General features: G+C 34.5%; 15 protein-coding genes and 3 long non-coding RNA genes across 36 annotated transcripts; 8 read left to right on the forward strand and 10 right to left on the reverse strand.

Annotated features, from left to right (window-relative positions):
* Nucleotides 1-19,610: 19,610 nt before the first annotated feature.
* Nucleotides 19,611-23,235, reverse strand: LOC115455385 (cilia- and flagella-associated protein 161). The gene is made up of 6 exons (XM_030184064.2): nucleotides 22,945-23,235; nucleotides 22,402-22,564; nucleotides 21,796-22,037; nucleotides 21,226-21,384; nucleotides 20,666-20,755; nucleotides 19,611-20,087 (listed from the first exon to the last, which is right to left on the reverse strand). Exons 1-6 carry the CDS (start codon nucleotides 23,029-23,031, stop codon nucleotides 19,995-19,997), a joined length of 834 nt encoding a protein of 277 aa, XP_030039924.2. The 5' UTR covers nucleotides 23,032-23,235; the 3' UTR covers nucleotides 19,611-19,994.
* A 314-nt stretch (nucleotides 23,236-23,549) lies between these two features.
* On the reverse strand, nucleotides 23,550-30,154 carry LOC115455891 (cilia- and flagella-associated protein 161). Its single transcript, XM_030184685.2, has 8 exons — nucleotides 29,864-30,154; nucleotides 28,341-28,430; nucleotides 27,324-27,396; nucleotides 26,501-26,663; nucleotides 25,683-25,767; nucleotides 24,927-25,085; nucleotides 24,366-24,455; nucleotides 23,550-23,841 (listed from the first exon to the last, which is right to left on the reverse strand). The coding sequence occupies exons 1-8, from the start codon at nucleotides 29,921-29,923 to the stop codon at nucleotides 23,737-23,739; spliced, it is 825 nt and encodes a 274-aa protein (XP_030040545.2). The 5' UTR covers nucleotides 29,924-30,154; the 3' UTR covers nucleotides 23,550-23,736.
* Nucleotides 30,155-32,083: 1,929 nt separating this feature from the next.
* Nucleotides 32,084-33,528, forward strand: LOC115455650 (cartilage-associated protein). The gene has a single exon (XM_030184305.2). It carries the CDS (start codon nucleotides 32,267-32,269, stop codon nucleotides 33,365-33,367), a length of 1,101 nt encoding a protein of 366 aa, XP_030040165.2. The 5' UTR covers nucleotides 32,084-32,266; the 3' UTR covers nucleotides 33,368-33,528.
* Nucleotides 33,529-36,832: 3,304 nt separating this feature from the next.
* Nucleotides 36,833-41,183, forward strand: LOC115453971 (zinc finger protein 532). The gene is made up of 3 exons (XM_030182745.2): nucleotides 36,833-36,942; nucleotides 38,254-38,400; nucleotides 38,525-41,183. The coding sequence occupies exons 2-3, from the start codon at nucleotides 38,276-38,278 to the stop codon at nucleotides 40,335-40,337; spliced, it is 1,938 nt and encodes a 645-aa protein (XP_030038605.2). The 5' UTR covers nucleotides 36,833-36,942; nucleotides 38,254-38,275; the 3' UTR covers nucleotides 40,338-41,183.
* Nucleotides 41,184-54,351: 13,168 nt separating this feature from the next.
* Nucleotides 54,352-57,558, reverse strand: LOC115455797 (E3 ubiquitin-protein ligase RNF4). The gene is made up of 3 exons (XM_030184524.2): nucleotides 57,204-57,558; nucleotides 56,450-56,589; nucleotides 54,352-55,855 (listed from the first exon to the last, which is right to left on the reverse strand). Exons 1-3 carry the CDS (start codon nucleotides 57,316-57,318, stop codon nucleotides 55,631-55,633), a joined length of 480 nt encoding a protein of 159 aa, XP_030040384.1. The 5' UTR covers nucleotides 57,319-57,558; the 3' UTR covers nucleotides 54,352-55,630.
* Nucleotides 57,559-58,624: 1,066 nt separating this feature from the next.
* LOC119190633 lies at nucleotides 58,625-59,116 on the reverse strand. The gene is made up of 2 exons (XR_005113039.1): nucleotides 59,062-59,116; nucleotides 58,625-58,928 (listed from the first exon to the last, which is right to left on the reverse strand). It is a non-coding gene; the product is annotated as an uncharacterized LOC119190633 (long non-coding RNA).
* A 4,511-nt stretch (nucleotides 59,117-63,627) lies between these two features.
* LOC115449444 (patj homolog) lies at nucleotides 63,628-74,522 on the forward strand. Of its 2 annotated transcripts, none has more exons than XM_030177313.2 (17): nucleotides 63,628-63,873; nucleotides 63,954-64,044; nucleotides 64,579-64,735; nucleotides 65,822-65,994; nucleotides 66,114-66,243; nucleotides 66,480-66,592; nucleotides 67,097-67,233; nucleotides 68,343-68,491; nucleotides 68,674-68,751; nucleotides 69,359-69,560; nucleotides 69,885-70,040; nucleotides 70,272-70,378; nucleotides 70,522-70,707; nucleotides 70,934-71,082; nucleotides 73,430-73,565; nucleotides 73,759-73,925; nucleotides 74,230-74,522. In XM_030177313.2, exons 2-17 carry the CDS (start codon nucleotides 63,955-63,957, stop codon nucleotides 74,395-74,397), a joined length of 2,298 nt encoding a protein of 765 aa, XP_030033173.2. In that variant the 5' UTR covers nucleotides 63,628-63,873; nucleotide 63,954; the 3' UTR covers nucleotides 74,398-74,522. The 2 variants fall into 2 exon arrangements, with proteins under 2 accessions (XP_030033173.2, XP_037298790.1); XM_037442893.1 differs by having other exon boundaries at nucleotides 63,673-63,873; nucleotides 63,941-64,044.
* A 1,431-nt stretch (nucleotides 74,523-75,953) lies between these two features.
* On the reverse strand, nucleotides 75,954-101,088 carry LOC115449538 (long-chain-fatty-acid--CoA ligase ACSBG2). Of its 4 annotated transcripts, none has more exons than XM_030177426.2 (16): nucleotides 100,933-101,088; nucleotides 90,393-90,489; nucleotides 88,964-89,168; nucleotides 88,563-88,697; nucleotides 86,548-86,749; nucleotides 86,152-86,253; nucleotides 84,907-85,056; nucleotides 84,106-84,215; nucleotides 82,116-82,256; nucleotides 81,216-81,281; nucleotides 79,739-79,957; nucleotides 79,163-79,397; nucleotides 78,693-78,833; nucleotides 78,090-78,215; nucleotides 76,679-76,799; nucleotides 75,954-76,204 (listed from the first exon to the last, which is right to left on the reverse strand). In XM_030177426.2, exons 1-16 carry the CDS (start codon nucleotides 100,990-100,992, stop codon nucleotides 76,128-76,130), a joined length of 2,187 nt encoding a protein of 728 aa, XP_030033286.2. In that variant the 5' UTR covers nucleotides 100,993-101,088; the 3' UTR covers nucleotides 75,954-76,127. The 4 variants fall into 4 exon arrangements, with proteins under 4 accessions (XP_030033286.2, XP_030033429.2, XP_030033506.2 ...); XM_030177569.2 differs by lacking the exon at nucleotides 100,933-101,088 and adding an exon at nucleotides 100,444-100,839; XM_030177646.2 differs by lacking the exon at nucleotides 100,933-101,088 and adding an exon at nucleotides 91,131-91,155.
* Nucleotides 101,089-103,644: 2,556 nt separating this feature from the next.
* LOC115455917 (Golgi phosphoprotein 3 homolog sauron) lies at nucleotides 103,645-111,711 on the forward strand. The gene is made up of 5 exons (XM_030184723.2): nucleotides 103,645-103,969; nucleotides 104,046-104,193; nucleotides 105,821-105,919; nucleotides 107,967-108,142; nucleotides 109,349-111,711. The coding sequence occupies exons 1-5, from the start codon at nucleotides 103,784-103,786 to the stop codon at nucleotides 109,595-109,597; spliced, it is 858 nt and encodes a 285-aa protein (XP_030040583.1). The 5' UTR covers nucleotides 103,645-103,783; the 3' UTR covers nucleotides 109,598-111,711.
* A 1,206-nt stretch (nucleotides 111,712-112,917) lies between these two features.
* On the reverse strand, nucleotides 112,918-155,520 carry LOC115455908 (C-Maf-inducing protein). Of its 2 annotated transcripts, none has more exons than XM_030184710.2 (14): nucleotides 154,401-155,520; nucleotides 136,351-136,584; nucleotides 122,677-122,805; nucleotides 122,482-122,532; nucleotides 122,321-122,392; nucleotides 122,147-122,236; nucleotides 121,167-121,405; nucleotides 119,983-120,204; nucleotides 119,304-119,574; nucleotides 118,845-118,943; nucleotides 118,204-118,359; nucleotides 116,414-116,566; nucleotides 115,952-116,096; nucleotides 112,918-115,758 (listed from the first exon to the last, which is right to left on the reverse strand). In XM_030184710.2, the coding sequence occupies exons 1-14, from the start codon at nucleotides 155,073-155,075 to the stop codon at nucleotides 115,634-115,636; spliced, it is 2,661 nt and encodes an 886-aa protein (XP_030040570.2). In that variant the 5' UTR covers nucleotides 155,076-155,520; the 3' UTR covers nucleotides 112,918-115,633. The 2 variants fall into 2 exon arrangements, with proteins under 2 accessions (XP_030040570.2, XP_030040565.2); XM_030184705.2 differs by having other exon boundaries at nucleotides 116,414-116,569; nucleotides 154,401-155,519.
* LOC119190537 lies at nucleotides 121,856-140,326 on the forward strand. 2 transcript variants are annotated; one of them, XR_005112978.1, is made up of 4 exons: nucleotides 121,856-121,998; nucleotides 124,516-124,617; nucleotides 135,653-135,789; nucleotides 138,973-140,326. It is a non-coding gene; the product is annotated as an uncharacterized LOC119190537 (long non-coding RNA). The 2 variants fall into 2 exon arrangements; XR_005112977.1 differs by lacking the exon at nucleotides 138,973-140,326 and having other exon boundaries at nucleotides 135,653-136,053.
* On the reverse strand, nucleotides 142,373-143,507 carry LOC119190536. Its single transcript, XR_005112976.1, has 2 exons — nucleotides 143,292-143,507; nucleotides 142,373-142,959 (listed from the first exon to the last, which is right to left on the reverse strand). It is a non-coding gene; the product is annotated as an uncharacterized LOC119190536 (long non-coding RNA).
* A 1,902-nt stretch (nucleotides 155,521-157,422) lies between the features above and the next one.
* LOC115455745 (mucin-2) lies at nucleotides 157,423-161,948 on the forward strand. 2 transcript variants are annotated; one of them, XM_030184420.2, is made up of 7 exons: nucleotides 157,423-158,856; nucleotides 158,935-159,224; nucleotides 159,307-159,468; nucleotides 159,838-159,935; nucleotides 160,018-160,278; nucleotides 160,927-161,128; nucleotides 161,700-161,948. In XM_030184420.2, exons 1-7 carry the CDS (start codon nucleotides 158,205-158,207, stop codon nucleotides 161,859-161,861), a joined length of 1,827 nt encoding a protein of 608 aa, XP_030040280.2. In that variant the 5' UTR covers nucleotides 157,423-158,204; the 3' UTR covers nucleotides 161,862-161,948. The 2 variants fall into 2 exon arrangements, with proteins under 2 accessions (XP_030040280.2, XP_037298521.1); XM_037442624.1 differs by having other exon boundaries at nucleotides 157,423-159,224.
* Nucleotides 161,938-184,439, reverse strand: LOC115455735 (zinc finger protein 423 homolog). The gene is made up of 8 exons (XM_030184411.2): nucleotides 183,810-184,439; nucleotides 174,147-174,364; nucleotides 167,080-167,222; nucleotides 165,397-165,604; nucleotides 164,620-165,258; nucleotides 164,238-164,522; nucleotides 163,797-164,126; nucleotides 161,938-163,031 (listed from the first exon to the last, which is right to left on the reverse strand). Exons 1-8 carry the CDS (start codon nucleotides 183,910-183,912, stop codon nucleotides 162,201-162,203), a joined length of 2,757 nt encoding a protein of 918 aa, XP_030040271.2. The 5' UTR covers nucleotides 183,913-184,439; the 3' UTR covers nucleotides 161,938-162,200.
* A 49,518-nt stretch (nucleotides 184,440-233,957) lies between these two features.
* Nucleotides 233,958-238,978, forward strand: LOC115455171 (dynein regulatory complex subunit 6). Its single transcript, XM_030183885.2, has 3 exons — nucleotides 233,958-234,138; nucleotides 234,354-236,096; nucleotides 236,501-238,978. Exons 1-3 carry the CDS (start codon nucleotides 234,121-234,123, stop codon nucleotides 236,744-236,746), a joined length of 2,007 nt encoding a protein of 668 aa, XP_030039745.2. The 5' UTR covers nucleotides 233,958-234,120; the 3' UTR covers nucleotides 236,747-238,978.
* LOC115454607 (heat shock factor protein) lies at nucleotides 238,972-253,287 on the reverse strand. 11 transcript variants are annotated; one of them, XM_030183360.2, is made up of 11 exons: nucleotides 253,010-253,287; nucleotides 248,894-249,352; nucleotides 248,499-248,702; nucleotides 248,222-248,417; nucleotides 247,532-248,141; nucleotides 246,687-246,755; nucleotides 246,148-246,253; nucleotides 245,465-245,536; nucleotides 245,133-245,211; nucleotides 244,228-244,302; nucleotides 238,972-242,796 (listed from the first exon to the last, which is right to left on the reverse strand). In XM_030183360.2, exons 1-11 carry the CDS (start codon nucleotides 253,112-253,114, stop codon nucleotides 242,621-242,623), a joined length of 2,151 nt encoding a protein of 716 aa, XP_030039220.2. In that variant the 5' UTR covers nucleotides 253,115-253,287; the 3' UTR covers nucleotides 238,972-242,620. The 11 variants fall into 11 exon arrangements, 10 of the variants coding, with proteins under 10 accessions (XP_030039220.2, XP_030039280.2, XP_030039344.2 ...); XR_005113028.1 differs by having other exon boundaries at nucleotides 242,627-242,796; nucleotides 244,228-244,845; nucleotides 253,010-253,114; XM_030183420.2 differs by lacking the exon at nucleotides 246,687-246,755 and having other exon boundaries at nucleotides 253,010-253,114.
* A 551-nt stretch (nucleotides 253,288-253,838) lies between these two features.
* On the forward strand, nucleotides 253,839-261,550 carry LOC115455791 (probable very-long-chain enoyl-CoA reductase art-1). The gene is made up of 5 exons (XM_030184512.2): nucleotides 253,839-254,145; nucleotides 254,423-254,781; nucleotides 254,972-255,188; nucleotides 257,140-257,332; nucleotides 260,686-261,550. Exons 1-5 carry the CDS (start codon nucleotides 254,140-254,142, stop codon nucleotides 260,811-260,813), a joined length of 903 nt encoding a protein of 300 aa, XP_030040372.1. The 5' UTR covers nucleotides 253,839-254,139; the 3' UTR covers nucleotides 260,814-261,550.
* Nucleotides 261,493-269,704, reverse strand: LOC115455766 (cilia- and flagella-associated protein 57). 2 transcript variants are annotated; one of them, XM_030184472.2, is made up of 22 exons: nucleotides 269,244-269,704; nucleotides 268,792-268,941; nucleotides 268,305-268,584; nucleotides 268,124-268,240; nucleotides 267,719-267,876; nucleotides 267,508-267,620; nucleotides 267,247-267,352; nucleotides 266,767-266,908; nucleotides 266,485-266,689; nucleotides 266,186-266,403; nucleotides 265,973-266,121; nucleotides 265,473-265,887; nucleotides 265,246-265,386; nucleotides 265,032-265,172; nucleotides 264,812-264,955; nucleotides 264,511-264,742; nucleotides 264,234-264,427; nucleotides 263,849-263,945; nucleotides 263,405-263,574; nucleotides 262,821-263,000; nucleotides 262,557-262,751; nucleotides 261,493-261,782 (listed from the first exon to the last, which is right to left on the reverse strand). In XM_030184472.2, exons 1-22 carry the CDS (start codon nucleotides 269,306-269,308, stop codon nucleotides 261,648-261,650), a joined length of 3,747 nt encoding a protein of 1,248 aa, XP_030040332.2. In that variant the 5' UTR covers nucleotides 269,309-269,704; the 3' UTR covers nucleotides 261,493-261,647. The 2 variants fall into 2 exon arrangements, with proteins under 2 accessions (XP_030040332.2, XP_030040322.2); XM_030184462.2 differs by lacking the exon at nucleotides 263,849-263,945 and adding an exon at nucleotides 264,053-264,149 and having other exon boundaries at nucleotides 269,244-269,703.
* Nucleotides 269,705-276,411: the final 6,707 nt, after the last annotated feature.

The raw sequence follows: 276,411 nt of genomic DNA on the forward strand, positions 1-276,411 counted from the left end.
GTATACCTATTTATGTTTTAATATCTTATGACCGTATTGAAATCTATAAATTAAATGCTAATTCACTTCGCAAGTGTAATACAATAGATCTATAAACATTACTCCAGAATAGGATCATCTAAGCAAGGAGCTCTTGAGAGCCGGCGCTTTGATGTGTTGGCACAAAGCATTTCTGTGCATACCACGTTACTCAGTTGACAGAGAAATTACCTAGCTTAGACAAACGCTCTCCTAGATAGACGTTTCAAACTTGCAACTCGGCAGTTGCGCTTCGGTGATTAACGCTGCGCACCGCTGCGGGCTGATGAGAGTTGTTATGCCAACAATCGTCACCTATCACGTGATTGTTTCACAGACAATTCAAGTTTATCTAGACCATATTTCCTGCGGAAGCCGCTTGGCGTCATCTAAATTGAACACTCCTAGAAGTATATAGGTAAAATAACTCGAGACGCTAACTCACGCATTCAATTCGCCCGGAGGGTCGACAAAAGATATTGTAGCGGAAATCGATTTTTATTGCTAGAAACAACTTGTGCGATGTCGATATATTTTTATCTGTTGCTTTAGTAATATGCCCAAACAAACGAATTTTATGAATATAGAATACTATAGGTGCAAATATATCTGGAAATTCATTAAAAATAAACAATTAATATAAATCTGAAATATACGTATCTACATAACAAAACAAAAATAAAGTAACGCTTTGTACGATGTGAGGGACAACAATTTGGCCAATTTGTGTGTTGTCGTCTCACAGCTGAATAAGAGACGTCGTTTGTTGCAGAGACCTTTTTAAAGTCCGGCCTCATTGTCGAAATAAGACCCTCCGACTACGAAACCAAGTCGTTTCCTCCTAGAGGGTCGATTTCCTTTTGTTGTCGGCTATAAATTCGTTTGGATCCTTGCATTCAGCAAATAAACAATCAATTGATATTCTCTTACTAGAAATTAGATACTACTTACTCTCGATTATTTGAATCAATTTCGAATCTACTGAAAAAAAAAATTGAGATACAAATTCGAACATGTTAAAATTTATAGGTACTTAAAGTTGAATTTTTAAAAATACAATTTATTTTAAGGGGAAGTAATTAAACTGAATTTAAATTTAATAAATAAGTGATGGTGTTTTAAAAACACAATGTCTACAAACGACTTTGCAAACGTTGTGTTGTTTTTATACTTAGTAAAATATTAATGTATTAAGTCCGTGAATTAAAATTAATCATAATTATTAAAGTCAATTCTCATAACGGAACTCAGATTCTATTAAAACCACACACATAGAAAACCACGGTCGAAATGTTTCAAGCCATAAAAGTATCTGCTCGTAAATGGTTGGTTGTCGAAGCGGCATTTAAACATGGTGATTTAATTTTCTTGGGCGTAAGGCAGGCGGCAACACGCTGCGCGCAGGGCACCCCCCGGCACCCAATCAACCGCAAAGGAAATTAAACTGCTGAATGTATTAACCACTGAAATAATAATCCTTTGTAACCACTTCTAATACCATTAAATTGCACAGCGACGATCCGTACTGAATAATAAATACCTAATCTTACCCCAAATATATGGACGTAATCTTATTTATAGAGGTAATTCTACGAAACAAATATACGAGTAGTGATTAAGGCAAATGTATGTTATATAAGTAGTAACAAACTAATTAAAATAAAAGCAACTAGAGAAATAAGAGACCGTTTTATTTCTCGGAATAAAGTAGAACTATTTGTTGGGATACAGAAGGTAAATAAAGTAGTTAACATTTATTTAACTAATTAAGCAACAACACCCATTCACTTCCACCTTTAAAAGTGCGGACAATTTATCACGGGGTCGTTACAAAAGTTTTGTAGAAAGAGTTTTCGGAGTGGACCCCTGCGTCGTCCCTCCTCAAGATTGATGGTTTCCCTCACTCAACTGGTTGTTCAGTTGCCCATTCTTACCGCACTTACCCTTTGTTTTCATTATTGTTGTGAGTTTTACAATTCTCATTAAGATCCTTATCGTGCATACCGTGACCCTCCGCTAATGAAGTTAACTAGGTAAACCAATAAATCCTTGCACAGCTAGCCACTGCGTACTTCTTTGTAAAAAAACAAAGCGCATTCTTTCTTCTTACTTCAGAAACGTTTTAGATGTTTAGATTGTAGCTAAGCTTAGCACATTTTCCTTAATTTTATAATAAATTAATGTTACAAATTTTATTAATATCATTAATCAAAAAATGAGGTGATTTCATTTTGTCTTAACTATAATGAGAAATAAATTAGGTTTCAAATTTGTTGCCTTAACTATAAGGAAAAATAAATTAGATTTAAAATTTTTGGACATAAAAATAAAGAACGATACTAAAAATATTTTCAGTCTGCCGTGAAATACAATAATATGGAAGAGCTTAGTCCCGTCAGCTTTTAAAGTCTTACTTACGTATCGATTTCAACTACGATGTTCGATTTCACAGATATTTGCCGTGAGTATGAATAATTCAAACGAAGAGTGTGGTGCGAAAGAGTCTCAAAGGAAATACAAGCACCTTTACAGTTTAAAATTGACGGCCCTGTCTGTAGAGTTCGCGTAGCCACCTCGTGTGTCTCCTTCCGTCGCGTATTAAACTTATACAATATTTTTGAAACTCAAGATGGGCGACAGAAAAGCAATAAAACACCACAATAGATTATATAAAAGAACGACTTTAATGCTTAATAAAATAGTTATGATTTGTAAGAAAAATTTATACCGTTCCCATCTGATTTTCGGTTTTAGTTATATACAAGTATCGGAGCAATATGGAATCTTCGTTTGAGTGTTGGCTTCGATATAAAAATTAAGTTCCGTGTGCACAGTTTCTTTAAATTTTATGTTAAGTATATTTATATGCAATTTTGTATTGTTTGTTATACATATACACAGACAATACAAAAAAATATGTAATTAGTCTTAGTCAGATTTTAATTTATTATGTTCTTGAGATTTTAAGTCAGATTTTTTGAAACTACCATATGTTTATTGCTTTGAATGACGAGACGAACTTGCTGTAAGCCTGATGGTTAGCCATACAACCGCCCATATACTGTAGAAACAACTGTATTTACAAAGTATTGTTTGGCATTCCACTACGCTCGCCATCCAGAGATATGAGATGTAAAGTCTTATTATGTCCAGTAATTACACTGGCTATAATGTTCTTCAAAACGGAACACAACAACACACAAACGGAATACACACTGCTAATTGGCGGCACAAAACATTGTAGTGGTACCTACCCTAATAAAAGTCGTAAGAGGACGCTAGATGCAGGTCTCTCCAACAGATCGATCTGTAAATCTTTGGAACCCCATGTTCAGCAGTGGACACAATATGTTAGTCTAAATTCTACAGTATCAACACGTCAGTTCAATCGCAATGATATCACTACCTCATAAAAACAAAATACTAAATAACGATTTGTCCACAAACACACTTATTATAAATTATAAACAGTTGACTATGTATCTAGTGAAATTTCTAAATCAATCACTCCAAACACCGCATCGAGTTAAATTTCATTCGAGCCACGCACAGGAGCTTTCATTGAAATGGATGTGTTGAGTTTTTGAACAATTCCAATTCTTTATCACATCGTTAAGATATATTACACTAGGGCGTTCTAAAACCTAAATAGATTCTTTAATAGAAAACTCGTTACGTACTTTGCATTCTCTGTTAGATAGGAAATTGAAAAATTTGCATTTAAATATTTATTTAAATGCTTTCTTTTGTAGGTATATACACAATGTATAGTTCTTTGGATATTATTACGATATCATTTTTCCTTAAAATCTTTGTATGGAGAATAATATATTTAATAACCTAATAAAAGTTGACACATTTAAATAAGGTTTTGTTTTGGTGTGGTTATATGGAGTTTAGTTGTAGAAGCAACTTAAATTGTATTTTAGCATCACAAACAAAATATATTATAATAAACGCTTACTACCACCATATGTATAGAAGAAACTTAGTAAACGAATAAACCCAATAGTTACTTAAAGGTATAATCATGCAAATATGTATTTAATATTGTTAAACTACATTACAAAATCGAAAACCTTGCTTACATTTTTAAAAAGAGGTCGAATCACACCGTCGATTACCAGATTTCCAGAGTATCATGAGAACTCTATTGCACACATGAATATTTTATCCGGCACAAGGCACGGCGGTGGTAATGGCTAATGGGTTAGAAATAAAAAAGCCTCGTACCGAAGCATGGTGTATAATGAAGGCTAATTAATTTGCTATATAGTTTCCAATCTTACTAGATTCTAGAAATTGTGTTAATTTAAGTAATGTAATGGTGTATAACGTGATCAAAATATATGGGGAAATAACAAAAAAAACATTTTTGTTAGGTATGTTTCATTTAAAATGTTGACACATCCAAAGAGACAAAATAAAGATAGTTAATTTTCATGAAATACTTATGAAGGTGTTTCCTTGAAAAATATAAGTACAAGTAAAAATATAGTAGTAGTAGTAGTAGTAGTAAATAAACCGAGGTTAAACATGTTATGTTAATTCTTGAATACACAAGATAAAAACATAAAATTTGCATATAAGTAGTTTTCTGTCGATAAGAATACAAGTAAAGATTTTACTTATTCCTCTGAGGGGGTGGAAATGGGATTGTAGAATAGCTTAGGCGATAGAAACATAATTTCGACAGATATATAAAATATTATTATGTAGCACATTGTAAATACCAAGGAAAATCATGTTGAAAATTCTCTTCTTAACAGCCTGTACGAGACAATAGTAACTTCTAGAAACGATTTTGATCAAATTTGATGCGTAGTGAGAATGAATCATGAGGATGGGTGATATAATATTTATACAATAAGGGCTAAATCAGGCATAAAAATTTCTTGTAAACATGCTAGAATTGGTTTATTACTTTTAAAATAATTTTAGAAAACGTACAAAGATACTGTCTCAAAAAATATTTAATTATTATTGAATTAAAATTAAAAGCTAATAATATAATAATTTTTATCTTAACGCTATATTGACACTGGTTTGTGATGTCCTTTAGTTGATGTGAAAATAACTGACCGCATATTATACGCATGATGGTAAAAACCACAGAGTAAATAATACATTAAATCAATATTTTGAATGAAACTTACCGAAAACGCGGTACGTTACAACAGCCCGTGCTATAACTACGATGTAGGTAGTTTTAAATAATTTAACTGGAGTGGCACTTTGCACAAAATTCGTATTTTGTGTCGCTGAATATATTTTCACTTCGGCAGCAAACACTTACTTTTACGGTTTTCCTACTATAAAATGTTAATACACCGTAGCGTATTTTCACACGTCTTGAAGCTCTGGCCCGCCCGCCCCACTCCTAACGACACCTATAATGCATAAATTCGCTGACAATAAATATTGCTTGTACGTGCTCACTCTCGCTTTTGTCGAAAATTATTTATTTTTACATAAAGTCGTGAATAACTTGGCAAGTTCAACGAAAGGCTAGCTTATAGCTCTCTACGCTAAGGCTGAAATTGCTTCACAATATTTTTACTTAATATTCATTGCTGCACTACAAATAAGATAATACGAAAATGCATACTTGTTTCTTATTTTATTATTTTTATTTTTGTAGTTTTATAACATCGAAGCTTGTACACAAGCTTTGGTCTGCCAAATGGCTTTTCTAGAATAAAGTAGAATTCGAAACATAAACTCGGATTTCATTTTCATATTTTTATTTGTACAACAAAATATTCATTGAATTAAATGTTTGTGGGTTAATATGTAATGAATATGAACGATAAAGTAATTAACTTCGTACAGCATAAATAATGTATATCGTGTAAAATAAATGCTTTCAACTTAGCTATGTATGCATAAACTCACATTTCCACATCAAATTGCTTTGCTTTTAACTATAATCAACACAGACATTCATTATATATACCTACGTAGTAATAAAACGAATTAGATTAGTAAGTTAGCTTTGTTCTGCACCATGTAAAGTAATTCCGAATACAGTCTATCATTTTGCGACACGCTATAAAGCCGGCTTGATTAATTTAATTGTCTTGTTACCTTCACACGAGGTCACGCACATACTACCGTATTATTATAGGATTAGATATTAACTTTCAGTCCCAAGAGATTAATGTTAATTAATGTTTTTTCCTATCAACTTATTTATAAAGTATATTTACTCGGTCTTTATCTAAACAAAGGATGACATGGGTGAATCTCGGGTAAATCCCACGGTTCCGGAACACTTGTGCCAAAATGACAGGTTAAAACCTCTTCGTCGATCACAAATCAAGTGCATTTGTGTTTCTGATAAGTTGTTGTTTCAATTATTAGTGACAAAATTTGAATTCTGAAAGGTTTTCAAAAATATTTTTTTGAAAAATTTTCAAAAATATTCATTTTTGTGTAATTAATTATTCTAGTATAATCGAAAAGTAATACTTAATGCAGTAGTATATAATAGTTTTAACACTGACTAACACACAAAGTACAGCTTACGCAGACGAGTACAGAGACGTTTAATTTTTCACAATAATTCCTTTTATATTATAAGAGAATTCCAAGTTTTTTTTATATCCTCATTATCATGGTAGTTACAGGTTTTACGTACCTTACATAAAATTAAATCAAAGTTAACAGCGTCGCTGTGAAATCAGTGGGAAACACAAAGAGCTAAGAAAATATCCTAAAACACCAACCTAAAACCTGTATATAATTTCTTATTGTGTATTATTTTGTAACCGATAGCGTGATGATACGCTACTTCATCTTTTGTGTCTTGATTCGGCTCTCCTTTGATGAACACCGGCGTCTAGACATTGTCGATAGATACAGTAGAACGACTTATGAATAAAGTTCTTGCCGCATACGCGACGACTGGAGCGAGGACATTGTGTGAACTTCAGTAATATCAATTCTTTTCGGCCCATCCTTACATATTATAGAGCAAAGTCCCCCGCCGCGTCTGTATGAACGCGATAAACTCAAAATCTACCAAATGGATTTCGATAAAATTTGACATAGAGATATTAGGAAAGAGGTAAACTAATTTTTATCCTGGTAAAATATATACCGCGACTTTCATTCCGTAAAACACTATGCTACAAGCGAAGGCATGAGCAAAAGCTTTTAATATCTAAAAGAAATACGTTGCTTCAAAAATGTTATGGTTAAATACATAATCATTATTAATATACAATCACAAATGATGGTTTGGCAAGGCCTCAGCAATTTTTTTTCAGAATATTTTCAATGATTTCCTCATAATAATTTAATTTACTGGTCTTGAAAACTACATGACGTCCGATTTTTACTCCAAGAATTAATGCAACTTTCAAATTTACTGGAATTCATCTTAAACAACGAATGCTTTGGCGAAAATACGATAAAAAATGTAAATATCCACTACTCACCCGTTTATAAATTCTCAAATCTCAAAAATAGTAAGGAGACATTTGCGTCCAACTAATTGAGATATTTTATTAACTTCCAAAATTGCTTTATAATTAAGGACGCCAATAAAACATTCTTAGTAACTTCCACTAACATAATTTATCTCCAACGTACTTTAATTTTCAACCTGCGTTAGTTCTTTTTAAACTCAATTTTCTTTTAGACTGCGTGCTTTCTAAGAAGAAATCGCTTATTTTATTGTCATTATAACGAAGGATACAAAATACATGAATAATTTGCCAATTCATTAGGCGAGGGTGGTAAGAAAATGGCAAAGTTCTTATTACCAGCTATTGTAAAGCAATGCATGATTTATGAGCGTCACCTACGCACAGCTGATGAAGGGTGACTCCATCACGACTGCGCATTCGGCACCCTCACGTGTCGGGAATCACAATACTACTCTATATTGATTGAAGTGAATTCTAGAATAGTTATATTCCGAACCTATGTTTTCTTTCAGCTAGTTAGTTGATAAAACAAGTCTACGTTCTCCCAGTCTGATAATATTTTGTTACATTATTGCTCTTAACCCAGAGCAGGCAAACAATACAATAATAGATATTCCATTAGACATCACAAATATGTTAACCCTCTCGATGGAAACGAATAAACTTATGAAATAACTCATTATTCAATCGACAACTAATACCTTATAATAAACATAAATTGTACCTGAAGCATTGCAAACTGATTTCCTCGTACGCATATTTACCGTAACATCTAATTCCATTTCCTACATAGCACATGCAAAACGATAATGCCGGAAAAATTGAGAAATGTGTTATTGCCCGTCTATAACCCTAAAATGTAAATCGAATCTATTTTCGCATGGGGAAATGTTTGCGTGCTGAAAGTCTGAAATGAGCTTAGCGGAAAGTACGAAATTGGCTCGGATATGTCGATATTATTTAATGTAGCGTACCCCGGAGCTTGTTTGTCGACTGGAAAATATTTATTACAGTTTACCTCATTTAGAATAATGTCATATGTTCTTGTAAGACGCTACACAATTTTAGACTTGCCTTCCGTGATATTGTACTGTTAAAATTATTTTTCTTCGATGATACCAGCGGGAGCCAAATTGTTAAATCCACATGGTAGTGATAGATGACAGGTAGTTCCTTAGGGTTTCGCACATTTTGGAAAAAAGGAAGCCTTATCATTATAAGTTTACTTTATTGCCTATCAAAATAACTGTTAATGTTAAAATACAAAAAATATATAAGTAATTCTCCCTTGTTTTTAAATTCATGAATTAATAAAACTTAGGTTTAATCGAATAATTGGACGAAATTCCGGAGCAATACGATAAATATACCTGCAGAACCCCAAAAATGTAACTATTTCTAGGCAATAAGAACTTTAAATCCCGTAAATAGTAGGGTTTTTAATTAGGGGTAGTGGACCATTGTGCAAACATTTAAAAGGGTATGGCAAATGCTGATTGGCATACGAATCGGTATATAATTATAACAATCGGAACTAACATTATTTCCGCTTAGAATCTTAAATATATATATATATATATATATATATCTTCTCTTAATATGACCTTGTGTAATGAGAATTTAAGTAAAAAATATTTATTATGTACCTAATATACGCCCTTACGACAATAATTAGTAAATATTACTTTTAATTAGCCACTGTAACCTGTAATTCTCGATATTAAATGAAAATAAACATTTGTAAACGCTTACAAATAAAATATTAATCGCGAAGGTTCAAAGCATTTGGAAACTTTACTTGTTTCTAATGAAGACTTGACGTGTTGAAGTTTTAATCAATTTGCATAAAAGACGCTGAAACGAATAATATTGCTGATATTGGCAAACTTGGAGGCTGTTTTGAGGTACGCACACAGCTAATAACATCCGCCAAGACGTTCGATATTTGCAGCTCTTGTAGGGTTGCCAAATTAAATTTAGTTCAATTTTCGATATTTGTAACCATGCTTATAAATATTTCGATAAGTTTTACTACTTTATACTAAAAGAAACAATTTAACCCATATTTATTTGAAAAAATCCTTACGATAGATATTGGCCATGTTTAGTTTGTTAAATAAGTACAGAAATTGTTAATAAATAAAATATATCTCATTTATAGTTGGCAAATTAAAATAACTCGATTAGCATAATCAAGTCTTATTCATATTTTCTCGTTATCTCAGTTTACCATTTATATTTAATTTCAAAATTAATTGAAGATATTGATTCATATATTGATATGAATCAATATCTTCGATTAATAACGAGAAAATATGAATAAGACTTGATTATGTTAATCGAGTTATTTTAATTTGCCAACTAAATGAAGAAATACATGAGTATTTCTTCATTTTTCTAGTAGTATATAAGTCCCTGATTATCCTATAATTTAATAATCACAGCTGTATTTAATACTATTATTACAAACACGGTTCAACCCTGTGCCAGGTAATACGTTGTCCTCTGCTGTTTGCCAAGAGGAACCGCTCAACTGCTCTGTACAGCGCAGGCTAATACAAATATTTTGCATCAAGAAAATGAGAATGATAGCTCCTTAAATCGTATATAGCGTTTTGCAATACTGTTTTACATTAGATGTATGTCTGTATTAATTCCAATAACTTAAAATTACCTACAATATGATGATTGTCAGATATGTTTTAATAAGTGTTTCTACGTTACAGAAGTATAAAGGAAAAATCTAAAATTCAGAATTAATTTATACAGGGCATATGAAGCAATGACTATAATAGTCGTTTTAACGTACTCAAAAAAATATTTTATATCGTGTAACAACTATCGATTCATTTCTACTTAATTTTTTTAGGCAGGTTTTGATCCAAGCACCACTTTCTGTTCAGATCTTATCGTATAAAACAATGAAAGGAAAGATATACGTATGTGTACGAGTCATTCAGTTGCGTACATTGAAGCAAACGTCTTACATACCAAAATTGCTTTTCTAACATTTATATCTAAATAAACATTTGCAGTTTGCACAAATCACTTCAATAAGCAAACTCAAACTTAAACATGCTTTAAGTTAATGTAACCAAAATAAAGTTTAGACAACATAATATTTTCTGTTTAAAAATTCTGGAATAGTTTGTGCAGTGAAAAATAATCCTCTATAACATTAACTAGAAAGTCTTTAGCATTTCAAACTTTATGAGCTTAGATTAAGCGCTCAATTCTCAATTTAATAATGTGGTTTATGTTATTTGATTAAGGACAGACATGCGATTACTCATTAAATAATAATATTATTTAAATAAATACGAATTTCTATTTTCTCGTGTAATTTACAACATGGGCCAGGGTTTATATCTATATAGTATTAGGTAAATAATGACCTACTTCTGTATCTAAATATACCATACGATTATAAAACTAGTTGTTCTGATGAAAAGCACTAACAATCGATATTAGTATTGCGTTAATGTTTAGACAGCACTGACAAAAGGTAAAATTTTCCGAAAGAGAACCGGACATAACATAATATAGATACTTATGTTAACTTATTTTGTCGTTTACTGTTGTGCCAAATAAAGGTATTATTATTATTATTATTATATGCATTGCGGTCTGCAAATCGTTCCTATGATAATTAGATTCTACAGAAATTAAGAATAATAGAGGGAAACCGGCAGGAATCGGGTTATATAGACCCTTCGCCACTGTTAGCTAGCATGTTGTGCTACTTAATCTTGTTACATTTTTTAATCCTCCGACGAATATAGAGGCGGATTTATTGTATTAAATGGGCGTAAGTAAACGCGCTTGTATAGAATAGTATACTATAGTTCATATTGTATACTGTTTTGATTGTATAAATAGTAAATACATGTTTTGATTAAGCAACACTTCATGTGAAATCATCTTATATGAATAAACGTGGCCCCCATTAGCGTAAATCACCAATTCCTTAATGTTGAACATATGAGCTCCGAACAGCTTTTAAAACTTTTTTTTTTATTAATTATTTTGTATACGTGCACAAAAAATTTACCCCATTACACCTAATGGTATGTGGAATGGCGTCTAATATAATATTTAGACATAATAAAAATTATGCAGTATCCACGATGGATGTTACAAATCTTTTACAATACAATACCAGATATCAATAACTTACTCATAAATTCATCATTAAGGCATGTGTGTTATTGCATACCAAAACATGTAAAGGGCTCGCAATAAAGTTTTCACAGTTGCGAACATGAAATATATCCATTTTCAATAAAGCCTTTGAGGCGCCAGTGTCACAAAGCGAAGAATGCTTTTGCACCGTTGACAATTGAATGTGGACACTTAGTTCAGACCGAAGTTTCGTGCAAGGCGTACGTGCTCTCAACCGAGTAACCAAACCCTCCCAGAGATACGCTCCCTGCGAGAAACAGAATCAGCATAATAGTATTATAACGTCGTTAAAACAAAGAAGCCCTTTTCTGCTCATGATGGCTTCACATAACTGAGAAGTTAGCAGGAGACCAATACGTTTGCATTCGTAACTTTGCCTAATTTTGCTTAGCCTCATTGTTTTGCGTAACGCTTCGCAGTAATTCTGCTGAATATAAATGAAGTTTCCCTTGTTCCATGAATAACATTTGCTAAGAGCTCAATTTACATTTTAACAGCAATATATATGCTAAAAGTTAGATTTTTAAAATACCTACCACCATTTGCTAATCTAAGCCTTTGTGGTTACACTGTCTTTTTTATTAAATGTGGACATACAGAAGTTAATTTTAATCGCTTAAGTGCAATGTGTAATATTCTACCTACGCTTTATTTTACGATATCGTTGTCCTATTAGCATTAAGTTAGTTTTCTAATTTAATATGGAAATCCACATAGTCGTCTTCACCTCTAGCATTATGCTAAAAATCATCCATTAATTACGAATATTTTTACCACAAATCCCGGTTTTACCTACATTCCTGTCTTACTTTTCATTTTCTAGTTTAGTACGAATATGAATATCATATTATTCATACACTCATACACATATATACACACAATATATATTTCTTACTGAAAGTGTGATTGCCGATGTAAATTCTTTTAAAGTAATGATTATAGCATTATAGTGTGTAAAACTTAAATTGCTTTTTATTGATATTTATTTTGTTTCAAACTTACTTTTTAATTTACATCTACATTTGGGTAATTTATTTCAAATAAGTATGTGGTTTCATTTAGTAACGTAATTTAAAAAAGACCCCGTATAATATAACGAAGAAAAATCAGAGCGTTTCTTGAGAGCAAAAATTACTCGTTTGAATAATGTTCCGCTTTTATTAACCGCTAAAAATATTGTTGGGTGAAGTGAACACCCCGTGATGAGACCAACGAGATTACCTGTGACGTTTCCGAGGGAGAAATAAGAATACTTTATTTTGGTTGTTTCAGCTTATAAGAAACAGGGACTTCATAAGAAATTAAACATTGCGATGTTTAGTATTATTTTAAGGAAGCATATACCTTAGTAATTAGATTTTGTATATAATAAAATGATTAACATATTATAATAGAGATAACACCATTTTAGTAATAGCGAAAATAAAACAGAAGTGTTTTTTTAATTTAAATGTAACGTCAGTGTTTACGAAAATATTCCTATCAAATAACGATGTACCTACATAACTTACTTGATATAATTTCATTGTTTTCATTATTGCATAAAACATTAAAGTGTGGGTAAAATCTTTCTGAGTGTAGCGTAATTACTTTTAGCGTAGTCTAAAGATACTTTAAAGATGGTCACCTGCATGCAAATTATGAGCTCTTTCGTGTCCCTTGAAAATTTTATGGTGAAGTTTTTTTGAGTTCTCTTTTCAAATAAGGCACTCAAATTTCTTTGACGATAAATGGAATTTGAAATATTTCTTACTTGGAGATAAATTAATTTCGGGATTCACAATGCCCTGCCCTAGCAGGGTTCTTTAATAAATATTTAAAAGTAATTTATTCACCCTAAGAAAACCTTATGGCTTAATTTATAAAGAAAACGCATTACAGAAATCTCGAGATATAAACGTAATATTTTAAACACACACACACACACATTCACGCCATTTATCCCCAAAAGGGGTAAACAGAGGCGAGCACAAATTCTAGACTGCGGAGTAATACTGAGTGGAAAAACCCAAAAAAAAAAACAATATCACTTTGCCGAATATGGGAATTCAACTCGAAACCTCAGCACTGAAGTCATACCGTAATACAACTATGCCACCGAGATAGTATAATTTCTAAAACATTATAATTATGATTAGAAATCGGGAGTTGGTTTGTTCGTTTCATTTATGAATTATAACATTTCAATGTTGAACCTTTATGAATACTTTCAAGATCCATATATATATAATAATGAATCCCTATTTCCCTTGGTCAAGCCATCACGCGTGAACGGCTGGACCGATTTCACTATTTTTTGTTGTTGTGTTTGTTATTGTCAGGAGAAGGTTCTTATGAAAGAAAAAATTCAAAAAATTGCGCGGAAAATTAGAAAACTAAGAAAACTTAACGAAAATATTAATTTTATATAATTGTCAATTTTTTTTAAATAACTATCAGCGATTGACAGAATGCGCGCTGCAAATTCATAGTTAAGACGGGACAACGTCTGTCGGATCAGCTAGTAATAAATAAACATGTATACAACAAAAATAACAAAACTGTATACAACAGAAACGTCCTTTTCTACTTATTTCTTAGGTAAAAGAACATTAAATATTATTGTCTATTCGAACTCCAAACGTTTTCATTTGAAACAATCATCTGATATTACGGCGCGGCGTTCAGATAGTGATACAGAATAATAATTTTCCTGCGTATTAGTAAGATGTTATTACGAAATTCAATTCATGAATTATTCACATGTGATATGTATCCGACGAACAACTAATATAACGGGCAATTTCTAACAATTCCGACAAAAACTTTGAGAGAGAAACCTTTCCTTGTAAAGATAATCAAATAACACGTTCTAAGGAATATTGTTTTAATAAATGGGAATACTTTGGGCAATTCAAATGCGATCGACTTTTTATTTCTGCTAGTTTTTGCTCAACGCTAGCCTCTCAAGGGACTATATCCTGACACAAAAAATCTTATAACGGATACCTTTTTTCGGGATTCAAGATACTGTCATGACCAATTTAATCAAAATCAACACAGTTTATAAATTGTAAACACGTACATTTAATGACTACGAAAACTAATAAACATTACTTACACATTATAAAATATTGTAGTATTTTCATTTATAAAAAAATATATAGATTATACCTAAATTCGGTGTGTAGATTTTGTCCTATATATGCCTTTTTTTAAACTTGATGTTTTACCCTGCTTTACATAAAACATTCTTCCACGTGTAATCCCTCAGGCAAACACAAGCTTCCAACGTTTCTCTAAAATATTACGGTAGAAGTTACATATACTTAAAGCAATACTAAACTCTAAAAATATCATAAATGCCTATCTTTACTAGCCCTTAAACGTACATGGTAAGCAATCCCAAATATTTTATTCAAACGATATCTATAATTCGAAAATTGTTATATCCATTTATCCACGTGGGAATGGTGCTCAGGATAACATACATTGACACAGGATCAATAAACCGATTAAATAGTTATAACCAGGCCTTTTTTGTCACTTCTTTTACGGTGGCACGCTAATTCTCAAAAGTTGTAAGTCTATGACCTTTATACCCCTCTCTTCCTGTATTTTAATGGATTTTTACAGATACTCTCGAAATTTTCCTAAAAAACCCGAAAAGCCCTGTTTATAACCATATAATCAAGTACAATTTACTCGTCAATGTTTAAACACATCTAACAGCTACACACCCAGTCTTGGACCTATGCTAGCGTAGATACAAATACTGTATAGGAAACTACGAAAGAAGTACTTAAGACTTTCAATCTCTACACCCAGACCTTTGTCTTACTACGAAGATAGTATTTAGCCATAGAAATTCCTATACGCAGTAATAAGAGACCAGGAACAATTTATAAAATTCACGTTATTCAGCAATGAGCGTAAAGAAATAAATTGTAGCTACTCGCTATCTGCCAATTGAAGGCTTTTGTGACTTAGTAGAGCAAAGCCGACGACCCGAGCATGAAGTGTTCTGTCACAACTCGCAATGATAAACCTTTGTTCCCTGTGACGAGTTTTTAGAATTGTTATCGAGTCTATTGTGGGCGTTAATGAACGACGTTTCACGGGAAATGCTGTACGGCGAGATAAACGTGGGGCGTGGGGGTGAAAATTGACGATAATTATCACTTCATTGTGTTCACTTATCTGCCGGACTAGTCTGTTGCTCCTCGCGGGTTTATTTCATTTAATCTCTATTGTACCTCGGATGACATAATCGCATTTGTATCAAAGGTTTGATTATGTATATAGCTAGAGGGGTTATAACACAGATAACCTAGCGGTAAAAACCTAGTTCGTGCATTAGTTAATTCTGCTGTCTTCGAAAAAAAACGGATGCAGTGTATATTTCCTTCATTACTGGTTTATTTATTTATTTATTACACTTTATATACAAAGAGTACAAAGGCGGACTTAATGCCGAAGGCATTCTCTACCAGTCAACCTTTATCATGTGCAAAGTTCTATTATCTTTTTGTCACAGATATTCAATACATTATAACATTTTACTACTATTTGTAGGCTCCCATATAACTCAAAACGTATTTTTTGAACCACATAACGTTTAACCTTAAAATGACATAACCGGCTACGCCTGTTTTATCCTGTTTATTTCGGCAATAAATTAAATATGGACCAAACAGCGTCTAACGCTCTATTTTAAGTCTCATAAAAATGGAAAATATGCAATTTAAATACAATGAGCGGAGGGGTTTTATAAGATGTCTACGAACGTAAAGCGATGTAATATTTACCTACCTAGCTAAGATTACTATGTTGTTTTCAGGTGATGATCAATGTCTGTACTATTTTTTCCATAAGTTTGATACCCTCCATGACTTAGTGCTTAACGAGACACGGGGCTATCACATAGCGAACTTCCGAACTCCGAGCTGCGACTGGATAATTTTTAAGATGGAGAAACCCAGTCTAGCCCGGCCCAGGATTCAAACCCAGAACGTCAACGCGGTAGTGATGCTTGTACTGCCTACGCATTACAACTACGCCACCGCGACGGTAAATTTTGTTAATATGCTCCATGATTTTTATTCAGACGCAACTAAACCGGATTAACTTCTATATTTTACATTACCTTTTATCGCAAATATAATTCGAACACGATGCTACGCGATTTACGACCTAATCATAAAACTGAAAATCGGGAACAATAATAACTGGAAATGTCCGGGCCAGGTCAGTGCGTATAAGAGTTCATGTAACGATCAAACGATGTGAGTAATGTTGATTGAAGTTTTCGATAGATTGATTACGCAAGTTAATAAACGATTTACAGCTATTTTGTTTGGCAAACACGATGGATCATCTACGGGACCCTCGAAAATCTATGTAAGACGGATGAATCAATATTATATTAACCAGCGATTGACTTTTCAAAACAATATTAGTCAGAAAAATAAAAAAATCCGTTTATAACTAAGTACTTAATCTTGAAGAAATAGTAATTGAGAACCTGCCGGTTTTTATTTAACTGAGACTTAAACATAACAGCAAATAAAAGCTAATAAATATGCTCTACATATATATAGCACAAGTACAGCACTAGATAACATAATAAAATTAACAAAAAAAGAGTTTAAATCTTCATGAACAACCCTCTAGCTAACCTGATGTAGGCTGAAAACGAAATCCAAACATGGCTCAGTAAGTAATAACGTCAATATGACACCAAAGGGTTTCTCTACAAAAGAATCGATTCAAAATCTACGTAGTTCGCAGTTAAACAACCATTGCACAAAGAACATGCACCTATAAGCAAGCGTGGTGGAGGAAAAGTGGCCAGCTATAGTGCGACAGAGTTTTCTAACTCTCAAAAGTTACGTGTTTCGCATCCCGTAGCTCGATGCGGAGTGTCGCCGCTCTTAAAGGATATTAGTTGTACTTACCGTTAGCCTTTCACAGAGGCAAAGAAACGGCTGTATAGACAAACTGCGGCTAACTGAGCACGAACGGTTCTTTTAAAATGTATTTTTCCTCATATGTGCTATTTCAGTAACACGTAACGAGCTACGACTGTTTTAACTGCACTCTGTTCATTACGGATTCCACATGCGTTAACTTACAGCTGTCATAGAGGTAGACTAATTAAATTTTCATAATACCTCAAGCATTCTACTCGAGTAAACTAAACGAACTTGTTCGCGACATCCCCGCTAGACTGAACTGTGTTAAAGTTGTACAGGATTATTAAAATAGACATGTTACATTGAATTCACCCTGTGCATTACTACGAATTTAATTAGTGAATTTTGATCTCTTCATGAACATAATAATTGTCTTTGCTTTCCATATAATTATGTAAAATTACTAAATAGCTTAACAGTGTTAAAATAATATATTATAATGATTGCATATTATTAATATTGCATTAGAGTATAGATTTGCATATTAATATTTGAATACCCGGGCGTCTTTTGCTTCAACAATATAACTCATTCAGAAAAGTATTTAAAAAAAATCCCTTATTATAAAAATAGGTACTTTTACGTAAGTTTGATCATAAAAGCAGATAAAACGAGTCAATAAGCTTAATAGAAAAACTCATGAATAAAGACGTATAAAGACAGATAACGAAAAGGGATACGGCGAGGATCCATTGGATATCAGAACCCTTTTATCAAAATTTCAACCATTTACAGCAATTCAATAGAAATTCGATTTAATCAAATAAGCTCATTGTTGAAATGTTTTTATTTTTTATCATGGAAGGACAAAGTTACTACACTTCACTGGGAACCTGAGCTTATAGCTAATGTTCATAAATTACAGGTAAATGCCTATTCATTTAGCCATAGGCCGTGTATAGTTATTTACTTTCAAGTAATATACGTAAAAGAAAACTGGTCATCAATCTAAGACTTACACAAAGTTATAAGGGAAAAAAAACATAAGTAAATAAAAACCCAGCAAACCATGATTGACAGAAAGTTTCTCGACGCTAAAAACTAATTAGCACAATGAAACAAATGACGGCAAAAAATGTATGACGGAGCCTCTCGCAAACGCGTTTTCTGTCACATTCTCACCTCTGTTAGATGAGACTTTTGCTTTTCTATCAGATTTAAAAGTGTAACAGGTGATCTGTCGATTCTATTTTCTACTAGCCGTGCCAAGGTATATGGATGGTATTTTTTTACCGCAAGAAAATTCAATAATCTGCATAATATGCCATATACATTAAAATTTTGTATTATCAAAATCCGAATGAAAATCTATTCAACTGTTTTACTTGCTAGATAGTTTACCTAACAGTAACTCTGTTAAGTTTAAAGAATTTATGTCTTTAATGTAAACCTTATGAAACAGCGTATTCCGAAGCGCGCACAAGGTGCTACGGACTACGGCCTACGATACTCTGAAGCTAATAATATTCAAATGTTTAACCGACTTCCAAAAAAGAGGACATTCTCAATGCGTGTGTTTGTATGTCTTTTCAATGTATCTAGAACTATTACTCTTTTGAAAGTATTAAACAATTGGTAAATGTATTATACCAAGCGTTGTATTGGCACTTAAAGAAATAGCATTTATTTCAATCAAGCATTTACTTCGCTAAGCGGAACAATCGTTATTTAACCCTCATCCTAGGTGCCATATTAAATTATCTTAATTATTATAGTGTTATAAAAACATATATCTCAAATTACATGTTTTACTTAATAATATAAAAATATGTACTTCTTAACAAATTATTGAGCTTTGGATCTTAACAGGTTTTTAGCTATTTACTATATATTTCAGGTTATAAAATTTAAATTTTGTGACTTAATTTATAATAGACAAGTAAATTAACTTTTAAAAAGGACTCAAATAAAGCAGAAGAGTAAACTCATTATATTTAAGACACCACCACAATCCATCCTCAAAAAGAACTTGAAATGTTTCAGCAGATGCGCCATAATATTTTTTCAACAATACTCACGGTCATGTTATTTTAGATCAATTCTTATAACGAGGGCTATGACTTATTCATATTCTCCAAGATAGATACAATCAGTTCGAAGACTTCAGCTGGCGAACCGTATAATAAACGAGACAATAACGAACGTAGCATTGTAGAACTCTCGGCGATGAGACGAGACGGCAAGCACGCGGCCCTCTGCTTACTGGAATCATTTTATTTTCAAGTAGTTTCCTATTTATCTAACCTTCATGGCAAAATAAAATACTACTTTATTTTTAATTAATAAACAAGCTATATAGATATTTAACTTTTCCAATCCATAAAAGTTCAGTAAAACTCTTTTTTTAGTAAAAGGTAATTTTCTTTGAATATTTTTATACATTATACATAATATTGATTTTGTTCATTTAACTAGCAATGGGTGTGTAAATTTGCCATATATTATTTGGTAATTCACGACCGTAGACATCAAGATATGTTTTCATTACCGGAGCACAAATCTGAAATAGTATAAACATATTTATCAATCTTAGAAGTGTCAAGAAGTAATAACTAAATGTATTTAAACATGAGACTACTAGAACAAGCGTTTACTCCTGGGTTCGTCCGCGTGAATTCTTTATTAGAAATAAAAATCCTGCTATTGAAAATAAAAATAGAGATTGGTTCCCTTCGCTGATCTGATGCAGGTTGAAGAGTTTACGTTGGAGCGTCATTTTTAAACAACCCAAAAGTGGTTGAATGCTATATGATAGACCATATACAACTAGTAAAAATAATGATTTCTTATGTTTACGCGAATGTTAGACATTGAAATTAAACTAATTTTCGGATTCTATCGCGGTAATTAGTGTTTTAGTTTCTCCCGACGTTTCGAAGACTTTGCACTTTGCAGACTTATGTAGGTAGATAGTGTAACTTTGACTTTACGGATGAACAACACCTCAGTCCCCCCCGTGACCATGAAGGCTGCAAAGTCTTCGAAACGTCGGGAGAAAATAAAACACTAATTACCGCGATAGAATCCGAAAATTAGTTTAATTTCAATAGTAAAAATAAGTCATTACAAGATACTAACTTTCCCATAAAATCCCATCGCCCACACGCCAACATTAATGCCTAGATTAATATTAGTCGCACAATGATTTATTATCAAATCCGCATTCACCTACAAACAATCGAATTAATTTAAAGCAATAAATACTTTTTTAATATTTAAATATTACTGGCTTTTACTAAGTTCAAATTAACACGGGTTTAAATTAGTAATGACTAAATATTTAAAAATAGCTACATGTAGCTAGCAGTCAACAAAGATTACGTTTTTTAATGCTTATATTGTGCAAAATAATATTTTTAATGAATATACCAGCAATGAACACTCCACTACATCGATTTTTAGCCAAGGTGTAACGCAAAATTATACTTACAAGTTAAGAATGACACAAAACGCTCATTAAGAAAACTCTAGAATATTAAGTTATCTTATTTTTTCTTTAAACGTCTTTTCTTTTCTTATCAAGTCGGCGCAGTGTAATTGCTAGTATCGACTATGTATCCGTAACATACATATCTACATGTATACGTGACATAGAAATTTCGAAACTACAGACTTTGAAAATGTTCAAGTAGTCTTACGGTAATAGGGTGTCCTTCCTGCTCGAATCTAGTAATGCCTGGTTTTTGCACAGGTAACAGCCGCCAACGCGTGTTCGATACAAAATGTTCGCTCAGGTAGAGAGGAAACTTACCGCAAAGTCCAGGTATCGGATTAGGATCATACCGTATGTAAAGAGGCTGAAATACGATGCACATCCTGGAGTTACTTTCATTAGTATCTACGGTTTTTAATTCAAGAATATCTGAACAGAATAAATTTCTTTAAAATATGCGTCAAGCAGACGATTACAAAATGAAGTATATTTGAAACCTTCTGGGCAAAACTTTATAATAAGCAGATATATAAAAAGGAATAAACGTTTTAAGTAATACTATGAATAGAATTTCCCCTCACCAAACACATGTATTGTTCTTTTAAAAATATTAAATTTTTTGTAAACCCTAGCAACGTTGTCTCCCCTGTGTTTGTCATTGATTTTTTAATATCGCGTACCCTATTAGATCTTATCAGATAATATATTCCTTTGGGGTAATCTGAAAAGGGTTAGTATAATATAGCTACATTTTAGTTAAGATTGTATAAGGAACCTTTTTCTTTTCCGATGAAGAGAGCATTAAAAGAAATTCTTGATTGTACTTTAATTGCTCCCCCTCCCTGTTACAGTAGTCTGCACTGGTTATAATGAAAGTGCTTCTTTCAGCTGGTTGCAGGTCGGGGACACCAGCCAGGGAGCACCCGTCAACTAGCTCTTGAGAGTACGTGATATCATTAGACGAAATACGGCCACAAAGTAGCAGCCCCTTTTTGTCTTCCACGGGTGGATCAGACGCTAACAAATATTAATTAAGTTTTATAAATATTATACACAAACAAAATTTCATGACGATTTTATCTGCTTTAAATACTTTTTATTAAAAACTACTAACCAGTGATGGGCCTACAGAAAATATCCCATCCGTTTTGGAAATATATGGGTATTATGGCATAGGATATTTAATTGAATATTTAGGTACTTAGAGTAAATGATAAAATCAATTTTGAGAAATGATATTTTCACATTAAAAACTCCTCTTAAGTCTAATCTTCTTCATATTGTATCAAAACACAACTAAGAAAACCGGAAATGATTTTCTTTAATGGTTTCTTCCCATTTACCCATTTATTTAGATTGAATAAGTCATTAAACTAGTCACCTGGCACATGAGGTGCGAGGAGTGATATTCTTGCCCCAAACCCAATGCTCCCAGAAGATTGAGTTAAAACAGTCGGTTTGTTAAGATTTTCCGTCATTTTACGGAATCTAGCTAACATCAAGTCTCCCTTTTTCATTTGCTCCAAAAACTTATTTAATTTATACTGCAATAAAAAGTCAACAGTCCTTGTTAATTTAAGGGGCCTTCAATTTCTTTATCCATACTTACATACGATTATAGATATCTACATAATAGATGTATTGTAAGTTATACCAAGATTGTTCTGTGGAAATTCATCATAATACTTTCTTACAATAACAAAAATTTATATTAATTAATCAACAATGACCACTTGCACTTATATTTTCCTGCCAGGTTACCCAAGCATTAAAAGCACCTAACCTTTGTCAATTTTCAAAAAAATAATCACCTAATAGGATTCCTAAGAGATTGAGAGCACGATTCTCAGTAGCACCACCGCAAAACTAGGAAATAAACTTTGAAAGATACAATTACACGAGAAATAAATTGAAATATTTGTACCTCCTCCAATTTAGTAGATTCATACCAATTACCAACGCGTACACGGTTGCAGTAAACAATGCCTTTGTCCTCATCAAGCTTCGGCATTTTGAATAAATGTTGGTAAAATTGTACAAAACAAAAATCAATAGAAGCGTATCTGATTTCGCATTATCAAAATGTCAAATATTTGCCAAATCTATGTTAAGTTTTACCAAAGAGGCATCATATTTGGTTAGATAAGTATTTTTTTTCTGCTTACAAATGACTGCCACTAAACCGTCTTGTATAATTTATAAAAATGAGATCCACATGTACGCCGTAAACATACGAGAGTAGGTACTAAACCGCAAAATATTCGTATATAAGCATCTTGTGACGGTTGGTAAAGACCAAGGGCGTCTAGAGAATTCGGGACAAGAGCCCGAAGAATGCTAACAACGTACGTAAACCGAATATTGTCTTGTCATGTAATAAATAACAATGCATGTATCTATATTAGATTTCGGGCAATTTATTATAGACCTCTGTAAAACAATTTTTAAAATTAACTTCCAATAATCTACGACGAACATATTAGAATTAATAAAATAATAATAAAGCGTCTATAAATTAAACAACAGAACTTTGAACAATACTTTTAATATGAATGACCATAATAATTTCCTTATTTAAACGTGAAGGGATTTCACGTGCCCAAACTTATCACGCATAATCATACTTTATAGAAAACATAAATATATAAAGTAATAAAATATAATTAAACATTTTACATAATCAGCGAAAAACATGGCAGGTTTAAAACCGTCACATTTAATCCTTGGTTTTGGTCTCAACGTCGCTGACTAACGTGAAAATATTTTCAGCCGTATGCCTCCTATGTATGTCGATGTAATTCCGGCAAGTGACTCCACATTCCTGATTCAAAAGAAATAATATATTTAGGAAAACTCCGACATTTCACATTTAGTCAAATTGAATTTCACATTTCTGCTTGATATTATTTTAAAATAGTGGAGTTACGTATAAAATTGGTACCAGTGCAGTTATTATTCTTATTTAGGTAGGGTAGGTTTTTCAATGATGTGATAACATATAATATATATATATTTTGTATACATATAACGTATACAAATTGAGGAATTAATATTATTGTTTAACTTTTATTTTTCTCTATTAGGTCAGCATTATGAGGTAAATTTACATTATGTCAAATTAACAAATCTGTGTAACAAATGGACATTGATGGACAAGGATAAGCTATTGTTAAAATATAAGCCGTCAATAAATTTGCCTTACATGTTATATATTTTTTAATATTATTAGCTACATTTGGTTGACTACCTATCGAAGACATAAAAACATCAAAAAGCTATTTTGTTTTCATGTAATCCCAATAGATATATATATGAACATGATATTTTTTTAATAAGACGACTTACTGGACCAAAAAATGTCTGCATCCAGCTTTGATTCATAACGCACAAACTTTTATCTGCGACACAGTTCTTGACTATAAGTTTAGCGCTAGTCTGAAATTATAAAAAGTAATTTACACCAAAACTAAAGGTTATCAACCTTTCATAATAAAAATAAATAATGAACGTAAAAAACTTCTAACTAATATTATAAATGCAAGTCGGTGAGATGTGTTTAGATGTTTATTAACTTAACGGATTTGGATAAAATTTGGCCCACGGATAGACGATGTCTTGGATTAATACATGGCCTTTAAATCACGATAATTTGCTCCCATTAGAAATAAGGGAATTTTTTTATCAAATTTTTAATAGATGGCACTGGCGTCATACAGACGGCTTCATGAATCTCTACAATGTTTTAGGGACCTTTGTAGCAGGAAACGCTATTCACACGTGCGAAATTGCGCGCAATACCTACTACGAAATAAGAGTGGTGCCACACTACAAAAAAGACTTCCTTTGCTATACCTAATTGTAAATTCTGTGAATTTAAAGGAAGTAGATTAATTAAACAGTATAAACCTTCACTGGGCTTCCAATGCCCTCCAGACGGTCACAAGGCAGTTGTGGTATGGTGCTCCATCGACAATTACTGTCTTTTATGGCACTGAGACGAATAGGCATACGGTCGGCCGGCGCTGGCGTGCCCTCTGGCGTGTATCTTACGTACAAAGGGGCTGCCTAAACATAATTAAATACAACTTTACGTTTATTTCGGGGCACAAAACATATAATTTCCAAACAATTAATGAGTGAAATGTTACTTGCATCCGTATGAATTATTTAATATTAGCAAGTTATTTGGTCAATGAGATAAAATCAGTCAGTAATTGATAGAAAACAGAATTGAAAAGAATTAAATAAAAATAAAAGAAATAGCAGTCAGTAGCTACGTAGCGCCCAATCAAAGTTGTTTCTTTTATTAAGGTCTCTACAATACAAGAGTCTGTGTAAAAAAGTTGGGACGGCAAAATGGCTCATCGTCTCACTACAAACCCTAATTATTCAACTATGTCATAAGTTATTTAAACCGACTAATTTAATCAAAAAGAAAACTATATATTATTTTGCACACAAAAATTATTTCCTTGAAATATCATAGAGATGTCGACTAAAAGGCTCTATAATTATAAAAACTCTTAAGTACTACATAAGAAATGCAGTGTAAAATAGTTCTTAAATTTTACTGCCGTTTGTAGTAGTTTTTAATGGGCACTTACTTAAAATATATACATTTTATTACGGCATAAGTTTTAAAGGGTCGTAATATTATTTCACCTTTGGGTCACCGTAGTTTTCGGCACGCAGCAAGAATTCGTCGCCGTAATTCATTTTCTCTCCATGCAGAGTTTCATCCGCAGCACTTTTACAAAAAATATGGCGTTGCTTAGCCAAGAAACAAGTTCATATAAGAGACAAGCATTCATATTGTAGGTAATACGGGTTATGAGGCTGTCGGGGTGTTGTGATAAATATAGATCACCACAAGGAGAATACCTTATGTCTCTTTTCTGAAAATGTGTGCTGTTTGACGTCCTATTTTAGTCTTTTATTGCCTTATAACGTCAGGACATAGTTATTACTGGGCAATACACATCAATCAAACTAGCATTGTATCATTTTATAGTTACTTATAACATAAATGGAAAATTTGTGAAAAAGTTTGGATGTTTATTCTTTTTGGGAGTAGATGCAGGAACAACTCAACGGATTTGAATGAAATTAAGCACACGGCTAGAACATGTTCTAGATAGCACATAGGCTTATTCCGAAATTTTACTACCTTGTGGAACAATGTATTTTTTTAATCAGATTGTTTAAATAGATAGTGCTGGCATCGAACAGTTTTTTAGAGACTTTTGTAATTGGAAATGGTATTGAGGCGGACGAAGCCGCAAGCAACACCTAGTATAATGTATAACTGACACATAATAACTTACATCCCAAGCCGGCTTTGTAGTCGTCCTTCACAGGAAATTACAATAAGTTGCCTATCAAACATTACGAAAAACATAAAAAAAATGGCATACATGTTATTTATGTAACGTAGCTCCTGCACAGGTAACATCAGATATAAAAAAAATAAGAATAAGGACCTGAGTATAACAAAAGTATTCCGGCAACATGGTGTTGTTATTGGAGAGAGCGTCATGAGACATCCGTCGTTTATGTTCTGCATGTAGTCCACCTGGCGCTCGCTGACTAGGCTGGACAAAGCCAGTCCGTACTGCGGCTTTCCACTCTCCGGCGAAGACTTTGCTACATTACATTGGAAGAATTTAAAAACTCAAATTGGATATTGTTATTTAGATATATAATATTATAAATTTCAAATAAACTTGTCGTAGCCAAACGTCATACGTTTTAGCTCTACATCTTTAACCAACTTTTTCATATATCTAATTCGTATTTACTTCCAATTTCCATATTATATATACGAATTTTTGCCTTCGTTTTTTTTTTGTTTTTACCATTTCCACATATCTACACCAAAATTGACTACTCTACCACATGCAAACGTTTTTCATTCCTTTTATTCACAACTTAGCATTATAATCAATGCAATACGGTTCATATTACGGACGTATAAGAGCTAAATATTAATACAATATGCTTCTTCTCAGAGTCAAATCAAAATAAAAAAAACGACGAAGTGCATGTTGGATTCGTGTACTGGGTAGAGTTCCGTATCAAGAACAGCGCCATCTGTTATCAATACCCTGAAACTGTGCACAATGTACATTCCATGCAAACTGCAGTCAACGTTAAAGAAAGACTCGTAATAGGCGTCATCTATGAACTCTATTTAACAACAAACCTATCGAAATACAGACTTCCTTGCTTCTCTGTAGTAAAATATGTGCTATGAATACATTACTATGTTTATTATAGTATGTCTGGTTTATTGTTCGTCAGTACCTGGCATATCTGAGGCGACCACTTGCACATTAAATCCGAAGAGCACAAAAGTTCCACTTATTGCTAAACGTCTCTGTAATAATAAATTGAGTAAATAATATAAGTATTATTTACTAATTGGCGAAACCAAGCCAGCGACATATTTCAATTAATTAAACGTGTTTAATACAAATTGCACTTTGAAGACTTAAACTTAATTTGGAAATGGATCCACGAAGTGACAAGTGTTGGGAAAACTTGGGGCGAAATCAATTGACTTGCATGATGAAAACTTAATTACCAATTACTAACCGAATAATTTTATTCTCAGATACGTGAGGACATCGGAACAAAGAAATTAAAAATAATAAGACTCGCCGAAATATTTTTTATTTAATACATTTAAGTATAATCTATACTATTATATAAAGACAACAGACAGCCCATGCATCGAGGAAGGCTATAAAATATCACACTATGACCAATAGGAGCGGAGCATCAATGAAAAATGTTGCAAAAATGGGGAAAATTTATCCGGTAAAGCGTAAACGGTTAAAAAGTTACGCAATAATCATGTATGATGGAATTGTTCCTCTTAAAATGTTCTAAAAATATATTATAAAACATAGTCCCCCGCCGCATCTGTTTGCCTGATACGTTGGTACTCTCGATAAACTCTAAAACTACCCAACTGATTTCGATGAAATTCTCTATTGAGATACTATGAGACCCTGGGAAGGATATAGGCTACTTTCTATCCTGAGAACTAAGAAGTTATATAGCGGCATTTTTATCCCGGAAACCTCAACGCAGGGTAACCCGCGAGCAAACGCTATAATAAATATTAGCGCTTTCGCTTCCCAATCGTTTTATACTTGAACCAAAGAAATCTAAATAACGTATCTGAACCGGTTTGTCTGACCACATAATAAGTACCTAGTCCTGAATTCAGAGTTATAAATGTAAGAAACAAGGAAAACATTAATTAATTATTGGCACTATTGTAAAAAATATTAATTTGTAACAATCTACATTTACCTCCATGAGAAGATTACTAAACAGAGTTCTCGATCTCTGCAATAATAACTCTCTCCGATCACGTTTTCGCAAAAACAATTTGAATTCGTACTGAAACAAAAATAAAATATGATGTACTCCTATAAATATATTTATCTGTATAATGAATTCATTATAATTTGGCATTTCAGCAAAAAGTAATGAATATCATAATTATGATTATGATAAACATTCCCACTTCCCAGCACAGATTATCTCATTACCTGCATGTAAGTAGATATTAATATTAATTCTGTATAAGAAACTAACGACTAAATAACCTCTACATAAAATAATCCTTTAAAATACAGTAATTAGATAACATAGCCTCTCGAGTCTGTCATTTGTAGGTTTAGATTACGGCTATTATCACTCTGACCCGACCTAGGGATCGAACCCGAAGCCTTAGCAAGCCAGTCGTGCCGCGTACACAGTAGATACACTACCGAGACCATCACAAAATGTTGAAAGAAAAATGGATACGTAATGCTTTGGGCTTTCACGTGGATTTCGTACTTTGTTGCCGTTCCGACTATATCGGTTTTTGAACTCAAAATAATGTATATGGACAGTTTAAAAACACGTATAAACATTTTCCCAGGCTGAGGCTTCATCGCCACTTACAACTGGCAATAGCTGAGGCTTGACCAACATAATATTTAACTGGCTTTAGAAAAATGGCTTTTTAGTATTTACGACTATAAGCTCACGTTTAGGGTAGGCGGTTTAGACGCTAGTGGAACCTCGATTTGTCAGGTTATTTTAGTCCCTTAATGTGCTAGATAATAAACCTATTTAAAAAAATATATATTGGGTAACTAAAATTATTGAGAAATGAATTTAATGGTTTTAATACAATTTGTGTGAGCACAAATTATATTAAAACCAAACATCATTAATAACCTGAGTATCCTACTATTGCAAAGACTATCCTTTCTGAGTAGACCGCAATACCAAGTTTTTGCCGGGGACCAGTGCTAATGGTTATAGGCTAACTAAAGCGATTAGGAAAGGACATAGGGAGGGGAAGTTAAAGGGAAAGAAATGAAATGTGGAAGAAGGGAGGTTCCCAAAGTAGGAGAGGAAATGTTTTCAAACAGGCTTAGGCTTTACCATATGGATCATCTATACCACGACGTATATACAATGCACTGTATGCTTCGGACGAGGCAAATGTCCAAAGTCCATTTGGATATTTGGTTGGCCATTCATTCGGTGTAGGGAGCGAACACGAACCACAAAATAATTGCCTCTACCAGAACTAAATAATATGTACACAATAATCAAATCTTTCTCGAATATAAATATAGAATAATTTGTAATATTACGTTTTGTTAAATTTTTTGTCCATCCCTTGTTAATAATATTATGGTAAACACCAATGAAGCGATGCCTTTTAACATTATTTCTACTTTACCTATAAAATATCGTGAGCTTTTTCAATATGTCATTTTAAGTTACCTGGTACCGGAGGAATAAATATAAATAACATCACTTGTACCTACCTCATTTTTTAATCTTTCCTCGCTCCAATTTCCAATTAGAACTGAATTGCTGTATGTCATTTATATAATCAAAAACAAGGTGGTTAATGTACACAGAAAATCTTAGAAAAATATACTTATTTATTTCCGTTATTATAATTTCTAAAGAGAATTAAAATCAAAGAGAATTTTAATAGCTTTATAAAGTAATTTTCAAAGAGAATTATAATATATATGGAAAGTAATTTTAATATTTATCAAAACAATTGACAAAATATACGCGAACACATTTGAGGCTAAATATAATTTTATCCAAAGAGTATTATCTTATCATAATTGATTATAATCTAAGGATATTTAAATTTTAAAGAAGGAAACATCATTTCAATAAAATAAAACATGTAGCTTAGGATACTTAATTTATACCTACCTATTCCTTTTGTGCAACACAGTAATATTAAAATACTAAATAATATATTCTGTCTCATACTTGTTTTTTTTTTATTGTGGCTCGGCAAAGTGGCTTTAGGGTACCTGATGTTAAGCAATTAATTAATGTTAATGTTAAATAAATGAAAAAAGTAAAATGATGATATAAGTTAGTAGTCGCCTATAACAAAATTACTCACACATAATAGTTTAATCTATAATTAACACAATAAATGAGATCATAATTACTAGAGATAAATTAAAATAATGTTTTTAGCGTTCGTAGCTGAACTTTTGTGAAGATGACTACTTTTTTGGTATATGAAGAAAGTAGCCAATATTATTAGGTACGCTAATCCAGAAAATAGTCTCTCTGTAGGTATGCCAAATTTTATTGAAATCCATTCAAAGTTTCTGTGTTTACTTCTAGCAAATATCCAGACATCTTCAGAAAGCTTTGCGTGTAAAAGTTAAATAAGGTACGTAAGTATATTTATTTATTTAGTATACTCGCTCTCTGGCACTAACGAACTGATGAACCAGGCCGGCACGGTGCGGCGGTGGTTTTCGTGAATCGTGGACCCCTACGGGGCCATGGTCAGAGTACAACCTAAGTTACACTATACCGTCTAACATGGCCAGCTTGAAGTTGGCATGTCACCCGCCCTCAACATCTGCCGTCACTTACTACCTACACCCCAAGAAACATTGTTTATTTTTGTAGAACCACTGCATTAACTACGTATCATCGAGGGCAAGGGTTCTTGGCAAAGGCTGATGGGATATTACCGGCTTATCAACTGTAGCAACTCGGGAGTGAAAATGGGGGATAAAGAGAAAGGGAGAGAGGGGGCTTCTCTGGATGGGAGGAGAGAAAGGGTAGAAGAAAAGTTAGCAAGTCTTTGAGGCCAATTGTGTCAATAGTTAGGTAATTTTTAGTATATATACCTATAAGTATTTGCGGAATATGTCCTTCCATGCATGGGTGTACATCTATTATGTAAGCCAAGCGCACAATAAAATTGCTCCGGAAGTAACATCGGAGATTATGACTAATTTCAAGCCCGTAACAAGTGAGTATTAACATTGTTATAATAGTTACCTACTTACCTAATTGTGTCTTGGATCCCCCCGAGACATTTCTTAGAAGCTCGGTCTTCACACCGAAAGCACGGCCATGCACGGGGGGAAATTTGTCGTGGCCCTAGGCACACAGGTCAGTGTGTATACCTCATGGTTGCTAATTCACATTGAGGCCTATGAGAGCTCGCGTACATTTCCTAGCCTTCTCCCTCTCTCCCATTCTAAGAGTGTTCCTTCTCCTTCCCCCATACTTCCTTCTCCAGATATCGCCTCCCTACTTTCCTTCTGCTCCCTGCAGTGGCTTAGGCGGAGGATTCTAATATCCCATTCGCAGGTCCTCCAATGCTTATAATTCCCGCCTACAGCACAGATAAAATGTTGCTGTTGTAAAAAAATACCATTTAGTTATTTGTAAAAGTGTCCATTATTAATATACTGGTTGACTGTTACCGTAAAAAAATCCACTGAACAAAAAAACAATTAACCCAAAGAGCATTAAAATACTACGGAAACATCTGTCTTTGTCCCAATTTATCCCATTCTACTTCGTTTTTTATACATGTTACAGATCAACATACAGATTTAAATTCTATTTCATTATTTCAGGAAGCGAAAATGAAAATTTTCATTTTTTAACATACTATTCCTATAACACTTATCAGGTTTTTCATTCAACTACAAAAAAATAATTATAACGGAAAGTAATCAGGATTGAAGATACGTCATCGTACTCAATCATATGACATGTCAAAGTTCACTTGAGGTCAGTTTTAAACTTAGGGAATTTAGGTTAACTTACATTTATTTTTAAAGTTAGCATAACTCATTGTATATTCATTAATTGTACTTGTCTAACTATAAAGTAGGCCGGAAACTTTCATTTTATTACAAAGACCAAATAAAGTGTGAACAATGGGTAAATTTAATTTTAGATTACTTTTATTAACTTCAGCAATATTATTAAGTGATTGCATAAAATTAAAATTGTTGGAGAAAAGCTATAAAAAAGGATTGAAAGCTTATACAGAAGAAAGATGGTCCGAATGTATATCACAGTTTGAAGAATCGCTACATTTGTACAAACTCTACAAATCATTAATAACAAATTGTAGATTTAAATGTAATAACCACCCATATTCAACAGACGTGAAAGAATCTATAGAAGATCTACAGTTTATCGAGACCTATTTTAAAAGGACGGATTGTTTGTATCAATGTCAAAATCAAGCTTTTGAGGATCTAAAAATAAATGGTGACATTGATGATTCACTACTCCGGAATATGCAAAACAGAAGGCCTTATGAATATTTGCACATGTGCTACTATGAGATGAACGCCCTGCCCAAAGCCGCATCTGCCGCTTACACATTTCTTATAGGGAATCCAAATGATAAAGCCATGCAAGGAAACCTACAATACTATGCACAACAACCTGAAGTTGACATGAATGAGTTGGTAGACTTTGAGGGTGATGACTATGTACAGCTATACAGACTAGGTATTAAAGCTTACAACCAAAAAAATTGGGCAGACACTGTTGCTAACTTAGAGGAAGTGTTAACTGATTACTTCTCGGCTGAAAACATCTGTCGAATGGAATGTGAAAGACTACAAGACCTATATTCATCAACAGAATATGTAATTTCAATATCCAATAACATGGCTTCACTACTCCATTGCCGTCAACAATGCCAAAATAAACTTAAACCACTGAATTATAATTCAGGCGTGGAGTTTGTTGCTGATGTATTAAATTATTTGCAAATATCTTATTATTATCTAGAAAGGTATAATGATGCTGCAAAATTAGTAACAACATATTTAGTACTGATACCTAAAGATGAAGACATGTTAGAAAATAAACATATTTATAGTTCATTAGTGGATGATAAAGCATTTATTGAGAGAACAGATGTTGTTCATTATTATAAACGGGATAATTATGAAAAGAAGCTATTGAATATTTTTTATCAAGGCCAAAATGACAATAGTATTGATTCTAACTCCATTTGAACACCCAAATATATTTGAATAACTAGTACAACTGACGACTTGGAACTTTTTTAACATAGATTAAGATAAAATGAGTCTATTTTTATACATACATACTAGGATTTAATGTTGACCTATGTGCCATATTATGTTTTAAATATATTTTACATAATAAAGATGTACTGATGTTTTTCTCATGAACCTTGTAGGAACATAAAAATATTTTTTAAATATGGAAGTATCTATGCAAAGATAAATATGTAACTTGTCCTGATCTGATCATCTCTCTGAGGTATCACTACCATGTCTAGTTCTGCTTCCCAACTGTTATACCTTGGCATGCAGTCCAAGCACTTATATTTGAACATCATTGTAGCTAGTGTAATTTCGTAACATTGTGAGAATATTTCTGGCTGACACACACCAAATGTGGGCATTTTGACGCAATTGTAACTGATTTCAAATATCCATAACTTATCGGTAGAGTGAGGCAAAAATTAATTGTGAAACAATTAACAACTAAAAATTAAATTTGTTGAATTTAGTTGCAAGTACTTAACAACTAAAATAATTAATTGTAATTGCAACTTACTAATACAATTAACAATTAATTAAGTAATTGTGCTTGTAAAATTTTGGCAATTACAATTAATTAATTGTGCTTGTAGAACTTTGCAATTACAATTTATTAATTGTTTAATGCACGTTTACAATTACTGTTAACAATTAATACATTTCAGTAACTGGAAAACATAATGCATACAAGAGCATTCATTCTCCTTAATATTCTCAAAGGTATGTGAAGCCTGGATTACGCCAGTACAATATGTAAAAGTGTATCACAGGTACGTACTTAGAATAGGTTCACCGAACCGCCATAAAATTTGAACTGGGTTTGAGGGATGGGATTCTGCTCCGCAAGTAGCGCACTTTAAAGTCGCCATAAATGTTGACGCGTTCTTACTATATTTACATTTATCAATATGTAATTGTTATAATAAATAATTGTTTTAATTGCAATTATTTTTTTATTTCAATTAAATTAATTGAAAATAGATTTAATTGCAATTGATCTTAATTGCATTTCACAATTAAACAATAATTCAATTAATTTAATTGCAATTAATATAGTTTCAATTAGAATTGTAATTGTTTGCTTCTACAATTAAAAAAAATAGGTAATTCAATTGTGCCCAACACTACTTATCGGTAGGAAGCCAGCATCATCTATTAATAAAATTAGAATATTTACTCGAGCTAATTTAATTAGCGTGATAAAAGTGCATTATGGTAATCCATACCTAGCTGTGTGCTAAATTTCAACTAAATTTCTTTAGTTGTTTCTATACTTACTTTAAAAAACATCCAAATACTTATGCATACATTTTCACAAGTGATTGGATTTATATTATTAATAAAATAAAATTATTGAAGACAAATTATCACGAGCAGCGAATCCGATGGGCACCTATTTTTATGGATATTTGTTCGAAGTAAACGCAGAAACTGCTGAATAGATTTAGATTATTATTATTTTTACCTGAATAGACCAGTACTGGATTAACAATATATTACTATTATTATAGGCTACTTTTTATTCAAATAATTTGGTCAATTATTTGAATACTTTTTAAATGTGATTTTAAATAGATGGCACTAGCATCGTGCAGATGGCGCTATGGAGCTTTATAGTGATTTCCGTATTTGCAACGGGCAACGTTTTTTTACGCGGGCGAAGCCGCGAGCAACACATAATAATGAACAAATAGTTCCTCAAAAACCGTTTCATATTGCAAAATATCAAGTAGGTAGTCTGCGACTTTACCGTAGCGAAACTCGGCTGATCTCTGCCCACATGGAATCAACATTGATAGGGTGCGGTCGTCCGTCGTAGTTAATGTTGAGTAGGACATACAAGAGGCGGTACATTTGTCCGGGACATGACGTCAAAATGTAAGAGTGGCTCAAAATTATATATTGTACTACTTCAAATTTTATGTCCCGACAGTCGCGTTACTTATTCTCCGTCTCTAATAAAGTGTAGGACAAGGACAGTGAGGTAGAGAACCGCATGCTACAAATTACAACAGGACGTTATTTTACAATGGACATTACATTACTGCGTTTCAAGTCGCGAGCGAGAGGGAAATATTTTGACGGTTAACATTACAAAATACTGTAAGATACGCATTGAAACGCCGAGCCTCACTACGCCTCGCCTCATTTGAAGTAGGACGTTGTACCGGCTCAATGCTAAAAAGAGGCTACTCTTACAAACTCTTTTTCATGTCATGTCCTACCCAACTCTAGTCGTAGTCATGTCCGGCTTGAAGTCCGTCGCGAGTGACGACAAATAACGGGTGGTAACAGACGCAGAGAACGGTGTTGCGACTTGCGACTAACTTCAAATCGGCCGAGACATAACCGCGATACGGTATTTATTATAGGAAAGTGAGTGACAGTGGTGGTCACAATGGGCCCAGCAAATTTAGTAACATCGACGATGTATTTAATATTTTTAATATTTTCGTCTCATAAGCCATTTCATCTCACCACCATCGCACGAGAAGTCGATGTTGGTGCGGATTTACGGTTGGTCTCAATATCTTACTAACATTTAACTGGAGTTTGCTATCTCGACTCAATAGTAAAAGTTATGCTAACTGTTACTACTGTCCAATCTTAAAAACTGAATGCGTCACTGAGATCAAAAAAAGATACCACCACTCTAGTAAGTGCATTCACCGAAACGTTTTATTTTTGCACTTAGTTATAGAATAGTTATGTTTTAAAAATATAATATTATTGAGAAGGTTTTATGGTTTCAACTATATTTCTTTTCAAAATGTATATATTCGATTTTATGTTAAGTAATTTCAATAACATATTGCATAGGATGATTAATAGTTCTATAGTCATCTTTGGCAAAAACGAAACGCACCAATGACTAATCAAATTCGACCCTCCGATAGATCGTTTAAAACTTTACGGATAAGGTATTTTTATCTCTCATACTTTATACAAATACAAATGGTAAGCACTTTAGTGATGTATGCTAATGGGTACAAATATATTAATATTATATAGTATTATGTTCATATAAATAATAAGTAATTATTAGTTGGAGTTATAATTGTTTATTGGGTTGCAGCCTTTGATCAAATATTGTTGATCGAGAATTACACCATTATAATAAAAAAAAAAAATTGAAACACGATGTGTGGGCTCTGGATAGCGAAATACGAATGAATGCAGCTTAAATAAGTAAATGTAAAAAAAAGAATACGTACTTAAATCCAAATACAATGAAATGAAATAACCAATCCAATGCAATTAGAATTGTAATTATAACATTTTAAATCATGTAAATATAAAAAATAAATAAAATACGAAATGAGGACAATTATTTACTAATTTTATATTTTTCAATATTGGCGACACATGATTATTTTTTTAAAATGGCGATACTGTCGTTTGATGTTGTAGAGGGCGTCGTAGTTCGTACATCGGAACGTAAATGTCAAGTGAAAAGTAAATTGGTTTGTAAACCAAATATAATATTATTATCGCAAGGTGAAAGTTTTCAACCCTAAAAGGTAATTATTTGTTGATAATATTCTAATAGAACCAGCAGCACTACATTTTGTATCAATTATTTACGTGTTTATTCGTGGTATTGACATACATATTCTCGTCCACTTACGGAGCCCTAATATGATGATAAATATATTATATTTCATTAATATGCCAATTATCGTATAACTTGTGAGCTCTAACGTAGATTTATCTCTGTTAACTAACCTTGCTAATAGTACAGGTACTAGTACATAAAATCAGTAAGGGATACCAGCTCAATATCTATATCACCATATTTTAAACATTTTTAGTTATACACTAAAAAAACTTTTTCGTTAATATTTTGATAGTAACAACTTTTATGGAAAAAGATAACATTTTTCCCAGTAATAGTATATATCTTAAATCAAACACACTGATTTGGGCGTTTTGAGTGGTGGGGGAGGGAAGGAGGTGCGGGGTGTTCCTCTCCAATGTCCTCCGTCGGATGGAAATAGCGTTTTTTTTTTTTAATTCAGTTGAAGGTTTGGTTAAATAATAAATCAAATCATAACATAATAAATCATTCCAATGAGAGGTGAGAGTACGCTACAGGAGTGGGGATGAGCCCTCCCACCAATTCCCGCCACTGGAGGGTGCACCGAAATTTCAGTCATAAAACCATAACCTTAACCTACTGTCATCCGCCTCGATTCTATCACTGAAATTTTCTGAGTAGTTATAAATAAATATCTTAAATTACTATCATCCATCTCAGTTATGGTACTGAGAGTTTCTGGGTGGCTATAAAAAAAAATAACCTGGACTTACTGTCACCCAACTCAACTGTTGTTGACAGTGCTTCTCGGTGCCCAAAAAATAGCCCTTATCCACTGTGATCTAAAAATATTCATTTTACGCTCTTAGGCAGACGCAACAATAAATAAATTTTATCAAAATACCCAATAACGTTCCGTTTCACACATTCGCGATTGATTTCATACGAATAAAGGATTATTTTTAAATTATTAAAATATTTTGGGGGTGCTCCGGAAACCAACATTAAATTGGGAGTTTTCCTTCAAATACTCCTAACTATTAATTAAATTTAATACAAGCAATTTTTAAAATACAAGTGACTAGTTATTGAAACAGTTACAATACCGGTATAAAAAGCACGGATTCTCATATTGGATGCAAAACACCTACAAATACCCATACAGTAGTGATTAGGTTTATCAATATTAGTTGCAATTTTGATTACTATTTTATGAAATTCTCAGAAATAATTATAAAAAATAACAATAGCTTTAACAATCATATACTAACTGCATTGTTTTTATATTTTTCAGATATTAACATAATATATTGGCAATGGACTTCATGAACGATAAACTTAGCATTAAAAACTTGCTATTCACAAAAGCTTTGCCAAACCATGTGATACCAGTACCTACCACTGGATTTAAAATTTATTCATGCACTGATTGTGGAGACAAGTAAGATTTAACAATTAAATTCAATAATTAATAGTCTCAAAAAAATATGACCTAAAAAATTTGCAGCATAATTTTAATATAGAAATTCTGTGTAATCTTTTTCAATTTTTTTTATTTATTTCAGATTTATATTTGAATCCAGTTATGAACATCATGTCAACCGTAAATCAGTGAAAATAAGTTACATGTGTCGACATTGTGGCTTAATGAAAATATTCTTCAACAGATGCAATTTACTAAGCCATATAAGATCTCATTCCTTCAAAACGGCTACAATTAATGTAGTAGATTTAAAAATTGATCCATTACCAATAAGTCATTTTAAAATGAATTTATTATTGCCTCAAAAAAATGATTCACCTTCAAAGAAAACAAAATTACTTGGGAATGTGCAGACAGATTCACCATCAACATTGTCAACTTGTTATGAATGCAAAGAAAATATCACTAATGTTGGACCAATATATAAAGATAGAGCTAACCATTATATGAGATTCACAAATGAAGTGTATACATGCCCAGTATGTTTATTTGCATTACCAACTGTTTGTGGGCTTCAATCTCATATACGTATTCATATGAAAATTCCACCATACTTTTGTCCAGAATGTGGGTGCCATTTACCTAATAGAAATGTTAGCTACCCTTATAACCATGATTGTGAGGGGTTTAAGATGATGAGAGCTACTGCTAGACTGCAGTGCCCTGTGACAAAATCTCATAACTTTCATCCAAACGATTACAAAGAACACATGAAAAGTAATCACTTAAAAAAAGTATATAAATGTCCATTTTGTGTGGTAGCCTGTTTCAATGAAGCAACAATGACTAAACATCTTAAAATTCATAAGACTAATTTGAAAGCGATAATATTATATCAATGTGAAATGTGTCCTGGAAGGTTAGTTCTTCAGAACCACATGGATCCTCACTTGAAGAATCATGTCAATACTAATGTGTTCCCATGCTGGACATGTGGGACAGTCTGTCAGGACCTAGTTGACCTAATTACACATAATGCAAACCAACACAGTGACACAGGCGGTGCATTACATAATCTGTTTTCTTCTCTTATGGCTGAAAACAATACACACTTAAAAAAACAGAGAATTTATCGTGTTGTGAAAAGGTGTGACCAGTGCCGAAGGAGCTTTATTTATAAATGCAAACGTGATGAAATAGGTGTACTACCTAACTTGTGTCCATACAAATGTTCTTCCAGTTTACAATCCAATATTGAAAGTGAAACTTTAGAAAACAATAATTCTCATTTAATTTGTCACCTGTGTAGGTGCCAAATATCTCAAGACTGGAACCTAATCAAGGAACATTATGCTGCTCATCACAAAAAATATAAATGCTTAGATGCGAAACTACTAATACCCAAACTGGATATCAAAAAATATCTCCCAGAAAACAAAACAAAAAATAACAAAACTGTTACTAACACTATTAAAAAAAATACTAGATCTAGAAAGCGTCGCATGAGCCAGAAAGATATACAAATGATTGATGATTCTGGGCCAGTAGTGTCGACTATTGAAAATATTGATTTACAAATTTGTAAAATATGTAGCCATAAAAGTGAGACTAAAGAGTCTTTAGAAAATCATTTGGTAATACATAGAGATCCATGCATGGCTTATCAATGTTTGGAATGCGGACAAAGCTTTGTTGTAAAACCTTCATTTTCAACTCATTTACTTTTAGAGCATGGTATAACAAATGTTGAAGATTATATTAAAAACAAGCAATGCTACAATGAAAATGCAATGTCAAAGTACAAACCAAATGAAAATAATAATGAACCGTTAAAAGAAAATCAATGTAACATTTGCAGAGAGCAGTTTGATAACTCTGAAGTTTTGGAAAAACATTACAGAGTGCATGGTATGGCATTTTTAAAAAAAAATACACCAAAAAAAAATAATTTGTGATATGTAAAACTAATTTCCTAGAGGCAAAGGCACTTGTAAATATATAACATCATAATTTTTAGTGTAATTATCAGATTAAAGTTCATGATTGTAAGTGAAATTAATAATTTCTTCTGACTGAATATGTAGGTATGTAACACACATCAACCTTGTATATACCTAGGATATTTTCTAGCAAAAGTTAAATAACTTACCTATCTATAAGGCTAGTTTGTTACAATCATTTAATGTCCCAAAGTAGGTACTATATAATAAAGATACGTACAATTACATTTACTTATTTAATTTTTTTATGTAGTTAAGTTTATTGAGTTCAATTTTAAAAAATGTAAATGACTATAGCCCGACCAGGAAAGCAAAAAACTGCGCCATGTTGTGGTAAATATGGAACAAAATTCTTGTACTGACAATATTAACTTTAAATCGGTGCTATAAAACGAAAAAGTAAAAGTGGCGCCCCCAAAACAGGTTTATTATATTCCTGGTCAAGTCATAATTAATCAATAATTTGAAGGTATCCTTAAAATATCTCTTAAAATGAAAAAAATATGGGATAAAAGTTGCGGTTGTACAAATGTTTTCTTTTTATGCAAAAACGTAAATACAGATCTTGGGATCCTCTACTCGTAGATACCTACTAACGGCCGATTCCAATGCTGAACCGATTAAAATTTAGAAGAACCGATCTTAAATCAATCAAATGGAAAAGAGCGACTACTGAATACCAAGTATTTGTTACCTACTTTGCAAAAGAATGAAATCTTTGTTCTTATATAATATATGCAAATGTGTCTTGCATCTAATCTGATAATAAATTATCGACGTTCGAATTAAATCTTTATATTATAAAACTACGAATTTCAATTAAATAAAGAAAAGGGTTGTTATATGAGAATGTACAACATGATATCAGTGAAGCGATGCACACCCGCGCCATGTTAGCTACGCGTCCGCTGCGAATTCGTTGCGCCTTTGCTCTGCAATGAAATTGCTCGCAATCCGCCAGTGTGATAGGTTTCTAAGCTCGACCAACATGTATTGCTTACTCAAACGAACTTGATGGTTCTAATTAGTAGGTACGTTTTCCTTACGACACCAATGGAATAGGAATCGGCTATAAATCACTGCATTATATTCATACACTGACTAACTCGCTGTTTTTTGATAAGTACTTAGGTAGGTACATAATATTTTACTAAGCTAAGTTTCTGTAGTAAACATCGCAGTTGATCTCTTGATAAAAGCCAGTGGAGAATAATTTTGGATTCGGGAAAAATTAAGGATTAAGGTTTAAAATGTTTTGGTATTTAGACTTCAGTATAATTAAATATTCTCATAAATTCCCTATGCAAGTCGTATGCAACACTCCATGCTTCGAGTGTTACTGGTACAATATTTCCGACGTTTCATTTTTTTTTACTAAGTGTCCCTGCAGTCTTCACCGAAGGAACCTGCAAATGGGATACTGGATACTCCCAGCTTAGCGAATGCAGGGGCCCGAAGAAAAAATGGAAAGTAGGAAGAGAGGGGGAGAGAAGTGTGTTGGAAGGAAAGGAATCCTCTTTTAGGGTGGGCGGAAGAAAGGAGGGGAATTGTTTGCAGAGCCCTTATAGACCTCTATGTAAACTTACCAACACGAAGTATACACTTAATTAAGGCATTTGCCTAGGGCCGCGACAAATAACCCTCCTTGCATCAGCATGCATTTGGCGTGACGACCCAGCACACAAGAATAGCCTCGCGGGGTGGACCAACGCTGGACTGTAGTCCTCCGGCCATTCTTGTGTGCTTGGTCCTCACACCAAATGCACGCCCATGCATGGGGGACATTTGTAGCGGCCCTAGGCACACAGTGCAATGGCATGCGAACATTTCCCTTTCCTTTCCGCTCAAAATTCACTTAAATCTGTTTAGACTTCAGCGAGTAGCGGTTACAGCGTTTGGTTTTTACAAACATCCAAACAATTATTTACATCTTATACATAAGTACTTATTGGATTTTGCAGTTTATTTTGTAAACTAGGGATAGACATTGTTATAAAATAAATATTTTGATCTTAAAAAAAATGTGTTTTCAATTTATTGTCGTATTAATTATTATAATATTATTCTCTAATATATTTAATTTAAAAAATCAGTTATCGTTTAGGGGACGAGGAATCACATTGCTTTAAACTGTCTTATGCTTAGGGTATTAGTGTCAAGGGTTTAAAAATTGAAATTTATATAGCTAAATTCACACAAATATTGCAGTAGCAAGAACGGTACGTACTTATCTAAGTACACCTACATTCTTTTATGTAACATTTGCTAACTTTTGCTCGCAGCTCTGTCCGCTTCATATGTTGACTGCAGCGCATAAATACCTATACTTATTTTAAGTGCGCAACACCACTACGACAGCAAACGTAGACTAACATATTTTAAAAAGCATTTACAAAACTCTGTCAAACAGAGATTTACACGTACAAAAATGAACGCTACAAGAATATGCCAAAACAAATACGGTGTGTTTTGTGAAATCGATGCGACCACATAGAATATGTTAGCCGCACGTTTTTAGCGCTAATTTTCAAACGCGTTGTGTGTACCGCCGCACTAGCTTTCGGGTAAGCTCTGTCATAGGGCAAGGATGGCGAACCATTGGCACGCGTGCTAGTGTCGGTACGAGACAAAATAATTTGGGCACGCCTATAATATCCCAACAAAAAACTTAGAAGGATATTGATTATTTTTGACATTCAAAAGGTCGCTAAAAAGGGTTAATCGAATAGAAAAGGCCAGACCTGTATGTCACGTTACCGGCTTATTATTATTTTTGAGCAATGGCGCGTTAAGGAATTAAGATTCGCTACCCCTGTCAGGGAAACACGCCTGGGGTGGAACTAGCCATGGCTGAGAACATAATTCATTGTCTTTTGGGACACAAATTCATTTTCTGTGTCTAAAGTTAATAAGTAAATCAGGGACAATGTAACTTCCTAATAGTAAAATCAGAATTCACATCAATAGGCAATTTTATGATTATCATTATATAATCTATACTATTATATAAAGCTGAAGAGTTTGTTTGTTTGTTTGAACGCGCTAATCTCAGGAACTACTGGTCCAAACCGAAAAATTCTTTTTGCGTTGGATAGCCCTTTGTTCGTGGAGTGCTATAGGCTATATATCATCACGCTATACCCAATAGGAGCGGAGCAGTAATGGCTAATCTCGGGAAATACCGGTCCAAACTGAAAAATTCTTTTTGCGTTGGATAGCCCTTTGTTCGTGGAGTGCTATAAGCTATATATCATCACGCTATACCCAATAGGAGCGGAGCAGTAATGGCTAATCTCAGGAACTACCGGTTTGAACAGAAAAAATCTTTTTGTGTTGGATAGCCCTTTGTTCCTGGAGTGCTATAGACTATATATCATCACGCTATGACCAATAGGAGCGCAGCAGTAATGAAACATGTTGCAAAAACGGAGAAAATTATTAGTTTTGAGAGCTTCCGTTGCCTGCGCTGCGTAAACGGTTAAAGTTATGCAACAATCATGTATGACGGGATTGTTCCACTTAAAAAGTTCTAAAAAATATATTATAAAACAAAGTCCCCCGCTGTATCTGTCTGAACCAATGACTAAATATAAAGAGGACAGGCCTCAAAAGTTAGCTATATGAATAAGTTATATTTATGTTAGGGAAATCGACGCAGAATTGTCAATATATATGTCTATCTCTTTTACTCAAAGCTTATTTGGAACGCAACAAAAAAAGACAAAAATAATTGCTCTCTTCGCATATGGCACTATTTCGTTTACTTCAACACACTGGGACCGCCTTGCGGCAGAAACGCCATTTTATGCGGGCCAGTGAGCAAGTACATGTAGTGTCAGACGATGTAAACAAATCTTCATAAATATTGAATTTAAAGTAATATAATCATATTCTCAATTGTTCAGTGTGTTTATTAGTGTATTTGTTAAGTTTCGAAAATGACTCAGTGTTGTGTGAAAGGATGCAAATCGAATTCACGCAAGAAAGACCCCGAAATATCTTTTCATAGGTTAGTAACTGTTTTTACCGAAAATTAGCAAATGTCTTTGTATATTTACTTTTTAGATGTGTTTTTATCAATTAAAATGATATGTGGATCTGGTTTGTTAAGCTTTGGACCCTTTTATGCGTGATTTATACACATTAAAATCATTATGTTTGTTTACACACGAGCTTAGGGATGGGTGGGTGGATTTGTTTAGAAATTATTGATATCGATATTTTAACAGACGCCCGTTTATCAGTTACGGTTTTTGTCTTTGAAAGAATGTTAGAGCACACATCAATATTGTATTATTCAGAACGACAAACTAAGTGAAATTAGAATATTTTTTTAAGATAACCAAAAAATTTAAAAACCAAGGCAAAATGAATTGAGAATATTGAGCGACGTGATTGGAATCCTACACCAACACATTACATTTTGAGAAGATATGCATAAACCACACGTTTAATTAATCAAATCTAGTGATGTTAAACGTTACTACAACTTACAATGGTAGTAAATGGACATTATCCATTTTAAAAATGTAACTTTCAAAAAGTTTTAGCCTGATATATTCAATTAGAAGCAGTTTTTAAAACTATACGCCATTGTTGTCTAGCAAGTCAAAAATATATGGATTAAAACATGGCTTATCCATATTATACGTAAATTATCAAATTAAAAATAAAAAAATACAAAGATTTATTTGCCGTACATTAAGGCGATACCTCAAGGTCCATTTTAATATGACGAAATTTTAAAGGCAGAAATATCCATGATTATTAATTATTTTTACATTTTTCTTTCAACTGCGAGAACTAATCACTAACTAGACGTGAATTTAAATTCTTTACTTGCCAATACTTGTTTAGTTACCCAGATTAAAGGCGAAACAAAATGTATGAAAATGGACCTTGAGGTATCGCCTTAAAGAGTGAATTCATAAGCATTTGATCGAAGTTTTCTAAGACCCCCATAGAAAAATAAGGCTTACACTTCGTATACTTCCTTTCACAACTGTCTTTAGTATATAAGATTAACGCGAGTAAAGATAACTGTTTTCCAACAATATTCCCGATAAGTAAAATAGTAATGATTATTATACTTCACCTAATAGTAATATTACTTAAATATATTGCTATGAATAAAATTAGAATTGTTACATAAAAGAATAGATAAACATAAAAGAAACAACATAAAGATGAAATGTAAGATATATTTTTTTTTTTTTCCTTTTTGGCTTCGCAGTTTAGATGCATTTAGCCAATGTCAAGTTATTTGGATAGGATAGGAACATAGGATACAAAGGTTGGGAAACTATAAGAATGTTGTACGATATCAATTTGGAGGAAGATATATTGGTAATAAAATACTATCAAGTGGGTTAAGAATTAAAATATAAAGAAATAGAACATACATAAACAGATAGGAGTTGATGGGCTGGTTTACATACATAATAAAAATTACGTTAATGAATTGTAATGATTAATGAAATTTATATTTTAATGATGAATGAAAGAATATAAAGAAAATATCTAAAGTTTAATATTATTTTTAATAATAAAAGATGTAATGCATTGGTAAACTAACATGTCATTAGAGTGAAGAAGACAAACAATAGAGGAAGGTAAAGGAACTGAGCGACGCAATAGGGACTGGAAGAAAGGTAAGTGGTCATAACGAGGACAGGAAAACAGGATGTGATTAAGGTCACCCACCTCTGCACCACATGGGCAGGTGGGGCTATTTAAAATGTTTATTTTAGCTAGATGAGCCTCAGAGCATGTGTGGCCAAGTCTCATACGAATTAGAATAGATGTCTCAACTTTACTAAACCTAGCCTTAAAGAACCAAGGTTTTAATGTCACATCCGGTTGTATATTGGCATAATAACGGCCCTTTAATTTGATACTGGAGAGCCAAACTTCTCTCCAGGATTTATAAAGATAAGCTTTTGGTAAAGATAGAAGGTCTTGACTACAATTTTTAAATGGGAACAAGTCCCCGCAATTCACTGCCTCTTTAGCAAGAGTGTCCGCCCTCTCATTTCCTTCGATTCCCGAATGACTGGGAATCCAAGAAAAATGGAGCAAAATGCCATTAGAAAGACACTTGAACGCCAATTCTCTTATTTGTATAATAAGGGGTAAAGTGTTATTACTTTTAAAAGGGAATTTAGCCATTGCTTGAAGAGCACTTAAGGAATCAGTAAAAAATAATTGCTTTATCAAGTTTAAATAGAAGAATATATTCAATGGCCCTTAATATACCCAAACATTCTCCTGTGAAAACAGAGGATTCCATAGGAAGTTTAATTTTTTGCACAATATTAAATTGTGCGTGGAAAACACCAATCCCAACGCATTCCAATGGGCCTATTTTTGAAGCATCTGTATATAAGTGGTGAAAACCCTCGAAACGTTCAGCAAGGATTTCATTAAATGCAGCCCTAGCACTACCAGATTTTTTATCAATACAATTATAAAATATTTTAGGAGTAAAAATTAATGAACCAAAGCTATTGTTATATAAAGCGAGTCGGTTAAAACAGCAAGTAGGTGCGGAAAAAGCAAGAAATTTATGAAAACTTATTATTATGCACGGAAGAGATTTATGAGATGGATTATTTAGGAAATGCTTTCGGAGAGATTCTAGTATCGGAATGAGAGGATGGTTTGAAAACTGAATAATTTTAAATAAATATTTATCTGAAAGAAATTGTCTCCTAAGAAAAAGAGGAGATTCACCGCATTCAACTTGCAAGGCGTTGATTGGACTTGATCTCATTGCCCCTGATATAATGCGTAAGCATTTTGACTGTAGGCGATCTAATTTTTTAAAAGCATTTATATTGCCGGGTTCAAAAACAAATGAACCATAATCAAAAATACTTCTAATAATAGCATTATATACTAGTTTCAAAGATTGTGGGTGCGCACCCCACCATACTCCACTGAGACATCGTAACATATTTATATGACGCTCCACTTTGTTAGCAACATAATCGCAGTGAGCAGTCCCAGACAGTTTAGAGTCCAATAAAACACCCAAATACTTAAAAGCGCTTTTAACTGGAATTGGAATGTTGTTATATACAATATTAATTGGAGGTAAAGTTCTCTTTTTGGTATAAACTACGGATGCGCACTTTGATGGGGAAAGATCTAAACCATTTTTAAAAAGCCATGACGATAAGGAAATTAATGAAGAATTAAGAACTGAACATGCGTGCTCAATAGAATCGGAAGAGTAATATAACAGCAAGTCATCTGCATATTGTAGAACTTTAACGCCATTAGTAATATAAGATTCTAAATCGTAGGCATAAATATTATATAGCAAGGGGCTTAACACTGATCCTTGCGGTAAACCTTTCCAAACGTGTCGGGTTAACTGGTTTTCTGAGGACAAAATACTGACTGATCTATTATTTAAAATGTTTAAAATTAAATGCGTTAGATTAGATGGTACTTGAAGGGATTGTAGTTTTAGTTGAAGGATAGATGGTAATACATTATCGTAAGCGCCATTAATGTCTAAGAATACAGCTACCGTAGAACAATTTTTTGAAAAAGACATGCGGATGTCTGTGGTAAAAATGCTGAGGCAGTCCAAAGTACTTTTTCCTTTTCTAAAGCCAAATTGGGAATTTGCCAGAAAATCTCTACTCTCAACATACCAATCAAGCCGATTTTTAATTAAATGTTCTGCCAGTTTCATTAATACTGAGGATAGGATTATAGGTCGGTATGAGGAAATATCGGTTGGAGTCTTGTGAGGTTTAAGAATTGGCAACACAATGTGACGTTTCCACATTGGGGGAATGCTTCCTGTTGACATTATAAAATTAATAAATGACAGATAATATTGAAGAGCGCTATCACTCAGATGAGATATAAAAGAGTATGGGATGCCATCAAATCCAGGAGTAAAATCTACAGTATTCTGGACAACTCCTTTTAATTCGTCAATGTGAAATGGTAATTTTAAGGCTGAACAGCCATCAACATCTTTGCTGATAGATATAGACATTGGTTTCAAAATAAACTCCTGAGGAACCCACGGAGGAGCCAGGTTATCCAAGAAGTCGTTAGCTAATGATTCCGAAATACGGGGAAGGGTTCACCGAGGCAGATCTAAAACGTTTAATATTATTCCAAACAATAGTAGGATGTGTATTGGGAGAAATAGAGGCACAGAAACTATGCCAGCCTTCTTTCTTTTTCATTTTGAATAGTTTACGTGTTTCAGCAATTACTTTGGAAAGGAGTTCAAAGTTTTCTTGAGACATATTAAGATTGTATTGCACTTCTGCCTGCTTACGTTTTTTAACAGCACTAGTGCAGTCAATGTCCCACCAGGGAGGCATTGGAATTTTTCTAATTTTTGAATTACTTTTCACAGGAAATAAGTCATCAGCGGCGGTACAAAGAATTTGTGCTAAAGCTTCAGCACACATCTGTTCCTTGCCATTGGTGACCTCGGGAAGAGAAGAAAGCTGACTGTCTACCTTTTTACTAAATTTCGTCCAAAGTTCACTGCATTTATCTGGCAGTTTATATTTTAAAAGAGGCTTTTTTGGTGGCACATTGCTGTATGGAGAAGGAAATGTGATTTTAATTGGGTAATGATCACTGCCAAATGAAGAGGATAAAGTAGACCAAGTAAGAAAAGATGCAAAGTTTGGGGTGCAAATGGATAGATCTAGTGCACTCTGATTGATGTTGTTAGGAGTGTTACGACGAGTAGGTGTGCCTGAATTTAATACACATAGGTTGTGCATATCTAATATCTCCAGAAGCTCTTCACCATACTGATTAGATATAGAGCTACCCCAAGATTGATGATGATAATTGAAATCTCCCAACAACAAGAAATGTTGGGGAAGAAAGGATATAAGGTTATTAATTTCATGAAGTAAAGGAAGTGAAGGGTGAGAGATATAAACAGAAACAAGACAAATGTTATTGACATTTAGAGCTACTATAGATATTTCATTGCTATGTGAAGGAAGAGAAATTACTGAATATGGCACTGAGTCTTTAATGAGTATGGCAGCACCACCATACCCATCTTGTCTATCTTCTCTGATTATTCTATAACCATTAATTTTGAAGGTATAGTTTGGTTTGAGCCATGTCTCAGAAAGAGCAAAAGCCCATGGCTCATATTTATTAATTAAATAAATTAGTTCACTTTTTTTATTGGTTATGCTGCGGCAATTCCATTGTATTATTAGATTCAGATTGTCCATTTTCGGAAAGAGATGAGGAAAGACTATTTAAAAGAGGAGCAACGTTGGACGGTGATAAATTAAAATGTGTAATAATAGTAATCAATGCTGAAATAAGTTCTTTTACATTAAATTGTTTAGGCTGGGGATCTTGTGTATTATTATTAAGAGCACATCCATTGGTGGGTTCAGGAATTTTAAAATCTTTCAATATATTATTATGTGCTTCTTTATTGTATCCCTTAGTAGGAGTGACTGGCGAGTGTGGTTTCCGGAAAATAGTTTTTTTATAACTGCTAAACTGTTGCTGCCTCAAGACAACAGGTTCGGGAACACTTGGATCATGAGATGGTCGGGAAATAAGAGTGTCTGCAAAAGATTTGGAAACTGGTGGAAAATGTTTACTGGCTTCAGCATAAGAAATTGAACTCTGAGCCATATGCGACTTAATTTGTTTTTGCCGTTCATATTCAGGACATAACTTGCTAGTAGCATAATGATATCCAGAACACAAGCAACAGGAAGCACTTCCCTCAGCTATATCACAACATTCAGCAGTATGATTGTCTCCACACTTATAACAGCGGGGTTTAGACCTGCATTGAGTTTTTGTGTGACCAAACCGACAACAATTGAAACATTGTATTGTAGGATAGATGTAGAGGTCCACAGGCAATGCATTGTAACAAATAAAAATTCTTTTTGGAAGAACTTGCCCATCAAATGTTAAAACAACTGTTTGGGAAGGTTTCCACACAGTTGAGCCTTCAATAATAGCTTTGAAATTTAAACGCCTCACTTTTATAATAGGCCCGCAGCCAATGGGAACAGACGTGTTCTCCAAAACCTCCTCTGGAGACCACTCGGCAGGAACTCCACGTACCAACCCCATACGAGTTACATTGAATGTTGGGATGAATGCCTTTAAATTAGATTTATTAAGACTTTCATGGCAAATAAAAGAATTGGCATCAATATAAGAAGAAAAAGCCATGGCTATTTTATTTCTTCCAATCCTTTTTACGCTCCCATTAATTATATTTTTGAACTCATTTCGTTTTAAGAATTTTCCAAATGCAAGAGGATGGAGGATAGCACCATCATTTTCTCCAACTGTAATCTTTTGCACATGTAATATATATGGCGCGCAATCATTTTTTTCATAAAGTTTACGGCCCACTGTTTGGGCGGGAATTGTTTGTGTTGTCAACTCATTTGAACATATAACTATTGGTTGTGTTTGTGAAGTATCAGCACAATCGCAACCAGATGTGTTTGTAGAATTATTATCATGCTTACGTCTTTTTTTTATTACATTTTTTTACATACCAAACGACGACTACGTTTAATTGGCCTAGTCGACGTCGAGCCGTCTGTCTCCATACCAGATTCAGAAATGTATTGTGGTTTAGGAGTTTGCTCTTTTTCTATTGATGTAATTGTTACAAAATTGCCTGCCGGGGGGACAAACCCCCCCGGATCAGGCGGTGAATTCATTACACCTACTACTTAATGAATAATATATTTACACTTACCAAATGACAAAATATTAGATGCACTAATTACTAAATCACTAAACTACAAAATTTACAAATAATTACAACCCAGATGATAGGAAATATTTACAAACTTATTTAACGAAAATCAGAAATATAAAAAGTACGTCCGCCACGATCCGAAGTTTCCCGCGCTTTTCAAGATATTGTAAAACGCTCTTTTTACAGTAAACATTATATTAGCAAAATAATTACAGAATACAATTTTAGACATTCTTTTGACAACGTCCAGCCAGAGAGAATAATAATAGAATAGTCGCCGCGTGAAATCTCTTCTGCCAGCCTGCCCGCGCTGCCGAATACTTCCGGAAACGCCCGATGTCATCGGCTAGCATAGCGGCGCGTAACATCGGCCATCCTGCAAAGTGAATACCGTAAGGTATTCACAAAAATAAATTTGAGAAAGTAGAACTGAATTGGGTACCTATATTTTAAACAAATAGGGCCCAGCAACACAAATCAGAATGCTCATGTCTGCACACAGAATATGATCAGAATGCTCATGACTACAGACAGAATATGATCACAGACAATGAATGACAGAATACGTTCATGGTCACAGACAGAATATGATCAGAATGCTCATGACTACAGACAGAATATGATCAGAATGCTCATGGTTACAGACAGAATATGACCAGAATGGTCATTGCTACAGACTGAATATGATCAAAATGGTCACGGCTGCAGATAGAATATTATCAAAAGGCTCACGGCCACAGACAGATCAGATTAAATAAAATAAACAGTTACGCACGTTCGCATTGTCAGCCTGAAGTGTTGCGCCACTAATTTGACTTCACATGACTCCAGTCATTCCTGTCTCCAATGATTTAGTTTCTAAGAAAACACCCTCTCCAGTGAGCCAAGCAGCAGGCATAACGAAGTTTTTGTTATGGATGTCGTTAATCGTACTAATGTGCAGACATCAATTCCATATGCATTCCCAACATATTTACTTCAACAGACGTAGACGTTGCCATGGTAACTAAAAATCTGAGAATCTGGTAATTTTAATTTCGGCATTCAATGATTCATCACAGATTTATTCCGATAGTTCTCTTCACATTCGAATTCAATGTAACTTCAAATTATCATTTGTATAATCCCACTTCTGAATGTAAAACGCTCTTTTTACAGTAAACATTATATTAGCAAAATAATTACAGAATACAATTTTAGACATTCTTTTGACAACGTCCAGCCAGAGAGAATAATAATAGAATAGTCGCCGCGTGAAATCTCTTCTGCCAGCCTGCCCGCGCTGCCGAATACTTCCGGAAACGCCCGATGTCATCGGCTAGCATAGCGGCGCGTAACAATATATTTTTAGAATTGGCGGTCTTATGTTTCACGTAGTATATTACTTACTCTATGTTATGTTTCGAGCAACCTTTGCATGCACGGAAATAGATACATAATCATATTGTTGTTATTGCAAATAATTATTATAATTTATTATCTTAACCACCATTTTTACGGTCATTGATTTTAGTTTGCTGAACCATAGTTATGTTTCTCGATCAAAGAGCATAATAATAAAATAAAATAAAACCAACCAAATAATTGCTGGCTACGCTATCTTATTCCATTTATCATGTATTAAATAAATATCTTAATCTGTAACTTAAATTTTTAGCAAGGAATAGTGCAACATACAAATATAGATCAAACACAACTGGATGTTTTTCACAACAGGTACTGCTTTTTTTAACAATTGTTACTTATAAATCAGTTTCAGTTTGTTTGTTTACATTATGGTTTGTTATATTTATATTATGGTAGTTCCTAACCCCTTTCGTATTTGATCTTTTTGGGGCTTGTTTGTCTCTCTTAATTCTTCGATGTCGATACAAAATTTTCGGTACTAGCATATCACTATTGTAAGGGGCGGAGTCGGCACCATTTTATGCATTAAATGTGCCGCATGTCACGTGACCATATCACCCATCCTCTATACTTCTTTTATCATTGGTCTGAACGTGTTAAACTCAAAAACTACCCAACGTATTAAGATGAAATTTAGTATGGAGACAGTTTGAGACCCTGGGAAGAACATAAGCTCCCGGGAAACTACTACTTTTATAACGGAAAACTTTAGCCTGAAAAACTTTATAACGCGAGCGGAGCCGCGGGCAAAAGCTAGTAATAATAATAATATCAGCCCTGTATTATATACTTGCCCACTGCTGAGCACGGGCCTCCTCTATTACTGAGAGAGATTAGGCCTTAGTCCACCACGCTGGCCTAGTGCGGGTTGGTAGACTTCACACACCTTCGAAATTCCTATAGAGAACTTTTCAGATGTGCAGGTTTCCTCACGATGTTTTCCTTCACCGTTAAAGCGAACGATAAATTCACAAAGAATACACACATGATTTTTTTTAGAAAAGTCAGAGGTGTGTGCCCTTGGGATTTGAACCTGCGGACATTCGTCTCGGCAGTCCGTTCCACACCCAACTAGGCTATCGCCGCTATTATTATTACGTCTTACAAAAAATGTTTTTACCTATATTTCTATGTAGGCAGGGCGGATTTGCAGTCCTAGCCGCACTCGGCCCGAGGCCATGTGGCGCCCCTTTCTCAGCACCCAAAATAGGGATTTAGGAAGATTATAATGATAAGGTACGCGAGCCTTTAATACGATAATAAGATACTTAGCATTTGAGTTATTTTTTGTAATTATCAGTGTTTTTTTTTTGTCCCGATTTACCACCTATCTAGTATAAATGGCAGCAATTCAGGAAGACACCAATAAGAACTCCCGCCCACACTCTATTTTTTTCTTCGATACTTGGCTATATTTTTATAGTCTGATGTTAACTTTTGCTTCGATATATTATAATACAAATACCATAGTGGCAAATTTTAATTTTGGCTGTTACGGCTCTGGGTGAAGTGCAGCCTCCTCGAGTTTTTAAATTGTACTTGTATCTCCAAAACTGGGCTGTGTTAAAGCTAGCTTACTTTTCCTTGAAACCATTTATGTTAGGGAAGATGCAGAAGACTGGAAGGGTGTGGTAACCCTTTGCCAAAATAGGTTTTTCATCCTTACACAAGCAACATTCACTTTAGTTAAGATCGACTAGATGGCGGAAACAGGTTAGTATAATTTGTATACTTTCAATATTGGTGCCATTATAATGTTGGCTAATTAAGTATCGCAATTCCTGTGAATAAACTGAAATAAATAACTGTTCTTATATAAATATTTATTATTATCACAAACAAATTTATATATAATATGGCACCCACAATCCATATTAATGCCAATTATGTTCTAATTTTCTATGCAAATACATAATACATTGTGTAGTAATCATATTTTAACCTTTCATATAACTTCAGTAAACTGGATGACAATCATGTTTGGTTCAGCATAGGTTAAGATATTGATTAGGTATAATGTACAAACATAAAACACCATTTATATGTCATAGCTTATAAATTATAATATGGATATGTCTTATTAAATATAGTCAAGTAAAAATAGTTATCACAGCTTTAGTTATCCCATATAGCTGCTGTCTTTTTAATTTTAAATTAAAGAATTTAGTCAATTGCTGTATGGAATATTACTAATATTTAAAGTGACTGGCTAATATGTTAAATAAGTTATTATATTGTTATTTACAAATTACATATTTTGGCTTTGGCATCCAACTCATATTTTCAATATGGGTATAATTCTCATGTTTAGTTCAACAATCAATTTTGATCCAAAAGTAAATTTATTTTAAAAGTAAATTTATTACATTATTAGGCAGTAACTTGCACAATGACTGGGGCAACAAAACACTGAATAATTGTTACACCGGCTTCTAGTGTCAATCACCACACTCCACGCGTGTTATGTGTGCCGCCGCACTAGCACTAGCACTAGCACTCAAAGACACGCACTGTGTCGACAACACATTCAATGTGTTAAGAACAAATAAAAATATTTGAATGTATGAAATTGTCTTACTTCCATATTAGTTATAATCAAAAAGTTTTCAGTTACTCATAAACAATGCAATAAAATAGCATGGGTATTTAGTATTTTCACACTGTAACCCTGGAACCACACTCTCGCGTCGCCGCGCCTTGCCCTCCTGGAGAATGTGGATGCAGGGTAACAGGTGTATTATATTAAGTCACTAATAGAAAATTGCATTAGCAATAGAAATTCAAACAACGCAAAAAGTTAACTAATATTTAGTCTCAGGATGTCTAGCATGCTGAGTGATAAAAATATCTACTTTACGAACACCCATTCTTTAAAATATTTATAAAATCACTCGATGGATGTCGCAAAATGTCTAGGCTCTGTATTCCAACCAGAAAGACATACTTCTGATCAGATTATAATTTTAATTACCTTAACAACTCAAGCCAATGACTTGTGTTTATAAAATGTAGACACTTCACAAATTAATTGAATTGTATTAAGTATATTATTGGCACAAGTCTTGTAACATGTTCTTATGTATTTCTAGACAGGAAGGTACAATGGATGATATGCACTTTTACCTTTTAAAATTGTTCTGCATGTAGGACACCTTTTTTCTACACACAAACACTTTTCAAGACACTTGAGACAATAAACATGGCCACATTTGGTTGAAGCTAAAGGATTTTTACCTAATTCATCCCAGCAAACGGGGCAACTACCAAATTTTGTTTCTGCTTCATTAATAGATGTTCTTAAAGCTGGTTTCTGAAAAAACAAAAAGGTGGAAATTTATTGTATACAATTGAATGATAAAGCAATCATGGTGGCTTCATATTTTTCATTACGAACACTGGTTATCAATGGGGAAAGCATCGCCAATTTGGTTACTTGAAAGTTTGTGTTATAACGTATTTCCATAAATATGAACTATTAATTTATTAGTTTATTCCCAAATATATACTTTTTGATTATGTGTTCCACATTGTGTATTAAAAAACAAAATTGCAGAAGTTTAAAGTAAGAAGGAAAAAAGTCAATTCTTGTCTACAAGTTCATCAAAACTCTCGGTATGTTTCTTTGTGGAAAATATAAGCAGCAGCCCTAGAAGTATTGTGCATGGCAGCCAGCAGTATTAATTTTCATATAAGAATGAAATTGCACAACAGCCAAACACACAGCTAGGAATTTGTAATTTTATATTAACATTTCATATAAAAATTATTATCTAGGAAGTTACAAATATTTTACTAATAGCAAGATCATAGAATGACTATATAGTCACTTTGCTCCCTAAAAAATCAACAAGGAACTGTAGTCATGTTCGAATAAGATTAATAATTATGTACAAATACTACTAACTTTCTTTTGGGTTTTTTTCTTTTGATGTACTTTTTTACTGGAGAATCTCTCTGTTGGAATAGATGTGTCTCTGTGTAAATGTGTTACATCAGCTGTGTCTGAAAGGGATGAACTATAGCCAGGTATCACATTTTCTTCGACTGCAATAAAACATTGTACATATGATGAGTAAGGAATAAGTACAGTATATGCAGTACATACAGCACATGTGTTGGTAGGGATCTCAAAGGATCTATCCATGCAGTTCATAATACAGTAGACTTGATTAACTGGACTAATTGTTGTCAAAAAGTATTTGTATTACCTAAAATCTGGGTAATTGAATTTATTATAATTACTAATAATTTACATAAATGTATTATCATAAACTAGCTTTAGCTAGCGGCTTCGCCCGCGTTATTGGCCATACTTGTACTTAGGAATAATGTAGACTAATATCCCTGTAATATTGGTAAAAGGATTTTCAAAATGGGGTAGGCAATTTTTTAGTTTTATATAAAGTTTTATCTTAAAACTCTCAGTTGGCAATCTAGATAATAGCGATAACTGTGTCCGGAAAATCGAGTCTCCAATGTATTATGCACAGGGTTTAATGTAATGGTGGCAGATAATTTAGTCTAAAACCAAAATAACATTAAATCAAAAAGAAGGAACTACGAGCGATTTGCGACTTATTTATATGCGTTAGGGTAGACAAATTAATCTTATAGTAAGCTACATAATGTATGTTCCTACATTATATTTTTGTACTTACTGATGGAATCATCTGTGTCCAAATCAATAATAGCGTCTGCTATTGCACAGTGATCAGCCAGGATATATGAATTTGTGAGGTCGACAAAATCATCGACATCGTTATTATTATTCATCTTCGTTTTTAAAAATGATCTCAATAATACTGGATACTATATTAATCTAGAAAGCGGAGCTTAAAACCCAAAATTAACAATAGTTATGAATTTATTCAATTTGTGGTGATTGGCTGTATTATGAATTTATAATGACATTGATGAACAGCTGATATCGCTTTTATTTAAAACTTTCAAAAAATTATAACCGTTATATATAGCAAAGATGCCCAAAGATCTAGCCCAAAGAGAATTATAATGATATAGCCTTTCCATTTTTTTTTTTGGTTTATTTACTCCTTAAGGAGAAGGCAAAGGCTCTCAGCCATACAGCCTTCTAGCCTTTCCATATATATTATAATTCTCTTTGGATCTAGCCAAAGAGATTTTTTTTTTTTATTTTCCCTTTATTATTAGGAAGGCAAAGGGTTCTAGCCCATACAGCCTCGTCATTAATAGTGCTTTTAATGAGATTCAGTACGATAAGGCCTAAGCCAAGTCTTCATATAGCCAAAGAGAATTATAATAATTTTGGAGATGCAGCCACTTTACAAATTGCTCTTTCTTTGTTTTTCAGATTCCTAAATTCAGAAACTGTGCCTGTTTCACAATTTCTTAAAAATCATGTAACTTTGAGGGAAAGTAGCAACACTTCTGAACAGTGTGAACCAAACATTCGTTTGAATAATGGATGTATAAGTCGGCCTTAGGCGTTACCTTGCGAACAATAAAAAAAAAAAAAACCATCTACTGATTTGACGTAAACAAATGTCAATTATAAAGTATTTTTAAGGAAAGCGCGGGAAACCTTTGAATTTGGCGGGTGTCTTTTTTCCTTTTAAATTGAAAATAATTATTTTTATTCAGAAATTTAGTCAGTTAAGTTGTAAATTGTATATATTTTTTCATTATTTATTTAATTGTAGTGTAGTGTATATAGAAAACAACTATTGGTAAGTGTGTATTTTATTAATATTTAGTTGGGTGTTGGGATGGACGAGCCCCCAGATCCTGGGGGTGATGTTCCCCAACCATCACATTTTATAACAATTGAAACTGCTTCAAGCTTAGACACTGACTGTTTAGTTTCCAACACAAATAAAAGAAAGCGCATACGGTTAAGTAAGGTGTGCAAAATATGCAATAAAAAAAAACGCAAAAATGCAATGGCTGTAGACTCGGGTAGAACTGGATGTCGTTGCGAAGACAGTGACGAAAAAATCACTGAAAATCAATCACCTCTCAAAGCACCGCATACACAAGCTCTTCCATCTCAGGCTTCTCAGGTACCTCCTAATATTACTGATAGTATTAGAAAAGAATATACTGCATTGGATGCTTCACCGTTTATTATTCATGTTGCTAGGTCTAGTACAGGAGAGATAACACAAGATCTTAATTTGCATCCAATATGCTTTGGCAGATTTTTATATAAAAACCAGGTGTCAAACATAGTACAAGGCAGTTTGAAGCGTATTGGTCGCAACAAAATTTCAATGGCATTCACAAGTCACTTAGCAGCAAATTCTTTCTTAAAACATCATGCCTTATTGGAAAAGGCTATGAAGCTTTTATTCCATCTTTTAACGTTACCAGGATGGGACTCGTAAGAGGTGTACCGGTGGACATGTCTGTGGAAGAAATAAAAGAAAATATTAGGGTTCCTTTAGGTTGTGGCGACATAATAAAAGTAAGACGCTTAAATTTTAAAACAATAGTGGATGGCTCTGCTACTTGGAAACCATCCCAGACTATAGTGCTTACTTTTGATGGTCAGGTCCTTCCCACAAGAGTATTTATGTGTTTTAATTCCCTCAAAAGTAGAACTATACATTTATCCTTCAATTCAATGCTACAATTGTTGCCGGTATGGACATACTAAAGATACATGCAGATCTAAACCAAGGTGCTATAAATGTGGACAAGGGCATACTGGTACATCTTGTGATTGCGACCAAGATAATAGTTATTGTTGTCTTTGTGGCGGCCCCCCATATTGCAATTAGCAAGGTTTGCCCAGAAGCCAGTAGGCAGACAAATATAAAAAAGTATATGGCCCAAAATTGCGTTTCATACTCAGAAGCATCAAAGATACATCCTCCAGTGACAAAATCATATGCTGACACATTAAAGTTTACACCCCCATCTTCTTTTGTAGCCAACAGCCAAGATGTCAAAACTCCAGCCACTCAACCATTGCACAGTAACTCTTATAAAAAAACTGTTTTTCTGAAGCCCCGTTCTCCGCCTAAATCGATACAAGGTTATGATCGTGCAGCCCACCAAGCTCTTGTAGGTGATTTCAACTCTCCCACTTATGCTGATGGGTGTGCACTTCCTAAAACTGGTACCCTGCCAGAACCACAATCAGTAGCCGATATTATAATAGCTTTAGTTTCATCACTGTCACAAACAATTTTACCGTCCAACGTTGCCCCTTTATTGAAAATAATAACTGACATATTTAACAATGGCTCACTTAGGCAGAGTTCTACAATGGAACTGCAGAAGCGTAGTGAAGAACAAATCTGATTTAATTTATCTTATTAATAAATTTAATCCTAGTGTTATAGCTCTATGTGAGACGTGGTTAAAACCGGAATTTTGTTTTAAAATTCCTGGTTATTCCTGTCTCAGGGAAGATAGAGCCGATGGGTATGGCGGTGTTGCCATACTCATCAAAAAAGCCCCTTAATTTTTCCCAGTTTGACTTACCATCTCACCATAATGATTTTTCCATAATAGCATCCATTGTTAATAATATTTGTTTTGTATCTATTTATATCCCGCGTCCCTGTTCTTATATATTTAGAGAAATAAACAACATTATTTCTATTTTACCGAAACCATTTTTAATTGTAGGAGATTTTAATTCTCATCATGAGTCGTGGGGCTGTTCAACAACAAAAACTTGTGGAAGAGATCTTATTGATATCATTGATTCTCATAATCTTTGTATTTTAAATTCAGGCTCTCCTACCCGCCGTACCAACCCTGATGAAGGTCTCAGTGCCGTGGATTTAACCATTAGTTCACCAAGCCTAGCTTCTTCTCTTACTTGGGAAATTCTTCCTTATTCTCATGGGAGTGATCACCTACCAATTCTGATTAACTTTCCACATACCAAGAAACCTTCTGTTTCGCGGTCGCCACGTTTAAAATATGTATTAAAAGATGTAAATTGGAATGAGTACAAAAAACGACTAGATAAACAAATTTCAAATCTCCCGGATATCCAAAATAACAACGAAACAGTATGTTCTATGGCTCTTGCTCAATTAATGACTGATGTTGCGGATGAGATTTTTCCCATTAAAAACACCACTAGCACCAGGATCCCGTCTCCACCTTGGTGGGACCGAGAGTGTACAAAAGCTGCAAAGAAAAGGAAAGAAGCCGAAAGGGCTTACTGCCAAAATATGACTTCAGAAAATTTTGATTACTACATGTTGATTTCTAAACAGACGAAAAATTTATTTCAAAAGAAAAAATCTGAAGGCTGGAAATCATTTTGTCATTCTATTTCCCCAGATACTCGTCCATCTATGGTTTGGCGAAATATTCGAAGATTTCGATCAGCCTTTAGTGATAATTCCGTCTGTTCACTCTCGCCTTCCCTAACAGAAGATATTTTAGATCATTTGGCTCCTCCTACTGTTCCACAACAACTTTGTCCATCCGCAGTCCTGAAAATAGACGATGACTTAAACTCCCCATTTTCACTATCAGAGCTCAAAGGTGTTTTAACTAGCGTCAAAGATTCTTCCCCAGGTGAAGATGGCATTCCCTACTCTTTTTAGTAATCTTAGTGAAACAGCATTACTTTATTTTTAAACATTGTTAATTCTATTATGATAACTGGTAACATACCTGCCTCATGGCGATCACAAATTGTATTGCCTATTCTGAAACCTGGTAAAAATTGCGTGCCAGGCCTCATCTTATCGTCCAATAGTTTTATCCTCCGTACTGTTAAAACTCGCTGAACATATGGTTAAAAACCGTTTGGAATGGTATATCGAGAGTAATCGCCTTCTGTCAGATAGCCAATATGGATTCCGAAAAGGCAAAAGCACGATAGATAGTATTAGTATTTTTGTGTCCGATATCCGCCTAGCTTTTTCTGAGAGCAAATCAGTGGTTGCCACATTTTTAGATATCAATTCAGCATACGACAATGTCATTCCCTCCATTCTAAGAAATAATTTGCATGATCTTAACATCCCTGGTATGCTATCTAATTTTATTACAAATTTAATAAGAGAACGATATATTAATATTTGTCCAGATGATGCTACCAAATTATCTAGAACCGTATGTAGGGGTCTACCCCAGGGGTCAGTGCTAAGTCCCTTACTTTACAATATTTACACATATGACCTGGAATCAGCTTTAAATAGTTCCGTTAAAATCCTTCAATATGCAGATGATCTCCTTCTTTATACATCAGAAAAAATAACTTCTAATACTTGTTCCTCTATGTCTTCAGCTATGAGCAATTTAGAATCCTGGATGACTCTAAATGGATTAGATCTTTCACCTTCTAAAAGCTGTTTAGTTTTGTTTACCAGAAAACGTTTATTTCCTATAATAGAAGTAAAATATAAAAATGTTATGATTCCGGTAAAGACCGAAGTGAAATTTCTTGGTGTTTTATTAGACTCAAAACTTACGGGTTCTCAACATAGTGATTATTTAGTTGCTAAATGCGAACGGAACTTGAATATTTTACGTTGTCTTTCAGGTGTTTGGTGGGGTGCGCACCCATTTTCATTACGACTCGTATATAATGCTTTAATTAGAAGTCTTTTAGACTACGGTACATTTATCTTGGAACCGGCTAATTCAGCAGCGTTTAAAAACTTGACTTAATTCAGAACAAGGCTCTTAGAATAATTGCTGGTGCGATGAAATCCAGTCCAATTAACGCTCTGGAAGTTGAGTGTGTAGAACCTCCTCTTAAATTGCGAAGACAGTACTTGTCAGACAGATTTTTGTTTAAAGCCTTGCAATTTTCTAATCACGCTCTTTTTCCAATACTTCAATCTCTTTCTCAATATATTGCAACATCTTCATCGTGGAAAGAAAAATCACTTCCTTGTTTGGTTATAAGTTTTCGTAAATTTATAAGTTTTCAAGCGCCCACTTATAGATCAGTTTCACTCCCAATTTTTATGGTTGGGTTTAAATCACTTCTGCTTTCGCCGGTAATATGTTATTCCTTAGGCGTTGATAGAGACCATCCTAATGCTAATACTCAGTTTAATGAATTAGTAAGCATTAAATGGCCTGATTTTCACCACATATACACTGACGCATCAAAACACTCTTTGTCAGATTATACTGGCGTGGGCGTTTACCATACTCAATATAACATTATACAAAAAATAAAGCTTCCTCCAGAAACTTCAGTCTTTACAGGGGAATGTTATGGAATATATAAAGCGTTAGAATTTATTCTTATTGCTAGACTTAGTAAAACTGTTATTTTTTCAGATTCATATAGTGCCCTTCAGGCCGTTGAAAAATTTCCTTTCAAATCAAAATCTCACTCAATTGTGATACTGAATATCAGAAAAAAGCTCGTAGAATGCCTTTCCAAAAACGTAACTGTAGTTTTATGTTGGGTCCCTGGTCACGTTAATATAAAAGGAAATGTAAAAGCCGACCGTTTGGCTAATGAGGCGATCACAAGTGGTGATATATATCCCTATATAAATTATTGCAACGATCTGGCTGCACTTCCAAACACTTTTCTCAGGGACTCCTGGGAAAAGTGCTGGGAAGAAAGCAGTCAGATAAAGGGAAAAATATATTCGAAAGTCCAATTGGGTATACCGGAGAAACCATGGTTTTGTAAATTGAAACTTGGTAAGCGATGTACTAGTATAATCATGAGAATGCGCTTGGGTCATGTGTGTTCGCCAGCTCACCTGGCTAGACTTGGTATTATTGCTAGTAGAACTTGTGAATGCGGTGAAGAGGAGGGTGACCTCAATCATATCTTCTTCGCTTGTCCGCTTTATGATAATGCTCATTTTATAAGTCAACTCATTTCCTTTGGTGTTCCTTTTCCTTGTTGTATTTCTTCCCTCCTCTTATTTAATGTAAATATTTATAAAGCTATTTCCTCATTTATTGTACATAATAACATAAAAATATAGTTTGTATATTCTTATTAATATATTGTATTGGCGAATATTATTATTATTAATATATTATATCTTGACTAACTTTCCTGACTTAATCCTAATTCCGAAACCAATTTCCTTCCTGTAATATGTTTCCCTAGCTTTATTGACATTGGCGTAGCACAGCAACACAGTGCTTGTAGCCATAAAAAAAAAAAAAAAAAAAAAAAAGTATTTTTAATTTTTGTGCGAGATTAAAAAACATTATTATTTGTTGTGCGTCCTGGCGCTTTATCCCGCAATAATTGTGTCATTGAATACTTTCTATAAAAATAATTTAATTGATTAAGTTGGTAGCTATAAAAAGTAATATTATACTGTTTAATTGCTTTTTACAAAGACAATCTTGATTAGTTTTTGAATAGAAAATTAAATCTTAAAACAGGTGATGGTGTTGAATTATTTGTGGTAAAATATATAGGTAGAGTGTTAAATATCGTCTAATATACTAGGTGCTATTTCCAGAATGCATCTGGGGGTGAATATATCTAACGCTTTGCAACAACTGGAGAGTGTGAAAGCTGCTGTTGATCAAAGTGATGATCCAAAATTGAAGGTATTTCTTTTACATAATCATCTTATATGAGTTAAAACTGCCCGAAGGCCCATTATATGCTGAAATATATAATTTCTTGGAGAATTTGCTTCTTTTTTTCAATCTTTTATATGTGCACGACAAAACGACTCCACTACACCTGATAGTAGGTGTAATGGGGTCTAGATAGAATTGCTATAGATGAGAGATGATTGCCTGATTGTATCTGGTTTAAATGAACCAGCCGTATGCTGAATCTGCAATGTGACACACTTATGTATACCACTATGGTAGGTTTTAACAACTTGTGTAGCTCTATCTAGGTAGCTGCTATAATAACGACCCGCTTTAACAACCTCCAAAATAGAAAAAATATTTCATATAAATATATTATATTTAAACTTCAAAACAAAATAATGTTTAAGAAACGTTTTCCCCAATCCTCTTATGTAAAGAGTTAATAGATTCATTCATAATTGTAATGTCTTAAATACATATTCCTTAATCATTTTTATAATAACTATACTCAATTTATTTAATATTTTTTACCATCAGGCTGCAACCAGCGATGACTTGAATATGCTAATAAGTTTACTAGAGAGTCCAATATTGAAGAGTATAGCAACCCTTCATGACTCAGTGGACATGCTTGCAACTCAAGTGGCTCACCACCCCTCCATATTGCCAGGGGACTTTGACATCACACCGGCTGGTAAAGAAATTTATTTTTGTCATCTTACATTATCTTACATTAGATTTAGTTTGTTCTTTCCTAAACTGTAAGCTATCAAACAGATAATTCAATTCAATAGTCAGTATAAGCTCTCTTGTTTAATCCTAAAGGACTGCAACTGTTGGATCCACAATACTGATTTTATTTTCATTTTATTATACTGGCAGACTTTATTGACATAAATGCTACATAATGTTACTTAACCCGTGAGGTAGCTGAATGTTTGCCGGCAAACATTGACAGCTACGCGTGTGACGGAAAAATAACCTTATTATGTAGTATATAAGGTTATAATCCCGTGACACACGCAAATGTCATGTAGCTGTCTTGGCTCGCCGGCGATTCACGAGAGACCAAGAGTTAATATTTTAAAAAAATGTCCCTAACCAGCTTCTGTCTGAATGAGATAATTAAAGTACCAAATAGATTGTGATGAAATTTAGTATTTATTTAGTTTGAGATTCTGGGAAGCACATAGGCTTCATTTTATCTTGGTATAATATACAGTGGTATTTTTAACCTGGAAAAACTCTTTCACACAGGCAAAAGCTAGTTCAAATATAAAATGTACCTACTTAAAAAAAAAAATATGTAAGTATCAAAATATGATTACTAAAGAAATGAAGTTACATACAAAAATGTAGACAATCTATTGGTTTTTATGAAAATTTCTGTATTATTTATTATAATATTCAAATATTGATTTTGGGGTTAAACTTAGTGTGTGAAAACATTCAATTGCTTCGACAATTAAGATAAAAAATAATCGAATCATCGCAGCCAATAAGCTAGTTAGCTATAAGGACATTTGAAATTCAAACAATTTACTATATAAAAGTCACAAATTTTATCTGTCTAAATTTTATTTTTACTCAGAATTTCACTTGCTTTCAAAGCTTATGATTGCTAATAGACCATACTAGCTTATTTAAAACAAACTAGAACTCATACGGGAAGAGTTAAGAATGCTCAAAATTGCATTTTGAAATAAATTAATTTTACTTTCACTTCTATTTTGTTTTTACTTCCTAACAACTCGGGTATCTCTTACACAATTCTTTTCAGGTGACTTGGCATTGCAAGCCAGGAATCTATATGGAAGTCATGAGGGTGAGGAAGAACAACGAGTGCCGCAGGTGTCACCTCCTCATAGTCTAGAGTTTGCTTCCAACTCTGATAATGAGCGCATTTTGGGTCTTGACAGTGGGTCTGTAGATTCAAATATGTCACCTAAACAGGTAAGATACAATAACTATAATATAACAGTCTGAATATTCAATCTGATCACCAATATCTGTTTATTCTTAAATTATATTTCATATATAATTTGCTTTTTTTTTATCTAAATTATTGGTAGAGCCGAGGACTATTGGAGAGTTCCCGCAATGAAGACTCACTTGTCTCCGGATCCCACAACATAGTGGCAAGTGACTGGGCGCAAGTGGAAATCATAAATCTCGTTAATGATGGCACTGGACTTGGATTTGGTAATCTGTCTTACTATTGCAAGTGATGCAACATTGGTGCAATATAAAAATGTCTTGAAAGTAATCCTTTTTGGTACATAAACACAATAGCTCTTTATAACAAGGTAACTTGGCAATGGACATACTTCATAAAAATTTAAAAGCATATGATGTTAATTAAGATTATTTGATAAAGACACAAAGCCTATTTGTATAATAGTATATTAATTCCATTCCAAATTTGTTTTGTGTTTCAGGCATCATTGGAGCTCGAACAAGTGGAGTTATTGTTAAGACTATACTAGCTGGCGGCGTAGCTGATCGCGACGGACGCCTTAAATCTGGAGATCATATTCTTCAGATTGGAGATGTAGGTGTAATTCATATACACTCTAATGTGTTATTTTACTCTATTTGACTGCCTCGGTGGCGTAGTTGTAAGTGTACACGGTACAAGTACGACTGCCGCGCTGAGGTCCTGGGTTCGAACCCCGAGTCGGGCCAAAATAATTGTGACTGAGTTTTTCCATCTTAAAAATTACTCAGTCGCAGCTCGGAGTCAGGTAGTTGGCGGTGTGGATACCCCCGTGCCTCGGAAAGCACGTAAAGCCGTTGGTCCTGCGCCTGATCTCTCTCCGGTCATGTCGGATTGCTGTCTCACCGAACTATGAGAGTGAAGGAACAGAGAGTGCACCTGTGTATTGCGCACACACTTGTGCACTATAATATCTCCTGCGTACCTGGCTGATCTCCGTTGAGATTGGCCGCCGTGGCCGAAATTCGGCTAGGAGGGATTCATTCATTCAATGTGTTATTGCAATAATTAATGATTTAGTGTAAGATGAATATTTGAAGGTATTATGACTGTGTGCAGGTGAGCCTGGTGGAGATGGGGTCGGAGCAGGTGGCGGGCGTGCTGCGCGCGTCGGGGTCGCGCGTGCGCCTCGTGGTGGCGCGCGCCGCCGACCCCGCCGCCGCGCACCCCTCGCCCGCGCCGCTCGTGCCCGCCAGGTCACCACTGCACGCAGCTGCTTCACTTCATTACCTTATTAACGACTACGTTCCAACCATAATATAATAATATCAGCCCTGTATTATATACTTGACCACTGCTGAGCACGGGCCTCCTCTACTACTGGGAGGGATTAAGCCTTAGTCCACCACGCTGGCCTAGTGCGGATTGGTAGACTTCACACACCTTCGAAATTCCTATAGAGAACTTCTCAGATGTGCAGGTTTAATCACGATGTTTTCCTTCACCGTTAAAGCGAACGATAAATTCACAAAGAATACACACATGATTTTTTAGAAAAGTCAGAGATGTGTGCCCTTGGGATTTGAACCTGCGGACATTCGTCTCGGCAGTCCGTTCCACACCTAATTAGGCTACCGCCGCCTAACCATAATATACATATATTTTAACTACATTACATTCTGCGTTAATTACGCGTAGAGTCGCTAGCATTTCCCGGCTATAGTTTACAGTTTGTAGTCCGACCTCGACTTCTACCTTTACTTGTGTTTAAAATTATTAGGTCCTTACATATGAAATTGGCGTTTGAAATGAAACACCATGTTCCTATGTAAGGACCTAATATAATTAATATGACTATTAATTAACTACTAAGTTTCTCGTGGCTTCATCAGTTTGAAAAACCTTTCTCACTACAAAAGTTCTTAAACATTGTACAAAGCCAGCGCCATTTACTTAAAAAATGGATTTAAAAAGTTAATTATTTGCCATTGGGGAAATTTACCGGGATATTAAGAAGCAAGATAAGATGTACTACCGTGGACACCAGAGACCGGCAGGTCTGTGGTTTTTCAGTAGTCTGGGTCCGAAATAACCGAAAAAGGAACCATATCCGTAACCCGTCGGTCCTGTATGGGTCCGTTTACCCGCGCAGCGAGTGCCTCTCTTCTCTGCGTCCGTAACTCGAACTCTATAAAAAACTCCAGTGCTGCATGCGGATACATATATCTAAAACGTAAACAGTTCCGTTCTGCGTGCAAACGTACATCCATCCATTACACGAGGTTTGCGGGTCCGCTGAGCTGTGTCGATCCGGACCTGCACATCAGTGTATACTCGGTTAAAAATATTCTCTGTGAATTGTCAGGCTTCTTTCGGATCCAGAGGATTTGGATCGGTACCTGATGGAGGCCGGGTTTGAGCAGGTGTTCCACACTCAGCCTACAACACTATCCGTCAACACCGCTGCTTCGAGATTCGTGTTCGACAAACCGATCACACCACCGCCTGAATCTGGTAAGTTGATGGTACGTTTTAATGATTGATAAAAATGATTATGATTAATGATTAATAAAAAAAAAATGAATAGTAAATAATCAGCACTGCTCATTAACATTAATACTAGAAATCGACCGCATGGTAGCATTTATTATTGTAATGAAATTGTTAATCTTTACGTATAATTTAATCATCTGTAGATGCAGAGTCACCGGAAGTCGACAGGTTCACTGTTCAATTGAAGAAAGATGAAAATGGCCTCGGTATCACCATTGCCGGTATACTCCTTTTTATATAATTTTTCCAAATAATTATTACCCACCACTGCAAAATCTGATTCTTGATTTAAAATTAGTGACGTCGAGTCATAAAGATTCCACTCTCAATACCATCTATACTAAATAAATTAGTAGTTATGATTGTTGAGGTTTGCAAATACAAAGCCTTTTTATAATGTAATTTAAGGTTATAGCTTAAGGTCCATTTTTCATACATTTTGTTTCACCTTTAATCTGGGTAACTAAACAAGTATTGACAAGTAAAGAATTTAAATTCACGTCTAGTTAGTGATTAGTTCTCGCAGTTAAAAGAAAAACGTAAAAATTATTAATATGCATGGATATTTCGGCCTTTAAAATTTCGTCGTATTAAATTTTAAAGGCCGCATAATAGTATGTATCTTTTTGATTTATTGTATTTGGAATAAAATAACAATGTACTGTTACTAAGCAATGTGTGCTAGTCTGTTATGGTTGTCTAACGTGTTAACTCTATTAAAAAATATAAGTTCCTATTCCACGGAATACCTTGTTTAAATTTTCAGACTTATTCTACAAGGGCGACTCAAAGCCCAACAATAATTGACTCAATGTAATGTGTGTCCAGGCTACGTGTGCGAGAAGGAGGAGTTGTCGGGTATATTCGTGAAGTCGGTGACGGCGGGCAGCGCGGCGGCGCTGAGCGGCAAGGTGCGCGTCAACGACCGCATCGTGGCCGTGGACGGCGTGTCGCTCGCCGGCAAGTCCAACCAGCGCGCCGTCGACGCGCTCAAGCAGAGCGGCAGCGTCGTCACGCTCGAGCTGGAGAGGTACGCTGGCGCACTTACCAACATATCTGTTCGTTTCCCTCCTAACATTCTACGACTAAGAAGCAAATGAAACTGATAGCAGAACGGACTAGGGACTATCAGAATTTTATTAGCGCATATGATATTGACACTACACAAACTTTTTAATCTGTAACCGATTTTATTGTGATTATAATATTAATAAATTTTAAGATCTAGACACCCAACTCCACATGACATCTGATGAACTCAAAATTACTTACCTTAATTTACACCAAACCAGAAATTCGTGTTCTATTTTGATAATAACCACTCAGCAAACTACGATATGTGTGGTTCGGTCAGATACTTACGCGGTCCGAAGTACGAGCAGCTGCAGCAGGCGATCGCGGCGGGCGAGGGCGCGGCGCCGGCGAGCCCGCACAACCCCTTCCTGCACATGCACAAGGCCGACGCCGACAGCGACCGCGACATACCCATGCACCATATACACGCGCCGCCGTGAGTCATCTAATATTTATATATAAAAAAATACTTTTACCTTTGTAAGTAAAAAAGCATTTTCCGTAAAAATTAATGGATATTTGTTATAAAATGTGCTTTAAGTCACTAGTTACTGTGTATCATCATTGTAAATAAAATGAAAAGAAATCTGATAAATATGTACAAAATTATAATTAGCTCCTTTAATGTGTCCATTAATGAGTCGTTTTGGTGGTGATTTTTATTTAGTGCTGAAGTTGTGGTGGAAGAACCTAAACCTACTGGACCTCCATTCGATATGCCACGCACGCCGGAGCAAAAGGAAGCTATCCGGAGGAAATGGCAAGCTATATTGGGTAAGCATCATAGTAAATATAACAGGCTGTACTAATAAGCCGAGATTACACCTTATAATTTATGCTATACTTGTCTTGGATGTGTCATTTATTTAATTTCTAATATTATAATACTATAACTAACCATCTAATACTTTTTCCAGGTGACGACGTTGAAATCGTGGTTGGTGTGGTGATGCGCGGCGGTGGAGGGTTAGGTATTTCACTGGAAGGCACTGTGGATGTCGAGGGCGGGCGGGAGGTGAGGCCGCATCATTACGTGCGCTCCGTGTTGCCCGAGGGACCGGTCGGACGCGCCGGAGTGCATCGCCCTGGAGATGAATTGCTTGGTGAGATTTAATCATTCACTCTTATAATTCCAAATAAATTGATTGATTCCTTATTGCGAAAAATGTCGCCTTATAAAAAAAAATGTATTCAAAAACTTGCCTATGTAAAATCTCTTTAATTAAAGATTACAAAAAAGTACCCTGCGATATAGTGGAATAACAACGCATTCTGCTAGTTTTGTTTTGTGCACTTAAAATTTTTGTGTAACGAATGCGTCGTTTCCAGAGGTGAACGGTCACCGGCTGCTGGGCATGAACCACCTGGAGGTGGTGTCGATCCTGAAGGAGCTGTCGAGCGAGGTGTGCATGGTGTGCGCGCGCCCGCGCCCCGCGCCGCCGCTCGACCTCGCGCCGCCCGCGCCCACGCTTGTCAAGGTAAACTCTACCCTATACACTACTGCTGAACGATTATAATACCGTATATTGATTCTGGAATATTGTTTTTATACTATAGAAAAGTGGCGATAGCCTAGTTGGTTGTGGAACGGTCTGCCGAGACGAATGTCCGCAGGTTCAAATCCCAAGGGCACACACCTCGATTTTTCTATAAAATTATGTGTGTATTCTTTGTGAATTATCGCTTGCTTTAACGGTGAAGGAAAACATCGTGAGGAAACCTGCATACCTGAGAAGTTCTCTATAGGAATTTCGAGGGTGTGTGAAGTCTACCAATCCGCACTAGGCCAGCGTGGTGGACTAAGGCCTAATCCCTCTCAGTAGTAGAGGAGGCCCGTTCTCAGCAGTGGGCAAGTATATCATACAGGGCTGATATTATTATACTATAGAATGACAAAGGCTTGATCGTAAGCACCACGCCCGCCCATAAATAATACAATTAACATATTGCAAGGCACAATTCCTGTGACGTTAAGGGGCTGGCTTCTATAACCTATAAATTAGAGTGCTTGTATACTGTTGTATTGCACCAAACCTTGACAAATCTTGGGAGTGGGTGTAACTAGCCAGATTATTTGTCAAATACATTTCTACCCCCTACTTACGTCGCGCACAATGACTCGGCTACTTTACGGGCTAATTGCGGAAAAGGGAGCCTATAAGCATAACCCCCTACTTTAGCTGTATACACCTTATACCTACAGGTATTAGCCTAGAATTCAACCAATTAATGAGCTGGAATGGATACTTGGATTTTCGCGCACATTGCTATATTAGACACAAATTAGGCATTTTTAACGCTAATCAACTAAATATAATGTACCTAACGAACCACATCCTCAATGATATTTTTCTGCAATCCGCAGAACTTTTGAGATATCTCAACTGTTTTAAATATCAACAATAAATTAAGATACAAAACCCAACTACACTATTTTTATTGATTTACTTATATAAATTGGTAGTGGACTTGGCGATTTGTCTGATCACATTATACTGAACCGTAACTATTTTAGTATGTGTATATAATTTACATACCTATGGTATCTGAATTTAATGTATAAATATGTTGTGAGCGTTACTTATCTTTTTCAGTGACCATTTACAATGATCATGAGATACAAGATATCTAATAATAGAGTGCGCATAATAACTAGCAAGGTATTTTATAGCACAGAGTAATAATGTTTTATTTACTTGCATGGACATAACGTTCCTATAAGTCTCTTTAAAAGTGGAGTTCCATGGTGCGCGTTATCGTGCCCGAACGAGGACGCACTGCGGAACGGGGGCGTTGTTTGTGTGGATGCATCCGCACTATTCATAAAATTAATAATAATTAAATATATAAACAAATAATTCGTGGCATCCGCTGGTTTTGATATATTCCAATATGTGGCATGAGAATAATATTCACATAAAATAATACACAATATCAAGGTCTCTCAGAGCGACGTACGGCTGTTCGCGTTCCTCAGTGTGTAGTATCGATATCACACCGTGGAACCCCACCAAAAGAAATCTGAACATTATGTTAGTATGGTCATAGACATTCTTTGTGTAAATAATATAGATGTAGTACTATTTCAACAAAGAATGATGAGTAATCAGTATTTCTATTTCCCCGTCTACTTAACAATCCGTAAATGTATTTTATGAATCAATTTATTTATTAGTATTCAATGTATTTATATACTTTTCTCCCCTACTTTATTAATGACATAAATATATGCACGTTCTTTTGATTTGTGCTAGGCTCTACAATCTATATCTACCCTCATTCATAGTAATAATATAATTATTATAATATGTATTTATGTTTTTCATTATTTGTTTTGTATATCTTCTGGTATGAAATTTATTAACAGACATTAGGATAAAATTGCATTCATGTCTTTATATTATTTTAAATAACACACATTATTAGTTTCAACAATTTTTAATAATTTATCTATTAATAAAAACAGTGTTTATTTGAAGGATTGTAAAAATGGTGAAAACAAATATACATTATCGTGTTTTTGCATATTTTATATAACTTATTAGCTTTTTTACAATTCACTGAAATAAGGTTACTAGTAGAAAAACTACTTTTAATTTTATCTAGAATATTCTTTAAAACACATCTATGGCAAATACGACCCGCTTAATGGTAAGCTGTTATTACCTAGAGACGATTGTAATACCAGATTCATCCCTTGACGACGCTATAAATTTGTATTTTAAGATTTCCAAATCGTATCTCCTTGCGAAAACCTCGACAGAGAGATTGTTAATTTAGTTTGCATGTAGGAAAAGATTGTTAATAGAGTATTGATGTTTGCAGGCGAAATCTGATGGTAGCCTGGCAGGCGCCGGCGCGGAGGAGGGCGGCTCGCTGTCGACCGGCGGGAAGGTGCGCTCGCGCAGCCTCGAGCCGCTCACCGGACTCGCCATGTGGTCCTCCGAACCGCAGATTATAGGTCCGGTTGCATTTAGACTTTTAATTTCTTTACTAATTATTTTTATTATTAGTCTCTTCCTCCTAAATTATTTAATTCGAGAAATTTTATCTTGATCGCTTCTATCACACTTACCAAATAATATACTGTCCGATGATAAATAATCAGCATCGGAAAAATGTCGCGTTACGTAACGCGAGTTACGTAATTACAGAGTTGGTGAAAGGTGAGCGCGGTCTCGGGTTCTCGATTTTGGACTACCAGGACCCGCTCCGTCCTTCGCACACGCTGGTGGTGATTCGGTCGTTGGTTCCGGGCGGCGTGGCGCAGCAGGACGGCCGGCTCATACCAGGAGACCGGCTGCTATTCGTCAACGATCAGGTACTGTACCTTACTGAGTATGTCACCTTCACGTTCAATAATAGATTTTATTTGGGTTGGATTTTTTATGTTGGGTCATATTTATTGGAAAAAAAATTACATAAATTTCCTAGTATTAGATGATTCAAAGGGCTGACTTCAAGATGAGATGCGGTCGATAAATCAAATTCTAATAATTTCTGCTATATAGTGAAATAAGTATGTTGCGCCGAAACCAATGTTGGCAGCAGTGATAATAGAATTTTCCCTAAGAAAATCAAAGAATATTATAATTACTGAGTACTATGTATTTGTCCCATGCCAGAACCTAGAGGACGCGAGCCTGGAGCAGGCGGTGGCGGCGCTGAAGGGCGCGGCGCGGGGCGTGGTGCGCATCGGCGTCGCCAAGCCGCTCCCGCTCGCAGACGCGCCGCCGCTGCCGCCCACGCCCGCGCCCGCGCCCGCCTCCGCCTCCGCCTCCGCCGCGCACTGAAGTCGCGCCCGCCTCGAGATATATTCACACATCACTTTTCGCATCCACGACACTCTTTGAATTATTCGCATTATACTATTTTTGAAAGGCATTTTCAGTTAGTAAATTAATGACACCTGCTTAAACATGTCTTAGATCTTTAACTCCAATTTAATACCTACCAATAGAGTTCACGTTATTCAGTTGCGCACTTTACACGTGGCTATCTGCCCAAGTCTTCCACTTGCTTATTAAAAAACTGTTAATAAATTATTACAAATTTTGGTAAATACATACATACATAACATCACGCATTTATCCCCGAAGGGGTATGCAGAGGCGCAACTAGGGCACCCACTTTTCGCCAAGTATGTTCCGTCCCATTATGTGATAGGGGGCGAGCCTATCGCCATTTCGGACACAAATTCCAGACTCCGGCCTGATACTCAGCAGAAAAATCCAAATATCACTTTGCCCGACCCGGGATTCGAACCCAGGACCTCAGAGCGCTATTGTACCGAACATGCAATACAACTACGCCACCGAGGCAGTCTCTACTCTCTAGTTTTTAAAATAAGAGGATTAAAACCCAAATATATAGGTACAAGCAAATATAAACTTTGTTGATATATTTTCAATTCATAATTAATAAAATTGATTTTTGAAATTTTTATCTCTATAAATGTCAAAACATAATCCTAGGCAGCTATATCACACTTACTGCTCATTAAAATGCATACAAAAATTGTGCTATAATATTAATATAATGTGAATTACGTTACGCTCTTACACTTAAAGGTTATCAATTATCATCTTTATCAAGCAAATAACATATCGATACCAATACTGGTACTTATCTAAACGTGTTCTTGATACGACCCTGTGATGTGTGAATAAACCTTTGTTAATTGTGCGCCATTCATTGACCTGTTGACACATTCCATGTTTATTCACTCAAGTGCACGAATAAGTTATTTTATTGTATTAAAGCACGTGTGACTTTAAGCTATATACTATGTCCATCAATTAAATTATAAAATAAAAATAACGCTCTAAACAAAATGACAATATATAAGGAAACTTATTTGTAGACGTTTGATGTTAAAATTAATCGAATTTATCGGATAAAATGTTTTATCATTATTATTGTTGGGAAAACCGTTAATCTTTATATACTTCGTTAAAATAGAATTGCATAAATCAATGTGATAACATTATCGATTATATAGTTTATAGTATTATAAAAAATAAATATAACATCCTTAATCAATTAACGGTTAAATAAATACTCGATTTTCGTAATATATTGGCAAAAAGTTTGAAAAAAAAAAATGTTTAATCAGACGTTATTTTCTTCCATTACCTATAAAGTATTAAAAGCTGAAGGGGAGATATGCATTATATTTAATTTTTGTTATTATGAAATTATTAGATATTGTATATTTAAAGAAACATTTCAAATTGTACCTATTATTGTAGTGTTTAATTACCTTCCGATTATTAAAATCATTTCAATTTATATTATTGTGATTAAAGTGTACTTAGTATAGTCTAGTTGATATGTTAATAAAAAAAACTTTTTTTTATAAAATAATATATTTTTTTGTAACAAAAATATAATCTATTTACACCTTTTCGTAAAGTACTAACAATCACAATGAATCCGCGCTAGCCCCTAGTTGAGCAATAACAAAATTATAATAATTTATTATCAATAACCCTTTCCCTAACCAGTGGAACTACGTGGTAAATCATTCTTTGTAAAAGTCTTCTATGATGTCTTTGTATTTCTCGTAAACCACGTTTCTCTTGATCTTGAGCGTTGGACCTGCAAAATTAGATAGGAAAACTCTTTAGGATAAATAGGACTTTCTTTGTTGTCGGTGTTTTACATTACTTGGTGGATTTTATGACATACTATTGAAATTCACGAGTTTGTACTTATAATCAATGCATAAAGAAATTAATAGCTAGTAATGTGTAATCTACAAAACAATTAACTTTCGCAAAAATAAAATTGGTATGCACAAATATCCAACATGCCCCTAATTTTTCTTGCTTAAGATCCGCGCCGGAATCTAGTAAATACAGTACCATCTTTCCTTGATTCTTAAAAATATATATACAGTCAGCCTCAAATGAATGTATACGCTGAGAAAGACCAATGTAAGTATTACTAAGTACTTATTGAATATGAAATGTCTTTCTGTCAACATAATATAAAGTATTTTGAGCCTGACCCTATTTAATGGGATAAAATAAAAATGACTTCGAAATCACTCATCGAATTAATATCACGTACCTAATTCGCCAGTGGAGACGGAGAAGTCGACGGGCAGGACGGCGAACTTCTGAATTTTTTGCGCATTCGAGATGGCTTGCTTGTTGGCGCGCGCAATGCCCGCCTCTATCGCCTTGTACACCTGATACAGAAACAAATTTAAACACCTGCACTAGAGGGCTGATAAAACTACTCATTACTATTAGGTATTGTATAATGTATTTGTTGTTCGAATTAGCTTTTATTTATGTACTCAAGGTTATGAACTAAACATAAGATACATTTAAAATGTATTTCATGCGCATCATTATATATCGAGATGTTTAAGTCGATTATTCCATGGTTTAAATAAACATCTCGAGGACACACTAGTGTGTTCTGCAATCGAATTGACTATTGTAGCTTCAAAAAGCATGTCGCTACTGCTTTTTATTTATCGATTGCGAATGCTATAGACAAGTTCAATTTCCTGATTATACTAACGGAGTAAAGTAATTATAAGGTAATTATTGTAATAAACAGTTAAAATTGTTACTCGGAATATCGGTAACGTAAATGACCTTCGGTTTCGTTGTTGTGAGGTGACGTCATTGACATTAAGCGAGCTAACTACATTGTAATTATCATGCTTAATTAATCGGCCTTTTATACGAATTGTGTTTTAATTATAAATTCATACAATTTGTGGGAAAAGTTTCAACCTTATCTTTTTTTTTGGAGGTCAAAATTTTTTTTTATGCCTCTATAGATTTTGCATTTCCTAAACAGTAATAAAATAAGAAAGATAATTTTATCCTTTGAAATGTCTTGTATAAATTGAAAATAATCCTTAAGCTAAGTGTAGTAGTGTCGAGATGCGTTTACATTAGCGGCAATATTTCTATACTTCTGCAAATTGCTTAAACACGGCACACCCGCCCAAAATGTTAATCCTACTTAATTCATTCTACGAGACAGGCAGTGCCTAGTGTAGAATGTTTTGCTAAATCTGACTGTGTAATTCTTTTGATTTGGAAATAAATTATTATTATTATTATTACTTCTATACACATGCGACTCGTCTTGATTCCTTCAAGCTTCAACATTTGCAGAAGTCAGCTTGCCGATTATATGATAAAAAATTTACAGAAAATAATTTCTGTAAATTTTCTCTTTAAGGTTATAGCTTAAGGTCCATTTTTCATACATTTTGTTTCACCTTTAATCTGGGTAACTAAACAAGTATTGACAAGTAAAGAATTTAAATTCACGTCTAGTTAGTGATTAGTTCTCGCAGTTGAAAGAAAAACGTTATAATAATTAATATGCATGGATATTTCGGCCTTTAAAATTTAATACGACGAAATTTTAAAGGCCGAAATATCCATGCAAAATGGACCTTAAGCTATAACCTTAATCTATTTATTCTAAACCTAGCTATGCAAATACATACGGCCTCGTCCTTCGTTCTGGTTATTTGGCTGATGGTGGTGGCGTTGCTGCCGAGGCTCGCCACCCATCTCTTGGTGTCTGTCTCTAACTCATCCATAGGCTCTCCCGTCTCGGAGTTCACTTTGCACTGTAATTATAAAACAATTGTGAACAACTATATGATGGGCCTTATTAGAAAATATCTACTTCTATCATAGTTATACAATGTTTTGACTCGCTTCCTCTGACGTTAAATACCCTCGATATAGAAAAACGAAAAGCAGTATAACAAAAACGAACGTATACAACGTTTCATATTAAAGCAGTATATTACAGTTTGTGGTTTATTGTATATGGAAAAAAGATGTACTGCCTCGATAGCGCAGTTATATTGCGAACAAGCTTCGAGAAACGTTTAAATACAGGGTGGGTCACTCACTATATTAGGGTTTTTGCTTAGTATCATGCCGAAGCAGGGATTGAGGCCGATAAATTATAATACGCTCGACCCGATAACATGACGACATTTGTTACACTTTTGCCTACGCCTAAAAAGGCTCAAAAGCGTGATACTATGGAGGTTGATCTATATACTGAATATGAGAGCGCAATAATTATTAGTTACCTTAAGAGTGAGGAGGATGGAGAGGAATTTGCGTCGGTCGCCGATAAGCACAGCGAACCCGACATGCAATAGTTCAGCTTGGACCGCCTGCTCGATGATAACCGGCGCTACGTTCTCACCGCCCGCTGTGATGATTAGCTCCTGAAACACAGTAAATACTATTACGCAAGTATTACGTACGTCCGTACAGCGATAACTGAGTTATGCTTGGAACAAATATACACCACTAGTTTTTAATAACCAAAAATTAAAAATAGCGTGATCTGCTGCCGTTACTGAACACGTATTTGATATAAAAGAAACGATGTCATAAAATTATTCGCAAAAAGGGTGATATTTGTTTAAAAGTATTTTTTTGGTAAATAAAAACTATCGGTGTATAGATACTACTACTACACTAATTAAAAGAAGTAACTCGTGAAAAAATACAGCAAACACATTTACAATCAAGAAATGTACAAAATTCTCACCTTTATCCTTCCAGTAATGTAAAGCAAATTGTTGCTATCGGTTCTGCCGATGTCTCCCGAGTGCAGCCAGCCCTCCTCGTCGATGGTAGCGCGCGTCTTCTCTATGTCATTGAGATAGCCCATGAACACATGGCGCCCGCGCATCATAATCTCACCGGGGCCGTTTGGACTCACTGAGTTACCGAATTTAGTTTCAGTTCCTTCTAAAAGTTCTCCCGCCGAGTCTAGAGAAAACCTGAAATAGTTGATAAAATCTACGTATAGAGATAATTAAAGGATGATATATATGACTTTATTATCGCCATAATATATAAAGGTAACCCGATAAGTATATTCCATCATTTCTTTATGTAAATTTATACTATTATATGAAAATCAACTTTTCAAACACACCGCAGTTATTTTAATTTATAATAAGGTTTTAATTGATTTGGTAACTAAAAATTGAAATCAGTACATAGTTTTGCAAATTGACACCACTTACCGTGTACGTTTCACAGTTAGCGAGCTATTGTAACTGCCCGCAACTACGATTATGCTAATAAGGTAAACTAATAAGCAATGTAATGTTCTTACTTGGGGTATATACTAAGCGTGTGTGCACCAGCTGCCTCGCTCATGCCGAATGCGTCCACGATCGGAATATCCAGCGACAAGAAGAACTTCTTGACATCGGGCGACAGCGGCGCGGCGGCTGTCACGAATGTCTTGCACTGGTCCAGCCCCAGCGAGTCGTGCACCTTGTCGAACACCAACGACTTCGCCATCTTATAGCCCAGCGATGACCCTTCCAGCCTAAGCGGTAAGGGGGATTGTGCATTTAACTTATCATTTATATACAATTTAATATTTTGTTAAAATTGTATTTTAATTATAAGTACCTACGTATTTAGGTAGGTACATAATATATTGGGGCAATAATACTTATAATAACTATCATTTATCACTGAGATTTATCATTACCCAGTGTCATTTTGACATTGCGTTCATAAATGAAACTACATACATACTACTGCATAGTTTTCTTAAAACTCTTTGAACCACACACTCGTCTTCATCTCTACTAACATTGTGCCAAAAATCATCCATAAATAATGAATATTTACACCAAAGATCCCAGTTTTTAGATCACTTTCTAGTTTAGTGCGAATATGGCGTGTACGTATTCTAACTGAAACTGTGATATTGCCGCTGCGACGAGCTTTAGGGCGCATTAAATTAAAATTACTTTTTATTGATATTTATTTTGTTTAAATTTAAAAAGATAAGTATGTGGTTGCGTTTAATTAGGACCTCTACTACTGACCTATACTATCGTGCACATGGTTGGGCAGATCAGTAATAAAATAGGGTATATTATTAAGTCATTCTTAGTCAATCAAGTAAACAAAAATAATAAGATTAGGTAAATATTTAATAATATGGGTTTTACGCAACCAAAATTCCTAGTACTTAGTGTCTGACTCATATACACAGGTGCTTTCCATATCGGAACATGACGCTATTTAGTGTTGATAAATGAAGGTATCTATTTGTATTTTATTGACTTATTTCCGACAGAAGCCCATTGCCAATGTTTTTTTTTTACAAATGCATGTACCTATGTTGCATGCTTATCTAAGATAGTTAATTCTATGTCGATCGTAAATACAATACTTTTTCATGCTAAAACCAAGTAAAAACCTTTTCTAGTAGGCATAGGTAGGTAATTATTTATTGGGGAATAAACTTTATAATAATATTACCGTTTATATAAACAAACAATGCAAAGGCTCCAAAATAATATCTACAAAAATATACTAAACTCAAAAACTGTTCTAACCATGCTCACTCAATCTACAAAACTACCTATAACATAGGTAAGTACTTACGTGGTCTATTTTTAAAAAAAAGGTACATGACGTCCGATGTTCTAGCATACTGTAAAATTGTGAAACTATAAATTCACTACATGCACGCGCTCTACTAAACTAGCAACGTATGTTTATTAGTAATAAATTAAATTTGTTTAACGAAAGCCAGTTTACATTCTCTATACAAGGTCGCTACGTACCAGAACCACATCATTTCGAGACTTGTGAAATCAATCGGAAGGCCATACATCCCGGCCGATAACGCGCTGATTGGGAAAATAAATACTCATTAATACTTTCCATGGTTGTTTTTTGAGTGATAAAATGTTTGTTACAGCTATTCCTGCAGCTACAGTCAAAAAATGTAAATAACGAATAGCGGGTATATGTACATCGATAACGAGTGCTTTGTCGATATACGGGTATTCCGATGTTAATAAGTACTACATTGGCTTGTGTTGGTTTGCACGCCATTTTCCTTCGAACAGAAAGATGGTAATGACGGTTATAGACGCAGTAATCATTATGGTAACTATTTACCTATACAAGATATATATACTCACTATCTAAAGAATTAATACACTACAAGACCACTTAGATGCCTTCTCTAAGATTGGTCACTGTTGAATTGACTGTTCATGAATTTATATCCCCTGAGAATAGTTATCGCAGGCGTGCCAAGAAGCCCACACCTACATCCACTCAACCTAACTGGAACAATTACTATACCAACAATTTTTAGGACTTACAAAAAAATAATCATGATGGTATCTTACGAGTACCTTGTTAATTATTGAAATATCGGGTAGTTTTGTAATGGCAACAAGAGAAGCGAAATAGCAAGTACGCTGACGCCGGACAATATATTATTTAGTTGTTTTCTCTCTAGGTATTTAAGACACATTAAATAAGAAAGAATCAGGTAATATCTCCCATTACTAATATCTTTTATTTTCTGTTATATTTTTTTTTATTATGTTTCATTCAAAAATATTTCATGGAGAAAGTAATTTTTATTTATATTTTCTCTACACTTATATAGGTATTGACTTATTTTAAGAGAATAATATAGTCAAATGTTTATGTATAGAAATACATACCCATTAATTCTTGCTAAATGATACTTCATTCCCTTTTCCTTAGCCCACAGTGCGATTTGGCGTTTCAAGGGACCACTTTGGGCTCCCACCGCCATAATTTTTTCATACATTTTCTCCCAAACACGAGGTACGCCTAAGAATCTGTGAAATACAAAAATATTAATTCGTCAAAACGTTGCAAAACATAATAATAGTAGTAAATATCGTAAAACGAAAAAGACACTGAAGACTTGCTAATTACTATAAAAGCTAAAATAACTTTACATTAGTAACTAATATTTGGTCCAATTATAAGGTGTTCTACTTTTTAGTTGTGAACGACGAGATCACATATTATGATTGGTTGCCAAGTATAAGATATCTAGTTCAAAATCATAATTATATGCTCAGGAATAGACTGCACCTAGGTTAACGTATACTATGCCTAGGCCCGCTATCCGCCTAGGTACCCCAGATTTGACATAATTTCTAAGGAATTGGAAATGGGCATTTTAATCCACGTATTGAATTTGGATAAATGGAATATCCATTCGATTTTATGTCACGGTGCGATAGTTTCATTTCTTTTTACAAGATACAAGTAACTGTACACAGAATCCTAGATCTTTTGAATTAGAATCTTTTGTGATAAAATTATCCTTCTATTATGGAATCAAATTATCTCCTATGCACAAAAAAACTAAGGAATTTATAAGATTATTATTTAGATAATGTCAGACCCCACGCGAGATTTCCGATGGATTATTAAAAGATATGATAAATAAACCATCCATGTTTTTTATCACAAATAACTATATACTTATTTCGCATTATCTAAAACAACAATTAATAACAAATAAAGTCTGTAATCTAGGAACTTTAAAGTTTATTTATGATGTCTTTAATGTTGCATACTTAAATTATCTGTTATTTATGGACACAACACTTACATTACGTAAGAGTATTACAATAAAGTTTATCTTGTAAATACACGACTTTAGATATTATAACATCAACACAACAATAAATAAATAAAAAACAAGATCAATATATATGTAGGTACTATAGCAATATACGTAGAATGTGAAACTCTATAATGCAAACACATCTAAATTAACTACCTATCTGATATTAGGTGAAAATAAATTCGACGAATTATGGTTGCATAGGTTTATTCAGCTGTCGACCGTATCGGGAACATAATAAGAGTTAGGTTAACTCTAATGTGTTGCAAAGGAATGTAATGAAATATGAATTAAATATTAGGCAAGTGAGTACAAAATAAACAATTTTTTTTTTGTTTATTTATAATGTATAGGTAAGCGCTTTAATATTTTGCAAGAATACATGAACAAAGATAGATTATTTTCTTCCTGATTCGGAACTTTATTCTTTTCTTATACTTAATTATAAGTTTCAATATATATTTATATATGGAAGATTTACTGTTTAGAACACTCATTAAGAAAGTGACGACAATGCCGATAATATTATATCCGTTTTTTTATTCGTTACAAAATTAATTTTCAAGCAAATTCGATAATTTGCTTGAAAATTAATTGATTATTCGAATCGATATCTACAATTAATATCCGATAGATATCGATTCGAATAATCAATGTATAGAACCAAAAAAGACAATATCAACTACATAAGTACATAATAAATTATACTTTTGTAACTAATACTTATATAACCTACCATCTACATAAAAATTACATTTCGTTTTATAAACAATATAACAAGCTTTCCCTGCGGAGCCGTCCGCGTGAAAAAAGTTTTCCTCGATAAAAAGTAGCTTTTTGCACTCAAAAGTAGTGTATCCTATTATTAGTAAAAAAAAAATCATAATCGATTTAATAGTTCCTGAGATTAGCGCGTTCAAACAAACTCTACAGCTTTATAATTAAATTTCAAAAAGTCGTAAAATGTAACTTTCAAAACAAAAATCGTGGCGTCAAAATGGGACATTCAAGGTTTGAGAACCATAATAAACTATGTATATATATACCTTGTCGGTCGCACTTCTTTGAGTGTTTCTACAAGACTTCCCTTCAGCGCGTCGGGCTGCGCGAAGAAAACTGGCACTGCGTTTGATAGAGTGGTGTAAATATCTACAACCTGCAATAAACAAGGACATACATTTATCGTTTCTCATACATACAATTATTCCTGAACAAAGTTCAAGGGATTCCATTTAAATAAATACTATGTAATTAGATTTGATCAAGTATTTCCTTACGAAGCAAATAATAGGTAGAGTCACGTTATCGCTCTCTCATACGTTATAATTGAGGAAAAATAGATTAGGTATTATATTTGGATTGTGCACGTGACGGCATCATTTTTAAACATGTCTAACTATAAAAACCATATTTATATAGGCTAATAAATTGTTTTTTTAAACTAATTTCTAACGTGACGAAACGTATTACTGATACCATGTGACAGGTTTCTAATACCTATACTAAGTCCAGCCCCGGATCTATGGGGGGGCAAGCCGGGGCCCATGCCCCGGGCGGCGAATTCAGAGGGCGGCAAATCCAAACTTTGACTACTGAGACATCCAGAACATTAAACGCATAAATTATTTTCCGCGGGGCGCGAAATGATGATGATGATGACAAAGTTAAAAATATAGGTGGTCGGGGGCGGCATTATCCAGATTTTGCCCCGCCTCCAAATAATTCAAGATCCGGGACTGACTAAGTCATGACTCATGAGTCAGCGAGAGTCTCATATCAATCTCAGTAAACAATCAATTATTTAAAAATCAAACGTATTTTTCAAAAATAGTCGATATATTTATTACCTGCGCCGCCACGTGGCTGAGCGGTAAAAAGGAGACCAGTCGATCGCGAGTCGGCTGCAGATCGCGACAACGCTCGCCGATCGAGAACGCGTCCCACGTGAGGTTGTCATGCGACAGCATGACAGCTTTCGGCGGGCCCACCGTGCCGGACTAAAATAACATAAAACTTGTTACCTCGACTGGCATTGCATAAATAATATTAGTAACTCTGCAATCTAAAGACTCCTACTATAGAGTATAGAGCAGGTATGTATACGTATCTATAAGCTAAGCGCAAAAGCGGTATGTTAGGAAAACCTTATTTCGAGCTAATCGAAGTTTTGTAAAGATAGTGTTATAGTTTTGTATGTAAAACTGAGATAGAGAAACTCTAAAGATTTTTTTAACAAAGTTCTTAACAAGATACCGTTATTTAGATAAGTTCATTGGATGAGTATTTCTTTAAGCTATCTGACGACGTAAAAATCAAGATTTTGATTTTTTTAGATACCGCTTTTGAGCTTTGAACGGCGATATAGTACCTATAAAGTAAATATATGATTATTCATCATATACTTACATGTATAAAAACCGTGTAGCTGATAATCGTATGAGGTATTTAAATTATCATTTTTGTTAATATTCTGCAAAATCATACATGTATATGGTATCCATGTCTTTAACCATGTGTAACATTGTTATACCCCACCTTACAGAGGTAGGTACTGCGCCCTATACAACAAGTAGGTGTATAGGCATTTATTATGTAGACAACTCTTACTAGAAAGTGTACTCGCTGTGTATCATATTTTTTATTGCCTAGTATGTACTTAGTTTGTTGTTGTTTTATTGATCAATATTAAAATAAAATCAATATCACTTTTTGTGTTAGCATAAAATTAAGTTATGACCTTATCTGTTGCTGCAGGTGGATAACTATCTATCGAATTTATTTAATTAATAATATCAAACGACACCTATTTTAAAACATAAAACGCATCTAGTTAAAAAAATATATACGCTTCAAAATATGGTTACTAGAGAAGCGGCGATGCATACATATAAATGATCTATTGGTTTTCAAATATGTTTCATAAGCAGCGTGTTTCACATTACACGGTAGAAATTTATAGATTTAATGAAAATTCTCTATAGTTATCAAAATATTCAAATAATTCGATACAATAATGTTTTGGGGTGTAAAAATAAGTGCGCGATGACATTCAATTGTACTGATAATTATTAAGATAACATCAAATTACTTACGGTGTAGACTAGCGTACAACATTCATTAACTGCAAGACCTTTAAGGATGTTGTTGAGCTCTGTATCGGGTTCCTTCTTACCCATTTCCACGACCTGCTCCCACTGAAATTAAATAAATACTTTGTAGTTATGTTTGAAATAATGCTATGATTACATATTATTAATAATAATGTTTTTCTTTCCGTTACGTCATATTTGGTTATTATTCCTGATTGGTTTTGCTGTTTAATATATAATAGTATTTTTATAATTTATAATTAGGTAAGTACTGAATTTTATTGAATACCATAAATAAAACCAGAATTGATAACTGTTTCGAAAATTTCTAATTTCCTAGGTAATTAAGTAGCTACGTGTACTCGGGTCACAGAAAATTATTAATTAAAATTAGCTTACACTGTAAACTCCAGGCACAGAGATGTCGACGGGGCCCTCCCATTGTACAATCGCTTTGAGATTTGCTAATTTGTTCCGCACTGATAAGATTTTGTCTAGCTGCTTCTTGTCCTGGACCACGCAGATGTTGGCTCTAGACGACTCCAGGCAATGGTAGCACGCGTCCGCCGAGTTGGTAGTGTATATGCCAGCAGCGTACCCTCTGAGCGAAGCAAAGTTGTTTAGTTACCAGGCCACGTAATATAAGATGTTAGGTGGAGATATTAAACATCTGTGGTACGATTAATGCTGACTCACCTATACTTAGTAGGTTTAGTTTAATCAACGAATTTTTAGTTAAATATAAACTTTTTATCATTAGGCAATTAATAGATAAGCCATGACACACCTTATACCACAGTACGGTATATAAATGCGTAATGCGGTTCTAGGTAATATTAAGTAGGTCCACATAATATTATAACATATGTGCCTATTTAAAAATATTTGACATTAGGTACTAATAGTATTGTTTCGCTGTTTAGATAGGAGGAAACTGTACCCGCAGCGAACAATAAAGTTTTTGCTCGACTAGCTTTCCGCGACGTAGAGAGCTATGTATAAAACGTCGCTTGGAGACGTTTGTTTCGTGATCTGAATACTTGATGAGCGATAGTCGCTCAAGCGAGTTGATACGATACATCGGTGATAATCCATTCATTCGGATGAATAATCAACAGAATAAATGACGCACCAATCTTTACCTTCGGATACAAGAAACAGTGCGACAGAGGCCTTTTTATATAGCTTATTAATTTTACATTTCATTAGATTTACATGTTTCATAAAATTCCCACATTATATTGCTGTTTGTAACGTAAATATTTTTAACCCGAATACGGTGGCAATGTCAAAGGAAGGGTATGAATTATGATGAAAATACTTATATATGAAAGCAAGTATAGTGTTATCAAGTACTTTATTATAATTATTTTTTAATGATTGCAAGTAGATTTCATCTGTTTGTTTGTAAACAAACATCATCATGTATCATGTATGATATTGATCACGGTTCCGCCCACGTAAAGATAAATCTGTTGCTGCGATACATTAGAGTAGAGAAGAGAAGCTTGATAACTTTTCTAAATGTATTTAACTAAAATTTCATCAATTATCCAAGTTGAAATAAAAGTCTCATATAAATTACAAATTATAATATGAATATTAAAAGTTTATTGTTCCGATTTTAAAACAATAGCTGGGAATATAAAGCTGTCGAAATGTTGGGTGCATGAATGTAGTTCAATTTAAACAGTTTAAGTAAAAACAGTGATTTATAATAAATAAACATACCTAAAAGAGGTCTAAGGTGCAAATTAGGCACGAGTAGTACTTATTATTCATTGATTTGTTTACGTTTTTGTTCGTAATAGATTACAATAAAATTAGTAGTAACTTGAGGAGGTTCCGTAACGTTACACTTGGCAAAATATCTTCATTCGTTCATACATTATATTAAATAAGTATGTAATCTTGATCATCTAAAATCTGGTACGTACTTAATTGCCCCATTGTTTCGTATCTTCGACGTCATGGGAGCATCATTTATGTTTAATACTTATGTAAATATCCAACGATACTTGGGTACAAATTGTAAATAAAAACGATGTAATTACTTCCCTACTCAACTGAAAAATGCGATTTTGAGATTATGATTATTGTAAAAATGTTTTGGTATTAGAATTTGTTCAATATTTTTTTTAGTATCTACAACGTAAGTATATAACTAGAATATCAAAATACATTTATTTGAGTAAGTTGGCTTTGATTGTGTTTTATTAAAAAAAACTTATGTGCTTATTGGTAACAGTAACGTGCCTACCTTCGTCGAGTTTAGTAGCCTATAGCTGGGATGATAAAATAATAATTAACCAGAAAACCCTTAAAAAATCGCGTAATTTTATATAGATAAACAGCATTTTAACTGATCTACGCAAAATATAATCAATTTACATTGTAATAAAGTCATAACTTACCCGGCGTGTATAGCAGCGAGGTCCGCTACGAACCACTGCTCTGAGTTGAATCCGAGAATTCCCACAGAATGGAATCTTTCAAGACCTAGTTTCAAAAATCCTTTTGCAACGATTCGAACACGTTCCTGGTATTGTCTAAAAAAAAATAAACACTCAGATTTTTGTGAGAATTAACGTAGCAAAAATTGTGGGCTATATTTTAGATTAAATTACTTTAAATATACTTTTGGTAATTGTAATAAATTACTACAGATATTCCACTATTTAACAGGGTGCAAAAAAAATCATGTTCTTTATAAGGATTTAACCTAACGAACGACTGACATAACTCAAGTTATAAAATTATTTGAAATATTTACAATTAAATTATACGCGTATTTTTTAATATTTTATCATCTTACTTGTAAGTTATTTTGTGCCATTTTCCGTCTGCTTTCTTTGTGGCTAAGGCAGTAGCGTCAGGGTATCTCGTAACCGTGCGGTTTAACAGCCCGGGAACAGAGATCGGCGGCTCTGCAGCCAAACCCCGAGGTTCTACCCTCAGCTTCACGTAGCCACCAGGGCTGCATGATATGTAGTCATTAGCTGGGATCACCTGATCCGGCCCTGTTAGCATTTTAAATGCACACTTATCAATAATGTGAAAAATACCCTCCCTATATTATATACTGCCTACTGCTGAGCACGGACCTCCTCTTCTACAAACAGGGTTTAGGCCTTAGTCTACCACGTTGGTTTAGTGAGGGTAGGCAGACAATACGATATTTTCTTTCACCGTTAAACAATATTATTTACTTATTTTATACTCTACCATACGGCGGTGGCAGGAAGTGTGCCCATTATTATGCGTATGACGTGGTTTGGTATAGCAGGATGTTTAAGCAATCTTTGGGCAAAGAGAGAATAAACAAATCACAACGCCTATACTCACTATTCAACTGTATGAAAATTATTGTACGAAGGAGGATCGATAAAATCCAATTAGTTGTTTGGATATTTCTAATAAGGGATTTTTTTACTTACTTACTATTATAGTACTTTTAAGGGATTATGGAAATATAGATAAAAATACGGAAACGGTATTGTGATATTTATCTAAACATACTAATAGATTTGAAACTCTATTCTTTATCGGCAGAAATATTTTAAATTATTCGTAATCTTGTTCGCAGGTGTCGTGCAGTTGTCCAATTAAATGCAAAATTTAGGAAGCAGATACGAATATTATAATTATTGAATTAAACTGTATTTATCCTTCCCTTATCTGTGATAACACCTTTGTTTTATGTTAAGCATCTGTTTTTTTATTTCAAACTAGCTTTTTTCGCGGCTTCGCTCGCTTTTTCGGTATAAAAGACCCGATTTATATTTTCCCGTGATAAAAAGTAACCTATTTGCTTCTCAGGGTCTTAAACTGTCTCTATACCAAATTTCATCGCAGTCCAACCTGTATTTTATTATTTTATCGCGTTCAGACAAACAAACGCGGGGGTGGACTTTGTTTTTTAATACGTAAAGATTAAACTGCGTAACGTATTTAATACAATGATAAGTTATCAGTATTTTACAATAAGTTCTAAGATTTTTGTAATACATATCCGGTTTGATATGGATCCGTGAATACTTAAGAAATTCAGCTGACAAGTACTATATTTTATGTTACAGAAATTTTAGCTTTATTCTAAAAAAGAAAAAATGAAAAATATTTTATTGGTGACGGATACAACTAGCATACAGCAGCATTACAAAAAAAAACACATTAAGACTATCATAGAATGTCTGAGTAAAGGCGAATCATCGAATAAAATATATGAATACTAATATGCTTACCATCCATATATTTTTGTTGACTGACACCGTTGGGTACTTGCATGTTATTGACTTTTATTATTTCTTCGCCGTTTTCCACAATGACCGTTGAGTTTTCCTGAAATTATATTTTATTATTTCATAACGCTCTTCAAACAAAATCAAGTAACTATGTATGAACTATGAGAGTTTTGTTATATGTAGTAAAAAGAAGATTGGAACACGACAACAGCAAAGCAAATTTACAGGGGACCTCTATATCCATTGATTACTAAATAACCGATGGATGTCAATATTATAAACATTATTGCCTTTCTTAGTACATGTTTGCAAAACCTTAGAGGCACAGCACATATTGAAAAGCTTGTGGACGGTGGTAGAGCCGAATGTAGAGTATATAATATAAAGAAAAAATGTTACTACAACATATTATAAAATTATTCATATGTTTAGATTTTATGCAGGCGTAACAATTTCCTATGATGTAATTAATACATGCAATGGGGCGTTTTAATCGTTTGAATTATACCTCATTGTAATTATTTTGGATATACATGGATTTGTCGTGTTGCTACACGGGGAATTCCAATTAACACATGGATTAAAAATAAATCAATTACGTAGAAATGTCGTAAATATATAATCTAAGGAATAAGATAAGCAAATAGATTCGCTATTGATATCGAGAGCGGTTAACCCAAGAACATAATACCATTGCTGCGCAAAATCCTAAAGATTAAGAAATTGATAAAAACGTACGATGCGCTCATACGTGGTACCACATGTTCTATTTTTGAGAATGTTCAAGACAATGTTTAAGTTTATTCAAATAAGTATTGTAGCCACGTTGTTTTTTCCACTGCATATTATATTAAACGAAGTGACTTTATAGACTCTATAACGTCGAGACATTATTATCCCTCGCCAGTTGATAAAATTATGCCGGCCTGTTCGAACATTTTATCGCTTTGTGTATATCCATTTGTTACGTCAAAATGCGCATTGGCATGTGACCATTGCTGCGTAATGCTTTCTGTCATAGCTAATGACTACTAATGAGTATGGTACTGAATGCGCGTTGTAAAATAAAACCTCAAACATTTGTTATCTGAACAAGGCCTTCTTGGGTTGAATGACCTCTCCATAAAGGCTGCGTGATAAGGTACAGGAATGTTTAGAACCTTTCTTACGACGTTAGCGATGATGTTCAAATAAATGGCAAATCAATCAATACGATGTAATTTCAGTTGTAGTCTTTAGCTCTTGCTTAGTGCAGAGGGTTATTTGTACATATTATATAATGATTTCCTATTTGTGTAGGTATATTTAGTAACTAAGGAAATTTACATATAATGTAGATAATCATGTATGATTACATTCATTACGATAAGCGGCGATAGCTTAGTTGGTTGTGAAACGGACTGCCGAGACGAATATCTGCAGGTTCAATCCCAAGGGCACACACCTCTGATTTTTCTAAAAAAATATGTGTGTATTCTTTGTGAATTATCGCTTGCCTTAACGGTGAAGGAAAACATCGTGAGGAAACCTGCATACCTGAGAAGTTCTCTATAGGAATTTCGATAGTGTGTGAAGTCTACTAATACGCACTAGGCCAGCGTGGTGGACTAAGGCGTAATCCCTCTCAGTAGTAGAAGAGGCCCGTGCCCAACATTGGGACAGTATATAATACAGTGCTGAATATTATTATATATTATTATTATAACATTCATTAGAGGGTGTCAAAACAAAGATAATCGCGTGGATAATTTTTAAAATCACTTGTCCGCGGCTCCGCCCCAGCAAATCACCTTTACCGATATAAAAGTGCATCCATAAAAACACTGTGTGCGTTTCTGGAATAAAATCTTACTTCTTACTAATATTATAAATGCTAATGCTTGTGATAAAATTTCGACGCTTGTACGTTTTTGATGCACTTATCAATGGGGGTACCCTGCGAATGAATATGCTTGTATGTTCAAGTTTAATTTTTGTCATAAGAAAACGCAGAAAAAACTGAACGGATACGGATGAAATTTGGTACACGAATGGACGTTCTTTATTAACATATAGGCTATTTCTTATGCGGGTAATTTGCCCCTATGAAAAATATTTGAAATTTTTTATATTTTTTTAAATTTATGGCGATGTCGTACATACCAAGGTTCAGTATAGTGATTTAGGAAGCTTTGTAGCGTGAAAGACTTTTTACGCGGGTGAAGCCGCGAGAAACATTTAATAGCCTATAATGTTAAAGTAGGATATGGTCTAACTTCATGTCATATTACTTTTAAATTCATATCTTGGTTACATGCTTGCTAACTTGGTTTCACTTTGTACAAACATCCAACAGCTTCACAAACTTTCACAAAATAATATAAGGCTTTTGAGTTAAATTTCCCTGAGTGTAAAAAATATATTGTATGCAAATTCCAAAATATCATGCAGTTTCTATTACATGACGTAAAATGTGACGTCAGATATGACGTCATGTAATAGTTATCAAGGTGAATATAATTAGCAAGTCACATTATGGAATGTATAACTAGTCGAATTCTCGTGTGTATTCTTGTAGAATGTAGCCGTCTACATTCTACGTCATTCTACATTTTCAGTCATATTTGTCAATTCTTTTGGTGCTAAGTACATAATACATTCATAGTATATTACTTTAATTATCTTAATAATATAGCTTTTGTTACTGTATATACGTAATTGTTGAATATAGTTTTTATGCTATGGTTGCCTTTTTAAAATATATATATGTATATAAAAAAAAAATGTAAAATTTGCACTCGTTTTCTCTTCTTTTCTCAAAACAAAAAACAAATCTCAACCTCTCTTCAAAATACTTCATTTAGAGACTTTCTATAGTGAAACATTGAACGAATACACGTTTATGTAAAAAATTTTACACAAAAATGAGTACAATTAAAAATGATGCAATTATTTGCGTGAAATCATCATAATGATGTTTTACTTTGATTGGCTATAGCAACATACAATAGATAGGTATATAAAATATTCCAAAACTATGGTATCCGATGCTGTACAATATTTTAAAACAGGCACTTCTACAGAAACTTTGCCACAAAAATAAAGATCACGAAAATAGTGTTTAGGCAAGGAACCCAGGCTTACGACTTTGGGCAACTTTTTAATAAATTATATTTTTCTAATCATTTCTAGTAGTACATGTATCTCAATTAACATATTTACTTATTTACTTCTCACATAAGCAGGGAATTTCTGTACTTGTAACCCAAGACTGACAAAATCATGAAAATCCCACGGTAAAAATAGATACACATCTTCAAAAAAATATCTTACATTAAATAAAAAAATCCTATTATCCCTAATTAGTTGGTCTTGATTGTATAAATATATACATATATTTAATTGCGTTCCGTTATTGGCCTATGTTTTCCAGATTTTGAAAGGGCGAATCATGTCCCGTCTGTTGATAGTCTATGTGTCGCCTATTTATTTTTCATGAGGGGCAGCAAAATCACCTTCGTGCACGTCGGAGAAAAAATTAAGTACACATAAATTACGAATTTGACGTATACTTTGTTAAATTACTTAGGCCATATAACATATTATAAAGTTAGTGTTCTATTGCAATTCACTAGAATTTATTTAAATGGCGTTCAGCTGATTTATCGCATAACATGTTTATCTACTGTGTTTTATATTTGCTTCTAGTCGTAAACTGTTATAAGGAGCTGTGTCGTAGCTTAAGTCCACTACTTTAAAAAAATAGGACCCTATAAAATTCTTTTTATATAGCGTTGGAAGGTTACAAATAAAATTACGGTATAAAATTGTGATTAGGCAAAGGGAAGTGAATCTGTTTAATTTCATAATATGTTACCTAAATTTCAATGAAATTATGAGTACATTCATAAGTAGTAAAGTCAAAGCAATAAGGATTTATAAGTATCCTAATTGTATTTTTTTTTAATCGGAGCCATTACGTATGTTATTTAGATGTTAAAACGATAAAAACTTGTAAAGATAACTATTATTATGAATTAGGGATTATATTAAATAGATCATTATCTAAATTAATTGCAGAAATATAATAATTTTGTCAAAATGTGCATTTTCACCACATATTTGTGCAAACATAGTAATCTATAACGATGTAATCAAGAGATATAAGTACAGGTTGTAGTTTGAAACCTCTGAAACTACGGATAAAATTCGGAAAACTCTTTCACGAAGATGATGTTATATTCTCCCTAAATGCTACGGAGTATGCCGTGATTCGCGACGAAAGGATAGTAGTAGTAAGTATATTTTGTTTTATTATGCAAAATTTGTGGCAATTATTGTTTTTATCTTTCCCATCGTTTGACAGACAAGTCTAACAACAATAGAGGCGGAAGTCCGAAGGTCGTACAAACATTATCTACCCGGATTTTATAAAACAATTACTTTATCAAGTCAAAGCTTTGGAATAACCCATGAAGAATACCGTCCGACTCGGGGAGTGGCTACTTGCATAATATATAGGTATAGGTACAATTTATTCAAAAACAATAGTGCTGATGGTAAGCAAAATAAGGATTACTAATATTTGGACAACCACGGAAATGTTAGAGTTCACCAAACAACAACACACCAGTATTTTATTTATTTTAAATATATTCTTCTAAAGATATTCATTTTAATTTTGGAATTTGACAAAGCCTAGAGCATTATACTATTATAGCAATAAATGTTATCATATTTAGGTATCAACGAGTTTAAAAATTAGCAACCCGGAGGCTTACTATCTGGCGCTTAAACGTAAGTATTACCACCGTGCCATATTTTCTTATCTTCTGAGGTATGATAACGTTTCCTGTATACACTATTATCAGTGGTGGTAAATAAAGTTGTAACTTCAGAATTTCGATATATTTACTTATTACCTATATTCTTTACATATGGATTAAACCATACGGTGTGTCGAAGATAATATTTCAATAATTTTTCTTCTTCCCCTAACCCATATTCCATTTCTTTTGGAACAGCAATGCGTCAATGTTTATAATCCCACTAATATTGTAGATGTTCATGGACAAAGAATACCACTTAATATCAACAGACATATTTTGTTGGAAGCTGCTCAACATTTTGAACACGTCATGATGATTTTCTTTTGAGATTTTTAACTCAATATTTTATTTAATACGGTAAAGCTTTTCTGTAAGTTTTTAAGTTTGATTTTTGTGGTAGTGTTTAAATTCGGATGTATGTAGGCAATCTATAGGAAATCAATCGAACTATCTACTTCTCCCCGTAAAGTAAGATTTTAAAATACCCTGGAATTATATTCGATGTCTAGGTAGATGTTATATCAGAAAGCAATGTCAATAATTTATTAAGTTCCATAGAAAATACCGAACTTTACGAGGATCTTCGAATGATTATTAAAATTAAAGGCAGAAACCGCCAAATAGATTTGAAAGATGTCAAAAAAGGACATTCACGCAGTCGAAGCCGCAAGAAAAATTATAATTTAATAATGTACCTTGTAATGCCACTGTTTTATTATTTATTAATAAAATTATTCGTAAATCCGGTGTACAAATCCTACTGATTGATTGTTTTGGCATCACTTAATTCATTATCGCGCATTACATAAATGGATCGTTTTTGTGTGATTACCGAAAATATATATTACTTATAGGTCTAAAATTTTTGGCAACGATAATTCAAATCTATAAGACTTATTACATTTCTCTTATATGTGATTATGCACGGACGCATCTATTTACGCACATAATACAATAAAATGGTATTATATCTGATTAGTCAGAACTGTAAATTATCTACCTACATTGACGTGATGCCTACCTACGACTAATTGATCATAGGCATTTTCAGGAAGTTACTGCTTATCTGATATCTTTGAATCTTTTATTTGTCATAGTTGATTAAAATACGGTAAAAGTTATAGGCAGGTAAAAAATGTTAATGGAATATTACAAATCATATTTTACGTCTAGATATTATGTAGATAGGCATAGTATAGGTATATTGTTAAATAAATTATCATGTATTTGTATCGTGCAATGTAACTTTGGTTCTCTACTAACCAAAGACCAACAGTAGGTCTTTTTACTATCAATAAATTAACGCGAAATGAGTTTTTATGACAGTTCTATGAGAAACAAAGTAAGTATTGCGTAAGATAACCAGTTTGTACGGTTTGTTGTCATTAATTAATTACTTAACAACACCGGAGTAACAACAAGCCTTGAAAAAAATTAATTGTCTTAAAAACATGCAGACAATAGAAGTACATAGGTAGGTAATTATATTCTTTATTTAATTAACATTAATCATCTTATAGGTTTAGGTACATTATAAATATATTGGTAAAGTAATATATAGGCAGTCTATTAGAGTATTTTGGCATAAAAAGATTTTAGTAGGAATAGAAATCAATAAATTTGTAAAGCAAAATTTTTTACGGCGATCAAATTTGTAAATTTGATCGTAATAATGTTTACATTTCTGTATAACTACTTACCTATTTAAAAACAAATACAGTAGGAATCCTTTTCGTGAGTATTGCAATAGCTTAATAAGTACAAAGAAATTATATATATTATCAAATATTCCCGAGCAAAAAAACATCCCCGATAGCAACTGTGCCGCACCGTCTTTAAAATATATCTCTATCCCAGTTCTATGTCGCTATGCGGCCTATTAACAAATCCGACACTTAATGCAAATAATTAAAAAAAACGCACCAAACTAATTATATTATAATACCACTTTAAATTCCTATGTTGTATTATGTAAGTTAAATAAAATATTATACTGTTAGATCTAACTGCAGTTTTATGATTATGCCAACGAGGGCAAAGATGTTTTCTCCCGCCATGAGGGGGCACCGTGCCGCGATAAAGTTGGGTGACATTGACACTTGATACGCTTTTTGTGTGACCTGTAGGCAGTAGTCACTATTATCTGACGGATAGTGCTGTATGTATCAACCATATTAACATTGTTTTTTTGTAATTTTAATACAAAAAGAAAACAGAAAATAAGTAATTGGGTAGGTACTTATGTATAATAATAATGTGAAAGTGACATTGACGGCTGTGACAGATAAAGTCAGCCCACCATGCTCCAAGTAACATCCGACTTAAAATATTTTACCTTCATTCTTACGAGTTCTTTCAGCCCTATATCATACATTGTCCCACTGTTAGGCACGGGCCTCCTTTACGACTGAGAGGGATTAGGCCTTAGTCCATCACGCTGGCCCTGTGCGTATTGGTAGACTTCACCCACCCTTAAAATTCCTATAGAGAATTTACGAATTCTTTACTTTTTACTTTTAATATGTACTTAAATTAAATGATATCTCGAAACTTGAAAGCAGGCCTACGTGTAACCAAACGAATTTATCATGTTCCACGCACTGCGCGCATTAACGACTTAATGTAAGAAAAAATAATAATATTATTTAAATTCACCCTTCTCGATTCACTGTTTTATGGATTGTAGATAGTACATTATCAACTGTTAGATTGATTCAATAGTCATTTATTTAGATTATTCATTCAGAAGTTACACTTATAAGGCCAGTATGATAGGTACTTATGTTTTCCTCCGGTTGCGGATTTCCCAACCCTATGGAGGTTTCACCACAGCAGGATCTCGGGATATCCTCTTACCATAGCGTAGATTGCTCTACGAAATTCAGTTTTGGACGGTTGCTAAGCATAACAATATTATGTACTTACTTACGTCACTTGCAATGTGGCGTTTGCGCATGATTATTCTTAAACACGACGCGCAATGTACACAATGTTAAAACGCGCGTCATAACTATATGATAGATATTACGTATTTTAAATAGATAGGTGATATGCTTAAAACGTACAAAGAGTGTAAGTACATATTATTCAATAGATAGGCCTTAATGTGACAATTCAGTGTCTTAATGTGTCGTCAACTATTGTCTATACTGTTATATAAATTTGAAGAGTTTGTGTGTTTATTTGAACGCCCTTATCTCATGAACTACTGGTTCGAATCCAAAAATTCTTCTGTTGGATTGCCTATTTATCGGGGAAGGTTATTAGGCTATATAAAATCACGCTATGACCAATGGGAGCGGATCATCAATGAAAGATGTTGCAAAAACGGGGTAAATTTGTTCCCTTTGTGAATTTCTTTTGCTGGCGCTTCGTAAATTGTTAAAGTGAGGCAACAGACATGTATGACAGAATTATTCCTCTTCAAAATTCTAAAAAATATATTATAAAACAAAGTCCTCTGCCAAATCTGTCTGTCTGAACAGGATAAACTCAAACTGCCCAACGAATTTCGTTGAAATTTGGTATTGAGATAGTTTAAGACCCTGGAAAGGATATAGAATACTTTCTGTCCCAGGAAAATATATAGCAGGACTTTTATCCCGTAAAACTAGTAAACAAAAGCTAGTAATAAAGAAAGGTGTTATTAGAATATCAAATTTGGTTCAGAGTGTAAAAATCCTTAGGTATAATTGTAACCATATTGACTTACGAAATTTTGTTCTTATAATGTCATTTTTGTTGTTTATGTATCTACTCTACTGCTTCTTCGTAGACCGTAGATAACGCAGGCATGCAATTTGGGATAATTATACAAGACGAGACCATAAATAAATAATTACTAGCTGTGACTGCGGTTTCGCCCGCGTGGAAATCTGTGTGTCACAAAGATTTTCCCGCAGGAATCCCGACCCTTGCGACCTTATCTACATTAATCGTTATATTTATTCAATTTATATAAAACCGTAATTTTCTATTAACTTCGACTTTCATCAAGAATTGCACTATCTTTAAGTAATAAGCGTACAAAAATTCATTCACTAGATTTTGAGAAAATCGATCCCTTACAGACAGCTAGCTTTTGGGGACTTTGTTTTATAATATGTACAGATTTTTTAAGTCACATCAGCATTCTTTATTTCTTCATTAAAGGCTATTACCTATGTAACAATGCATATTAAATACAGAATACTATCTCTCCGTTGTAACTACTTATGTCGAAAGTTACCGCATTACTTATGTTTTAGGAAACCTTAAATTTTATGTAACGTTTTCAATATGTTGACGACCGTAAAGTTTACCCATATGCAAGCAAGATAAGAAAATAACGCAAGATATGACATTCCCTTCTTATCACTTTATTTGTTGAACATGGCGAGGTTCTGTCGTCAGAATAAATAATGTTTGGTATAGACACATTCAAAGCGAGTATTAATCAATATCAAATAAACTTTATTTTCACGCAACGCATCAAAATATTTATTATTTTATGCATTCTGAGTTCTAACCTGTTACTTCCATACATTTCCTTTATGTGTAAGTAGTGTAACGTGAGTAAAAGCGGGTCACACAGGTGCCTATTCACAGATTCTTTGTAAAATATGTATCACACGACATCAGTGAATCATATTACAAAATTGTAATTGGAATCTTTACTGTATTTATATTATAAAGTACTAAAATACATTGTTTCGCCCGTCATGGCAAAACAATGTACCAAATAAATTAGTTGATCTAAAAGTATAACGCATGATGACTTTCAAAACATAATAAATAAACGAAAATAACAATACGTAATGGGCGTATATAAATAGAAATATCGAAATAACTCCTACATAAAGAATGGGTACTACATTTTACATATGTCCAGTTGCTTTACTTTTAGATGGTCACACGACAATAACGGGTTTTCGGCCTTACGGGTCGTCGTTCGCCAACTAAGAAGCCAGAAGTAAGCATGATATATTGAAAAGTTAAATATACCGCAGTCTAAATTACTAATACTTAAATAACTTTAGTTTCAACGTTATCAATGTCGAGCACCGCTGTTCTTGCCAGTTGCCACACAGTTTGTAACATTGGTTAGAAGAAAACGTAATCAGTATTGATAAATCTTCTGCCTAATCTGTTACAGGCCATTCAGTACATTTACGGATAGAAACGACCGCATTTATTTTATCTAAATTTGGACACAAACTTTATCTGCACTTTACCACATTCAACACCTATGTATTTTAACTTACCTAAAAAGAAAACAGGTTCAAATTTAATTTATTATTTTTCAAGGCCCCTCGTTATTTTTAATCGTGTATTCCACTTTGCAAAACTACACTGTTTATTCATTGCACATATTCGGTAAAACGTTCCGTAGACAAGACCACTAAATAAATGTTATTACAGTTATATCGCGATGTCTGACCCTGTGTAGGTCGAAGTTAGACGTAAAATTATGAATTGCTACGACCGAGACGACGCGTGCACCGCCGCCAACTGGCGTCTTGCCCTAGTGCGCGACCACGTACAGCTCAAGTTTAAAGTTCAATTCACTGTTTGCAAAAACTTGGTAAACAGCAAAATTTTTCGCGGGTTAAGACGGGCGCAAAGTGCTCGCCACATCGAAGCAGTGATCCGCGTCTGAGGCTATCCTCAGACGTGCAACTCAACTCTATAGTTGTGAAGCCAATAAGGCATGACATGTGAAAAACATGTAATAAGAAAGCGGTGATGCGTACCGTAACATTTTTCTGTGCCTGTTTAACGTCCATATCGGGTCGATGTTCGGCCGCACTCATATCACAGTGCACGTGTTCACTGGTGATCGCAGACTTCACTGGAGTGTGCGTGCTACACGAACCACTGATGTTTTTCTGCTCTCGCCGATAACAAGCCGGCTTTTGCTAATCGGTTGTTCGATACGCTAGTAGGATTTTGTTTCACCTATTATAAAGAAAAGGATAATCTAATCTCTTTTTCAAAACCACATCTATAGTTGTGCATTTTGTGTTAAAAATGCATTGAAACCTTTGAATTTACTTCAATAATATTGTACTGTTCAACAATTTGCGGAATTATATCCAGTAGCTGAGTAGAGCATGAAGAATAAACATAAAATATCAGCTATGTCGTGTTAGTACAAACCTACCAATTTTAGATTATTTACCCATCATATTATCATATTTAGGATTATCGTTACCTAGGTAGGTAGCTTAATATCATTACTTATGTTCAATAAGTAACTTGTTGTTATAAGGTACAAAACTTTGTACACAATTATAGATAATTACTAACTTAAATATTTATGAAGATATACATACGCACCTAACTACTTTATTAAAATGTATTAAGGTTATAGCTTAAGGTCCATTTTTCATAATTTCGTCGTATTAAATTTTAAAGGCCGAAATATCCATGCATATTAATTATTTTTACGTTTTTCTTTCAACTGCGAGAACTAATCACTAAGTAGACGTGAATTTAAATTCTTTACTTGTCAATACTTGTTTAGTTACCCAGATTAAAGGTGAAACAAAATGTATGAAAATGGACCTTAAGCTATAACCTTAAGCAATTTTACTTTCATAGAATTATTATGTCGTAACCAGAAGTAAGTATAGATCTATGTATTATGTACAACGTTTTTCTCTAAATATTGCGATTTTTATTATATAGTCGATATTGAGATAAGACTGCTTGAATGTGAGCGGCAGTCGACGGATGGAGGCCGCTGCTGCTGCTACACTACTAACTCTGACTAGTAATTACACTAATTACAACAATGTAGTATGTATCCAGATTTTTATGGCCCTTATGTCATTCGATAAATACATATGTACAGATACAGAATACCAAAAACTTTATATGATTTACAGCTCTAAGAATATTTTATAAATAAAGAACCGTAGCTTTACGAGCCTTATTAACGACTAAAAAAGTTTTTTAAATAAAAAGAAAAACATTATAACTAGGTTTTTAAGGTTTCCCTACGGTCGGTTTTTTCAATTCTTTAATCGACATATAAATTCATTAAGTACACTATTTGTTCATGTGGAGTCACTATAAATAATAGCTAGGTACTGGAAAATGCTGAAGCATTTATGAAGGCTTAAAAAATATATAGGTGTTTTATATTACATAGTATCATCAAGACAAGCATTGATTCTTTCTTAAGTCTTAATCAGTGATAAAACTTTGTTAAATCCCACATGTTTAAATTATCGTCGTTGCTCTGGGAATTACTTTTTCCCTTCAGATGGATTTATTTTATAATTTATTATAACCTAACTCTCAATTGTTGGCTGTTTAATTAAATGACTTTTTGTCATAATTATTCAGAGGGTAGAGGCCTCAGGACAATGGTAGTGGCTATGACAAAGGTTAAGAGAACCATCTTCAACCATCTCTATTTTAGTACAATACCACACAAAAATCCACCACAATAGCGCTAGCGTAGCAAAAAGGTATGATATGAGTTTAAGCAGTTGTAAATGGAGTGAAGTGTGCTGAGTTAAAAAAATATAATATATCTGGTGACTTGTGTACTTGATGTATGAAAGTTGCTGTAACTGCAGTATGTATATAAAACCTCAACTATTTACGTAATCCAAAATAATATAGTAATTAAATGACCCTGTAGGTCAGATAATGTGGAAACAATTTTAGTTTTTATGATCTTTTTGGTAACTTTATATCTTTACTGTTATAAAACTTAAAACAATAATTGAACAATAATGGGAAAAGTTTGTAAAGTGAAAATTTGTCTGTAGACAAAAAACATTTTTTAAGGATTACCGTCCATTTGTTATTTACAGATAATTTCGGTAAGTAATATGTAATTATATTAAATATTGATCATTGACTATAATTATTAAAAAAAATGCGCTATAATAAAGCAGAAATTCTTCTCTTGTATATTTCAATATTCTACTCTAATACTTAACTGTTGGCGCTATCTTTAAAATTTACCCACTGGCTACCGCGGTGCCATCTTAATTTAATGCTTGTGGTGAATACTTTTTCTTACTTCTACTTTCCATAGACACAAAATACCTATGTATTGTTCACTGGTATTTTCGTGACACGTACTACGACAAAAAACTCAAAAAATAATTACTAAGGGTGAAATCCCAAAATTAATGAATATTTTAGTCACCTATATCATAAGAGAGCTTTGTCGACTAAAAATTGACACCTATTGAATAACTTTTTTTTAAATATAAAATATACTTATATTTTGGCTATAAAATTTCCAATTCATCGTCTGCGAATGATGGAGCCACAATATAAAAATTGAATTGAATTGAATATAACATTTATATTTTGAAGTTTATAGGAAACAAATAAATATAGTTATTACCCACTGACGTATATTCTAGTTATTAACCTTTATTATCTATATCTGTCCATTTTAATGAACTTTCTTCGTGGAGCGGAAAGTAATTAACGTCGGCCATGTTTTCCACAACAACACCCGTACGTCGCACAGCAAACGTCAACTCAATTCGTTTACGAATTTCCATAAATATTTAATATCAGTTTTTATTAAAATCTTTTTGTTTTACTCCTGTAACTATATTAAATGATATAATGAATCGAACCGAAGGGCTGGTACAACGAAGAAATGTTATAAAGGACAACAATGGAGATGGATTGAAGGAAAATCACGACATCGACGATAAGAAAAATGATAAAAATTATGATGACGGAGATTCCAAGGAAACTAGACTGACGCTGATGGAAGAAGTGCTTCTTTTAGGATTAAAGGATAAAGAGGTAATAGATGGAAAGGGTGTCGTACTGGTGGAATGTAAGCGACTGTCCACATTCATATTCGTGTTGATTGTTTCAGGGTTACACATCGTTTTGGAATGATTGCATATCAAGCGGTTTGAGAGGATGCATATTGATTGAGCTTGGATTAAGAGGCCGCGTAGAATTAGAGCGAGCTGGCATGCGAAGGAAAGGACTGTTGTCTAGGAAAGTGATATTAAAGTCAGGTATGGACTCCTAGGGCTCATGTAGTTAATTTTGTTCAATGTCACAACAAGGCAGTATTTTAAACCACGTTTACCTTTATTTATTTGCCCATATGAAATTATTCTCTTATCTTGGAGATTGAAATTTGCCGGCCTTTCTAAACTAAGTTTATAATTTTATTATAATGTCAGTCATGATGCAATATGAAAATGTCAACAAACATCTTTGGACCAGCAATTAACATTATGCCAACAGGATGACAAATCTGCATAAGTAACATAACATGAGAATAATTAGATAACTTTTTTAATTCTAGATCTTTCTTAATGAGTGTTTTGTGTATTCCAAGACTTCTTAGTTCAAAAAGGTTTAAGGTTCTATACCCCAAAAGCAACCTCATAGGATTTGTTTGCGGCCCATCTTTCTGTGTCAAGACTCTTTTTTTCAGTGTATCAAGTTGAAATTTATGTCTAACACTTGGGTCTATAATCTTCTCAAGCTGTAATTTTTTTAATTTCATCATTGTGATCAAAAGAAATTACCATTTATGTTGTATATTTTTACATTGTTGCAATTTCACAAGGGAATCAAAACCTACAGGGTATATTTCTTGTTGAACTGTAATTAAAAGAGTTGACAAGAAGCAATGAATTACAGCACTTGTATAGGGTAAAAATCTAAAATTCTTATATTTGTACTTTAATAACAATGAAAGCAAATTTACCATCACAAACTTCTTATTTGTGATTAGTGCAATAACCACATCTAGGGATCAAACAGCCAGTTAAGTTTGTCAAGCTTGAACTTATATACTTTACCTATAAGTTTGTTGAACGCTTGACATGCAAATCCAAGTTGCACATGTCTGGTTTTTTTTAGTTCAATTTATTCTATATTATATTATTTTCATTGTTTGTTTATTCTTTTGAGGATGTCACTAATTATAACCTAAACTACTTAATTTACTTTCATTGTTAACATTATTATGATAACCCAAAGTGAAAGTAACATAATTGATTAAGTTAATTATATGATAATTTGTCGGGAATACTTAGTACAATAGCATGTACCTAGCATTGGTAAATATCATGTAATAATAATAATATCAGTCCTGTATTATATTAGGCCTTAGTCCACCACGCTGGCCTAGTGCAGATTGGTATACTTCACACACCTTTGAAATTTCTATAAAGAACTTCTCAGATATGCAGGATTCCTCACGATGTTTTCCTTCACCATTAAAGCGAACGATACATTCACAAAGAATACACACATGATTTTTAGAAAAGTCAGAGGTGTATGCCATTAGGATTTGAACCTGTGGACATTTGTCTTGGCAGTCCGTTCCACACCTAACTAGGCTATCGCCGCTTACTAAATAACATGTAAATTACAAAAAATGGTTTCACAGATGAGTTAAGGCTGAAAGTGTCAATGATTTCTTTGCGTTTTATGTATCAATTTTAATTTAACTTTTTTGGTTAGTTATGAGGTCTACCTACAGAAATGAATAACTGATATTTATATATTTATTTAATTTAAAACTTTCATACTGCAACTAGAGCGTTTTGCAGATGAGATTTTGTTCTTGGTGTCGTTGATTTAGGCTTCGTTTTGAAGACGTTATAAATTTTATTGTTTTCACAGACACCCCAACAGGAGATGTGTTGTTAGATGAAGCCCTGAAACACATGAAAGATACTGATCCACCGGAGACAGTGCAGAGTTGGATAGAATATCTTAGCGGTGAGTATTAATTAATAAACACTTAACCATATAAATAATATTGTACCTAGTTAAATCTGATAAGAAAATAGTTTCATGGTGTTTTGTGTAGGTAAAATTTTCAATTAAAATCCTGATAAACTTTGTATGTTATACATGTACAGACTTTTGTATATCTACGTCTGTATTATATTGAGTGATGCTATTTCCATGCTTCAATTACTAACTTATCAGTGGTGTATCGTAGTTGAGGCGCCAGTGAGGACTAGTCCCGAGCGGCATTTTACCGCTACAATACTGTTAAACCCGCTCCCGTGGGCGGCAAAGCAATTTTTTTATAACCAGAATGGGGTCAGAAAGAGTTGACTGAATTATTTCATGCCAGTCATTACTGTTTTTTAATTACTTAAAAATACCTATACAAAACAACATATACAATTTTTTTTTTTACAGTCTTAGAAATGTGTTGTCTTGTTCATTTTAGCGAGTGGCAACTTCGTCGGTACTGACTTGCAAAGTTATTTTGTGCTTAGGTTCTTTTTTACCATTATACTGTGACAATAGTGTAGCGCAGTGAAGGCGGCACTTTGAGGGGAGGCAAAATGTCGAAAATGAATCTTTTAAAAATGTCCTCCTGGGCAGCAAAATACCGCCCTACCCCACTTTAACTTACAATATAAAATTTGATTCTTTGATTGCACCATGAAACAATTTTGCAATAACTTAATAGCAAAGAACCTTGGTTTGTGAGTGAATGTCCATATTGTATTTAATTTAGTGATATGACTGCCAAAAGATAAAAATGCGAAAATTATCACAAACTGCTTGGCAATTTCTGTGTTTACATGTAACATGCCTGATAATATCTTCCATAACATTACCATTTACAATATTGTGTAAGATAGAATAGTGTGCAGTAGGAAGTATGTGATAAGCTACACTATAAATAAGTATTGCTCGGTCTATGAAATGTTATATAATTATCATTGTAAACAATGAAGCCTAGCTAAGTGTAGGAAAATACTAAAACAACTTTCCAATGTTTCAAACAGATATAACTACGGCAGTTATGTGCAAGCCCCGTTAATGTTTCAGTTTATAAGAGACTATCAAACAGGTTATGGCTAATCATTTGCATTAATATGACGGGGTAATTAGTTTAGTGCGGTGTCATAAATACTTTGTAGTTGAATTTGTGGAGTGTTGCTATTGTTGATATCAGTTAAATTACTTGCTTGCCTTATTATCTGGCATTTGCTCGGGGCTTTGCCCGCGTGGAATAATTTCTGGTATAAAAGTCCCGCTATATATTATCCCGGGATAGAAAGTAGTCTATGTTTTTTCAGGGTCACAAATTATCTCCATACCAAATTATATCGAAATCCGTTGGATAGTTTTTGAGTATATCTCGTTCCTACAGGCAGACATGTGCCTGGGGACTTTGTTTTATAATATAATTATTCTTTTAAAACTGTTTAAGAGGAACAATTGCGCCATACATGATTATTGCATATATTTAACCGTTTACGCAGCGCACGCAACAGTAGCTCTCATAATAATAAGTTTTTCCCCGTTTTTGCTATATTTTTCATTATTGCTGCGCTCCTACTGGTCACAGCGTGATAATATATAGACTATAGCCTTCCTCGATAAATGGGCTATCCAATCGTAAAAGAATTTTTCAACTCGAACCATCAGTTGCTGAGATTAGCGAGTTAGAACAAAGAAACTCTTCAGCTTTATATAATAGTATAGACTAGAATTATTTTTATATTTGAGCGTGTTGAAATATTTTCATTCCTATATTAGGTACACTTGCCCTGATTACTTATTACTATTCCATTGGTCTTATGTTTTATATAGGTACATAGTAAATTAAATTACATTAAATAACATAGGGTACAGCTGTGCATACATTTGTTTTTTCTTGCCTTTAGTTATGATAAAACGTGTGTAGAATAATATGTATATTGCCTTAAATTTCTTTGTTTCATATTAACAGTATTTGCTTACTTATATACTAAAACATATTACTTGATTATTTTTTTCTTTCATTTGTTGTTTGCAGGTGAGACATGGAATCCAATGAAGTTAAAATATCAATTAAAGAATGTTCGTGAAAGACTAGCCAAAAATCTAGTGGAAAAGGGTGTTTTAACTACTGAGAAGCAAAATTTCCTGCTTTTTGATATGACCACACACCCGCTCACCGATAATGTCGTTAAATGCCGTCTAGTCAAGAAGGTAATCACATCAGTTTTTTTAATGTCATATTACAGTTTGAATTTGTTTTTTTAATTCTATGGCTATAGAACTTGCTGTAGAGAAGAATTTTAAATAATGATAACCTGTACCTGTGCACACAACAAATATTCATAATATGTAAATATTTTATATTTATTGTAAGTTAAAAAATATAATAATATTGATATCCTTTAAGAGAATGTCATAACAAAACCTTCACTTTGATGTATTGGAATTCATAATATTATGCATACTCATGCATGCTACATTGTAAATATAAATGTTAAGCAGATATTATCAGTATTTGTATTTACATTATGGCCACCGTTTATGTTCAGTATTGGTATTTTCCTGGCAGTGTGAAGTAGAAATATGTATAGCATATTATCATTGTATACTTAGAACTTCCTATGAACTTACCTAAGAATTCGAAATAAAAAAAAATCGAAGGTGTGTGAAGTTTGCCAACCCACACCGGATCATTGTGGTATACTATGGCCTGAACTCTATCTATAAAGAAAACTCGTTCCCAGTAGGGTAGTTCTCAAGTACTGTTTCATATGTAATGCACCCAAATGACAGATTTTAAATTTGCGTTGATGGTATTTTAATCTTCTCAACTTCACTTTTTCTCTGATCAAAATTTGATGAAACTAAAGATATTTAATTTTTTCAAACATTAAAAGGTGATGTGCAGACGGACACTCCTTTGCTTATGAAACCCGTGAATTGAGTTAGCATTGAATAAAATCGAGAATATTCTCCAAGAAGTAATTACAAATTACTGGATAATTTATTTTAGGATCATATATAACTTCAGTAGAATAATCATCAAAGGACAAACATAATAAAACACTATAGACGAATGTGTTGTTCTTAGAAGACACTGATATCAAGAACTAAGTAATGACACTTCTCATAGATAATGATCTGATTTACTCTCGTATTATAAATACATATTATTATGAAATAATGTTAATATAACTTTAGATAGTAAAAGGCACCCATTTTTCGCCAACTGTGTATCATCTCATTACATGATAAGGGGCGAGTATATTGCCAAACTGGGCACAAATTGCAGGTACCAGACTAATGCTGGACAGAAAACACTCAAATGTCACGTTGTCCGATTCAGGATATGGAACCAGAACCTCAGGATTAGAGCGGTATTGCACCTATCTATAGACAGTCGAGTCGGTGTTGCAGGTGCAGGAGGCGGCGCTGCGGCGTTCGATATCGGACGTGGCGCACGCGGACAAGCGGTCGCTGGCGCTGTTGATGCTGGCGCACTCGGCGGACGTGCTGGAGAACGCGTTCGCGCCGCTGTCGGACGAGGACTACGAGCTGGCCACGCGGCGCGTGCGCGCGCTGCTGGACCTGGACTTCGAGGCGGAGGCGATGCGCCCCGACGCGTGCCAGATCATGTGGGCCGTGTTCGCCGCCTTCACCAAATAGCGGTAACGCGCGTTATCAACGCCGATAACTAGACTAAATATTCATTCGCGACCGACCATCGTCATACAATTCCGTTTCGGCCCGTTTTAAGATTGCAACAAGTACGACTAAATAAAGGAATTTAACGTATTAATTGATGAAAAATTGGTGAACAGAGGACTTCATAGAATAATTGCTAATTAATGAGTTGATCATGTCAGATAGAATAATGAATTGGTATTAAAAGAGCTTGTAAAACACTGGAACTATTGTATATGAAAAATTGATTGAACCAGTATTAAATTGTCCGATTCAGTTTATTGTATCTGTTTGTATTGATATCAGGATTAAATATTTCAGTTATCTGGAGACGGGGCGTTTGCCTGATCTTGTAGCCCTATAACATAGGTATAATTTAAATTTATATCGTAGGTATAATTTGTATAAGATCATGATCATTGTTATGGCACAAATAATTTAGGAGTGTCTAAATTAATGTATCGTATCTGTTAGGTGTTATATTTGTATAATCTTGTACAGTTGAGGTTTTGTAAAATGGACACCAAGAGTATATTATATATTTATTAGCCAATTAGTTTGAATATAATATTTTAGCCAAAAACATTGAGGTGACTTTTTCAGATACACGTAATTCCGATTTATGAACGACAGTTTCTAACGCTCAAGAAATGTGTCAGTACTTCCACTAGACCAATGACTGAAAGTATATGTGTAGTATAAATAGGTGCCAGCAGCTGTTTCCACATTTCTCAACTATACCAGCTTATACATCAGTATGTATTTTTTGCAACTTTTAGCTTTATTATGTCTTTGTAAAATATTCATAAAGTATGTATCATTTAATGTATGTATGTATATGGTTTTATTTTTCCACTTAAATCGTGATATGTATATGTAAATTGAAAGGTATAATAATTAGGGCTTATATTATTATTTGCCGTCTTATGATTTTAACAATTTATTGTAATAGAATTATAAATAGTTGCCTTAAATATGTGTGTAGTTGTTAGTGACAGTGTAGTATCATCGCGAAAATAAACTTTCAAATTATTGATTGAAAATGATCATCTCACGATTTGAATATCATTCACGGTGCACAAGTGATAATCAAATTAAAATAAACGCGATCGTAATCGGTCCCTTTGTGGGACATTGATTGTAAATTACAGATAACTTTGACAAAAATCATAACTGTGTTTTGATAAGATCTGTACGATATGAATACAGAATGTTAGCAGTTTGTTGTGCCATGCGCGGGCTACATTTACGTCAAATATCCATACTCTAAACGTAAATTTCCTTGAACATATTTTGTTTAGTAATGATACCGTATGTGACGAGGCAATGTATAAATGTTACTGTACGCCCGCTCCGCAGGTTATTCAGGCCCAATATGGATGCGTTTTATAGAAAGAAATTCACGGTGATTTTTATTAGTTCCTGAATATTTTTTATTATACTCGGCTAACACATGATGCATTTCATTTGGCCTTTTCTCTGTTAAGAAATTGTTATATGTATGGTATTGGCTAGTATTTTATTTATTGGCATTTCTATGTCATTCGTATGTTTGTTAGTATTATGAAGGTAATTTTTTAAGTATGTACTTATATCTGATTCATCCTTTTGTGATTTTTATAATTTCATGAGTGCGTTAGTAACATACATGATAAAATTTTTAGCCTTTACTGACTGAGATATACTTTTTCAATAATGTTTTAGAAATCAATCATTATCTATCTACTTAATAATAAGAAGCAGTATAGTTGGTATAATATGATTATGTTGTAATACAAAAGAACGTAAAATTTCAAACAAGTTTGACCACAGTCCATTGAGGATGGATAAAAATTTAGTTTTCATAGCACTTGTGGATGAAATTATGTTAAACATAATTTTAAATTTGTATGTTATTTATTGTAGTGCTTTATCGGTTTGTATATACGTGTATTGGTTTATGTATATTTAACAATAACAGCAGTCCTACTAACGCGGTAAGAAATTCAAAAGTGATGGATAATGTATAAAGAAATAATTATGGTAAACAGTTATGTATCATACACATAGGTATTATGAAATTAAAAATTATTCAAATATATTCGTTAGTAATAAAATATGTTGTGTTACTCGGCTCAAACCCTTATAATGTTCTATAATCTACGCATAATAAAATTGTAACAGGCCGATGTCTGTACATTATAGTAATTGAAGTACTAATATGACGCGTTTTTTAAACCAATAGAAGAGAAAACAAGATTTTTAGAATTTCTGTATGTATATTTATCAATGCATAACTCTACTACATGGAGTTGATTGGTATTTCCGCTCATGTTTTGCTAGAAATCTAACAATATAACATCTATCTAATAAAATACAGGCTCCATTTTATCCCAGAAAAATTTTCGCGGGTAGAACCTCGATTAAAAGCTACTGTGTAATATAGTTACCCTGACGAATATATCCGAAAATAGGAATTAATTAAACTTACTAAAATTATGTTGGATGATTTTACTAATAGTGAAATTCTATTCTATGAGCAGTGGTGGTATTGAAACTCTTCTCAAATTGTAAAATCAACCAATTTTATCCATAGAGTATTTTGTTCTGTATCCTAATTATATACCCTATTTACGCATTATCATATAGTTTTCTTATAGAACAAGTGTGGGCGGAGTGGGCCTCATACTTTGAGCTTTAATGTGGGCAGCATAAATAGCTTTTTGTCCATTGCAGTATCGGAAGAGGCTAAAGGCTTATGAAAAAAAAAATGATTTTATAAAAAAAATAGTAGGCATGGATAAAAGTGGACGTACGGAGCGACATAGTCGTGAAATAACGACTAAGCTCCTTAAATAAAATTAAAAAAAAAAAAAAGAATAAGTTGCGTTTACGTATTTGTCGATAGTTGTTTGACAATACTATGCGTCCAAAAACTTATTATTTTTGCCATTGCCGATTCCCATATATTTTAAAATTTACCGTTACCACGGTTACGTGGTTTACTATTCGAAGCTTACACGTGCGGTCACGGCGCCGTACTTTATTTCTAAATACGCTCACACGTCGCTGTTAAACTATACAAACATTGACAAACGAAACCATTACAAACGTTAATGATATGATAACCCCAAAATTCGTGTTTGGGATACTGGTCGTTCATCACTAGGTTAGAATGTTCAAACAAGAAAAAACACTGCGGGTTTAATATCTGTAGTAAACAAGTATTGTTCAACTTCCATGCTTGACAGCTTTTGCTTATTAAGGCATTAATACAGAGAATAATTTAATAAACAAGGTGAGTGATTAAGAACAAACACGTCTATTTTTCCAGTGTTTTTATTAAAAACTCATATTTCACACATTGGATAAGTCTTATATCTCTTCATGACTTTAAATTCAATAACAGCTCTTACTCAGATAATTTTAACAGTCCTGTAAGACAAATTTTTAGACAATAATTTATAAGACTGATAGAGAAACTACGGACTAACGTTTTAGAATTTGTTTACAATATTTAACATAGCAGCAGTTTCCATGAGGATATAACATCATAATATAAAAGTATCTGTTTAAGGGCCTTTAACATTATGATATATGCAACGAACGTTCTGTGCTTGCAGTTGTAAAAAAATATAATGAAAGAATGATAAATAATTTTATTAACCATTATAGTCATAAGCATTTTAGTCCTGCCTCCCATCTCCTTTCCTACCCATTACGATCTTGATCTAGTGTCGTGGTAACCCGAATTGTCTATATTTACATCAATGGTTTTTTTCGAAGTAGCATTGTATAATTTGGGGAGACAGAGTTTAACTTAACCTCATATTCGGAGCGAGCTTTACACTTTATTTTCAACTTTTTCGATTTGAAAGTATCCCTTTTGATGACGCAACATGCTCATTATCTCGGAATTTTACCAGATTGACTCTGTATTTTGATAAAAGGGCTTTGCTCCGGAGATGAGAAAACCGAAGATCGGCCTGACACAAGATTTTGTGGATATCCGTCCTTTTTTCAAAATCTTTGGATAGTTCGTTTTGACCAAATTAAATATCTCTTGCGACTGCCTTAGAAACCACGGCGCACCGGCCAAAATAAAAGTACCTATGGCATTTACTTACGATCAAAAAAATTGAAATTTATTAAATTTACGATTTTGATACTTTGCCGGAGATTATCGGAACAATCTCCAAATCCTAAATTCGTCTCCGGTGCAAATCCCTAGTACACAATATTTATCATTAATTTTCGATACAATCGAATGGTACAAGTTGTTAAATATGATCGTTTGGTATATACATAATGTAATGGGCCCCTTTTCATGATACTGTAGCAGCAAGGAATCTTAAATGGATTCACGCATATTACATCATGACTTGTACAGTCAACCACAAAAGTAGATGAAAATTTTTTTGTGAGTTATAGCAAATTAAACTTCAGAATTGACTTTATTTTAAATAAAAAATATTTTCAGTGAAGTTGAGATGTAAAAGCGTTTTGAAGTTTCGAAATTGTTCAGCTACTTTTGTGTTTCATTGTACATCATATTATAGTGTCAGCAATAAAGACATTATCTAGATTACAATAATTTTTAGTTCAAATAGTATTTTCTTACAGGATTCATAAAAAAAATTAAACACTAAAGAAATAAATATCGTTTATACTATGAGACGATTAAATAAAAAACGATTATTCTAATGGTAAGTTTGAATAAAAGTCGTGCTAACGATAGTATAATCAGCTACTTGTAAATTCATAAACATTCCCAAAAATCGCCCATCAGTTCTTCACTTACATACACTTCAACGTTGGTTCTTCATCTCACAGCCCATTCATTATAAATTAGAAAGAACAATACTATGCATATATTTAAGCGTAGTTTCATTCGATTAACTACAATTTTAAAATCATCTGTACAGTTGTATAGACTAATATCTTAACATCAAGTGATTATTATTAATAAATTAATAGCTTAATAATAAAATGGCGACCGTCTCAAGCCTCTCAAAACAAAAGCGTTTCTTGGCAGACCTTGATTTGATTTGGATTAAGCTGGAATCTTTTGGTTCCCTACCTAACTTTACTTCTAAGACTTACCTAGTTGTAAATTAATAACTAAATTAAAAACAAACTTATTTAAATTAAATCATACCGACAAAAGCATGTTACTCGCTAAATGTACGAACTGTACTATAATTTTTATGATCAGTTCAGTAGAAACAACACTAAGCCTTAACGGACAGCATAGAAATATGAAGAGCAATTGATGTTGGTACCCTTAAAGGTTATAGGCCAGCTTATTTACCCAAGGGCTCCTACTAGGTTCTTATTCAATGGGTCTTAAAAACGAAATTTTGTAAAGCAATTTCCAAGACAAAATCCAGTAAAACTGGCGTAAAATGGTGGAGTTTGACACTTGATCCAGGAAAAGACTCTACCTATTAGCTTAGATTTCAACAGCAATATTTCTAATGCATGTTTCTCTTGATTATTTTGTTGCCTCTGCTGTAGAGGGACTTTTTCAAACACATGAGGTACGTTAACGTGTTGCTTACAGTATCGTGCAAATATTGAAGACGGGACAGCCCGTTAGAGTATTAATTGAATCCTCGACTGACGTATTAAATTAAAAGACTAGTGTGAAATGCATTGGTGTCGGTTCTCGCTTAAAGATAGATTTACACATCCTTAAGAATCGAAACGAGCTATAATAATTTCATATCACTGTGTGAAAGTAAGAAAAAAATTAATTACTATGTATTTGATGACTGATGTAGGTGAATGTCCACTAAAGTTACAAATTAAGTGTTATTTTGTCTAAATTGGATTTAAACGGTGTTTTACGTCTGTCACTTAAATCGCAAAGCTTCTAAACAAGGTGGTAAGTGTAATCCTTCCTGAACTTATGGATGTGAAAATCAGTCTTAATGGAATAATAGGACTAAGTTAATGTAATACTGGTGCAGGTGGCTTGAGATCGAAGGTGGCGAGCTATAAAGTGGTGGAGGAGGGTCGGTGCGCATGCGCGCGCTGTCACCACGCCTCCGTGTACCTGATGTCGTATTCTTGCAGGTGCGGCAGTCTCTGGCGCAATATCTCAAATGCCTCTGCCGATAGCTTGGTGCTGTTTAAGTTTAATCTTCGTAGGTTGGATAGACCTAAAAATAAATAACTTTATATAAATGTTTAGTGTAGGAACAATATGATACTACTCATAATAACATAATAAAAATGACTAATAATGACGTGATTGTTGGATAAATACATTTTATATAATGAGGAAAATTGAGCATACCTAACTATTTCATTATAAAATAATGTAATATAAAATTTATGCAGAAATAACTTTACCCGACAAAGCCTCAATTCCCTTGTCTGAAACTGGTGTCTCGCAAAGATTTAATACTTGGAGTTTGGTAAGGTGTTCTGCTATCAATTGCACTCCGCTATCGCCAAATTTAGTTGCCCATAGGTTTAAGTATCGAAGTGACGGCAGCTGCACAAAAAATATACAAAATCAGTATTTAATTAAATAATATCGCGACAAGCATTACTAGCTTTAGTAATTGTCTATTGGTCACCAATATGTGATTTGCAATTTTAATATAGACAACCCCTTTACAAAACATATTACAAATTACATACGCGGATATCTACGCCTCACGAAGAACTTACAAAAAATACATGCTTGAATATTTTAATTTTTAAAAATATGTCATTAACAGCGGATGGTATTAACTTTTACATTTGCACACTAACTACGTAATTACAAAAGTAGTCGTAATAGTGAAGTATAAAAGTGTTGTTGGTGACCTTGATGAGATGTTGTGCGCAGGCGCTGGTGACGCTGGTGAAGGCGAGCGAGAGGCACTCGAGGTTGCCGAGCGCGCCGGCGGCGAGCAGCGCGCCCACGTCCGCGTCCGTCGCGCGCACCGGCAGCGCCAGCCGCCGCGGCCCGCCCTCCGCCTGCTGAGCGACACACTTCACTTTTAAACTATTGTACTCAACAAAGAGATTTCTTTACGAAACACGGGCACTGCTTATCAAAACGGATTCAGCCCATGCAATTTGTAAAAATATTAACGAAAGATAGGAATAGGAATATGTAGAAAAAAAGCAAAATTTTAACTAAGGTCAGGTGGGGCAAGTGCACCGACGGGGTAAGTGCACCTACCCTAAAAAAATCGAGAACTATTGATGTTATACACTTACCGCAATCTTACATCTATGCTACTAACTGAAATACAGTTCCACTAAAAAACATAAATGGCTATGTTCATTTTAATACGATTTATTCGCCATTTTATTTTAAGTGTCATTTAGACCTGTAAACCGAGTTGACCCCGTGAAAGATAACATCAAATATTTCAAGATATTTAACATATTTCTGTAAACCAGTAAGGTGAATACATAGTTTAAACCTTTTATTTTAACTTCCTGCCTGAATTTTATTTATATATACTAAAATAAAGGATTTTTTTGCGATGCGATATTATGTAACTACAAAGTGTCCTTTTGGGCAAGTGCGCCACAGTTAATAGTCGTATGGCGCACTTGCCCCTGATCCATATATAACCAACCTTTTTTGAGAATAAGTTTTACTAATATGAATTATTGTTATTAAAATGTTATACTTAACAGCAGATTTTTTTGTACTCAAGGTATTTTGTTTTGAGCCGACTTAAATAAAAGGGCGTATTAGTTAATTCGTTTTTACAAAAGAAAAACTGAAATACCTTGGTGTAGAGCAACTTTACGTGAATAGGTTGCAACTGTTCGATCAGGCACGTTATCTGGGTATAATGCAGCTCAAACATATCAAATGTCATAAGGCCAAATTCTAAGTAATTGAGTTATAACGCATTCAAAATTGTTAATTTCTACATTTTTGTATGTTTTTTTTAGTTTTTAGAAATAAAATGAATTTTATATTAGGGCTACCATTTGTTTATTCCATCACATCCGCACACAAAACTCAAACATAGCAAAAAATGATATATCAAAAAAAAATCTAAAATGTTTTCAAGCCCTGATTTACGTATATATGGCGCACTTGCCCCGAATTTGATTTGACTTTTTTTACTTTGAGCAAAATATTATTAATTTATGGTCCGATTTCCTTGAATGGCTATAGGTTGTTATCACAAAATACCAAATATTCTTAAATTAATAAAATTACATTCTTAAATCAGCACAAAAAGAAATTATTTTGCATTGAATCCAGCTATGAAAATTTTATGGCGCACTTCCCCCGACTGACCTTACCTTACTAAATTTTCGTTTGCGATATCCTTAATTTAAAAAATGAAAATTTCCACTATATTTAAAAACAGGATTTGTTATAATCCGTCTCTACATTTGTAGGAACAGCGTTTTCATATGGTAACGTTTGATATTCCTAAATGGTCTTACAATCGTTTATCTATTGTCATTGCCGACATCCTTCAAAAAATTGAGGATCACGGTTTGCAGAGACAATACACCTAAGTGAGTTTAAAAACAAAATCGGAAAAATTTGTAGGTAAGTACTGTATTTTTATACGCTTATTCTACACGAAATAAATATTTGTTATTACGATCTACGCAGTTTTCTTTTCACTCACCAATCGTTGGAGATTTTGTTGTCTTTCACACAAATCCTTGTAGTATTTCTGGCCGAGCTCGGTGCCTTGTAGCGCTGCGATAATTTCCAACTGTGTTTGTTCACCACTCGTTACTTCCCACTCGAGCATTAAACATAAAGCCTCTAATGCAGCCGGCTGAAACAATAATAATTAAAATATTATTTATACTGCCTAATGCATATATAAGTATATTATTATATTTCCTTTATCAAATAAACACACAACACGCATTTATCCCCGAAGGAGTATGCAGAGACGTAACCAGGACATCCACTTTTCGCCAAGTTAAGTGTGTTCCGTCCCACGATATGATAGGGGACGAGCCTAGCGCCATATCGGGCTCAAACTCTAGACTCCGGGCCGATACACAGTAAATATATGGAAAATTCTTACGTAAATAAATGAACATTAAAACGTTTATTAATTAAGAACATCGCGAAAAACATGTTTGTAGAAATTTGTGCTAATATTGTTTGTTTCAGCCAATAAGTACCTACTTAATTGATTTAGCAGAATTTGTCGTTAATGACATGAAATTGTTTCTAAATTAGTTCTTGCACGAGGTTTCCAGAATTGTCTTCAAGGAGAAAATTTATTAATATTTTAAAAACTATACTCACGTGTTCAGTCAAAGCGACCAGCAAGAAATCAGGTAGCTGTTTGCTCATGCTCTGCAGAAAACTTTTTCTCTTGCTACAACAGTTTATTAGGCTTCCCAGCTGTAAATGAAACAATTTGTTTAAGCCACCGTTATCACATAATGAGATATTTTTATGGCATTAAAGAATTTTATGGTCTAGAGAGCAAAAAAAATGTATACAAAAATTGTCTTCTTATAAGTAGTTATCATAATTTTTTCAATTGCTAGTTGGTTACATATGATTGGATATTATTATTGATAATAATGTATCCGGCAGAAACCATTTGGAATTTACGTAACGTTAAAACCGAATAAAGATCTTTATTTATTAACATTATCATGTTTCTTTTTGCCGATTGCTATATCATTCGAAATGACGTCAGTGCATATATATTTAAATACATATACAGACGTAGGTTTGATAGTGCCAGATGATTACCATATCTCCCCAGAGTTGACAGAGCTCTTTATTTGGTAATGCGAGTAGTGGGTCCGAGGGCGCCGCAGCTCTGAGCCAGGAAGGTGGGTACAGCCTCGCCGCCCTCGCTGGAGCCACGCAGCTGTGAGCCGCACAGCGAGAATCCAACGCTAGCTTGTGGAGAACATTCCTGAGGCGCTTTGCAACTCGAGGGCAACTCATCGCGCCCCCGCATACCGGCACTGGTTGGAGCACAGCACCCACCACTAACAACCAGTCTTCGTATTCACACCTGAAAATAGATGCAATCGGTCAAGAAAGTTTCAGTTTTCTCACAGTTACGCTCTTTTGGTAATAATAATGTCAGCCCTGTATTATATACTGTCCCACTGTTGGGCACGGTCCTCCTCTACTACTGAGAAGGATTGGGCCTTAGGCCACCACGCTGGCCTAGTGCGGGTTGGTAGACTTCACACACCCTCGGCAATTCCTAATAGAGAATTTCTCAGGTATGCAGGTTTCCTCAGCAAGCGATAATTCACAAAGAATACACACATAATTGTTTAGAAAAGTCAGAGGTGTGTGCCCTTGGGATTTGAACCTGCGGACATCGTCTCGACAGTCCGTTCCACAACCAACTAGGCTATCGCCGCTTTTTTGGTTGGTTAAGGTTAAAGTAAATAAGACGAAAGCTACATACATGTACTCCAATATATCGGCAAAGCAGAGCACTTCGTCCTCGTTGTCGGCGCAGACGTGTGGTGCGGCGGGCTGGCCGCGGAAGTGGTCGTCGAGCGCGGCGAGCGCGACGGCGGCGAGGTTGGGCGCCGCGCGCGGGTACGGACACGCCGCGCGCCCGCCGTGCGTCACCTCCACGAACCGACGCACCAGCGCCGACCCAGAGTTGTGCGCGCTCACGGCGCTGTAACCACACCTCTTATTCAATAATGCAAAACACAGGAATCTAGAGAATTGGCAGCGTCCGACCACCAGGAGACAAGAGTGCCAATCAAAACTATGAGCTTTTCGGTTGAAGCGTAATGAACGAATAATGAATAGGGGGTACCAACGCAAGTTATAGATCTGTGATCTTCTGTTTGTTGTCGTTGAGACCAGCTGTAACCTCGATAAGTACCTCATTACCTGCTAATTGCTATAACTTTCATTTGTCATATCATTGTGTCTTAGTTCATCGGACATTACCCTTAATGTCGACCCCCTTCATTTTGAAGTGAGATATTCGGACACATAATTGAGTGTTACAGTCTATAGCGTCGGAATGTGTAAAATAGATTATTTAAATCTCATTTTAACGTCCTTGAATGTAGGAAACGTCCGTCGTGGTGATTGCATTGACGTCACAGAGACTGAAGTCAACGTGATAGATTTTACTGCCTCGTGCATATTGTGACGGCGCACTTACTAATGTGCATAATAAACAAATGTACCTGTTCATTCAATTAAATGTAATCCAAAGTAGGTACCAGACCTTTCGCATGCAGCCGCTCGTCTGAGTGGGTGCCACGACATTCTTTATACCAACCATAGTGTTTTCAATTGGAAAGATATTGAAGCCAAAGTAATTACGGAATAAGCCGATATGTAAAAAAAATATTTCTTGGAAGACTAGCATTGTCCAGTGTCATGCATTACTTAGAAAATATAGCTAAACGCCATCAGTGACATCTTTTCATTATTAAAAAAAATAACACCTTACTTAGCCATACTATAATAGGGGTGGGTGTACATAAATCCTATCAAGATATTTTATAGATACCGAACGGCTTAAACATTCAAAAGTCACGTTGTAGAGGTTCTCAAAAGACATATTGTTTATTATGACGTATGCAAATAACACATAGAAATCAACACAGTTGATGTTACCTTATATAATCCCTGACGAGTCTTCGTGCGTCGGGCGCTCTCGCGAAATCTACGTTTCGGGTGAGGACACGGCGCACGGGCGGCGCGAGCGCGGGCAGCGGCGCGGCGCGCGGCCGGCGCCGGCACAGTCGCGCCAGCAGCGCGCACAGCTCGCCCGACGCACACCGCTCCGCCAACAAGGGGGCTGCCGCGCTTATTACGTTCTCAGCCCATTCTTCCCAGTCATTACTATCTTTTTTCTGAAATTAAATAAAAATATGTATAGTGTATAGATAATAATTATAGACACGCGTACTGGTGGGACGTACGGGAGTGAGAGGGCGCGGAGTGACTGCTCACCGCTCACTCACTCACTCACTCTCTTTCTCTTCCCGGCCGCCGGGCGAGTAGCAGTGTCAGTGATACCATCGGATTTGTTTTATTAAGTGCCTACGAAGTAAACACAACAGTGTGCATAAATTATGAAATCATAGGTTAATTAATAACTGGTCCACCATGTCCGGAAAGGTGAAAATAAAAGTTGATGTGTTTTAATCCTATTCCACGCGTTGTTCTACGCCCTTTCGCTTATCACCGTAAAAATTCAAATCGAGTAAATATGTGGGCACGTGGTGGGTGCATGTTTTATGATAACCAACGAACGATAACAACATACAGCTACGCTTTTCCGTTATGAATGATTTGTTTGATTCTTATTCAAATTGATACTAATTCACAATAATTACTGTGTATATTAGCAATGCCGACACATGTATAAATATACTATGATAGTAACATTTGTTTATAGTCGTTACAGTTTAATTCACAAGTGGCTAAGTAGGCAGCAGAACAGGTACGTCTAAATGTACATTTTAAATGACATTTATACGTCATTCGACATAAATTATGAGAACGTCACGATACAGGAAATATGCAGTGAGTAACGGAAAATTGATTACAGTGGTTTTAAATTTCCATTATATACAAATTAAGTGTCTTACCTCCGATAACAAGTCAGTTAATATTTGCATTGGAGTTCGTGTGACGCTTTCATCTTGTAGCGGTGTCGTCATCACGAAATCAACCATATTCTGCAAATTGCAAAACAATCCGTTTACTAAACTGTTCATTCAAAAATACACGATGTCAAAAAGTATAAAACTCGCTTTATGTACCTTTAGTTCTTTCAAAACCACCTCCTTCCTTATAGATTTTGTGAGAAAATTACGATACCTTATGATATTTCTCTGTGAACAAACGATTGAGATAAGTTTTGATGTCTTGACGCACAAAAAACGGGTTAATAATACCTATATAGAATTGCTGCGATACTTACTCTCCAAATAATTGAATGATACCATTGGTCCCTGGTGTAAGCATCATTTGCCTGGAAAACAGTCTAAGTTTTAATTTATGTCAAGCAAAAGGCAAAGGTTTCAAATATGGATAGACTGATGTCACATGTCTTTAGATAATAATTATATTCTGTTGGCCTATTATTTACATGATAAAACAGTATAAAAGTACGTACTTGTAAAAGTAGAGATCCATGAGGCATAACTATACGAAGACAATATTTCCGAGCCGGATCCCAGCGCGAGATACAGTATACTTCTTGCATGCAACTGTACGACAGCGGATGCTCTAGCAGACCGGAAGGCTGAAACAAAAAAGAAATGTATTTTATTTCTAATGCGGAAAATATATTTGGATCTTTACAAACATTTTTATAATAAGTGTATCATACAAATTATTTTTTTACTGGCTAAGAGGACTTTCGTATTGAGTTCACTGGAAAGTTTAGGCTTCGCGGGACTGAGTGAAATGGAATTAAATGATTTATTTGAACCCGTAAAATGTTTCTACATTATTTAGATAAAGTGGTGACAATAATTTATTAGTTATATAGTTTCAACAAATACGTATCCTAACATAGTATCACTTTAGCTGCGATTGTTAGGCTTATGGTTAACATTAACAATTTGATATTACAGAACTTTCATTAATTGTAAAGTACATTTAGAGTTACATTAAACTTCTTAATACGTTTGCATCACAAACATCAGAATTCCATTATCTACTTATGTTTGCTTAATAATGTCCTACCTACTCTACAGCTGTAAATAAAAATCGGTCATCTTAAATTGGTATACACTCTACCATTAACTAAGGTGTATATATATTCGATTGAAATTCCACGAAAGTAATAATAATTTCTCAAAGGCCAAGGCGCTCAAATTTTACACAAGTATTGCTTCATAAGTATGATGACACAATCAGATGATAGAGTCTCAGACGTAAAGTTGCTAATTTTGCCACACCTTTGTATTACGAGTATACGAAAACATTAAATGTCTTTGGAGCTTTCAAAATATCGACTAGATATCGCCTCTATTTCATAACTGATTTCTTTATCTCAATTTTGTAATGATGTCTTATTTTTTAACCGACTTCAAAAAAGGAAACAGGTTATCAACTCATCGTGTATTTTTTTTAAATAGGTAGGTACCCAATAAAATATGTTAACGTAAATACAAAACAATATAGTTTATAATGGGAATAGCGTAATCGTACGATAACCGATATGTGTTTTTATTATATTTTATAATCTTGCATCATCAGCTAATACGTCCATAGCAACTTCGATATAACTCCAAATATCTGTACCTATTTTTGTAACGGCTTATTGTGTAGATTCAACGGAAATTAGGTCAACGATAAGGAAGGCGCAGCTATTGCCTGGCATGAATAGTTGGTAGGCGGGGCTGTATAAGTTAATGTGCCAGTGACGTAGAGGCTAGAGTAGCATTGCCCCTGCGCGGGCTGCAGCGCGAGTCGCGAGCGCGGTCGTGACGTCAGTAGCGTAGCATGAAGCACGCTGCTGCACGCTGCCTGTTGCGTGCTCTCTCTACCACTTGAACGCCGGTTTGACCTGGCGCTCGATTGTGTCAGGCGGATATTTATTACATATCAATTAGCACTTATAGCTTATTAGCCTCAATGTCGCAGTTTATGATTCGACTGCGACATTAAAGCACTGGGATAGGAAAATCATAATTAATTTATGTATATTATAATATGTATGAATTTGGAGTTTTGACGTCAACCAATCATTTTTCATTAATTCAACTGGTTTTCCGTTAGTCGACGAGTAATAAGTAAATTGGCATTGATAGTGAGTGAAACAAGTAAATAATGGAGTAAAAATAATTATTCGATACTACTTATTACATTGACGTCAATGAAGCGCCGTTATTAAATATAAAAAAATATTTCAAAATCAACGACCTTTGCAAAATAAAATAATAATGCTATTTTTGTGTCAGTTGCGTATAGGTGTGTTTTTTTCTCATATTATTTTGTTTTGCAGTTATTTCTGGAACAACCAGGATATCCGGAACGAGAGAATAACAACTTTTGAAGATAGTTTATCGCACGTAACATACTTACTACCTACTCGGATACTCCATTGGTAACAATCTCATATTATCTTATCTTACTAATATTTTAAATGGGAAAGTTTGTGAAAATGTTTAGTTTTGACATGTATGTTAGAAGTAAACGCAAAAATCACTGAACGAATTTAGATGAAGTTTAATACACGGGGAGACCCATTCCTGGATTACAAAGCCTACTTTTATTCCTGTAATTTGGACAATAATGGAATTTTTTAATCTGAGTTTTTAAATAGATGGCGTACGACGTATCGTACCGTTTTAAGCCGCGGGTGAAGCCGTGGGCATCGCCTTGTATGTTATAAAAGTTATACTTTGTATTTTAAGAACGCACTCTTAATCTAAATCAAGATTAAATATCGATTAAACACTGACTCACTTGACGTACTCTATTCAAAACATGTTTTTATTTAAGATTGGCCGCCTCTAGTTTTGTATTTTACTTATTATCCTAAATTAATTGCGTACCCGAACATCTATTACTAGAAGCGAAGCCGAATTATCTAATCTCGTGTTTACGTGAATGTTTTAGTACTATCACCTTTTGTATCAGTAGAGGAATATAGGAACATTCGATATATTCCTATTTGTCATTAAAAATCAGAATGTATAAATTTGTGATTTTAATCTTCAAGGTTTTCGAACGACCAGATCTGTCTGGTGTAATATACATACCAGAAAAAGAATAACTTCTGTAAACTCAGTTTGTTAGACTTAATATAGAGGATAATGGTCCTATTTACACAATACATACGAATGTCCTTATTTATTTACGTCGTAATTTACTAAAATACGATTGAAATGGTGCTTCTTAGTTGTGCGTTTTCAATTACTTCGTACATTGACATGACTTCGAACACTTATTTCAAACATTTTGAACAGATTATTATATATGTATATTTAGATAAGTATATATTTCAATTTTAACATGTAAATCTCACCTAGGATAAAGTATTTTCACCTCCCCTCTTAGCAATCAGTTAAGCTTAACATATTCAAAATAAATACCAACACCTTTATTACCATGTTTCAAAGAAAGTTGTGAACGTAGCTGCATGAAACGACTGAAATAGCCGACATAATTACGTCGTTTCAGTTTCTTAGCACTGGTTTGTTTCTGGTTTATTTGGCAAGTAAGAAGATAAAAATTAATTTGTAAACGTTTAGAACTGGTTTGCTTAATTTTGTTTTGAAATGTGATATACTTAGCGTAGGACACGGCTATAATGTTACTAATCAAAATATTATTATGTTGTATGGTATTCCCGGAAGTATGCATCACTAGTATGGCTCTCACACGCAGTACGTTTTTATAGTGCATGGAATTTGGTAAACACCAGGTCCAGGCGTCTTCTAGCGTATTTATCCATTTGTTATGTTTAAATTTTTCGAATACTTAACAATATTCACGAAGGATATGATTTTGATGAACAAAGGCTATATGATAATGTAGGTAATCCTCGTTTAAATTATTTTGTGTTTGAACCATTGTATCCAGACAGTAGTATTATGTGTGACTGTGTGATACAATCGTAGCTCGAAACTTCCACTGTTCTATTTTTCATTATGTATAATATTTTATCACACAAGGCTACAGCTCAGGTACCTAACCCAAATTATGTTTTTGCGGCAAATACATACACTGTTTTGACATGGATATGTTAATGGGGATTATATTTAAATTGGTCTATAACTAAGCTGCTTCCTTATAAATAGACAACTTTACCACAGACAATTGAAGATAGTAATACGTTCAGCTTTAAGTAATCCTTAGACCTCGTTCATACGTGTAGCAGACATAGCATAAGAATAGCAGAATAATTAATCCGATGGTCTTTAAGCTCAGAAGTCTGAAAGTTTACTAGTTTGCGGCTTCGGCGAACTTATCACAGGGAGAATTTTACAGTGTACATTATGCATGTTTTTGTAGAAATGCGTTATATTTGCCATTAAAAATCACAGCTACGCTACACAATCAATTCAAGTACTTAAATGTAGTGTTCACACGATCCTGTACTTTATAAGATATTCGTCAGAAATATACTATGTAGAGACAAATCTCTAGGTCTTCTCTATCTCAAGGACAACTCAAAAGTTGTTCCTGTAGTAAGCCTTTGTATTTTCATGGCCGGCATAGGGTTGCAGGTCAAGTGAACATTGACAAAAGGGTCTTTCCCTATCGTATTCACGACGGAAATAACGTCAGCGGACCTCCCCTTTCTTTCCTATGAGTATATATACATTTAAGGTTATGCTTATTATGAAATTATAAAGTCGATTGAAAAAATTTTACGTATTCAAAGAATGCAGAAATATTAGCTGCGATGCTAACAATAAATGAATAAATCCGAATATACCTCTATGAGTTTATTTGTTTCTGCGTACTAAAATAAGCTGGTATTACACGAAGAATGTCTAGTATTGTTTGAAGTCGCATGACTGTACGTCAATAGAATGATAAATCTGATTTATCTTGAGCAAAAACTTTTGAAACATATGTAAATCGCAATGACGCCGTGTTGCGGAATTTGTATGTGTTGTATAAAAGCGATAATCCACTACGAAGGGTTGTGTGACGCATATTGAATTAATCGGCGCATGTATTGAACGCTGGACGTTGAATATGAACTCTACAAGGTCCGGGTCGAACAACGTGTTCATCGTATAGGGGCAAAATTTTAATATCACGTGACAACAATTTATTACTGATTATGTTTATTTTACGGAATTTCCGCGTTTTTCACAATACTGGTATATCGGTAGTAAATTTCTCATCCATGACGCAGTTTGCCACAAAAACAGTTGAGTGACAATGTACACAATAAGTAGGTACTCATAGCATCAGCGATCGGCATTGTAGCAGTTGGATCCCTGTATTTAGCACCTACATCGACTACTTATCATGTTGGCGGCTTTCTTTATCCGATTGCCGCGCTGCAAAGAGTACGACATCATCATAATATATCAGCAATCAGATAAGCTGCGTTTCATCAATTAAGGTTAACGTTAACGGATTATACAATTCCTTTGATCGTATCACTATTTTTGCTCATTGCTACCATATTTTTGCACCATTTTTTAACACAATTTTATATATTATAATTTACTGTTGCATAAAACAGAGTATATTTTTTTCCCTACCCATATTTTTACGCTATATGGGTGATACGATACCGTTATTGATATGTAGAAGCCGTAATTCCGAGAAAGTTGATGTCAATCAGGAACATAAAACAGCTAATATCCAGAATCGAAGCCAAAGATCGTCGTAAAATATGACAAGTGATCACAACAAAGCATTAATTGTATTTAAATCCGAACACAACCGCAAGTGCCACACAGAGGCAATCTTTATGTAATATTTGTGTTAAGTGTAATGTTTAATAGTCGAAATGGTCTGGATGACCCCTGACATTAAAGTAGCGAAACACGTAGGACTGACCCACTGCAGATAATCTTTGTGCACATATATCGTCCGTAGAGTTGACTATTATTGAATATTGTACATACAACTTCAAAGGCCTAGTGTAGAGCCTGTTGCTTGATCAATCCTAGGACAGTAACATTTTGCTTAATTCCTTTTATAAACGTCTTCTAGTCCTACTAATTATTATGTAAATTGCCTGAAGTCTAAGCATACTAATAGACTTTTATTTTCCTCTTATTGGTATATTACTTAAGCCATAGGCATAACATAATGACGCAAGACTAAACAATTATTTGATTTCTACGAACTAAATGAATAACACTGTATCCAATATCCTAGTAGAGTGATGAGTAAAACCGCAAGCAATTAGCAGTAAATGTATTAGTCCCGAATAAGACAACAAAATACTTAATTTCTGATTAGCTTTACGTCATAGAATTCCATTAAAGGGACCTACGTTATACACATAAGTATGAATAGCGAAGGCACGACTGATGCGCAATGTTTTCTACACACCTAAAAGGATTAAATCCATTATAATCGTATTTGGAAGATGCGCGTAAATGTTTTCCGAATGAGCATGACGTCAAAGGGGAACTGTTTTGAGCTCTGAAAGCTGTTTATATAGGTAAACGTAAACATTTGTGTTCTCTCCCGGCCAGGTCAGACGAGTTTGATGCTAATGTATTCACTAAAAGATATATACGTTTAACAATCGCGTCGAACACATGGACGACAATTTAAGCTTCCTCTTACATAGTGTAGGGACCCCGGACCCGTGCTGCTGTGACGCACGAACGCTCTCTTATCTCTGATTGACCTCGTAATGGAGTTCAAGATAAAGCTACGATCGTCTAATATGTATAATTAAAACGAATCAATGAGTTAAATTAATGGTAATTAATGTTATCGTCTGTACTCGATAGTAGGTATTATGTGTGTATTAAAACAGTTAGTTTGAATGATTATGGACAAAGGTATATTATATATAAGGTATAGGTTCACGGAATATTGAAAACTTCCTTCACTGGGTTACCATGTGATTCTGGCGCTGGGTACAGTTAGCTATTGCAGCGAGGTGAGGCACGCTCGCTGGGTTCGGTGTTATTTCAAAATTTGAACCTAACAAACCAGGTTATAACATTTTTTCTTATAGTCGATATGACCTACTTACTCGTTTACCACATCATTGATTGAAAGCAGGGGATTTTATTTTTATTCTTTACCAGTTACCTTTGAATATGTATTTTTAAAAACCGTACACAGGTGCACAACAGTTCGAGATGTTTATCTAAGAACATTTAACGATTAGTGCAAAATGTCAACACGTTTTATGTTTTAAGTCTAGTAAAATACTAGGATGGACAACATTGGAGCTAGTTTTTCTATCGTTATAATTCGTCCGGCTCGAATGTTAACATATCCAAGTTTTTATCTAAATGTTTGAAAAATGTATCGTGCCGAAGCCACACTAGAGTGGGATGAGGGTAGACGTAAAAACAAGATAACTATATAAATCTCTATTAAAACTCCTACAATAATACTCCGACATAACACAGCATAATCTTTTAATATAATAGCTGTACATCAATAAAATTATGGTATAAAAGTACGCAAATCTTTTGCGTTAGCATATTTTAATATTTCTTCACATAAAGAATAATATTTTGCATTGCAAAGCAGCGCTGAAGAGCCTACCATTTGGATGCCCTTAATGTTTGACGTCATACTTTATTTCCTGTTTACTTTGTGTAAGCTATTTGCTTCCATTAGTGCCGTTGACAATGTTGTCTCTTATTCAAATTAGTACCTATCTCGTAATTAAATTATTGTAGGTCATGTTCAAACAACTGTTATGTTGGTCTCTTGCTTGGCTTGACATTCAATTAATCTGTTCGGCTTGTAGGTTGAGAGTTAAGCCTCTCAGTAAAACACAATGGCACATCAACATTGATTACAAATGCGCATTACAATAATATCAGATGGATACATTAAGTGACCGTACTCATAGTAAACAATACTAGTTTAATAGAGTATTCAGTCGTTCGTAACGAATAGTACGTGATAAAAATAAATTTATCATCCATAAATTATCTTCTATTACTTTTATGGTTAAAAATACTGATATTACGTATTTACCAATTTATTCTATAATCATTAATAATACATAGTATAGAGCTCTGGGACCAAAGTGCACAAACATAAAATTATACCTGAAAAAAGAAATCACTGCATTCATCTGTAAACATTTCAGTTTCATTAGAATCAGATCCTGACGTTTATTTTAGTATAAATATTGTTAGTCTTAAGCTATAATAGTATATTAGTATAGTATATTAGTATATTATGTTTAACAATATATACGGTGTTCATACAAAGGGCAGGCGAGTACGGATATGTTTCTAATACAATTCGCACCCTGAAGTGGTAACGATAACTATTTATACGATGCCTTGTATAGATTACAACGCTGGACTATAAATTTTTTTTACGATCTAAATGTTACTGACAAATCTAAAAGCGTTACAACTACATATTTGTTTAAGAAAATTGTCTCTGTTATAGTATTCTATCGTCTGGATCTAGAACAAAGTGAATGCTCTGAATAATTATCGTTTAAGCTTAATTTTCCGAAAGACAAATATTAGCTGTATATAGTTTACATATAATGCCAATCTGCAATTATTGACCTTGACTCTACGCTTTGTAAGACTCATGTGTGATGTGGAACCAAACTACTTTATACGACGACGCAACGTCTAATTTTACGTTTCGTCACAGTTGACATAAGAAGCGTTCTGACGAATGCCGTAGGTACTTTACCTACTGCCTATATTTTGTGGTAAACCCAAAAAAGAATTAACAAAAACCCATACGAGTTATGATAGTTTATTTTTTCTTGTAGTTCCAAGTCTCCACATGGGTTTTACGACACAAAGTTACATTTTGATGTAACTTTATTAAATATTTTATAAATACTATCGAATAACTAAAAAACGACCATAACTCGCAAATGTAACTCATGAATAACAATACCGCGACAAATATTGAAAGGAAAGTGATGATAAAACAGAGCTACATCTGTACATTTTATAAAACAAAGTCCCCAAAAGCTGTCTGTTTGTTTGTTATCGATTTTCTCAAAATTTAATGAACGGATTTTTATGAAATTTCATATGGAGATAATTTATGATCCGGCGAAGGTTCTATAGTAGCCTATGCTACTTTCTATTCCGGGAAAATATATATTGCGACTTTTATCTCGGAAAACTCATTCACGCGGGCGAATCTGCGAGCAAAAGCTAGTTAAAAGCTTAATATTTTATGAGAATAAAAAATTGAAAAGTTTCATATAAAATTATGCTATAACTATATTTCTAAAAAACGTGGTTCGTTCCCTGTGATAGCTACCATGTGACTTCACTTAATTGTGATAATTCATAGTAAGAAACTAATGGCTAGTCATTTAACATTACACGCGTCAATAAATTTCCAGGCCAACAAGAAATTAGGGCTCGTTTATAAAATGTGTCACAAATGAATGCATAATTTTTCCCAGTCTCAACACTCACGTCAGAGACAAGTGAAATATTTACTGACTCATATATTGCAATATACACTTATTAATATTTTATTATGTTATAGTAAATACAGTCAGCTTCAAATGTATCTGAATAAATTAAAAATTTCCTTGTTCTTGTCAACAATCGTTTTTATTCACTAAAATAAACTCCGACCGGTTTACTTTATATTAGATAAAGAAAAAAATATATTTCGATTGAAGTTAATGTGTAGAAGTGTTTTATCGGTCTATTGTCCAGGATTGTATTAAGGGACCGACGAAACAAAGACCAATATTTCTATTCGTATTTGACCAGTTTTTGATTATTCGAGTTCCAAGAACTCTGTTTAACATAATTATAGAGTTATAGCAGTTGGCCGTACAAGCGGAACATAGGAGCGTGCAGCATACATAATATGGCATTTACATAGGTATGATATCATAGTAATTGTTTAATACCTACATAACTGATTATTATTTATACGGAATAAATGAAGCACTAGTCTTGTAGTAATAGTATAATAGTTTTTATGATAAGATAGTGTACCTTTATTGTATATGAGTACAAAGAATATAACTAGGAGTGTATTGGTGGTGTGTAATTGGTGGAAAGCGGTTGCACCTACCCAGATGGAGTCTCGCAAACAAAATTTCTGCCACCTAAAAATCTCCTGTAATAGTTATGAAAAGGGTGAGCCCGAAAGAGTAACAAGATTATTGTTTACTTAAGCTGTGTTTAATTCAACCGCTTTAAAAGTTAATTAAAAAAAGAAGCCTAGTTCCGTCCATCCTCGAAGTTTAAAACATTTTTGAAAATATATTTAAAATATTAAATTTATTACAATGTTAAATCGCTTTCACAAACAGATACACTTTCTATAAGTCAATTTACTGACTAGAATATAATACATAAAGTTCCGACATTTCGAAAACTGCCTTGGTCCACAATAATTATTCTATAAACTCTTCAGTTGTAAAGTGCATATTTTAGAAAAAAAAACTTTACCCTAATAAAGCAGATAAATGTAAAGAATAGTTAGCCCATGTGTATAGATGTTAATTTGTTAAATGTACCAAAAAAATCAACTATTTTATGTACATTTAACAAATTAACTTTAAAATAACGTTGAATGGTATTCAATTTGAAATAGTTTATAAATTGAACTTGAATGAACATTTTATCTATATTTTTAGGAAAAGCAAGTTATTTATAAAATTGTGATTGATGGCACTACCTTGATGAATATTCTATAAGCAACAGTATTTATTTCAATAGCATTCCTATGTTTAGTAGCTTGATACTTTATGAAGATTATTTTGTATTATTTACTATAACATATTTTTTTTATTGCCTTAAATTACGAGACGAGCTTGCCGTTCGCCTGATGGTAAGCGATACGACCGCCCATAAACAGGAGAAACATCATCCTACACCTTGAATTACAAAGTATTGTTTGGTATTCCACTGCGTTCGCCAGCCTGAGACATGAGATGTTCAGTCTTATTATATTCAGTAATTACACTGGCTACAATGTATGTAAATGTATGTATGCAATTGTTCTTTTCCTATACATGTGCTGATAAGACAACATTCATCATTGCTTATTTTAGTTCAAATATATTTGCCAATACGTAAGAACACAATTCATTGATGTCACCTACGAATTCCATAAAACGGGCAAATATAAATACATATCGTAACAATTACGCATTTCCAATTGAATTGACGTATCAATACGATGTTATCGTATGTACAGGTGGTTATATGATTTCAAGCAATTTGAACGAGTATGCACCGCCAAATCAACCTTCGCATTTTCGCACGATGAAAACCAAACCCCTGCAGGGTGCTTTTATCAGACTGCGCTATGCTCATCCAGCTTACTGTGTACATCTTTGGGTATATTCCAGTGGCGAAAGGTGAAATTGTCTCAAAGGAAAGCCAATACAACATATAGGTACATGCATAAATGCGGTCTGCAAATTGTCCCAATAATAATTAGATTCTACATAATGGGAAGCCGGTAGGAGTCGTGTTATATGGACTCTTCGCCACTGGTATGTTCACAGTATTGTAGAATCCAGGAGAATGAGAGGTGTCTTTACTGGTCTTTATATATTTTTTGTTTAAAGTATACATGTAACGAGAGAAAGTGCGTGCGCAAACCGTTTGGCCGATGATAAAGGATACGAGTATAGCCTAGTTGAGTGTGGAACGGACTGCCAAGACGAATGTCCGCAGGTTCAAATCCCAAGGGCACACACCTCTGACTTTTCTAAAAGATCATGTCTGTATTCTTTGTGAATTTATCGTTCGCTTTAACGGTGAAGGAAAACATCGTGAGGAAACCTGCACCTCTGAGAAGTACTCTATAAAAATTTCGAAGGTGTGTGAAATCTACCAATCCACACTAGGCCAGCGTGGTGGACTAAGCCCTAATCCCTCTCAGTAGTAGAGGAGGCCCGTGCTCAGCAGTGGGCAAGTGTATAAATACAGGACTGACATTATTATCTATTATATATACATATATAAGGATACGACTAACCATAAACAGTATTGTCTTATTGGAACTTTCGTCACTTATTTAAATATATTTCTTCATAATTAGCTAAAGGATATCCACTGCTGAACCTAGACCTCCACCTAAAATGTCTGAACCGTATTGTTGAAAATTACTTCCGACCTATATTTAAATGTTCCTATTTGCTAATATTGATAACACGATAGTTTATGGAAATCTTAAGTAAACACAACTGTTGAATAGATCCGCGAGCAACACCTGGTGTATGATATAGCCTAGATATATCATTTTCGTGTTATTCGATGATTTCAGACTTCAGATAATTATGCCAGTATTTAGTATTGGATTATGCAGAGACAATCATTAAGTACATGTTTTATTAACATACCCTGTATACGTTGTGTAAATTTGCTTACATTAAATTGAAAACCAATAACAATAATAATTAGTGGTGAATGACGAATAAAATGACTCATTTTATAAATAAATGGCTCGTGTTTATCTTAATAACTATTCAAATTTAACTAGATTTGTAAATGCTTTTTCATTACTAAGTTCATTTATTTTCTAAGAAAGTAAGAGACTATAAGATCGAAACTTGTTCGGCTAGTTTTCAATTGGCACCACCGCTTACGTTTCGCCGATTGACCACGAGTCACGCCCATTTGTATTGAAGGCATGGATAATATAATTTGGAAATTTTACGATGGACGATATCTAATCGAAGGGAATCGTTTCTAAGCATAATATTTTTACCAACTTCATTCGGATTTATTTACACCTTTTATACGAGGTGCTTAATTGTTTGTATTAGCCAACCAGCACCGTGCATGCCATGGAAGTTTCATCCGAAAGTAAAATAGATGACAAAATGCACTTAACATTTTTAAATCACAATAACAGTTATTTATAAATCATCACTAAAATTGTTTGGACTACCCCCATCAACCAGGTAAAGGCAAACAAACCCATGCACTTTCAAATAAGCACGTGAATCAACCCGATGGACCTACCCACAAACAGAAAGAAAAAAAGAAAAAGATTTATTGCTGGCACAATGTTAACCACAAACAAAATAAAATCAATTATAAATATTGGTAAAATCCCGGCAACTTACGCAATTACTCTATTATACTTGACGTCAGGTCATTAGAGCGGTTTGTAGCAATTAACAGTAAATTTAATAATGTTGTGTCTCATGAATGATAAGTATCTTGAGATTCTACTAATTAATTAAGGAAACATGTACAAGGAAGGATAAAATTTAATTCAATTTTCTTCTACTTTTGAAATAAACATTGTAAATTCACCTTTGCGAATATATATAAAGTAAGCAGTGGGGGCCGTAAACGAGACAAGGCCCTAAGCGAAAGCAAAAAAAAAGTAAAACCAAAAAAAAAAGCGGTTGCCCGGTTCGCCTCCTTCTAAGGCCGCCTCTGATGATAGGTACTAATATGATGTGATGTACTCAATTTTTTTGGCATGAGGTTGAACTCATACATAATTTGTTTTTTAAAGCTTAGGTTATTACTTTATTTCAGAATTCCTGTAATTGTAATACATGAACGGACATTAAAGCAGAACGCAATAGGATGTATACAAGGAAGCAGACTGAACTCATAAATATAAAAGATGAATCACTTATCCTCAGAAATGATGTACCGCATATTTTCACAAAGTAAGTAGGTATGTAAGTATATTACTAGTATATTATTTTCAACCGTCACAGACATTGCAGAACGTTAGAAGTAGATATTAAAACTATTTTAATAAAGAAATGGAACCTGGGGAGGGTTCATTTCACTGGGTACAAAATTCTCTCTAGTCAATTTCGTCAATAACGACTGTACATACATTGGAGCACCTACACCTAAATACATATGTATTTTTATTACACACTATCGATGTATTTGTCTCATCACATGACTTAGCTTATCCTGACTCTGATGCCTGCATTATCATATTCATTATTCTTTTTTATTTATTGGCTGAATTTTGGAATTGGTTGAATAAATATATCTTTGGATGAATCGTAGACGTGCGGTACCAGTGGTTAAAGGGGCGCTTGTGACTGTTATTTGTTGACATGACTTTTTTTTGCTCTCCTCCTTGCTTTGGTGCCTTAAGCGGCAAATTTAAAGCCAGCCCGAGCGATAAGAACCCACCATACGCCACTGGGTTACAGGTATCTAAACATATTTGTGGTTATAATAAAATAAGGATAAAAGATTATTCCTACCGTATTCGAAACTATATGATACTCTTGTAAGCAGAGCACGTGTGTCTCCCAGCGCCTCAAGAACTTTGCTGCGAGAATTTTGTCCACTACTGTCCTTGTGTGTTGGAAACAGCAGACCCTCAAGGTTCCCTCTGTGGCTAGCTTGTAACGCGGCCCGGGCGGCGGCACTGGCGCACCCGATGTATTGGAGCTCTCGAAACCAACACTGTCGGCGCAGCATTCCGGACTTGAACCCTGATAACAATAACATTAAGATTAAATTGAGTTGATATCATCGACCTAAAAACAACAATTGTTCTTGCATTAGGAATTTAGTTCTAAGTGTGTTATTACAAATATGTAAGTTAATTATATTGATGGATTGGTTTTGTCGAGAAATGTCGCAAGAGTTCTATACTAAGTTTAACGCATTGTATATAATAATATTTTGATTATTCGTATATCTATGTTTCTTATTTTCACACGGCAAGATGGAGTAAGTACACAGGAATATCGATTAGTGACATACTGTACATAAACCTATTCTAAGGTATATAAGCCGCTGGGGAAATTAATGATTTAATTATTAATTTCTTCTTTATTTTAAGTATTTATTTTAAAGGTTACCTACTCTAAAGCTTCGTTTCATTTGGATGGATCAATCTTGCTTGGCACGTGCCATTCTTGAAAGGACATAAAAAAGTTGCCCCGTCTGAATATGCGCGAGGCAATTATTACTCACCTGGCCTAGGCAATGTTTGTATATTATGTGTCTTTTGACAGATAATTTAAGAAAATTGTACGATACTCCCACGTTCAAGACAAAATACCATTATGTCAACAGTCGTAATTGACGAGAAAGTTGCTCAAGCGATTCTCGTGATTCATAATTGTCTGTGAGTTTTTATTTCTCGCCTACGTCTGAACAGCATGATGCAATAATCTTTTGACGATTGTTGCTAGCAATATTTGCACCGTCTAAATGAGGCTTAAAGTGTGATATATCCTTTATTCAATAATAATTAAGCTGTAGGTATTTTTAATGGAATGTATGCATGTTCAATAAAATTATGTTAATTAATGTAAGCAATGAGATGATGTAAACATAACGAAATTTTTTAACGACGAAGAAGAAATTTTTTAACCCTTTCTTTATCACATTGCGCGCACGGAATATTATAATACTTAGCAAATTTCATTAAATTTCATAACATTAAGGAGTGCTCTACAATAAAATATATTATACAGTTTGTGTTGGAAATATATTAATTCGGCGGTCGAATCTTATCCACTAGTTATTATTATTCCATGTCAAAGCTTACATGGCGTTAAGGTACACCTATTCAAAATGTTTTTACTGACGGAAACATGCATCAATCGGGCTTACGCGTGTCACAGCCGTCCGTGTGTCTAGAACGCATATGACTCAAACGATAACAGAACGTTATCAATATCGAACCAGTTTGCAAAATTTAGATAGGTGCAACAAAAGAACTGATATTACGTGCAAGTTTTTATTGAGTCGAGTCGATCTGAATCTAGAAAAAACATAACCTGTGTTGCGAATTAAGGAAAATTTTAAGTATTTGCCATGTCTCATCAACACCGTTAACAACATTAGACTAGTTATTAATGTACCCTCTAAATGAATTTTACGTGAACATACGACTATGTTCCCCCTCGTTCATTACATAAAAAATGTGGAAGTGATTACTTACTGTGTTATCGTCGTATATACTATTAGTACGGTATACCTAACCTGCAATGTTAAATCATTCTGCGCAAGTTACAAATTACTATTCCAGTGCCATGCGGGTTTCCTTAACAATATCTTGATTTGACACGTTTGTCAGGTGACGGGAATGATCCAAAATATATGTAATAGCTTTATTTATTTTCCTCATAATGTTTTACGATTAACAAGTGTTCAAAAATATTTTGAGTTTAATAAAATATTACATTATTTTTTTCCTTAATTATTACATTTACTTAACGTTATTCAACCAGTCAATAGTATAAAAATCGTTATACCACTGTGAACAAATTGTCAGTGGACAATGCCAACCACTACACTGTTTGACGTCACAAAAGTCCTCGTTGGTGAATTTTATTTTATTCAAGGACGACAGGCAAAGCTATAACATTTTAAATGATGTAAACTATTATAAAGAAGATGTTTAAAAGCTTTTCTTCGTATCAGATCAGTTTATAAACAATATGAACAACGTCCGGGACTTTAAAATAAAAATACAATTATCATTTTTGTGTTTTAACATCAGAATGTTGTTTAATCAAAGTACGAATCTGTGCATGAACAATCTATATTATTGTGAATGTGCCGCGCCCACCGGCCGCACCGCACCGGTACATGACATGGGATTCGTGTAAAGATAAACAAGCGATAAAACGCCCTAAATGTGCTCCTAAAAGTGGAATTTGACAAATAACATTTCAAATGTAGGTTAACGTATACCATAAAATGTTCAAGCGTGCAGTTTTAAATCAGTTTATGTTCAAATGGACGGTGAAGAAATTTGTCCTACGAATGATTTACATATCAATTATCATATTTTAGTTGCATACCAATATTATTTAGTTGAGTAAAACGAATGTTCGTACTTAGATTGTTTTATTTATTTCCAGGTCTACTATGTCTTGAACTAAAAAGTTCTTAATATGCATTGGGAAATAGATAAAGAAAAATAGGTAACACCGTGAAATACAATATCAATATACCTGCGAATAGATCAGTACTTTATAATGGAGTTAATAAATCCTTGCAATTACCAAACTTAATAAGACATCACTGATACATCTTCAGCTCAGATTAAATTGATACGTTACTAAGCTTTGTTTCTGATGACATTGTGAGATGGTGTTGATAAATAAAATAGTAATTTGGTGATGTGAACACGTTTAATGGTACCCATAAAAATAAAAGCAAATGTTATAAAATATATTTTTCACCGGCTCAGATGGCTGTTATTTTAAATAATAGCATTATTATTTCATAAAATTTTCCCCAGTCACCATTTAATGTCTTATGTCATGGAGTATGAATGTTATCATTTCGAATGCGCTATTTTCTGGGAAATTTGTAGAAGGATTCATTTATATTTCCGTGATAAATATTTACACTGTTAATTATAAAGGGAAAATGTTTCTTTGTTAATAAACCATAGCTTTGTAAATGGACACTGGTCATATTATTTATTAGTATTGAACGAATCAATACACAATACCAGACTTTTTGTTTAGGTCCATTAATATGTTAAATACCTAATAATATAACAAATTTTCATAATTTATGGTATTTCGGCAATTTCTTTAATGTGCCCTCAAAATTTTACTATCGTTACCAGCATAAAAGTTTCATTACAAAAAAAAAACTTCAGTTTCAAATAATAATTGGTTAAATTTTAGAGTAATAAATGTCACATGTATAATTTACTTTTTCTTCAGGTCATTTGCGCTCTCCCCTTGCCAATGGCGTGTGACGTTTGTTATTCGTGACTATTCTTTAAGTGTAAATATATCACTTCATTGAACAAACATCACTGATGCGAATATATGTGAATGTTTACTTAGTTCATATTTTAGGTCCAAAAACAAAACTGTGAAGCAGTCCTGTTGATATTCCCTCACTTATGGAAGATTTATCATAAGTAGGTGTATCTAATCTTATATTTGTCTATGCATATAGATGTAAGTACATATTTAATTATACTTGGGTTGAGTCTGGCCTACATAAGAAGTTAAGCTTACATAGATTGAGCACTAGGTATTCACTAGGCAAGTACCTAGTAAAAAATAAATGTATGATTACTTGTAACGTAGCAATGGTTTATGAGTTTACAGTTTACAAACAATCAGTAATTAGAGATAGAGGCGTGGTTCCACTTAACATTGACGCTTTGATAATGTAATTTGCAGACCTCGTGTTGGCATTCAGCGTTAGTATTTACACATAAAACCGCGCACCTGCGGTGGTGTTGGAGGCAACAAAATAGAATCTTTACGTTATGTGAAATACATATATTAGTAAGTAGACAAATACCTGCTTTAATTTATCTATACTCAATTAAGTAAGTATGTGACCGAGCAATATTTCTTAACGTCATGGATCTTCAGAGTCCCGATATTGTTTATAAAACACTCCCTAGAAAAATTACGGTTTTTTTACACTTTGTATGCGGGTTGTTCCGTGATTTCGTGCAAATTTCATCGATCCGCGGCATTTTAAAAAAATGTCAAATATCAAGAATTTTATTCAAAAAATCAAATGTAGACTGCCTCTGTAATGATATACAAAGGAAGGCACTTTTCTATCGTGTTTAGATTTGGAGATATCGCCGCTGGAAAAATCTGCAGTGGATGGTAATAAACTTTAAAAAGAATGTAATGAAGTAGCCTAGGAAGGTAATAAAATAGGGAAGATGGTAATGTAAAACAGATACAAATTAATTAAAAAAAAAATCAAATGTATTTTTTTTGTAATAATCAGTATTTTATTTATTGAGATTCAACGTTTACAATATTAATTATAGTTCTCACAGCAATTATCTTTTACAATATTGTCAAAATCGTTAGAAAGTAAAATCAGCACCAAAATATCCGTATAAATCAACTATAAAAATAATTAAAAAAAAAAATCTTTGGATAGAAGTTTTAAACAATTATTATGATTAATCATTATTGGCCTGTTACATCTATTAAGATGATTTAAACAGCGTCAACAATTGGAGGTTTTGATACATTTTCTTTGATGGCTATAAAGATTCAACACGTGAAGGGCAAATCCGGCCACATGACGTACAGATGTTACTATCAGAGTTTGCCCAGGATGATAAGGGGTTGCTAACGCTTTCGTGTCATTTTGCGTGTTTCTCGGATAGGTCTTTAAATCAGGAATTATTGTGTTCGGTTACGCCAGCAGTTATAGCTTTTAGCCAGACGGCGCGATCTTCAGCTAAACTTTCCCCGCTCTTCCAGTTAATATCAAAGGTGATCATAGTGCCCTAGCCAACGCAGCCGTCTTTTTTTCAAAAGTGCAGCTATTCTAGGCAGCTGTGCAGACTTCAGTATCGCCTCATTGGTGATCTTGTCCCTCCATGTTATGCCTAAGATGCGCCGAAGATAGCGCATGTGAAACGTATTAAATTTTCGCTCCTGTTTGACTTACGATATCTAGGTTTCAACTCCATACAAGAGTATGCTTAATATGCAAGTCGTCGATTCAAGGTAGCAGAAACTTCCAAAGTTTTCCAAAGGTGTACCACTCAACAGGATAATTGGTGTGATTGTGCATCCTTGCTTCATTACAACGATCTTCTTTGCGTTGATAGACATTGAAAGCAGTACACATGCCTTAGCAAACTTGTCCATGATGTTCTGGAGCTCTTCTTGTGAGGTAGCGACAAGAGCTGCATCATCTGCAAACAAGAGGCAGTCTGCTAACAAATCCTCGCGATGACACTTGGATAAGAACAGAGAAACATTGTATAATTTGCCATCATGTCTTGTGTGCAAATGTATTCCCTGTTTGGCATCCTCAAAAGCAACTTTAATCAGAAGCGAGAAGAAAATGCCAAACAGTGTAGGTGCCAGAACGCAACTATGTCATACACTCCTGCGCATATCGAATGGTGATGAAAGCTGACTGTTAAAAACGACCGAACCTTTCATGTCTTGGTGTAAATTTTTGATCAAGTACAGAATCTTAGGCAGGCGTCCTACTTTCTCTACAGCATACAGGCCTTCTCTGCTCACGGTGTCGAAGGCTTTATTGAGATCAACGAAACTGATTGTGAAGATTATATCAATAGTGGATATTTGGGCACATCTTTACTAATATTATACGAGCAAAAAGTTTACCAACGATGCTTAACAAGGATATACCGTGGTAATTGTTACAGTGTGGCACGTATACTTTCTTCCGATACTTTACTCTCAACTTGTAAATGATAGGTTGAGTGCACTGCACTTTTAGGAGTTCTGCAGGAATTCCATCGTTTCCAGGGCTCTTTTGAGCAGTTTAATAGCATTTTGAAATTCTTGTATTCGTGTGTAGGTGGTTCATCGAGTTCGTTTAAGGTAGCCAATATCGGTATGGAGTCTATTGCTTCTAGTTGAATATCCACGGATCGAGAAAATAAGTTCAAATATTGTTCTACCCATCGTGAGAGCTGGCGATCAACACTGCTGATAAGGGTTACTTATCGATCTTAAGATGGTTGTAACGCATTCGTCTTATTACATTTGTGGCTCACGACTGTTGGGGAACTTTACGACTGCTTGGAGTTAGTTAATTGCTTAGTTACTTCTATTATTTTTAACGGGTCTGCTCTCCGTATAATAGAATCAGCCATACTAGAAGCGGAGTTTTCTACCAGTACCATCTCAATACTTTTCTTTTCTAATTTCCTTATTAAATAATTTTCTGTATTTTCTCTGACTTTTGTGCTCTGGGAGTCATTTCCTTAATACTGCAAATCTTATTATTAGCTTTTCTGGCCAAATATCTTGTTCTTTCTTTTTATTTTTGGATGGCATATAGTTCAGGGATCCTTTTAATTGGTGTGTATTTTTTAGATTCGTGAAGTCGGTCCATCTTCGTCATTTTGCGCTGAACTGTAAAAAATATAAATCTTTCTTGTTAATTTTCATAGGTAGATGCCTTACTAATGTATATTTTATTTTTATTACAAAGCCTAAAAAATGCAATGTATCTATTAAAAGTAAATAATTAAAAAAAAATCATTCACTTCTAACATCGTTCATTACCATCCACGAAAAAAATGGATGGGACGGATGGAAATGCAAAGGAGATAAATGAGAATTGTAAAGAATTACCTACATAACTTTTTACTTATACTTAGTAACTGATTCAGAATTATATGGGATTATAATCTATGAAGTAGGCTTAACTCATAAAAATTATAATAACTGTAAATGCAACATACCTTTTCAAATTCGACGGAATGTGATGAAATAATATTTGGACGAAAGGCTCTTGAAGGCACGAAGAATGTATATAATTTCAAAAGCGAGGGAGACACGTGCACTTGGCTTTGCTGACGAGGCTAACTGACCAGTACGAACAGTTTGCGTCATGACTCACGGGTAGGGATTTATAAACGCGCATTAGAATGGAACGATTTTGACTCTGGAAGGTGATGATTTTTTTTACGTGACAAAATTTAAAAGTCCTTTTTTAATAATTTATAATATGTTTATAATTTTACAAATATTACTAATGAATTAGTAAGGAATTAAACAAATAGATTATCGAAGAATTGGAAGTTAGCTAGTCAACAAAAAATTAATAAACATGTAAAATGCAACTTTGTCACTGATTGGACACAGAGTGTAATGAGATTTTTGGGAGTTAAACTATAATAATTTGAAAATAAACTAAAAATTCTAACTTTTGAATGATACTCCTTTTTAAGTACTTGATTTGTTGCCCATTCGAATATAATTCTGTTAAATGCAGGTATTTCTTCATGGGTTAATTTGGCTGGAAATGTAATTTGCACGAAATGGCGGAATGACCCATGCCCAAAATTATTTTATTACAAAATCATAAACGCAGCTATACCTACTAAAAGAAATCTAATAAAAATAACAGAGATGTTTTTTTTTAAAACAGTCTAAACTAATTTAATTATGAACCTCCTCAAGTTTTTTTTGTTTCATAGTTATATACTTAATTTTATCTAGATACATAAAACAGAAAGCCGTTGTAGTGTAACCTACCCACATTGTTAACTGGTAACACGGCCGTGTTCGTTGTATCTTCACGTGGTGGCGCGGCAAGTAGCAGTCATGGAGCTGCGTGCAGCTTGCTTACGTGCGGTTTATTGGTTATATTATCCTTTATAACATATTATGCGTGGTTTAATTAATATAAGTCTCTGGGATTTTCATATACTCATACATAGTTTTTATTCTACCGCACGTTTACCGCGGCGCCGCAATCTGTGCGGTGATCTCGTATATAGAACATCGATTGCGACGTAATGATTTATTAAATACTAGCTTTTGCCCGCGGCTCCGCCCGCGTTATAAAGTTTTTCGGGCTAAAGTTTTCCGTTATAAAAGTCACGCTATATATTTTCCCGGGAGCCTATGTTCTTCCCAGGGTCTCAAACTGTCTCCATACCAAATTTTATCCTAATACGTTGGGTAGTTTTTGACTTTAACACGTTCGGGTAGACCGATGCAGCGGGGGACTTTTGTTTTATGATATATTTTTGTAGAACTTTTTAAGAGGAACAATCCCGTCATACATTATTGTTGCATAACTTTAACCGTTTACGCAGCGACGCAACAGAAGCTCTCAAAACTAATAAATTGTCCCCGTTTTTGCATCATGTTTCATTACTGCTCCGCTCCTATTGGTCATAGCGTGACGATATATAACCTATAGCACTCCAGGAACAAAGGGCTATCCAACACAAAAATATTTTTTCAGTTCGAACCGGTAGTTCCTGAGATTAGCGATTACTGCTCCGCTCCTATTGGGCATAGCGTGATGATATATATAGCTTATAGCATTCCAGGAACAAAGGGCTATCCAACACAAAAAGAATTATTCAGTTCAAACTCCTAGTTTCTGAGATTAGCCATTACTGCTCTGCTCCTATTGGTCATAGCGTGATGATATATAGCCTATAGCACTTCACGAACAAAGGGCTATCCAATACAAAATGATTTTTTTTAGTTCGAACCGGTAGTTCCTGAGATAAGCCATTACTGCTCTGCTCCTATTGGGTATAGCGTGATGATATATAGCTTATAGCACTCCAGGAACAAAAGGCTATCCAACGCAAAAAGAATTTTTCAGTTTGGACCGGTAGTTCCTGAGATTAGCCATTACTGCTCCGCTCCTATTGGGTATAGCGTGATGATATATAGCCTATAGCACTCCACGAACAAAGGGCTATCCAACGCAAAAATATTTTTTCAGTTCGGACCGGTAGTTCCTGAGATTAGGCATTACTGCTCTGCTCCTATTGGGTATAGCGTGATGATATATAGCCTATAGCACTCCACGAACAAAGGGCTATCCAACGCAAAAATAATTTTTCAGTTCGGACCGGTAGTTCCTGAGATTAGGCATTACTGCTCCGCTCCTATTGGGTATAGCGTGATGATATATAGCCTATAGCACTCCACGAACATAGGGCTATCCAACGCAAAAAGAATTTTTCAGTTTGGACCGGTAGTTCCTGAGATTAGCGCGTTCAAACAAACAAACAAACAAACTCTTCAGCTTTATATAATAGTATAGAAGTATAGATTTACGTATTTAGTTTTGGTAATACATGCCATGTTTTCAATAGATTAACCTACATAATCACTTTATTATAAATGCAATGGTGTTTACGTAAATAACGGTCAATTTCTACGTGAGACAGGGCTATATTGAATTCTGATATTGCTATTGCTGCCAAAACGATTGCAATTGTTATGACGATACTTGTTATTACATTTACTTAATATGTTACGATTTTACGCTTTTTTATATTTGAGAATTTATGTATTAATATAACCTGACCTGGAATTAAAAATCCTGCTTAGGGTGTACCGCTTTTGCCTTTTCGTTTTTTTAAACTTATCGTTAACAGAAAAAAAAATAATTCTATATTTTACCATAACATGGCGAGGTTTTTTATATTTGTGGTCACGCTATAATTTATCTACTTTTAATTGTTCCAAGTAGTCGTTTATGACATTTGATTCGCTATCCTTGTCACGCTTATTGAGGCAATTAGTTTGTTTTATGACCAAATTGCATAATAATGACGCAACGCCTCGTTGTTTAAACAATAACAAATGATTGAAGACGTAATGTTTTGAACGTTGTATTATGTCACAGTTATTTGCCAGCTACTTCACTCGCAGTAATATTCACTTTTACTGTTACTTTTGTCTAAATCACGACTTTTGTATGGCAACTCTTCTACTTTATTATAAAAAATCATAAAGTTAAAATTAAAGCGTACTGAATGTAATCGGTTTGAATAATTTTTTTACTATTCAAATTTCTACTATGAGAAAAATGTTTATATTATACTGTGTACCTAATCGCGTAGGTATTGCACGTATTAACCCACCTAATAAAACAGATACTTATTAAGTGTATCAGTATGACGTCAGCTGCGGCCTTCTATTCAAGTTTTTTTTTTAGTTTAGAATCTAAAATTTATACAGATTACTAATATTAAATAGTTTTAATAATGGAAACAGGTTTAAATTTTTAAAATAGTCTATTCATTTACTTTCAACTATTTTATTGTAGTTCTTACCTATGTTATAAGCTCACGATACCCACATTGTGTTGTAACTTGTAACACGAAATAACTTACAGTTTCAATCAGTACGAGTTAAATTTTAACAACCCACAACTTTAATATGTACCTACGTATAATGTTTGCTAATAGGTTTAATTATAATTATAGTAATTGGCTGCACGAGACCGCCTTTTTATCCTTGCCAAGGGAAAAAGCACGATGTTTTCCGCATTTATGATTTACATTTTACGTCAATACCTTCAGGCTTCACGTTGTGGTTTAACCATTTGCGTTAATGTACGTGACTGTACACTCGTCTAAGAAAATTTAGTGATTATGTCTCACGAGTCTCGAGTCACACGTGCGTGACGCCTGTGGTCAATCGACGGACCTGATTCTAAAGGTTGGACGTTGGTTTACATGAACATTTGAAAGAATGATGTGTTAGTCTGAATCATTAGCTGGAAGATATTCAACTAGATACGACCCGATTGTAAGTATTCTGATAGGTCTCTATTATTCGAATGCTCGTTCTGGAAAGGTACTATAAGTAGAAAACATGTCGATTCTTTGATATGATGTTTATACAATCCGCATGTAAAAGGTAATTCTATATTCAATATTAAGTACCTATGTGCTTTTTAAAAGGACGCGATTTGTAACTTGACTTCTTAGACATTAATTATCTAATAGCTATTCCATAGTCCATACCATATAGGTACGTATATATTTCACGTTTAACTATCCAAGCAATATATTATTGTCCATTACATAAGTACTACATATAGTTATAATATAGTCAATGCCTGGTGTAAAAAATCAATATTTTATTATTGATTTAATTTGATTGTGTAAGTCGAAATTTTCACACAGTCCAAACCGCGGACAAAATCTAGTATTTTTAATATTCCTAGTGTTGAACTATGTAAACTTTATGTGAATGTTTTAAGTTTACGAACGACTTACCCCATGATTATCAATAGGTATTTAATAGGTATACGGTTAAACTAATTCATTCAAGTTTACTTATGCAACCCATTGGATAATAAGTTCTGGTTGTAGGATAATATTTACTTTCGCCTGTATAGCGATCAAGGTGTAAAACTCCCCACAATGCCATGTATTTGAAACGAACTTTTAGCAAAATCGGATCATGAATTAAAAGAAAATTTTAGACTAGCTATTTCTGGTTCCATTTTAGTTCTTTATTCTTAACTGTTGCAATAACACGATGCAGAGTAGATGGAGAACTATACGCCGCATGGCACGACCCACATACTGGTCGATGTTCGATGACGTCATTGCGAAAATTTGGGTCATGAGGGCACACTCCGAGGTACCTCTGCCGTCGCCCGCTCCATCGCTTCAAGAGGTCGACCTGAATAGCGCATCTGACGTATCTAGCCAGTAGCCACCGACTTTGAGCCAAACTACACTGCATTCTTTGACTGCACTTAAATTGTGTATTAATTCAAACGCAGTAAATCTTTGATTACGTCATTACGAAGCTAATGACCCATTGTTTCTAAATATAGTATATGTATTACGATATTGATTGAACTCTAACTTCATTATTAGCGTAATAGGTACTTCCATGTATGGTTTTGAAAAATATTATTTTAAATATTCAGTAAATTATTCTGTTTTTAATAAACTAGTACCTACCTACCCAATTTCTTTGTTTATAGAAATAGACAAATACAAAAGAAAGTGGAATAGTATCATGATCTGGAGCACTCAATCTAGACTAGTGTATGACCGTGTTTTTGACTAATCTTTTGTATAAAGATAACACTATTTTTAATACCTGTCACTTCAATAGTTAAAAAGGTCTGACTTCCACGTTGCTATTTGCTTACAAATAAATGACGCTTTGATGAAACTGTAAAACTGTGTTTTTTCTCCCTCAATGGAAGGTCAAATACCGGAAAGCAATAATCTGAGACGTCAAAATTCCAAATGCGTCACAACTGAATGTTAGCCACCAGTCATTTACGATCCAAGGTATGTTGGTGTCGACTGTTTGCATAGTAAATCCGTGAATAAGACTTTAGGTAATGAATAATTGTTTAAGTACCCGATTCTTGGAAAAAATAAAAAGATATTTAAAATATCACGACATAATATTATTTCTCACACATTATGTAGGCATTCGTACCTCTTGGTGGTGGATATAGGTATGCAGTGTATTGAAGTGAAACGAATGGTCAAGATTAATATGAACGAGTTGAACCGATCGGAATAACATGCCACATGCTCCCGCGTGGACTTCATGATGTGACCGCGTGAAACACTATCGGGCTAGATGGTAAAATGTGTTCCTTTACTACCCTACATCCAGAAAAAAGTGTAATGTGTCTTGATTTTGTGTCCTATTATCCGAGTATTTTTTGTTCTTTGACCTCTTCAATATTATGGCTAATAACTTGTCATAAATACTATGTCGATTTAGTTGGTTTAGTTTTGGGAATGACATTGCATTTGTAACCTAACATCATTATTTGAGACAGCTGCTGCACAAAAAAATGGGGCTAGAGTTCTAGAAGAGTTTAAATGTAATAGTGTTTTAAGGGTTGCGAGCGCCTAAAGCGCTCACCCAAAAGTCCCTTGAGTTTGTCCGACCCTTGTCAGGCTAACAAACCTATGTCAAGTTAAAATAGAAATGTTTTGTATAAGTAATGTATATTGTCATTGAAATGATTAACACTGCAACAAAATAAGGACAAATAAATAAAGACGTAAAAATAAACGTAATAAAAATTAGGAGGTATCATTCGCTAAAAATTTATTAGATTTAAGATTATGTCTCAATAATACCAGTATAATGGTAAGAGAAACTTGAACAAGGAAATTGGTACTGGCCGAAGTAGATAATAAGGCTTTAAAAACGAAAGTTGGCGAGCTAGTGACTGGAATAAGGAATCTAAGCTTGTCATATTTTAAGTTACATTTCGTATATATTTTAGAGATTTGGAAGTAATTCTTCTACTTCATATCTACAAGGTATTTTGTGACATCGAACGATTCGTAGCGTAACTAAAGAACCAATCTATCCAAGTCAACATTCAGCACTATTACATAAAACATCAAGCACGCCATTTTGTGATTCTTTGCGCATTACCTATGTCGAAAGTTTTGTTGGTCTGCGAACCCTAATTTTCTGGAAAATCATGGCAGTTAAGAATATACTGACACCTAATGGTAAGTTATTAATTGACGCAAAAGCATGCTTTAAGCACAAAAATGTTTAAAAAATTTGCAATGGGAACTTTCCTATATCTTTGGCGGATATATGTATGTGTTTTTGTAGCTTTTTTTATTCACATTGATAATTTACATGTGTATTCAATTTTATGTTATCTGAGATGTATAATGCAGATAAAAAGAAATTAATTTGTATGATCACACCACCTGATAGGTACATTAGTTAATTGTGTCACTATTTTATTCTGTATCACCTTCAACGGTCACTTTGTCGTAAGAACTACTTACTATGTACATAAGTTCTTATGTAGGCATATACGACATACCTACGGAGGTATATACCTTGGCTCAAGAAATTTATTGATGGATCTCTAACGGCAAAGCATACAATAATAATATAATTATAGCATGAATTACTATCGGTCCGTGTTATATTTGGCTGACGATTTATATTTCTAACTCGGACGAGCATAGTTTATTTTAGACAAAGTAGTTCGTATCGTATATGAATACTTACTTATATAAAATATTTCGTTAATATTGATGTACTCATGACTATTAATAGTTATTAATAGATGTGGGTTAATATTAATTAAAAATTCAGTTACCAGCATATTATAAGTCATGAACTCATGACCTATTTATGAATATTACTTAAATGTCATATTATTGACAATTTGATTTCCAACCAATGAAGTATAACATCGTCTACACATTTCAACTAATAAAAGGTCAATGATACTTTGCGATACATAGTCAGATTGGAAAAAAGGTACACAAAAACATAGTTTTAATAACCCCAAAGCAAAGTTATATAGATAGTATATTGGATGAATGTAAATATGTATACATAAATATTTAAGCGGCAGCAACGAACGCACACCATGACGTCAGGAACTTGATTTATTCAATAAATATTCTGACTGTTCAACTGCGAACGATTTTATCGGTGAAAGACGGAGAATTTTACAATGTTCGCGTTATAGTCGCATACAAACTTCAAAAAGCATTTCATTCGAGTACATTTACTTATCTAAGAGATTCGCACACAAGGTTACTCAAAAGCAACCTTCTAACGGGTGGCTCAATGTCTTATTATTTTCGCTAAAATGTGCGCCACATTTAAAATTAATCTTTTGGTCTGTATGTTAACGGAGCATCATTTTATCTTTTCATTATCCTTTATAAGTATTTAAGACAGAAGTGTTAGTTTCAAAGGTGAAAATTTAAAACCATTGATAAAAAACCTAGTTATTAGGTTAGATAGGCTTAAAACATTTTTTAATAAACTAGCTGTTACCCAGGAATTCCTGCACGTGAGAGTATCGATTGAACGGAAAGTTTTATGTGCTTTTGAATTGGCATCGCTTGATATAACTGCGAATAGTAATGAAATGGTAGTGTTAAAACCAAATTCGTGGGAATGTTTCTATTTTCTAGGGATAATTAATAGTTACAGGTCACAGGTATCAACAAATGACAACGCCTCGTGCCCTGTGGATCCGTGCCATGTTTAAAATTCAGCCACGGTAGGTATCCCCTGTCTGAAGTAAGAGGAGGGGCAAAATCTAAATGGGGCTTCGAGGGCGGCACTGGGTGAGCAGTGGCCCGCAGTTCGCTCACTTACTGAAGCGACCCCGAGATGTACAATGCAGGTGGGTGGTTGGTCTTTCCCTATCGTTAACTTTAAGGCCGTTCTTTAGAGTTTTGGGGCATCTTTAGTTCCTAAGTTAAAATAGGCCGCATCCCGCAGGGAAAGTCCTGGGCAACAGGATACCCTGGGGCCGTCTCGTATGCGCTGAAGAAGGCCACCGCGTATTTTGGTTGGGGATACGGTGTACATAGTGTTAGGAATTTAGCCTTATGCTCGCTCAATGATGCTATACACCTAAGCGTCGGCAGTGGGCCGTAAGACCGGAGAAACCCACACGACCGTTCCCCTGATCACCCGGGTGCGTATAGTAATAACGCGTTTTATTGCAAGAATAAAAAGAATAACAGCCTCTGTAATTTTCTTTTCACCTCATGTCAATCAAAAATCTAGTGAGATTAACACACCTAAATGACACAGACTCCAAGGATGGGATTGCAGCTATAAATAGTTCATCAATGTGGAACATATTTAAGAGTTATTCAAGTACTTTTCGGGGTTATTTACCTTTTGACTTTCGCGTGTTGTTTACATCGATTTTACTGTATTAAATGTTTTCGACCACCGTTTGTTCAATTGTAATGCTACCAATAGTTTGTATTTATCGTGAAACAAATTGACGCAAATTATATCAATAATGACATAACAATTCAAGAATATTGTCTATCAATTTGCTAATATCTTGTATAATATAATAATATTCATATTAAGTATATATTTCACGGAAATTTATTGTTTAGCAGTTTGATAGTCTACGTCAATTCTAACGTTCTACTGATGATAAACAATTGTAAAGATGTTTGTTGTTTACCATGACAATCCATCTCGTATGTATTCGTTTATTTAGTATTTTTCTTACATAAAATGGTATCTAAATCCATGCAGTGGTTTAATTGACGTTTTGAAACTAATGCTCTAATACCTGGTACACACTAGGTACACACCGAAAGAATTTCTCATCGGCAGCATTTAACTATTTGATACTTAACATCTTTGCTTAACTACTCAATCCCAAGTCACTCACCACTATAATGACGACTTTTAATCGCTGTTTCCTTGCACTTTGATGCCCTTTCAGAGCCCAAATTAACTAAAAGAAAGTTTCTTAACACACTCATAACCAAAATAAAGAATTGTCTCAATAATTTCATTGTTTTAGAACAGCTCCCAATTTAGCACAAAATTCAAAAAATTTAATTGTTTTCGTAATGTCCTCACCGAACGAATCCTGGGTACGTAGCTCGACAAAGAGGCGATAATAGAGGAAGATATATATCTTGAAATAGCTATTTGTCTAGTTAGATTAAATATAAGTACATATAGTTTGTGTGTTGCACAAGTTGTGGCTTAGAAAAACCGCGTAAATTGAACTGTTGCATATATTTATATTATTATTATTATAAATAGGGATAACTGGGGAGCCTGGGCACATGATACGTAACAAACATATTTTCATTATGTTTAAATTAAAATTGTGTTTAAAATAATAACCACACCTAACCAAAACTAAGAATTAAACTATTCAATCAAAAATTAAATAAAGCAGACTGAACTTTCTACTCCATAAAAATATTAATATAAGCAGGTAGTGTATATGTGGGATTTGAATCGGGCATTAAAAGAAGTTTAATTCCCAGGTAGGAATCTTTAAATTCGTCTAAAACACGCATGGCCATATGAAGGGGCATTATAACACAAGAAATTGCTTTTTCCTTAATATGCTTCATATGACGTACGGCATAATTTGTCTCTAAGACAAAAGTATCATTCGCGCGGGACATTTTCATGTTTATTTGTGTGTTCATTATTCGGTTGTCTATTAGATAAAAATGCCTACTATATAAAACTTTCGCGCAGATCGATCGTTTTAAAATGTCGTAGGTTTGTTTGTTTAATTTTTTTGTGCATTTTTGAAATCCAACACGAGATAGCGTTCTTCAAATGTTGTGGGTATTATTTATTAAATAGATTTCCGAGAAACGTCACATTCTTTGGACTTTAAAAACAAACGGATTCGCTTTTCTGACAAATCACGTATTTAGGCAATCAAACAATATCAATTACTTATATTGTTTTGCGGAATCTAATTATAGATGGCGGTTTATCTTATGATTATTAATTTGTTTATTTGTATTATTGTATATTTACAATAAACAAATTAGCAAGCAAAAGGTACTTATTTTCGACTTTTTTAAATACTTTATAAACTTTTATTAAAAATATAATCCGGTGTAACATTTACGTCAATTTGTCAGAAATAATCAATAAGTAAGCACATCGTTTTAACGGGTTACGGTCCGTATTCGTGTTTGGAAATTAAAACAGTTAGTTCATAATCTACGATGTGTTAATATTTTTTTTTTATTGTAGGTATGCAATGCCTTTGTGAGTATGCATTCTCCTCTAAGTCCTGCAATAAGGTTTCTATCAATTTCTGCTATATATTTGGAGGAATTATAAAGAGTTCGATTCTCGTATTGCTCTTCTATGAAAGGGCGTATAAATACGTATCTCATATTATTTTTTACATATCTACTCTGTCATATTAGGATATTAGGCCGTTAGTGTAGATAAGAAACTATCACAAGTATTATGCATTAAATATTTAAGTAATATGTGTATACTTAAAGTAATGTAGAATATCGCTCAAAAGTCAAAACGAAATAATATCTATTAAATGTGTACATTGTACCTATACGTCATCTACTATCAAATAACTTTAATCATAAGCACACAGATACAAATCAGATCTGACGTTATTGTTTATTAGCACCGACCACGCAATGCGTGCTTTTTTCAAACACAAGTAGACAGCTAGTTATTCTACTTACGTCTGAACGCTTCAAGGCTTGTGGATTTATAACAAGATGGTACATAAGAACTGGTATACATATATTTAGAATTCATAGTAAACTTACAAAATACTCCGCTGAGCTCTGATCAGCGAGTGATGGTGACAAAAGGCATCCTGGTGAAGGCGGAGCAGTGGCTGCAGGCGGAGGTGGCGCCAGTGACAGAAGTTCTACAGAAGACGCAGACATGCTGCCGGCTGCCGCTAGACTACGCAATCTATCCGCCAAATCAGTATGGCCTCCGTTGCAAGTTTTGCTGGAATTGCCTTCTTTCTCAACATTGGTACACAAATTGTCTATGATCCTAGGCCTACGAAGTTTCCGTGACGCTGCGCGCCATCGCCTTAACCGGCATGCAGCATTGTTTAACACCTCCTCAGTATCTCTACATTGCAGATTTTCATCTTCAGACTGCGTGGTGTCCTCTACGTCTAGTTGTTCATCAATATATGGTAGCGTCTGACCTAAGGTCGAGGGCGACGATCCGCTATCAACGACTGTAACAGCTGATGATCCCAAAAAGTCTCGCAAAGCAAATGCAAGCCTTTGATCGGCGTTCAGTCCCGGCAACATATTGTCGGAAACTTGTTCATTCTGCTCGTATCTGCCTTCAACGTCAGTGTTGGTGCTTTCTTTATGAACTTCATTATTCAAGGCACCATTTTCATTAGAATTCAAATCCACATTGATTTCTTGACTAAATGAAGGCATTCTGAATAATCGACAGCTGACAAAATTCATTAAATTAAAATTTATGACTACTGCTGATTTAATATTTTTTATTATATGTTTAGATATTTTATTTTAAAATTTGCGTCGAGCACCACAAGTTTTCGTATATAAAAAGATTTAAACCAAACGTATAGGAGGAACCGCACATTTTGATTTAGAATATTGAGGCACCGATACACTACTAGCGCCTGAAGACATCAATTTATCTTTTTTAAATATTAAATCGCTGATTTCGCCAGGCACAATTAAACTGCTTTACTAGTAACGTTAGCTCACTGAAGTTAAACAAAACATTTTTCGTATAATAAATACGTACAAAACAGTCATTATTAAAACGCACTGTAATAGTACAGGTTTGCTATGAGCCGTATTCGCAGGCGGCCTCGAATTACACAAGCAATGTACGCAAACCGAACAGCGCACTACTGGCTGGCGCTATCATTCTAAGCTATACATATATCGTACACTTTTGTTTGTATTGACGTATGCCGGGCTTGCGCAAAAGAGGCCTGGTTATACGCAGCGGAATCTGACGGCCATTATATGAACTACACATATTATTAAAAAGCGCCATCTATTTTAATAGGTCTGAGTTTCACTCGCTTAAGTAATATGAGCACATGCTTATTTGATTAAAGTAACGTTGGATGGCTCTCATTTAAAATCTGTATTTAATCATTTTGTATCACGATCATATAAAATTTTACCTATGTATTTTACAAAGAACAAGATTCAGATACTTCGATATGTGTAGTATGTGCAAGCAAACAAATAATTGCATTATTTGATGTTAGGAGGGGTGGGAGAAGGAAGCTTCGAAAAATCCCATTTGCCAACCAAACGCAGTAAAAAGTGGTCACCTCACGTTGGTTTTCTAACCCTACATCCCGAAAATTTACGCTATAAATAGTGTGGCTTTACTAATTTATGTACAGTCTACCATATTCTTCGAATCGGTCCATGCGCAAACTATTCATTGGCAATTAAATACTATGTTACCTACGTCTTGTTAACCTGTCGAAGAGGCACTCTGCGATCCGCATTTGCAGCAAACAGGCAAAATGAAGCTTATTCAAAATATGGTAGGAAAAAGAAAATAGTCACAAGAGATTTAATGATGTTGGTATGTAACATATTATCTATAAATTATGCGGATGTGTAAAATGGTGTGTCATTTGGTTAAAATTCATGTTACCTAATCCATACAATTTTGTCGTAACGTTACGTTTTATAATAGAATATTACCAGCGGGTGACAATGGTAGTATTAAATTTCACTCATGTGTTCTGCTCACTGAGGAGTAACAATTGGAATAACGCAATAAACAATACTTAAGTGGTAGAGCGACAATTAGTATGAAATAAAATTGATGTAAATTATCAAACCCTTTGGTAAATGTATTACAGTTACAATAGGATCTTAAATAATAACATTAAATATTTTCATTGATACTCCGCTCCTATTGGTAATAGCGTTATATTATATGCCCTATAGCCTTCTTCGATAAAGTGCCTATTCAAAATTTAAATGTTTTTAGGGTTGCGTACCTCAAAAGGAAAAACGGAACTCTTATAGGATCACTTTGTTGTTTGTCCGTCCGTCCGTCTGTCAAGACCCTTTTTCTCAGGAACACATGGAAGTATTAAGCTGAAATTTATATCAAATACTCAGGTCTACTGTCCCTTGGAGCTGTGAATAATTAAAATTCTAAGACAACGCAATCAATAGATACGGCTGTTTATGCCGCAAATTTTCGAAACTCGCAAAGGAATCAAAACCTACAAGGTACTCCCCGTAAACGCAAAATCTTGAAATTTGGTACGAAGCAAAGTCTTATAGTACAGAGGAAGGAGAAGGAGGAAATAAGGAAAAGGAAAAGGAGAAAAAAGAAAAAGGTCAAAATATTTTTAATAATTTTAAAGTTACCCTTCCTCATTAACGCGTAGAGGATTGAAATTCATATCAAATATTCAGGTCTATAATACCTTAAAACTGTAACAAAATCAAACTTTTATGTCAACGCAATCAAAAGAAACAGCAATTTAAGCCGGATATTTTCAAACTCGCAACTATTCGCAAGGGAATTAAAACCAAAAGGGTACTTACAGTCGACCTAGAATCTTGAAACTTGATATGAAGCAAGGTTTTATAGCACACATAAAGGGAAAACTCCAAAAACCTTACATTTTTAGACCTACTTATGTCTTTAATTTATGCTCCTCCAGCTTTCCATATTGTAATGTTAGGTATTGATTTCATTTTGTAATAAAAATACCATAACTATGACTCGATTGTCGCGATGAGTGAACTTTTACTCACCTACAGGTTTGTACGGAACCCTCGGTGCGCGAGTCCGACTCGCACTTGGCCGGTTTTTTTCAATTCGAATTGGAAGTCCCCGAGATAAGGGCGTTCAAATAAAAAAACTTCCCCTTTATAATATAATATGTATTATGTATATACATATTATGTATACAGATATAGATTTATGGCTTCTAATAAAATTACATTGCTGTGAAGAATTTCTTTTAACTTAAACAGGGTTAGGGTACACATCAATGTAATAGTAAGTATCTGAAATGACTTCCTTAGTTTCACATTTATATAGATTTAAAAACCTTATTCAAATTTCCTGATGTTAAAAAAGAAGAACTCCTTATCTATAAAACTGGGTTCATAATGGGCTTTTTTCCTTGGTATTTTCTGATGTTATTTTCATTTTAGATCGATATTGTAGTCTGCAAATTGACAATTGATGAGACGAGAGATATTAGTATTTACAGATCATTGTTTTTCATATTAATGACACATTTTAAATATTTATATACCTACGTCATTCTTGCCTGAAATGTATTATAATTTTGTTGCGAGGTAAGGTTGTAATTAGGGTCTTTATATAACAGTGAAAATTACAACATTTATGCGTCTACCAACAAAAGCTTTGTAATCCACATTTCGTTGATTACAACAATTTATCGCCATATGACCAAGCGCATTATACCATGAAGGCTGTAATTACTAGGGAAAACCGCGTATTGCAATACTAAGGACATATTTAATACCCGGCTTACAACCATATCCTATTAAATTCATGTCAAATACTCTTTGGATGTCATACGTACTGGTTGCCTCGTCAATATGTGTTTGTGGCTATTAACGGCTTGTTTGGGATTACTGCCCGGTAATGCTCCCCCGTCTATTGTGGTAGTACCAGGTGTGCCAGCGCCAATACTACTGCCGACAACAGCCGCAACAACAGCTGCAATGACAACGCTTAGACCTGCAAATGTGACTACACCTACCCCTACATCCGCCCCAACAATGACTCCGACACCAGCTCCAACTCCGGCTCCAACACCGGCTCCGACAACAGCTCCAACTCCAGCTCCAACTCCGGCTCCAACACCAGCGCCAACACCAGCGCCAACACCAGCGCCAACACCAGCGCCTACACCCGCGCCGACGCCCGCGCCTACACCAGCTCCAACGCCGGCTCCAACACCAGCTCCAACCCCGGCTCCAACCCCAGCTCCAACACCAGCTCCAACACCAGTACCAACACCAGCTCCAACACCAACTGCAACTCCAGCTCCAACACCAGCCCCAACTCCGACTCCAATGTCAACTTCAGGTAATATGAATACTGGTACCACTACTGCACGCCCGCCAGGAAACCTCACAACAGCTGCACCAACTGCTATGCCGCCAGCTCCAACTGTAGTTACTATGCCACCGACAGTTACAACACCACGACCGATGACAACAGCACCTCCAGCGACAACTGTAACAGGTGGTGCTAATTTACAACTTATTTTTTGTAACGATCCTGATACCGTATGTGTATTTAACCCCGATGAAAATGCTACAGGGCCGCTTCCTATTGACCCGAGAGTTGGAACTACCCCTGGACCATCAGCTGCATTCCGATCGGATATAGATTCTCAAGTACCGTCGTATGACACGGCTGTCAGATTTCCAAGACAACGAAGGGACGTACAACTCATAAGTATAAAAGATTTTTTGAACGAACTTTCAAAGACAGATGACAAACATATAATAAGTAAAAGGCAAAGTTGTAGATGTGTACCTTCAGGCACGTGTATTAATAACGGAAACAATTCACCCGCTGGCATGATCGATGTCAGAATAGTAACACCTGTAAGGCGTGATTATAATTATATTTATTTTATTCGTAATAAAGTTGTTAACTTTGAAATCTCGCTTGTTATAAACTTTTCAGGGAGGAACTCAATGTCCGTCGGGGCAGGAATATTGTTGCGGCAACACTACTGCTCCCATCGTTGACACGACACAGATAGCTTGTGGCACTGTACAAACTGTACCAACAACTGCTGTTGTTCCTACTACTGGACAGGCTAATTTTGGTGAATTTCCATGGCAGGTAATCATTACCTTAATTTAAACACAATATTTTAATGTTTACAAAAGTTTATGGGTACGGGCAAAATCGGGAGAAGGCCTCTGCATAGAACAGGCAATGGCATACAACATAATATTTCTATTTCAACAACGTAAATGTTGTAACAGCGTGTGAATTAAAATTTAAATCTTAAAAAGAAATAAAAATGTGTTAAAAATGTAGATAAATACCTACTGTGCGTTAAATATTGTAAGTGCAGTTTTCCATTATCTATTTTAAGGACATCTGACGCCTTACTAAAGCGGTATATATAACATTTCTATAACGACCTTAATTGTTAAATTTATATGACGATTGCTCTATTAATTGTAAAATATGTGATTTTTTTAGGCTCTCATACTTACCAAACAAAATGATTACATTGCTGGCGGAGTCCTCATAGACAGTTTGAACGTCGTCACAGTAACGCACAGGCTCGCTTCGTATGTGTAAGTCAATAAATTTTATTACAAAGTTATTAAGAATTGTGTACTTACTATCAAAAAACGTCGTTTCTAAAATCTTATTTAGTGTTTCAGGCACAGCGCCGAATATCAAAGTTCGTCTCGGAGAATGGGACGCTGCTGGTACATACGAACCAATACCGTATCAAGAGTACACGGTTCAGAAAGTATTTACCCACCCGTCGTACAACGTTAACACATTGCAGTTTGACATTACTGTCCTGAGGCTCACGGCTGCAGTGCCTTTCACGCCGTCGGCTGGCGCAGCAAAAACTATAAACAGAGCGTGTCTTCCATCTGCTGCCAATGCTAGTTACACAGGACAAAGGTAAAAATCATACGTAATCTATATCCATATAATGCTATCACACTTTTCCTCATATAATGTTAGTAATCTTATGAAAGAAATGTGTAAAAATGTGTAAAGTTTTTTGTAACAAATGCGTCTCCAAGAGTTTGAGTTATCGTAAGAACTGTGAAGGTATGGGAAGGGTGGTCTATCGTTTCTTTTTAATGTAATATATAGTAGGGTTACGGCGTATTTATAATCTTAGGTAATAAGTTAATGGTGAATTATATTTTGTAGCTTTTAATAATCCACGATACCCACAGAATAAGTTATTTAATTCATCGTTTTTTTATTACTTCAAGTATTTACGTCATATTAATTCTACAACAGCAATAAAGATTAACATTCTGTTAAAAATCAACAAGTTCTAAGCTTTTAATGTTCGGTATAAGTGATAAGTGTCAAGAAATGAAAAAAAGACGTAAAAAAAAATGTAGCGATAAGCGTTTGCGCGCCCACTCCTGCACATTGCAATATTTGAAATATTAATTACTACCTCGTTTCTAAACCATTTTTAACACCCAGTTTTCACATTGCTTCAATTTTATAATGTTTGCTGTTACATCTATAATTACGTAGGAAAGTACCATTTTATACCCACATTTCGTCCATTTGAATGTATTTTAGATGCTTCGTGTCTGGATGGGGTAAGGACATGTTTGGTATTAGCGGCCAGTATCAACAGATATTGAAGAAAGTGGAAGTGCCGATAGTCGCCCCGGACGTTTGTCAGAATCAGCTGAGGAGTGCACGCTTGGGTCCTACTTATGTACTCGACACTACATCCTTTGTATGCGCTGGGGGCGAAGCCAACAAAGACTCTTGCACTGTAAGTATGAAATCAGATTCTAGTAACAATTTCACTATAAATAATGGGGCTGTTGACTGTGTAGACTATTGGCGAATAACTGGGCGCATAATTCATGCACGATATATGTATGACTATGAATTAGGTAGTACTAACGAATACAATCGAATAAGCTGTTTACACACTTACATTCGAGACTATTCGTCTGTACTCGGCAAGTATTTAGTATTTAAATCTGAACCCGTAGCCAAGACGTCTTTCTACACCCGTCTACAATAATAAAAAACAGAAATATTATGTACCTATTATTCGATAAAAGAACGGTAGCAAAAAACCCGTCATTAGATATAATATGATTCATATTTGTTTGACGTAGATAAATTTCTAAGTGCTTACGCAATATGCATTTTGTGAATGCATTATTTCCCATTCAATAGTTTTATGACGTAATTTCATTTTATCGTATTAGGTACCTACCTACATAATATCGTTTGATTTGATAGTCACACCTATGAAATAAATTTGTTTCGTTGTAAATTACTTATAATGATTGATTGTTGACTTACCTACATAATATAAGGTTTTTTTTTAGGGTGACGGAGGGTCCGGCTTGGTGTGCCAGAAAAACGGACAATGGGTAGCTGTAGGACTAGTAGCTTGGGGGCTAGGATGCGCCAGCGCAAACGTGTCTGGTGTTTACGTGAACATTGCTGGGTTATTGCCGTGGATTCAAGCGCAAGTAGCCACAACTTAACCTCACGAAACATTGAAGAAAATCAGTAATATAAAGTAAAGACGATATTATATTGTACAATAGCATATAAACGCCATTCAAGCTTAATGTAATAATTTATTATTTAACAGTTTATACAAATAGGCATGTAAACATTATAAAACTTACCATGTCTAATCAACATAAACGATATGGTTCGATCTACGTAATTACAAGAAATGCGCGTTCTAAACGCAAAGTCAACGATATATTAACATTTAACGTAACTGGCTATATACAGGTTCATAGCACGTACGGACGTAATCTAGTATTGCAGCGGGCTGAGTCCCGCGTCTCGGACGATAAGGTACACTAATCCATTCAGTCTTCGTCTGGCTTCTCCTGCTTCACCACCGCTGGCGAGGTTGACGTGGCGGGGAGCGCCTGCGGCGACGGCGCAGGGGGAGGGGGGGACGAAACCTCAATATATTCGTCATTACGCTCTTCCTTTATCTCGGGTTCATGCTTTACTTCGGGAGGAGGGGGAGCCGGGGTAGCCACTGCCGTTGGAGCCTCTGGCGGCGCAAGAGCTGCCCATGCAGTAGCCGCCCCTCTAGCATACGCTTCGTAAAACGCTCGCTGGGCTATCTCCGCTTCTTCCAAATGTACAAAGGCATGGTTATCTAATTCAGCTCGGAAAAAGAACTTTAAACCACATCGTCCGCAATCATACGGTCGTGGCGCAGAAGCATGTTCGGGTAAATGTCGCTGCAGCCCAGCTGCACTTGTGAAGACGGCTGAGCACAAGTAGCATGTGAAAGCGCCGATGCCAGCAAATGTGTGTTCGATGAGATGTGCTTGAAGTCTCGTAGGTGAGCCAAGAGCGCGGCGGCAGAGTCGGCAGTCGTGGTCGGCCGGGGGCGGTGGACGAGGAGCCGCATGTCGCGCGTAGCATGCGGAACAAGCCCTTGCCCCGTCACCCCCTTCGCTCTCAGGCAGCGCCCTGAGGCATATAGCGCATCGTTGCTCATCCTCGCTTGGGCGCAAGTGGAAGCGCGCGTGCAGACGTGCTTCCGCCTCCGACGCGAGGGTTTGTCGGCAAACCACACATGGTGCAGGCAGTGCGGGATGGTGACGCGCCATGTGATTCAAGAAGGACTCCTCGGACGACAGACGTGCACGACAGCGTGAGCAAGTGTCACCGGCTACTACCTGTAATGTAAAAAATATTATAATATTAAGTTTTCAGTGGAAAATTATACTATTGTAATTTTATAATTTATTCTTGATGAAATATGTATATTTTGCATTAAGGATGGATAATGGATATACATAGTATGCTATTTTAATTTGTATACTGCGATATAAGGTATGATATATATAAGGTGATACGTGATAATTATTGATAAGCAAGCTAGACTGTCGTTTATACCTTTCAATAAGCTAGAAGGTACCTGCGATTGATCTGATGACTCCCTGCTTATATTACGCTCCCCCATTTCATGTTTTACCTTCATGTCCCTCCCTATCCACCATCTTTTTTTCCTAATTCCCTTCTACCTTGCTAGTTGCTACCTTCTCAATGAATACTGATCTGTTTTTTTTTTTATTTCTTTACCACTGTATCTAAATCTTAAGTGACCTAATCCTTGAAGTGGTAGAGCCCCTTTAAAGACAACATAATATTTGTGGACAACTTGAATCGGTCTCTCGACCGGAGTAGCATCACTGTCTCGTTAAATATTATGTGTGTGATTTTCGGAGACCCAAATCCCTTTCTTAATCCCTATTCCTTTCCTTGCTTTACTTGTAATTAAATAATTGTATAAAAAGGACTAAATCAATTAAATAAAAAAGATTTTTTAATGTTTATACCCCATACACAAAAATGTATTAAAACTACGAGTAATTGGGTAATTGACCAAATATCTCAAATTGACAATGTATCATGTAAATTCAAAGGTAAATAAAAATTACCTTGCAATGAGTGAGCTTATGCTCGGCAAGTACGGCAGCGGAGGGCAACACTTCGTCGCAAATGAGGCACTTATGGCGTGCGGCCGCTGCACCGGAGTGCGCACGTGTATGCGCCTCTAATTCTGCACGGCTGCGCGTGCGCTCGCCACAATATGCACACTGCAAAGCCACGGCCCCATTCTTACGCCGTCTTTCTTCACCACCCCCAGATGTAGTATTGATGATAGGATTTTCCGTTCCCGTGTTGGATGGAGAACAAACTTCGTCTACACCTTCGCTTCCATTGTTATTTTCAATGCGTTTACCTCTGGTAATTTCACCATTCAATACCTGAAAATAAAGTTAAGTGATGTGAACTAATTTGTAACAAATTTTACAAAATAAGATTTGGTCTAAATTGTAATATATAGTCTTGAATGAGGTAAGTTTTTTATTAAGTACCTGGTGCGGAATAGTATGATGCATTTGCATGTGTCGTTCGAGTAGGTACTGCACAGCAAAGCTGTCTGTGCAAGGCGGCACCGGGCAGCGGTAGGGGCGGGTGGGCCGCGCATGCCGCACGCCCGCCAACAGCGCGCCGCACGCGCACCGCGCCGCGCCGGCCGCGTGCCGCGAGCGCACGTGCGCAGCGCCCTCCGCTTCCGAGCGCAACGAGCCTGCACTTGCGCCGCACGACCGACACACCCACACCTTGTTTTCACCACTATGTGCAACTGCGAAATGTACCTGAAAACAAAGACATTTTGTTAATAATTTCATTGCAAAACTGAAATTGCATAACTCACGTTCGAACATAAAATTCCACAAAAAGAAAATGTCTCACCTGTATGGCAACTTTAGAATCAAATATCTCTTTGCATAGAGAACAGCGGTAAAGATGATGGGCATGTAGATCAAACAGATGCTTTTGTAAGTCGTCGGGGGCGGAGAAACTTCGTGCGCAGCTGTGGCACGAGTATTCGCAGGAGACGGCCAAATAATGAGAAGTAAGATACCGCTCAGAAGCAGCGGCATCCGCGAATGTTGATCCGCAATGAACGCACGGCGCCGGGCTCGAGCGGGTCAGCTCGCCCCCTTCCTCTATATGAGCCTTCAGATGTGTTCGAAACGCTTCGAAGTCCGGAAGTGCTGCATCACACTGATTACAAAGGAGAGTGCTGTGCGACAATGTAGTCTGAGGTGTGTCAGAGCCTGAGCGTGAACGCTTCACCGCTGGACCTTCTTCAGTTGCCCGTTTACTAAGATCTGTAGGCGCAGGCTGATCAACGCCAGGTATGGGCGATTCGCCATTTAACAATGCCGAGTGGGCTGTCCTGACGTGTAATTGAAGCTGCTCCATGCTAGTAAATGTGTCTCTGGTGCAATAAATGCAGGCGAGCAGCGTGGGCGGCGGTTGAGACGCAACGCGCTGCGGCGGAGTCATAGCGGCCGCGTCCACTCCGTGTGCGCTCGTCATATGCGCCTGGAGAAAATCGAATAAAAAGAGGTTTAGTAAATAAAGAAAACAATATTTATGAAGTAAAAAATGAATACCTAATAATAATATTTTAATGAAATGATATTTGTAATTTGTAATAATTTGAAACAAAAACATGCATACCTGCAGAAGATCAGGGTGCCGGAATACCTCCCCGCATCGCAGACAGCGCAGAGGTCTACGTCGTTCAGTCTCTCTCCCTTCTCTATCACGCTTGTGTCCCTGCATGTGCGATGTGAGGGCAGCCGCTGTGTTATATCCGCGGTTGCACACCGTGCACTGGAACGGTTTCTGATTGTCGTGGGTCTTCATGTGTATCTTCAAATGATCACTAAAACATAATGCGAGATAAATAATCATATATTTAATTGTTTACTTTATTATTAACCAACTAGATGGCGTTAATAGCATTCATAGTTTAAATGATTACAATTACTTGGATATAAAAATTTACACATAACAATATTGTACTGACCCTACAATGAACTTTTATTCCGCTACAATCAGACCTAGAAACATGTGCAGCCACACACAACAACCTTTTTCGTGGTCCGCGGCGGCACAGTGGTTGTCATCCTATTCAGTATAAATGAGCCTATTCATTAACTTAAAGTATGTTTTTATATATATCCGTAACCCTATATAATAGTGTATCACATCTATACACAGTAATACGCAGAGAAAAACTTTGTACCCCATTTGAAGCACATTACGCGCACAGAGTGTGAGATTTAGCATAATTAAAGTTCATACAAAGGAGTACAGAAAATTAAATATATGTATATATGTCAGTTAATATTATACATTCGCGGTTCGAATTTCGGCCACTGGACGACTACTAGTACTATAAAATGCACGAATTTACGGACTTTATTTCGGAAGTTAGAGATATAAAACTATTTTAACATTTATTTATTTACGTATACTTCTTTAGTAAGATTCTCCACCCTGCTTCAAGTAAATAAAAATTTACTCAACCGATTTCTAGTTCATTTTTCAGTCCAGTTACTGGGATCGGAAAATGGTTAAACTACAAACTAAATATCGCTCCGGGGTCGAAACAATGAAATACATTTTCTATTCTACTATTAGTTCCATTGCTATTGAGTATTGAGTTTCATTTATTTATGATTTCCAATTGCCTTACGCATAGGTGACAAAATATCTTAACTGTGTACATTTTAATCTAGGAACACTGGCATCTATTACGAAAACCTTTGAACGAAAACATCACACTGTAGGTCATAGTATGCATTCTTAATGACAAGCGACAATAATTTGTCATACGAAGCATAAGTAAGCACATAAAGTGCGGCCAAACATAACTAACAAAGAAGCTTTTCACGCAAACCATAGAATAGACGCGTTCTCCCAAACATCTCCACTAATGGCCGCGCTCGCCGCAGCGGTTTAGGCTCGGCCATTATTTTATTTTTGTAAGCCTCGACGCCATTTGTCAGTGCATCACCTCTTTTCACTAGTCGTCGGTTCGTTGGGACGACAAATTGCATGGAATTAGTCACGTGACCGCGGTAAGGTGACGAAAAAGGTGACGCGTCGCGTCGTGGCCGCGAGCGTGCTTTGTGCCCGTGGCTTCGGTAATCAATCTTACTCGTCATCTATTGTGATGCATGCACCTCTTGAGAATCCGTTGAACTGTGCACTCATATTTAGTCTTCAATTGCTTGGGATTAAGATCATTAATATCAACTATGCGTGGCACTATTCACAGCCTTAATGTTGTGGGTTCTAGCGACATACTGCCTCCCACTTGTACAATTTTGAGTACTTAAAAACTAGGCTCACCTTCTGGAAAAGGCGGACTCGCAGTGTGAGCAGCGGTACTTGCGATCGCCGGTGTGCAGTTTGACGTGCCGGTCACGTGACCTTTTGTGCTTGAACAATCTTGAACAGAACTCACAGCGGAATGGCATCTGGTCCGAATGCGTCTGCCAAAAGGATTATACACTTTTAGTTTATACAAAACATCAACCAAGATTATATGATTAAAAATCAACAAAGATTATAGAAGTCTCTCTTTGGTGTTCACAATATATTGTAGAGTTAACCAAGATATTAAATAAGAATTTGAATCGGTAGACTAATTAGGTAACCCTTTTGCTAGAGCAATCTCAGCAAACATTTTGATTGAGTCATTGAGTCCCCGGAAAATCTGTCTTTTTGGCGTGTGTAATGATAAAAATGTATATTGGACAATGACTGAAACGAAATCTCCGGGTGCATTGGTCACAAAAAGTATCGTGAGAATAATCTGCGAACAATAGCTTGGCTACCGGCGAGTCTCCGTGAGCTGCCCACCTCATCTATCGGCATTATGTCAATAGAAAGTAAAAAAGCGGGATCAGTACTGGTAAGTCGTGACGCTCAAATAAAATATCAACTGGATCCCATCGATTCATTTGACGATTGATCGATTAGAAACGATAACCAATAGTCGGGGGTCTTACTAGTAAGAACAACTTAATCAAGTATTGAGAGACGTTACACTTAAATTATTACGAGTTAAGTATCAGGCGCTGTCTTATCTTTCTATTCCAATAAACGCTACTAAATCTACAGTAATATTATAAATGTGAAGAGTTTGAACGCGCTAATCTCAGGAACTTATGATCCGTTTTTTATTTTTCTTACACTAATGCGAAGCTACATTACTCCTGAGTATTATAGGTTATTTTTTATGCCGAGAAAATATTTACTCGCAATAACTTTTTTACGCGGGCGGAGCCACAGGCACAAGCTATCATTACAATAACAATACAGTCATAGGGCTCTTTTTTATCTACTGACGGGCAGTCGAATGGGTTAACCATTAGGCCGATAATCAACTAATGTGCTCGTTTACCGTGATTCAATTATATGAAAGAACTGACAAAAGAGATATTTAAATCAAAATAGTTGGACTGATATTGTTAAAGGCTTTACGCGCGGCGAACTGATATCTCTGAGCTATAAACACGCCAGCTCGGAAGCTCCGACCCTAACAAGTAACGAGATTGATCTCCAATCCGATTGGTAAGATCTTGAACTTGCTTTGCCAATAAAAATTTTCGTTTGTTATAAGGGAATAAATATAGAACGCTTTTTACACTAAGCCATATTTGAATATTTTTCCATAAAATATTACAGAACACTACTTAATTTTACATATTATGCACTAATTTCATAATTTTCATTACATAAACTGATTCACTTTATGATTTAAAAATGTTTTCCTAACTGAGATTGCAGGTTATATCATATTATAATTGTATCTCTGTCATTCTGTCGTACACGGATTATTATCTAAATATGCATAAAATATATAACTAGATTTTTTTAAGACGGTTGAACCTATAAAGTGCATTTTCAAACACCATGAATAAAATGTTTCCAAAATAACCATTTTGGAAACATTTTATTCATGATGTTTGAAAATGCACATCGTAATGATGCTTTATAACTTATAAAGCATCGTAATATCTTGATTGTTCAAAGATGAAACCAGGAATTTACGGAGCAAAAATACTCTGTACCATTGTGTATTGCTAATATAATTAACTACTACTTTCAAAGGGATTATATTGTAAAATATAAAAATTCGTTTCCTAGTGTAGTGGTGTTTAAATTTAGATAATGCATTAGTATACGAAACGGTTTTACAAAGTTCGGGTGCTAATTTGGTAAAATCAAATATTGATAAACTTTGACAGTCAACAGTGAAAAGCATTATCGGAAGACGAACTGCCTACCGGACCGGTTCCTAAATTTTACGTTTCGTGACATGCTAATGAACATCCTGTCCTTTGTTTGTACTACTTTGTACAGATGGGTGCACCCTGTGTACAAAAACCGCAAAATACATAAAAATGTATCTACAACATAAAAATATTTTAAACAATTGAATTAAATAAGTATAGTAGTTTAAAGCCTTGTGCGTGTAAAAAGACTATATCGCGCACGCTGAAAGGATTATTCATGAACGCCATAATGAACATGCTAATGTGCCTAATGCTTATGAATAGCTGGTGGCAACGAGATAATGAGAGCCTTTCAAACGATCGACCTTCGCACCACCATGAACTAGAAAAGCGACGAGCACAGAACATCGGGCATAGTGACGGCTTGGTCGCAACAATAAGACTCCCGAACTGACAACCATTTCACGCTTCTACTAATTGACCACCTCGGCGACATTCATGTCGGTGACGCTAAACAAATGTTAGGAATGATGACTACGCTTCTCCTCGGTTTAAAGCAATATGCTAAATATTTTTCACTAAACATGCTGACATACACATTTGAATTTAAAATTGTGTACTGGCACATATTTTTTAAAATGAAAGTGAGTATTGGTGAGAATTATACTTAACATTTTGTTAGTTTAGTGAAGGGCTTGCGGTCTTTTAGCCCAATTGTTACGGACCGAATGCTAGACATTGCTATTAGTGTCGCATCAATTTGCTAGCGCGTCTGTGAGTTGGGTTAACCAAATATAGATATTAGATATATCTATGTATACAACACATAGGTCAAACTGTAACGTGTTATTGGTATAATAAATATTTTTTCAACTACATTTACAAAAGCAATATCCCCATAAAATTTACTAAGTACTAAATCATCATTTTAAACTGAACAAACCTTGTTGAATAGTTTACGATTTTGTTATGATTGTGAATGGTCAGAAAACATTTCTGTGTTCTGTGAGAACGGCAATTTAAACTTCTTCTCTTGACAAATACTTACGTTTTTATCCCCAAATGGTAAGGCGGAGGCGCAAATATTGCACCAGTTTTGGGCCATTTGTATTCCGTCCCATGATATGATAGCGTGCGAACTTATTGCAGTATCGGGCACAAGTTCCAGACTAATTAGGTAAAAATACTTATCACGAAACCCAACGCGGGATTCAAAGCGGGGACCTCCGAGAGGTACTCGTATCGCGCACGCTATACAATTGCGCCACCGAGGCAATCTTATTCATAATTAGTTGAATGGTTTAGAAAATACATTATTACTGGTTCACTGAGTATTATGTTTCATATTCTCTCCTTAAAATAGTTTTAATGCCTTACACGGAAGTTTACTATAATAATGATATTTCTGATAATTCATTGTATTATACTTATTGTTGTAGTATAATGTTTTTATTGCGCATTCATTCTACTTTCTTTATTTTAGTCGAGTTATGTTACAATTACCTCTTTCTGACGCATGTTGTGCATCCAAATGTGGAGCAATTATACGTTTACGTTTTATTTTGCGTTATTAACTTTAAGAGCAAACATTGTTTGTACCGGTCAGTAAATATAATTTTTTTATGTTAAGTAATAAGCTCTATTATACGCAATGTATTGTAGGTGATTGCACCAACAGCAATTACGGGCATCACAGAAGTCCGGTATAATTGTGCTAAGTGATGGCTCTTCCGGCGGGAACCGCACCGCTCTTCCTGTCGCCACTCGCCACTTGTTTCAGACGTGTTTTATGACAAACGTCACTAGACCCGTTGATCGATTACTAACTACCGTCGTGTGAATATTTCATTATGTATCTTGTTTATGCCGTTACTAGATCGAGGACTTAGGTGAACATCAAAGCACTATTACTATTTGAAGTTCCGTGTGTATTCCTTATTTACAATCATTTGATATTGAAGGAGAACATTATACGCGGTGATCCGCGTATAATGGAAAATATATGAAAATAAAGGTTTAAAAATTTCGTAGTCTTATGACCTCTACCAAACCGCAATAGGCCAGTGCCCAGTCGCCTTACGGAAGAAATAACAATAGATGAGCAATGAAATAATTCAATTCACGAAAAATATTATTATCATATTTATAAAAAAAAAAAATCTTTATACAAAGAAACATACTATCTATAACATTTTATGGGCGCTCTACAAATTATTATAATTCATTTTATTTAAGTAATCGTAGATTTAAACCAATACAGTTCAATAATTTTATGATCTATTTTTAATTATAATATGATTATTCACACCTAGTATTTTTCACAAAATATAGTTTTGTCTGATCACATTTTAAAGCGTTCAAACTAGAAACCTTTAGTTTTGTATGAGCGACTGTATCATCTATTTAAATTATTTAGATATAAAACTTCCAATGTGTTATTTCTAAGCAAATCAGACGGGATTATCATGTAACACATGAATTATAATCATTGTTGTGAATTTACAAGTGACGCGTGCGGCGCGGCGGAGTGCCGGAGTGATACCACGAAGCGCCCGTGGCGTAAGAGCATCACATAAACATGACAGCGGTATGTTTACCTCGCTCACTTAATTAGAGCAATCGGCCTCCGACAGAATTAATAAATCCGATCGTCCGTACGCGATAAATCGAGTCTCCGTTGCAACAAGCACACTCATGTCTCCTGAGCGCTGTGCCTCGTTACATAACGCAATCCGCAGTTTTACCTCTTTCAAAACGATTGCACTATTTGCACTTAAACTTTTCACCAACTATATGTAATGCCGAATTTGTCATAAAACTCACAAATGAATTGCCACGGATGCTTAACAACAAACATGCCCATAAAAGAAACAACATAAATAAATTTAATGACTATACGAATTAACGGGTTTGCAAATCTAACCGTTTGTAAGTTTTATTTACAAATTGAACTTTTGTCGACATCTTGGTTAGTATGAGAATTAAAGAGGCGAACTGAACGCGCCGCGCTGCGGGGGTCAGGCCCCTGGGTGCATCGCGGAGTCCTGCTGGCCCGCCGCGTGCTGCTCCCACCACGACGCCGAGCTCAGCTTATGGTTTGAAGGCACGCAAATAATATTACGGTTTATAACAAATTTAAACAACGTGAGAGCGTCTGACATTAAACACGGAATGGCGTTATTCCGCTTACACGGTACCGCGCGACAACAAACATTTGAAACTAGTTTAAAGGCGTACGTGATAGTCGATAAAACCTCAAAAACAGGCGTCTCGCGGCTACTGAGAGACTTTCTCAGGTGCAATAACAGCGCCGCGCCGACGGTTCTCATAACCAGGTGCCGCCGCCGCGCCGCGCCGTACCGGCGGAAGACCTCGGGGTCAACTATGAGCCAGTCACCGCACATATTTTCTGGGTTACAATCTAAGTGCATAGGATTTACAAAAATGATTAAAGCCATATGATAATATCCAAGAGCGCCTCGAAACGGTGGTCCACTAAAGCTATGCAGAAAAATGATGGACATACTGATAAGGTGATGAAAAATCTTAATATTCTCATATGCAGTGATTTCTTCGAAACAGTAGCTCTAAGTTGTTGGTGCTCATGCCTACCGATAATAAAGATGTGAATCTCGACCGCTCGGAACGTCTTTTTCAACTTTTATTGAGGGAAGGACCCACATAAAAATTATTTTAATTGTTATGGCCGCTTTATCATGCCAACAACCAAGTTTACTTGACTTATTATGAGCACATGTACCCACAATTAAAGTCAGCATAATTTTTTATATCAATATATATTTTTTTGTACTGAAAACGCTGCATATGTCGCATCAAAACCTAACAGAATTACTTCCATTTAATTAGTGGATCCAATCGTAAAATGTCATCACATTACCAATAAACAGTGTGCGCGAACAGTTCGAAACTCAACCACTTGAACACAATTTGGGATACCTGTATGCACTGTACGTACTTGTAAATTTATGGTTGCGATATCAAAATAATTGCCAATTCATTGAGATCTTTCAGCTATAAGGATATTTAAGCAATTGGCTTCATTAAATCGAACAGCTAGAAACTGAAGCATCTAATTGCATTTCAGTATTGAAGTAATATTTTCTCGAAGACTTTTATTTCTTTACGGTTTCTCCCGAGGCGCAACGAACTAGCGACTAATAGGGGCTATGCGTGGTCTCGGTAATTGATTTATTCTTATAATGATCGCCTTTCCCAAGCAGCGGCACGATGATAAAGGTGTGGCGAGTGAAGCTAGGGAGTTGTTATCGCAAACCTATTTCCGGCCGTCAACGTTCTGTCGCGATTTCGCGACGCAAAGGGAACGCGATCATCATCCGATACATTTGTCGGCGCACACCCGCTAGTGGCAGGCGCTGCAGCCGCATCCCGCAGCTCTCGCCGGCCGCCGCGATGTGCACGCATCGATCGATATCGCCACTAGGGCAACGATGACTGCAATCCCGCACAGATAATCTAATGAAATCCTTTGCGACCGCCGTTTAACTTTATTTTCCCCGACGCATTCCAAACGAACGCTCAATTCATTTTTAAGGTTTTACGAGGTGACGATTTTGCCACTTGATGCATACGTGTCGATGTGTATCCGTGCGTAGGCGTCGCGCTCACTGCGGCATGCAAAGTGACATTTCTATTTGTCCTATCGCAGCTAGATCTGTCGCGGGCCGCGGCGTGTGTCGTAATCGTAGCGCGGCGAGATCGCCGCAACACAAAGGAGCCGAGATGTACGGGCGGCGTAATGGCCGCGCACGTCACAGCCCTCAGTGCTCGACGCTCGACGCGTTGCAAGGCGAGCGCGATGCATATCTACGCACCGTCTCCGTAAATGGGTCGTTTTGGGTATCTACTTGCTAATGAAGCAAGGAGTCGTCTCGTGGAAGCGCACTGTGAATTCACAGATATGACGGTAGAAACAGCCGCATTGTTTATGCAGTCAGTTAAGTTTTGTGATAACAATTAGTGTCCGGACAAATTACATTGTGAGACGTGCGGGTCCTCCGAGCAGGATTAAAGCGTTGCTTGCTTGCATAATTCTTCATCATTATTGAACATACACCTACTATATTTGTGAAATCATACATTTATCACAAACATTGTACTATAAATTTAAATATATTCAGTTGTATTTTAAATTACCTGTTCATGTTTCTTGAGATAGGAGAGTCTGGGGAACGCTTTATCGCAGAATTGGCACTGATAGGGAGTGTGTTCGGTGGCGCCGAGGGTGAAGGGCGGCTCGGGCTCGCCGTCGGCGGCGTCGGCTGACGTCGGCGTGGAGGCGGGCGACGGGGACGGCTCCGGCGTCGACGACGGCCACGAGCTGGCCGCCGTGCTGCCTACGCTCCCCAGCGCCTCTGTACGACAAATACAAAGATTCTTCAGTATATTATGTAAATTACATAGACGTAGCTTTTCATAACACTCTTAGTAATAGAGGAGGGTTGTGCTCGCTGTACCGAGCTGGTATTATTATTCATAACCTGTTGGTTATGAATAATAATACCTACATAAAGTGTTCTTTATGTAGGTTTAAATAATTAAATATGATTTAGCCGGGTCTAGATCCCAAAGAGGTTGAAGTCAGGCAAGCAGATGCTTGTGAAGAATCAGTTCTTTCAGCACAAGATAAGGGCAAATAGAAGAAGAGTAATCATAACTAGTTGTGAAAATGGCGTAAATTCGTAATGAAACTAGTATTTTGTTACATTATACCTTATAAATAACAAACCAAGCCGAGGATAATCAATGTCAAATAAACTAACACGCTCGAAATCTATTTCAATGATTGGAGTAAAATTGTGAAATAAAATAAATCTAACCATCTATCATTCATAGCATTTTACTATTACGATAAATATAACTATGCACATATCCTGGCCCTACATTCAAACAGCTTGCCATTCCAGCCAATCTTTTCGACACTCAATTATGACTACAAATGTCTGAATAATAATATGGTTGATGAATTCAATATTATAAACTTAATTTTGTTGAAGTTTTACTGACAGGAAGAGTAATTGATAGCGACCTCAATCTGAATAATAACGTCAGTATTTGACACCTTCGTGCCCTAAGATAAATTATAAGTCCTTGTTTAATAAAATTTTGATTCCTAAATTGTATTTTAATGGCCTAATATTATGTACGCGTTTAGTTTAAAACACCTATAATAATAGTTTTTATTGTAACCATCTAAGCTTTATTTTTATACATGACTGCATCTAATAGAAATATGTTACCCTTCAACATATAAATAGCAATAATAACAGTGGAAAGGCTTTACAGGCTGTACATAAAGTATCAACATTGGAACGAAAGACGCGAATGCTCTCGGCTCGGATAAAGCTATCATAAATATTGGTAAAGCCCCATATTTTGGCGTTAGGAGCGAGTATTTCACCGGGAGCACCTCTGAGTGGCGTGAAATATAAACAAATTGAATGGCCCGTGATGATGAGAGGCATCAGCGCAAATGATGAGTAATGAGGGACCAGCGCAAGAAAAAACCCCAGATGCGCAACCGCTTTCAATTCCTTAATTTTTATTAGCGTTAATGTATCCACTACTTTATCTAGATTTTCAGATTGTTAATCAAAGATTTAAAGCTTTACGGTTCAATATCTTGTTTTTGTATTATTATTATTCATTAATGTTTTCATTTAATTATCCTATAAGCGGAGCCGTTTTCTCAAAATTTTATTATTGAAAGTATTCTCTAAAACGGACTTGTTTATGAAATAAGTATGTATATTAATTATTGTTTGACGGGCTACCTAGATAGATTAATTCTGTTTGTAAACCAGTAAAGATTTACCTATTCAGAACATGTAATTAGTGGTAAACTGAACAGTTTTGAGTTTCGATTTTAATAATATATTACTATATAACATGAATGTAACGCTGGTTGCATATCGTAAACAAACTTAGTTAATTTAGCCTAGGTTGCAGTCTGCACACAAGTATATGAAAATATCTCAGCTATGCGAGGTAAGATCTATTAACTTAACTTGGCTGTAAATATATTTGGTGTAAATATATTTTAATATTATATATTTTTCTAATAAAATATCCAATTAGATGCGAATGTTACAAATGTAACAAAATATTTTTTACCTACTTCACAAGGAGGTTACTCAATTTGTCGTACGTACTTCTACTGTATAAAAAATTAGATGCACTTATTTAAATTATTATAAAATTACGTTCATAATTTCCTATTACTTGTCACAAATATTCGCAAATTTGGTTCAAAACAATTTTCTGCCAGTAGATATGATCCAATGTTTCATAATATTTATTTCGCAGGCATTTTCTTTCCCTTCCAGTGCATTAATAAGAGGAACTATTTATATCAATTTGCGTCCCTCCACTCCACGCCCCGGACGTGCGTAACAGCCGCGTCTAATGGCAAAAATAACGACAACTTTGAATTTACTATCGAATTAAATTCAAAGTATCTGCGAATGAGATAAAAAAAAACAGTTTAAGCATTCATTTTTGTTTTTTTTATATATATATATATATATATATATATATATATATGTCGTCATCGAGTTAATTTTTTAAATGGAACGCCAACGCCATCTTATGGCATTCGACAGAATCTTCTCTACACAGCACAACGAGGATGTCAGACGACATCAAGAAGGCCCGAAAGCTAGCAGTCAAAGAGAATGACAAGCCTATAAAAAATTAGCAATTCAGTTGGTTTTAGATCAAATGATCGAATAATATTATTGGAGTCAAGTGCTGTGGGTGCGTGGAGACTGTCTCGCGTTCCGTAGTAGTTTATGTTGTTGGAATTATAATTGTTTTGGAACAAAAACTACAACTACTAAAATCTGACATCGGCTATTGTGATCCGACATATTCCCACATACGCCCACGATACTTAGTAGTAATACGCTATGGAAGACGATAACGAGCATACACCTTGCCTGCCGTTATATATATATATAAAAATTGTATGCCGTGTGGAACAAGTTATGAATATAAAATAAATATTATTGAGTCGTTGAAAAGTTAAAAATCATAAAGCATACTAATAACATAAAAAATAAATTACTTCTAATAATTAACAAAAAAAAAATATTAATTGGTTCTATATTACATATATATTAAAATAACTTATGTTTTGGAAAATAGATAAGTTTTTATATTAATATTCACCGCGGTTAGATTTCGAAATTCGATGCGATGTTGCTGGCTGGTAATTTTGGTAACTAACACATCGGTCAATAAGTCCCGAGCCTAATATATAAATTGCGCTGTTACGGATAAATACTACCGATTTCCTTAAATTACTGACCTCTATGTAACACATGTCAAAATTTCATAAACTTTTAACAATTTTTAAAAAACGTTACAGTGATTTTAGTGATGCTACTTTGAGTGTCTCTAAAACAATGAACGAAAAATAATTTCGAGTGTTGATTAAACATTGTTTTCCAAAAGGAAAAAATACCGTTGAAACAAAATTTTGGTTCGATAAATGTTATGAGAACTCTGCTCCATCAAAAGCAACAGTTTAACGTTGGTTTGCTGAATGTAAACGTGGGCATACAGACACTAATGATACTGAACGCTCAGGACGTCCAAATGAGGTTGTGATTCCAAATAACATAAAAACGTAAAAAAAATCGTTTTGGAAGATAGTAAAATGATGTTACAGGAGATAGCCAACATTCTAAAGATATCAAAAGGCAATGCATTTGTCATTTTGCAGGAACATTTGCCCATGAGAAAGCTCTGTTCAAAGTGGGTACCGCGTTTGCTCACCGTTGACCAAAAGCATCAACGTGTTGAAGCCTCAGAGTGTTGTTTTGAGCTTTTAAGGCGAAATAAAACGGAATTTTTCTTGCAATATGTGACAACGGATGAAACCTGTGTCTACCACTACCCTCCAAAGTCAAAACGGCACGTCCATTCAATTGAATGGACGGCAACCGACGAAAGGCGTCCAAAGCGACCAGAAACACAAATATCAACTGGAAAGGTTATGGCTTCCGTGTTTTGGGATGCGCAAGTTATAATATTCATTGAATATCTTCAGAAGGGAGAAAGGATCAATAGCGAATATTATATGGCATAACTCGCGAAAAAACGGCCTCAAATGCAACAGAAAAAAGTGGTTTTCCATCAAGACAATGTCGGGTCACACAGCGGTCGCCATAATGGCAAAACTGCATGAATTAAAGATTGAGTTGATGTCTCACCCGCCATTTCTATAGTTTTGGCTCCCAGCTTCTATTACCTGTTTGCTAAACTGAAAAAAAAATCTTTTCGGAAAAAAAATTGGCCCAAATGGAGAAGAGATCGCTGAAACTGAAGCGTATTTTGAAGGGTTAGACAAATCGTTTTATAGGAAGGGTATAGAAATTTTAGAGAAGCTCTGGATCGATTGTATCACTTTTAAAGGAGACTATCTTGATAAATAAAAACGAATTATGTCAAAAAAAATGTTTTTCTTGCGTAGGCTCGGGACTTATTGACCGATGTAATATGTAGGCTAAATTTAAAAAGCACCAAACCAGACCCTGTATAAATAAAGGCAATTTGAGCAAGTCAGTTGTAACGGGATACATGCAATATTAGCTGTAAGTGGTAGATATATCGCGTCGGCTGGTAGAAGGATAGCCGTAATTAGCACCGATTGCACACAGGCACGGAGTCAGATAGCACATATTTATAATAAAAATAAAAAGCATCCTATCCTATCTTATCTCAACTTTATAGTAATTTGTCACTTAAAAGTTTCGAAGTAGTTTGGTTGCGGCATATGGAGCTCCTGATCCTGAGTTTAATTCTTGTGACATGCGGGGTATGTGACCCTAAGTTAATTTTCCCAATATACGATCTAGGTTCCTAATCTATTGAGGACAACCAGACGACCGGATGGGACCCATGCTTTTCCGAAGGAAACACATGAGGATGAATAAATCGATGTTCGTATTACAACGATGATCTCCAGGAAGTTCCCAGTAGCAGTTAGTTATAAATATAAACTTCTCAGATGTGCAGGTTTCCTCACGATGATTTCCTTCACCGTTAAAGCGAACGATAAATTCACAAAGAATACACACATGATTTTAAAAAGTCAGAAGTGTGTGCCGTTGGGATTTAAGCCTGCGGACATTCGTCTTGGCAGTCCGTTCTACACCCAACTAAGCTATAGTCGCTATATACATTCATTATATTTCACCGAATATCATGTATAAATTATAATTTATATACAACAGGGAGCGACGAGGGAAATTAGTGTAAAACAACTTGCATCAATCGCGAAAGTACTCAAGCCGAGTTTCTTGGAAACAATAAGTTGCAGATTTGGTCAATTGTCATCTCGGTTACGTTCCTGATTGCAGGCAATTCTTCGGGTGTCGGTGGCGACTGGCGCCGCGCGACTGTTGGTGGGCGGCGGAAGCGCACTTCCTAATTGCGCCGTCTGCGACACCTCAGCAGGCGCCTCGGCAATCAGCGACGATCGTTAGTCGCTCAACCGAAAACAGGTACCTACTTTACTTCAACTATAATTTGTATCGTACCAATAATATTTCGTGCTATATTATTCCAAAATCGTCATTTAATTTCTTAATAACTAACTTAATTGGATTCTGTCTTATTTTTTTAAGATGTAAGTACCTACTACACAATACATCATTAAGATAACAATCTAGCTTCATGACGAATAGCTTAAAAACCGAAACTTTTTATATTACTATTACTAAGAATATAGGTACCCTATAACACTTTTCATATTGATTCTATTATGGGGAAGACACATTATTCCCATGAACCCGCACCAATACAAGTTATCAGTTCTATAAATGTTGTATTACAAGGCAACATCTACACTCTATAGTGAGTGAGTACCTATTCATTGGATAAGGTTAATTATCGTTTTAAATTCTTGACATAGAAGTGGCGTTCCAAGTAAATCCATATGTACCAATTATTCACTGATGACTAACACTTCCTTAATTATTAATTATGGAGTGCGTATAAGGTTTTTATGGTATGGTTTTCTTAATTGATTCATTCCTTATAATTATTTGTAATATTTGCACCAATTTGTGCTCACTAGGATCATCTGATAAGGATGATACTGGTTTTGTGATCAATTATAGTATTATTTAAATTCCAGTCATATTTAAAAAAAAGTCTTGTAAACACCACAATAAAAATATGTTATACATTTCGATGTAAGATGATATCAAAGCTTAAAAACTAACACTCAGGATGCAAAAAAACTAATAAAATGTTCAATAAAAGGCAGATGCACGATATTATTTGTATTAAGAAGTTGTTGTGACGGGACCGCTATAAAATGATTTACATAATGTTATTGTTTATTTAAAATACACTTAGTTATGTGTAGAAGTACTTATTACAGTTATTAGGATCGGTCTACACCAACTCCGAACTGATTAGTCGATTTTAATTGATTGGCTGATTTATAATCTGTGTAATAATTTAAAATTAATATTCATCCCTTTCGTTCCCATTCACACCAGGTGACTGATAACGAAAGTGCATTATAAACAGTCTTATCATTATCTACCCAATGGATACAAATGTAACATTTTACCGTGAAGTGAGTACTGTTTTACTTGAATTAAATTTAAATAAAAATTTAATTAAGCCCAGTCCGTAAATGAGTGAAAGACTTCCGCGAGCATCTGCAGCGAACAAACTCATTGATTACGATAACGAACGAGCGGGACATATTTTTAAAGACATTTTAAAAATGGTGGTTAATGTGTTTCATATGTAAGTTATTACTTGCTAGATCTTTCTGTTGCTTCTGCCCGCGTAATCATCTTTCCACGCTATCCTAGAAATGTATCCTAGAACGTGAAAAGTATCTACTTGCCAAATCAATATAAGCAAACAGCAAACATAATAGCCTGTTTATGTTTAGATATCCGTGGAATGCGGTCATAAAATAGTTTCATTTTGAAATCGCAGACACGCATGGTAATTTTATTTTATAGAATACTTTTTATCACATTAGGGTTATAAAATGTTTGTATTTACAGAAAGAAACTTTTGTTCATATTTGACACATACTATTCTTGAGAAATCACAAATAAACTAAATATTATAGTATGTTTGTCGTTTAAAAGGAGTAACGTTGAGAGCAACGGTCAAATTCTCTCGTTCTTCCCAAATCCGAAAAGGCTGTTAGTTCCGTATAGTTCCATAATGTAACCACAGCCTTTTTGATTTAGACCATTGCATCGTGCATATTGATATGTATGTAGGTTGTAAGAACATCACTATGTAATTTGCTGGCTTTTTAGTATATAAAACAATGTGTCACTTTTTATTTCATTCAAGAGAGGGGAGAGAGTTCAATTGCTGAGAGAGCTGAGAGCTGTTGGCGATGCGACACCGTTTTATGAAATAGAAATACTAACTCGCGAGGAGTTTTCTCAAACATTTGAATTCCTTCCTAAGCGAATTTCGGCCATGGCCATAAATATCAATGGAGATTAGCCAGGTACACTGGACATATTATAGTGCAAAAGTGTGTGCGCAATATAAAGGTGCATATTCTGTTCTTTCCTCGTATAGTCTGGCGAGACGGCAACCTGATGTGACCGGAACGAGATCAGGATCAAGGGCTTTACGAGCTTTTCGGGGCACGGGATTATCACACCGACAACTTCTTGACTTCGAGCTGTGGCTAAATAATTTTGAGATGGAAAATCCCAGTCACAATGTTTTTGGCCTGAATCGGGATTCGAACCAATGACGTCACCGCAATAATCGTCCTCGTACCGCGTATGCGCGACTACGCCATCGAGGTAGTCAACATTTATTAACCCACAATATCAACCCTGCGTTATATTATGTCAGTTAACATATTTACTTATGGGGCTAATTATTTTTTTAACGATATCCGTTTTTAAGTCGAATAATCATCTTTTATCACCTATTTTACTGATTGTCTAAACTACCGCTTTGATATTTGACTTAATAATAAGAGTGGTTTTAGCATTATAAATTAATAGATCATCGTGGGAAAATTTGAAATATGTTTGTTTTTTAATTAACTACACCGAAACGTATATACAAAGTTTTTAAAATGTTTAAAGTAAAACAGGTTAACCATATTATATTAAAATACGTGAAATGAAAGTACGTGAAAGGTACTATTTTACTTCCTATCTCCTTCGGTGTATTTAAATTTTATCTCCAAGAATTCACTTACGCCGGATTTCTGAGTTCCGTTCGAGTTTTGTGTTCGATAGTATCATTGGTTCAATAACATTGCCAACATTTCTACATTTTTAAAATTTTGTATAAAATAGTTTCTATTTGAACCTTAAATTAATTCTTACGGAATATGGATTGTCTACTAGGAACCAGGCATTAATTACGATATCAAAGAAACTGCTTTTCAACTAACTAATTTCAAAATCACATCACATTAATTTAGGCTTTAAAATAATCGCTGAGTCGTGTGATTTAGAAACATTGCCTTAACGCAGTTCCTGAGAATTATTTATTATTCACATTACTTTCTTGATCATACTAAGAAATCTTTCGAATTGCCTTTTACACAACAGCAACCGAACTTAAAAAGTACTTAGAAACAAAATTACGTTTGATGTTATTGTGACTCAAAAAAATTATTAGAATGTAAAATTGCTTGATAAAAAGTCATAAGTATTTATAGTATATTTAGATACTTATTTTTTTTTTAAATTATTGGCACGCCGTTTACGGTCCTTCGCAGTGCGTAATACAACTTGTACAAACAACGCTGTGTATCCATTCAGTTTGTTTAAGACCATGATGATTTTATAACAATTCAAGAAGTCCTAAATGATTTTAAATTGAGTCATATATTAAATTCATTTATTATCAAAATGTGTGGAATATAACGCTATCTAAATCAAAGAATAAGTTTTAAACATACTTTTGGTATCGCTGTTGTATAACCGTGTTTTATTGGCGCGTAAAACATTTGCTGACAGCATTTCCGAGTCGTAGGTCGGATCCCAGCCCCTAGAGGATAGTATTCCTCTGACTATAGAAGTTGAATGGATACATCAATTTATACTTTTCCAGTACACTACTAGCATATAATAAAAGCCTAAAAATATATGGATAACCAAAGATTTTCAATGTAAGTTATATAATTATTACTTAATTTGTATGTATTTGTGTGAAGGATTGGTGTCTAATAAGACGCTATACTTAAACGTCATATTTTTTTTACTTTCCAATTAATGGTGAATCAAAGTAAATATTTAGATAAAAATGTTAATTATTATAATCAATGAATTTCTGTGTTAATTGAATATATACCTACTTATTTCTTATAAATATACTTAACTAAGACAAAACAAATGGTTAATTACAACTGTATGGAAAAACAAATTATATAAAAAGGAATAAAGCCACACTTGATGAGTTTTGCGACTGCGCTTCGATCATTAGCGTATTAAATTTGCCGTTTGATAATTATTTTTTCTTATTATAGGTATTTGATTGCGACGTATTTTATTATGTAAAGTTATATTTAATATAAGCGACGTGCCTTTATTAAATTACATTGAAAATAAAACTTTTTATATAAATTTATGATCTATATATGAAATAAAAGCTTTTGTGCTAATTTATAAAGAATTACATAAACGTATGTCTATGTTTCCTATTCACAAACACTTCGCCTAAAATTTACCTAAGTCAGTACGCACCTTATCTACGGATATAATATGTACCGTAACTATCTTCATTAGCCATTTATTGTACATGAAAAGATAGGTCCGTAATGCAGAATCTTACCTTTTATATCTTCTGATATGACGTCGTGATTTTCTTTATTTGCCTGAATTTTCTCTATCAAGTGCTCCAGCCTACTGCTATTGCCTTTGAATAACATGATCATATCGCGAAGAAGAGCGCGGCGAGCAGTCCTTGGGCGCTGCGGGCACTGGGGTCCGTGCGGCCGACACGGAGCCGTCGCGGACACCTCCTACAGTTGGACTGCAGCACGACGACCGCTGATTGCCGCAGGTGCATCGGTTCCAGTTTATTTTGGAATTGTTCGCGGGGGCATTTATTGCGAGTGCGAATTAATGCGCGTCGCGTGTCCGACAGGTGCCACTAATCGAAGGTGCGCCCGTCGCAGGCCGCGCGCTTCGTACGCTGCCTTCACGGCAATTATTTGGGTGCCTGCTGCCGATCGACTTAATTAGAGACAATCATTTATGGCACGCACCTTTATTTCCCGATTACAGGTGGTTTTAAATTTTGTTGTGAGCTGTTGGACCGGTCACCGTGAAGGCTAACCACGGTGTTTTGTACAAATTGGTAGTTGTGCGTGATTGTTGATGGCCGTGTCGGAGTGCAGCCATGCAACCGTGCGCGTGCCGACAGTGGCGTTTGCGGCGCGACTGGAGCGGTGGCGGTGAGTGCTCGGCTCCGGTGGGCGAGCTGCGGCGCCCGTCCCGGCAGCACCTCGGGCCTCGCGGCACCCTGCGCCCCGCCTGCCCGCCTGCCCGCCCCGCCCACACGACCTCCTCCTTACACTTACTGCCTTTTACAACAACTTCTAACAACTATTTTTGACTTGAGTCCTCGTGATAACTTATTAGCTAGATTTCACAATAGAAACCTTTTTAAATAACCTGTAAACCTTGATCGTCCGTAGCGACAAGACAAAATGTTAAATGTTTAAATACAAAAGTATTTATCATCGCCATAATTATGGTCCTCACAATAGAATAATAAAAATTATGAATGTTAATGTTTATGCTTATTGCAAAAATAAGACTAAAAATAACAATTTAATAATTTCCCATTCAAAAAACAGTATTTAAAAACAATACAACTTACCGTGTGCTTATTATTTGGCTGAAAGCTGTGAGTACGGAAGTGTATTCCCTGCCGTGCCTAATCAATCGTTAGCTGTTTGACGCATACATTTGACAGATGGATACAAAACACTTTCGAATATGGCGCGAATAATGAACCGTGTGACAGCAGGATAACGCTAAAAGCTTTTCAAATTTGGAACGTCGCGACAAGGAAAAGTGGCTTTAGATTTTCCTCGTTCCACCCACGGGCGTGGGCGCGGCCAATGGGCGCCCGACACCCCGCGCGCCCCTCGCGCCTATGCGCTCTACCAGCCTTCACTGAACAAAATGCATTCAATCCATTCAATACTTTTTTCACTTATAATTCATTCTTTGTTTTAGATGTCCCACACCATTGTCGTGAATTATTAGTATGAGACCTTTCTATGAAGTTCATTAATTCAGTACGACATTGCCTTCGAATGTAGGCATCAATTCTCAAAAAGACTTTCAAGTCAATAAGCTCGTGGCTGAATAATGTAGATTAAAATATAATATAACTGGATTAGCGTAACGGTCACCCGACGTCCGGCGATCGGTCCTCGGGGACAAATATAACCGGACTCAGCCTCTGTGGCAAAGCCTTTTAGTTGTGAATATATTAGTGGGATTACACGGTTGACACCAACTGTTGTAATTTTACGGATAAACTCTAGATATATCTGCATGTGATCACACCTTACAGATTTGTATTGTGATGCCATTTGTAGCGACTACAATATGGTAATATTATTTTTTATCAAACGTGTTACACTGAATCACTTTGCTAATGACTTAAAGTGTGCTTGTAAATATTTTATTCACAATGTGCACGACTGTACACAATTGAAACTTCAACTTGCATAAATGAGTACGTAGACACAAGAGGACGTCGTGCATCGCTAAACTGTACTCCTGTACGGAAACTTCACAGATTAATGAACATTAAACATTCAGGAGACGTTCACGGATAGGATTGACATCGAGTTGTCGGGCGCCACCGACCGGCTGGATATACAAAAGGGTTTAACATTAATACTTAAGCGGGCCGCACCTCACTCCTGACGCGCCCGATTAGCCTGTCATTGGGCTAAACCTCCCAACACTGAATAAAGTATTAGGAAAAAAAGTGCTCCTTATCAACGGCGACGTTGCCACCTCCGTGTCGCGTGCTGATGAGGGTCGGCAGCTGACTGCTCAGCAACTCGCCTTTACTTCACCCGCAGGTCCCTTGTTACACTTGCTCTACTTTGGATTTTGAAAATGTGATGAACATCACATTTTCCCTTAAGAAGAAGTATATTAATAAATATGAAATAATATTTGGATATCAATCTCTGAAACAAGACTTGCGTATTGTGTCAGGGGCTGTTAAGAATTTATTTTCTAACAGCATCTACACAAAACAAAGTTATAATGTGAAAGATTTTTTTTTCTCGGCGAGGGGATCTCTCATTTCGTAGTCACTTACTTATTGCGCCACAGAAGGTGTCGAAAATAAATACGGAAAAGCTGACAACCTATAGAAAGGTAATTTTCGAAAGAATATTGTTATACGTACCAAACTTTTTTTAACGCCGTGTAGGTACGCAAACATTCCAAAAGTATACTTAGATTTAGATATTCATTGTTCTGCAATATTTATTATAAGAGTGAATCAAAAGAAATGATAATTATTGATCATATTGTTTCCATGTTCGAAATATAATTTAATAATAATAATATTCGAAATATTTTTATAAGTTCTGTGATAGTAGAAGACCTGACTATATTTCTGTTGACTTTACTTATATTTTATTTTCATTATTTTATGAGGTATATAATTCCATTTCAATCTACTTAATGGGAGGATGTTAATTTGTAAGCGACCCCATCCTCTATAGGTACCTGGTTACCCCTGACCTTGTCCCAGTTGACAGCACTTGCTATATGGACTCAACACAAATTTTTTGACGCAAACCAAAAATATATTTCCACATTAATGAGAAAATTGAGTCCAACGTTTAGAAAATCCCAAGAAGATACGTATTTAATATTGAGCCTTGAATGCGAAAACGTTGCGGCCGTGAATATTTTATGAAGCGAGGTGACACTGCGGCGCTTCCCCGCTCTTTTATAACTAAACATGGTAATATTCAACCCTTGATTTGGCCATTTTGACTTAATGTACGTGTAGCTGTAGTTATACTTTTATGAATGTAATATTCTAAATGCACAAATAAACAAAATACGTCTAGTCAAATAGCTTTATCTAATCTAGATGCAACTAAACAGTAAAAAAAAGTTAGTGCACCAATTATAAAATTCCAAATATTTGTATCGCAGCATGACAAACTCGTCAACAAACGCCCATGTTTTTTGCTCGCGTACCTGTCGAGTGTCGCTGGTCCCGAGGGAGCCCGGCACGGGACGCGGGACGCGGGCACGTCTGTTCGCGTCCTAATAAATCAACGGGACAGCCATCATTCCAACACGATTAGTACGGGAACGTCTTTATTTAAGTTCCCTTATGCGTCTGTTTTTTGCACCTTCCTTGCGATGTTATCCTTTTCATATTTTTATCTACTGGGAATAACGTAATAAAATTATGGTAAAAGAATATATTGATAGCAATAATGGTAATAATGTTACTAGATATGCTCTATGAAAATAATTAATTAGTTGCAATTTATTCAAATTAATACCTTATCAAGTAACACAGACATGGTTTATATAGAGACCTTCAATGTTTCTTTAAAGGAGCATTAAACAATGGGAAGGGTGAACTATCACGAACAATCCAGTTTCCGATTACCGTAAAATGAAGGCCACACAAGACAAATAAATCAGTTAGGGTAAAGTTTTTGTACAAGATCGCGTCATGAGATAGCGGCTAAGGGTGGTCCGGACACACGATACGCCATGTCACCCATAACCTTTCTTTCCGAGTTTAGTTAAGTTACTTAAAGTATCTGGAATAATAATGCAAGTAAAATACAAAATTAAGAAGATAATAATAAGGTATTAATAAGGGTGTTAATGTTAATTTGTTCTTTGGATAATGGAAGCTAAAATATAATGAAATTAGGTTCGAGGTATTTGTTGCCAGTCAAGATCTTAAAACGTATATGCTGCAAAGTGTGATCAGCCTTACAATTTTACCAACGTTGATAGCATCTTGTAAACTACTGCAAGTTTGTATTCTGTCGTGTCTTTTTTGCTACATTTTATGTACGCATGTTGTATACATTACATTATTATGAGCAATTTTATAATGAATGTTCCTTGCGAAATATACAAAAAACAATACAAAGGAATAACTAGAAGAGTATATCATGTAGGGTCGTCACTTATAAAAACACATAAAAACATTACAATCTAATTTGAGATAGTGGGCGTAACCACAACCCGTATGTCAAAATAGTGTAACAAGAAATGATAGGTACTACGTACTCGTACGATACGAGGCGTCACGTTTGCGCGGAGATGATATCCCAGACGCGGCCGCCGCGGCTCGCTCTCTTGAGCGCGACATCTCACACGAAATGGGTCAATTAAGACGTGGGAGTGTAACCATACGTGACCGTGACGCGTGATCTCTGCGCCGATACCAGCCGCTACGTTTCACGCCTCGGAGTAAGTGTGATCATCATGAGCTGCATTTATTTATGGCCTTTGTTATGGATGTAATGTTACTCCATTAAAAAAACCGTCATTATGTTTTAAAGGGATATTGTAAATTGACACATTTGCAAGGCTAAAGTAAGTGGACGCCTCCAGATACAATAGGTTTTGTTCAGATAAAAGGAAATAAAAGCAGAATATATTGAAATATCAAACTTTATAAATCTTGGCATTCATGAAATAAAAAGTAGTCCGTGGGAAACTGTATAGCTGTGGATGAAGACTAGGTAAAATAGTTATACGGCACGAACGTGAACTGAGTGGAACGAACCGAGAGCCATGCGCGGCTTGGTGACAGTTGCGAGCGGCCTCTGACCAACCAACGGCTAGAACGACGAGGTTATTTTAGCGCCAGAAATTAAGGTGACCATAATAGTAATCTATTAAAATAATTTAAAGACTGCAAAATATTGTTTTATTATTGACCCAAATGACTCTAGACACGTAAATCTTTATTAAATGAAAATGTCTCGCTGAAAATAGAATTTAACGGATTTTTCAGAAAGAGATAATCATAGCTAAAAATAATTATTTACCATTAAATTAATAAGTAGGAATTAACTGTTTTATATAAAACTCTATAAAATTCCATTTTTTATCATTCGAACTGTTTGTGCTTGCTTGATATTTGTAGTGATATGAGAATTTAATAAAAATGCCTTCATTTATTTTCTGATATCTACGTGAATACATTAATATTCGAAGCAGTCAAGTGGATGAATAATTTATATTGATAACTGGACGAGAAATACACTGTCTACTATTAAATGGTATTGTTAGCACCCGAGCAGCAATATCGAATCTGCGACAAATACAGTTGCTTGAGGCAGCCGTGGCGCAGTCGTGATCTGCAATTGCCACGTCACGTCACGCAATTTTTTACCACCTTTAGGTGAGCTATGCCGAGTTAGTCTGCTCGACCCTGATTACATCACGCCTGGGAGCTTAAAAACATCATTATTTTTTACCAGCACCTCTTGTATGTTAATTGTGGACTATAAGTTTAATGTCGGTCTATTTTGAAAAGAACGTGAGTTAGATGTTTCTAGTTGTGAACCGAGATTTCCTGCTTTCAATTTGAAAATCGGGCAATCCTTTGAAATTGTATAGGTTTTGAACATTATTATTTCGGGTTTCAAATATTCTCCAATATAGCCACAGTCCCGCTCGCTGTCATATCATGAGACCGAAATACCGTTTCCACAATTGTACGTGCTTACAATACCCGTGCATACATGGTTACCTCTTTGGCGAAAAGATTCTGTAATAAAGTTAACAAAATAAAACAAAACGAGGGGCTTGTTGTATTGGCCTCAGGCTATTAAACGATTCTGTAAGATTGGTATCAATTTGTGCGTGCGATTGTGCGCGGCTCCTGCGTGCGCTGTCCGAATCGGCACGTAGTTCCGCAGGTGAGACTGCGGTCGCGGTTGGTCGCCGTCACCTGCACCGACCACCTCCGCCGCACAATAACTGATCACTAATCGATAAATCAAAGGGCAAAACAACTTCACTGTAACGGACAACTATCTATCACTAATGGCGGATGTCAATTGTGGAGGATTTAATCAACACCAATGGCGTAACGAGAGTGAGTGAGAACTACGGTTTTAATTTTTTTGTCTCTCTCCCCGGTCATAATGAAATTAAGGAAAATAATAATATTATGTGGGATTAGTATGATTATCCGGGTTCAAATCCTGGGACGGGCAAAGTGATACAAAGTTTTTTTTTACTCAGTACTAATACCGGGCTCACCTGGAGGCTAGAATTTGTGTCCACTATGCCGATAGACTAGCCTAGCCCTATTATATCATGAGACGGAACTCGCCTGGCGAAAAGGATGTGGTATGGTAGCCCCCCTGCCTATCGCTTCGGGGATAAAGGCGTGACGCGTGTTTGTTTTGGAATTAACCTGTTTCAGTATTGTAGAAGTTAAGTGTGCTAAATCCTCAAAAGGATATGACTAAATTTCTGTTTAATGTGTAAATATCATAATATTGCATACACTTCCTGTCGTATCCTACGAAATACAATAGCTTAAACATATTTTAATCTATCTTTAGAAGAATTTATGAGTTGAAATATTAAATTATTCCGTTTTAGTAAACGGGGCTCTGAGACAGAAAAACAATTTTCTTAGAAAATGCAAATGTATCCCTTAAAGGGGCCCTAAATTACGAGGTAGTGCAATCCGGACAGGAAGCCTCGCCCTCCTAACTGTCCGGTAGTGGGCCGTGTGTCCGGTCAGACCTCCCGGACAGCGCCGCCACACCACGCCGGCCACCGGGCGCAAGAGATTGCGACTTGATGGACTTCCGCCTTTTAACTATTACCACGAGGGACCGCTTTGAGAAAACTAAGGACGTGATTTATTAATTTGGTATTGTTTTCTTTGTTGTGTGAACAGCGAAAGCAACGGTGAAATGGCAATTGTTTAATTAAAGATACATAATATTTATTATATTAAAATACTAGAATTTTCTACAGAACCTTTTTGCTTCAATTTAGTTTATTTTGTTTAGGTCTCGCCTAGTCTAGTTAACTGTATGATGTCTATGTTGAACACGCTTAACTTTTCCATTAAATGTAGAGTGATTCTGACGCAGACGAAGCACGTTAATAAAATTAAACTCAATTGTACTACCACGAAACTTTCCACCTTACACGCCTGCACCCTAATACCTACTATTTTTCCTAGTTTTACACATGTTAAAACAAAATTCCAAGTATTCTCTACAATACAAATGCCTCAATTATATGCGATAATATACTTACCACAGATAATATCGACTCTTACCACTAAACGTCAAATTATAAACTAGAAACCGGAGGTGCGTAATAACAATACTCGAATGTAGGCCCTGCCGCGACGCCCGCAGGAAATACCGGGCTTGCTAAACTATCGCAAACAATAAACAACGGGACGTAGATTCTTGCGTATTTGCATCTCTTGATCTATCATCTGGGAAATTTGTTTATCAATAATCAAACGTTTGTTACGCGATCAGGGATAATGGATGTTTACATGTGTTTACTTTAAGCCTGATATTAAATTCCATAATAAGAGCTTTATATATCTGACTATTAAAAAAGTTTATGTAGATGTTTGGATGGGGAAATGGGGCTTTGCTTTCCGGAAAGATTGTCAATATGAGCATAGTCGCAAGCAACACCTTGTGAGGAAACAATAAAGAATACGTGCTCTTTACTAGGTAATAATCACCACTCCACAACGATCACCCAAATTTTGTTATAAAAAATACTTCTGTAGCCCCAACTGCAAGAACCTGATGAATTTTATTATCTAAGCGTTACGACCTAAGCTCCAAATATAAATGAGTTAAATAGTATTTATTAATGACTTCCTTCATTTTGTATAAAAATCTGCCTAAAAACAATGCCATAAAAAGGGGCATTCTTCAGCGTTCATTTTTCCTTTAGAAGCAAAGCCATCTTATTAAAACAATCTTGATTTTCGGATAAAATGTAATTTTATATGCTCGTGGACCAATCAATTAAAAAATACGTTAGTGTAGATGCTTTGTACCTTTACTTACCTATTCAGAAAAAAAACCTCAATCATTTCGTCAAATTACGGATTAATTTTTAGATTGAATTACATAAAAGGTCACATGTTAAACCCAAATATCTTTAAAGCTATAATGATTACGTCTTCAGAAAAAAACAGACCGACACAAAATACTCAATTTAACACCATCCATTTAGATAATCATTATAGTGAATGGAAAAAGCGCGGAAGCAATTTGATTGCCACACAGAATGTATAATAGTTACTTGAAGACGATCAGCAACAACCAAATAGCGTTAAATGGGTCCCATTTCATGCGATAAAATATTTTTTAAATTCCCATTGGCAACAGTTACAACATTATTCAGAAATTTGTGTAAATAATACAAAGTAATTATATAAAAAGTATTAAGATAAATACCAGATTATCTTGTTTACCTACGTAATGTACATAATATAATTTAGATTTAGCTAGAATTTTAATTTATAGTTAAGATTTCAGCTCAACTTACCATGGCAGGCTGATGAGATAATAGAACAATGAGACTAGCATATCGCACCTCTCATTGGAAATTCTACTGAAGCCCAAAAACAGTATAGACAACATACAACATTTTCGAAATGCGAATCACTTATGGCATTGCAAATACACTGCTCATTGGCTCAAATTTGTTTTAATTTCAACACATTTGTGGTTTCCAACTGCAAATCAGCAAGTGAGCTTAGTGGTATTTAGTCTAAGGTAAATTAGTTATATTGCTTAACAATCGTCCTCGTCCTCTATGTACAGTTTCAAGATCAATAATAAAATATATTGATAATCCCAATTGTAATCCCGCATGAATATAGTTTCAACACATAAAATTTAAATTACAACGTTATAGAAAACTACTTTTAAACACTCTCTATGGGACGGCTGCCTTATATGGAGTGAAAAAAGATTAGTTGCGCACGCGCCGATGGAGACGTTACCGCTGAATCCTTTCAATCACCTGCTGCATCAAAACACCTACCTGCTGCCAGCTGTAGTTATCACAATTAAGTATGACTCATTATTGTATTAGGTACTGCTCTATTTTCAAGTTTATTTGCAACTATATAAAGTATTTATATTTTGTTGAATAAAATGTTTGAATATTGATTATGCTGACTGTACCTAAATCGCCAAAACTTATATAATGCTGGTATTAATGACATCAAAATTTGTTCAATTATTCTCTATATTAGTACAATAATAAAAACTTATTACCCACGGCGTACACCTAAAAAACATTTTGTATTGAAATAGTCACAGTCATAATTCCACCAGACAGAGTGGCATTACTTCTTACAAACCGTGAGTCACCGCGCATTAAGTTGTGTCACACGTAATGAAATAATCATTATTTAAAACCAGTCTTCGGGTTCTGAGAAACGACCAACTCGGAACACAAATCAACCGTGTGAATAGCCAAATCTTGGGTAATGAACAGCGTTAAATATGCCTCATACATCAATGTTATCATAACGCCCTGGCAATTTAAATAAATCAAAAGATGATTTCAAGACTTTTACATTTTATTTGTACAATCAGGTTCCTGAATATATTTAGACGAATCCTTACAATTATAAGGACTTCAATATTCTTATTTAACTAATGGCAAAATAAAAGTCAAGACGGCCTAACAAAAAAGAGATAGGTGACAATCTCATGAAATTAGATTTTAATTGCGAAGTTCATTAAGAGACATATGACAGAGAATGCACACTATAAAATCTAGGAAATGGAATGAGAGTTGCACTAGGGCATTTGCCAAATGTAGAACTGGAGACTATGCCGAATCTCGGCGTGGCGTAATTAGAATCGTGACTGTTTGATGTCGGCCGCAGATACCGCGTAATTTGTGTTCCCATAACATACGAATGTATGTGGACGGGCTGTAATCACCTCACATGCGTGCTCGCTGCATAGATGACGTGTTTCGTAGGAACCGCAACGTTATATAGTGCACGCGTTTATCACGCTCCAAAATATTTTTCAACCTGTGTTATCTATACCATTAACTAGCATTACAAACCTAAATTCTAGACTCATATTTAAAACTGGTATGAAATAACGTAATTTAGCCAAAAAGAGATAATGATTAACTCCTACGTTGTTATAAGCCCTATGGAAGCGAAACTTTATGACACTCTGTATCTCAAAATATATTTGTCTGTTTTAATTTATTCGTATGCTTTTACCTTAAACTGATGTAGAACAACACCAGAGTTCCTTGCCCATTCTTCTCTGGCAAGAACTGCTCTCCGAACTAGTGGTAGAGTTAATATTGTTGGAATCCAAATAATGTAAAAAAATTACAGGTTTAAGTTATTTAGATGATTTCATTTCAATAACACTGTCAATATTTATTGAATAAAACTATATATCTCATTTACCAGCAATGCGTATAGTACCAGGACCGACATTATGCTAATTCTAAAAGTTTTCAATAGTTAGTTGAACATTTGGCATTGTCCCACGTGGGTCGCGGCGCACACCGGGTCACAGCAGATGAACATCCTACTTTTGGGTGGTCGGGCCGGCGTTCATTTCACGCGTTTTAGCAGCCATTACCGACCAACCTGCTAGCTAGCACCGTAGCTGAATAAACGCAATTACTACACCGTAATCACAACCAATGTCATTTAATTTTATATCTACCTAGCCAATTAATCATTGATTGAAGTTGTTTATCATGGTTCGTCATTGCTAAAAAAATTGTGTTCATTATTCAAATTTTTAAGAATTTAGGCATTCCATTGAAGGTTGAAACTCGACCGTCTTCTCTGAAGTACTTGCGTGTATTCAATTAGTTTTTATTATTTAACTAATTATAGTTTATTATTGTGGAATTAAATAATGTATGCACCTACATCTTTGTTGAATCTATATTACAAAGCAAAATTTTTAAAATAGTCATGAATTGAAATAACATAGATAAGATGATAACAATATATAAATACTTGTAATATTATAGGGTCGTGGTAACCTTGTCTTACATGCCGTTTATTATTAGTTATTTATATACTTACGAATAAATACTCCTACTCTTAATCGCAGTACAACTAAACCATATGTAAAGTATATATTTATTTATTATATTATTATAACATCAGTATGTAGTGGGTGCAGATGGGAGTGGTGTGGGTGCTGCCGTGGGTGCGGCGGGCGGGGCGCAGCCGCCCAGCGCAACGCCCAACCCGCCACGCCCTACTGCTAACAAGGACTTCACAATTGTTTCAAACAACTATTTTCACTTTTGAAACTTACGTATCCTACAGCAGTGATATCGATACAATATCTAGAAAAGATTTTGAATCTTATTCTTCTAAAACACAATTAATTTTGATGTATTTATAAACATTTCTTGCTCATTTCATATTATTAAAAGCAGAAAATAGTGGCGTAGAAATACAATATATAGTATATAAGTACCATAACGTTACTACATGCATACAAAAAGGTAGAGCTTGCTATCCTACAGACGTAACCGTAATGTTTAGAGCTAAAAGTTTGTAAAACTCAAAAAAACAGTAAAAGTTAAATTTAATATACTAACTTTCATTTCAAGACTTCTATAGTATTATTCTGTCTATAAAACTGCTATGTATGATGCACTGAACGAATCTTTTAAACTTCTTATGAATTACTTTTATTTAATACATATCTTCCTAAATAATTAAAAAGCCAGTAAATCTAAATTAGTTCTTTGATACAATAACAATTTAAGTTAAGGCGTATGGGAATTGTAAATATAAAATATTATTGAAATTAAACTAATTTTCGAATTCTATCGCGGTTTTTTTATATTTTAATTTTCTTCCGACGTTTCGAAGACTTTGCAGCCTTCATAAATTTTTCGTTTCATTTCAATGTCTAACATTCGCGTAAACATAAGAAATCATTATAAAATATTATGTTACTACAATTATAACACAAATAACAAAAATAAGTTAAAAGTGTTGATTCTAGAGCAAAACGAAGAATCCTTATAGTTTGGTTACAAAGGCCATTCATTCCCTAGTTATAACGATAAATGCAGCATCCCTTGCTGATCCAAATTTTTTTAGACCTCACTATACACTTAATATCAGGTGCAGTAAGATAGTTTTGTTGAGGCTGGATGAAAAACATATAATTACTAAAATATATGTATACCGCGTATGACATTAAAGCTTGCAGGAACACGCTGGATGGATAAATATCACTTTCGACAGGTCCATTTTTTTATGCTTTTAATGAACAGACGAGCTTGCTGATGGTAAACGATACGATCGACCATAAACAGTAGAAACACCATGTCAAAGCTTGAATTACAAAATATTGTTTGGTATTCCATTGCGCTCGCCATCCTGACATATGAGATTTTAAGTGTCATTATGTCCAGTAGTTACACTGGCTACAATGTCCTTCAAACCGAAACACAACAGTGACTACACACTGCTGCTTGGCGGCTGAAATAGATATTGCAGTGGTATTTACCTTACCCAGGCGGACTCTCACATATGAGAGACCTACCACCAATTATCATATTATAGTTAGTCCATCTGGAAATCTTTAGGATAGAGGTATGTTTAGTAGCGGATTTCGTCAACCTGATTATGATAACATTAAATCTCATTATCGTCGACAAATTGCCTAACACTGTCCTCAATAGTGTGTTTTAATATTTTTAGAAATTTTGGTTTTATATTTGCCCGGTTGCCGCAGAAGCTTTTTAATTTTATTTATTATGTCTATGATATTTTAAAATCAATTACGTAATGATATTGATATTAATGTAAAAGATTTTAGAGGTAATTGGATGATAGTCAGCCACTTGCACGTAAGTCGTTGAATAGCAAAGACATATTAAATCTTGGGTATCCGTATGGTAATTTCAATATTGTACCTACAATGCATAAGACTTTATTTCCTAATAAAGACTTCATAGGAGTCAGGAGAAGAAACTAGCAGGTAAATAAAAGCGGATCCGAAAGGGGGGAGGGGTCACTGGAATGACCTGGGCTGGATCTAGGTGACTACTGATTTTTAAATACCTCATTTAATATTAAATAAAATATTTTTTTATTTAAATCGCAAATACACGCGAATGACAAGCATAATACTGAAACGAACATAAATTAAATGTTATGTAACTTATGTACAAATGAAAATTAATTTCGTTATTAGATTTAAATTATTTTGACGTTTGACAATAACGTACTATTTCTTTTGTAATCTTTTGATTTATTATTGTAATCGATTTGGAGTCTGTCCTGTCTAGTCTTAATGAAATATGTAGTAAAGGAGAATGTGCAAAACTGTCCCACTCTTTAAGGGGAGTGTATGCCTTGTGAAATTATTCATACTTAAGAAATAATAACACACGTACAAAGTGATTTTATGTAACCGGATTCTAAGAAAGTGTCCATAAGATTATTGTTAGTTGCAATGAACTGATTAACTAGAAAATTTATTTAGAATAATATTGCTTATTAGTCTTACAGACTAGATTTATTATTAAGATACTAATTCTTGCTACAAAGGATAAAAACAATACTTTACGAAATAAATATATTTCGGGGCTTCTTATTAGATTAAATAAGACGATTTTTTTGCATGAATTGCCTATTCCCATCTTGACTGTACATATTTGAAAAAATCTGTAAATACTAATTTTAATGTGTCTAAAAATTATGGACAGTTTCCTTAGATTTTTTTTTGTAGCTACAGCGTTTAAGGTAACCTTCCTGCTTCATCTCACAAAACCCAGGCTGTATCCGTATAGTATTTTTGTAATACCTCCAAAATAGGAGAAATAGTTTTAGAAACTATTTAACTAACCTATTTTGGCAAATAATCATATTTTATTATACGTTTTACTTTTTCACTCCGTACATAATATAGATTACAAGATAGGTGTAATAATATAATATGCAAGTTTTTAAAACATTCTACAACTATAAAAATATTATATCAAGGAAAAATAGATCAAATTACTTACTTCATAAAAAAATACAATAGTGTAATAGACTTTCCTAAAAAACAGCTGAAAATATTTTATGGAATAGTTAATGAGAAAAATCAGAAAGACTTCCAAGGGCCGTAGTCACTGTCTTAACGACATATACTAGTCTGTTACTAGTATATGTCATTCTCATACATAACGTTAGCATTGAGGGTTCTAAAAAGGCATTTTGGCTACAACTCCTGAAGTGTCAAGTTCATAGTTGATGGAATCTTAAACGTATCTATGACAGTTCTGCGACTTAATATTGCTGACCCAATTAACCCCTCCATATTTCCAACTGCCTCGATGGTGTAGTTGTAATGGGCGAAGACACGGTACGAGTACAACTACCTAGCTGAGGTCTTGGGTTCGAATCCCGAGTCATGCCAAAAAATTATTGCGAATAGGTTTATCCATCTGAAAAATAATCGGTCGGAGTCAGATAGTTGGGGGTGTTATACCCCCGTATCTCGGACAGCGCGTTAAGTTGTTGGTCCTGCGCTAGATCTCTCTTTGATCATGTCGGATTGCCGTCTATAAGAGCGAAAGAACTGAGAGAGGACTTGTGTATTGCGCACACACTTGCGCAATTTGGCTAGGAAGGAATCAATCATTTCCAATACGTATAATTTAAATACTGAAAACGCTTCTAACATTGGTGGTATTCATGAGTGGTCGTGATTATTAACTATTTGGTGCACTACTTAATCGGGTATTTACCTCTCATTATGGATAATGTTACTTAAAATATAATATAACCTATAAGTCTTTACTTTTCACAAAAAATATTTTTGCCATATTTTACCTTTCCCACCGCGAGGAAGTTCTTTTCCGTAATGAAAAATCTACTGCACTTTACTAAGATACAATACGCCATATATAAAGTTAATGTTTAATAACAATTTATTAGGACGTAATAAAAATAATTAAAAACTACAATTAGGCTGTAAATCTATTAAATCGTTCTACACAATATTGCCGAATAACATCTTTTGTAAATAATAGAGTCGCTTATTAGCTTTCTTTACGGCATGAATAGATTGATTAGCGGTTGTGGTATCATTTCCACACACGACTCGACGTCAAATCTCTTATAAAAAATTATTTCCACAAATATTGCAGAAATTATTTAACCTATTTCTTCACGCCCATCGGCCCGTATAAGTTCAATGGATAAGTAAATACATAAATAACAAGATTATATTAAAAAAATAAGTCGTATTAGTAAGCCCCACAAAATATTACATGAAAATATTACTTGATCCTGAAATCTACTCTACTTAATGATAACATTACAAAGCACTGTATCGCCCTGCATTGTGCTTCTCTCTGAGTTGGTTTTGCTATAATTCCTGCTTCTATAAGTGTAGCGCTAACTAAGGATGAGTCATGCTCTTTTTATAATTTATTATTTAATAAAATATTTTTTTCGTCCAAAAACTTAATTCTAATCCTGCATTTGGTGTAAACGCAACATAGCTTAATGCAAATAATATGTCAAATATTGAAGGTCGTAATATATCTCAGTAGGCACTCTAATTGAAATAGGCAAGTCTGTCGTAAACGAGAGTCTACTCAGGGCGTCATTACCATTCTATGTATATACCTATTTTGGACCTCAAGCAGTAATGACAACAGTAGACGGACATTCAAGATAGGCTGAAAATTTAAACATCTTAAATAAAACGAATATAATTTATCCATCAAAACAAACATTATCACAATATGTAAAACAGATATTTAATCTCACATTTAGTAAAATCACTTACAATAAAGCATGTTTATAAATTAATCATTATTTCCATGACGCTAAATCATCCCTAAGTTAATTTATAATATACACACGCCACACGCATTACGTGTTTGTTCACGAAAAGTATTTTCTCTTTCCAAATAACAACCAAAGGAAAGCTTTCCCGAATAAGCTGTAGGCCCCTTTGTTAACAAGTTAATTCTTTAGTACACCGTTAGATGTCAGTGTTCAAACTTTGGATATCAGAAAGCTTCGCAGTGTGGCCGACACGAACCTTACTTAATTTTTACCTATATTAAATTGCCGACAGATCGCGCTGTCTATGGCGTGATTTTTTAGTTTTTAATACTCTCTAAATAATAAATGTAATTAATAAAAAAAGACATCTGCATTTATAGTAAATAGAGATAACGCAATAAAACTTAAATAAAGTGATTATTATCATGTTACCATAGGCAGTGAAGGGGCGCGATTTGCCGCTGGTGTGCGGGCGGTAAGCGGCGAGATGAAGTAGCTTCAGAGTTCAGATACTATCACAGGCTCTTTGCAACACTACGCGCCGCCGCGCGCACCACACCGCACCACACCGCGCCGCGCCGTGCCTCTCGCATTAGACCGCGATAAAATAATCGTATTTATCTTTTATTTCATCTTCAAAGCAACCGCTTTTTAATTTTATTTCCTTGTTGTGGATATAGTTCATATTCTATACCATTCAATAAAGACTACTGGTTTCGTTCATAACCGTCCAGTTTTTACTACAGTGCGCCTTTCTAATAATAATGTTGCGTAGGGTCTGTTTCGCTGTAACCACTCAAGCAAAAGATAATCTTGTCAACGTTCCGCTTTAGATCAAATAAATACACCGCACGCAAACGAATGGTCGCTCAAGGTGAAAATCGATGTTTGTCATGATTTCATGGCTTCACAAAGCTGTCATTAACGGAATAATAAATCAATGGCTCGCTTTGATTGAACTCTATCGGTTTCTATTATTATTTATGAACCGAATCTGCCCCTGTTTTATATTGAGAAAATGTTTTAAAAGATTACAGTTAGATAGAGTCTAGAGTTTGCCGACGGTAATCATCGAAATTTATTACCATAGCTTGTACTGATGACCTTTTGGGACGCCTTTCACATTAAACTACTAGAAGGCAGTTAAGCTTATACCATAATTTATAAATAAAAAATGATACATTAAAACTATTGAGTTGCGAGCTTATCAGTCACAATACAACAATGACTCGAGTCGTGTACTGTGATACTGTTCGGAGTTCACACCAGCCGCGCTGCTCATGCATAGATAAAAAGGCTTCTGCGCCGCGTATGGTTATACCGTCCCTGGAGCATACCGCACGTCTTGACATATTATTGCTTTCTCTGTCGCGACAAGTGCTATCTGAATTTAGGTGTTAGGAAATTAATATAATGAAATATGCATATTTCATTCATGCATGAAGGACAGCGTGATACGTTTCTATTACAAAAAGGCAAAGTTTAGTCTTTGAAGTCATAGGATAGTTGCAAAATTATAATAAATGTACATCAATACATACACTTTTTCAGGCCAGTTGTTTCGAATTATTTTTTCAGTAGCAAGTGGCATTATTTATTTATTTATTTATTTCAATTAGAACGGATAAACCAATTACACTAATTAAGTTAATAATAGCAATATATAACTATAGTAAAAAATGAAACAGATCAATAATCGACTTAATAACTATATGAAATATGCGGTATCATGAGTTAATTTCACAATAATGCAAACATTCATACCGGATCACGTTCCAATCAGCCGAAAAAACGTCAAAACGTCGTTTCATACTTTATTTTCTTTTTTCTTTTAATAATTTAATATAAGATTTACAAAATCAGTGCCATTTAGGTACTTAGGAATTGGTGATTTATTAATTTCTAGAATTAATTGTTGTCATTTTATATTATTATTGTTTTAACTACACAATAATCTTAACAATATTACTCTTATTGTTATATTAAAGTTATTAGACACCGTTTGCCCTCTTATAGTAAAATTATTAACAAACTTGCATAATAAGACACTTAATGATGCAAAACTTCTTGACGTTGTCAACGTCTCGGAAAAATGTTTGCTAAATTCCTTAAATTCCTCGTCTGAATATGCACAAAATTAATAGACGTTTAAAATTAACACTATCTTTCTTGCGTTGAATAATTCCGAATTCAAAACACCAATTAAGTCGTTAATTAAAAATGTCTATTAATAGATTCATTGATATATTTTAAGAAAATATGTTTTATAAATTCTCTTTATGTTTAAGATTTACCCATAGGCCATGAATGTAAAGGTAAATGAATATTTAACGAGCGTCTTGTTCGATAGGTGGTTTGTTGTTATCAACTCGACCGTCCCTGTCCCGCCCCGGACCGTCTGCTGCGTATTATCTTTCTCTGATCTCCAAGTACTGAACACATGAATACTGGGAACCCATTCATCAACGCAATTCACTACAGAAACAATAAACGAACCCTTCGCCGCGCCCGACTAAAGACTCCGAAGTACCTAAAAAAAGGTTTTATATTATACACTTCTTGGGAACCCTTTATGACTGGCAATCGAATGCTTAAAAAATTGCAATAGAATGTGAGTCGGTGGTAGCGGGTGAATGGTGGCGACACAATGCTTGGTGAACGCTGGTAGGTGTCGTATGTCGGCCGTGCGTCGCCCACGCCGTATCGCCGCCGCGCCACAGCTCTACCACCAGCGCGCCGCGCACCTCTCGCCGCCGACATTCGATATCGCTTTTTTATTTTATAATTTCTACACAATAGAATCGCTGTAAAGGCGGCAAAGACAATGCGCCCGGAGGTAGGGACCGCTTGGAAACCCTTTATATCGAATTTATTGTCTCAAAATAAAATCGGGTGCAAATCAAAGCGAGTACTCAGCCGTACGACCGGTAATAATCTGAAAAGAGTTAACTCTATAACACAACTCGGCTCTAAGATCGATAAAAAATCAAAATAAACAAGACTACAAAAAATATATGAACTAATGTATGAAGAGGTTGTTTTTCGCATTTCGCGTAACGTTAGCTAGCTCCGTACAGTTACAAGATAAGAACAGAAAACAACTCGTCAGGGGCCGCTAATAAATTGTGTACGGCTTATCTGGATTGGCAAATCTGTGTAATGTGTGTGTTTGTGTAATCAGATGTGTGTCTTGGAAGTTTTAATTCTCCGTGAAGCCTGCGTGAGGGGTGAGAGTCCGGCTGGCGCGCTACGGCGGTCGGCGTCAAAGCCGATATCCAGTATAAAAAGGTTGTGGATCGGCCGCTTCTCCATTCGGCGATTGGCTAGGCGGCGCCCGCTGTTCCCCAGGGCCCTATACGAGAAGCGAAATGGGCCCCAGAACACCCATAAGAGAGCGACCCCGCCCGCCACGGCCGAATAATTAGGGCTCTTTGTTTAGATAGCGGCAATTTTATTTGGGAGCGAGCGGGCGCTGGGGACGTCTTTGGCCGTTCCAACCGCCCGATATTAATAAGAAACGTGTGTTCTGCTAACATCATTATATGATTGTATACTGCTAATACTCTTTAGTGGTTTAGTCATTAACACTCAGATATTACAATAATGTACCTATGAACTGCATGACGAGGCGAACAAAATATTAATCGCTGCGCTTGCTAGTTAACGATAGCAACATCACCAAGAACTGCAAAACACAAAGTGCGATTTGACAAATTACACAGCGGTTACTAACTCACTTATTTCGTTAATTACTGTTTCACTTGCTATAATAAACATATAGAGAGAAACAAGTAAACACGATGAATATAGATTCTTATTTAAACAAGCTTACCAATACCGATAAATGTAAAAAAAAACTCAAAAACTTTATTGATAACCAAAGTTGTGAAAGTGTGAATTACAACGGCCACAACGTCACGCCAAAGAAAAGGGGAACGTAGACAGTCACCAAGAAATATCACATAAATAATGCAGCCAACAATATTGGGGTTTTGATTTGTTTTCTTAACTTTTGCTTTATGGCATCGAGAGCCGTTCACAAAAGCTGTATTTTCACCACTTGTTTGCCTCGAATACACCACTCTATAGAAAAAGAGGTTTACCTAATGAAGAGGAAAAATTAATGAACGGGATTATTTGTCATACCGATGCAAGTATTTGTTTAAGGGCAAAATTTTCAATGTTCAGATAAAAGTTATTTGTAGGGTAATTCGTAAAACATAACATAAAATATTTAGAAATTGCAGTTGTATCGATAAAATACGTACGTACGATTGATATCTCTATTATCCCAATTATAATTTATTTGATGGATAACTTTTATCTGAAGACATTAAAATAAAACTAGATTTCGGATTTTTTCGCGGTTTTTTATATTTTCATTTTCTCACGACGTTGTAGATTTTGCAGACTTCATAGCGACGAAGTGACAGTTCGCCCAATGACCAAATCGTGACAACCGCGATAAAAACCGAAAAATAGTTTATTTCAATGTATATAATCACATAAACATAAGAAATAATTTTATCTCACGATTGAAAAATCAGCCCTCATTGTTCAAAATTATCAGTTCAATAATATTAGACACATATTTCGATCACACAATGGATCCCTGTATGATATAAAAGTATAAATAGAGTAGCTAAATAGAAAAGAGCGCACAAGGCTGCGTCGCGCCTTGTGGTTCCGCGGGGGCCTACGGTCACATCGCCATTGTCTCGTCCCCACAAACTCGCCATAAATGTTAATATGGGATCTTCTCACATTTGAATATCTATTTCTTCGCGGGGCCGGTTCGTTAACGCGGCCTTGAATTTTAAATTTTATCGCCGCACCGGGAATGCCGCAGATGAGGTGCGCGCCTACGTGATCTCCCCGAGAAAATAACCAAGAGAAACTTCTTTTTGTTTGTGTCGTTTATGTTTTTTAGAGCATAATGCATGATTTCTCGCCGCTGTAGTAGTTACTTACAATAAATCTAGACGATTGTATTTACAAAATTGCTGGTAATAAAATCATGACATTAGTGGGAAATATTTATTGTTTGTGAATTCTAATTTCTCAATTTGGAAGGCTCAACTACTTTTATTTTAATATATAGTTTGATCCTGGAATACATCAGCCGATTATTTGAAAACTATAATAAATTCAGTATACATTGAAAAAAGACAAAACCGAACGAGTACGAGTTGAACTCGCGCACTGAGGGTTCCATACAAAGAAGGTAAAGAATTTAAGGGCCGTATTAATAGATGCAACTCAGTATCTGAAGTTGCGATATCAGCTGAGACGCTGTCAAATTAAGGACAATATCTTAAGACAGTCATTATTTAATAAATCCATATTAACATAAGCTCAATGATATCTTAAGTCACAACAGATTTTGACAGTTGAACTTCGTTTACTCAACAGGCCCGACTCACTCAAAAATAAACAATAAATTTACAGCTTAGGTATTATTTATTACATAATTCAATATTATAAATGTCTACTTAAGGTCCTTCTCACAAGTGAGATTGATTTATTAATACCGCCTTATGTGTGTAAGTTCAATCATTACAAACTTAACTTTGCCGTTGGCTCCCCAAACACGGTTGTTATAGTAAATAATAAGTTTAATACTGTAAAATTCCCTTTTTTTATTAAAGTAAATACTAGAACACACTAAGAAAACACCTGAAAATTATATATGGTTTTCAAGTGTTTTCCTCTAGAAGACATTGTTTCAAATTTGTTTTTTTCACGGCTTATAAAGACCACAGATCCGAATATTTGATATAATTTGCAACTTGATACCTCTATGCGTTCCTGAGAGAGAGGGTTTTGACAGACAGATAGACGGACATTAAAATTATCCTATTATTGTTCATTTTGAGGTACGGATCCCTAATAAGGCAAGACACGCGCTAGTATAATTCCTGAAATAATATTTAAATCTAAACTTACTAACCATTTAATACTGATGCTATTGCTTTTAATAAATTAAATGCCAAACTTGAGTTTACTCGTAAGTTGTTCGTAGTTCTAAAGTAATTAATATGGTTTGCTACATTTAGACAGGAGGCAGAGCATCGTTTTAAGGCACCCGACTGATTCGTACAGCGATGCACCTTAGCTACTAATTAACTTGTCTCTGTACATCACACTGTCACTACAACTACACTGTGACATTTGAGAATTAAGCTGTGTTTTATGGAACACACACACTCACACCTTTTATCCCCTAAGGGGTAGGCAGAGGAGCAAATAAAACATTTTTCACCGTGCATTTTTCGTCCTATGATGTGATAGACGGCGGGCTTAATGCCATATCTGGCACAAATTCGAGATTTTGAGCTGATACTGAGAAGAAACCAAAAAAAACCAATACCACTTTACGTCCCGGCGATCGAACAAAAGACCTCAACACTACAGTCGTCTCGTAATACAACAACAGTATCGAGGCATTTTTTGGACATAACTCTTCAAATCTAATTCGGCTAAGGGGGTGGAATAAAAATATTTTTTAAATCTATTTAAACCCTCAAACACATCCAAAATTCTTATACTCTATCTTAATTGTCATCAACAATCATCTTTTTACACATGTACTTTAAAAGACTGCTTTAAAACCAAATATCTATGTTCAGCCATTTTTATAATATCTGATATATTTTAAATCAGTTTGATAGTTCGGGAAATTGTTTTACGTCGAGTGTTAATTCTCTTACGCGGCGGCAGGACAATTAGTTTTGAAATGCTCGTCCGGCCGAGCAATACAGCCCGCGACCGCCGCGCCGCTCGGGCCGCCACACCAGGAGTGTGTCGGTGACGCGGCTCGATGACGATCGAAAGTTTTAGCTGTGAGCATTTTAATGCGCCCCCACCACCCCGTCTGACCCTCAATTATTGAAAATGCATTTCTGTCCGCGCCCTGCGCCCGTTGCACCACGCCACATTCCAAATGCACATTTTAAACTGCACCTGATTGCAGAGTCGTGTTTCTATCCATGACTAAAAGTCGTCCTGTCGCTTTATTTTAACGGCCAATTGGCTTTAATACAATTTCCCGTAATAACTTCTACGTGAATGTCGTTAGGACAGAATTCTGTTATGCACTTTGAGTTTGAGGTTCATCCCTTAATTATTGATGTTAATATATTAGGACTATAATATCCTGATTATTAATTACATAATTCTGTGGTGCCTTATGGAGATAATTATCAGAATCGAGACATAATATAAGAAAAATGTATTTAGTAAAAATATACTCATCAATATCCTTGTATATTGGTAATAATAATGATAGTGACCTATATAAAATCTAAGAATAAAAACGTCGGAATATATTGCATCCATTGCAGTTTCACTCTAAAACTAATCTATCAAAACTCATATAAAGCTTTTAACTCAGTATGTTTTATCAATATTTAAACTATGTATTATAACAAGAAACTATAGCCAATTCCATAAAAACACAAAGTTGTTTCTGTAAATAAGTTTCACCGATGTTCACCTACTCATAAGCATCGATATGTGCAGGTCGGCTTTTGTACTAAGTGACGAACGATGTATACAATTTCAGGCGTCCGTTTTAATTGTAAGTTCGGAACGGTCGCCGTCCACAATGCAATTTTAGCTTGGGCATTTTCCGTCACAACTTCCTTTTTGATGTCACTATTTTAAAATGTTTCAAAATCTCGTGATTGTGCCCATTTATTCCAAGCGATTCTCGTCTCGAATATTTAAGTATACTAAATAGGTATATTTCAGTATTTTATATGTTTTCAATATTATCTAATAATTATTTATACAGTGGTTCTAATTATAATGCGATAACATTAATATTTATTATAATTTAGAATTCATGTACAGCATATCGCAAGCGTCGTTTCGACCACTTCCTGAAACAGCGATTCTCCAGTCATATACGTAGCGGGTTTAGTGTCGCCAGGAGGGAAACTACGATTCCTCTGAGCGGGAGTATTTGCTCCTCAACTTTATGTTCATTTTATCTTTTCGGTTGTACTGCGAGGCAGGGACTTCGCCAAAGGCCCTCCAGGGCTGCATTAACGCCGCGGCCAACTCCCACTACCACAGTCTTCATCACTTTTTACGTTTCACTATTCAAATATTAATATAACAGAATAGTGTCTTTCTTTAACATTTATAGCCTAGACAAATAATCAAGGAGAATTCACTTAGGAATGTAAGAAATGATAAATATTTTTCCTTACTTGTTTTATCTTGCTTTTAACCTCCAAAAAGATGGACGAGAAGTTACCAAAAATCACTTGAATGGTCTTCGAAACCTAAACATCAGCTTTTGCCTAGCCAATGCGTTAATATGTAAGTAACTAATTAACTATGAAATTTAATTATTATAATTATGTTTTAAATTACTTACCTGAATCCATGCTGTCCATACTTTCTGACTTGATATCAGCCATTTCTGAAAAAGAAAGAAAATACATTTATTGCGGAATAGAAGATATCTAAGAAAAAATCTCTACCTTTGTTTTAATTATTGATAACCTTCAATAAAATATTCTTTTATTGGATTTCATTCGATAATGAACAGGTTTCCTTCACTCATACCTCGTCGTATGAGTGAAGGAAACCTACCTACTACCTTTATTCAAATTCTATTATACTCTCTTTGGAAGTTCGAAATTTAAAGTTTTTCGGGGTAATTTTCTTTGAGGTAGAGGGTGCGAGAGACCGCAACAAAGTTGTTAGGCGGAGCCCTGCAGCCCGAGGCGCGGTCAGGGCCTCGCACTGCGGTCGAGAGCTCTAATCCACTTGCGCACCGACGGAACTTCGCGCCGCGCCACTTTTGTCCTGTTTTAAATAATTCACGTCCGAATAGGTGATCCACTTTAAACTGATAGTCTAATTTTGTAGTAGCCTCGTGGAAAGTTTTTAAAGACAGTTTTTCGGTAAATTCTTCCATATAATACATATGTGTGTTTTTTATTTTTCATTCTTTTGGCTTTTATTTTAGTTCTATATTATACTTTTTTTTTATTGCTTTAAATGACGAAACAAGCTTGCCGTTCGCCTGATGGTAAGCGATACGACCACCCATAAACAGTAGAAACACCATCCAACCCCATGAATTAAAAAGTATTGTTCGGTATTCCACTGCGATCGCCATTCCAAGACATGAGATGTCTTGGAATGGCGAGATATTATGTCCAGTAGTTACACTGGCTACAATGTCCTTCAAACCAGAACACAAGAGTGACTACACACTGCTGCTTGACGGCAGAAATAGACATTGCGGTGGTACGTACCCAGGCGGTCTGTCAATATTTGAGAGACCTAACACCAGTAAATCAATCAAAAACATACATAGAAGCATTTAAATATTATGTAACTACTATTTCTGTTCTTAGTATATCGATGATTCTTAGTAGTTTCTTTAACAAATTAAAAATTAACTCAATTTTTAACTCTTGTTACATATTGTCAATGACAAATTCTTCATTGACAATAATTAACAGTCAAAGATACTGATACTTTTACCAAAATCTCCTAAGAAAATATCGTACTTTAGTGCCGTTTGTGTTATGGGAATTTTTATTGCTTTTATTCTTAATAAATTTAGCACTGGGGCGACCGAGCATTGCTTGAGTGAATCTTTAATACTATCAATCATACTCATTATTTTAAAATAGTTTCTACGTCAAATAAAGAGATATATTTAAGTAAATGTTTTACACCTTCTGAGAATATCTAAAATATACTTAAGCCTATTAAATAAAAAGTCACTCTATAATCTATGCTCCCAATTAAATGGCAATAAAACGAATTTAGTTGTGTTATTGGTTCTACATTAGCTGATTAAAAAATTGTCAAACAGGCCATAATAAAAACACTACTAAAGTCAGACAAGGCGTTATGGTTCTAGTTGCAACAATGATCGTTGTAAGATTTTATTAAGAGACAAAATTAAAGTGGTACATATATTTTTAAATTTCAACCATTACCATTTTTACGGTTTGAAATACCTTCATATCTTATTTCATCACAATCGCTTTCATGGTTTAATATCACTCCTTTTTAATCTTTAAGTAGTTGAATCAAAAGTATATATACAGAGATCATTTTTGCAATTTTTCGTTTCGGTTTGGCTTTTTAATGTTCACCCCTTCATATCCTTGGTTAGGAGTTCATAAAAAAATACCTATTTCGTATAAATTATCAGGTTTCTTAAGAGGGCTGGCAGCGACTGGGTGCATAAAGTAGCAGACCTGGCTATGTGGGTACCTTGGGAGAGGCCTATGTTCAGCAGTTTCTCAGGGGTTGATAAAAAAAATAATACCATATTTTCCTTTTTTAGGGCATAAGATAAATGTGCAAAATTACATCCAAATAGGACAGCCCAGTTCCAAAAAAAAAATATCGTCATACTGGTTTGATTCTTAGGCTGTTCGCCAATTAGACAAATAGTTTACCACTGATTGTCTTCAGATTTCTTCAGATGTACGAAACTTTGCAGGGCTTATCCATGCATTTAGCCAGCGATGACGATTTGCATCGAAAGTAATAGTGAAAGGTATTTACCTAGATTTTATCCAATTTATCGTTCACAGTCAGCTGCAAAATATTGGGGGAATCACTAACTAAACAAAATGAAAAGTGAAAACTAGCAAACCTAAATAGGTAACCTTAATATCTAGCATACTAAGGTAACAAGCAAATCCCCGGACGCTTATTAGTATCAACACGACTCATGAAAAGTTTATTTCATTAGAACCCAGATTTCATTTAGTAAGAAAATAATTATATTATTTATAAATATATTTAATTATAATTGCAATTATACATAAGAAGTTAATTACGACATTTTGGATTATACTACGAGACAATATTAAATATACTAAAATGTTATCTAATGTTATCTTCTCAGTATCAAAATCCAAACAACAACAACGTGGATGCATTACCTAATAATATAAAGCTCACAAAATTAACAATCTGCTTTATAAATGCATCGCCTTGTTGGGCTCAGTTCAAGACACCAGAATTGCTAACTGATGTTCTGAGTTTAAATCATAAACAGGATAACCAATGTGAGTTTCGGAAATTGTGTCCGATGTGGTGATAGGCTCACTCTATACATTATAGGATGGGAACTTAAGTATTTGACGAAAGAGGGGTGCACTACTTGCGGGTCTACTGAAGGCTTCGCAAAAAAAGGAACTCGGATGTGTTTAAATTTACACATAAAGTAAAAAAGGCATGTCTGATTTTGATTTCTGAAAAAGGATTCTTGGTATCTCGATATATAAACCCGAAACGAATATATGTAAGATAGAGAGTGACTGTAGGCTTGTATAATAATCCAGAATAGCTCCTACTATTGTACTGTCTCATCTCTTTATATAATAAACTATAAGTACAACAATCGATAAACGTCTCGGTAAACTTTGAACAATACAATAAGGTACGATAGTATACCCCTCAAACTATCCGTATCACAAACGACTTTATGAAAGATCAACTAAACGCAATATAAAGATAAGCACTAGTGCAGGCAGCATGCTGCCGGTCCTGGCACCGAGCGCAGGATATTAAATACACCCCGACGGAGTGGGCGCGGCCGGGCCGCCCGAAGGCTCTAAGGCTGACGGTAGATTTCCCGCGGGGGCACGTTAATTTTCTGCCGCCTTGAGCATACTGCCCCCCGGGGGCACGCTACCTTTCGCGTAGCCATTCAGACTAAAGGTGTTATTCCGGTAACTCCGCGGACTGATGCCAATATGCCCCTCTTGAGGAAACTTTTTCACGTGCTGAATAAAAATAACAATATACGTACTGTAATGTAATGTTTGCATCGTAAGAGTCATAAGGCTGGCCATTTTAAATTTTATGTTACTGTGGTTTAATAAATATGATAAAAATGTATAAATATTTTTATTTTAGTATTAGTTAGAAATCCTAGTATTTTTCTTTTACCTAATTAAATGACCTGACGAATAGATCTTTAGCTATATGATAATGATTACGACAATCAAAAGTCATAAGCGTCGCCACTCACAGGGAATAATGATAAAATACTGGACACTATTAAACATATACTTTTATACATCTTGATACTAATAATTACATGTAAATTAGATTAATTCACTAGACCCAAAAGATTCCTTCATCGTTAATAAATCTATATTTGATCTGGACTCCAATTTCTTAGCACAAGTCCATGAAGATGCAGAGCCATTCTTTTTTTTACTTAAATGTAAGACTTATGGAGGTAAGGACTTGGCTCTACTTGAGATCTAAAAACTTTGTAAGAGTGACAGTGTTATGAGCTTCAACTTATTTGTGAACTATCATGGTCATTTGAGAATGATGGCTGATCATTTCCTAGCATTGTCATTCTATGTTCATACCTAATATTGGCTTATAATAAACCGTTTGCATGTATAGTAATTGTACATAATAAATTTATTTTATGCATATAGACAAATTCACATTATCACCTCTTTGCATTTTTAAAAAGTTAGGATCAATTTCATAATAAAAGTTCTTTGTAAAAACACGTGCAACATGTAATTGGAAACATGAAACAATATTCATGTTATTAAAAGTTTGTTCTATGGGTCATTTATTTGTACATACATATGTATGTATAGATATACGTAACATAACATAAAATAAGCAAATACTTTTATTCCCAAAAGCTTAGCCTGCGCAGAGTCGCAATTAGTAAATAGTACATCGTAATATTACTTATTAGTACATAGAAAATGTCATAATGGGATAGGGAACGCCAATTAGGCACTATTCCGGGAAATTCTGATGTATTTTTCGAACCGAATAACACTTAAATTGTTTGAAATCAAATTTGGTTGAAAGCCTAATTACGATACCATTATACTAAAAACAAAACAAACATACATCCAAAGGCGTTGACAGAGGTGATACAGGTTAGTAAAGGTGTAACTAGGACATATACTTTTCACCGTGTGTTCAATCCCATGTTGTGATAGGAGGCGAGGCTATCACTATATCGGGCATAAATTCAGATTCCAGGTTGGCACTGAGCAAAAAAATCTAATGAATTGATAATTAATTTGTCGAACCCGAGATTCAAACCCGAGACCTCAGGGCGGAAGTCGTGTCGCGCACGCAGTACAACTACACCACTGAAACAGTCTAACACCAATGAGAATTGTAATAATGAATTGATAAAAATGGACATTACACAACAGCACGCGCTAATATAACAAACAAAAAGGGAAGGGAAGCGTGAAAAAATGACGTATAAAATGCAAAAGAATGTACTTTGCTGATCCACGAAAGGGTTTAAATGTAATATATATTTGGGGTATACGAATGAATAGAATACGTTTAACCAGATGTATGGTTGTAGATATATGGGTCGACAAAGTACGCATTGCAAAGCTTGCTGGCAAGGACAAAACTCTAACCTATCTAATTTACCAATATTGTACCAGTTCCTTCAATTAAAATGAACCTAAGGGACAAAACTGGAATAAACTGCGGATTTCTAACTTACACTTTTCGATAATAGTGATTGTTTATTTTTATTATGTCAGTCCATCTCGCCGTACAGTAGAGCTTTATCACACGGGTAATCGGCTGGACCAATCTTTATCACATCCCGCCCCTATGCCCGTAGGTACTGCTACCCTACCCTGCACTGAATAAAGAGAATACAAGAAATCCCAGGAAGCTGTCATCCAACCCCAACACGAAGCGTTACTACGGGCCACCACGTATCCATGGGACGTTCTAGAATTATAATTTGCACGCCACGTGGAACGTCCGGACGTGCTAAATTTCCTAAATAGGTCGTGAGCACATGCTTCTGATATCCAAACCCACACGTCAATTTGCCACACATTGCCAAATACTCATTGGGCAAGCTATCTTCAACCCACCTCTACTCAGCCCATCGCCAGCAGTCGCAGACACTTGCATAATCAGAAAAAGCTGAATAACTTTTTGAGATGTACCGAAGTAATGTACAATTATGTACCATAGATTTAATAATTAGGTATTTAATTAAGACTATATGCATTTCACTCCAATAAATAGCAACAACTACACTTAACATTTATAACATAAAAACTTAATTTTTTCAACTAAAAAAGACTTCCATATTCTTTTCTCAGCAATCGAAGGAACAAAATCTCTCTTATAATTATTTTAATCGCATAATAAAATGTGTTACCAAATATAAATGCCTCCAGGTTTCTTAATAGAATCCAATACAATCGATCCGTTAATTTCCGTAAATAGGTCACTAGTACTTAATTAAAAATTTGCACCAAACATGTACCAAATATTTTTGAATAGTTAAGACTGAAACGTATCGTGGACCCCGTGGGGATGCGGCGGCAATCAGTTCGTCTGCCCCTGGAGGGTGCATTAATCACGATCCGAACACGTCAGTGCCACCTCCACGCTACGCCAGAGCCACGCCAACCTAAACACTACAATCACTTATTTTTTTCAAATTGTTATCAAAACTTGCTTTAATTTGAAATCAGTTTTTGAGCGTAATATAATTCAATATATTTATATTATAATGTTGTTATCCAAATACATGCACAGAAATGTATCTAAGTAGTATAATAGCTTATTAACGACCGATTTCAATAAACTATTCCAATCTTTATATTCGATCTAGTCCCGTGAACAAATTTATCAAAATAAATCATTTAAAAGTATGTAAAAAAACTTAGTTCTGATTGGTCTATTTCCGCGGGAGATCGAAAAGAACGATTAAGATTAAATCACGTAAGATTTAATTTTACAGGTAATATTCAAATGACAGGCACCCTTTAAACATGTATATTTAATCATTAGAAAAGGGTTTTGAAATTAAAATCTACATAATAATAGTAGATAATAGATATTCCTTTGAGCATATACCTACACAAATAGAGATAGTATCGCGCGAAAACTCAAATTGTTGCACCAAGCTCACAATGGCAACATCGAGCTTTCAGTATTTCTTTTACTTTACAGTTGCTTACATTAAAACGAGTCATTATAATAGCAATTTTTTATGTTAGTTTAGTTTTACTATATCAATATTCATCGTTTTTCATGATTGAACACACCACCCAAACGTTTTGCATAATTCTAGCGGTCGTCAAGAGATACTATATTTTTACTATTCGGTTTTACGTAGGTATTTAATGAATAGGCTGCAGTCCGAACAAATCCTTCTTCCGCGCCAAAATAAAAATAAGTTACAAAACAACCTGACACTAAACATAATTAAAAATATATATTGTAACATTAGATAGATCATCAATTAGTTTCTCCAATTATGTCAATCTCCATCTCAAAATCTATACAATTGTTTTAGTTTTAAAGTTTCAACACACACCAGATTATGATGCAAAAGCTACTTTATCCCCTTTACGTGGTGGCCATTATTCAGACGTGAACAAGACGTGTTTTAACCTAACATTTATCAATCAGCAGTGAACTATGTTAAAAGTATTGTAATTATAATATACGATGCATTATCACCAATTCCTACTGATGCCATGTATCCTAACAACAACAATAGTTCTACATCTCTCAACATTTAAGTATATTATGGAATAGAAACACACATACACATCGACCGAGAAAATAGTGTCAAATACGAATTCAATGGTTTAATCACTTTTACATATTTTACAACCTATACTTTTGTACGAATTTCAATTAATATCTTTTTATATTCATTTTTATTGTTTTTTTTTTACATACATGGTTGACATTACCATTTAAGACACGTTATAATAATAATTAATACAAAAAAACACACATCACGCATTTATTCCCGTAGAGGTATGCAAGGCGTAACCAGGGCACCCACTTTTCGCCAAATGTGTTCCGTCTCATGAAGTGATAGGGGGCGAGCCTATCGCCATATCGTGCACAAATTCCAGACTCCGACCTGATGGGCAGAAAAACCCAAATATCACTTTGCCCAACCCGGGATTCGGACCCAGGACTTCAAAGCGCTGCCGTACCGCGCATTCAGTACAACTACGCCAACTAGGCAGACCGTCAGTAAAATAATAATTATTTCTAAAAATTTATGGTGAAGTATCGGAGCTACATAAAATAGATAGTTACATAGTTTAAAAAAACTGTCAATCATGTATAACCAAGAATGTTGTGAAATATAGACAAATGTTAAACTTTCAAAAACTATCAGAATGGTGTTAAATACATAAATAGGAATGACATTATTTTCTCAAACATTCTGTATATTACGAGTTAAGTCAATAACTACATGAGTGCGAATCTCACACAAGCAAACAATATAATATGAAGTTTCTTTATGCGTTATAGCTTTGCGATGTCCTCCGTATCAGAACGTATGTGTGTGTGGCGCGGGTCGAGTATTCCTGAGGGACGGAACGAAGTGTGGCCAGAGAATCGCCACCTGGGACTCGCCGACGTACAAGAGGCTGTGGGGTACGTCACACAAGCAACTTACATAAAAGATGAACACCCTTGCTCAGCATAAACGTATCTGCAATGGCTTTGATTATTAAACCAGCGGAAACGGCGAACGTTTTTAGTAATTAAGCATTAAAACAATAGCGGCCTGAGGTCGCGGGCAGCCCCTTGTGACTGCTGATCATATCTAAATGCCTAATGGCAACTGGGTCTGTGACGAATGTATCGAGCCCGCCGCCCCCACGCCCCAGCCCGATTCTCCACTATGTGATAATTCCAAACGCTGCGGCCGCGCCACCTGGGATCTCACAGAGGCGGACTCAACGCCGCTTGGCTATTTTTGCGTTGACTATGTATTATGTATTTTTAGCAAGTAATGCATGATATCAATTGAGCAACTTCTTCCCTTGTGATTCAGTTGTCTCGAAAAAATATGAATGCTGGGCACATTTAGGGCATAATTAGGACATAAAAATATCGCCTATTAATTACTACAGACAGCTTATCATATATACGACCCTAATATTCTATTTTCACTTAATATTATATCTCGTTAGGATTAAACTACTTCATCAAAATTACCACCTGACTGAGATCAATGTTATTGAAAAACATTTCTCTCAATGCAATGTAGTGATCAACCGCGACACAGAAGGCTCATCCCTCTCTCCACTACGGTAACTATTAAACTGCAGACAATAATTTAACAACCAATTATTACCGCAAATTTGAGATCAAACTTCGTGAACAATTCGGTATTGTTGACACAGCAAAGCAAGGCATGCGGTGCGGTGTGGAGGGGCACGCGCCTCGGCGCCGCGTGGAATTCCGAATGCACCCCCGGTCGCCGATCGAACATCGGCATTTAATTAGTCACGTGCCTGGACTCGGACGAGAGATGATCCTACCCGCGACCGGCATTGCTCGCATTGTTGTCTGTCCAAGTTAACAGAATAACTTACAAATGTTTAGCATTATGGCACTATCACATTCCAAGAGTGGTATCATAATCTCAGTACAGCTTGAATATGAACATAAAAATATATTTTATAAAAAATACAACGCGGCGAGTGCGGTCCCTGTCGTGAAGTCCCTGGAGAGAGAGCCCGCGCGCCCAACTTCGGGCTCAACGGTACCGCGCCTCCCGTTCGCCCCTCACCTCCCTCCCGCAGAGAATACATTTGCGCAACACTCGTGTTGGCCTAACAGCGCTCTGCTGCGACAACGGCCACCATTTACTGGGAAAAATTACTCATTTTCCTATACTACTAGTAACAAACAATTGGAATGCTTCTGCTGCAGAAACAAAGTGGCCTTTGTACTCTGTTTATTACAAACAACGTCATGAGGCTACTAGATGGATCATGGAGGGCTATAAAAATTTACTAGAAAACCCAACAATAAGTTATTACATCTAACTCGCGGATGCAGGGGACAAAATTAACTTTGTCTGGTTCTGTGTTATATACACGTATAGATAAATACTTACATATAAATGAGTAAAAATATTATAGGTAGGTTCCATTATGTGTCATTAATATCGCCGCAGAATTAAGCAGAAATGTAACGAACGCATTCTCACATGACGGTGAAATTATATTTTAACAAAACGAGGCTAGATTAACGCAACAACGAACACAAATTATAATAATTCAGACAATCCTCTCTCCAGTTATATTGCACAAAATCACACATTGTTTTTTTGTCCGGCCAGAGCCTCGAGCCAAGGATTTCAATATTAGTTTCTTTTATTATGATTTTACATTATAAGATTTACGAAGTTCAAATATTTGTGAAAATTTCTTGTCTTGTTGCTACAAATAATCAATTCAAGCAGGTCTCGCTTTTTAAAAACATATTTTATTTAAGTAAATAAAAAGAAATAAATAAAAATTACTTTAAGCTAAACATTCCAATTAAAATAAAGGTACGAACGGGAAACAAGATACGAGACACTTTGCCCTCTAATGTTTAATTTTGAATGATATAACTATATTCATAAAGAACAAGAGCCATCTCGGTGGGAAAATGTTATAAATCTTAGTTATTCCTATAAAGGTTTCATCATGGCTAGATAACATAAAGTTACATTATCTGGGTGGCATAAAATTAAAATATCAACTTTACGAGACGGCCGACTGTTTTAAAAACTTCTAAAGTCATGAAAGATAAAGTAGAGCAGCACCGCGTCAGCCGATGGAGGGGCTCGGTAGGACTACAGACAATTTATTTATAATCTCGAGTGCAGAATTAGACACGAATTAGCATCTAAATATTTCAGGTCCTAGGATCCCGGTGGTGATTTATCGTGAATGGCGGTAGATAAGCGAGGACAGAGTCGTAAAGCAACGGGCGACGAGCTGAGCTCGGAAGCCACCAACTCGCACCAAACCCCTTGAAGAAGTTGTAAAAAGAACATTAAACCACAGTAAAAACGCATCGCCTACGTGGACGGTCTCGGAGACTCCTCGTTATTTTGGTGGCCTCCTTATGAATTTCAATGAAGATTTTGACATAATGACACCCACTTGAGTACTCGGCAGCTTTAAATGGTACGCGTTCTCATTTCAATATTTTGTTAATTATTTTGTATATGAAGAATATTTTTATGTTCAATGTATTTTTAGTGCCCAAAAGACGTTCGTTGGTTATATGCAAACTGCAAAGGTATGTATGCCATAGAACTAATAAAGACAAAATAACACCTTGAAGAAATAAAAAAAAGTAAATACCAAAATTTTCGCAAAAAGATTTACAGTCATTATGATGTCTTTGTACATAAAGATATTAAGATTTATCAAATTAATTAAAAATAGTCGCTATTGTATTTTTATCGGTACAAAACTTATTAATCGTGATTTATTATTTTAATTTCTATTTACTGTGATTCGTAATTTCGCGTGTTTAAAAAATATCCTAACAAATGATAATTGCTTGAATGACATATTCTATGTTTTAGAAAGTAGTTTATGATATTTACCAGCGTCTTCATTTTCGTATGGCTCAGGAGTACGCGTTGAATTTTGATCCCCTTCCTCAGTATCTGCAAAAATAAAATACTTTAAAGATCTTTATTCCAATCGTAAGTAAAATACAAATAATAGCTATTTCAAAGAAAAGTATATATTTTTTAAATGTTTTCTTTTCTCAAAAGACAATAATACAAGATGCAATAAGTCCTCAAGATAACAATTATTTTAAGGACATTTCGTTGTACGTCAAGGTCCGGTATCGCCTCTTTCACACAATGATCGTAAAGACTGCATTTGAAAATGTTAATGTAGGCCATAGGACTCAGTGTTCGCAATCCTAAATAGAATGGACACAAAGACCTGTCATCCGCACATCGATGTCGCAATGCACCCACTGCAGAGCGGCACTTCGCTCGTACGTCATCCGTTATCTGCGAGTTTATGTCACTAGCAGAGCCTGAGATCAGGCCAGTCAAAACCCACTGAATGTCCGAACATGGAACACATATACGTCTACTTTCCGTCCATTCCAACAGTTACTATGTTAATGAGTACGTCGTAACAACAGTCATATGTTTTATTTAGGCTTTTTGAAACTTCAATAATATTTACCACACTGAGGACCTGTCTTACGAGTTTTAAGTAAATTTTATTTTACAGTTATCGAATTAAATAGCTTATAGTAGATAGTACTCATTTTATTACCTTTTATTTAGGAGCCCAGATTAGAGTGTGACTTTTGTTTTGGTCAGAAATTTTTAAATAGACCCTTAAGATGTAGATATATTGAAATTTGAACTAAGTATTAAATTGTTGTAGCAACAACTACGCGTAATTGATACAAAAGGCAAAACTGTGCAAAAACATAATATTATATTAATTCCCAAATTTAAATTACAAACATTTAAAAAGGTATATTATATTAATCTATTCGCGCTTTAAATACACACTCGTAGTATTTATATGAAAAATAAACTATTTTTTTTACCTTGCGTGTCTTCCCGAGTTGTTTTTTGTCCATCACTGTTATTGCAAATAGAATCGCCATAAGGCTTTTCTATGTCTTCAAGGTTTTCTGAAGTGCTGTTTACTTCTCCAGTACGAACTTGGTCATTCCATTCTTCCTCTTCGGCTAAAACCAAAAAAAAATGTATAAAGAGGCCCACTAGACATCATTCCTTTTTTATGTATACATTCTTTTTGTTAATAATTCCGTACGTGGAAATACTTATTTTCCAAAGTTTTTATTACGATTTCGAAATAACCTTTCATCACATAATACTAAGTTACGTTTCGTGAAAGAGGCCAATTCAAGTGGCAATTGTTGTTGGAGCATGTCGCGGGATTTCCTATAGTATTTGTTACCGAATCATAGACCACTATAATAGTAAAACGTGCGGGATACTTGGCTAAAAGCGGAGCCCCTCAAAGCTGTTATTTACAATTATGGTAATATTATTGCTACTCCAATTTCAGTAAACGGTTCGGGTAATAATAATTGTCGTAGATAATAGTATGAGAAAATAAACATGAATGAGGACAACTATAACACCGTGACAAAAACGGTATTGCTGTTGGTATGTTTGTTAAATTAGAAATGTAAAATCTTTTGAAACTAGTGTATTTTCGCGTACAAATTTGGACTAATAGATATATCTAACAAAAATGATTATTTTATCCTTTTCAAATCAAATCATATTTGTCGTTCCGAATCATTATTATTTTTTATGACTATAAGTCCAGTATGTACTTAATTGATAACTGTAATTACAATATGTTTGCAGAGACTTACATGGGTAGATAACTAATTGTAATCAAGTTACAAGTACATCAAGTTAATGAATACAAGCGCAGAGAAAGCTAATTAAGATAATGTGCGCCGTGTGTCGACATGGAGGGCTCGAGTTAGGTGTGTGCGGCGCGCCGCGCCGTTGGGAACTGGGAACTGAAATCACTGGCTCGCCGCGCCGCGCTGAGCCAGGCCGGCAGCCGCGCTGACTATAATATAGTACTTTATTATTAGTTACACACGGTAATAATATAATTTATTGTTTTAAATGGACAAAAAAATACATAACCTACCTACTTATAACTATTTTTTTATTATTATTCATCAATGGGTCGCTACACCGCGCCGCACCGTGCCGGCCCAGCAGTTGCCAACCGATGATATAGTATTGTACTATGTACTACATTTTTATTAGTTAAGTACATCCTGTTATTACACAATTTATTGATTATAAGCTACATAAGAATTCAAAAACTAATCATGGTATATCCTCAACTCTATCCCTAAAAGGCAGACATAAAAAAGTAATGTATATCGATTGTTGCAAATGCACCCATGTATTGCCATATGATATGATGACGATGTATGGTAGGTATGATTAAAATATTTTTCTATAATAAAAAATTAGCATTAACTCAACATTCTATTTCTTTCTCCAAGCAGCAGTCTACGAAATCACTGTCTCAGTTTGAAAAAATATGTAGGCAGTCTACTTACTACCTTTCGATATATATAGGTACGTGTCATCTACTTAGTATAGTTACTATGATATGAGGAGAGTCGCAGTCATACTGTGTTCAGTAAACTAAGTTCTAGCTGGCCATGATTATTTACAAACTGCTCGCCTCGCCGTTCAATTATTGTACAAAAAAAGTGATAAAATGCCCCTTAAAAGACAAATGTAACAACTATCCGAAAATCCGTTTCTAATATATGTAATAACTAGGGCCCGGATTAATATGTAAATACATATTTTTAATTTACGCGATTTTCATTCTAGAACTTATTCTCTACATTTATTACCGTATTTGAATTGTGAAAAACTAATTTTTATTTTTCGTATTTTTCCATATTTTAAGGTTAAGTCCATATTTTACAAAAAAATATAACCATCATCCATATTTTCAAACATCATACGTACGTGAAGTTTTGAGCTACTTGCGTGTCGTTGTATTTTTACGTACATACTTACATACCTACATTTGCGCTACATATTATATTTTTCTTTCGACGTTTCGAAGACTGCAGCCTTCATGGTCACGGGGCGGACTAAGGTGTTGGTCGTCCGAAAGGGCTGCAAAGTCTTCGAAACGTCGGGATAAAAATATAATATAAATAACCGCGATAGAATAAATAAAAATGATTTATTTTTGATAAAACGATAATTTTTATAGAATTTGAATTCAACATTTCGCTACCATTTTAAAAGATTTTTTTTTAAATATAACTCTTACTGTAACAGTAACTGATTTTTCAAAATAAAGAATGTTTAAAATGAAAGGTATTGTTGTTTTATACTCCATATTTTAGATTTTTTGGTCCATATTATATGTACATATTTTGTATTTTTTTATACATATTTATCCGGGCCCTAGTAATAACATTGTGCGACTATAAGGTGGCTACGCAATCGCAACATGGCACACATAATTAGTGTAAACTGGGCGTGGGTAGCGTGAGTCGGCTTATACTTAATTACTGTATACGACTCTTTGATATATCAATCTGGGACTCAGTCTAAAAACTGATTCAGAATGCATACTCGTTTATTTAGCGAACAATAAAAAACAATTCTACTGTAGTGTTTAAACGAACTGCTCCACGGTTAATTAATTCTTATTCTTCATGTATCATTATTAAAAAATAATATAATTTATTGAACCATGTAAGCATTTTCATACATAGCAATTCATTACGAATATTAAGTAATGTTATGCCTTCGAGACAGCCTAGTCTACGGCCCCTTGAGCCCGTCTATCGATTCATCAAAAACAGGCCAGAGGCAAAATCCCAATGATGCCACGGAACCCCCGATGTCCCAGTGGTGGCATCGTGCCGTTTTATAATATTTTAAAGGTTACTGACCTAATGTTCGATTTGATATTAATCTAAACATTTACTTTGAATCCCTAAGCAACTACAGTTACTTAGATAGTTACAAAACAGTATCTCTAGGGACATAAATGATATTTCGCCTAAATGGGGTTATGAAGCTACGTATCCTTTTATGCCAAATTTAATGACAAATAATTCGAATTTTGCATCCGTATACAACCTCAGGAATTCTAGCTACGACTATGAAAATAAGAGAGATATTGTTGCTACGAGAGCTGCGCCAACGGCGGACATCGCAACCATAGCCCATCATAACTCTCGCATGTAATGTGCCGCGCGGGACGCATTCAGCACCAAAGTCCTAACACCACGATACTGCCAAGCAATTCAATTTTCTTACTATTTATATTGGTATTGCTTTTGTAAGATGTCGTATCAAAATTAAAAAAAATATCCTTGTACTCATACCTACAAAATGAAGAATAGGAATATGTAAAAGTATTGTGATTATAGAACTAAGTATTCGAAGGATATTATATTAGCCTTTACCATTTTTAAACATTGGTATAATAGGACCACAAAATACTCTGCTAAGAACATAAAGTGTGAAAAATATAATCCCGAAATTTTTGGATGATCTGCTGTTTCTTGTTATGCAAAGTATGTTGTGAGAAATTACATTGTCTATAGCATAATAACTAACAATCCTTTATTTAATATTACTTACCTTTTCTATTTATTTTTTTTCACAAACTAGGTACTTTATTATTACAAAACATCTGTTTATATAAGTACAGCTAAGCAGATTACATTGCGAAAAGCTTTTTAGCCCTACATAATCGTATAGTTCCTTTAAGAGTGTGGAAACGACCTATTCCAACAGCAGAAGTAGTACTAAACGTTGTACGTAATAACTTTGATTAAGGACCTAGCGGAGCACAGAGGAATAATAACACAATCCCAATCTCCGGCTAAGTCATTGTAGTTTCGCTCTGTTGTATATCCTTGGAAACTGTAATTTTAATGTGTTCAGAGGCGTTAGTATGATGCCGAGTGGGAATATTCGAGTGGCGGCGGTCCCAACGGCCGTCGGAGGTCCGAAGACCGAGATGTCCCTCCTGAGCGAAACATCGTTACCTAATGTAACTCGGCTTACTATGTACTGGTAAATACACATTGTGTTTCATTTTTAAATGTGACATAACATATTTATTTACTTGTAAGCGTAAGTGAATCGCAATTGTCTAATAACAACTACTTAACATAAACTGCTCTGACTGTGGAGGAAGAGATGACGTAATTCATGTTTTGTCGGAGTGTGTGCGGAGTGGGCCTCATACTTTGAGCTTTAATGTGGGCAGCATAAATAGCTTTTTGTCCATTCCAGTATCGGAAGAGGCTAAGGGTTTATTAAAAAAATATTTTGATATTATAAAAATTTAGTAGGCATGGATAAAAGTGGACGTACGGAGCGACATAGTCGTGAAATAACGACCAAGCTCCTTAAATAAAGATTAAAAAAAAAAACTACTTAACATACTTCATTCAAGTAAGAACTTTTGTAGTTATTTGCATAAAGACCCACATAAGCTCACGATTCTATTCATGAGGGGTAAGCAGGGATATAGCTAGCGTGTCTATTTTCCGCTAAGTTAATTTTCGTTTGTTGGTGTGATAGACAGTGATCCTATCTATATTGGGCACAAAATCTAATTCCGATTAGAATCTTTTTTAAATGAAAAGCATTCCCTTATTTAGGGACTTTGAACCCCGAAAATCATAATTAACACCCAAGCACAAGTACCTACACTGAAACAAGTCTATTATATAATTATTTCATTAATTTAAACGATTTCTATGTATTCTTTATTACTCATGAAGGCTATTGCAATATAAGGACGTATAATCATACAATACATATAGATATATAATATTTATTCAATACAAATCCATTCTATTCAAAACCGAATTTAGTACGCCCAATTATCCACTAGAAACAGAACAAACTTATTTAATTGATAGATAAATTAAAAGTCGAACGTCTCAACTGGTATTTTCCTCGGAAACAGAGGCATGAAGGAGTGCGGTCCGGGGCTGTGCGGGAGGTAGCTATTCCCCAGGGAGCAGGCGGCACGCGGCTGCTTGGGCCAGATCCCGAGGGACGCAGCGTGGGCGGCGGGCGAGAACTTCACATCCACAGGGATCCAACCCCCCACTACCCACTGCCAATTCCCCACCATCGGCAAGGACATTACTGCGATATTTTTGCCGGCTACTGTTTTAGTTATTTAGTAATTATTTGAAAACTCAACGAATATAGTGTACATATTTGAATGTGTGAGAAAAGTATTGTTATTTAAATAAAGACATCGCGTATGTTAGGTGACACCAGAGAGCAGATCATAGAGTTAAAAAATGTATAATATGAACGAATTCGATTTGCAGAATCTTGAATATGAGGCACATCAACGAACATATTACTGTTTGCTGTCTGTTATGGATTTTTTGCGCGAGAACATGTGAGTGATTTATCGCAGTCGACTGGGAATAAAGAGAATTCTTCACCGAGTTACACGCTGCGTTAATGTTCTATTATGTACATCCATAATGTATTGATTACAAACACCATCAGTATATTAATATCTGTCTTTTGATAAAATAATTCCATTCGGTAGTAAAATATGATTATATAATTTGATCCAAAAATACTATTAAGAATAGAATCGAATAAGTAATAAAATATTTAAATCATTTTTTCAACGGTGTATTAGTGTTTTTTTTTTTATAACAACATGAGTAACATTGATTAATAAACATATTCTAAATAGTTATTGCGGTATAGAGATACATTACAAGTACCTAGAGAAGTTGACTTCTTTTTATTGCATTGTAAACTATAAAGGGATTAGCTAGATCTATTGTTTGACCTCTGTGATATAAATAATGATGATACTGTTGCACCCCAAAACAAAAACAGATAATTTTAAACATTGTTCTACAATAATTACAGCTTTTATTTTTGTGTAACACAGGAAAATTTTAGTGACTTATTGGTCTATTTTAAATATGTTTAAAGTAATAATGACCACTTTATGGTTCAATTTTGTGGGATCTTTAATATTATGTTATATAGGTAGTTAAGTACAAAGTTCTAAACAATTTTCCTTAAACAACGTATATGTAATTTACCAAGTAATAATAACAAAAATTAAAACAGTAAAAAATTAATCAACGTAAAAGACATGACGAAAAATAAAATCAAAATCCTACAATTTACGATATTTTTGTACCATCGCGTTGCTGCGGTAGATTGTAATTGCCCTACAAATCTTACCGGCCACGGCACAGTACGGCCACATGTCAAATGACATCGATTAGTCATCTCGATAGCTCGTGGATGAGAGGTCAACATCAACATAAAACTGTTATGATATGGCTTTAGCGTATTTCCCAGAGGCGCGCAGGGGAGGTGCGCGCCACCCAGGGGAAATTTCCCGGCGAGTCTCTACGGGGCCTCTACAAGTTTTATGGACGCGCAACGCCCAGGGCTGCCTCTATAATATTATATTAAATACTATTGTCTATACTGTACATGATAATGTATAATAATGAGGTATTTTTAATCATACCTCTTACTTTCTTTAATATTATAAATACGAAAGTTTGCGAAAATATTTCGATGTTTATTAGAAGTAAACGCAGAAACAGCTGATAGGACTTGAATGAAATTTGACACACACATAAACTATGTGCTGGATACATAACACATATGGGTTAAAGGCTATTTTTTATTAACATAATTTTTCACCCATGGGTAATAATGATTTTTTTATCTAATTTATTATTTATATGTTTTAGGGATTTACAAGAGTAAAGGATTTTCACGCAGGCGATGCTGCGCCCAACACCTAGTAATTATAATAATATGTAAACTGTTATAATCCTAAGTACAACATGATCGTTAAATTATAAAAAATTGGCTCTAATGACTGTTAGAATACCGCCTTAACACTCACTAGCGACCGTCTTTTTCATGTAACTGAGCCTTGTTTTATTAAGGGACGGATTCAAATTTCTTCATTTCTAAATGTTGGTTTCAAGGCAAACATTAATCTTGTAGGGTCGACGCTACTAATAATATAATTATGCAGGCCATCAGTAAAGTATATCAAAGTAAGTATTGGCAGGCTTCCACATACTGCGGCGGTATATGCTTGCCACTTCAAAGCCCCCTGTGACACACTAGTCACCTTGTTATTTTAATTAGGCCTCCTAGAAGCAAAAAACGCGTAGGAAGGCGAGCGATTTAGCGTCTAATATTATTAAATGATTAAATAAAATATATTGGATAAAATATTACTAAGTATAACATTTACAATTAATCTATATACATAAAAATGAATCCCTATTTCTCTTGGTCGCGCCATCACGTGTGAACGGCTGGACCGATTTCACTATTTTTTTTTGTTGTGTTTGTTATTGTCAGGAGGAGGTTCTTATGAAAGAAAAAAAATAAAAAATTGCGCGGAAAATTAGAAAATTTAACAAAACTTAACGAAAATATTAATTTTATATAACTGTCAATTGATTGAAATAACTGTCAGCGATTGACAGAAGCGCTGTAAATTCATACTTAAGACGGGACGTCTGTTGGGTCAGCTAGTTAATGTTATAAACAACAAATACCCCGTTTCAATAAAACTTGACATACCTACAGGGTCTGTCGAACCGACGAACGAAGGGAATTTATAAGTATATTTTAGTGCAGTTTTTTTTTTTTATTTGTTGGAAATAAAATAATATTCATACATATTTACTGTGGCCGTAGCACCGCACAGATTCCAGCTATGAATAGATTATCCCGCGCCTTTCCCGCGCAACGCACCATATTCGCGCGTTATGATCACGATGGATTGCTATATTTGGTACAGATATTATAAATTCAAACTTATGTATTAACATATTATGTATTCAACTTTCCTGTATGCTGTACTTTAGCTTTGCTTTGGTTTATGTCAATATTGAATTCTGTAAATTCTGTGTTTCTATATTGTGCATACCTACCTACTTATTTAGAGAACATAATAATATACAATATCTACCGACAACATTTAAGTCATAAAATTTACTACTTAAATGGTGTAGCTGTACCTACTGTGTGCGCGGTACAACAACGGCTTTGGGGTCTCGGATTCAAATGCCCCGGATCAGCAGACTGTTCTTAGGTTCTCTACTAGATATGAGCCAGGATCTAAAATATGTGCCAAAGGCTCGACTCTTATCAAATCATGAGCCGGAATTAAGATGGTGAAAAGAGGATGTACTAGTTACGCCTCTACCTACCCCTTTGGGGTTAAAAGGCGACAATATATAATATGTGTGATCAAACTTATTTAAAATATAGTAAGGTGAAAGACCTATTTCCTATTTAATATTCAGCTTAAATTACAGTTGTGATACAAATGGCGGTCCAAAAAATAAACAAGTCCATAAAGTTGATGACACCTCGCAATTTGTACAGTAACAATTTTCTAACAAATTTTTACTATACTTAATTAATAAAAAGCTATTCAAATATCATAATTATTTGTTCCTACGAAATTACTTATATTTTATAATACCTTCAAGTAAACAAAGCCATCCAATTATAATATTATCAAAGAGCTGGCTTTAAAACTGCATTAGACTAATTTAAACACCAGAAATATAAGTCCAGTAAAAAGTTGACATCTAAAGCCAAATCGCCAGAACCCTCTTCAAAAGGCTTACTAATATGTCCATCTAAAGCTTTTACTCCGAGTAAAAATACATATATATAGTAGTAGGTATTTTCTATTGTTATATTTGCACCTTCCAAGCGCACACAACACCGATTCTACCCATATAAGAATGGACAGGTACCTACACTTAATCATTAGAAACTCTTGAGTCTTGATTAACTGTTTATTAAAAAAGTTTATCTCGCGCCGACGTGATTTAGATACATGAACAACATGTCATTATACTGTAGGTCTACTGAGTAATGTCTAATAAAAATTTTGCAACTCGAAAAAAAAAACATTTTTATACTTTTAGCCAGGACTGTATAGTACATAAAATATTATGATACGCAACACCAGGTGGATGATAACAACTTTAGAATAAACAATTCAAGATTCACCAATTCATTTTTATCGCGTGTTTGGGACAGGGAAGGATTAACATTTTCACTGGATGTAAAATTTTAATTCCCCGGCATGAGGTCCGGCGGGCTGAAATTGATGTGTTATAGGACCCCAGCGAGACGAAGTATGCTGTATGAAGGCCTCAATGGCCACAAATCAAGGATATTTCTTTCTATCGCAATGTTTAGCATTATTATAACATAGTATTGGTTCAAATAAAAAATAAAACATTAAACACGTTTGGCGTGTAATACATAAGTAACAACAGAAGTGACATATAACGTAAACTGTAGAGTATAGCATAAGAAACACAGAGCTAGTATTGCATTAGGTATCCCGGGAGCCAGTCGGGACTCGCAACATCCTCGCGTTACCCCCGGGACGCATTACGAAAGTACTAGACGCCAACAGATCGATACATAAACTTACAACATTACAAAGCCATTCGTTCAACATACTACGTTGTATCTGCTCGCCCCATGGACCATATAACTCGATTATTTGTTATATTTCGACACAAAATAGTCTGCAATAGCAAAACAGTCGCTTCTTTGAAAGTTTCTTTCATAATATTGTGAAAACCTGCGTTGTATCCTAAAAAAAAATGCAAAACTCGCTGTGTGCTAAATTTTAAAATTATAATAGGTGTAAATAGAACTTTTTAATTTATATTAGGTAAAGAATTAAATGGAAATGTTTTGTATTTATTGCATTTATTACAGTTACGCTGCATAGAATTCAGTAGACAGATTAGTAACGACAAACGACTGCATGAGCTAAACCGTGGTGCGCGGCGAGGCGAACGGCGACCGCGACCAGTCACTGATAAAACGCTGATATTAGGGAGCCGCGACCGCATCACCTCTACGCAACGCGTCCATCACTTGCCAGCAGCCAGCGTCGCCCTCGCACTCGCATGCCTCTAATTAATTTCAAATTTCTAGTCACAGTTCATGAATTCTGCCATGGTGTAGTGTGCAACATAGTTTATCTTCTCTATATATTTACCCTTAAATGCAGATAATATTGTATTATCATTTAAGATCAAAAACTCTATCCGTACCTAATCATTTATAACTAAGTTCAAGACAATTAAATAATAATGTAGGGCTTTAGTTACTCATTGATTTTAAAAACATTTTATGCTATCGTTTTAATACAGGCGAACTTGACTTTAAAATAAGGATATTTATTTAAGGATTACAAAGGTTCTAACGGACATTTTTCATTCATTATTACCTGACTGAATAAATTAGTGATACAATTAACCGATTTTATTCATAAAATTGCAAATTTTAATTTGTTTGTGTTGTATTTTGACTTACAAATAACTTTTATCAGATAATTGAATAATTAGTGCTAAGCTTCGTAAGCATTTAAATAAGTTTGATAAGTATTTAACTGAGTAATTCTACAAAGTTAATAAAAACAAAATATTTTCATGAATAAGTAATACAGTAGTTGAGATTCGAAAATTATAACTAGTGAAATTCCTGTTCAGAATAAAAGCATAAACAGTAATGTAATTACAATGCTCATAGTTTTTGTAGGCACTACACTAGGTAGCTAATAATCACTCTTACCCAAGTAGCTATTGTATTTCCCATAACAATAAAGTAAAAAATGCAACATAGCCAAGAATAAAAAAAAAAAAATAATAACTTTATTTAACTTACGTCTCAGTGATCTTGGTTTAGCTTGCTTTCGGCGGGACATCTTTTCAAAAGTGATACACCAAAGATATTTCGTTTAAAAACCTTAACACTTCTTCACACACCACATAATGCTATCTTACGAACTAAACAAAGTTTATCGGAAAAGTAAGGGAATGCCAAAGACGCGACGGCGGGACACCTGGCCGAACGCGCGGCCCACCCCGCGCTTACTGAGCCTTAGTGGCGCCCAACAAGTGGCAATAACAATATTGTAACCTTACGCGCAAACTCATAAGACGAATGCATACAGGCAATTTACTTAAAACGAGAAAACACCGAAGAAATGTAATTTTTACTAAGTTTCCTTAAGTTTACAGTGAACTATAAAGTCAGCATTTTATATTTCTTATGTTTACGCGAATGTTAGACATTGAAATAAAACTATATTTCGGTTTTTATCGCGGTTATTTTATATTATTGATATTTTTTTTTTTTTGCAACCTTCATGGTTACTGCGGGTTTTCAGGTGTTGCTCGTCCGAAAATCAAATTTACAATATTTACCTACATTTTATATATATATATATATATATATATATATATATATATATATATATATATATATATATATATATATATATATATATATATATATATATATATATATATATATATATTTATTTGCTTTTTACTGTCCTATTTGTGCAGTATGAGCTTAGTGTCTTGCAGTCTGACAGCCAGTATTTGGGTTCCGATTTAATTAAATGTAGAACAGGATCCCAGGCTAGTTCAAGTTTCCAACCGTTGCCGTAGTAAAACCCGTTGTTTTTTTTCAATAACCTCGCGAATCATCTTAGGTAGGAATCAGTGTTCTTTGGCAAGGATTCGTGGCTTGTCTAATTGCTGAAAATGATTGGAGCCTTTTTCCGAGTATTCAGCTATTGCAGACTTAGTAGAGCTTTGGTGTGTCACATCAGCTAAGTATATGTTCTTGTACGTGGGTCCCTATGTTTCTTTTACTTTGGCCGATATAAGTGCCCTCTGCACTTATATATTATATATATGGTACTTGACAAGTGGTAAAAATTGACTAATCTTCATGGACATCATCTTATATGCTTGCGTTCTAACTCCATTATAAATTGGATTTTATTATTGATGGAGTTGAGGTGATTTAAAAATACAGTAACTTTGTCCATCAGGTTTGTACCATTTGTAAAACCTTGGTGGGTGACGTACTTAAATGAAAAAAAATTGAATACATAAGTATATAACGTTGCTTTTCAATGCACTTCAATCCAATCAACTCGTTATACTGTAATAATTATGAAGGCAACTAATTACATAAATAGGATAAGGTGAGTATATGAATACAACAAGTTTAGCAAATACCTAGTTAGTCATATTTATGTGTATACGTACATAGCGGACATGACACATTGATTACCATAAAAAAAAATTAAAAATTATCCAAACCGAAGTTAGTTTTATTGGAACAGTTTTCCAAAAAGCTGTAGTCACAACGTTATAAAAATAAAGCTATAGACGTCCCACGAGGATAAGTGCTACATAGAGAGATAATGCTCGACATTAGCTTATATATTTAAAACACACCTAACTACAAAGCTCACGCCACACTAGAATGTAACGACGTGCCCCCTCATCATAGCGTGATAGCCCGAAGACATAATTAGATATTTAAGGTATTAAAATTTCATAGATGTCGCATGCAGTTTACGAATCGCAGAGATTTTGTCAAACTCGTATTTTTTTGTTTTAAGACTTTATTTAATATATGGACACAATATTATAAAATTCTTTAACAGCTTAGATACTGCTTATTTAGTGGTACACGACATTGATAGTTTCTACCTACTTCGGTACATAATAAAAATAATCTATTGACGATCGGTCATCATCTTGTTTACTTAGATAAAGTAATGAAATATAAATTTCATCATATGAAATCGAACCCCGAACTTTCTACACTCCTTAAACTTATTGCATACGCTGTCCCTAAAACAATATTATCGTATTTTAACCCTGAACTCATAATACCTAATTAGTACCTCTCCACCTTTTGCCAAGCTTATTGAGACCGGTCCTATGACGTGATATAGGGCGAATTTATTGTAATAAAATCAGGCAGAAATCCCAGACTCCGGGTCGATACTGAGCAGAAAAACTCAATATAATTTTATCTTACCCGTGATCGAACCCCCGATCTCAACACGACAGACATAATATTATAATACAACTCAACACCCCGAAACACTAACTTTATTTTTACTATAACTACTTAACTATAATAATAAATACATCGATAAATGTCTGTTACTTGTACCAATAATTATAATTATTATACTCTTACATTGATTGATGGGACCAATTTCTGTAAGCATATAGGATATATTATAACTTAAAGGATATGCAGCTACCGTTTTAATTTATGATGGTTATCCGTAAAAAAATAATGCGATGAAAAGTTCCTATATACTTATTTAAGTCACGGGGCCTATTCCGTCTAGAGGAGTACATATATCTGACCTATATGGCAATTACGGGCGTTCTTATCGAAGGACAGCTTTAATAGTCGTACAGATACTTAACTAAAGGATTATTTGACTCTTTTGGCTAAGTATATGAGCATCAAACCTGTCCTTAGATTAGAATGTCCGTAAGTGCAAAAAGACGGATATGCCCCCATAGATGGAATGAGCCCCCTGACTATATATTAAGTATCTCGTGCCGGCCAGCATCTAAGTATATCTTAGACCGGCATGATTGTGTCGAATGGCATGAGATACCTACCCATCTGTTGCTATTTGATCATTTATCTGGAAGACATCGCGATTTCCATCTAGTGCAGTGCAGTCACCTTGCCGAGCCAGAATAAAAAAAATCTCATTAGATACTTACTTAGTTCGCAAAATGATTTTTTTATGAAAGTATATTATGGCCACAAACTTTGCCACTTTTGTTTTATATATTGCATATTTGTTTAATTTTTTTGTTGTCTGTTATCAACTTGATTATCAGCTGTGCAGACGTCAATAGTCTTGTTTTGAAGTTTGTCATAAGTGTCAGTTGTCACAACTCAAACTGACAAGGTGCAAGTTCTAATTTATTCGGTGTACATAATATTTTACTTTTAAGTCTTTATTCCACTTGAAAAATTTTAGTTGATAAGAAACTATTCTAATATAACTCCAAATTAAAAATGGATATTCCGTATGAGGTAAGAAAACTTGTTCAGGTCACCAAAGATCTCTTCCTGGTTTAATATTTTTTTCTTTGTTTGTGCTTTACATAATTTTTCACGTGACCAATGATAGATAGTCAATGATAACATTATTTTACTTTTATTTATTAAACAAACATTGATAAACCAATAAATTTTGAGGGTATCGGGTTAAAGTTTACTATAATGTTCAAATCAATCAATTATTTCAGGTTTTAGTATATCTTTTTGAATACTTGCCGAAATCCGACAGAGCAGCAGCAAGTGAAACTTGTCGATCGTGGTATTTAGCGGCAAATGATCATATTTTTTTGAAAAATAAAGTAGCTATATTTTACAAATCAGTATTAAGTGATGAAACATTTTCACCTATCAATATATTTGAAAATGCATTAATTACATATTACAACTACCTATTTAATGAAGTTGAAATCACAAACAAACTCAATGATTTTTGGGAGAAAAATGGAGTGAATATTAAATGTTTGACTCTAAGAAACTGTGATATTTGTGAAAAAGTTTTTGTACATATTTTGCAAAACTGCCAAAACCTTGAAGCATTACATATACAGAGTTGCAAAGAACTATTCATGTCAGGCCGTTTACTTGAAGGAAAGACAGAAGGTCTACTTGCAAATAACCTGGAAAACTTAAAATGTCTCAGTCTCTCTGGAAACCAATACCTGACAGATGTTTTAGTCAACAGGTTTATTTCGGCTGCTCCTTATTTAGAAGAGTTGAATTTGTCATCATGTTCTTTACAATTTCACTTGGGTCTGGTAAAAAAGTTTTACCCCCCTGGCAGTGATGTCTTTCATAATCCATCAGAAAGTGTTTTGACATTTTATTTTATTTTACAACTGATTGTTGCTAAAGCTAAAACAATTAAACACTTGTTATTTTCAAACACTCTGATTGACGGAGCAGCTCTAAAATCATTATCGGAAGTAGATAACTTAAAGCTTGAAACACTGCAAGTACATTCATGTGACCAACTTACCAATACTGGTATACTGGCGCTGACTACACACCAAACATTGCTCAAGGCACTTGATATTGGATTATGTACAAGGGTTACAGATCAATCTCTTGTTCATATTTGTAAAAATCTAGTCAATTTGGAATATCTCAATATTCAAAGATGTAGAGCTGTTACAGATCTTGGTATAGCTGAATTAGGGAAATTAAAGAAATTAAAATCATTGAACATATCCCAGTGTGAGCTTATCACTAAAGATGGATTAGAGAAAGGAATATGTGCAGAAGAAAATAATGTTTTAGAAGAACTAGATATACATTCCTTAAATTTAGATCAAACTGGTGTTATAATGATTTCAGAAAAGCTCCCTAGCTTAAGTTCATTAGATTTGAGTTATTGTTTCAATGCTGTTACTGATACATCCATCCAAGTGATATTTAAAAACCAAGTATTGTTGCATACATTAAAAATAAGCCATTGTGACAAAGTATCTGATGCTGGTTTAACGGGTATGGGCAAAATTGAAACTGATGGAAATAATGATGATGATGGACCCATTATGTCTAGTATGGATAATGTCCAAGCCCCTTTAAAAATCCACTTGGGATCCAGAGCTGAGGAAGAGATTATGCGAGATGCCAGAAGAAAAAGGGATGTAATGAGAATGTGCGAAAAACTGACTACAGATACTTATTCTGGCTATTCATTAGCAAGGATAAAAGGACTCAAAGAACTAGATATAAGTGGTTGTAACCGAATAACTGATGTTAGTCTCACATATGCATTTAACTTTAAAGAACTTTTCAATCTGAACTTGAGCAGATGTCAACAAATAACACATGAAGGAATAGTTAATTTGGTCAAAAACTGTCCAAGCATAGAGTATTTAAATCTCATAGATTGCTACAATTTGAAAGATGAAGCAGTAACAGAAGTGGTCAAAGGATTAAGGCGGCTAAAACAACTAGAACTGAGAGTGAGTTTTATTAACATTTTGTGAAACATTTTTGGGATATCTGAGTGGAAGGCCATATTACAAAGATTTTTTAAATTTTATATGTACCTTCATATATTAACCTAACTGGCACACACTAGTGCATCAATATTAATATAGTTAAAATATGTTCTTGTGTAGACTGTATAGTGGCTATTGGTTAATTTGATCTCTATAGTATACTTAGTAAGTATTCATCAAACCTTAACATATCTGGTACTACCTAAATGATAATATTAAAGTCTTTGGAACTGTTCTACAATAATAAAACTGTAGTAGAGATCTAAATCTTTTTTTTGTTTTAATTGAAGTTCCATGATTACATTCTTTGAACATGAAAGCTAACAGTGCAAAACATAGATGTGTCAATAACATGTTCATTACAGGGATGTAATCAGCTGACGGACAAGACATTAGAAGCTGTAAGAAATCACTGTGAAAAACTCAAGTTTTTGGATGTACAAGGCTGTCGCAACATTTCGCCTGAACTGGCCTGTGCAATTGGGGCCCTACCTACTCTTCACACAGTATTGATGTCTAAACCTGGACCTTATGTTACTGACGGCCTTAAAAATAGATCCCCTGCGCCGGCGTTCCTGCCTGCACTAATGAGAAAATTACGCTTACACTAGCATTTTAATATATTTCTATTTATATCGACTAATTATGTCTTGTTTTGTATTTAACATGACTATGTAATATTATTATCTATTATTTATTTATTTCAGGTGATATTTCGGTTTTAAGATCCTTCAATGGGATTTGATTGTCTTAATTTTTTGTTAAATTCCGCGCATTAATTTTTAAGATAATAATGCTGTTTTATTTTGTGAACTCGTGTTACAAAACCTATTGTAACGGCTTTTGAAAGAAAAATACTACAACTGTGATTTTTTATCAGATCTCATACCAAAGATCATAAACCTATCCAGAATATACATTTTTATAAAAACAATATTTTGTTGTTCAATGATCAAATGTGGCGAAGTAGGTTTACAAATATGTATTCAAAAAACATCTTTTTTACGTAAGTACCACCTTTAGAACCACAAAACATAAAAGTATTCATATAAAACATACAATTTATTTGACATAAAATGTTGAAGTAAAATTGTCTCGGAAATGATTGTCTCAGTAATGGTATCTACTCTTAGCAACTATCGATACAAAAGATTGTTGATTTTTGGCGGATTTCAATAAATGATCACAATTATAATCTACAATCCGATCCCGAGATTAAACCTTTAAGAAGCATGTAAAAAAAAGACTGTTGATTGGTCCACTTTTGCAATGGGGCGAAAACAGCGTCGAGATCATTTATTGAAAACGGCGGTAAAACATCATTTTCTAAATTAATAATTTGTTTTAGTAGCACTATTAGCCACCAATTATTTACTTTAACGTGCAATCATTTAATGAATATAAAATATAAAATTTACATTAAATTACATGTCGAAAGTTGGGTAACAGGTATCCTACTTAATACTTACTCATAGTTACTTACTATATTCTTGTGACTCGGATTTTTATGTCTTCCTTTTCCCTCTGATATCAGCTAAATAACCAAGATCATATAAATATTTCACTCATTTACATATAAGTATACAGGGTCATTATGACATTGCGTTACTAAATGAAACCACATATTTGTCTTCACCTTTGCTGACATTATGCCAAAAATCATCCATCAATAACGAATATTTTCACCAAACATCCTGTTTTAAGTTTTCTGATTTTTTTTATCATTTTGTAGTTTACTGCGAATATGGCGTGTGAGTGAGTGTACCTATTTCTAACTGAAAGTATATTGCGGGTGCGACGAATACTCTTAGTGTGGTAGTAGTGGCATTAGCTCGCATTCAATTAAAATTACTTTTCATTAATATTTCTTATGTTCGAAACTTACAAGTTTTTGATTTTACATCTACGGCTCAAATAACTTATTGTTAAGTGTTATTTCCAAGTAGGTAAGTATTTGGTTGCATTTAGCAATGTAATGTCGAAATGACCCTGTATAGGTATAAGTATTATTATTTGTCTACCTTTCATACTAATAATTCTCTTTTGTGTCTCTTTTCTAATATGTCTTAATTTTCAGAACTACCTGCTTTTAAATATGTTCTGTCTTAGGTTGCTAGAAAATTCCTCCGCTGTAATCTTATATAATAATGCGAAACTTTGAAATGTGTGGTTTTTTGTTAGACTAGTAAAAGTAATAAAATAATATCATGGTCATGAAGATGTTACTCAATAGGTATTATTGTATATTACAAATTATTTTTATTTATATTACATAATTTTTTCTAGGGTTTCATGAATATAGTCTTTAATAATATTGCAATAAAATTATAATTTTGTTATGTGACGCGTTTAAATACCATCTAACCTTCAAGATCTCAGTGATTTTTGGATGTTTATTTTTAACCCCCCAAAAAGCAATGCTAACCTAGCTTAGCTAGTTATATAATGCAACTGTGATACAAGTTTGCGTACCTAATAATTCGTAAGAGTACAAAATTTGGTCTAACAATTCCTTAATGTTCTCGACTTTTTAATGACATAACAATTATATTTTAATCATCTATGTATCTACTATACCACGTAAACAAGAAGATAACCCATAAATCGTTATATTATTCGGTTGTTCTAATGAAACTTCCCAATATAGTATCAGGTGTACCTACTGTAAGTGAATCTGCCGAAAAAAATAAGGTATTTTAAAAATATCTTGAACATAGTAGCTTCAAATTTGTAAATATAAATTACGTATATATTATTTCTAGCAGTCTGTTCCTATGGTTACCTATTTATTTGAATTGATTTACTTGATCACAATGGTTTTAAATAAAACACTTACAAGCTTTTAACAATATTTTATTACATTATCAATTTAAAAATAACTGTCTTATCGATTTGATACAGATACCCTAATCTTAAAGGTTCCTTATTTACTTTACCTTACTAAACTTTGTTCATTATAATAATGTTTAATATGTTATACAAAGGCTAAAATTTACAAATTAGTAGCAAACCAATAGCATCCTAAACACAACGTAGACAATCTACTCGACAAATAAACTATCTACGTAAATATTAAACGATACTTATTTGTAATATAAACAATAAATATTTTAATACATATAACAACACAGGGATAAAGTATACAGATTTACTCATATTATTGACCTTTGTTAGAAATAAAATATCTTCATTAATGCAATAATGGTAAATATCTACATACTTCTTAGTTGAAGGTTAGAGCCATTTTAAAAGTAAGTGCGCTAAAGACATATCTCAAGGCACTTTTTCCGGATGTGGCGAGGCATGCAAGTGTCTACTCGTTTATAAAAAGCTACAATCGTATTATTTATTATCTTAATATATTTTTTAATTGCCAAATACTTTGACAAGCAGTACAATAACAAAAAAAGGATATTGTTATCTTATATAATAATTATTATTCAGTATATTGATTACATGCATCCCTCGCGGTAATTACAGATCACATGCACTTCGTTATCCACACATTACACGAGAATAATAATTGTGCCTATGAAATACAATTATAATACTATTTATTAAAAATAACGGGAGCTCATATTGTATTATAGCTTACACAATTGGAACATATCAAAGTAAAATAACATTTGTGTCGTAAAATATATCCCTGTAACTTAAAACCAGCAGTTACACTGCACAACGAATAATTATTCCAAACGATATTATCTATATTTTAGCCCGAAGTTCATTACATTATATACTTATATATATTAGATTTACATTTTATAGATAATATTTTTGTGAACCTATACAAATACTTGACTCATAAGACACTAATTGCCTATGCATTATCACTGATCTTTGTATTTCATACCCTCCAACCACACCTTGAATCTGCTCCCAAAATAAAAATATACAGTAGTAAAATGTTTATTTACGTGATAAGATACGCGGCAGGTCATGAATTGTCAAAACCAGCTTCGATCTACGTTTCGCTGCACTTTCTCGTAAGCACGACATACGGTCAGTTTATACACTGCTTAGTAGTTTTCATATTTACGGACTACAATAGATTTCGTTACACATCCACTAAGGGGATGAAAACGGGCATTAGTGTCATAAATATATTAATTTGGTTCTTCCAAACAATTTACTTATATATGTGTGGACGTTATAGGTCGATTACCTAAAGCTGGGGCGTGAACACAGTCACAAACTGCGCGTGTGTAATCACTGTGAATGTATATACCGACGGGTACTATATATACTAGTATGAGTGCAAAAACAAAACTACAGGAGAGCCATTTAAACATTCTAAACTTTGTACATTTGTCATAGATCAACTGAAATCTTTGAAATACTGAGGTGTAACATTTTAAAATTTCAAGAATTTCTGTTGAAGTATGGCAAATTTACAAAGTTTTAAATTTTTAAAAGGCTCTCCTGTAAAGTTGTATTATTGCACTTGTACTATTATGCATAGGACCCATCGATACGTCAGTTGTCATGAGGACTTATTTCTCACGCATAATTAATGTGAAAAAAAGCGTCATGTTTTGTTTCTAATATCTGTGCCTTCAACCATAATATGAAATATTTTTTTACATACTTTATAAATATTTATTAGTGTGAGTGAGTACTGTGAACGTACTAGCTTGCGGTAATCGACCTTGTTTTTCCAATGTATAGTTACTAGAAACAATTTACAAAACGACATTATGTTCATATTACTTATATTTATTACATAACATGCATATATGTATATTGTATATATTATTTTAATAATGTTAAGGCACCAAAGCGACGACTATTGATGAAATAGGCAATCTAGTTAAAATGGTTTATAATATTATCATGAAAAGGCATTGAGTTTCAAAAATGCATATCATATTAAAAAAAAAGAAACAAATTAATTATCCCTTCGATTTGCAATTGTCTTCAAATTTGTCTTTAAACTGTTGTTTACTTAAGACATTACGAAAGTTTTGAGATTCCTCATTCTGTAAAGTGACCTGGCTACCTTTACATTCTCAGTCAAATAACAAGGCTTCAGTATAAGAGTTCATAAGTCTTGGTTAATGCAATTTTACATTTTCCTATGTGCTCCAATGCTTATTTATACGAACAGTTTCATTTATAAATTGCTTACAGTGAGCAAGTTCACCAACAGCTTTAAAAACCTACAGTGTATTGTAAATCTTAAGTTTTTTTAATGTCATGGGGGTAATTTCAAAACTTTCGTAACGACCTATACACATTCTACATATGAGAATCTACACTATTCCGGCAAAATCACAATAATTATCAAATTCTACATGTATTAAGGTTTTAAATCTTTATTTCGGTACTGTAAAACAGGATAAGTACCAAACTATGTAAAGATTTGAAACACTTAGACCGATAGAGGTATATGTACATGTCAAACACAGTAGGTGTAATTAAGAATCACCATTTTGTCATGTCGGTTGCACTAGTTTGTAAAATTTTAAATTATGATGTGGAATAGAGTTAAACATTTATAATTTATATTCCTTTTCATATAAAAGTTCACAAAAAAATATATGATTTTATTTAAATCGATTTATCTGAGTAATAATATCGATCGAAGTGTCAAATCTTTAAGCATTGTGATACCTGTTTATCCTATTTTACAGTTTTGTGTAGGGCTGATATACTCGAAACTATCAATAATTTCCACGTCAAGATATTAAAATGTGATGTCTAATTTGAGGGCAACTAATAACTACCCAATAATCCCGTAAGGAGCGTTGATAATAAAATAATATAGACATAATATTCATGCTAGCATTAGCACTTATACGTGACTTATTTTGCATAGAGATCCGAAATTCAGTCAGTTCGCAATAACTAGATGAAGCTTCTGATTATTTGTCCCACTGTGCCTAATTACTACTGCCCATTGGAACCATGTAATTGAATTAGTATCTAAAAACTAATTTAATATTTAAAAACCAAACCACTAAACTGATTTTAATAAAAATTCTTTTGGATGCATCTGATATTATTTTAACAAACATTAAAAAAATACACTACGAATTGAGAATCTCGCCCCTTTTTTGAAGCCGGTTAAAAACTGGATCAAAGGCATTACGAATCAAATGAATATGAAATAGCCATACAAAAATTAAGCATCATTTGTTTAATTTCAGATATGTTCCTTTGTCTTAATCTGACATCACACAGCAAAGCATAATAGGACTAAGCAAGTTTTTAATATCGTTTCAATATAAATCATTTTAATGAGAAGTCGGAGGTCTATGGAAAATGAAGTTATTGTGCTATGAACCTTCCTTATTACATTTTACAGTATGTATAATGTATATACAATATAAATACAACATTCCTAACTACAAGTGTTTTCATAAATACGCACGTTGATAAATTTCTCCGCACTTTAGTATGAGCGTTGTTTTTTTTCATTAGATGTAGACGATGATGGTAAGTGGTGACCGTCGCCAATGCCAGGGTCACAAGTGTTGGTGGCCTCAGTGCTTGAGTGTGAAGGAAGGCGAGCGCGCCTGCACCTGCGGCGTGTTGAGCGTGGAGCTGACGGACGGCGACAGGCACGAGTCCTGCGAGTTCTCACACTCTAGATCCGGCATGTTTATATCCTCAAAGTCTGGAATATTCCCTGTATACGAGATTAGCTGATTCCCTTCAACTGAAAGTTCCCAAAAACAACAATTAAATTCCATTGTATAATGCTATAAAATATATTAATTTCTATAACTATTCTAAATAGAGCTGTCAGTACAACGTACACGATGTGTCTTAATACGTAAGGGACATAAATAATTGTGTGACAAAGTATAATAATATAGGTACTAAAATAAAAAAATATACCTACTCGTTTAACTTTATATCTACTTTGTATACATTCTCGACTGCAGACAAGACCCTCAAAATTAATTTCTATACAGTATCGAAAAGCTTATAATAATAATAACAGATAAAAAATCGCTATAATATAGTCACAATGTTCAGATTCATATAATGTCATCGAAGTCTGTATACTGTATAGTGGACAGCAAAATCTGATGGCATTCTATATGAATTTGCACACTGATATTATTAAATCTACATATCTACTAAATAAACTTTCTAATCATGCCATAAAATATATAACATCATAATAAGCCAACATATCTAATTATTTAAAAATTCTTAATTAATATTTAACTCTATGTTTACGTTATAACTAATAACCTACACCAACATTACTTTTAAAACACAGCTTATAAATAGATGGTAATACGAAGGAAAATAAAAGCAACAGTAAATACACCTCAACAATAAAAGAATCCTAAGGGCATCATTCTATGGAGATAAAATGAAATCTTTAAAGTTTAAATCACGTTGGTCTTATTATGACATAAAATTAATAGAAAAACTATGAAGTCTGATGGCTGTCCCTCCCAAATTTAAAAGCAAAAAACAATTGTTTATTTGAAAAATTGCAACGTTGCAACCCTGAAGTTATCATAATTTGTAACAGACAGTTGGGACCACATGTTTCACACAATATATTCTCAACTGCCTAGAACAAATTGTTTTATTTAAGCTTCTCACCATACGTCCATAAAATCTTAAATGCCATAAGAAGCGTTTTAAATAACGTAAAAATAACATACATAATGATTTTGTCATTGCGTTACTAAATGAAACCACATACTCGTCTTTACCTTTGCTAGCATTGGACCAAAAGTCGTGCAAGAATAATTATTTTTCTGTTATTATTTTTTTGCTATTGCGAATATGCTATATGCGTGAGTGTATTTCTGACTGACAGAGTGATGTTGCCGCTGCGATGAGTTCTTTGAGAATAGCAGTAGTGGCATTAGAGCGTGTCAAAATAAATGTATTCTTTATTCATATTTATTTTGTTCAAATCATACATTTTTGTTATTTTACGGTTCGAGTAACTTATTGTAGTGTTATTTTTCAGATAAGTATGTGGTTTTATTTAGTATCGTTATGTCAAAATGATCCTGTATAAATAATAAAATAATTGATATGTAATCTATTTTTCAATCGTGCAAATAAAAATACTTATGTAGGCTACTATTGAGGGATATAATAATAGAATGAATACCATCATCTTCTATAAACTGCTGGTCGCGAGAGTCGTCACTTCTTACATTCGAAATTTCACCTCTCTGCTTCTTTGCTTTAATTAACAATAAAATACAGTTATAGGTACTTTTATAACATATTGACTTAAAATCTAGAACGCTACACTGTCCACGGAATTATCAAAACCGAGATGAATTAACCACAAGTTGTCAAACAATTTATATGTCGCAACAAATGATATTCGTTTAAACATATAAAAATAATACCGCTTCTGCATCCCTATACTATCGTGATCATATAACTAAATTAAGATATGTGATGAAACAAAACTTATGTGATGGAAATCTGCACAGGTAGTATAATATTTACAAAATAACAGTGTTCACAGGAACATGACGTAGACTGTAGATGGAAGGTAACAACGTTGCCCCCAACGCGTGCCGCTAACCGGTTACCGGAACCACCAGCACTATTTTACCCCATTACCAAAATTTCCAACACGTCATGCCACTGCGGACATGACGTGCACAGCATTGCAAATATCTTGAACGACGTAGCCATGGCTACTTTGCAGGCGAGGCTTCGCTGTTATTGATCAGCCAATCAAAATCAATCATCGGATACTGTTTGGTTGTATCTACAATTAACACAAATGCGTAATATAACTCTAAAACTGTCTGGCCTGACTTGCAAGTAGAGCAACGTGAATTTGAATGGACTGCATGACAACATGCCACAACTGATACTGAACTGAAACGGAATCTTACAAATTCCAATAAATAAATGTGTACACAATGTTAAATAATATAGCGATCCCAACCACAAGTGTCACACTGTTCTGTCACTTCAGACTGTTGAATGTATTAATTGAATCCATTAAATCAAAGGTTTGAAGCAGTTTATGTACATATTATGTAGACTTACCGCTGTTTGTCGATGTTTTCGACTTGTCGTCCGACGAGTTGAAGGTCAGTCCATAGAAAGGATCGTCCGATCCAAATAGCTGGAATGAGTTAATAATCGAATTAAATTCACTTGTTTTTTCAACACGAAACAATAATAGTAAGTTGATAAAACCAGTGATTATAATAATCATGTGCTAATTTTGCAATATTGATTGCAAGTACAAAAATATTAAGTAAGTAGGTATATCATTTTGTCATTATGGATTAACGATATAATGAAATGATCTTATAATGCGGGAGCAAGCAACTATATTCATTAATAATCCTGGCTGTGATAGAATAACATGTTACATAATCATTTGGTGGTTGATGACGAGCAGAAATGGCCAAGGACATCGAAGGTCCTAGTCCTGCTTCACCATTCTATGGACAATACAGAAGTTATACTTTGGCATACGTATTTACAAATTTGGATTATTCCCATATGTAAAACGAGGACTTAAAATATATTAATTTTAAAAACAAAGTATTGCAATAATACATAATACTATACACAGTAATAAATGCTTATTAAAAATAAGGAAAGTAATTCAATCATTAAAATTAACAAAATGTTACAATCATTATCAATGTTTTTGTTGCGGGCCGCGGACGCCGCTATACCTACCGGCACAGATTGCCTGTGAACCGGCCTATTATGGCAGTGTGCGTGAGCGCTAAGCATAACAACTCACAAGGCACTACACGCGGTCACAACACGTTGCTTGCAACGTGACTTGAATCAGGGCTGCCAACGTAACCAAAGCAAATGTCAATGTTTTCATAACAACTATGGAGTGATGTTTGCAAGTGTGCGTTTGATTACCAGCAAACTCGCTAAAATAATAGTCGCATGTACCTAAAGACTTGATTTTCGCCGGGCCGTCTATCACACCGTTGTGGAAGGAATTTTTATGTTGAAATATACAATTAAATTCTCGTTTCAACACGCCCAGGGAATAAGTTTAATACATCGCTGCAATGATAATACGTACCCCCAATAGTGTGCTGGTATCAAGAGCGTAGTTGTCGCTTCTGAGCAGCTCCCTCAACGATTCAATATCGGATTGCATCGCATCTAAGTGATCATCAATGTCATTCCTGTAACGCATTATGATATTATAATATCTTTCACTTCAAGACAAATTCATCTACTTTTGTTCTGGATTATTTGGCTTATAAGCACCATCACATTTTTACCATAATGCCTAGAATATATTTTGTCAATAATATAATGTTTCTTGGCTTATTTATTGTGGTAAGTATATGTCGGTTAATTTATTTATCTAATTAAGCAAGGCATTATTATATACATACACGAGGATTAATACACATATAAAACACACTGCTAGCAATATATTATGCATATCTAAAAATACTAAATCAATTGCTGGGTCCATTATAGATACTTATCGAAAAACTACTATAACTAAAATATAAACATTTACAAAACAAAATGAGATCAATAAATATTTATAGTAGGCCACTTCTGCAAAGATTGTTATTCAGAATAATTATCATGTATTACACATACTTGTTTGAATTTGTTCCAAAGAGGGAAGAACATTCCTCCCGATTTTTGCTGATGTTATCTCTCCTATTCCTAAACATTAAAATAAGTACATACATTCGTAATATAGACAATATGATAAGAGATGTTTTGGGGCTTTGCTTATAGGAACTATCACCTTTCAACACCACATTATATGCAATGTGAGACACAATATAGTATGTTGTTGATATACAGTTTATTATCTGTCCTAGAGTAAAATTGTTCTGACATTATGAGTCCTTTAGGGGTTATGGCAAGGGTTGTATTTTGCAACAAAACATAATATGGATTTATATTATTTAATCTCACAATTTTTAAAGTTATCACTTGATATGACTGACTGTAAAAAAATCTTTATGATAAACGTTATAAAGATGTAAATATTTTGTGTCTGTACACTGTATATTTTTGTGAAAGACATTATTGCGAAGATCCAAAAATAAATAAAAATATTTATTATTATATTGAGGGCTTCATAACATACAATTTAATAGGGGACTAGAATAAAACAAAAATAATTAACTGTATAAACTTGGATATACAACCAATAAATGTTTGTTTCACTCATATATTTGTTGCTCCTGTAATACTGCACTTGTGTCTATACACCCCTGTTATGAAGCCCTAGATATATACCAAATTGTCTGTTCATTTGTAATCTATAACCGCCTAAGTATTAAGCCAATACCTTACTCGTAAATATTTATATGAATGGCTTATAAAAATGTTGGTGCAATACAGACATACACCAAGGTCATTCCATATGTGATCTGTTTTTAGTATATAACACAAAAATATGGTATATCAAAAAAACATACAAATCTCACCTGTTTTGAAACCTGTTGACATTAGGGTTGTTATTGACTGTAGCAAGAGTCATATTATTCCAGTCAAAGTCATCTTGTAATTCAGTCTTTATATCACTTAAATTAACATTTTCATGTGCATCTTTGTTGGTTGGCTTCCTAGATTTCTTGGATGCTTTAGAAACTTCTGTTGGTTTTTCCACTTTAATGTTTATACCGCCAAACATTTTGTCTTTTGAAGTGGATGCCATTGGATCAACTGAAACATCTTGTAAAATATTCTGTATTGTTGCATCTTCTGCACTTACAACACCTGTGTCACTTACAGAATCATCACTAGCAAATATCTCAGCTGGAAGTTTTAAATCAGCTGAAGGATTTATTGTGTTGAAGTTGGTGGGAGAAATTAGAGTTTTACCACTTGCTTGGGAGTTCTTACTCTTAGTCCTTGACTTTGATGTGCCTGGGGTAGGAGACAATATAATGTTGTTTGCCATAGGAACCATCGTAACATGATCCATAGGTGAGGATGGATTAACTTGAGTGGGTGGTGGTGATGTAATAACAGGCAGTACATCTGTACTTGGAAAGCCATTACTTCGGCAAATAGGATAAACCACCCTGTTACCACCTGTTGGTTACAAAAAATATATATTATTAAAAAAATTAACAGGCAAATTTCAATAACATAATAATATTTTAGTAATATACCTGTATCTATGTCATCTCCATCTTCCATTGTAACATGATACTGTATTGAGGACAAGGGATCATTTGGACTGTGCCCTCTAGTAACTGTGTTATTCATGTCAATAGTAACAAAACTGCTAGGATCCAGGGCATCTTGAGAAGTTTCCGTGTGCAAAATATCATCATGAGCTAACTCATGAATAGTAGGCCCATCCTCCTAAACATAATTATTATTTTAGTTCTAAATACCAATGAAATATTAGAGTATTGTAGCACTAATATTAGTAAAAGAGCATACCAAATTGTCATCATTCAAGTCTTCCATTAAAGCATCTTTGTCCAATTTAATATTTTTTAATCTTCCAGGGTATGAAGGATCAGTGTTGGCATTGTATGCTGCATTATTAATCATTAACTGGTAGGGCCTCTTAACACCAACATTATTTCCACTAGCATTTGGTGGACGAGTAGGTTGGACCAACGACATAAGAAATTGAATAAGCTAAAAGTGAAAAAAATAATGTAGTTGCTTGACTATACTTTTAAAAACAGTAAAAAATCCTCAAACTAACTATTAAATATATTTTGTAGATTAGGTGGTTTAGTATTCTCACCCATTCTACATTTAATATATTGTTAAATACACCTAACACCTAAAGGAATATTGTGTTTATTAGTAATATTTTTACTAACATTGTTCACAATTTGTTGCTGCTTTATATGCTTCTGCCTGAGTATTGCCACTTCCCGCCAGAGGGCTTCATTCTCCTGCTTCATGGCACTAAACTTGGCATCAAGGCTTTCTTGTTTACCTTTCATTTGTTTGACATCAGCAAGCACTTTGTTCATCAACTCCGGTTTTACCAATATCTTTTCTCCACTTTCATTACTTGTTACAATTGATTTGGGATTAGCAATCTTCCTTTTGATATGTTCAAGTAAATAAGCATGACCCTTCATAAAACATGGATGTGAAAACTCTATTTCATCCTTTTCATATCTCAAACCTCCATTCTCAACAGAAGTTATTTTATGAAAACCATACATGTTCAATTGTCTGATGAAACTTGCCATATTATTATGTTTGTAATATAAAGGTAGAAGTTCTCTTGCAAAATCAGCTTGATTCTTTATAACAAATGTTTTTCCAGCCTACAATTTATATTGTTTTAAATAAAAATTACAATATTAGACAAAATATTTAAACATTATGGGTATTATAAAAATCCTATAAAAAATGGAGTCAACTAAACCCAACGCAAAAACACAACTAATGTGTTTCGGTCGCAGTACGACTATCGCGCTGAAATGTTACACCTCTGCCTACCCCTGAAAAGGAGAAAAGGTGTGATGCTATATATATGTATGTAAGAAGTAGATTCAAGCAAACCTAACGCAAAAACACAACTGATATATTTGGCTCACAGTACAACTATCGCGCTGTGGTGTAACACCTCTGCCTACCCCTGAAAAGGGGAAAAGGTGTGATACTATATGTATGTATGTAAGAAGTAGAGTCCACTAAACCCAACACAAAAACACAACTAATGTGTAACGCACGCAATACGACTATCGCGCTCAAATGTTACACCTCTGCCTACCCCTGAAAAGGGGAAAAGGTGTGATGCTATATATATGTATGTAAGAAGTAGATTCAAGCAAACCTAACGCAAAAACACAACTGATATATTTCGATCATACTATAACTATTGCGCTGTGGTGTTACATCTCTGCCTACCCCTAAAAAGGGGAAAAGGTGTGATGCTATATACATATATGTATGTATGTAAGAAGTAGTCAATTAAACCCAACCCAAAAACACAACTGATATGTTTCACACACAGTACGACTATCGCGAGGAAATGTTACGCCTCTGCCTACCCCTGACACGGGGAAAAGATGTTATGCTATATGTATAAGTATGTGAGAAGTACAGTCAACCAAACTCAATGCAAAAACATAACTAAATACGTCACAGGAAAGCTAAATTCACGATTTCGTTTTCTTGGACGACATAATTATTCCAGTTTTTTTAATTTTAAAACCAAACTACCGAAGCGATCTTGAAAAAAAAAATTTGGGACCAATCTGGAGAAAAATTCTTTCGAATAAAAAAACAATTTTCCAAATCGGTTCATAAATGAGCGAGTTCTGAGGTAACAAATATACAAAAAAAAAAAAAATCACGTCGAATTCATAACCTCCTTCTTTTTTTTGAAGTCGGTTAATAAAAAACAAATACAAATTCCACTACAAGTAAAAACAAAGTTTTAAATGATGGGATTAAATCAAAATTACAGTCCAATAACAGAATCAACATACACATACTTAGGTGTGATATCACCATAGGTTTGCGGGCGTAAGAAAGAGATATCACCTAGGAACACATTTTGTCTAAAAAAATACTATTTTAATATTTTAACTCTTCTTAGATAGTGATGTTTTTCTAATTAGAGCCATAAAATGGTAAAACATATCCTGACGTTAAAATAATGGTTTAACATAAATAAAATATATTCTGTTAAATGATATATGTATCCAAATAATTAAAATCATTTAAAATCATCCCTAGTCACCTATAATTATCAACACTACTAGCTCCAGTTATCGACACCCAAGTTTGATAATTTACACTTGTGCCTCCCCCTAAAAGTGAAAAAGATGTGATGCTATCTACCTAGTAAGGATCGCAAACTAGTGCAAAGAAATAAAATATTTATCATATTTATAATTTTTTTTCTTATGCTATGGCCATTCAAAATCTTAATAACATTTCTTAAGGCATTTTGTGACCACCAGTAATCAACATCAGTTATTACTTATTAGCACCAAAAAATATTTATCAATTTCTAAAATTACAAAATTAATTGTATAATTTCTGAAACATTAATATGCTAAATTTCAATATATTATGTGTTTCAAATAAACATTATAATATACAATAAATTACAAAAATATGTATTCTCTTGCTTAAATATTTTGAGATATTTTATTTGCAAGAACATTAACTACACTTAGAATTAAGTAAGCTTTTTTGCAGAGGAAAAATCACGATAAGGTATCTAATTATGTAAGTTCATGCTTGGCAAACTGAACATTGCCTTTCAATCCCTAGACACGGTTATTGCACCAACTGCAAATAATAGGTTTGTAATGGTAAATTCACTTTATTTTATTATAGGTTTTAGATGTTTTCTTTACACATGCTGTAAGATACTGCCAATTTTCAAGATTCTAGGTCAACAGGAAGCACCCTATAAGATTTAGATTCCTTGTGAAAGCATAAAATAAGCAGCATAAATGGATATTTATTTTTGGTATGATGACTAATAAGTTTGATTCTTAATTTGACAGCTGTCACCTTACACCTGAGTATTTTAAATAAATTTCTACTTAATATGTGTTCCTGAGATAAAGTGTCTTGACAGATATACAAGCATATAGAAAGACTGATGGATGACAAAGTAATCATGTAAAGGTTTCTTTTGAGGTACAGAACCCTAAAAATGGAGAACTGCAATGAGTCCTCACTATACAATAACAAAAAGGAGTATGATATCTGACCGAAGAGTTGAGAAGTCAAAGACATATTTCCCTAGTCCCTAATCTTTTGAACAAAGAAGAAAAATGTCATCATGTTTCCCACCTAATTTTGATGGTATTTTTACCAAAAGAATTTTATGGTTCTTACATAAGGTAACATATAAGATAATGTATAAAATCAAATTCAATTAAAAATTCTTTTGAATTTTGAGGTGAAAACACAATTGGAACAGTAAGATTCTGGTCCAATCCAATAGCAATGGTTTATGTGCATGTTATCTCTTTTTAGCTGATAAATATTTGATGAAGTGCATATAGAACCCTGTAGAATATATGTACCCTATAGAATATTTAATGTAAAATAACTTTCCATGGGTAACAAAAAATCTGCCTCAATGGCATAAGTTAATTATGGTATGACTGCAGTGCTGAGATGTGAGATTTGTTCCCTGGGTTGGGTAAAGTAATAACAGATTTTTCTACTCAGTATCATCCCAAAGTCTGGAATATGTGCTTGATATGGTGATAGGCTTAATCCCTATCAAATCATTGGATGGAATACACACAGCAGAAAGTGTGTGCACCTGTAGCGCCTCTGCTTACCCCTTCTGGACAAAATGTGTTAGTGTGTATGTGTGTAGAAAAATCAATATGCAATAAAATTTATAAACTAAACTAAACCAAGAAGCTAAACCTAGTTGGTCACTATAGATAAAGTGAATATACAATAATGTGCTAGCTAGCTGTCTATAACAAAAAAAAAACAAATTATCAATCACAGCAGTTTATTAAATTATGTAGCCTCCACTATTCTAAAATATGTACTCATTTTTTCATTTATTGTTGTGAAATGTAATACGTACTGAGTACCTATTAAGTATGCATAATATTACACAATTAAAATATGAGATAATACTTGAGCATCAACCACAAAGTGAATGTAGTTGCATTCATCTTGAAAAGGCAATTATACTAGATAGTAAAACAGCTGTTATTGTTTCGACAAATTTTACAAACACGTAAAAAACTATCGGTGAACTTTATAGATAGCGCCCGAAAACGCACCAATAACAGAGAGCATGGTGGAAAACGTGACTTCTAACTATTTATTTATGAAGTAATATTCCGAATGTCAACTAGCGCTTATAGGTTGTTTTAATAACTTTCTACAAAAAATACTTGAACGATACAGTAGCGACCATGAACTTCTCACTCCATATTTATTGCAGATAAGTTATAAAGACTAATACAACACAAATTACTTACAGGGCTCCAAGAAATCAGATGATTTGTCTCGGTATCATTTACTAATTTCCATAATTTTCCCAGAAACGCTGGGACACTAGCCCCAATCTCTACAACGGATCGCATTTTGTAAAATGAATTACTCTATTATCACTTTAAAACTGTTTTTCAATGTTTGCTCAATATTTTTCAACAAATTGTTTAGAATTACACACTAGGACACGGTTTCCAAATCGCCATTTTTATTATACTTGCACACATGCAACACTAAATGACTACACAAAGATATAATTTCTTGTTATTACGTAGTACGTAATACAACGTATACGAACGCAAACATGCAAAGAGCATATTGCCAACATTATCAGACTTCATTTTGGGATGACATTCTTGACAATTATAATAAATATACTATTTTGTAGGTTTGATCTCGGAAAAAAAATATATAAACAAAATCGCCATGAAATTCGTGTTAATTATTTTCTAATAAAATGCATTCAAATCTACTTGTATTTGAACGCGCTATAATTATGTATATTTTTCTATACACGATATTTTTTTTCGGAAATTACCGGTCCGATTTAGATGAAAAATTGGCAAAATGTAGTATTCAATATTGGTATTTTCATTTTCTATAATTTTCTTCGTCTAATAAAACACAAAATAAAAATAATTCTTCATCGAAACTTTCCATTGCGCTTCTGTCATTCGCTAAATAATATACACACGAAAGTGGGATATGACTATGATCTGATTTAGATGCTTGTTATTTTTCCATATATATTATAATTCTCTTTGTTGTTATTGTTCTGAGGATCTAGGCAAATGCAACATTATTTTATTTAAATTATGACATTTTGCAAAATGGCGGGGGTTAGTTCCAATTGGTTCCAATTTTGGCCACGTTCACTACAACGAGCCACAATCTAAAATTCCGATTCTTGTCTAGGTACCTATATGACAAGTCATATTTCAATTCTCAATCAGCCGATCGAAGTTCAATAATTTAGCGTTCGTTCCGTCTGTGTAAAGAACATTTATGCGGAAACGTTAAGTTGGAGTAAAAGTAGGAAGGTAGGGTAAAAAGGAATTTGATTTGTAGAACTTTATACTTTACTGCATACAAGAGAATAAGATTTACGGCGTTGGAAATGGAGGTAAAATAAACATGTATATATTACAAACTTAACATAAGCATAGATATATAAGTGTTGCTCGAGGCTGCGCCCGCGTGAAATGCCTTTTTCCGGTATAAAAAGGAGCCTATTCATCCAGAGCACAATGTATATATGTGGCAAATTTCATCGAAAACTATTCAGCGGTTGCTGCGTTGATTTCTAACAAACATTCAAACACTTTCACAAACTCGCATTTCTAATTTTAGTAAGATGAAAGTTAATAAGTTGTTTAAGTTCAGTTCATAAAAAATTTTAGATTGAAATCCTAAATGCTGTTGGTTCGAAACCTTTGGGCAAAATTCACTTAAATGAAGATGCTACGGTTAAGAATGTGAAAGAAAAAATTTATCAGAACTTGAAAAAATCACTGTATCCCGATCGACAAGCAATAAAATTGGAAGCTAAGGGAAAGACTCTAAATGATGATGACAGTTTGAAGTCTCATAAGATTCATAACGGCACCAAACTGTATGTGAAGGATTTAGGTCCACAAATATCTTGGAAGAATGTGTTTTTAGCTGAATATGCGGGTCCACTGTTTGTCTACTTGTGGGTTTACCAAAGGCCTTGGATTCTATATGGAGAACAAACAACTAGCCCAGGTGATATAGCAACGTAAGTCAATTTTATCCATACAATATTTTCAATCTATATATAACTGAGCATATCAATATCGACCTATTTCAATATTCATTTTTTGAACTAGGTAAAATTCATAACAATGTCGTAATATACAAAAAAGTATGTACCATAAATATATTTTAAAGATGTGAAATTTGATTTTATGATTATAAATTTGTTGTAGTGTAGCTGCTGTATGCTGGTCGGCACATTATGCTAAGAGAATATTTGAGACTTTGTTCATCCATCGATTCTCACATGGTACCATGCCTCTGAGAAACCTGTTCAAGAACTGCTCATATTACTGGTTGTTCACATTGTATGTGGCTTACCATGTCAACCATCCTTTGTACACACCTCCATCCAGAACATATTTCTATGTGGGGCTTGCTGGTTTCATTGTAAGTACATAATATTGTAATCTTTAAATATTTGTTGCAAATGTTTGAAAAGCACACTAATGAGGTTTAAAATTTTGTGTATATTTTGTGTTATTCTACATTACTTCTCCTCTCAAAATAATTTCTAACAGTAATTGTGCTAACTATATCTGATTTAATAAGCACATCAATAGTTAACTGGTAATCAAGTGATCAATATATAAACATTGAATTCAATATTTATTACAAATATATTAACGGTGGAAAGGGTAATAGATTTAAGTAAGTGTCATTATTTTTCTAAATTTTTTAACTAGGTTTAAAGAAACTGTTGATTTGAAATATGTATGAAACTTAGTATCCAAAATATTTATATTGATATACATTAATTTATATTTCTGCATTCCTTAATATTAACTTGACTTCTGCTAAATCTCACACTCATCTGTGTTTAAAAAGGAGTACAAAAATGTTAGGTACAGGTTCTGAAAAAAATTCAAACAATTCATATAATATTATGTGAAATAGTTTATTTTCAATAATTATGGTTAATACAGGTTGTAAGGTTAGGCATTATCATATGACTTCTGTTTAAGTTATACCAGATAATTATATAGATAATGGTCTTTTGATGATTAAGGTATGCAAAAAACTGAAAAATATGATCTGTGTATAACAAACATTTGTAGCAGCATGAGCAAGTTTTAGATTATTAGATGTTTAAATTTGAGCAAGTAGACAAAAATTTTAAAAGTTATTATTTTCATTCTATTCATATTTATATAATATGCATTTTGTTACACAAACATTTAATGGATAGACATGGAACATCTATATTTTTCTTATATGTGCCCAGGCTGATTTCCACACCGCATCTATATGTATCTGTAGATAGATAACCTGTTTCCACTAGGCTTTTGTGTTTATTTGGCAGTTATTGATGTAAAGACGCAGAACCTTGAACTTTGTATAATATCCAAAGTCCATTTGACATACATTGCAGGTTTGTGTAACAACTACTACAAAAAGATTTTTAAATATTCATTATTAACAGTAATGTTCATGCTTTAACTTATATAACTATTGTGATATTATAAACAAGCAAGCCAGTGAAAGGCTGGTAGGTTAACTAGGTGAGGGCCTATTTGTTCTTTAGAGTAAGAATCGCATCGCTTTCTTAAAAATATTTTATATTAATATTTTTATATAAGTATATCTTTATTATCTTACCTACCAAACCCGAGGAAGCTCGTAGTTACCTTATGCTTTGCGTTTTCAATTTTACTTCTATAAATGAATGTCTGTAAAGGTCTGTAGGTATAAAAGTTACTCTTAATTATAATAATTATTATCATAGATCTTGACCTATCATAGGTGCAATTATGTTTGCCTGTGTGACTAATAAATTATTTTATTTTTATTTTTATTAGTGTTAATATTTTCACTTGAGTTGGTTTTTTTCACTTGCATATTTTAAATTATTGTTAAGGGCTATGAAAAACTATTCTAAGAAATAGTGTTTCAATAAATATAGATTCTGATTAGACAGTAATATATTTTTGCGTAAAATTATAATCTACTTAATGAGACTTAACTTTTCATGTCTCAGGAGGGAGAGTGTAGTAGAATACCAAACAATAATAACTTTATAATTCAAGGTGTTGGATGGTGTTTCTATTGTTTATGGGCGGTCGTATCGCTTACCATCAGGCGAAGGAAAAGCTCGTTTCGTTATTCAAAGCAATAAAAAAAATCTGTAATATTTCACCTTATACATCCATTACTTATAGGCAAACTAATGTTGTTATCCAACTGTTCTGTATTACATTGTAATACAAATTCCATAACATGTAATTAAAAACATAACAATTAACATTAATGGTAAGCATGATAAAGTTAATAACTTATGTTATTTATTCATGTTTTCATTTACATGTTTTAACTAAATTGTGTGCTTTATTATAAATTTCAGATTTGTGAACTAGGCAACTTCAGCATTCATCTTCTTTTCAAGAATCTTCGTCCTCCAGGCACTAAAGTGAGGCGCGTACCAGTCCCAGACGGAAATCCCTTCTCTTTGCTGTTCAATTATGTGTCCTGCCCCAACTACACCTATGAATTTGGCTCCTGGTTATTCTTCACCATTATGACCCACTGTGCTCCAGGTAAAATCATTATTTTTATAATAGCCTTGCAAGTTTTTATATCTTATATGTAGATTATTAATGCACAACAGTGTACACTAGTATTGGATAAATGAATCTTTTAGCGTAAATAATTTACGTGTTTAAATATTGAGAACTGGGGGTGTGTAATAGTTGAGTAAGTACATAAATATATAATCTATACTATTATATAAAGCTGAATAGTTTTTTTGTTTGACCGCGCTAATCTCAGGAACTACCGGTCCAAACTGAAAAATTCTTTTTGCGTTGGATAGCCCTTTGTTCGTGGAGTGCTATAGGCTATATATCATCACGCTATACCCAATAGGAGCGGAGCAGTAATGAAACATGTTGCAAAAACGGGGAAAATTTATTAATTAGTTTTGAGAGCTTCCGTTGCGTGCGCTGCGTAAACGGTTAAAGTAATGCAACAATAATGTATGACGGGATTGTTCCTCTTAAAAAGTTCTACAAAAATATATGATAAACCAAAGTCCCCCGCTGCACCTGTCTGCCTGAACGTGTTAAACTCAAAAACTACCCAACGTATTAAGATGACATTTGGTATGGAGACAGTTTGAGACCCTGGGAAGAACATAGGCTCCCAGAAAATTATACAGCGTGACTTTTATAACGGAAAACTTTAGCCCGAAAAACTTTATAACGCGGGCGGAGCCGCGGGCAAAAGCTAGTAAGAAATAAAGCGTTAAGAGCGTTCAGCAAATGATGGTGAAAATAGAATGTCTGAATTTTACTTCAAATATTTTGGGCCTGTATAAAATATTGAGGATAATTTTATAAAAAAATTTGTACATTCATGGTATAATATATAAAATAATATCGTATAGTTGTAGTATGTAAATATGTTATTGAACTTGGTCTGTCTATCGCGAGCTAACAGCAAGTTCATTATTAAGTAGTAAATTAAAATTCACATCGTTTTTAATTTATGTGTCATATTAGCCATTAGCATTATTATGATTGTTTAACATGCTAAGACACAAAAAATCGCATGCTAATGGAATTTATTCGATACAGCATTAATTCCCATCACGATTGTACAGGTGCGTTTTTAGTAGGGTGATATCGATTATATCCTGTGCATTTAGAGAAAAGATTTTTACATTGCTCGTTACTTTTATTGTAAATACGAAAGTCCGTAAAATGATTGGATTGGTTTATTAAAAGTGAACGCAAAATCTGCTGATAGAATTTGGATTCATTTTCACACATAGAGACAATGTCCGTGGTTAGCATATACCTTTTATCCCGATTATTTACTCTTGTAGTGCCTTTTATGTGATGAAAATATTAAATGAATATAATTACAATTATCTATCTATAAAGCTGAAGAGTTTGTTTGTTTGTACGCGCTTATCTCAGAAATTACTAAACTGATTTTGAATTTTTTTTCACTAATAGGATATTACTACTGAGTCATGTAGGTTACTTTATTCCTGGAAAAATATTTATAGTAAAAAAACTTTTTCTCACGCCGGCGAAATCACGAGCAAAGACTAGTACAACTTATGGATATGAGTAGAGAGGAAGAGATAGCAACTCACCTAGCGCAATTTGTATCCTAAATAAATTAATCGATTGTAATAAAAGTAATATACTATATTTATCTATAGGCGAAACATTTTATTAAAAAAAACATTCACGTCGAATTGACAACCTCCTTCTTTTTTTGAAGTCGGTAAATTACTAATATTGCAAATCCCAAAATGGCTGCCCTTAACCACGGCCATAAACTGTTGAATCAAATCGAAGCCCAAATTTGTTGGTAGCAAGGTTAACAAACCACTGGTTGATGATTTATTTGCGATACTCTGGCATTATAATTTTTTTAATTAACAAATATTGATAATCGTGCATTATTGCATTTAAAGCCAACTGTGCTATATATGTATAGTTTACCATAATATATCGTTAGGTATGCATACGTTCATGAACTCACCTGACATTCGAATATGATTAGCATAATTTAAATTAATGTATGTGTATTTCATCACAGTAAAATATATAGAAAAAAAATTGTTAGAATTTAATTTGAATCATTTTTATCGTCGCTGTTTGATGATATTTTTATTATCTAGCTCACCTTCGATGTGCCGCATCTAGCCACCATCGAGATTTGTTGTTAAAACAGCTTATGGGTAAAATTATCCACACATAGAGTGAAATGTAGAATAGACGTTACGAAATCGTTAATTAATTGAAATTAACTGCACCTGATAAATTGTTAGGAAATACGCATTGTCTTAAAAGTTCAACGAGTTCAGTCAAGTTATTTTAAGTATTTTAACTTGGTTAAGAAAATTTACTTGGAACAAATACCGACTATATTTCATTAGAATTGCATAATTAACATTATAATCAATTTTCCGTCTTCACAGTAGCAGAGCAGAAATAGACAGATGTTCCGCTATCTGAAGGATCTCGCTTATTTATCGACTTTTGACTTTGGTGGTGGCAGGATATATTTTATATTCGCCCGGATAACGACCACCGTACAAGGTGTAAAACTCACGAAAGTGTGTCGCGTGGTGTCAGCCTGTCAGTCGACATTGTATTGGACCCCACTCCACTTACCATCAGGTGTAGTTGGGTCACTGCCATGCACGTATATAAAAAATGTTGGTACTGTCCGTCAGAACCGTCATCCGGTATTCTGACGTACGTATCTATAGGTAAGGCGATTGTTCGTTGACAGAAACACACCACCGACAAAGCTATGTTCACCCACCCAGTGTACTCTAACAAAAGTCAGTCCGTTAAGGAATCACTGTGCTATGTGCACTAATCATTATAATCAATATAATATGTATTCTACATTTTACTCTTAAGTTTACGGTTTATGATACCTTAGATTTTAGTGTTATATATTTTGCGTCTGTGAATAACATCATTAATGATTTAAGACTAAGTAATCATTAATTGAAATTTTCGTTCATTGTATTATTAATATATTTCATTGTTGTTTAAAGAGGTCAACGTATTTGACTCTTATGTCCGTGTCGAATAGACGTCGTCGACGAATGGCATTAATTCACCAGCAACGTGCTCTTTACTTTGAAAATGGAAAAATTTATAATTAACAAACAAGTTAAAAACTGGTCGATGGTTTCTTTTATACGGAGTCAGATTATAATTTACTTGATGGACTCTTATGTGACGATTTAAAAAATGGCCTGTAGATATTTTTAAACCTGAATAATAGTATATCTACTATGTAAATTGCATAAATTATATTATTATTATCCTATATGTTACTTTTTTTGTAGATATTCAATATTTCTATATTTAGAAATTTTAATAAATTCTAAAATGGGTTATTTATTTCGTTGCAGCTGGTATATTCGCTGCGGCTGGTTTCTATCAGATGGCTGTGTGGGCGCTCGGCAAACACCGCAACTACAAAAAGGAATTCCCCAACTACCCGAAAGGACGTAAAGCCATATTACCATTCGTTCTTTAAATACATTTCTAAGTCAAATCAGTGGCGAGATGCTATTTATACAGGGTGTAATAGTTCAGTGGGTGAAGTCGATTATTGCGACGATTTAAAAGAATTCGCTAATATACATTTCTTAAAAATCTATCAATATTTCATTTCCGTTTTTAGCCTTCATTTATCTTATACCTTTTCAAATATATATACTGTTTTTAATTTAAAGAAAAATGCAAAACTTCTTTTAAAATTTTGTATCATGTCACAATCAATTTCTTTCAAAATTTAACTCATTTTATGCTTTGTCATCGCTGTTTTTTTTATAATAAATAAGATTTTTAAAGAAAAATTATAAATCTTAATAGGTTTATAAAAAAAAACAGACTTTCATTACAAAGTAATAAACCATGAACTGTTACACCCTGTATATTATGTACCTCAGGTAGAGAGTAGACAATTAATAATTATGGTAATGTGAGTATAAACTTGTCCTCTCGCCACTCTCGTGTTTTTGCTTGGGTATTGCATAACGCTCTACTAGTTGGTGAAGGATTTCTCGACGCCTATAGTTGTAAAAATATTATGAAATGGGTTATGAATTTTAATGTAAGAGTTATTTTTGTGTAGTTATTTATTATTTAAAATTCATTCTAAGCCATTGAAGGGTTAGTTAATGTAAAATATTCCGTTAAATTAATAACGTGCATTTATGTTCAAATAAATGTTTATTTTAATTTTATATTCAATAAAAACTATTTTCCAAATCGCATTTTTAGTTATAATAATCTAAAATATAATTCATGCTACATTAGAATCGTTAATTAAATGCTAAGTGAAGATTAAAATGAATTCAAGTTCAAGCTACACATTTTGATGTCCCTTATGTGTAACACTAGACTCCGGTTCCGATGGATCTTCGACTTCGTCAACACAACGAACTTTTTCCAGCAAGCGGTCATTTTCTTCCTTCAACGCGACGATAATCTCTTGCCTCTCCTGTCATAATATTTAAGGTTTATTAAAATACAGATTATACAGATTCTATGATAATTAAAATATAAACAACTTCATACTTGAACGTGTAACTAATTAACCTCACATGACCTAATAATATCAAGAACCGAATGAAAGAAAGATGTGAAAGAAATGACAAGCATAGGTATCGCGCTCACACATTTCCTAAATTTATTTGCGGAACGAATAGCGTCGGTTGTAAATTGCTAATCGCAAAACAAACGTGCATCTGTTTCCATTCAGGGCTTGGAAAGATTCGATCTGGAAACATCGATACGGTCTGGAGAAATTTATTTTATTGGATAAAACCTGGCAGGTCATTAACATTAAAGACACATGTCTTCGCACAAGAGTCCCCTTGAATTAAGGTATGGCGCTGAAAATGTGCATATTATGGCCCCCATAAGATTGGACATCAATAATTATGTTGCCTATAATGTCCATCAAATGAGAACAATAGTCGCACACTGCTGGTGCCAGGAATAGACCACAAAAGCGATTGGATACTACGTAAGAAAAGTTTCCTAATTAATTGTTTTCCTAGAGAACTTATTAAAATTACAATAATTATAAAACACCAGTGCTGCAAAATTTATTTCCTTAAGATGAGCTTCCCCAATAGCAGGCTTCCAAATGCATACTTCTTTTTGAACAATAAAAATAGTAGAATACCGCAGTAATGTCATACTACTAAGTGACTATACTGCTAAGTGTATTAGGTATACCAGTGAATTTTAAACTACACAATATGTTTACCTCAATTTTCTGTTTGAACTTCTCGTCAAGCTTTTCTCGGTCTTCAGTGACGTGTTTGAGTTTAGCTCGCGCCACAGCGGGCGGTATGTATCGGGCCGACAGACCCAATATAGATTCCATTTGAAAGCACCTCGTTCTGGTAGACTTCAACTCCGAACGCAGATTGTTGATTTCCGCAAGCAAAGTACAATTTTCCTGCAATTAAAATTTTAATTGAAAGCATTTGAGACAAGGAATTTTTTATATTTTTTTGTTGATACTTACATCCATGATTTTGCCAATATCGCTTTTGGATCCCCCAAGGGATTTCTCAAGTTGTTGTTTGAGTGCTGCCACCTGTTTCTCGAGATGGTCCCGCTGTCTGTTAAACTCGCGTATAGCTTCGTCTTCAGCCACACGACTACGCACAAAATCTATATCCTCCACATATTTGTGGAAAAGAGCCTAAGAAATTAGCCAATATTAATCATTTAATAACAGGGATACGTAACATAATTTCGAAATCGGTTCCAATTTGCCAACAAATCAGGGAAATTAGTATCTAAATTTTGACCACAGTGCTAAATTTTTCATACTTAATTATTATTTAATTCAGAAATACAATAAATACTACAGAACTCTTGACGATTAGAAGGCCACTGAGAGTATTTTTACAACTATCTACATAAAGTTAATATTATTTAAATAATTCGTAGGTATTATACATTCTTACACAAGTAAGAGTATTTACCTTAGTATTAATATTCTATCCATGTGAAATATGGCAGATAACGTATAGTAAACCAATAAAAAACCGGACCATCTATACTGCATCCTACAAAAAGCAGTGTGAATATATTATCGTTTACCTTAACGTTGAGTTTAAGCTTCATTGGATCTTGAAAATTCGCCGTCATATTATGTAAATCAATTTTAATTTTCTTCAATGTATTCTTTAAAGTCAAATTTCTTTCGGCTTCGCTAAAAAAATCCTTTTTGGCCGAAGTTAGTTTTTCATTCAACTGACTAATTTTAAGTTCTAAAAATAAAACATCAGGTTCAAAATCATACATACATAGTACAGTTTGAAATTCTATCTACAATGCGGAAATTATGTGTAATACGAGTAATCTCCTGCGACATGATACTGTCAATTAACACTACATAATGTGGTGGGTGCAGAAATTGACTATGCGTACTAAACGAATCGGCACACAGTCGAGGTGCGAAAATTAATATTCTACCGTGACAATAGCAATGACATCATTGTATCTACATAAATCGTGAAAAAATTACAACTGAAATATTTTTACCGCGGAAAGCTTTGTGTTTAAGAAGAGCTTCCAAAGATTCCTCTAACTCAAGTATGCGTACTTTTTTCGCTTTAATATCTCGTTCTAAAGGATCTATCTGTAGAGAAAATTAAATTATATTGCAGCTGTAACTTTTTCCTGGTGGAATGGGACTAGTTTACTAGTGCGTATGGACTGCGAGGTTGTTTGCGGTTTGAATCGTACCGAGATCATGTTTAACATTCAATAATTTCAATTCCTCGTTCTCCATGTCATCGATTTGAACTTTTAATTCTCGTATAACTCGTTCTTTGGGTTCAATCTAAGTACCACGAAAGATTTTTTATGACGAAAATATACTTTCAAAGCTCTTTTAAATTAATATTTTACTAGAATGGCATCTTACCTGGTTTTTCAGTTCAGTTATCTTAAAGTTAAGCACAAATTTGTACTTCTCTAGTTCCTGTTTCTTCCTTTTTAATTCATATATTCTTTTTTCCTTGTCTTGTATAGTATTATCCCTTTCAGATATTTCTTTCTTTAAATCAGCTACGTCTCTCTCCAAAGTAGATATAACTTTTTGAAATTGCTTGTGTTCGGCTGAAATTTTATTTTTACTATTTAGATAAATAAACATTAGTATACATGTAAATTACTAACAGTTAATTGCGGTGTATTTTCACCTTTAAGTTGAGTAACTTGATGTTTGAATTCATCGATTTCTTTATTTGCACTTATTAGTTTCTTTTTCATTAAACCTGTCTCTCCCTTAAGCCTTACGTTTGCGTCTTTCTCTTCTTTAAGTTGGGCTTCGTAAGCTGTTTTTATTTCTATTATTTCCCGATCAGCATCTTCCTCTATCGACGATTTTATTGTTTCATGTTCACGTTTTTCCATGTCTGCTTGTTCTTGTAACTATTGAATTGTCAATAATATTTTAATATAAATAAAATCATACTTATCCTTTAATTAGTTTTAAGTTACCTCTTGCAGAAGCAAATCTTTTTCTTCGAGTCTGGTTTCAAACATGTTGTTCATTTCCCGTAAAGCATGTCGTTTACTCTCAGCTAATTCTTCGAGACGTTGTTCGTAATCTTTTCTCATTCGAGCGGTTTTATCTTCGAGACTCTACATAATTAATATAAATAAATTATTAAAGAATAGTTTCCTACATAATTAATCTTTCTTTAAGATACAAACTAACCTGATATCTATCGTATTCACTAATAAGTCTGATATTAAAATCAGCTTCTAATCCTTGAAGTGTCCTTTCGTGACCGGATCGAAGTTTAGCAATGTCTTGTTGAATCATTCCTATCTCATGAGTATGTTCACTTTCCATATTCTGTAAATTTTAATTTGCAATGAGTTCCAGTAAATAAACTACGAAGTATTTATTTCTTTAATTGTTTGCTTACTTCATTCTTTTCTTTTAATTCTTCAATAGCAGCACAATATCCTTCATGCACTTCTTTCAGTTTTTCAGCTTGAGTTGCTTCAGCTTGTCGGAGTTGATATGTGTGTTCAGTTTCCAATTCACTCATTCTTGTGCTCAACAACTGTAATATCATTAAACAATATGCTAAATATATGAATAATTAATAACTTATAATAGTAGTTAGCGTTATGGTACGGTGAAACTTACATTAATACTATTAATTTTCTCTTGCAAATCCTTCTTGCTTATCAATATTTCTTTTGAATGAGCGAAATCTTTGTCCAAAGCAATTGCCTTTCCATCAGCATTTGTGAGTCTCCATATACAAATCGAAGCATCTTCGGCAACCGACACTAGTGTCTGATCATCGTAAGCCAAAGCTATGCTTGTTACTTTCTTATTATGCATGTGAAACTCGTTAAAAATAGCTTTATCTAATAATGGCAACTGCACAGATGTTACGCCGCCTTCACCGCCAGTAATGAAAAGCATCATATCGGAACGTGACAACACAATGGTGTCCAAAGCACATCCAATAAGCCCAATGTTTCTCCGAATAGTATTCGAACCGATCTCTTTAATTTCCCCATCAGTACCGACACCGTACGTAGTTTTGCCAATGCTAAAAATAACATTTATGATCCATGACGTCAGGTCTACAAATACCTAGTAAAATGATGTATTTGGCATGTTAAAGATAAATTAACCTGTTCACTGCGCATGCTTTAAATTGATTAGTTTTTAAAATAACTTCACCGACTCTTTGACCCGATGACATACTCCATTCGTATACAGCGCCCTCCGTTCCACAAGAAACAAGAGTTAAATCATTAGCAGACCACGCAAGAGACGTAATCTGAAATAATACATCGATTGTAATAAAACTCTGAGACAATGTATATATAAATAGCACTTATTACCCTTCCATTGTGTCCTTTGAGATTAAACACGTTTTGGAATGAAACTGACGAAAAAACTTGTACAACTTGTCCATTAACTGCCGCAAAAAGGTGTCCATTCGTACTAAATTTGGCTTGTTTGCAGTTACGAATGGGAAACTCTCGCATGACTTCAAAATCGTCGATTAGCACCACCATAAAGCGAAGTTTATCTGAGAATCCTACTATTGAAAACAATCCTGCAAATTAATACGGAATGGTGTCAATTAAAGACGTCTTGTAGAATTTGAACTTCTTGTTACATATTTTTATTTTAGTACCGGTTGGATGCAGAGATACACAATGTATTTCCTCTTGATATAATTTTATCATTTCCACATCATCAGTCATGTAATTCCAAATTCTAATGCTCTTGTCTTGTTCGCCGGATGTCATAAAAATTGGTTTCCAAGCACACATTGAGAGAGAGTTTATACGACCATAGTGCATAGCTGGACCGAGTTCAGCAAACGCTATTTCAGGATTCTAAAATATTGTTTTCAATTTGTGTTCATTTTTATATACGTATCTACATAATGTTTCTATGCAACACATATTAATACCTGTATCATGTGCTGTCCAAACAGTTTAACGTAGTAGAGTTGTTTACGTAACGTTGTTATAAGAAGTGTTTCTTGACTAGGATCTATAGTAATGTGTTGTATAGCATCAAGTGGTGACCACATTGGATTTTCACGAGTGTGCCTGCATTAAAGGAGGGTATATGAGTGAGTAAGCATTGTTGACATTTCAAGTACTAGGAAGCAATCGAATAATTTAAAAAGCGGAAATTACGCAAAAGCCTTGCTTAGCTGTCAATACAGAAATATATTATCACTTATATAGGTGTCAATCTAGCTCATGCTTTGTCGACATTAAAAGGAGCGGAAATAAGAGTGAAGGGATTTAGAGTGTGGACGATAGAAGACAGGCGAAACAAATATGCACGGTCATACAAAAGAACCCTCAATATCTTCAGAATCTCCGTTCTGAAGGTGTCGAATATAATTTCTGCCGTAAAGTTATGCATGGATAATATTTACTTGTATGATTTCTTTGAAATTCTAAAAAGATTTCTCTTTCTCCAGTTGTGTGGTGTTTCTTTCTCAAACATGTGAACATAACCAGGTCCGCATGCGAAGGCGAATCCTGTGTTACAAAATAATGATTATTTAACATTAGCAACTAAATGATGATTGTAATGTAAAAATTAATATGTACATATTTTTAGATTGGAGTAAAATGAAATGAAATGCTTATTAGTTTATGTCCAGATGTATGCGATGGATCAATATCACACATACCTTTGGCAAAATTTACAAAACATGTAACTGGATAGCTTTCCTCTATAAAATCAGTAGATTCACTTGCTGTGTCTTGTTTACTAGAAGTACTTGTTTTATCGCCTTCCTCCGTCCTATGTGGATATTAGTTATTGAATATACATTTACTAAGAAGTGGAACTGATAAGCAACAATAAATACAACTAAGTGTTTTGAATAATGAATCACTTACTCGGCTTCTACTTTTTTCAAAGACATTTCCGTGACTTCGGTTGCTCGAAAAATACAGTTTTGTCGAAGCTCACCGTTTTCAACCATCATGATGATGCTATTGTCGGTCCCAAACAAGATTCTATCTGCCGTGAGCCACATACAGCTGGTGATATTAATCTATATGAAAACAGGATAGACACAATTTATTTTTCCGTAACAGGTAGGGTACTTACCAAGATATTCATTATGCATTTCATTCAGAATTCACAGAAATGGCGCATAGATGTATTGAAATCAATTGTTAAGATTAAATCTGTATAACATCGCATTAGTATTAACTGTTATGGTGTTATATGTATAATTAAATAAATAAAATAAATTTTACTGCTAAAACGTGAATTTTAAAAAGCTTTAGAGCACTAACATTTTCGGCCTTACACCAACCCCACTGACGCCAGACGGTTTCAGAAACATTCATTATACGAAATGTGTACGGGCCCGTAATAACGACTAACGTCGCATCTGAGGGATTGCATTGCACCTAAAAAATATTGCCTTATTAATCCAAAATATTTAACAAAACGTTTTAAAATAAAACTACTTACGCTTTCCACAACTCCTTGTCCACTTGGATTCTGAGCTTTAGCGTGGCTCTCTACTTTACCTTTATCCCAATTGTAATAATACAAATACCAGTCTGGTTCCCCTGTTATGGCCACAAGATATTTGGAATCATATGTGAATTGTACGCAAGCAAATTCTCTGGATGTGGAATTTTCGAAAGGAACTGTGAGAATCTTCCGTCTCTTGTATGTTGTTAAATCATAAATTGTAATAATCGGCTTCTGACCCTCATCAGCAATTTCGTTTAAAGCAAGCCAGCGTCTAAAATAAAAATTAACCACCTAATTCATATTCATTCATACCATTCGAATTTCTTTTTATGATTGTCTGAATGTATAATATTATGAACACATTTAATCATTATTACTCATATTCTCATCAAAATTCGAATATATGAGGTGGACAATTTAAGGCATAAACAAAATGATGTTAACTAGTAAGTACCAGCATAGCACTAGTAGTACCCACCTATTTGGCGCCAGTACCAAGGATTTTATTGGCTTATGTTTATCTTGTAACCTTATAAATTTCTGTTTCTTCTGTAGATGGTTATGAATGACAATAACCCCACCAGCTGGGTAAATGATTTCAGACTCTGTCAAGTAGTGAGCATTATACCTGATAAAAATAAAACCATTTTCATTAATGATTAAAATAAATAAACTTCAATCAATCACGGAAAATAGTTCAATTATTAAACAGTATTTATCCATGCATCGGCAGGATATATGCTTGCGCTGTCAGACAGCTTGATAATTTAAAATATCTTAATGTATATGAGTGCATGCATGTTATTATATTAAGATAAACTACGTAAAATAAGCTACAAATTCTTGCAGCGCATACATGTGTTACGCAAGGATGTTTACTGGGCAAATATAACAAGGTCTCCATAAACCAACGTATACTTGTATACTCACTGAATGTCCGTGCGGAGACCATAAAATATACGAGCAGATAAATTTGGCGGTGTTGCCGTTGCCATGATTTAGTCTTGTAAAAATATTTAAATACGAATAAGTTATCATAAACACGAGATTATATGAAATATAAAACCAGAGACCGATACATCAACCAATATCAACATTATTGACTTCAAGTTGTCTTGGTAACTCTATAAACAGACACGTTGTTTTTCATTATATTTAAAGGAGATTGCAGTTGTATCGAGGTTGGAATTTACCAGCTTCCAAAAAAGAGGGGAGATCTTTATTCAGATTATTTTTTTATACTTATTCTTATTAAGCGTGGGTATAATATTTATAACTAATAAAATAAGTATATAATTTCATGATTATGAAGTACACAAATGATGACTTTGTATTATCGTTTAGGTATCTTGAAGTGGTTGTGTTTGATAATTAGGTAGGTAAACTAATATATTTTTAATTTTAGTGACGTAAAAGTAACAAAATCATACCGATTTTTTTAACCAGAGAAAAGATCTTAAACAGTCAAGAAAGACAAGGAAACTGCGCGTTGATCATTTAACTGGATTTCACCTGATTGGCGCTCAATGTCGTCTGCACATCCTCGGCAATATCCGAGATAAGTCGCAGCTTCCTCTTACCGTGCACAAGGCCGGCATGTCGCTTTATTAACTCGCTAACTTCTGCGCGTCACTGCACTCCCGCGGAAAGTCTTAATTTAACGGAAAGCATAAAATTTTTATGGACCTATAAAAGTAAGTGTAGGGTAGAAAAGGGTAATGGGAGTCACTTAAGCAAGTTTTCAAATAAAAGCTTATTTCAATATCAAATATTTATTGCTTATGTTTTATAACAAAAAACACTTATTTGTCTAACAATTGAGATCAGTTTTAATCATTTGGTACATAAACTTTGGGAAAAATTAAGATTAAAAAAAAAATAGGTTTGACTCCCATTGCACTTACTTCGGGGCAATGGTGGTCAGCCTGTGGGAAATGAAGATCAAGTAAAACTAACACATATCGCAGACGTACCCTTCGGCAGAATCCCATCCAGTGCATTCTGCGTGTGCCCACTAATCCACATGTGGTACAGCGGTACCACATCTCGAGTATTTCGTCCAAATTCACAGCATATCAAGCATCTATTTCCTGCGTCTTCTGCATCATCATTTTCGTCATCCTGGCACAAGTCGTTAGTGTTAGTGTCTGAGACTGATGTATCGTTTGAATCTTGAAGAACCTGTCTCTTTGCCCTTTGGGGACCCTCACCCTTCTGCACCTTAGTCTTCTTCCCTGACCCTTACCTTTCCATTTCTTTTTTCTTTCTCTTGCTCTTTCTGTATTTTTGTTATCTTTTTATTTTCCTTTTCTATCAAATCTTTCTTCAGTGGAGTTGAGGTTAATACAGTAGCATGCTGCTTCTTTCGACGCTGTTTCTCTTTAGCCACAGTTGTTTTCTCTGGTAATTTTATAAAATCGGAAAATTGAACATTTGACGTAGGATCAGACGACTCTTTGTCTTGTGATGTCGGGGAAGAGATAACTACTTGCGCTGATTCACTTACAGCTGATAAATCTAATAGTTTTGATGTGCTCCTTACTCGTACTTTCGGCATCTAGAAACAATAATATTAACATTAGTCTTTGCGGACAATGGGGTCACTTGACTCTTATTAGCCGCTACTATACTGCCAACAAAATAATAACAATATAAAAAACCTAAGTTTGAATCGTAATATAAGACGCTTATCACAATTTTAAACATACAGACTACCTTTCTACAATATACAAAATTTGGTAAACTTAAAAACGACACTCACCTCTAATAATATTTTTACGTAATATTACATTGACAACGCGCGAAAACAACACACTACTATCTCTCAGCGACGGGCAGCGGTAACTGGCGGGGGGCGTTCGCGACGGGGCCGGCGGGTGTAGAGGGGGGTGTTATAGGCATGTTCCTAGGTTTCGGGTGCGTAGTTTCGTAGGTATGCGTGTGATTCCGATTGCCCGCTGACTCCAATTACCCGCCCTTCCCCTAAGTTCTTAATTTGACGTGTATATAGGGAAATTGTGATATAGATATACCACCTTAAATCGAGTAGCGATTTGAAAACGATTAATATTATCAAAAACAAGTTCATGTTAATTGATAAAGATTAAAGGCGTTCTTGAACATCAAACTGTTTAATAACAAAAATGCATTTTCCTTATTTACATGAAAATAAGCAAATAATGCATCCACCCTAAAACACGGCTTTATGCTTTTATGATGCATATAACAGCATTTTATTGTCACATAGGTATGAGAGTACAGTAATATAGTTGCATTGCAGATTCAGCAATTCAACCAAAAAATATGGTTTTATATTATAATTAACTAGATGTTGCTTATTATATTATTATCTTTAAATATTTTAAACACTGCAATGATTCATAGCGCCACAGATTTAAAAATTATTAATAAAAATTCGTTTATTTCCCATAAGTGCAAATTGCCGGGATAAAAAGTAGTGTGTGTCAATGATGGACCTGATCTACCCGTGTACGAAATTTCGGGTACTTATCTGTCCCCCTAGGGTATCTTTACCACAAATCCTTTATTATGTATTCTTCTCTTGCAAAATTACAGTGTCAATTGCCAATTGCCAGGTATGGAATACTGTTCGCACCTCTGGGATGGTTCCGCCCAACGCATGCTCGATGCCTTGGACGGATTACAACGACGGGCCATATGCATAGTGAATGATAAAGACGTAACGAACAACTTGCAGTCTTGCAGAAAAGAAGAAACTGTCGTGTCCTATCATTGTGCTTAATCTGAGAGGAATAGCACAGGGCTCTTAGAGCAGCAGCCCGATAAGACAAATCGTTGCGAAATAGGGCCTGCAATGGTCACTAATCGGATATAGAGGCAATGGGTATGGGTAAGCAATGGCCTCCTCCTGCAAGTGCCTCGTCTTGTGTTGAACTCCGAGCGCAATCATGTCCAAAACGATCCCATACGATCGATACGTAATGCAGACAGTGTAAGTGGGTCAATTGGAACACTACGAGGTGGAGAATTCGAGATGACGGAGTGGGTCAAGAGCTATCTTTCCTTAGTGAATTAGTCATGGTATTCTAATTACACTTTGTGTAACATGGAAATAGAGTGTCTAGTTTTAAATAGCTATACCTAATCAATCCCGACCTCAGCTTTAACTACTTTTCTTCTACTTCATAACTCCCTTTATCTTAACTCGTAAAGAAGCCCAATTGGCTAATGCTCATGAAGACGTCGCAACGTTACAACACATAAGTAACAGAAAATATGTTTGCGAATCATACCAACTGTCACGGTGCGGTGAACCAACCCGCGGCATATCTTTTCACAGACGACTTCTTGCCCACTGCACCGCGAAAGCCATGATAAATCACGTATTTAGACGGTGGTATACATTATATACGATGTTAATTATAATTAGTAAAGCGACTACATCTTCCTGTACTTATCTGAACCGAAATGAGCTTTCTTTCCTATATCTAAAAATTACAAATTGGTTCAATTTAGGTCTAAAGAAAGTATAAATATTATCAGATAATTCCAAAGTAAAATAATAGTTATTGTAGAGTACGCTTCGAAAACATTTCAGAAGTAACTAGATAAGAATCATAAAGAATGCCACAGCCAATGAATTGGCGATATCGAACACAATAATTATTGATGATGCGATGCGAACACAATGCACTTACCAGTTACCCCTAATTCCTATGACATATTTACGGCATTAGACTGTACTTTTAATAAAACTCGTCTTCTTGTTAGTTATGACTATGATTGACTATGACTGTAATAAAATCGCATAAGATATATTTTGTGAAAATATCACTAAAATTGGTTTTAAAATGAGACATGATTTATTTTTGTATAACATAAACCTAATACAATTTTAATAATTTTGAATTTATGTAGCCGAGTCATGAGACCACTAAATGAAATAATTGGTAAAAACCAAGATTTAGTAGCAGTTTGATATACTTCTTACTACTTTACAAACCTATTCATTAAAGTTTAATAAAGTCGAATTAGATTGTTCTCACATAACTTATAAAAGTCAAAGGTACATTCAAAGATATATATTTTGAGTTTCCAATCTGCGAACATCCGTCCAGATAGACCATTCCATTCCCAACAAGACTATCATGCACTACTGACGGGATATTATTATCTTTTATCACATTAATAAACGAGATATGAATTTAATTTATTTGAAAGGACAATGCCCAAAACCAGGCTATCTTTGCGTCAGTCATGCGTCTTAACCAAATAACCATGTAAAATCATAATTTTAATTATTACTTCATTTGTATTTATTTCAGTCATGAGCAAATAGGGGTTCTAAAGATATGAAAAAAAAAGTTATTTAATTGTTGCAAATCAAACACCGGATAATTTACTGCCAATATGGCGAATTGATACCAATTTATAACAAATTCCCCTTTTAAATGGAATAAAAAAGTTAATATACACAATAAATGTGACTGTACTTGAATCTATAATAAATGGATTAAATATATTATTCATTAAACAAAAATATTGTTATAAAAAAAATATATTTCACTTAATAATTATGACCAAACTCCAAATAGCTGGTAAAAAAGATAAAATATTAATCCTTCTAAAAACAAACAAATGGCGACTTGTACTTGCATTGACAGAAATACTAAAGTCAGCTAAAACATGTCTGGACTTTATTTTTAATTAAATGAATATATGGGTACTGATTTTTACTACACTGGCAACTGAAATTAATGACATTTTGACACTTTAGATTTGTTTGAATGAAAATATTTCATAAATTAAAATATTTTACTCAAGATCGGAGTGTTATTCTTATGTATTTTAATGTTGAGTCGAGAAATTCACTGTTTAGAAACAAGGTGTATAGCGTGTGTTCCGAACTTTGAGACGGAAGGCTTTTAGTTAGCAGCACAATGTCGTCTAGAGCCTAGACCCAGGACAGTCAATCGAGACGGCATATCCCGGCGATGTATTAACTGCACCATTGCGGTGCCACAGCAACGATAAGTATATTTCTTAGACAAGCTATCCAGTTTGTAAGTTATGTAGATTATTTTTAACCTACCCACAACGTGGGAAAAATCTTGCAAAAACTAAAGAAAACAGTTTAACAATAATAATAATCTGAACATGTTTACTCAACTTCTACATTATATTTTAGGTTTCAAGGCTTGAATTAATTTGTGCTGCCTGCTGGAGATCAGTTAATAGAGAGGTTCACAGGCAACAGCAACATGACATGACCCGACCAGCACTGCAAGAAGTCATTCACTCACTTCAGCACTATTATAGCGTGTTGCGGCCACATCAAGTTCTTGTTTGTTTTCTGGGAAGCCATATCTATCAAAATACACATCTATATAAAAATATACATCGGATTTCGTATTTCTTCTTTTATTTTTCTTTTCCTATGATAAGTAACTATTAGCCTAATCAGGCTGTGAAGTTAGTTCCTGGGTTTCTGTTCGATTTCCAGGCCAAGCAAGATTTTATCTCTGTGTTTCTAAAATGACTTGCCTGGGATCGGAATCTTCCAAAGAGGGTTGGCGTCTGACATAAGGCCGGTCATAAAAACTAAGCTGAATCTATTCTGCAATATGTGTTGACGCCATATTGAAATGAGATAATGGTAGGTGAAAATAAAGATTAAGTTAATCCACGTAATAGAATAAGTCATAAGTCAGAAAAATATGTACTTACACAAAGGGTCGGGTAGTATATGTTCAGTGGAAAAACTAATATTCCGCCATACTATTTTAGAAGTTTTATTAGAGCTTCGTCTCATCAGATATGTTAATACCTATCAGTTTCTTATAAGGGCGATTAAAGCTAAGTGAAAAGAATGTCCAATAATTGTTTACTTATAGCAATATCAAGTAGCTACTGCAATATTGAACTTAATTAGGCACGTAGGTACTTTCTACCGTACATTATTGCAGTTCATACTTAACCTCAAAATAACCGAGTTATTAAAATTCTGATTACTCCGAACTCCCATCGAATATCCAATTGTTTTCAATTTGTATAAGATTTAGGATATATTACCTATAGTTTAGTGAAGGTTTTGTACAGACGCAAGCGTAGCCCAACTTTCATACAAAAATGGGCATTCTCCTTTAATAGTAATCTTAGGTAAAGAAACATGTTGTAGAATGAAATATTAAATCATAATTTATATTCTATCACAGTTCTAAGTACTGGTACATAGTGTTCAAGATAAATAGGTTATCTGTCTTGAGCATTAAGCAAGTAAAGGAAATTTCAGAATTGTAAATAAGTATAAATAGTACATAATTGATTACGTACCTATATTATTGGAATGCAGCTGTTCCAAAAAATCCATATATTTCGTTTATACTTATTTTAATAGGGTCATGGTTCTAGTACAAGCGTAAATCGAGTGAGACCCAAAGATATTTATTTAAAAAAAATACTTATTAACATTTCTTTTTAAGCTACACCTACTACCTTACACTAAAAAGATACCTTTTTTTGGAAACAGTATCAAAATTTGATCGAAAATTAGCGCTCAATTAATGGTGATTTCATACATTTACGTGAATGTTAGACATTGAAATACAACTATTTTTGTTATTTTATATTATGATTTTCTCCCTGGGGAGTTATATTTGGATATAGTTTCCGAGATATAGTTTTATTTCGAAGCAAATAGAAGTTCATATATGATTTAAAAAACCCTAATATACCTACGTCTAGTCACGTCTGCACCGTAATGACCATGACGTCACTGTGGCTATTGCCTCTATGCAACCATTATCTGACATTGATTTATTTTTAAGTGGATAACTCTTTCTACTTAATTTTGGACTAAAAATAAAACAGGTACCTTCTTTATATATTGGACTTTTAAGGACATATTATAACGACAAGGCTCATACGAAATGATTAACTCATTATAAATATTGAATGGTTTGCAGTCAGAGCGCCTGTGTGCTGCTTCAAATTGTACTGAATTGTGGATCAATAATACCAAGGCAACCATTAGTGGTGGTATTTTTGGTGTTAGTGCCCTATGCCCGCATGCTTTTACTTGATTCATACTACACTTGAATATAATCTGCTTTCGAAT

Source organism: Manduca sexta, chromosome 25 (assembly GCF_014839805.1).
Source record: "Manduca sexta isolate Smith_Timp_Sample1 chromosome 25, JHU_Msex_v1.0, whole genome shotgun sequence".
NCBI lineage: Eukaryota > Metazoa > Arthropoda > Insecta > Lepidoptera > Sphingidae > Manduca > Manduca sexta.

What these genes read in the sequence shown, in the direction of transcription:
- LOC115454607 (XM_030183360.2), bottom strand. Translation starts at nt 253,114, where the DNA reads ATGCGATCCGTTGTAGAGATTGGGGCTAGTGTCCCAGCGTTTCTGGGA. An exon ending in AGCAACAAATTGTGAACAAT is followed by an intron (nt 248,703 to 248,893) that starts GTTAGTAAAAAT and finishes TTTCACTTTTAG; the next exon opens with CTTATTCAATTTCTTATGTC. An exon ending in ATCAACCACCAAATGATTAT is followed by an intron (nt 245,212 to 245,464) that starts GTAACATGTTAT and finishes AACTCATTCCAG; the next exon opens with CTATTTGGATCGGACGATCC.
- LOC115455791 (XM_030184512.2), top strand. An exon ending in TGGGGCTTGCTGGTTTCATT is followed by an intron (nt 255,189 to 257,139) that starts GTAAGTACATAA and finishes TATAAATTTCAG; the next exon opens with ATTTGTGAACTAGGCAACTT. An exon ending in TATGACCCACTGTGCTCCAG is followed by an intron (nt 257,333 to 260,685) that starts GTAAAATCATTA and finishes ATTTCGTTGCAG; the next exon opens with CTGGTATATTCGCTGCGGCT.
- LOC115449538 (XM_030177426.2), bottom strand. Translation starts at nt 100,992, where the DNA reads ATGAGTGCGGCCGAACATCGACCCGATATGGACGTTAAACAGGCACAG. An exon ending in CTCGCTGCTATACACGCCGG is followed by an intron (nt 86,750 to 88,562) that starts GTAAGTTATGAC and finishes TGCTTCGCTCAG; the next exon opens with AGGGTACGCTGCTGGCATAT. An exon ending in ACATTACTGGAAGGATAAAG is followed by an intron (nt 78,834 to 79,162) that starts GTGAGAATTTTG and finishes ACTGTGTTTCAG; the next exon opens with GAGCTAATCATCACAGCGGG.
- LOC115453971 (XM_030182745.2), top strand. Translation starts at nt 38,276, where the DNA reads ATGGACTTCATGAACGATAAACTTAGCATTAAAAACTTGCTATTCACA. An exon ending in TGCACTGATTGTGGAGACAA is followed by an intron (nt 38,401 to 38,524) that starts GTAAGATTTAAC and finishes TATTTATTTCAG; the next exon opens with ATTTATATTTGAATCCAGTT.
- LOC115455908 (XM_030184705.2), bottom strand. Translation starts at nt 155,075, where the DNA reads ATGAATTTTGTCAGCTGTCGATTATTCAGAATGCCTTCATTTAGTCAA. An exon ending in GCCGATATATTGGAGTACAT is followed by an intron (nt 119,575 to 119,982) that starts GTATGTAGCTTT and finishes ATCTATTTTCAG; the next exon opens with GTGTGAATACGAAGACTGGT. An exon ending in TGGTCGCTTTGACTGAACAC is followed by an intron (nt 118,360 to 118,844) that starts GTGAGTATAGTT and finishes TTATTGTTTCAG; the next exon opens with CCGGCTGCATTAGAGGCTTT.
- LOC115455650 (XM_030184305.2), top strand. Translation starts at nt 32,267, where the DNA reads ATGGGTAAATTTAATTTTAGATTACTTTTATTAACTTCAGCAATATTA.
- LOC115449444 (XM_030177313.2), top strand. Translation starts at nt 63,955, where the DNA reads ATGCATCTGGGGGTGAATATATCTAACGCTTTGCAACAACTGGAGAGT. An exon ending in CAAATATGTCACCTAAACAG is followed by an intron (nt 65,995 to 66,113) that starts GTAAGATACAAT and finishes AATTATTGGTAG; the next exon opens with AGCCGAGGACTATTGGAGAG. An exon ending in CTCCGAACCGCAGATTATAG is followed by an intron (nt 73,566 to 73,758) that starts GTCCGGTTGCAT and finishes ACGTAATTACAG; the next exon opens with AGTTGGTGAAAGGTGAGCGC.
- LOC115455171 (XM_030183885.2), top strand. An exon ending in TAAAACAACTAGAACTGAGA is followed by an intron (nt 236,097 to 236,500) that starts GTGAGTTTTATT and finishes TGTTCATTACAG; the next exon opens with GGATGTAATCAGCTGACGGA.
- LOC115455735 (XM_030184411.2), bottom strand. Translation starts at nt 183,912, where the DNA reads ATGATCATGTTATTCAAAGGCAATAGCAGTAGGCTGGAGCACTTGATA. An exon ending in ATCATACTATTCCGCACCAG is followed by an intron (nt 164,127 to 164,237) that starts GTACTTAATAAA and finishes CTTTATTTTCAG; the next exon opens with GTATTGAATGGTGAAATTAC. An exon ending in ATAAGCTCACTCATTGCAAG is followed by an intron (nt 163,032 to 163,796) that starts GTAATTTTTATT and finishes TTTACATTACAG; the next exon opens with GTAGTAGCCGGTGACACTTG.
- LOC115455385 (XM_030184064.2), bottom strand. Translation starts at nt 23,031, where the DNA reads ATGCCGAAGCTTGATGAGGACAAAGGCATTGTTTACTGCAACCGTGTA. An exon ending in CTTCATCGGAAAAGAAAAAG is followed by an intron (nt 21,385 to 21,795) that starts GTTCCTTATACA and finishes ATCGTATTTCAG; the next exon opens with CCTCTTTACATACGGTATGA. An exon ending in AGGAAGGACACCCTATTACC is followed by an intron (nt 20,756 to 21,225) that starts GTAAGACTACTT and finishes GATTGTTTGTAG; the next exon opens with GTGAATGCGGATTTGATAAT.
- LOC115455745 (XM_037442624.1), top strand. Translation starts at nt 158,205, where the DNA reads ATGTGTTTGTGGCTATTAACGGCTTGTTTGGGATTACTGCCCGGTAAT. An exon ending in GCTAGTTACACAGGACAAAG is followed by an intron (nt 160,279 to 160,926) that starts GTAAAAATCATA and finishes AATGTATTTTAG; the next exon opens with ATGCTTCGTGTCTGGATGGG. An exon ending in CCAACAAAGACTCTTGCACT is followed by an intron (nt 161,129 to 161,699) that starts GTAAGTATGAAA and finishes GTTTTTTTTTAG; the next exon opens with GGTGACGGAGGGTCCGGCTT.
- LOC115455891 (XM_030184685.2), bottom strand. Translation starts at nt 29,923, where the DNA reads ATGACATACAGCAATTCAGTTCTAATTGGAAATTGGAGCGAGGAAAGA. An exon ending in TTAGTAATCTTCTCATGGAG is followed by an intron (nt 27,397 to 28,340) that starts GTAAATGTAGAT and finishes TTATTATTACAG; the next exon opens with AGACGTTTAGCAATAAGTGG. An exon ending in GCATTGGAAGCCCAGTGAAG is followed by an intron (nt 24,456 to 24,926) that starts GTTTATACTGTT and finishes TTATAATTTCAG; the next exon opens with ACTAGCGCTAAACTTATAGT.
- LOC115455917 (XM_030184723.2), top strand. Translation starts at nt 103,784, where the DNA reads ATGAATCGAACCGAAGGGCTGGTACAACGAAGAAATGTTATAAAGGAC. An exon ending in TAGGATTAAAGGATAAAGAG is followed by an intron (nt 103,970 to 104,045) that starts GTAATAGATGGA and finishes TGATTGTTTCAG; the next exon opens with GGTTACACATCGTTTTGGAA. An exon ending in AATGCCGTCTAGTCAAGAAG is followed by an intron (nt 108,143 to 109,348) that starts GTAATCACATCA and finishes TCGGTGTTGCAG; the next exon opens with GTGCAGGAGGCGGCGCTGCG.
- LOC115455766 (XM_030184472.2), bottom strand. Translation starts at nt 269,308, where the DNA reads ATGGCAACGGCAACACCGCCAAATTTATCTGCTCGTATATTTTATGGT. An exon ending in GGTCTCCGCACGGACATTCA is followed by an intron (nt 268,942 to 269,243) that starts GTGAGTATACAA and finishes TATTTTTATCAG; the next exon opens with GTATAATGCTCACTACTTGA. An exon ending in TAAACACAAAGCTTTCCGCG is followed by an intron (nt 263,575 to 263,848) that starts GTAAAAATATTT and finishes TTTTATTTTTAG; the next exon opens with AACTTAAAATTAGTCAGTTG.
- LOC115455797 (XM_030184524.2), bottom strand. Translation starts at nt 57,318, where the DNA reads ATGAATAATAATAACGATGTCGATGATTTTGTCGACCTCACAAATTCA. An exon ending in GGACACAGATGATTCCATCA is followed by an intron (nt 56,590 to 57,203) that starts GTAAGTACAAAA and finishes GTTTTATTGCAG; the next exon opens with TCGAAGAAAATGTGATACCT. An exon ending in AGAAAAAAACCCAAAAGAAA is followed by an intron (nt 55,856 to 56,449) that starts GTTAGTAGTATT and finishes TTGTTTTTTCAG; the next exon opens with AAACCAGCTTTAAGAACATC.